Raw genomic sequence first — 264,610 nt, 5'->3', positions numbered from 1 at the left:
CTCCATTGTGATGAAAAATCTGAAAGACTTTTTACTATAGCTGGTGAAGTTGGTAACCACTTACGTATCCTACAAAGGTGACAGAGATAAATTGTTTTTTAAATCACTTAATACTCTTAAACTATACATAAGACACAAATATAGCAAAAGTCACTACTTAACTAAAATAAAGCAAAAATTCTTATTTCTAGAAGTAGGATTCTGTTGTGACATTGTAAGCAGTCAATATTACTCACTTGTATAAAACAGATGTCTTGTCATTGAGTTGACTAATATGCCAACAACTAGTCAATTTCCCAAAGTAGCATACACAAGGCTTATTGGAAACCCTGTTCTATAAATCTCAAAGCTGCTGTCACATTTGAAATAGATTACTGTATAGAGATCCTAGAATTTGTTTTGGGTACAGTTAAGACAATAGTATTGTGTTTGCAAAAAATGTGTAACACGTCTAAGCAAATTAGGTTAATGGGAAAAATTGTTTCTTTTATTTTCTAATCAAGTTTTGTTGGGAGGAAAAACACGTACTCCATTTAGAACTAATACATCAGAGTGGAGCTGAGATAAATTCAGACTTATCCCATGTTAAAAAGTCTCACATCACTTTTTGAGAGACTTTTTACAGAAAAAGCATTAGCAGTCAGTGTGATTGCTATTTACTATCCCTACAAACTATCATCAGGTTTGAGTCAGATGACTATTTACGGAGAATTTTTATTTTTATTTTTGTACAATTAAGCTTGTGGTTAATGTGGTTCCTACAAAAGCTTATGTCTTTTGTAGGAATAGCCTCCAGTGTAAAACATACCACTACAAAAAAAAGAAAAGCTGATGGTATAGTTCCTTATTAAATTGAATTGCTTAGTTTAAAATAAACATTATGACCAATAAAATGTCTTACTTGCAGTAGACAATTAAATTAAAGCCATATCAGAAAAGATACATCATACCTACTGTCCAACATGGTTGTGGTAGTGTATTGATCTAGGGATGATTTAATGCTTCTGGACCTGTTCTACTTGCTGCAATTAACGATGCACTGCTTTTCAGTCTTTACCACAATATGCTGAAGAATATCCATCCACCAATTAATTCACTCTAGCTCACCCAACTATGACAAGAAAAAGAAATTTAGGAATCCAATTGAGATGCTGTGATGTGACCTTCGACGGGCTGTTTATGCTGGAAAAACCCTGTAATGAGTCTGAATTAAAACAATTATGCAAAGAAAAGTGGGCCAAAATGTATCCAATGATATTAAAGACCAATAGCCATTTATTCCAACTGCAAAAGCTTGATATCAATTACTGTTGCCAAGTGTGGTACAAATCATTTTTCTGTTAAGGGGGCAATTATATTTTTTATATAGAGCCAAGTTGGTTTGTACATCTGTTATCCATAGAATGTGAAATCAATGATTGTAAATTGCTACTCTTACGTACTTAGCTTAAATTTCCCTGATAATTTGTTTGATACTCTGAAACTTATATGCATGACACAAAGCAAAGAAGCAATTAAACTGTATGTTATAAACTTTTATAGTCTGTTATGTACTAGCAGCCATCTATCGATTTATTTTAAAAAAAACAAGTCTGCTGTATCAATGATGTCTACTTATGCATTAATATGAATAGACTGCAGCACTCTTAATCAGATAGGCAACACAAGGTTGCCTTTGTGGTTTTTTGGGTTTTTTTAAACACAGTCTTACACACTTTTTGCTGACTAATGTGTGGACATTTACTTTCCCTGTCATCAAATCAATCATGTCTTATTGGGCTTATTTTTATACTTACAGAAAAAAATAGTCCTTCATATATCTAAAAATAACCAATAAAGCTTCATTTAAAGTCATTCTTTATATTAAAATGAAGAGTAAAAGAGTAAAGTATTTATTATAATATGAAATAGAAACCATTTCCAAAATATCTGGAGGATAGGTTTATTCAAACATAACCCAGTATGACTACAAAAAGGACAAGAGACGATGTTGTTTTGGTTTTGTTATGATATTTATTGAGCAAAGGCTGCTGGGAAGTAGTTCAAGATGAGTAAAGTTATGGGACTGCAAACAGTAGCACCTCATTTATTTCTGTAATTAAATTCAAGTTCATTCTATGCATACAAGGATGCACAATTACATTTGTCTAAGTTGCTCTCAGGTAAACATAACAGACAGTGATAAAAAGCATGTTTAAGGCTAGGAGTTTTCTCAGATTTGTTAAGCTGTCATTGCTTCAGTTACTGGATGTATACTGGTATGGTTATGTGTTTCTCCAACTCATGTTTCGCATTTATTGTTTGTTACTGTTTCTGGCTCAGATGGCATCTTCACAAGTCTAGTAAGGCTTCTTCAGTAGAGTGCATGTCTGCGCCGAGGACCCTCCACCTGCCCAAACCCACCCCGACTACTTTAACTCAAAAATCTCCTCAACAGTCTCATGTTAAGTTATCTCTTTAAAGTGCATTTCTACCAAACAAACAGATAAGAGAGGAAAGTACTCCACCCTTCTGAGCTAGCATGCAGATACCCCATCCCTTCTTCCTACTCCTGGGATCACCTTATAAAAGCAGAAAGAACCTAAAAGAGGATAAAATGTCTCAGTCGCTTGCTCTTCGCTGCATCAGCGGCGAAGCTCGCTTAAAGCTTTCACTCAACATGCAGGTTTGAAGTTTGTCATGTTTTATTTTGGCTTCTCTCTATAATTTGCTTTTAGTGTGGTTTCGTTACATCGCTCTAGCTGTATGTATTTCATTGTTACGTTAGTTCTTTGTGGATTGCTTATGTTCTCTCCTCTAGCTTATGCCCCTCTCACGATTGCCCCCTCCTCTCCTTCTACTTTAGCTACGCCGTCCGGAGTCTGCTCATTCGGCTTCTGCCACTTGCTTGACAGACTGGGTAGACTGCTTCTCTGTCTTCTTGGTGGAAACAAGCTTCTCCTGTAGCACCTCCTCACCCTCTTTCACTGTTTCTGTCACTGTGATGGATTTTGTGACGTGCTTGGATCCATCTTCTCCAGTGGTAATTGTCTCCACGGTTTTAGTGATCACCACTTTCTGGCTGCCATCTTCCTTAACAGGGCTCTCATCTACACCGTTAGCAATCACGTCTGCATCTTTCTTCTCTTTTTCTTCTGGGCTACTCTTCTCCACCTCGCCATTCATGGCAACATCTTTCTTTTCTACCTTTTTATCTTCTGTTGAATCACTCTTCTTTTCAGATTTGTCCTCTTTGGGAGCCTCAGCTTTGGTGGTGTCAGACTTGGGGGACTCAGATTTGGGGGAGCTAGGCTTTAGGGATTCTGCCTTGGGTGAGATTTCTTTGGGTGATTCAGGCTTTGGAGAAGCAGACTTGGGGGACTCAGCTTTAGGAGACTCTCGTTTTGGAGATTCAGATTTAGGAGAACCTGGTTTGGGTGATTCAGACTTGGGAGATCCTGGTTTGGGTGATTCAGACTTGGGAGATCCTGGTTTGGGTGATTCAGACTTGGGAGAACCTGGTTTGGGTGATTCAGACTTGGGAGAACTTGGTTTAGGTGATTCAGACTTGGGAGAACCAGGTTTAGGTGATTCAGACTTGGGAGAACCAGGTTTTGGGGATTCAGACTTGGGAGAACCAGGTTTTGGGGATTCAGACTTTGGGGAACCTGCCACTGGAGATTCAGACTTAGGGGACTTTGACCCCTCTGGTTTTGGGGCTTCTTCCTTGTTGGCCTCAGTTTTTGAAGCTTCTGACTTTGGAACAGCTTTTTCTGTTTTATCTGCTTTCTCATCTTTTACCTCCTTTTCATCTTCCTCTTTATCCTTCTCTGCTTCATCTTTTTCTTCCTTCTCATCTACACTCTTTGATGCGTTATCATCTTCATTCTCTTCTTCTTTTTCAGCACCTTCCTCTTCGGCTCCGGCCTCCTCCTCTTCTCCTGCACTACCTTCTTTTTCTCCACCTTTCTCTTTGTCAGGAGAAGCTTTGGACTCTGGAGCTTTGGAGCACAACACTGTTTCCTCAACTTCTTCCTCTTCTCCTCCTTCTCCGCCCTCTTCATTACCTTCCTCTGCCTCACCCCCCTTTTCTTCTTCATCTTCTCCCTCCCCAGCTTCCTCCTCCTTTTCTCCTTCATCACCTTCACCCTCACCTTCTTCTCCCTCATCGTCACCTTTTTCCTCCTCATCCTCATCCTTAGAAGGAGCACTAGCAGTAACTTTGTCTTTGGTGGCAGCTACAACTTCTTCTTCTTCTGCTGCCTCTTCCTCAGCATCCTGCTCTTCCTCTCCCCCCTCCTCTTCCCCTTCTTCCTCCTCGCCTCCTTCTCCTGGTGTAGCGGAGAGCTCCTGTGCTATCTCTGCCAGAGCCTCATCAATGTCCACCTTATCATCCTCCACCCGTGTCTCCTCGATGATCTCCTCCACAAACTTGTGTTGGACTTTCAGCTTTGAGGCCTCAGATTTAGGTTTGGAGATTTTACTAGAAGTAACAGCCTGGCGATATGGGAAGCTGCTGAAGTGGGTCTCCTCTCCCTCAAGGAGTTTCCTGGTTAGAAACAGAGTCCATTTATTGATCATTTAGTTTGTGTAAGTCCAATGAAACAATTAGGAGTAATGTTTCAATACTTTACCTGTATGCAGCAATTTCAATATCCAGGGCCATCTTGACATTCAGCAGGTCCTGATACTCACGGAGATGACGAGCCATCTCCCATTTGGTGCTCTTCAGTTCATTGTCCAGCTGGTGGATTGTCTCCTAAGAAAAGAAAACAAAAAAAAAAAACAGAAAAATCAACTTATTTAGAATGACAGCACTATTCTCTTATGCGCAACCTGTTGTGTATCTGGGACTTTCTCAATTTTCTGTCTGAGCTTCCACTGCAGTAAAACTCCTTCTACTTTTGCCTTGACTGAGGGTGTTGTTCTAATATATTCTGACGCAATTCAGCATTCTAGAGATGCTGAGCCTCTGTTTCAAGGGTAGCCTCCGCCACCCCCACCCTCCTCCAAACTCTGAGCGGTGTGATGCAAGGACAGAACCAATGAAGGCATCGATCCATGCCTCTGACTCAGCAAGAGAGAAGGGAGGGGGAAAGAGCGTGCACTGCAGTCTGCTTTTAACCATCTGGAAATCTCCCAAGCTCATAAAGAAATAGGAAAGTCCCGCAGTCATAATGCAACGGAAAAAACAATTTAACATGTCTGATATATTACAATTTTGATATTGTTGTGTGGGGAAATTATTTTTGTTTAAATGTATCAAATAACAAATGCGTCATCATGACAAAACAGTGAATATTAAATTACTCCAAAACATAATATTTTATCGCACACACACATTAAGACAGTTCCTCACATTTCAAAATATGTATCTATATTTTCTTCCATGTTATTCTCTAAATAACTAAGTTCGGAGTGTCTCCCTACCTGTAGGCTGGCCAGATCGCTGTTGTGTCGATCTTCAATATCATTCAGCTGTCGCTCCAGGGAGTCCTTCATCCCGCGGACGGACTCCAGCTCCACTGTCTTCGCCTGGAGCTGGCGCCTGTAGTCGGCAATCTCGTCCCGGGCGGACTTAATTGCGTCCTTGTTCTGCTCCGCAGCCTCCGTGAGCTTGGCATAGCGGCACATGAACCAACTCTCCACCTGCTGCAGATTCTGGTTGGAGTGGCCTTCCAACTCGGTGCGTATTTCCCGGAGAGCCTCTGTGATGTCGGTCTTCTGGAGGTCCTTCCTCTCCACGGTTACCTGGGATGCCTGGATCTGGTCGATGAGGTCGCCCACCTCCTCCTCGTGGTTGTTGCGGATGAAGGCGATCTCGTCTTGCAGCGACTGAACTTTCTTGTCTAACTCGGACTTCACCAACTCCGAATCGCCTGTGTCTTTCTTCAGGACGCGAATTATGGCCTCCGTCTCCTCACGGATTCGAGCCTCCTCCTCGAAGCGATCCCTGAGCCGCTGGATGTCCTCCTCGATGTGCTCAGTGTCGAGCTGGATCTGCGCCTTGTCGCGGTGGATCTGCTCCAGAACGGTGCGCAGCTCTTTCAGCTCCTGGTCGTAGAGATCGTCCAGCTGATTGCGGGACACCTGCTTCTGCCGCAGCGCCTGGATCTCAGCCTCGATCTGCTTGTTCTGCTGCTCCAGGTAGTGCACCTTGTCGATGTACACAACAAACCGGTCGTTGAGCCCCTGAAGTTGTTCTTTTTCATTAGATCGTTTGTAGTCACCGTTAAGGATCGAGGTTTGACTGTAATCAACACTATCGGCGGAACTCAGCACAGCTGAGCTGTATGCCCGGGGAGCTGGTGCGTTCACGGTCCTCTTGTAGGATGCGGTCATGGTGGAGCCCGGGCTTGTCCGGGACCAGGACTGGGAACGAAAACCGCTTGAGGGGGTGCCGCTGGGGCGGCCGTAGCCGTAACTGGTTGTTCTTGTATCCATAACTCTCCTGAAGGGACTTCCTATCGTGTCCACCGGGTAACTCATCCGGTCAGACTAAAGTAGAAGATGCACACGGGAATGAAAGGAGACAGTGCTGGCGGTGCAGAGGCGTGTGGGTGTAAATGTGTGTGTGCGCGCAGGTGAGGGGTGTATGGCTTTCACAGCGACTGAGAGAGCCTCCGTCTCCTCCTTATATACCGGAGCTTCTGCCGCTAACACGGCATGTCCAAGCAGTTTTGTTTCGTCCTATGAAGGAAGGGAGGGGATAGAAAGGAGCGTCAGCTGATGGTCCTGGGACCCTGCTCAGCCTGAACCACGTGGCTCAGATGAGCTACGTGGGTGTGGGATTTAGAATAAACTTAGAGACAATGAGGTGATGTGTCTACTTACGTTCTATCCAAATTATAATTGCTTACTCGTTCCGATCATTTCAGCACCACAGACAGCAACAGTCAGCTGTCAGTCGATTCCCCGCTGAGGGAAACAGCAGCATTTCCGTATTACAGAATATTGACAACAAAAGAGCACTCCATCACAGCTTTGCGATTCTGCTGACTACTGCTGAGCCAAGGTCTGCAAGCAACTCTGCTTCATTTATCTTGTTAGTTCAGTGACTCAAATCAAGGTTAGGCGAACATATCTACAGTTTTTATGTGGTGTGCAGCTGTATTCAACCCCCCCCCCTCCTTGAATTACTAACTTTCACGACAATTACAGTTGCAAGTGGTTTGGGCATAAATAGTTTACACTTAGTCAATATTGATAAGGCATATCTGTAGACAGCATTGTTCACATTTCACCACAGATTCTGGATTCTGTTTTGACCAATATTTAGCTCCATCTCTCTTGCCATTAGCAGACTTCCTTGTATCAGGTGAGAAAAAGCCTTCCCACAGCATAATCTTGCTGATATTACGTTTTACCTTGGATATGATGTCCTCTGAGTGTGCAGACCAAGGTTATGAGCAATTCAACACATTCAAATTGCACTAGAAGCAAATGAAGTGAAGCACATATTGTCTGTGGCCATTTTTAGGCTTACCAGTAAGAAGACAGGCTGCTGCATTCTGCACTAGTTGCAGATGATTAATAATTTCTGATCTATACCGAAGTATAATGAATTACTGTAGCCACGATGATATTTAAGCATTAATTTTATTCTCTAGATCCATGTGAGGGGTACCATGTTTTATGTAGCCTTTTATTTATCTGCTAATCTAAAGTGGTAAGCCTGATTTAATAACAGAGCTCACCAGCTCTTCAATTTTAAAACCTCCATTAAAGGCCACAAAAAATGTTTCTCTACCAGATGAACACTGAAATATCACACACACACTCACCCGTCTCTTCTATGTTAAAAACATCATATCCAACCTTTGTACCGGGGTAACCATGGAATTGATATTAACCCCCCCTCCCACTTCCTTTTAAGTTGTGTTGTCTGAGAGTTTTCTCTGAAGGCTTGGCCTCATTAGCCGATTATTGATCACCATCACTCTTGATGCCTTTGTTCATTATTCGGTCACTTGGATCAATGTGAAACCATTAGTAGTTGTTAGAGGTAAGGTGTTGATGGTATTTCTATATGTTTGTTGTGTAATTTTTTCTAAATCAGCAAAATGGGAAAATACTTCCTGAGACATTGTTTAATAAATGTTTCCCAAGAATTATACAGATTTTGAGATTTGAGTTAGTGCTTTCCCCCCCACCCAAATAGAGCAAAGACAATCTGCATTCCCTTGCTGTTCTCTCATTGGAATTACCCTGGGAGCTTTCAAGAAGCACAACTAATGCATCAAGGTTAGCCAATTTTAGCTTGCTCCAGAGACAAGAAGGCAGACAATGAGAGAGAGTGATCTAAAATACAAAGAGAGAGAGAGATGGACACAGTGACTTCCTCACCGTGTGTGTGCTTTTTTAAAGCTGTGATACCTGTAGTAAATTACTACACTTCACCAACAAGCCACTCTGTTGCTGATGTTGCAGTGTCCTTTGCCTTTGTCCCATGACTTGCTTTTCTTTTGTAGGATTTCAGTTCTAGTTCAGCTTTTCATGTAGGATCTATTAAGGGCAGTGGTTGCGTGATGAACATGATGTACTGAGGGTGTGTGGGTACACAACAGTTCTACACTGTAAAAAAAAACGGCCTCATTTTACGGTAAAAAACTGGCAGCTGAGTTGCCAGAAGTTTACCGTCTTTATACGGTAAAAGTCTGGCAACCAAAACTGCCATTTTTTTACCGTATTTCTAAAATACGGTAAAATTCTGGCAACCAAAGCTGCCAGTTTTTTACCGTATTTCTAAAATACGGTAAAATTCTGGCAACCACAGCTGCCAGTTTTTTACCGTATTTGCTAAATGCAGGATTTCACCGTATTTTTGAAATACGGTAAAATTCTGGCAACCACAGCTGCCAGTTTTTCACCGTATGTTGTAAATGCAGGATTTTACCGTATTTTTAATATACGGTAAAATTCTGGCAACCACAGCTGCCAGTTTTTCACCGTATGTTGTAAATGCAGGATTCTACCGTATTTTTAAAATACGGTAAAATACCGTACTTCCTAAAATATTTTAAAAAAAATAAAATGTGGTTTTGCCGTAGTAAATACGGTCATGCTGACTGAGGCATAATATCTACATGAGTGAAAAACACATCCAGACTGTATGATATATTGACATTTTATTGTAAACCCTCCCCCCCAAAAAAAACTTATGGTAAATTACTGGTCTCTGTTCCTACCAGAATTTTACCATACAAATTATAGTACAACAACCAAGGAAGTGTAACTTGTCAAGCATTTCTATACAGAAAGTTATAAAGAAAATAATTTCTAATTAAACAAAAATACAGATTACGAGTAATCCACTTAAAGAAACAATTTCTATTTAAAAAGTCAAGTTAAAAAAAGAACTGATTCTATTTTATGTCCAGTTTCCTCACGGTATTACTGAGATCTGGAAAACAAAAACAAAACAAACAGTATGTGTCCACATAAGAGATAACATATTGTAGAAGACAAAATGGTGATAAAAGGATTCTTGTTCTGGGTTGAGAGTCACAAGTCGCTGAGATCAGACGTTGCTCAGGATGGTTGTAGTCTTCCCAGTCACAGGTTGAAATTGAGACTCGCATGTTGTCAATCGGGTGTTTCCTCTCTGCTGGAAAACAAAAAGAAAAAGTTAGAAAGATGCACTACATGAACATCTTATTCGCTTAAATGTTTGTTTCACCTTTGTTGACTTGCATATGGACACAGGTACTTCAACCAGGTGGTGTGATCATTTCTGACTGAAAATTCAGTAGTTAAACCTTTGTTTGTTGTCAACAGGTGTGATCCTCTGGTCTGCAACCAGACAAAATACACAAACTAAAAACAAATATAACTGTTTTAGGCAATTTATGAAATAGATACTCACCATTTATCTGAGTCTCATGAAGGCCAATAGGTTGTCTTCAACCATTTATGTAAGTTACATTTCCTGCAAGCTAGCAGAAACAAAGCTGTAAATGTGAACACTTTTCATACAGGCAAACAAATTGATACAGCTGAGACAATTTATGCTAGGTTAGTTTTTCTCAGTCACTTTTGGTGCATTTCTCGAGTCATTGTTGGCATTTACAAAACAGTAAGCGCATTTCTCAAAACAATTTGTAGAAACAGGAAAAATAGCATTTGTTTGCTTTCAAAATCCTTAGTTCAGCTCTTAAAATCCTGTCTGTTAACATATCAGTGACTCAAAATAATAAGTTATAGTCTCTCTATGTACAGATAAGACAGTCAAATCGATTAGTCATGAGAAGAGACTACAAAAGGATCATTTACGCCAGTGTTTCTCAACCCTGGTCCTCAACGCCCCCCTGCTCTGCATGTTTTAGATGTGCCTCTACTCCAGAACAGCTGATTCAAATGATTGGATGACAATCAAGTACTGCAGAAGCTTGTTAATCATCCAGAGATACAATTCAGGTGTGTGGCAGAAGGGAAATACCTAAACCTGCAGGACAGGGTGACGCTGAAGACCAGGATTGAGAAACACTGATTTACGCTTTTGCTATAATTTATTCATGGACCATGCCATGGTGATTCAGAAAGAAAAAGACAGAAATGCAGAGAACAAAAAAAGTAGAAAAGGAGCCACAGGACAATCTCCTCAAGGAAAACTGTACAGTGCTGTAGAAATTACATTACATTTTAATTTCCATAGTCACTTTGTTCCTTAACTCCACTGAGGAATCTTTTTTCCTCAGTGGGGTTAAGGAATGAACAGTAGGGTGGGAGGACCTCCATCAGCATCATGTTGTGGGTCTCAGCCATGTCCTGATGTTGGACTGATGGAAACTGGCAGATGTCCTCAGCCTCTTCTGACTCTTCTTCTGCTTTCCTCCCAACTATTTCCTCCTCAGCCTCACTCCTCTTCTTCTCTCTGGCTGTTCACTCTGCCCAGATACTTGTTCATCAGTTCTCAGACATGTAACATTGTGTTGTGTTCTGACTATATAGAGCATAATGTTGCCAACTGATGGTTCACAAGATGCACCTCCAATCTGTTTCAGAAAACTGGTTGATCGTTGGTTGAGCTAATGGTTCATACACTGACCTGTTAGAGAAACTCAGGACTCACTTGGGAGCAATTTACCAATTCAGGACAGATTTAGAAAATAATAGAATATAAATTAATTAATATATGATTCACATTATGACAACTTTAAGACTTATGCATGTTAAGACTTACACAATGAACTGATGCTATTTTGGAAGTTGAGAATTCAACACAGACACGTTGTTGTCCTGTTGTCCTCATTTTCTGTATACACCCTTTATCCTCCGGGTCAAAATGACCCGTCTTCAATAAACCCCCAATATAAGCAGCTTAATTGAATTTTAAACACCAAATTCTATCTTGTATATTGTCACTCACCACAAAATGTGTGAATACTTGACTTTTCCCTCTCCACTTGAATTTCTATAGCTTAAGAAAAAAAATGTGCAAAATGAGTTTCGAATGCATTTTTATTCATCACAGTGACTAATTTTCTTTTACTTTTCTCCAGTGAACAAGAGGATGTACAATACAAAAATATGAAAAATAACATAACCCATTCAACTAATTGGCACATGTAGGGCAGTATGCAAGTGCACAGCCTTTGCAGATATATTTCTTACACCTGCAGCACACAGTATGTGTTTTACAGTCTGAGGGCAGAACTGACATCTCTTCCTCTTACTTGGCTTAGCTGAGGAAGTGGCTGTGGTAGATGGATCCTCAGGTTGATCAGGAGCTGCTGCACTCTGAATAGCTTTCACAACTGCTGCTGAGGCTTCTGTGTGGGGGACATGCTTCCTTCTTTCAATGAGTGGAGTTACAAGTGCCTTTCCTAGCTGCTCCAGGAACACCCTCTTCTTGTTGTGCTTATGAGACATCCAGGTTGGGTTGATCTCTATCCAAATCACAAAGGCATTGTAGGAGGACACATCAATGATGTTGTGGAAGATGACCAGGGGCCAGCGGGCAGTCATTCTTCTGCAGCTATATGCTCCAATCACCTTATCTAGGTTGTCCACACCTCCTTTGTTTCGGTTTTATTCCAGGATGATGATTGGCTTCCTGTCCTCACGGTCACTAATGTCGCCGTCTTTGTGCAGTGTGCTCAGAAGAACTACATTCTTGTTTTTCTTTGGGAGGTAGGAAACTAGAGTGGTGGTGGGTGTGAAGGCAAACTTTGAGGAGAAGACCTCTCTCTCCTTTGACCCAAGCAGTGCAGGTGGGAGCTCAGGCTTGTTCTTTTGAACTGTACCAACCATGGTGATCTTCCTCTTCAGGAGCTGCTGTCCGAGTTCATAAGAGTTGAAGAAATTGTCACATGTCACATTGTGACCCCTCAGTCCCTCTGTCACATCAAGCACAACTCGCAACCCCTGGTTCTTCTCTGGGCATCCACTGGTTGACTTCCCAGTATAGACTTGCATTTTCCAAGCATAGCTTGATTCAGAAGCCACCCATGACTTGATCCCATATTTTGCTGGCTTGCTGGGCATATACTGCCGGAAAGGACAACAACCTTTGGACAAAAGACATTAGCATCAGTGATTAGTATCAGTGTCACAGAAAACAGTCAAAGAAATCAATAGTGAAAATCACTTTTATTACAAATATGAAAACAGATTACCTCTAAATGGAACCAGTTGCTCATCCACTGTTACATCAGGCTCTGGATTGTAGAGGTAGGGCAACCGCTCCACCCACTTGTCCCATACCTCTCTTATGGCTGCAAGTTTGTCTGTCATACGTCTTGCTGGTCTTGATTCACGGTCATCAAATCGCATCAGTCTTGAGTAGGTGTGAAAGAGTTTGACTGGCATTGTGGCTCGGAAAATTGGCCTTCCACTCTCTGCTCACTTCTGCTACTGATTGATCTGAGACACAACTAAAACTTTGTAACATTTTATGGTTTGTAAATAACTCTGTGACCTTGATTTCAACTCCATTTGCCTCACGGGTCATTTTGACCTGAAGACCATCTTTGTACCTTTTTTTGTACAGCTTACATGGAAATGAGAATAAAAGCAACACTGAACTTTTTCTATTGTCTGGGCCAATCTAGGAAAAGTCTTAAAATCTCAAGTTAAAAAAATTACATTTAGGGGATTTTTTGGGGGGGGGGGGGTTTAACACAGTGGCGGGTCATTTTGACCCGAGGACAACAGGAGGGTTAACATATTTTGATCAAGACGATAAAAGCAAATTACAATTATAAAAGCATAGAAGTGTACATAACCAGCTACATGATGTACAAAAGCAAAACTTGCAAAACTAATTGTTTTGATGTGCAGAAGTGACACAGTAATTTGAAGATTGAACAGGTAGTTTTAAGAATTTCAATTCTGTTCTGAGAGATGCACCCAAACTGAGAAAAGCTGTAAAATATTAATATTTAAATTCTCTTATCTTCAAATCCTTCAACTGTCATGGACCCAGTGACTTTAGTGCAAGTATTTTGGGTGTGAGAGTCAAGAGGTCAAAGGAAAATATTAAATAATATCTCTGATGCCAAGCTTTATACTTCTAAGTATTACCAAAATATTGAAACAAAAGCTAACATGTTCTTCAGAGATTTAACTTGCATGCATGAACATTTCACACTCAAAGTAATTCAAATTAATTATTGAACCAAACTTGGAAAAAGTTGCTTCTGCCATTAACAATAACTTTAAGCACATGTAGTCTGAAGTAGACCAGAAATATAATCTATGCAGCCGTTCCTACAGAAACATTAATGGAAGTGTTGCATCTGTGAAGATTAAATGTTCCATATAGTAAAAATATCTAGCTGCAGTGCATGTACATAAACAGCATGGCTCAGAAACTACACATTTCTTTGTCAGTTGGTTAAAGTTAGCTAACTTCAGTTGAAACCGTGAAAGGGACTCACCTGTGATGTGTTGCCCTTCTCCTCCTGAACGTGCAAAAATAGCAGAAATTTGATTTCAAAGACAGTAGCAGCATCTTGACAAGGACCAGGCCTACTGGGCTCTCAGCACCCTAGTTAGCAACCTTAGTTAGCACAGTGACTTTACTGTGTTGAGTTCAGGACACCACTACAGGAACAGAGTTAAAAGAATCTTGCTGCTGATGCTGAAGGATCAAGCAGCAATGCAAACTAGATAATTATTTGTTTACATGACAAATAACAGTCTCCATTTACTGTAAACCCTACTATTTATCACAATAACAAAATGAAAAACTCTCTAGACCAGGGGTCCCCAAACTACGGCCTGCGTCATTTGGTCTGGCAATGCCGGATCTGGCCCGCCTCCTCATACCAGAGAGCATTCAGTGTATTTTTTCATATATTGTATTTTCTGGTTTGTGGATTTCTCTTCAACCACCAGGGGGCTCTTGAGCAGATGTTAAACTAACTTTCCCTCAAATATATACTAGTCAGTCCCAGTCACCGTTTCACTCACGGTTTTTTCCATTTCCATTCTGGGTAAAAATCTATCTAAAAGCGACCGCGAATGTGTCGTAGTCAGCAACCCCCCCCCCCCCCCCCCCCCCCCGTCGACAGTTTCAAAGACAGAACAGCCCCCCCCCCCCCCCCCGCCGACAATAAGTTTCTAAGGTATCTTTCTCCAAAAACTAAGACCGGCCCCCGAGCAGAGAAAGGAACAGCTATGTGGCCCTCGCAGGAAAAAGTTTGGGGACCCCTGCTCTAGACTATTCTCTACTAATAGCACAATATTTAAAACCAAGTGTGGGATTTGTGAAACTTCAATGATGGGTGACTTTACAACTTGTATGATTTTGGATAACACTAGAATTGTTCTTTATTGAAGTTTCACAAATCAGATAAAGGTTTTACAAATCCCACACTTGGTTCTAAATATTCTGATATGAGTTGAGAATAATCTAGTCCAGATTTGAAGAGTCTAGGTGTTGTAGTTTTTTAGCTAGAGTAAATTAAAGATGCTGATTGCAGTGAAAAATTAGGTGGAATTGCCCTTTAGCCATTTCCCAAATTGGAAGCAGCAATTGGAAACCAACTTCAGCTTCATTCAAGCAAGAGGGGCTAACATACAGTTCTCTTAATGTTAATGATCAAATGCTCTCATAAATGATGGTGGCGTTGGCTGTAGGAGTTTGCTTTGCAATCGGTGGATCGCCAGATCGATGCCTGGTCTACTGCTGAGATTTCAGTTTGGTGTATTAAAGGCATTATTAAAAAAGAAACCAAAATATCACACCAGCATTCTGTTCTTTGTAAAAAATTATTTTGCAGTCTTGTTTACGCTTTTACATTGTAGATCTAAACATCAGCAAAATTTGTAATTTTGGCTGATTGCTACTGTTAAGTTTAGGGTAATTAACTGCTGGCAATATTACAATTTTTTAAGAACTTTACAATTACTTATATTTTTACACTATATTTCTGTATTTTCTACATTCGTGACTGTCACAATTATTTAGGATATATGTTTATTCAGTTATGATAATGCCATGTATTTTCTACGGCAGTATAATGCTGTGAATATTCTGGTCAGTAACTGCTGGCATTTTACAATTTTTTACCGTAAATTTACTGACTTTCTTTGCAGTTTCGACTTACGGTAGTTCCATGTAATTTCTACGGTAATGCAATGTTTTTGGATACGACGGTCAAAAACTGTTGGTTTTTTACAGTTTTTTACCGTAAATTTACTGACTTTTTTTACAGTGTAGGCTTCGGCGCATTGCAGGAGTGTTGAAGTGTTTTAAAAAGGCAATGCAGCAGAAACAAGCTCGAACAGCTAAGACAAGCCCATTCTAGCCGGTGTCAGTCCGTCCCAGCCTGTAACCTGCGGATGCACATCCACAGGGGTAGAGAGGCTATTGATCCTCTGAATGGGGTCAAGGCCAAGTATTGCTGGGATAGGAAATATATGTATTCACATTTGTAGGCGTCAAAGTCAACATGACCTCATCGCCACTTCGTATACTCTTCTGAACAGCATATCAGGTCCAGATATTGATATATTGACATAAGGTTTTAGACAGTAAATTAATTAAACAATATCAAGCTAACAAAAAAGGTTATACAATATATCATGTAAACTTTCAGTGTAAAAAATAAGCTCTTCTCATATTCTTTTCTACATTAAGCAAATTTTTATTTGGTTTAATTAATTTAAGGTTTTGATATAAAACGTACACAGCTTGATAAAAGGCTCTGAAAAGCTATTTGTGGTGTTTCCACTGTTGGCTGCTGGTTTTAGCTTTGTCTTAAACATATTCAGGAGCAGAAATGGAATGATGCGACTCAGTGGAGAGGAAGAAGGACACATTGATAAAGTCATAAATAAAACAGGATTGAAGCAACTCAGTGCTTCCTTTTGACCTCATGGGGGCTAACATCTCTTTATATGTGCAAATGTGTTTAGAGATAATTAAATAGGCAAGTCAGTAATGATATTAATACAAAAGCTGCATCAAACTGCCTTTCGCTTATATTTCTCAGCACACATAACTGTGTGTGATGCCCACACTGTTAAACCACAGTCTTATTTTACCTGCAGTCATTATGCAGGTGTCCTTCACCACAGAGTAGGTTAATGTGTCCAGACTGTAACTACTGTCTTCAGGCATTATTGCACCTAAGGCTGAGAGTAAAGAGTAATAGCATGGGGCAGACAAAGAAAGTGGGTAAGACTTTATTTGACGGGTTGTGAATAAGACTGACATGACACGGTCTTAAACATGACATAACACCTGTCGTGAACATGAGTAAGTCTTCATTAATTATTAAACTTGATTAAATGATTAAACTTTAAAAATTATGCAGCTTTATGTTATTAAAGCTAATGTTTAATCAGTAATACTTTTATAACAAATTTATGTCAGATCATGATTTCTTGGTTAATGACAAGTTGTCATAACAAAGACATTTTGAATAATGTCAACTATTAAACGTGTCATAATTTACCGAGTGACACTTTATGACAACAGTCAAAAATATTCATGAAGACGTACTCATGTTCATGACAGGTGTTATGTCATGTTTATGATGGTGTCATGACAGTCTTATTCACAACCCATCAAATAAAGTGTTACCAGAAAGTGTTTATAATCTTAAGGTTAACTCATCCAATCCTTCAGGTTATATGCATAACTTTATTTACATAATTAAGAGCCAGTTTTAATTAGTGGCTCCAGAAATGTACTTATTTGACTAATTTACACAGTCATTGCATTTCTAAACAGTACTGCATCAAATACTTCTGTTTTCATACTCTTGGATCTTGCCATGAGTTTATGTACTGTATGTACTCTTAAAATTAATAATTTTCTTCTTTTCTTTTTTTTATATTTTACAATAATCTTTAATGTATTTCTTGTCCTGTTGTTTTAGCTTTTCTCCTTTTGTACAGGATAGTCATAATTCCAGCCTCTAAAATCAAACTGAAAGTAACCTAATAAACTTGATAAAATATGTCTAGTGATTAATAATGTGTAATTATGGCTTCATTAAGTTTTTCTACAGTCTAAAATAACTTTACAGATGTTCATGGCTGTGAAACAAATATGTAAACTCTAACACTTTATGCATTATGACCCCAAAGACTGAACATTTCAGCTGACATTAGAAGAGAAACCAGTAGATGCCAATAACTGTTCACTTTTCCTATTTAGTTATTTGAAAGCTAGCTCCTTTACTTGCTGATTAGGCTAATCGACAACAATGTGGTGCAACACATTCACACTGAATTTGCATATTAATATCATTAAGCAGATGCCAAGTGATCCAGAACTTCTTGTGTATGGAGGGCTGGCTCAGCATGCAGGATATAAACTGCATCTGGGCTGCAGGTGAGTTGAAAAATTGCAGCTGCCATATGTGTGACCTTTTCCCATCGTCAATAAGAATGTAGTACATAAATTTGAAAATTGAACTATAGAAAGTTTGAGATTTCTTCAATTATAATGTTTAATGCATAAAAAGAGTGTGTAAAATGCCTAACTAAAGCTGGTAAAAAAAGTATATTTATTAAAAAAAACATTTTATTTTCTGAAATACAAAGAGTTTGATTTAATTTTTTATAAAGTACAACATACTGTTTAAACGCTGCATTTGTATGAATGCAACATTAATTTTGCCTATAAACTTTGTAATATGCTTCAGATGTCCAAACATCCCAAATTGATTCTTCTTTATAATTATACTGTTACGCAAGATTCAATACTTTGAATAATTTGTTGTAACATAAAAAGTCATCCAAAAACTGTCTACAAATATTATTATTTTAAATAAAAGTTAAAAGAAAAGTGAACTTTTATTCAGTGAACTGATTTGTAAAACAGTGTTTTGCTACTTGTGCAGTGAAAAACTATTTCATCACGGTCATTTAAAGGGCTAAGGTTTTCTTGGTTTTCTGAGATGGATTGGTTGGACTTGTGAGGGCAACAAGATCAGGTGGTGAGGTGTGGCAGCCTGTGGCAGGTTGTAGATATCTGTATGGGGTGATGATAGTGGGTGGTTTGAAGGCAGTGATGTCATTGAATACATCAACAGTGGAAGGGGGGAGTAAAAGAAGGAAAGGAAGGGAGGGGTTGCACTGCGATCTGCAGTTTATCTGCAATGCATCAGTAGGTCCTCTCTGCCTCCCCACCTCAGAGAGTGAGCAAATGTAGATAGGTCTATTTCTTATATGTGATCCACTGTGGACGTCTCAGTAGCAAGATAAATCTGATTCTTTATTTGTGTGTTTGTTGAAGATGGCTGGCCAAACTCCAAGCCGTGTTACCGCAGACACATATTGATTGCAAACGCATGCACACACATATACAAAAGGGCTCAGCCAAATGGGGTTTAACAACAAATATGCAGATGATTTATTGTTAGGACTGGCTGTTATTAATCAGCTGGGTTAATATTCTAAAATCAATATTGCAAATATGTAGGAAATAAAGACGATTGAGGGTATACCTCCATATAAATCACCTGCTCATTTACATTCACTTGTCGGCCATAACTGTAAATCCCCCAGCTCTGCCTGTTTTGTGGTTTTCTTCACCAGCCAGGAAAAAGAGCGTCTATAGGGGAGTCTCAGGTGCTTCACTTCCTCTACGCGGTATGGCACGGATTGTCAAAGCAGCCCATGCAACTGAGCCATACAGCACCATTCTAGAAGCTCCTTTAGTTCTAGGTTCATAGAATAATGTTATGGTACGGTTAGTGTGTCACATAACATGGTCCATTGACTGGAAAAACATAAAACGTCACTCCTTGTGACAAGCACAAGACATGCTAATGCGTATGTATTTGTTGCCACAGTAGTATAAATACATTGTTGGGTGTTTGGGTTTGATTTGGGACAACGTAGCATCAAAACTCCACCTCCTTGAGTTTCATTCTCAACTTGTATTTAAAGGGGAGATTACAAACTGCACACCGGTTTTTAAATTGTGTTACTAGGCCAGGGAAATCTGGAGTAATGCTAAAATATTTAAACCATTTTTTTATTCAGAATATCAGAGAGCAGATCAAACAGAGATATGAATGCAATTAAACCCATTTTCTGTTTTAATGCAGTTAAAATTAGAGGTGGATTCTAAACAGAAGGACATGAGGATGAGGAAAGTTCTGGCAGAACTCATGGCTGGGCAAAACATGAACGCAACACACACACACACACACACCCACACCCACATAAAGCGAGTGCTTAATATATACCACTCACTGAAAGGTGACACAAAATTTAACATTTTCTATCACTGAATTAAACATGTAGATCAGAGAAAACTTTTTCCTTGTGGCGATCCCACAAGTTGTGCAGTCCTACAGCCCAATATCACATCATAAACTGCCAATGGGTAGGACTACTTTAGACTGATGTAGAGCTTGAGGTGCTGCAGTGGTGCAGGGAGTAAAGCCTGCAGCCCAAATAATGGGTAGAATCCCAACCTTTGCTGCATGTCTTCCTTTTCTCTCATATCCCACTTTTATGTCTGACAACTGTCAAATAAAGGTCACTAGAGAAAAACCTTTACAAAACAGTTGTAGATTTGGTTTTATTTTAATTAAGTAAATGTTATCAGCACAAAAAATTATGTTTATGTAAATCCCTCACATTCAAATGATCCTCCACAATCAACTGTTTCTCAAATTTTAGAGCAGATTCTCCATCTGTCATTTTACTGAGCAAATGAAAACCTAATCTGAAATCCAAAAACATATGATATAAATTTGTTTCCTTGTGTCTCGGCGATAAATGAAAATAATAATGTTATTTAATCTGCAATTTATTCTGCTGTTTGCACCTTATGCAGTATTTGTTGCCACAAATAAATGACTTTGGAGTCAAGCCTGGTAATCACAGTGTTTACTCTAGTCATGCATTATGTAAATGGATGGTCTGACTTGTAGCAAAGCCACCATCAGTTACTCTGAAAGCTTTCTGCTTCTGCTGTGTGTTAAATGTATTGCACACTTAATGGTCACACAACAGTAACATGTTCAGCAGGACCTTGAATTGTTACTTGACATCAGGTAGCCGTTGTAAACAGTGATGTCCTTGTGGGATTTGGTAAAGTTGGTTTTTTTTATTTTTCTTTTGAGCTCTTTTGTCTGGCATTTTGCAGACATTAAACATGGGAGTGCTAGTGAAGTGGAATTATTTCACATAAAGAATCATGTAAAAAACTGATTGTAGTGTTTTACACAACATTTAATTTTGACAGTGAAGCAACAACAGAAGAAATCCATATGGGGCATTTCTTTGTAGAATGTTTGTATATTAATCCATTTCTTCCCATGACTGTATTAAATTTCTGGGTATGTGCATATGAGACCCTGGTTCTGAAATGGATGTCAGCAGGTATTATGTGACTGTGTAAGTTGTCAATATGTCCTAGCACCAATGTCATCTGAAGAAATTTGTTTACGCATGTTAGTTTGTAAATAGATGCATGCAGCACACCCGCAGACGTATATCTGTATGTTGGATGTGGTTGTTTAGGCCTGAGACAGAGACATGGTCCACAGAAGATCAGTGTTTTTTTGTTTTTTTTTCTGTCTACATCACACGTTTTGACCAAGGTTTTCCCTCTCAACTAATTGTCAAGCCAATTTTAGCAGTTTTCTCTCAGGAGTAACCAACATCTTCTTACCACAAGCCAAGCACATTAAACTGCATCATCCCACTGAGGGTGATCACCTGAGACGCCATAGTTATTGCATCTTCCTTAAAGAAAATCTGCCTGACTCAGGCACAAATTTCTCTTTATAGTTTAATTGAGTCAGGTACCGGGTGGGTCAGCCATAGGGTGCCAACTACTATAAAAATAATCTGAAAGATACAGTCCTGTGAAGATGGCAACCCAGACATCAAGAAATCTTTCTGTTATTCCAGCCTCTTTCCTGTTATCACTACTAGTGTTACAGATTTCCTCAAAGATGTTAACTGGAAGATACTTTTTGGTGTTTAATGTCATCCAGTTACATACCAGTCATCCACAGTCCTCAGAAGTCAGGTACTTATAATTTTGCAAAGTCATGCATCACCTTTTTCTCCTGCTACCCCTGCAGTCCTTCCTCCACTGTCTTTGCCCATACACAAGCAGTTTTGCAGTCTCTTATTTATGTCTCTATGACCTCCTAAATCATGTATTGGACATTTTAATGTTATACCCCTCTGTGAATTGTCTCCATGCACTTCCTCGGAAAATTACTTCAGTGCGTATTTTCTGTTGCACCCCCACTACGAGAGAAACCTGAGAGAAAGATAAAGACTTTTAATGACACTTGCACGTGTAACTGCAGCAAAGACTGGGCACGTCTGCCTCATAGCCAAGCACGAGTCATTGAACATTCTCTTTGAGTTGAGGTCACAACAACAATGAAAATCATTCAGATCAAATCCACAGTCACACAGAAATCAGTATAAATTGTCAAAAGCATATTCTCACCGCATCTAAAAGATTTTGCTACAAGAACAAGATTAGATAATTATACTCTAATTTTATTTAATTTTGGCTCACCAACTATCAGGAGCATCTTTGGTCCACTGGCAAACTTTAAATCAAACTGTTGACCTTTTTTTGAGCCAATGATCATGCTTACTGCATCAAACTGAGCAACACATCATTTTACTTCAGATCAGCATTTTGAAATCACTTGTCCTTATTACACTAACAACTAGTCTTTTCTCAGAAAGTATGATATTATGCTGAATCATTCTGGGTGCAACTGATCAATTATTCTTCATCTGTTCCAACAAATTTAATGCCTGTCAGAGAAAATACATTCACTAAGACCATAGAAGGATGGGGTATATTCACTTGAGAGATTTTACAAAGGCTAAAACAAGCAGGAACGAAGTTAAAAACCTGAAAGTCTGAGTCGTATCTTTGACTCAGGTTTTAAAAGATCTTCAGCAGCAATTACCAGTTATGAAAGAGATAAGCTGTGATATGCTGAGACCTCTGTACGGTTTGGCTGACATTGCTCCCCAGTGACTTGTGGAAAACAAGGACACTGCCTGAAAAAGGTTTGCTGTCAAGTATTGGTAAAAAGAGAAGGCATCAAACCTCATATTTAAAAAGCAGTGATGAAAAACATGACAAGGTTTTTATATATTTCTAGAAAGGTTATGAGGGTTTACCTGTCTTAAATATAGATGATTTATGGTGGAGTTTCTGCATTATCCAAATGATGTTCTTAACCAGAATCTGACACAAATATGAAACTGAAAGAACCTTTTGGGTTAAAGCAATGGAGCCTGTGTGTATGCCTTCGGTATGTCTGGTTCCCTTCAGTATTTCTCAGACCTATCAGGGGTTTGCCATAGAGGCTGATTGAGGTGCAGAGAGGAAAGTGGAGTCATGCTGCAGAGGCTGAGCTGCAGAATCATGATCCAGCTGAAAGAGCGGGGATGTAAGGGCGAGGAGGGGTGATTCAGGAAAAGAGGAATAGAAGTAGGTAGGGAGAACATTGTGTTGTGTGTGCTTTTGGGATGTTAACTATCAGTCTAAACCTTGTTATGTAACTGTATCTGTTGCTGCAGAGAAAACACTGATGCAGTGAAGGTGTGGTTTGTCATTTTCATTCTGACCTTGTAATTACTGCTCATCTGTTTATTGAACTTTCAAAGTCGTTGTGTAGTGCAATTTGGATAAGAGAGAAAGAGTTTTATATGACGAGGTCTGACTCTATTAACTGCATGAAGCAGCTAATAATAATAGTATGTTTTAGATAATTGTTTTTCCAGTGTTCTTTCATTTTTTATTTCCTTAGAATTTAGTGGAAAAACCTTTTAAGATGTATGACTTGAGTCCAATATCTTGGGTATTCTCCTACAACGCCTTTGTGGTCACCTAACCCTCCACATCAGCCACATACGAGGCTGATGTGGAGCATCAAGGGAGCATCAGATGCTCCCTTTTATGATGCATAGATCCCTGTAGTGATCTAGGCACTACTGACTCCCTGCAGTAGTCCATAGATCAGAAGCGGAGCTCTGCTCACTTCATTATTTGAAAATGAGCACTTTTGGTCAGCTGGTTTTAGCACTGTACAATGGCTGCTGGAAAATCAAAGCATCTTGTTTTGTTGGTTGAACATCATGTTCTGGAAAAAGGTTATTGGAAACTGCAAAATTTAAAATAACTACCTCAATTTTGCAAAAAACATGCTTCAGGATGTTTTTCGCTTTCCTGAAAAAGAGTGAGTACTCTAAAGGGGACATGGAAACACATTTGTCAAATAAGTTCTGTGGTCGCAACTCCCATCCAATGGTGGGTCTATGCCTTAACAGAGGCACAAAGCAATGGAGCCTCTGTTGCTTTGTGCAGAGGCAGAGGCAATGGACAGAGGCAATGGAGCCTCTGTTACACAAAACTAACAGAGCCATTGCTCTGTTAGTTTTGTGTAACAGAGGCACAAAACTAAAAAATTTCTAAATCTAAACCTCCAGCACGGAGAGGAGGACTGGAGTGGCCGTCTGAAGGCACTCCAGGTTGGGAGTGGTGGAACGCTCCCATCCACCGGTTCGTCTGTTGGCAATCTCACAGCTACATTGCCAAAGAAAATTGTAGTTTGCGCTAATCACTCCCTAAAAATGCATGAAAAGGATGGGTTGTTATCCTAATAGAAATTACTTGTAGACGTTTGAAGCCTTACATCAGGTTTCTGTTTGAGGTTTGCTCCTTTTTGCTGCTTCTCTTTGAAGTTAAAGTTCCATATTTTTCAACATGGTCAAATTCCACTTTTCTCTGATCCCACAACTACTCACACTTTCATTGTGAACTGTGCATTGTAATTATTTTTTACACTTTGGAGTCCAGATTTAATATTTATATATTCACTGCACCTTTAATCCTCATTTCTACAGCTTTATTGACTATCAGCTTCTCTTTGCAAAGTGTAGTTTTATAAGAGCAGCAAGCCAAGTGACCCATTGCAGCAGAATATAATGTGACTTGTACTTACAGCTTAGTGTTTCATAGTTCTCTACCGTTTTTTCTGTTATCTTATTGAAAATTCAAAAGCTTTATTATCAGCTTACTTGGAGTAAGGCTCTTACTACGAGCAGTGCTGCAGTAGGGTCATGGTTGAGTAAGCCGTCTCTTTGGTTTGGGTCATGAAACTCACAGTCAAGCAACCTCTGCTATTGCATGGCAGTGGCTACGGGTAATTCTACATATTTCATGAGATTGATGCAGCCTGCAGAAAATTGCTGTACTCTGGCAAAATGTGTATTTTCATGTGTGTCTGTTTTAGACAGGCCTGCTTCGATATGCTACAAACTCTTTAAATAACATCTGATATCACTTTAAAAAAAAAAAAAAAAGGCTCAGTCAAAATTAAGAAGCGTTGATTTCCTTCCATCTAATTCCTTTTGCTGATCCACAGTCAAAGGTAGCACTTTTTCTCTTTGGGGATAGATCAGAAGGTTCTAGGCCTGCCCGGATATTTTTTTCTTGCACTAAGTACTGTGAAAATCTCCAAATGAAAACATCTAGCGTATATCTTTAGCGGATGTCTGAACCACATCACAGGACTTTCCAAAAATAGGGAGAAGCTGTAATTCTGAGGTCTCCACAGCTAAGCCTTGCCTTCCTCCTAAGGGTGTTTTTTTCAGTAGTTTGGGATCCTAGTCTTTGAGCCATGACTTAGTTGTCATGGCTATAGGTGAGGTTTGAACCTCTGGTAGAAATTACTCAGCTGCTTCTTCACTGAGATGGCATATAGCAATCATTCCTGAAAGTGAATCTATTTTTTAACCAATCAGAACTGATAGTCAAGACATCATGATGCTTTAATCTTGAGGCAGAGATTCACCAATCACCTAGGAGACAATGCATTGGTGTATGTACATAACTACCACTAAAAGGCATGATGAGAGTAGATCAGCATGAAGGAGATCAATACACATTGGTAACAAGCTAAGAAGTGCACTGAGAACTTGGGGACAATTCTGAATTTTCGTTATGTAAGGACTGAATGACCTCTAAAAGAGAATGCAGCCCGCTATAGTGTTAATGCAATCCTTTTAAAAGGCCTAGAAGGAGACCGTCATAACTTTGCAAGAAAATAAAAATTTAACATCTGCACCACAACCTGGTAAAAAAAACAACTAATTAATCTTTTTGAATTGCATATTTGCTTGCCCCCTTCCGTTTTGACAGTGATAGGCATTTATGTTTGCATTTATTACAGCTTTCCAAGCGATAAAATTGTCAAATAAATGGTGCAGCAGAATATCTAAAAAAGCATGACAAGAGATTTGGATTTTCCTTTGAGAGACTCATGCTATACTCTCAGAACACCCTCAGTGAGAGAAAAACAAAAGGAAACTGTCAGAAGCTGACATTCTCCCCTGGCTGACTTACTCCGATGGCTCTGATGTGCTAAAATGCTTCGTCTCAGCCACATGGGGCCAACCTTCATCAGCATATTGGGTTTCCTCTGAGGTTGGAGAGGTAGATGAAAAGACTGCAGTGTAAAAGATGTGAAGTACTTTTCATAAAGCATAAAGTTTCTTTTCTAAACATAGCCACAAAACTTTTACATCTTTTTTCTTCTATTTTACTCTTGTCCCTGTTTGTACTAACTCTTCAAAGACAAATGATGTTATTTAAATGTAGGTTGCACTGTAGTATAGCAGTTAACTCTCCTCTCTGCAGTGAAATGGCCTCCAGTTCCAATCTTGGCTCATCTGCCCATTGTGTTGTATTACAATCTCAAACTTCAGTGTTCATTACTGAGCTTTTGTATGAGAGAAACTAATACAAAGTCCTTTACATTCTCTAAGATGATTTGTTTTTCAGGAATATCTTATATTAGAGTAGAATTGATTTGCACACAATGTTCTGTTTTTTTGTCTTGTTCTATTTTGTTTTGGTAAGACAATTTGAAATGTCCATGTTATTTCCACTGTTTCATGTGTTTCACAGTTATAATCCATTTTAGGTGTATGTTCCAAATAAAATCCCCAAAAAGCAAGTGGAGTTTGTACTTCAAGGTGACTAAATGTGAAATGGTTCAAAAGGAATACTTTTGTAAGGGACTATAATTCCTCGTAATTAATATGTTTTTCAATAAAACTTTTTGAACTGTGCAATGTACACATTGCGTTTGTGTGTGTTTAGCACTCATTTGCTTTGTCCCATCTTGCATTACGCACGTTTACATTTCCCTTATTGTTGGAGCCTATTAAGAATTAGATTAATTTATTTTTTTGCTAAATTATTAATGTTACATGCCCTGACTGGCGACCTGTCCAGGGTGTACCCCGCCTCTTGCCCGAAACTTTAGCTGGAGATGGGCACCAGCTAACGTTCCCCATTAGGGACAAGGGTGTACAGAAAATGGATGGATGGATATATTAATGTTACAGATCTAAGGTTATGTGAATGGTAGATCTATTGTTGTTTGTTTATTTATTTATTTATTTGTTTGTTTGTTTGTTTTGCTTAGACCCTCCTCCTAGTCAGTTAGCCTCCTGCTGTGATTAACAAGCAGAAGCAGCTGCTGTAGTTGATCTGATTGTTTGGTGAAGGAGTGAGGAGTGAAACAGTTTTTCTACCACCCATTAACATAATTAAGTCAACTCGGAGAATATTTCTGTTATTTTTATAAGTAAAGAAAACACACCTTTTGAAATCAGAAAACTCTCCGCGAGTGCATTTTATTTTTTGAGTGAGTCGAAAACCTCCTCTTAAAATTTACTCTGGCATTTTTTGATTTTTGGGAACTTATTATGTTGCAACAATAGCCTTAACACTTATAGTTCCAACCTGAGACTAAGAGGCTGAGCTACATGTATCTCATCAATATTTAGAAACACACATTAAATCAGGTTTCAAGTAGCGTATTACTCATACCACTGAACCACTTGGGATAACAATGGGCTTATTTTAGCTTGTGTTGTGTGGTGAACTTAATAGTTTACATACCACTGTCAGATCCAAATTGCTTTGCTTTTCTTTTGTAAATTGTTGCAGAATTTGATATGATCCATCAGAGTGACATATTGTATTGTTGCTACACTGCAATGGACTAAAGATACAGAAACAACATTAATATATAGCTTTACTTTAATCAATCTTTTTACATCAGTTAATGCTGTTACTTCTTTTAATTTCCCTTTTGGAATAACACAATATTTTTAATTGAGTTGAATTACTCAAACATTGAGGAGACATAAATGTCTTCTAGAACTTTTATGCTTAAACTTTTTAAAATTTGTATTAAAAGCATAATTTTTTAACAGAATGTTCAATTCCCTGTTTATGCTGCTTAAAAAGAAACATTTGAGTGGGACATATGAAACTGTACCAAACTAGAAGATGAAAATATGAACGTAAGTGACAGAAAAGACCAGAAATATATGCCAATGACTGAATATTTTAGCACACTATTGTAGGATTAAAGGAGACATAATTTCTCAAAGATAAATCTCAACCCAGTACCTTCTTTGATATTTTTCTTTATTCTGAATTTTAACAATTTATGTAACATCAACCCTATTAAAAGCCAAGTATGTGTAAAAAAAAAAACAAAAAAACAGCAAATTTAGTAAACTTAGACAATTTTGCCAACAAGAGCAGTGAAATTATGCTAGACATGTGTTGTTTGCTGCAAAAAATACATGGATTTTCTGCATGATGCTAAGTGACTCTTAAGTGGGTAGTGGGGCTGTGTGTACATATTTGATTCTGGATTAGAGAAAATCAACATTCAACATAAAATCAAAACTTTTGAAACTGATTATTTCTTTACAAATCTTTGAAACTTGTTTTTTTAGATTCTTTCTGAAAGCAGAGTAATTTAAATCCATTATTAAAGTGAAAAATTTATATCATATCCATGTCTGATTATTAGTGAATTTGAGCATCTGACTGAAACTGTAGCTACATATTTTCTGTACAGTATCTTATATAATATAACTAGATTTAACAAGTAGTAGAGTAAGACAAGTCCTTAACAATTTGTATTCAGTGAATCCACAATCCACACTTACCTTTTAAGCAAATTGGGAGGATGTTGATTATTAGTCTAAGTAGAAACATTCAATTTAAAAAACAAAATGCAAGAAATAAAAGTAAGGCAATAAGTACTTTTAAAAACTGTATTTATTGCAGCAAAAACAAGCTTTCACAGTTTTACAGTGATCTACTGCTCTATTACCTTGCTTTATTTTTGTTAGTGTTATTAGTGTTTCCCATATTTTCCCATATTTTTGACAGATAATCAAAATATTTGGAGTAAAGATTAACTTTATATTGTGATCAAAGTGTGTTTGGATGATAAAACCAACTCATCGGAAAGAAACTGTTAAAACAGGATAATCAGTTTTTGCTTGCAGTGACATTTTACATGCTGCCTCGCCTTCCTTCTCCTGTTTTTTCCTGCCTCTCTCCATGTGCCGAGCCAACGCCCCGTTGCTGCAGTGCAGCTTCTTTCTGTCTCTGCAGTGAGACAGTGAGGAGGCAGCGGGACGGGTTTTACATGTTGGCAGTTTGTCGTGTTGTAGTTGGAGAAAGAATGTTGCTGGGACCTTTTTTTTTTTTGGTAGATTCAATCACAGTACTGCCTCAGTCATAAAAATTATGTCTTTAAAGGTTTTTGGAAATTAATCTGAAAAAGTGCAGCAGCTCCAGCAGGTCATTTCACTTCAATCCTCCCACTCCCTAAAACATAGTTTTCTTAAGCTATTCCACAAGTTCTGAGGAATCATTAAATGTCTAAACTGAGATGTTCCCAGGATCACTTACTAAAATACAACCTTCAAACTCAGACGTCTGCAAGACAGCCAAAGCTTGCCTCTTTCTCCATCAGGATTACCAACTGGTTTGTGATTGAAAAAGCTGTTCTTTTTCCCTGAAGTAAAATGAAACATTGCCACAGACAAAACCATTGCATTCTTTTTTTTTTCTGGCATCCTTGTCATTGCTGCAGGTAAACTTAAGGAACCAAGTGAACATCTCCTCCCACATTACATCACCCAGCTGTCTGAAAATGGGATAGATTTTTTTAAGCAAGCAGTAAACCATGGTTTTGGCCTCTGAGAATAATTGAAAAGCGAGACCAAAAGCTTAGATTTTATCTTAGAAGATGGATGAGGCCATCAGAGAGTAAGGAAGAGTCGGATGCTTGATGACGATGCTACATGGAAGTTAGTGAACTGATAAATGGAGCTAATCAAAGCCTCACAGAAAAAAGGATTAGAAAAAATCTCAGTAGTTTTTAAATTAACACTGATGGCAAAAAGAAAGCAACTGAGAGCTGAAGTTTATGTAAAGTTGTTTAAAAAAACTTAGAATTTCTATTGCTTTAGCATTTTTTCAATACACCAAGATGTTTTACAGTAATTTAATTTAGTATTGAATATCTGTTTGGAGTCATATCTTAAATTTTGATATTCAAACTGGAGCAGTTGTACTCCATATCAAAAGCAAGAAATCCATGACCAGAACTTTTTTGTGGACTCTGTACTTAAAGCTGTTGCCCTGTCATGGTCACCCGATTGGTACAAATCCTCTGTTTAGCAGCATTTTCAAAATCCAGCATCTTATATGTCTTTTATAACCTACTGATACTCAATATAGCCTCTAAACACCTTCCGGGAAAAAATGTACACAACATATTTTGCAGAATCATCAAAGATCAATAATTTTCTACATAATACAACACATTGCAAAAATACAAAAACTCTTATGAGTCAGCTTGCTGGAATGACTGTTGAGTCTGGTGCAGTACTTTTGATGTATCAAATAGCAACGTTTTTCTTTAAAACTGGAACTATGAAAAAAAAATTTGCCCTCATGCATATCAGTGGTTCAGGCATGACAATCCAGAATAACATCAAAAGCACTAGAGACCTCACCTACATCTGATTACATCAGTGGTCATAGCTCAACAATAAGTAGGAGATAGGCATATGGAGTGCATATGGACTAAAAGCTATAGCTACAGTTATTCAGGAAAAATAACAAATTACCAACACATAGTTTGGGAATACTTTGTTACTTTTCTCAAATGGCCTAGTCAAAGTATGGGTTCAAATATATTTGAGATCTAGGACCCTTAACAGGCCCATAAATGTTGGTAAAGCACAATTTTTCTTCATTAGACTACTGTCATATTGACTGAACTGTATCTGTCCCATGAATTATGACCTTGATTTCTGCCTTGATTTCTGACTTGTGTTACTCCATAACGACACAATCTGACTTAAATTGAAGATCACAACTGCAGTAAAGAGAGACGCCCACTCTGTCAAACTGTGCAACTGGAAGAGGACCAGACTCCTGGCATCTCTGCAGCACCTGCTAATCTATGGAACATTGAAGTTTGGTGAAACACTGCATGGCAAACACATTTACTGTAATCTAGCTCTTGTAAAATTCTAAAGAAGGAGAGAGAGAAAAGATACAAGACACTATAGATTAGTATTGATTGGCAGCAATGCGGGTCTTGTTCTCAAGTGCTTGTGAGTTGCTCTCTCAGGGCGTTGCCAGGTAATCTAAGCCTTAGAGGTCAGCAAGATTCCTGGCAGGTTGAATTAGGCATTCCTGCAGCACCAAAGGAAACCAAGGCATAGCTGTTAAGACCCTTCATGACTGTTTTAAAGATAATCACCTCATTTCACTTTCATTTTTGTTTTCGAAAACTATCACAGGATGCCTATGCGGTGTTGGATGTCGTGTGTTTAAGGGGAAATATAATAAAGTTGAAGAATATGCAAGCTGAGCTTCCTGAAAAGGTTTTGGCAATAAAAAAGGAGACTGAACTAAAACCAGGACGAATTTCATGTGCGTGCAAGTCTTTCCATCAGCAGTTCAGGACAGAAAGAGAGAAAGTTTTTATTATTCCTCTCCTGGGCAGGACAAGGGTCTGCAGTACTGTTATGCCTTGGCTTCAGCATGGGTGACTCTGTGATAATTTGTTGGACGACTGCCAAATGCATTTCGCCCCCCAAAGCACTTTGATTCTCACAGAGTGCGTCTGGCACGCTCTGCTCCAGTGATCAATGGTTCCTAATGGAGGGACGCTCATGTGCAGCAAAAGTTTTAATTAGAACACTTTTTTTCTGAAGCCATAAATGAATTTAGACAAGGATTTCTGTCTTTCAGATGTGTGGGAACAATCTGAAAGACAGATTGTCTGAGGGCTTTACAAAAAGGACATTTCAAGGATTTAATCAGTAATGGAGCAATTTATAAAAACAACTGATAAAAAGTAAAAAGTAGAACAAGAATTATTTAATTTATGTTAATATAAGTTATTTATACTTCCTTGTGTTACCAGTTTGTCCAGCTATCTATCTGAATGTATATATTTGAGAAAATCCACTGGACAAAATTACATATATTTAACATACAACAGAAAAAGGGAAAGGTTACTTGTTGACAAAAATATTTATAAAAAAAAAGAAGAAAAACCCAGTGGTTCAACAGCTGAAATATTTAGAAGACTGAAGTGCTTTTTATTACAATTATGTGTCAGTGCTATACACTAGAAATACAGCATGAGTTAATTGTTCTGTATATTTGTGAATATTAGCACAGCTTAAGTTAGAATCCAGGGACTTCCACAGAAACAAAGTAGACAGAGTTTTGTAGCAAACATTTTAAAATTTGCCCTGTAAAGGATAGTGGTTGATCAATTTTTTCACAATATAAATATTAAAACTTTGCTGTCACCTACAGTTTAAAGTCTGCCAGTGCATGGACTGACCTAGACTGCAGAAGCAGTCCATGTCTATTCTTATTCCACTAGCAAGAATAGAAGATGTAAACAAACAAAAACAGAAACACGTGATTTTTTTTTACCTCTTCTAAATAAAAGAGTGACTAGGATGCTGCATGTATTTGCAGCAAATTAACAGTGTCTCAAAGTCAAAAATCATCATATATGAGTAAAAGGAGGAGAACATTTTTTCTTTTTTTTTAATCTGGCCAGGAGTGGTTGCTTGTGAAGGTGAACTGAAATGAAAATAATTCTGAATAAAAACAAACAAATAAAACAAGTGAAAACCAGAGAACGTCCAAAGACAGTTCCTCACATTTTAAAAATATTATTACTCTCTGACAAAATAACAAAAATGTTTTGCACTGTATGTTTTAAAACTTACCAAACCTTTATAATACTATTATATATACTTCTCCAAATCTGACAATCTGAAGCAAATTCAGTAATTTATGCATAAGTAAATAGACAAACACATTTTAATTAATTTGAAAATAACAAAAATAGAAATCAAGGTGAAGGGGACAATATGTCCCTTGTTGCAGTGACTAGAGCTTTTCAATCTACTTTTTGCACTTTACATTGTCCAGAGCAAAGCTGGCTGAGTCCCAGCGCGTTTAGTGCTGAGGTAAGCACACGTCATTGTCAAGGACAAACACTTCAGGACACTCTGTATGTTTTGGAGGGAGGCCAAATGACGTATGACAGAAAGGTAAGGGTGGTGTGAAGGAGTTTTAGGACATTTTAGAGACATTTTTAACATAGAATGTAATATTTATGCAAAAAAGAAATACAAATTTAACTGAGATCTACAGTATGTATGAAAGAATCAGTGATGCCAAAAAGAGAAATATGTTTTGAAAAGTTCTGTAAAATAGCATTACACTGTAAAAAATATATAAATATATAAAAAGATTTTATGTTGTTTATATGAACTTAGGACACATATACTACACATAACATGGCATTACAAATCCAATCATACTGTTAATAAAACATCTCTGCTGTTAACTGGTATAGACACATACATTCACTTCTCTCCATCACAGCTGATAAAATTACAGTAAATATTAAAAAAATACATTTTATAAAGAAGCTATACAGAAGTTATTTTAAACATGCATTGAAAACCTGAGCAATATTTTATGTTTGAAAAGGAAAAAAAAAAAAAGCACAGAGAGAGTAATAACAGCTTTTGGCCACCAGGTGGTACAGTAATACAAATAATGTCACAATGCAAAAGCTGTTGCAATCTACTGTACCTTCAAGCTTCAAACAGCAGTAAATCATCAGACATCATCGACTGGAAGCATGACATCCTGGAGATAAACAAAGCACCTTTGTGTTTTTAAACATAACTCTTTCTGGTGACAGTGCAACACTGTCTGATTTGGCAAAAACTTTGCTTACACATTTTTTGTGAATAAAATCTTAAATGGCTAAATCATGACAATGCAACTTCTCTTTGAATGTACAGCAGCATTTATTTTAAGTCTTTGGGGTTGATTGAACTGTGTGTTACTTGACATCTCTGCTTGTCTACCAACAAAAAACACATCATAACGGAGACTCATCACCTTGTACGTTTGGGTGTTACCATGGAGCACTAAGAAAATATTACTGACCATTAAGATGATACAGTATTCATATTCATGTTCCTTCCATATTTTCAAAATGCTATGTAGACCTGGCAGGGTGGAGTGCAGTAAGTTAATATTATCTTAATATGACAAAAAATTCATCAGGCATATAATATATAACGGGCCTGACTGTTTATGTTTTTATAGCAAGTCAACAATAAATGCAGCTAATTAATCATTAGACACATTTTAGCCCCATTCTATTTTAACCTGCTGAGCCAATTAGTATTCATGTACTCAAAGCAATAGTCAATATACTTTGCTTCATAAAATGTTTAGAGTTTATTAAATGTCTCATCTTTATGCCATCTGAAAAAATAGAATGAACATTGGTGTGATTGTTAAAATAAACTATTGTTCCCTTTAATGCAAATTTACAGTTTGCATCAGAGATTCTTGTTTTGTCAGATGAAAATAAAAAAAAATCTGAATTTATTGGTAATAAACTTTAAATGTAAATTTTTTGTGAATAATTATCTGTCAAATATTGAAATCTGTGCCAGCTACTCTGTGTTTATTCAATTCTCTGCCTGTTCTCCAGCATCAAACATCCATGTGGGCATTTCTGATGTGATGATAAGCGGTGGAACAAAAAGAGGGAGAGGGAAGACATGCAATTTTAATGACCAGTTCATGTTGTTGTTTTTTTTCCTCTTTTCATTTCTCTGACACAAAAATGTGATAAAAGCAGCCTGACATTGTTTCCATGCTGCCACAACATATGATATTCAATGCATGACCAAGATACTTATGATAAATGCTGTATTCTGTCACCTAATGTGTGTTGTGCACCTATTTCATGCATTTTTTTCCCCCCTTTCTCGATCTATTCCCAGGAAGGAGGTGTCACAGTCAGAGTCGGGGAAGACGTGAGAGTATGTGGAGGCATTCCGTGTCTTTGGCGCCCTTTTCCTTTTGTACCTCACTTATGCAATGTGCAGCAACAGCTCATGTACAAGATGCGTGTCACACAGAAAGAAAAGACGCGGAGCGGCTTGAGTAGAAGGATGCTTGACAGACAGAAAGGAGAGAGCTCTGCAGCAGGATTCCCACGGTGCTGCTGAACATAAAACTGCGTGACTGGTCTCCGCAAGCAGAAGGGAGGAGAGAGGAGAGAAGGGAGGAAGGCAGAGAAGAAAGCAGGGGGAGGGGAAGCAGCTCAGTTCAGTGCGGTGCTGTAGCTGAGTGGATGAGGCAGCAGCATCAGCACCACTAGCTGTAGCATCCTCTCCTTTTGTGGAGGCTGGGGTGGGGGGGTGGAGGGAGCTGTCTTGTAGCTGCTGCAGGATCAACATTATCTGCATACACAGAAACATATCCGGTCACCTCGTCACACGCATCCATGGCGTGGCGGCCAGAGACAAGGAGGTGGTGGTAAGTGACGGGGTAAGCTCGGGGGACAGGAGGAAACAGGGACGGCTGGAGGGATCCCAAACGTGAGGAGGGCTGGAGGGACGGTGACTGGAGCAGAAGCAGCAGCAGCAGCGGCAGCAGTAGCAGTGGCACCATGGCGCAAGCTGCCAAGCAGCTCCGCAAGACCAAGGACCTCGCAGAGGCCGCCGCCCAGGAGCAGCGGGAGAAGGAGGAGGAGAAGATCAAAAAGAGGAATCGATCCAGAGACCGCAGACGCAAGGTACGGATGTTCTACCTCAGGAGGCTGGGCAGGTGGTGCTTACATTCTTGTGTCCATCTTTCCCATCATACCTGTCGTTTTCCCCCTCGCAGGCTCTGTCACACTGCAAACATTGTGCATGATTGGTTGGAACGCAATTGCACAAGTATAATTGCACAGATGGATTTGTAGGCTCAGCGTGTGTGTGTGTGTGTATGTATGTGTGTAACCAGTCAAGCATTGATGCTCTGGTGCAGGTTTTGTCTGCTCCGTCAGATATTTTGCCATCGGGGGAAATGGCTCTTAATACCAGTAGGGATGTGACTAATATCTGCTGTTTGCAGAATAACACACTAACTATGCCATTCATTTCTTTTACCTGAGAACCCTTGCAGTGGGTGCAGCTTTTTCATGTTAACAAGATTCAGTATTTTATATGTGCACATATTGTTTCCTTGCGTAAAGCCCTATACATGCTCTACTCTCTCTCAAAAAGCTCTGCCAGAGTTAGATTTGCTGTCTTCCCCCATATTGCATTTTTTTTTTCTCACTGGGAGAAAATGGAGGGGGAAGATGGAGGTACAGTCTAATAATAGATGCAGTTTTAATGCTTTTGTGCATCTTTTTGGGCTGCAGGTGTTATTTGAAGAAAAATATAACAAATGTTGATAAATTAACATCTAAACCTTTTGTTACAAACTTGATACATGGGATAATATCAGATAAGTGTGATGCTTTCAGTCACCTTCACATTCCATGCCTCCTGTTCACTGTCCTGCTCTAACTGAGCCACTAAGTGCAGATTTGACTGAGGTTGTGCTTCCTTGCTATTGTGTTTGGGTGATTTATAGTGATATGTTTGAGAAAAGTTGACTGTTTGTTTGTGGATCAGTCAGAATCCCGATTCTGATTGGATAGAGACACACGACTTCATTCTGTTTTTAGGTGCAGCATGTACAGCAGAGTGTTACCATCAAAGAAAGAGTCTGATTTTATGTATTTGTATTTGTGTTTGTTCAAATGCATTTGGAAGTGAGAGCATGCTTTCACAGGATGACAAAATTGCACCAAATGAGTTGTATATCAAACATTTAATGGAAACTGTGGAGTATGCCAGGTGTTTGCAGAGAAGAAAGCTGCAGCACTCGGGGACTACAGACATCTTCTTATTTACTGGCTCTCAGCGTGAAACGGATCATTTGTTCTGAATGCCAAATGGTGAAGATGCATTTGCCATTATGAGGCTTTTAGAGAAGAGAGATACTTAACTTGTCAAGCTAACCAGAAAACTAAAACATTGTTGTAGTACAACATAATTATAACACAATGTCTGTCCTTCTAATCTAAAAAAAACAAACTATGATCAGGTGTTTCATTTTATAGTAGGACTGATTTTACCAAATGCTAGATGCTCAGTCTGCAGAACACAGAAAGTACACAAACAAAAAAAGAATCTCTGAAACATGGATTAGTATTCTGAGACATTGCAGATGCTTGAGCACAAGCTTTGCTGAGAATGAATTTGTGTGTTTTTTGTAGATGTATTTAGCCTAACCAAGCAGACAATGGTCTCTCTTTGATCACTAAGCATCTATGCCTATTGGCTTATTTTGTATTCTCTGACCAAAAATAGACTTTGTTCTTGAATTGTTGGAATCCATATGAAAGGTCTGCTGTGTTCCTCATAAGAGGCAGTGTTTTGTCTTGGTGTAGCAGCAGAAACATGAAAGTTGCATGATTCTGCTCAGTTTAACAAGATAACTTTTCTCAGCAAATTGTTTGTTTTAAAAGAAAGGAGCATATTAAGAACACATTCACTGTAGTAACTGTAGTTCTCATCAAATGAGTTTTGACCTTGGCAGTTTATTGCCTTCATGATAAAAGTTTCTTTGGCAGTGAGCCATATTCCAGAGTTTGCATGATCAGCAATATATCGATGAGCTAAAAGTGTCCAATAACTTATCTCTAGGAAGCACCTGCTGCAAGAACCTACTAAATGAAATTTATCTACAGCTCCTCCTTAGAAAATTAGCCTCCTATCTGGTTGTATATTAATGCATTATATAATTGTCTTAGATACAACAAATCTATCCATATCTGACTCTGATAGTGTCAGATTTGGACAGAGCTATTTATCTGAGTTGTTCTGATTTTGCTATTTATGTATAGTTGTCTAATAGAGACATACCCTATAGCACCTGTATTTGCATCTGTGACTGCAATGAAAGAGGATTCTATAAAGTGCTGATTGAATACAAATTCATGCCACATTTAAAATATTTGATTAGATAAGCAAATAAGAGAATCTTAATAAGAGAAGAGAATAAGAATAAGAGAAGAGAATCTGATACCTGTATCTGATAGGTCAACCTTGTGTTGACCTATCAGATACAGGTACGTTTGTAATTCGCTGTAGAAACAGTAAGGACAGAGAGGGTTGCCCATTTGTTTAAAGTGTTTTGCTGGGTTTCATAAGCCCAAGGCATATGCAATACAGCAATAATGGAATGTTCGTAGCTAAAATGCAGCTCTGCCTGTCTGGTCATCCTCCCTCAGCAAAACCACTCTCAGTAACCAGGCCCTTTCACTGTGTTCTTAACATGAACCAGTCTTCCTTCTCTCTGAAATATTTGCTACGTGCCCTGAAGTGCAAAGTCAAAGAGACAGAGAGGAGAAGAGGCACGTGCAGGTCTTAGAGTTCAGAGATATTAATTAGCTCCAGTCTATGTAAATCAAACTCAGAAGCATGGGATCTCTCTTCCTTACTTGTCCCCCTTTAACTAATCTTTCTGTCACTTCCCTGAACTGATGAGCCCTGATATAGCAGCAGGAAAAGTTCTGCTGGCTAAAGTAAATGCTATACAGATTCAGAACAGTTTGCAGTCATTTTTTTCTTTGTCTCCACATCTTTAAAAATAAAAGTGTAGACCATTAGTGTTTGCTAATCTTGGTCTACTCTTACTCAGGATTATGTTTTGTCTAGAATTGTCAACTTTTGATATTTGTGAAGAGATATCTGACCAAAGATTTAAACTGATGTGATTAAAATAGCTTTATATGCAATACCTGTTGTGGCTTTAGGCATAGAAACTTTCTGACCAGGGAGAAGTAAAAAGCAATGTAGCAAAGGATATAGATGAGCAAAAACATGAGTTTTTTTTATTAAACCATACAACCATACAATGCATTTGATATCACTTACTGAAGACGGCCAGTGGAATAATTATTACTGTTGCTGTGATACTGGGACCCCAGTTTGGTTCAAGTTGTTAAATTGAAAGGAGCAATGGACTTCTATGACATGCAGGAAAACAACCCCACACCATAATGCTACAATCATTATAGTTGGTAACATTTATTAGTTTGAAAGAACTTAGGCTTCTCCAGACACGAACGTTGTTCTTGTGACCACATCTTTGCCTTGTCTGGTCAAAACAGTTTCTTCAGAAGGTGGGAAAATTAATTTGGGTGGAGGGACTTATTCCCTTTTAGACACCTTTGTCCATTGTAATGTGAAACTAATGTACAAACAGATTCCAGCTCATTCCAGGTTTTTCTGATCCCAGCACCAATTTTCTCTCTTTTCAGAGTGACAGTTTGAATCAGAGGCCTAAAAGTTAGATCAAATTTGGTGTTCTAACAAAACAACGGTTTCAAATACACATCAAAACTGATTTTGGAGTAGACAAATCTGTCTATTAGAATGGCCATTGCAAAACTCCCACCTACACCTCGCTGAAAATGTGTGATCTCTGATTAAAAACCATTTCCGAAACTAGTCAATTTCAATGAGCTCTGCCAATTCTAGCAGGAAGAAGGGGTTAAATATCCAACTGGAATTAGTTCACAAGCTTATTGGTGGCTACAAAAAGCATGTGGTTGAGGGACAACTTGGTACCAATCCTTGTTTGTTGCACAGTAGATCTGTCCCTTGTCATTTTTGATTGTCAGCAAAAGTATTTCCAATAAACCTATATAGTAAATAGAGGATTCCCACATAAAAATTCCACCTTGGAAGGGTAGACCTTTAAATCAAGCACTGTAGTCAGCAGAAGCCTGATGCATTCCAGTAATACATTATTTTATCAATGGAGTTCATGAAAATGATCAAGATAGCACTACTCATGACGTTACTCTGTAGCATGAACCTACTAGGGAGATTAAGCTTTTACTGCAATGCTTAACATGATGCTCCTTAGGCCCATGCATTTATTTGTTTGTTTTTATTTGCTCCAGGCTTGCACTTACATATAAGTGCCAGATCCAAATGGATCCAGGATTTCATAATGGACATTGCATGCTCTCTTTGTTTCCTCTTTTTAGATAACTTTTTGTGTGCACACATGATATCTTATTCCAATTGCCAAAATTCTGTCTGATATGTCCTTGTACAACATGGATGGCATTATCATTGACATTTTGGAGAAACTACATAAAAATAGGCAAAGATTGCTCTTATAGAACAAGATAGAATTTTGAAAATCTAAATTTTCTTCAATAAACTGTAAAGATCAAAAGGAAATTATGATGACAAAATTGCTAACAGGATGAAATTGTTATAATGTATCCCAGTTTTCTCCATGCAAGGTGAGGTTTTCCATAATGGCATGGTATGGCACATTTTAACAAGTTTCCCAAACAAATGGTATAGATTATTCTATACATTCTTCAGATCTTACTGAAACTATATATATTTTTAAGGCAAGGTAGATTCAGGAGTATGTTTCTACATTCTTTTTTGAAACAAAATGTTAAAGTTGGTTCCTTTGAAAAAGTCTCCAACAAAGTGATACAGCATTATTGGCTCCTTGTGGCCTAACATTTTTAAATATATTGCTTAATTTAAAGAGACGTAGTCAGAGAGTGAATCTATACTATATACTATAAGGAGGAATCTTACAGTAGATTATTTGGGGATTTAAAATGAAATTGTTCTAGGTATCCTCTACAAGCTCTCTTATTATGAAAACAGTGTATAACAAGATTTGGCTTCAAAATAGCTACAGCTTGTTCATAACAACCATTACGAAGCTTATTGTGTAAAGTCTTGAAGCTAGGCTAAGGACAGAATAAAAAAAAGTTTGTATAGTTGTATAGATATTTAGCTGTTTAATATTACTTAACACTAGACAGGCAATAATGTGGGGTGAGAAAAAAGCATCCACACAGATTCAAAGAAGTCTGACATATTTTTGCACAGCATTGTACATAGGTGGCACTTCTAGAGATTGTGTTTTTTTTCCTCTCCTTTGAGGAGAGGAAAAGTATATGAGCCAAGGTCGAGCAGAGCAGACAGCACTCATGACCAACCCAAAGCTGCCACAGGCTATATTTACCTGGCTGCCTAGAATTACACTGCATCTGAGAGCAGAGCTTTCTATCTGTCTACACACCACTACAGTGTGCTAGCTAAGCACCTGGTCTGATACTTTATCTGATGTTTCCTCGGATCTGTGTCTGGCGAAACAACCTGGATGATTCCAGAATACAAGCACAATGGAGGATAGTCATCAAACCTCTGTGAAGTTTTATCTAGAGCACTGACACTTTGTGATCTGCAGATCAAAAGAATTGCATAAAAGTATGTCTGGTCAGACGTCTTTTATCTGTGGAACTCATTTTGTTCTGTTAATGCTAGTCTTAGTAGACATTTTTTCAGTTATATGCCTACAATACTGTAAAATGTTGAAGATTTGCATCTTTCTTGCCAGCATTTTCCACAAATGAGTGTTCGCTATCACTGCTTGCAAGTGATAGTGTGTAGCTCTGGCCTGGTGGGATGGGATAAGAAAAGGATGGGAGACTTTCAGCAAAGTCTTTTGTAATATTTAGGTAATTTAGAGTGGCAGATGTCCCTGTAGTAATTATGAATGGATTCAGCACATGGTGGATGGTTGAAGCGGTGGATGAGCGAGTGTCTTGTTGATGCAAGATTGTACTTTTGACAAATTACTGGTAGAACAAAAATTGTTGTTGGGATATGAGTTGGAGCCTCCTACACTGAGTCCTGGATTTCTGCATATTCTGAGCAGGATATATGAGAGATATTCTGGAGTGTGTCAAAAAAAGGTGTACACTCTCCATTATGCATAACTTACCGTGCCCACAACTTCCCCAGTGAGATTGTGGTGGTTATTACCATTATTAAACTTAATATTGAGTCCTGGATGCAGTGTGGAAGAACCTGGTAGCAGTATTGGCAGCTAATCCATGACATGTGACCCACAAACACACTGTGGATCGGTGACAACTTATTGTTTTTAAACAATGATCTTTAAACATGATCCATGTAAACAGTCTCAAACATGTATTATACCCTAAGCTTTTCACATGTGGAAATACTCACATTAGTGATCTGTTTGACCCATCTGAGCTTATTAGCAAAATCCCTAACATTTTTGTGGGATTAATTAGAGGAAAAGTGAAAGTGAGTGATGTGGACTGGCACAGTGCCACACACACTCTCGTATATAGACAAAGAATGTACACCCCCGCACGCACTTAGAGATGTAACACGGCATTATGTAATGGAATTAGAGCTCCTGAAGGTCTGCAAGGATCATGTGGCTTACAGGAGCCAACTAATGCACTGAAGCAACCTCTCCCAGGCACACCCTGACTCCATCATTTTCCTCCACCGCTGGCCTGAACACATTTTATGCAATGTCTAATGAATGTAGTGGTAGCATGTTCAAAAATCAAATAAAATTTTATGGTGTTCTTCAAAATGCCATCAATGAAATCATGAGGTTGTGAATAGTATATTATTGCATGTTTGAGTTTATTTTATGAAATTGATCTCTGGCTGCCAGCAAAACAAAATTTGACAAAGACTGACTTAGTAAATTATAGGAAGTATAAGTTCAGTTAAATGAACTGCAATAATTACCATACAGTAAATTATATCTTTGTCAGTTATTTTATAAGACTATTTATTGATTGATATATTTTTCAAACTAGTCTTTGGTCCACCATGGATAATAGAATATATTTCATGGAAAATACAATGAATCCACAAAGCACAATCAAAAGTTTTAAATTGAAATCAGTGAAAGCTAAATTTCTCTTACTATTTACTAGTTGGTAAATCATCTAATTATAAAACCATTTAGGGGTCAAATAATTGGTAGCATAAAATGTGACAGATAGTGTGATAGTTACTTTTTAAATGAGATATTTACAGTTCCAGTAAATATCTGTAAACATTTTTGTCCATGCTAATTTTTTTCTTTACAATTATCCATACCTGGAAAATATTACGATTCTTAAATTTGACAGATTTTGCAAAACCTCTCCCACCAAAGTTGGGGTTTGATGCAATAAAACTCCAGATTTCTTACTACTTTAAACTTCTTCAAACATACGTCTATGTAACTCCCGTAACTGATTTGATTTTTGTGTCTCTGCATGGTGAAAGGGGGTGCAGAGATACCCCCTTTCACCAGTCAGTCCTGTTATGTGTCGGAGGAAAGTTGGAAAGCTGTCTCCATTTTCTGGCTTCATCTTTCACCATAACCAACTTTCCGTTATGAACAACTTTTTCATAAATGCACCCAAACAGAAAATAAATAAATTTTAAAAAGCAGCACATTTGTAAACTATTGTGATTTTTGTGATTGGGGCTACCAAAAAGGTCTAAATAATATTATATGATTATCTGACCTTCATTCAAGCTTTTCTCTCAGTGATAGCAGCTGGGTTAATGGAAACACCAGGATACTGACTCAAAGCAGGAAAAATAACAACTTTTAAAGAATTTACTGAGGATGAAAATTAACAAAATGCCGTGTTTGCTTGCTGTATTGCTGCGTTCCACTGAACACAGAGGCATCGAGCTGGAAAATTCACACTGCACTTGTATAAATACTTCATTGCTAATTTAATTTTAAACTCTAGATGGAAGACAGAAAACTACAACTCTTTGTTCCCTTCGTTCCATCAGCTATGTGTCTGTTTCTCCGATGTAGCTTACATCTAGCTGCATTCTTCCATTTTAATCTGATCACTTACCACTCTCTGTTTCAAACACTCTGTCTGCATCGTCCATCGTACTTCATTAACTGCTCTCTTGATTGCCTTTTTATACTGCAAGTGTAAAGTGGTCAAATCTTATGCTCCAGTTTTTGCTAACTCAAAGGGGCTTCATTGAATGAAAAGATTAATGACAACATAAAATATTTACAGTGTTTCAACTGTGCAAATGAGTTGCAGGGACATGAACAGAACAGCTGAATAAGTTATCTTCTGTGCACTTGACAGTCATTTGAAAAGAACAAATCAATTTACAAGTCTGTAGAAAGAATCTATGAAAAGTAGAATTGAGCATGCATTTACTTTATTGGTTTAAAAAACTGAAATAGATATGTTTTTGTTTATTCATAAGTAACGGAATCAATAAACCAATATTTTCAACTCAGGAAAGTTGAAAATATAGGAACATTTATTCCTGCTAACATGAATGAATGCTCCTGTTAGCAGAACATTTATTTGGGTTTTTGTGCCCCATAGTTTTGACCTATCACTAATAATTTGCTTTCGTAGCACACAGCCAGATGATTTCTCATCAACATAATTAGCCTTAGCTGTCGCTCTATGAATCACTGTATGAATCACTCAGAGCAACGCTGCTGGTTTAAGGAATCACTGAGAAAAAGTATGGTTATACAGATGGATGAATATCTGACCAAACCATAGAGAATCACAATTCATCATCATTCGCTTTGTCTCACTTGAGCTATGAATTTACTTCAGAGTAATGTTCTCCAAACTTTCTCCAAAGTTCTTAAAACTGTTTTGTCTTGTACTTGTGACTTACACAAGCTAAAACCGCCGTTCATGACCTGATTGTAATGAAGCAGCAAGTCTGAGTCAGCTTTTTTAAGGTCATATGACTGACTGACAGGGCGACAGGGTGTGTCCTGCTGGCTCTGCACCAATACTCCCAAAGGGAAGGCGACCAAGGTGAGAGAAAAAGCATACAAAGACTTAAACATGCATGTAGCATAGATTAAATCAACACATTAATCTTAGATTTGGATTGTGACCCACTCGCCTTCATTGAAAGTCAGAAACACAGCTCAGCGCATTCAAAAAGACAAAAATAATTGAATACATACCAATTTACATTATTTTTTTGTAAAAATAGAGAAGATGACTCAACTTTAAAACATGACTAAAAAAAAACTGTTTCTGAGTTCGTAGAAATGTTGGAAGTAATATACTCATGAAGGAAGAATGTTATTCTTAGGTTTTTTTTCTAGTACTGCAGTGTCTTATAGTTAGGACAAAGGCAGCAGTAATTACAGGTTTAATCATTCTGGTATTCTTGCATGTGCGGAAAAAATCCATTCAATTTGTCAACCTTCTTTGTTTTGCGCAAACCTGACATTTGGGACTGTGCGAGCTGTTTCCAGTTGACAGCTGCACACTTTTCTGGTCACATGTTCAATGCACAACTCAGAGAACAGGCACCAGCAACGGGTGAAGGATGATTGATGGTGTTCTGAATGAAGTGCAGCTTTCTGTAAATGCAGTGTGTCAGCTTGTCTTGCCCATATTTTTAGCTTTCCCTTGTGCATAAGATTTATTATAGCCTGAGCTTTGAAAATAGCTCAGTATCTTCCCATTGTGACACTATGTGACTGCTACCCTACTTTTCACTGTTCACAATGAGTGTAGGGAATAGTTGATACTGCATTTCAGTGAACTTATTTAACCTTAAATTAAATGTGTAATGTTTTAAATGACTTAAAATTGTGAAAATGTGATTGACCGGAGAATCTGCATTTTTAATATGCCGTATTTAATATTTAACATGTGACAGACTTGTTCTGGAAGCCAGGCTGGGTTTATTTTTATTTAATTCACTCTATTTATTTGTTTATTTTGCAGAAATTCTCAAAAACGTCACTAGATATTCAATATCCAGTCCATTCCAACACTATCCAATCATGCAGTGAGATTTAAATGCAACTATACACAACCAAAGTTAAAATGCAGTGCTATCAGATTTAGTTGATCATTTGATGACAAGTTAGTTACTCAAGGACGACCAGCAGATTACATCGAGTCATTGGCTTTGTCAGAATCCTTAATCTTGAGCAAGCATGTGGTGACAGTGAAAAGGAAATACTGCCTTCTAACAGGATGAAACTTCTAGCAGAACCAGGATGAGACTGACTGGTTGTCAAGAGGACAGGGAAGAATTAGGGTCTCAGTTAGGGTCACAATAACGGCTTAGCACCACAATACATTCAAGATCTGCTGTTATTGTATCAACCTTCCAGACCTCTCAGGTCTTCCGGTTCTGGTCTGCTCTGCATCCCCAGAACCAGAACCAAACAAGGAGAAGCAGCATTCAGCTTCTATGCACCACAAATTTGGAACAAACTTCCAGAAAACTGTAAAACAGCTGAAACACTGACTTCTTTTAAATCTCGACTAAAAACCCACCTGTTTAGAATTGTATTTGAAATGTAATCAATTACAAATTTATTGTTGGAACTTGACTTAATGCTGTGTTTTGATTATTGATTCTATGTTGCATTGTGTTTCTGTGTTTGATATGATGTAAAGCACTTTGAAATGCCTTGCTGCTGAAATGTGCTATACAAATAAAATTTGATTGATTGAATAAAGAGGGACAGACAGCATACATAGATATTCCCAGTGTGCATAACTGGAAAATGTGTGTTCCAGTGTGCAGACTAACTAGATTAATATGTGAAAAGTGGCACCAGGTATTGGAAGAGCAGGAAAAAATATACTGCTGTTAATATTTTGCCCAAAAAAAGCACCAAATTAAAGATCTGACTTTGTCTGACTCTGAATACCTTTATAAACTGGCCAATAGTTTAATATTTAGATTTTTCTTTCTCACACCAAAACATTGTTATTATCTAATAGACAATATTAACCAGTTCTTAGTTTAAAAGCAATCTCCATTATAATAATGGAGCGAACTAACAAACATATGTGATGTTAAATTCTTCCTTTAATGATTCCTGTAAAAAAATAAAAATAAAAAAAAATTATCATATATTGGTCATCATCAAGCCAATCAAACTTAAATCTACCTGGTTTCAGTTTCATACTGGGCAATTAATGCATTCCTAATTTTAATTGCACATATCTGTTCCTATTTCCATTAAGCTGACAGGCTGTAGTTGCAGAACATATTGGACCTTGCACATCAGGCCTGACCCTGCTGTCTGGAGCTGGCTGAGTTGATGAATATCTCCCTGTTGGCTAAAATGACCCTTTCTGTGTGAGCCAGAATGCTGAGTCATGAGGAAATGTTTCTGTTGACTGATTTATGGAGCAGTGAGAGTCTTTTGAAATCACACTATCAGCTGCAGCATCTTTCTTTCTTATTGTCATGGATGGAAAACCTTTCTATGAGTTTATGTAACCAACTTAGCTGCATTGTTTAATAACCAGGAATGCAAGTAATTGACTTTATATCTGCGCCTTAAGATTATATTTGTGGTAAATTGCCTCTTTACATATAAACTGAATTGAAAGTAAATTGAACCGTGTAATTAGCAACTTTAATTGCAAATCTCAAATGTTTGCGATTGAAAAATCTGTGTGATCGAGGCTAATGTCCAGAGCATTAACAAATGCAGCTTTGCATTATATTCTGTAAAGTAACTGCTGTGTCATTGCTATTTTTAGCAGCTACAGGGTTCCTCATAGTCATCATGCTAGTTGCAGCCTCACAGCTGAAGGTAGTCGTGTCCTCCTCTTAGCTTGTCCTCTGCCATCTCTTGTGACTTTTTTCCTCCTTGATCTTCAGTCAGCCCCCCTACCTGTACACCCATCAGTCTCTCAGAAAGATACTTACTGGTGTGGATCTCCACCCACTGGGTGATTAGCGATGACCTGCTGTCATTTACACAGACATGCACAGCGGGGAGGCCTTGTGTTCATTTGCTCAAGCTTAAGTGTAGGTCCTCATAGGCATGTCGCTACAAACAATGGTGTTTCCTGCTAGCAGAATTGATTTCTTGTTACTTAGCCAGCAACAGAGCTTCTTCAAATACAAATAATCAGTGATGCATTTCAGGAGGCCGTAGGTTCAACCTGAGGTTCTCTGAACTGTAGGGTTGAAGGGTTTCAGGTCAGTTTATTCTAGCTTGAAATACGAGAATAAACCCAGAGAAGCAAACGATACCACAGAAAAACAGAAGACATTTCAAAATTAAGAACTTTAGTAAGTGCACCAAAAGTTTGTCTGTTTGATCTGTGGTTCTATACCTATCTGGACTTTGTTATTTGTATTTGAAATTGGTACATAAAAACCAGTGAACAATTTAAAAAATTGTGAATTTTAAAATACGGTATGTGGGAGACAATGTCTGGTTTTATTTTGTCTTGTTTTATTTCCACTCATCTTCTTGAAGTCTTGAAACCTGCAAATGTCAAGTGTATATAGAAAATAATTTAGGTTAGATAGATCCAATGTTTTTTTTTGGTTAACATTTTAGGAGGTTTTGAGGTTTCTTTCAGTTTTTACAACTATGGTGCTGGATTTGCTAAGAGTCCATTGTTGCTTTAAAACCCTTGTCACATTCTTTTTTAGATTTTCTCCTTTTAAGTTTGTCTCAATATCTTGCAGTATTTGTGATGACAATAAAGTAGATCATGCAAACTATTTTAAAAGACTGGATATGAATTTGTAACTTCTTACAATCAGAGACTTACTGTAAAAATTTCAAAGAACTTTTCAAAAGTCCCGTACAAAGTAACAATCTTATTTACCATTTATTTAGCAAGCTTTTGAGGTTTGCAAAAATCAGTAAGTAGAAGGATTTCCTGTAGAAGGGTATTTGTCCATGTGAACACCAAGGTATTTATTTTCCTTCACCACCTCCACTGTTTCTTCCACAATAGGCTTTGACCAAACCCTATTTTTCTTAAAATTTACAATAATCCTTGTTTTGTTTACATTCAAAGCTGACTGTTACAACGCAGTCCACTCTGTACTTAGCTTCTTTATCATGTCTGATACACCTGATGACTGCAGAGTCTGTTTTGTACAGGAAGTCGGAGGTGTACAGAGTGAAATGTCTATTGTGTGGTAGTGATAGATCCAGGCGATTGCTAAGGCCTCCACTTGTGCCTTTTGGAGTTTCTCACATAGCAAATCAGACTGAATTGTATTAAATGCACTGGAGAAATCAAAGAACACGATTCTCACAATGCTGCCTGCTTTGACCAGTTGACAGTTGATTTGTTGAAGCAAGTGTTTGATGGCGTCATTAACTTTAGCGCCACAGTGATAAGCAAACTGCCGGGTGTCTTGATATGTGATTATTTGCTTACTTGAGTGGGGCAGCAAGAATCTGTCCAGGACCTTCATAAAGTGGAAATGTCAAGTACAAGACAGAACATCTTCAATCTTCTCTTGGGTCAGGCTAAGGTTGAAGCGTTGTTGCAGAATCCCACAGAGCTTCTCTGCACAGGCCTTCAGGACTCTGGGGCTGACACCATCTGGACCTGCAGCCCTGTTCTGGTTCAGTTTCTCCAGCTGCCTCTTCATCTGACTTCTAGAGTCACGGGAGGTGTGAGGCAAAGAGCTCAGCAGCATCTCCTGATCTGGTTTAAGAGACACTTGAAGAAATAGAAGAGTTAATTGCCAAGGTAGATAAAACATTTGAGATGTGACAGGAATGCTGCAGGTCAAAGGATGATGGAATCATAGGTCAACTGTTTCTGTACTTTAATCATAATAAATACAATTTGTCTAGAGACATACAACCTACATCACCCTTTAAAATTTAAAATTAAAAAAATAAAAATTAAATATTAAACATCATAAAAATGAAAAACATAAATTAAACAAAATTTAAATAAAATTTTTTTATTAAAAATTACATAAAAAAATATTAATTGTTTTTTATCGTAAAGATGAATTAATACCTCTGATTTGCTTATATTTTACTATTACATTTTTGTTGAGTAAAAATTTTCAAATAAGAAATTAGAAAAAATGCTCATATTTTGCAGAATGACAAAAAGGAGTGAATAAAAATGTATTTCATGGAGTGTTGTCCTGTTCAGGGATTCTACTATAGCCAACTGCTAGTACCAGGCTAAATGGAAATGCTAATGGAAGACATTAACAATGCTGCTAAACACTGGTGTCTCAAATGCTTTTAGGAGATATTACAAATATGTTACAGTTGGTTTGAGTTGCTTTGGACCTTTCTGTTTTGTATGATTTGTCTCTGTTGTGTGCCCAACATTCTGCTAATGCTAAGCTGACATGCAGGCTTGTATATGTTGGAGTCTACATCCTGCAGTGAGGAGCATATGTCAGCTTCTGTGACCGCCTGTTGGCATAGAAGTCAAAGATGATGTAGTATGAAAGTCATGAAAGTGTGTTTATGCAAGCATGTCTGCAGTAAATATGTGGTCCAGAATCATGATCATGCAGGCCTACATATTTGTACCTTTTAAGCCCACTTGCATTCACATGTATAAGACAGTCTCACACTAAATAAAAGCAACAAATATTACATTTCATTTAAATGTATTTATTAAATGACAGGAAAAAATAAATCCCACATAAAACTGGCCACTTCTGGTAAGACAGAAAAACATGCCATTCAAACACTACAATAAAAAAGCTTTGCAACTAAAGTTCCCTATGACTATTATTACATCCACAATAGAACTTTAAAGAGTGACATCTTGGCATCTTAAATCATTAAGTCCTGTAAAAAACATCTGCTATCTATGTGAGCACATACCTCCAGGGAGGCGTGTCAGGAAATGTGTTTTTTCCTACCTCCTCAAATGTAAACATGTAGAGTTAACAAACTCTACACAGACTTTATCTTAAGATGTGTGCTTTGATGAGATGAGAGTAAGATATCCAGTTTTTCCAAAGAGCCTGAGAACCTTAAAGGGTGTGACATCATCAACATATAATACCGGGAAATTTAAAATGACTGTTAGCTTCTTCTAGTGGACTGAAAATGAGCTTTGATTGAATCTTTTGACATAGAAATAACCCAAAACGTTTGATAAAATGACGAAACAAGTGAAAAATACCACACAACTTAATTATCCAACACCAAGAGTCTTGGATTCAAGTGCTGTTCCAGGGCAAAAGGGAGTTTTACATTTAAGAAACTATAAGCAGGGGTAGCAATAATACTGACAGAGGTAATTTTGTTAAAAACATTTATGGTTTTGAATGGTTGTACTTGGTTGTATGATCTTGTTTCAATAAAATATGAACAAATTTCAAGTCTATACATGAATCTTTACCCGCATACCGGTAAATGCTGAATAGATTTGTTCAGTTGTAGTAGTTGGTATGCACCGGAGCCTTACGCAGCTTTAAAACTCTGATGATGTGGTGGTTAATCTGTCAACGCTACGATGGGACAACAGCACCTGCAGAGCACATCAATCAGACATTTCTACTTGTGAACACACACACTCAAACACCAGGACAAAGCCACAATTTCTCATGATACATGTAACAGAGGCTTCGTGTGACTGAGTGATACCTTGATGTTGTTAAAGTGCCTTTCCTGGTAAGGATGTTAATTCATCTGCAAGGTTTTTTTTAACTTGGCTGTTAAAAAAATGTTGTTTTTGTTGCCATACTGACACTAAATTGTGAAGTTTTTCTGTTGAATAGGTGACACTTCTTAAAATCTGAAACATTTTTCAATGCAATAAAAACAGGAATACACAAGATGATTCACAAAATACATCACAAAGTCTCTGTCGCTTTTAAAATATCCCTTTGCTTGATATGTTGAAGGCCAAATCCAATGACACTGAACTCATAAGTCAGAGACAGAATAATATGATCACTGAAACCCAAAGTGGGAGCACAGACTGAGCCGTGATAAAGAGCTGTGTAAAGCATTTTTTTTTCTGTCTTGATTGCAAAAAAATATCCAGAGACAGCTATTCACAGAGAAATGAACAAGTTGATGGACTGCAGATGCGGTGCTCTAAATGCTGAGGTTATAGCTTCGAACATACAAATGTTACCAGCTGGGACTGAGTCATATTTTAACTGCTGTAGCAGGACATTAAGATCTGTGTAAATTCACCTCCTGGCATTTCTGTCAGGGTACCACTGACCTTGGTTCAGATTCTTTACAGCGTCTCCTCAAGCCGGTGGAGCTGTTGTGTTGTTTTTGACCATGACCCCCTGACATCTCCCTGTCAGCGCAAAGCGAGTCAAGAAGCAAACCGCTCTATGGGGATTCATCGCTCTGGGAAATCCATCTTTGCTATCACACGCAGAGAAGGATACTTCAGCGTATTACCTCTGTTCTATCACATTTTTGTTTTTCCATACTTTATTTCTAAAAGCAAGTACAATTTATAGCACATTTATTAATACTTCAGTCTTCCTCTTTCACCAATAGGTATAATATTTTTTGCACTCACAAAATTCTGAAGATTTGTTTGCAATGTATAAATGGGATTAAGCAGGAAAAAGTGCCAGAATGAACAGGGATGTCTGTGCAAATCTACTAAAGTCGTGTTTTGGTTTAGTTTTCATTATTTAATGTCATGTTATCTCTTTTTTTTTTACCTTAATTTAAAGTGAATTATTGATTTAAAGCCACATTTTCTCTTCATATGTTGTTCTTGTCTATATCTTCTTTATCACTCTGACTCCTCTATTTGCTGACTGTTTTTTCCTGTCATAGCAGATGTGAGTCTGATGGGAAGTACACTGGAATCATAGTCAACGTGCAGCTGAGTGCTGCATTAGTTACACACACAAGACTTTCAGACACAGGGGCTCTTAGTTGCTTTTTCTGTTTGTGTTTTTGCTGTTTCTGCATATTTGTCAGGTGTCAGAGCTAGAAAAAACTGTCTCCAACTGATGAATATAATGTAAACGTCACTTAAAAATTCAGAAAATTCATCCATCATGTTTTTCCACCACAGCGTTTCTTGTGCGACAGAGTTGATTTAAGAGGCGCTTATTTGCTTGTTCTATGAATGAAACAGTTTGATTTTTCCCATCCAGAGAGCCAGTCTGGTGCTCTTCATTATGTGATGTAAAACATCTCTGCAGGAAATGTTTCATCTTCCATCTGTTGTAAATTTCTATAGAGGATCGACCCACAGAGATACACTTTACCGAACAAATCACATAATGTATCTCAACACCCCTGGAAATACTCATCAAAATAACACCAGATGGGGACCAAAGCTGGAGGATTTTTTTTTTTTACCAACTTTCTGACAAGGTTGTCAGAAACTTAAAAATTCAATCTTTTTCCAATCATAAATTAGGAATTAGACTGACAGCACTCTTCAGGGTGGAGTTTGTAACAGAGAAAAGAAAACTCAGTTATATATTTTCAGTATGAGCGAGATGCTTAAAACTGAAATCAGAGGGAGCACAAGAGGTATAAGAAGCTACTTAAAATCTTTATACACTACTAACTTTTTCTACAAAGGCATACCAGCTGCTCTTTTAAAATGCAATAAAAGAGCATTAAACTCATGTGGGTGCTGGTCAGTGCTCCATCACTTCATACTGTTGTTTTTTGGTCGTTTGTTACTTGACTTTTTTGGTATAAATAGATGTGCCATCTGCTACAGATGCCTATTTGTATTCATCCTGGGAACCTTTCATCGACTTGGCAAAGGAATGAACTGACCTTACACTGCCTTCATTAGATCTCAGTAAGGTTAAACATCTCGCAGAAAAGATACTTTATTCTTTTGAGTTTTCCACCAGTCTGTTTGTCATGAAAATTGATATATTGGGAAATGTTGGCAGCCTTCTGGAAAGAAATATTTCTGATTATAGTTCCAAACAACAAGTTGGAATCGGCTAAAGCTGGAGAGACAGTGAGATTCTGTTATTTTGAACGATGTTGAAGCTGCATGACTTTACTGTTTGTTGTAGATACAGCAGATCGTAAACAGCTTATTTTTGGTTCAATCGGCAGTAGCTCTTCAATGCCAGAGTCGGTGCATGCGGTACTGGAAACAGAAAGAAGGGGTGCTAAGCAACTCGTCACTCTTGCATTCAAACCCAAATGGTTGAAAAATCCCTTACGACAGCAGGTATTGTCTTTTATAAAATAGAAAGTAAAGAACAAAATAAGAAGGAAACTTAAAAAAGAAACCTCCATCTGATGAACTGTATTTGAAAAGCATGTTTTGCAAAGCAAAGAAAAAAAGCTTAATAAGAAAATCCTAGGGACTCATCACCCTGTTCTTAAGAGACTTTTTAGGTGAATGATCAACTAGCAGCTTAGCAAACAAGCAAAAAAAAGTATATTCTTATGGATATTACCTAACATGGACAGAAATAGGAAAAAAAACCCAGCATTAATTCAAATGTAAACTTGGAAAATCTTTCAGAAACACTGTTAATTAAATTTTGCGAGACAGTCTAGCTCTTTGGAAGCTAAATACAAAAATAGTGCATTCAGCTGCAGCTTTATGTTTCAGGAGGCTTATTGTGTAAGAGGCGTGTTTCCTAAAATATCGAGCTCCTGCTCACAATGAGACAGACGGCAGACTGTCTTCAGTGTGGTAAGATACATGATAAGTTTTACTGATTTTATGTAACTGTAGTCACAAGTATCAGATGCAGTGACTCCAACTGAGTGTGTTCAGTGTTTACAGAGCTCATGACAACAGACCTTCAGCCACAAATGGTTTGAGGAAGATTGGAAGATGGTTAATAAGAGAAAATGACCAGCTATTAACAAATCAAAATCAGTAGAACAAGTCTGTGTTGTGGTTATTTCTAGAGCTGGTTGATGACACACTGCTTCCTGTGTGCTGCTAAAATATATCAGTAGTTCTGGCAGGGAACTTCACTTTGGTAAAGACATTGAAGCAGGGCAGGGAGCCCAGAATGTCAACACTGAGTAATGACGTCAGGCGCAGGCTTGAAGAAGCAGCTTTACCCAGCATGCTTTGCCAGCAGCATTTCTGCAGTGCTTATAAATATTGAAAGATTACAAAAACAGAAAGAGAGGGTGGAGAGGGATTGGAAGGTGGAGGATCGGATACAGAGGTGAAAGGAGTGGATAGATAGCTAAAAAACTCAAGAAGTTCAAGTGAACTGGTGACTCCAGGGTGGGGTTAATGCTTCACTTTGCTGCTTCTTACTGTCATTTTCTTTTTATGTGCTACAGGGAAAAATACTCCTAACTGTAATGGAATATAAATCCATCCAGCCAGCCAGTAATTTCTGGCACATAGAGCAATCATGGTAATTCACAAGTGGCCCTATGGTTCATAATTTTGATCATTTAAATGGTTATTCAGTCCACAGAGATACATCACAAATCTTTTTAAAATAACTGCGTTAGGAAGCTTTTAAAAAAGTTGAAACATTTCTCATCCACAATCCTGCTTGCATGTGATAGAGACAGAGATGATGACTAGACTTTTAGTCTTAGACTTAAGTTGCAATTAATACGGTGAAATTATATATTATATTACAGGCACACAGTGGCATTTTATAGCACAATCAAGAAACAGTGTTACCTTCAATTATTATTAAAATGCTGTGTATTGAACATGACTTAAAATAAATTAGACTTTGCAATTTGATGCATTGAGATTGGGCCTCTGTCCCTTTAAGAAACTCCTGCTCTTTGTGACACCCGGCCTTCAGCATGTCATCAGAACAATGTTGCTCCTTTAAGCCTTTTACAGACTTTCTTATGAGCATTGGACTGAGAAGTAGTTTGTATGATAAGCTCAGCAGACTCACTCTTGCTAATTGCTGCTGCCGCTGGTCTGGGGCTGCAGCTCTGGAGGAGGAGCTTTGTGGAAATAGGTGCCGCTTTGTGAGAGCGTGCATTTAGGTGCCCTCTGAACGGTTGCCATGGGAGTTTCAATGCATCTTCAAAGAATGAGAGCAACACTGCAGGTGTGTTTTAGATGAGGAAATAACATAACATGATGTAACACTCTAGACTTAGACTTGCACTCTCATGACTCAAGACTTGACTTGCAATCTTCATGTAATTATGTAACAAAGAAGTGAAATGAGTCTGTATGTATTCTCTCCCAGCTCTGACAGATGATGTGTCTTATGCTGAAACCTCCTTTGAAATTATGCCCTTGAATTATTAGCCAGTGACATTCATGGAGTGTTGACAAAATAATTTGTTCCTTATTGTTTTAACTTTATAATGCTGACCATTACAAAGGCCCTTCTGGTTTGTTAAAATAGTTACACTTGAATAACTGCCTTCAGACATTCGATATTTTTTCTTTCAATTACTCTCTACATTGCTCATTAGGTTGTGATTTATTTATGAGTACCTTTGACAGTGTTAACTGTGAAGACTTGACAACAAAAACTTTAAATAGAGATGATGAACATGGCTCATAATAATGGTTTTCATCTCAATGTAAGAAGAAACAAATTCTCCAAGCCCTGTTTAGACCAGTACAATAGTAAAGGAGTAGCTAATATATGAACACTGGGATTAATAGATTCTTATAAAGTCATTATAAAAACAAAATAAAGACAGTTATTTTTCTTGGAATGAATATGCACATTTTTTTAAAAAGGTAAATACAGACTTGAACATTTTTTAAAATAATCTAAAGCAGCTCATAACAGTTTGCATGTTGATAATGTGAAACGCCAAGATTTTACATTACCCAATTTTTCAATGCCATCTAGTATAGTCTTGCCATTTATACTAGATGGAAATACTCCTAAGAAAAAAAAAAAAATTTCAGTCATCAGAGGCTTCACTTCGACTTGCCGCAGAAAATACTTGAAATTTGAATAGTGCAGAACATCTCATTTTGTAAATAGAGCTTATTTCTAGTATTCGGAGAAGAATATGGGGATAAACTGTGAATGGAAACTGGTTGGAGAATGCAATTTAAAAAGTAAGTCGTAAGGTTCTGCATTTAGATGATTTTAGTGAACAAGATTGATGTGTTAAAAACTTCAACAAGGTTGTAGTATTTTTTAGCATGCAGTGTCATGTTATATAACACATTTGATAAAATCTTCCTGCAATTTCCCATGATGGTGAAATTTACTTCCAGAGTGAGTTCTTCAAAATTAGATTTTTCATTTTAAAATGAACCCTGAATATCAAAAGCAAGTTTTGTAAGATAAGGACTGTATTTATGTTTAAAATTAAGATGTTTTTGACTCTATGTTTTCCAGTTATTTTGCTTCTTGCCCTTTCCACGTGTGATATATGTCTGCGTGAGCATTAGCATGCAGTATGACAGCGTGCACATTATGCGTGTGCGTCAATTTACAAAAACAGGAAAAAAACATGCTTTGATTGTAATGGGCTGCAGAAGCAGTGGCCTGACAGGAGCTATAAATAATTTAGCAGCTCTGTTTTAGCACAGAAACAACAGGAAGATCCTCGTTTTGATGTGTCCCATCTTTTCGGAGGAGGAAGGAGAATGTTGGGTTCTGTGAAATATATCAGCCTGAACGAACCGTTTAATATTTTATTCAGTCTGGGTCTGCTTTTAGAGTGTAAGATAAAGTACAGATCAGTCACATCTGTGAACATTTTATCCTGTTTGATTGAAATGTTGGGATTGTTTGATATTATTTATTATTTCAAATATTTTACCTTCTTGATTTTTGAGAGAACTATGCTCCATTGTCATTCTTTCTGTGCATCTCTAAATTAACTCAAGTTTGAAATAGAAATGTTAGAAATAGAAATATTTCCTTCATTTACCCATCAACTCCATTCTGCTGACTATTGAATTTTAATTTTTTGTTCAGTGACTTCATCTTGTCAGTCATACTCTTTCTCCTCAGTTGGTTTTATATTTCCTTGGACGATATCTGTCTTATGATAATCTAAAATGAACCGTTCACATTTTATTTAACACTGATTTCAAGTGGTTTTGATCAATGTCCAAAAGGTTTTAAGTCTAGCATACAGTGTTTGCACATAATAGGAACAACAAAATAAATATAACTAAAAATAAAGTTCAGTTTATAGTTACAAACATTGTTTGCACACCAGGTAATCATGTAATTTTCTCTTGTTTGTGAAATAATGAGCTAGCAATAAATTACAGGAAAAAGCATATTTGAAAAGAACACCATAGCCTCCACAATTACTGCCAACCTTGATGATGTGTAAAAGATTCTTCTTTTGCCAACAGTTGTACAATCTCACGCCAAGATTTTCCTTTATTCAATTTCTCAATTTAACTAGATTTATTCAGTGAAAAAAGAAACATCTTAGGAAGTAATTGTTTGGGTTTTCTTACACATATTTTTTTCTACGTTTTAAGCTAATCAGAGCATCGAGACTTCCATCATGCTTAAAACAGAAATCCATTTACTAAGCCAGTTTTTAAATAGGGAAGGCAAGAAAACATACCATTCAAACTGAAAATTTATCACTTTCATTTTTTTTCCACATTCAGTCCTCTATAAGAGGAGGGGAAGAAAATTACACAGCTCACTGTTAATGCTGCAAAAAAAGCTGCATCTTGGGGTCTCAGAGCTCAAAATCCATAGTTAGTTTAATATTGTTTAATGTCTCTACCGCCACTGCCAGTCATTATGGCAAGTGTGGTGAGATCAAACATGTACCTCTTCTAGATATCAATATTGTTTCAAAACAAATCAGAGTACAGACACGCAAAACCTACTTTAAAATCATATTTATATATTCCATGTGATTACAGCAATCTAGACTTTATTTAGCTTAAGATTTTCTGAACAAAATAATAATAATGAAATAATAAAAAACTACATTGGGGGAATTAGCTAATGTTTCAAACGACCGAAGGGAAATAAGTAATGCCAGGAATAGTGAAGTGATGAATTAGGTTGCCTCGGTACATTTGTTCCTGTGCTCCACATTTCTGTATTTTCCCACAAATGGCGCCTCCAGGTGTGGAGGTTCCTTTTTCTTGTCCAGACCCCAAGCATGGCGTTAACTCTGGTGTGTGAGCAATCCTGGTAAATGATTTCACACATTTCTATAAGGGGATGATTGATTTGATCAGATTTAAAGCAGTATGGTAGAGCTTTTAAGGGGTCCTACACATTTATTAAGTAGGCTTCTGCAGATAGGTTATCCGTAGTCATTATCTTACATGAATGACTACAAGATTTCTGCCTTCTTAAAAACACTCCTGTCCAATATATTTCATAGCGGTTTGTGCAAACACCGATTTAAAAACATTTGTAGATCTTTGTGCTGCAGATTGTTTTTTAGATGGAAGTTGAAGATCATAGACTAGAATTAAGATGCCATTTGTTGTTTACAAGTACTGGAAAAAATGTGCAAGCAACAAGAGAAAAAGAAGACAACAGAAAAAACTGCGCATCAGGAATGTAAACACAACACGTTCATACTCTGTATATGTAGAACTTGGATCATAACTGAACAACAATATGTTGATACAAATACAGTATATTGTATTGGGGAGGAAGACACAGTTTTAAACATAACTGTTATTTTATTGTTAAATTAGCAAAGTCTGTAAAACATTTACTTGAATGTGTAATTTGTTTTTAGTTGGTCTCCTGGTGAAGAAGTAAAATTCCTACTTACAATTTAAGATCTGTGACCAATTTTTCAATCACCAAAACTCAACTATAAACCATTTAGCTTGGAAGACCAGAGTATTTGCATATTCAATATTTAACCCTATCTTAAATTGATTATGTTTTGATGCTTTTTTTGGGTTGGGAGGACGACTTCCAACCAACTGATTGTGTGACAAAGACTATTGTTTTATGAGATATTATTCTATGTCTATTTTACAAAGATAGGCACATTCAAGATGATCAACATGTCACCAAGCAACTTTATTTTCTTTGTTTGACTGAAGTTTTCCACAATCCACCTGGCTGTGATATGAAAAGATTGAAATTAGATCAAATAAATTGGACAGGATTCTATGTAATTTGATGTGCTTTGATAGGATATTGTTGTGAGCTGGTGGTCGATACAAAAGTGATCAAATTAATTTAAGTCAGAGTGTTGTGCAGTTTCCACACTTTACATTTCAGCGTGAAATGTGAAATGTATAGGTTGTTCAGACTGTTTCTTTTGCGATGCAGTTTTCTATGATATTTCACAATAATTTGCACAATACTTTGTATTCCTTATTTACCCTGGTTGTGGATGCAAATCAACTTCCACTACTCGTATGCTGAACAGAACTAGCATGCCATGTTATACAGAGTGAGTGTATTTAATTATACGGCTTTGTTAATTTAAAATCAGTTTCTGTGTTTGTTTGGGGGTTTTTTTTCTTTTAGCTCTGCATTAAACCAAGGCCTGGAAGGCTTAAAGTTGTTTTCATCCTGCTGTCAGAATCTAAAAAAATTGTTCACTCGCTTACATGTGTGTGTTTGTAGGTTTCCTTGGGAATCTGTCTCCTGTAGTTGAAGTGTGTCTTTGCTAAAGCCCATGAGGGTTCATTACTTTGATCTATCTCCCTCCCTGTTGCTGCCAACACTAACATACCGTGGCGTTGATGCAACTATTTTTAGTTTTGTCCTCATGAGTGTGTATCTGCGTGAGTTTGTGGCGGTAATTTGTCTTAATTTGTGTGTTAATCATAATGAATGATTTTCTTGTTTATGCTCTCAGCCACAAAGAACCACCATTCCTCTGTACACAAACATAATCAGTTAATGTCCACTTTAGTAATTTGAGAGACCAGAATCCAAGCTTTGGTTTGTGCGTCATTGGTTTCAATCTAACAGGCTCAAGCTCTTTGATGCAGAGTCCACTGCTTTGTAAAAACCTTTTGATTTCTTCCCTCCCATAAAATGCATAAAAGTCATCCCTTATTTCGTCTGAGCTTTTTTAAATGTTACATTCAAAATCACATAAGTAAAAAGAGCCATCCTAGAGTTACCCAAGTCTTGCAACTTGAGCGAATGTTTAAACATCTTATTTACTTTTTAAGACAGAAGCTTGTATCTCTTGTTTCTTCCAAATCTGGGTGCCTGGGAGATGAGATTCATGTTGAAATGCACGGAGAGGTCAGAGCTTGAAGTGACACAAAAAGTTATTTCAAAATCAGAACTGACAGGAGCTGTCACTGGAAAAAGTTTACGTATTTAGGATTCTGCCAATGACTTCTGTCAGAGGAGAGCCAGAGTGCACAAAGTCATCAGATATTTCCAGGAGAGGCAGTTTATTAAGGTTCTGTTGGAATTATTGTGTTTCTAAAATAATGACAGCTTTGACACAGAGAAACCATTAAGCTCAAAACACTGTTCAGTAGTATCATGGAGTAGACACTGCTTAAACCATTAGTACATTGGCTGCTGTCCATGAATCCATTTAATATATTCCTCATTGCTTTAAATTTTGTTAGAGAAGACATATCGATTAAAATTTTCTTATGTATTTCAAACCTTTTAAGTGCATTTAAATGACATTATATCTGAAAGTTCAACGCAATGCATAACTGTGAAGTTGAAGGGCAGTTTGTATGTTCAAGCTGATGTGCTATGTTAGGGTTTGGTTTGACATGGTTAGGTCACCTTCAAAATGTCCATGTCAGGATACTCCAGAAAAGACTCTGTTGACATGGAGTTTATTGTTTATAATTTTTCCATTTTTGGATGATGAATTAAAGTTTTTTTAAATATAACCCTGTTTAAAACTTCTCCATAACCTGAACCCGGACCTGTCTGCTGTGTTTCTTGGTCACACGTGACTTTACTTTATTAATGATTTGATTCCTAATTGACAAAAATTGGCTGCACTGAATTTGTCACTATTAGACTCAAAGTAGCTAAAATGAAGCCTTGGCGTAAATTCAAACTGGAAGACTCTCTAGCCCCACCTGCATCATCCAATCGGCGCGTCTCGCTCATCGTCGTCGACCTATCAACGCTGGACCAAGCCACGTCACGGCCAATCACCGACCAAGCCCCAGTCGATAAGGACCTCCATCCATGGCACCTTCCGCTTTCCAGCTGAGCTGCGCTAATCGCTGTCTTTCTCCGTCTGAGTCTCTCCAGATTGAATACAAATAAACAGCACTCTTTACAGGTTTGCATTTGTAAAATGAGACATGTATATTAAATGCTACCGTATGCATTTGAAAACTATAGTTAAGTAAAGTCCTTTGTGTATAAATTCAATTTCATGTTGCTTTAATTAAAAACAGACCTGCTCACCAATCAAAATAGGCATTTCAATAGTTATAATTAAGAAAGTTTAAACGTGTGCCATTCTGATGTTTATAATGTCAATTTTTCCATTTAGAGTCAGCTAAAATTTCCATACTAACGATCTGTCTTGTGGTTTCTGTCTAATACTGCAGCATTTTATGCTTATTTATAGTTTTAAATCAATCTCCATCTGGGTTTCTCTTTTTTCACTCCTTCCATTTATGTGACCATGATATAATATGGCGTCATTTAAACAAATGTTCATGTGGCTTTTTCTGTTCGAATGTCTCTTCCAGTTTCTTTTGCTCCTGTCTCGGATGTGTGGCTTAGCTTTGCACTCCACCATGAGTCACTTCTCTGGGTTTTGAGGTCTGCTGTTCTTAAAAAAAAGTTTTTCTTATTTTTAGTTTTGCATTGTATACCTATCTTTTATTTGTTGCATTGCTTATTTCCGTTGGCTATCATCTGAGGTGGCATTTCTTGCCTTCTGGCAGAATTGATTCTTTTCTACATGATAAATATTATGATTTCTACCGTACTGAGTTTGTCTAGTTCTACCAATTCAGTCTCAGTACATCACTCCACACATTTCTAAAAATGTAAGTAAAAAGACATATATGAGTGGTGGTGTAGAGGTCTGACCCAAACACAGACATGAAGTTGGAATTGTTATTGTATGGTTGTTTAATGATAGATAAAAGAAACTTTTACAGCAGGAGTCTTTAAAGGCTCCAGATCAGCTGTTGCGCAGGTTTAAGATGCAAATCTTCTCCAACACACCTGAATTTGAACGAATGGCTTGTTATCAGGCCGTTACCAAACTTGATGGCATGCTGAAGAGATTATTTATTTATTTTTGTTATTCTTATCAGTCTGTAGACTGTACCGAAAACAAAACATAGCAACTGTAGTGGTGTATGCGGAAAGTAAAAACTGATGAGCTCCAAATTTAAAAATGAAGAACGAAAGTCCCCTGAAGGGGACTTTACCAATTTGGAGAACAAGCGGTTCTCCAAATTGATTTGCACTTCTGTCAGTTTGTGTCTCATTAAATTTTCCAAAAGGATAGTACTATACGACCTCAACTGAAGTGTTCAAATACAATAAGTGAAAAGAAATACATGTATTTTTGTTATTTGTCCATATACTACCATTAACAACACATAAGGTATTGGAAACCATAGTTATCATTAAACCATAATAGCTTCTATTGCTAATGGTGTACAGCTTGTCAATGACCACAATTGTTAACTATTAACAATTACCAATTTGAAACTGAAACATAGGGAATTCAATTGAACTCAAATCTAATATAAACTAGGTTTTGCATAATTTAAGATCCATGTTCTGACTTCAGAGGTAAAGAAAGAGCCACAAATAGTTGTTGTTCTTTGTTCTCTGCTTTGTCTGCTTCAGTTTATATTAGGAGTTATGGAAATAGACACAGCTGCTCTTCTCTTTTTCAGGTTAGGGGAAAAATCAATCTGTTTGAACAATTCAACTGTTTAGTAGTTAAATAGTTGTGGATATTTGCTATCTGTGGATTACACAAATATCATAGTTTGATTATTTTCTTCATATTAAAACTTTACCTTCCCCATGCTATTAGCTATTAGATAGAGGTCTATTTTCTTGTTTTGCAGGTGAGGAAAGTTTATACGCCTATTTGTATTAACTGTGTGGATTTATTTATAGTATCGTCTTGCTAGATGCTGAAGGAAATTTTCTATTTAATGAATGATTAACTGTCTTATCTCAAGCATAATCATCAGTCGCATTATTTACAGGTTATACAGACATAAAATTATTCACTACAGTAGTCAGGCAGCAGTAAGGGATTGTAAGTCAACATTGCTAATACAGTGAACTGTTAAGCAGGTGAGTCCATAAAGAATTTGAAAAAAAAAAAAACAACTCAACGCTTTATAGTTTTTATTTGAACATAGGGAACTTGAAGAAAAGTAGATTTTGTTGCAGGAAGGTCAGAGAGAGAGAGAATTTATACTGTTCAGAGATGTGCAAAGGGAGGGGTTCAGTTAATCAAATTACTTGATGCAATTGACAGCTTGATTGCAAATAGAGTTAAAGAACAGAAAAGGGAGTGAAAGGTTGGATGATGGGAGCAGAGAAGAATGAAATAGGAGTGTCAGAGATAGTGGCCAAGCAGGAAGGAAAATAGATTGTAGCCTTGGAGCAACATGAAAACCAACTCTCCTTTGTGCTTTTGAGGATGGCACCAGATTTTTGCCAGCAACACAAACCAAGACTCATTAACAAGCTCAAAGCCCCTCTCCACTGAATTCAGACAGAAAATGTTGCCTGTCATGAGGCAGTGATGTGGTGTGAATACAGGAGTGAGGAGGGTGAGGAGTGACACAGGTGGAAACTGTACACAGGGCAGTAAATGTCATTAACAGAACAAAGCAGCATGAAGAGAAACATCAAAGGAGTTACCAATGTACAGCTTTTGGCTCTATATTACTTGTCAAAGCATGTAAATTTATTCAACTTTGGAAGAAAGTTCCAAACTTGCCAAAAGTTCCATAGTTGTCAACATAGAATGAGTTGACAACTATGTCTTCCATTCACTTAAAAACAACACATCTAAAGGTAGAGGAACTTGATTTTTTTAAATTTTCTTTTTATTACAAATTAATTGTCTTGTAACAGTAGTGACAAACAACTGTTTGTGCTGCAAGTTAATTTAATTTATGTTTTAATCTTTCATATATATATATAATATACAAAATATGTCTAAAGCAATGTTTAATTTATAGAAATGGATAGCTGTCTAATGCATCTCCACTAATGAATTTCTTATATAAGTCTGACATGTGAGGAGAGAAGAAGTAAAATGTCTTTTGGTCTGAAAAGGGTTTGTGCTTCTTTCAACGACTCAGTATAATTAAACCACTCGGGAATAAAAAGCTCTAGCAGATTCATAATTTAGTCGGTGACAGAGGTGGAGGCGGGGTCAAGATTACAGCGCAGGCATCAGTTATCTCCTCTTCAGGGGAAATGAAAATATTTCATTGTTCAGGGCAGCCGTGTTACGTTAGCTGTCAATGAATGAACTTAGGAGTGGGCGTACAAACACTGACACAGGCCAAAAGACAAACCACAGGAGTTTTTCCTGGCTGAGATCAGACACACAAGAAAAAAGCAGCGCTCGTGGCAGAACGCGCTGAGATGGCCTGCCAAACTCATAGCGTGGGCACAAGTGGGCTGCAAGGACTCTAACATTGTTGTGTTTAAAGGAGAAAAGAAGCAATAAATGTATTCTTACTACCGCAGTCCTTGCAGACTTACTTGTAACCTTTGTGGCTTTATTTGAAAAAAAAAACTGGCTAAAAATCATTCCAGTTGTAACCTTGGATGACAGCAGAATCTGTTTTTGCGAAAGGCTTAAACGCATTTTACCAACAGGCTCTCATTGTCTGTTATCTGTTTCCGTCCCAGGCGGATGCAGCCACCAGTTTCCTACGTGCAGCTCGATCAGGGAACCTGGACAAGGCCCTGGATCACATCAAGAACGGGATAGACATCAACATCTCTAATCAAGTAAGATGGCCTGTGCTGACTGAGTCACACTTATGCAAAAAGTATGAGTATGTGTGTCGGTGAGAGTAAGACTTCAGTAAACATGACAATGGATTACATGTCAAAGTAGATTAGAAGATTTCATTAGTTTTCAGAGGGTTTTAAAAAACTTGAAACTTTAACTTAATATCCTTATATAACGAATATACAACTAGTATTGTGTACTAAATTAGATTATTCTTTTGAATATCACCAAAATATTTATTTTCTTATCGCCTTTATGTGCACTTTGACATTTTTACTTCTTTATAAAAGAAAATTATTTATCATTACTAGCTAAGACTGTAGTTAAATGAAAAAATGTTTTCCACCTGTACATGGAAAAGTAAAAAAAAAAAAAAAAAACACTGTTAAAGCAGAGCGTGTTAAAGCTGCCTGCTATGGCAGGAATGGTTTATTTCTTCAGTTATTAATGTTTTAAGTTTCCACCGCTGCAGAGTAAACATGTTCACAGTGTCTGTGTTTTTACCCACAGAGACAAGTTAAGAGTTTTTCCTCATTGCTCTCGTCTATTGGACTTGTAATTTCTGTAGGAAAAAGGCTTTTTCTGTGTCAGATCAGCTGGTTTAACTTCACATACATTTTTGAGTATTTTAGAAACCTTTTGGCAGTTTGTTGTAAAGATTCGATCTTCAATGTTACAATAGCCTAATAGTTGTATTTTGATTTTTAGTCTCTTCCTCGCTTTCCTTCTCTTGTTGCTCTGTACTCGTTTTATGAGCGGTCCAGCTGTGATTTATAACGCTCTGTCTGTGGTTGTTGATTTATGTTGCTAGGCTGTCTGCCTGTGCAGCCCATTTGATTTGTATTCTGTGTGTTGTAAAGCATTTTTAGCTCATCACCTGCTTCATCCAGAGGTTTCTGATTTCATTTTGACTCCGAAAATCATTTGTGGATTTCAATAAGGCTCTGCATTCCTTATTATTCTGAGTGATTGTTTTACTATTGGTAAAACAGTTGCATTTTTGACAAATATCAGGAAGGATTGCTGAAAGCTGGATGAATCACTTCTAAGAGATGTTATGAACCCAGAGTATTTTATATTATTTAATATAATGTTTCAGAAAAACAACGGACAATATAAATAGCAATAACAATAAAAATATTAATGACAGAATAGAGTATTTTTAACACTAATATGAAAAACATTCATTGATGTTTTCATCAATGAATGTTTGAAGTAACTTGTTGTAAAGTAGTTGTCTTTATACAGCTAATCCACCACATTTAATGCTACATTTATGCAGAAAATATCTAATCTTTCCTCAGATAACCACCATCTGTGAAGTAGTTAATATGTTACTTTAATTGGCTAAAATATAAAGTTCATTATGTATCTTCAATAGTTCCCAGGAAGAAGTGGTTACTTTAGTTTGGAGCCAGTAAACTGTATCTCTGTGTCTAGTTTGTTGTTAAGATTTAGAAAAACTGTTCTTGTCAAATAATTCTTGTGCATAAAAAAGATCTAGATGTATTTAAGTTAGATGCATGTTTTAAAGTGGATGTATGACTTTAGACACGTCAGACAATAAATCTCAGTGGAACACTCATGTGGAGAATCAGCAAATTGAGTCCAATCAGAGGCTATGAAGATAATTAAAGATTCATGCGTTCCAGATAATTTTTCTTCTGTCTTTGTTTAACATGCTTTAATAATTAAGATATTAAATTATAGTTTCATAAATGTTTAGTTTTACCTCCTGTACTTCTGCCCCTTGCTGAATCAATGTCATAAAACAATGAAGTTTGACCATACGTACAGGAAAATTTCTGGTCTTCCAAACGGTTGTTATTCACAGGACTGAAGTCTTATTGAAAACCCGACTTTAGCTGCCAGTGTTTGTACTGTAGAGATTAAAAAATGCAGATAGTGCATGTCTGTCATGTCATTTGAACTCTGCAGCAGACCTGAATTTAAAATGAAGTCTTCAGCATCTTCTTCAGAGCATGAGATAAATACAATGATGTTATATAATTCTGCATCAGAATTTATAAACAGCAGCCAAACCACAAATGTGGAAAGTAAAGACAAGTATCCTGTTGGTCTTAAATTTTATTTGAGCCATAATCTGATACATTTTTGTTTCATTTGTTCAGAATCAAAACCGGTAGCATCCACAATGGCATTTTTCTGTTAGTTGTTCTTTCACATCCCCATGAGTGTGTATCAGACACGTAATCAGATTTTGGAAAAAATAACTCCACATTTTGATCAAATAAAAATACACTTCACCAGCTGGAACGAAACTTTGTATACATTATCAATGACCTTAACCCGATATAAATCCTGCATTAGTCCTCAAAATCAGCTAAATTCCTCTAATAACGATGCTCACGTTTCCAGATTCACAAGACGTTCCTTATAACACCCACATTTCCCTGTTTTTTGTATTCCTTCTGTGAATTTTTTACTCCATGTTGACACAAGGGCAGGTATTTTTATTTGTGATTTATTGGGCTCTGTGTCCTTGCTATAGACACAAACCTGTGGGCTATTTTTAGTATTCTCCTTTTCTCTTTTTGTCTTCATGTTCTTGCCATCACCTGAATTTGCTCAGACATCTAATTACCTTTAATTGTTATACGATACGTTTTGTGACTGTCACTAAATACATGTACATATTTTAGAAAATTAAGATGTCTACTATATAAACTACACACAACTATAATAAAAGAATGTTAATCAGATCTTGCAATTGTGGAGGAAAGAGTTTCACATAGCACGATGTAATAAATATGATCTGAAGGTTCTAGAACAATTTATATCTTACTTAATCAAGAACACACCATTGGTTCCACGCTATTACTCTTGTATCAAGGACAAAGCCAAAATGCAAAGAACTAAGTATACAACATAACACAATAACTTGTAGAGTCACCTTTGGCAGCCATAATCTGAAATAACTTTTTTCTCTTTTCTCTACATTGTATAATTAACAATAATCCAGTCTAGTTAACAATCAACATTTTCTAACATTGTCAAAAGAAACATTGAAACAGAAGTGGTGTACTTAGTTCTTTTTCTTATACTGTTCTAATCTTTCTTTCTTTGTTATTTCTTAATTTAACCAGGAAAGACAACATGTAAAATATAATTTACAAGGATGACCTGAACAAAATAACACTAAGACTTTTTTTTTTTTTTTAATCTTTAGCTGATTAGATTTCATGTTAGATTTAAATGATTCTACCACGTCTTTGTCTCTCTTGGGTTTACATTTCGTTGACGCATAATTACATTTCATATTTAGCAAAACTTAACGCAATATGCTAAAGTACTCTCCCTTCAACAAAGAATTTGATTTATGCAAGGCAATTTTGCTGCAGCAGCTACGGCATTTATCGTCTATCCATCTCTAACATTGTTATGGAGAATGTTTTGCCCACTTTTCTTTACAATATTTCCATATTGAGTTTTCCAGAAACCAATTTTTCAACAACTCTCTTTAGGTTTTGCTACTGTTTTTTAACCACCGAAAAATGTTTCATTCCATTGCAGATGAGTGTTTGTATTTTGTATCTCATAACTTATGAATTAGTTTAGATGTGTGACAGACGGCCTCACATTTGACTCCTGAAGTCTGTGGTGTGAAGACGGGATAAGAGAGGGTGTAACTGAGACTGATACGCAGCTTTCTCCCCATTACTGTGTGACTTTACACAGGGAGCTGCCCACTTGAAAAGAGTGACACTGCAGTACGATGAAAAGGCAGAGAACAGAATGGATCACAGTGACCCCTTGTGGAGAGATTGATTACAGCAGGCTAGCTGCAGCTAAAACATCAATAATTCAAATGATTGTAATAAAAGAAATCTAGCCAAGAGCTAGATGTGTAAAACAGCTGATAGTAAAATGATAATCACAATTACTGAGTAACTTATTGTTTTAATTTATTAATGAGTTGACATAAGACTTTTAATTATTTTTTCTCTTGTACCTTCATCTCTCTTTTCTCCTAAGAATGGTCTTAATGGGTTACACCTGGCCTCTAAAGAGGGCCATGTCAAAATGGTTTTGGAGCTGCTGCACTCTGGCATTGAACTGGAAGCAACCACCAAGGTAATCTGACCTCTTAGCACATTAAAAACTTTAGCTTTAGCTCTTGGTCATGGACACTGGACGTGACACCAGAATTAGATGATCTGTATGAATGCAGATTATTTATTCTAATGTTTTTTGTTTATTATTATTTCAAAAGAGAGATGAAAAAAATTACAGGTGTCAGTGATGTAATTCTATCTAATCTGTGAATTTTTTTTTTTTTTTGTCAGATGGATTCAGGGAAATTGTCCACTTCTCACCTTTATACTGTAGCTCGAGCGGCGGTATTTAGTACCTCCACAGAGATCTGAGTAACCTTGATGCCTAAAATGTAAATTTAATTACACTGGACCTGTTTCTAGAGCTTGTATTTCAGTGTTAAGTGTGGAGATCTAGGCCATTAGGCTGCCATAATTGTCTTCTCACTCTCTTTAATTTCCTTTTTCTGACCTTCCGTGTTTTTTTTTTCTGTGTGTGTGTGTGACCTCCAGAAAGGGAACACTGCTCTCCATATCGCAGCTCTGGCAGGGCAGGAGAAAGTGGTGGCTGAGCTCGTCAACTACGGTGCCAATGTTAATGCTCAGTCACATGTAAGTCTCTCAAAGCTGTTACTCAGTTAAAGCTGGATGAGCAAGTGTGCAGATATTTGTCTGTGTTTCTTGTCTAACTGGGGCAAAACTGCTGAAAGTGAAATCTTGTTTGCATATTTATGCAGTGTCCTCTACATTTAGGTTTACGGGCTGTAATGAAAATGTGTCTCTAAGAGTCTCACTCAAATGATCCTGAGAAACAAACTGACACAGAAATCTACGTGCATTTGTTTGTGTTTCATGCATGATGTTTTGATGCCCAAACAGAAAGGCTTCAGTCCGCTCTACATGGCTGCACAGGAGAATCATTTAGAGGTGGTCAAGTTTCTGCTTGAGAACGGTGCAAATCAGAGTCTCCCAACTGAGGTTTGTGTGTATGAGATTCTCACGGTATGAAATGCTTGGACAAAAATAAAACTAGTTTTTATTAAAAATATGAAGCAGAATGGAATAAAATAACAATATCTTATATTTAAACATAAAAACATAAAAGCAACATTTATTCCTATCGATGTTAAAATAATGAAAATAATGGTTATGGTTACGTTATGTTAACTATAACGTTACAGACCAATTCAGTACAATTAGAATATTACTGAAAAGATATTTTATTGCAACTTTCCATTTCTCTATGTAGAAAAACTCCAGTACATCTGGTTTTTGTTTGGCATCTTAATAAAAATGAATGTATTGGAAGAGAATATTAAAAATTGTAAGTTTATGGTACGTTGAAATGGGCCAGTCCCATTTTTTTTATTGTGGTTGAAGTCAAAGATGAAAGCTGGAGTGTTTTGCAAAGATGAAAAAAAAACTCTTATTAGAAACTGATGCAATAATGGATCCAAATGTATTGGAATCAAACAAAAGTGGTAAATGTTTTCTTTTGTAATAAATTATCTAATTTTTCTGAGCTGTTGCATGTCAATTAAAAAAATATAATTGAAGATCATCAATTTGCCAAAGCAAACATGTAGCGACTGTGGAATAGAATTTCACATTTAAATTCAAAAATATTTTATTGATCCAAACAGGAAAATTAAATCATGGTAATATTTTACAGGAAAGAGAGTGCATAAAGTTAATCATAGCTACATCTCATTCAGTGACTTTTTTACATTCACTTGAAAAGAGAAATAAAATCATCACCAATACCTGGCCAAGAGTAAATTTGTCTTATAACACTGTTATGAACACATTACAAATTCACTTTGGCAAACAGGTCATCTGAAAGCTTAAATATCTTGCTGTAATGATAATAATGCAACAGGTCACAGAAGGAAAAATACAAATAGCAGTATTGTATTTTACTGGCATATGCTCATAAATAATTATTATATGTTATATTTGTCTGTATTATTTTAAAGCATCTTGTTTTCTCTCCTTACTTCTTCCCCTCCATCGTCTGTGCTGTCCCTCAGGATGGCTTCACGCCCCTCGCGGTGGCCCTCCAGCAGGGCCATGAAAACGTCGTGGCGCTGCTCATCAACTACGGCACGAAGGGGAAGGTCCGCCTTCCAGCACTTCACATAGCTGCACGAAACGACGACACTCGCACTGCCGCTGTCCTCCTGCAAAATGATCCCAACCCCGATGTACTTAGCAAGGTATGCACTCCTTCACATTAGGTTTGCTGTGTGAAGAAAATAGCAAATGAATTAAACAAGATGGAGAAAGAAAATCAGAGGAAAAGTACAGGAGTTTTTAAGTAAATCTTAGTGGTTATATTGCAAGTGGAGATTAGGATTTAAAATACAAATAAATGTGTGAAATGTTGTTCATCTCTCTCTCTTTAACCGTCATGTTCTCACTTCCTTTTCTCTGCAGACTGGTTTCACCCCGCTACATATCGCAGCTCACTATGAAAACATGAGTGTAGCGCAGCTGCTGCTAAACAGAGGAGCAAATGTAAACTTCACCCCCAAGGTCAGTTTTCCTGAGCCTTGATGCATTAAACATTAGATCAAGATGCTGCAGTGTCTTTGCATGTACAACAAAATAACAATGTCTCAGCAAACTTTCACATATAATAACCATCTCTTATGCTCTACCATAGATTCCAAAAAATATAGATTCCCTTGCTTCTTCCACTACCGACCAATAGATTTCATATAATTACACATTCTCATTATCCAGCAAGATGAAGGAAAATTGTTTTGCTTCTCCAGTTCATGCTGCATCCAATAATTACTAGCAAAGGGCCCATGATGATTATGGGTAGACTGTACAGGCTGTAGAGAAATGGATAAAAATCTTCCTCATCACTTCTGTTAGAGAAGAATTGCTCACCATCTACTTCCCTTCTCTTTCAATAAACATCATAGTAGAAATCTGCCAAAAAAGGGAAATAATTACTATTATTATTATATTTGTGATTATTGTTTTGTGATTATTCTGATTGTCACTAATGGTAAAAATGTCATATGTATGTAATACCATTAAACATATTCGAATTAGGTATCCAGAACTTGTAACATGTTAATAATACTGACACAAATCAGTCAGATTCACCATTTTTACCATTAGAAATATTATGAGTATATTGAAATTTTCAAAGAATCACTATATATTGTTATGCAGCCCTCTGGCAATGTAGTAATTTACTACAACTACTCAACCATGTAATAAAATGTGAGCGAGAGTTTCATGAACTTAACATAATTGATTTTTGAGAATCAACTGTAAGTGTCAAAGAAAGCCAAGCACGAAAAACACATGTTCAGGATCCAGATACACATTAAAGTTTTGGGCATCATGGATGTCATTGTCTGGTTGGTAGAACCTTGCAGTGGTGCATTATGTGACTGAGCCAGACCTCTGGGTGACCGAGTGGCATTAAGTGGTTCTAAAATCTTCTGAAGTGCTGCTATGACTGCTGGGAAGATTTCGCGGAAAGTGACTTAATATTGTCAGTTGACCTATAAAAGGTTTTAAATAAGGTGGAGGAGCTACCATGCCGGACGTCTGTTTCTCTTCCAAAAGCCCTGAAAACCTTATCTGTGATCATGACATTAGGGATTCCTTGAAAAATCAAGAGATTTTACGTAAAAATGTGTCCTTTGTAAGAAGCTGAAAAAAAGTAATTGTTGAGTATTTTAGCATTATGATGATCATAAACAGAGATATACACTGCCAGTCAGAAGTTTGGACACAACTGCTTATTCAATTCAATGGGAAGTTGTATTCAAACTTTTGTCTGGTATTGTGACAAAAAAAAAAAAACGAACTTAAATTTATTTCAAATACTTTTTCAACATTTTCTGTTTTTCTGGTTGTGACCAATAACATGCAGCAGCTTATATAATTCATGTGTTCTCCAGAATGGAATCACACCTCTTCATATAGCCTCCAGGAGGGGCAACATGATGATGGTCAGATTACTACTGGACAGAGGAGCTCAGATCGATGCCAAAACAAAGGTAGACATTTCAGCTCCAGTCTAACTATACTTTCATGGGAGCTTGTTGATGCACAAAACCATCCCATTGCTTGCTGATTATGTGTTCTGGTGAATTTTCATGCTAAATGATACTGTTATGTAACTATTTTTATGTTTACGTCTGACTTCATTTATCTTGTCACAGGACGAGCTGACTCCTCTTCATTGTGCAGCCCGAAACGGTCATGTTCGCGTTATTGAAATCCTCCTGGAACACGGTGCTCCCATCCAGGCTAAAACTAAGGTAACATTATTGCCACTTTCTCTTCTCTCTGTCAGCTGATGATCAACACAAATAATAACTTGAAGTAGTAAAGCGGTCACACAGCAAATGAATGAAACGTTGGTCAGAAATAGGCCTCTTTCACACAACATTTCTGTTCTAAACCAAAGAACAACTGCCTTTGAACTTTTACTGGCAGCGTACTATGACGTATCCCCATCCCATTATTTTCAAAGCAATGATGGTGAATGTGAAGTAGACCACAGAAAATGCTTCAAATTTAAGTGATGTATCCCACCTTCCTACTTCTGTTATTTTTTTATTGAAGTTATTTCTGAATCTTGTTGATGCTCTTAAATCCTGTGGCTGACAAACTGCACTTCATCACTGCATCACTTCTTCAGTGCACAAAGCCGGCATGCTCTCTTACAAATCAGCTGGTGTGGGGCTGTGACTACTAGGCTCGGTGAGTTAGGGGCATAATAGAGGAGGGTTGACCTCGGCCTTCCTCGCCCGATTGGTCTTTCACATTGAACACATTGAAATAGCAAAAAGGGGCCATTATCCCACCTTGAAGTGTTTTTTTGAAAGGGACTAATGACTCTATTCAGTCAATATTAGGACTTTTCTTCAGCTGATTTTCAGAATAAATTTTCCACTATTAAGAAAGCCACATTCAGACCAATGTTATGCCTCCATTTCTTCCAAATTTACCCTTTGTTGCTTATATTCCTTTATTTCTTCTGTAGAATGGTTTGTCCCCAATTCACATGGCAGCTCAGGGGGATCACATGGACTGTGTCAGGCAGCTACTGCAATACAATGCTGAGATTGACGATATCACACTGGACCATCTAACCCCGCTTCATGTAGCAGCCCACTGCGGTCACCATCGCATGGCCAAAGTCCTTCTGGACAAAGGAGCCAAAGCTAATGCTCGTGCTCTGGTGAGTTTCTGTTTTGTTTTGGTCGAAATTTTCTTACTTAGCCCAGCCATACTACATTGAGTAATCTGAAAGTGATCATTTCTTGAGAGTTTTTCTGCTGGAAATATTTTATGCATTATGTTGTTTATAAAACATAACTTACTTCAAAGGTTCAAAATGAGTCCTGAACTTTTTTTTCCTCTCGTGCCCTCAGAATGGCTTCACACCTCTTCATATTGCTTGCAAGAAGAACCACATGAGGTCAATGGACCTGCTGTTAAAGCACTCTGCTTCCTTGGAAGCTGTCACAGAGGTGAGATGATGGGTCCAAATATCATGTCAAAGTTTTCAAATAGAAAACAACACCTGGCAGTTCTGTTCCACAACTTTGAAATGAAACTTCATTCAAACATGTACCGTAATCATAATCCTACTCAAATAATGTTAAAAATACTACATTAAAAAAACCACATTAATTTAATGTTGTTTTCATTGTGAGAAAGGATGGCATTATATAGGATATCTTACAAACAGTTTTCTATTCCTTTTTATGTATGCATTTTCATTTAGGAGTGAGCACACACTGCTTGCTGCAACTGCATTGCATTAATCCTGCCTCAGACTTTCATTTTTGATTGGTTGGGAAATTCATTCAAGAACTAACACCATCTATTTTAATTTTTCAAAGTTTTACAAAAGGTCTCTTCTACTTGAATACACTAAAAAAACCAAGAATGCTACTGGTTGTATTGCTTCCTATTTAAATCACCGTGATTTTTTTTCTGTCTCTTTCTGTTCATGTGGATAGTCGGGTCTCACTCCTCTTCATGTAGCAGCATTCATGGGCCATCTAAACATAGTAAAGAACCTGCTCCAAAGAGGGGCTTCACCTAATGCTTCCAATGTGGTAAGAACCATTGATATGCTGAACCCAAACAAGTTATTTTCATCAATCAGTGATTCTTATTTTTATCACATTTTTAATACTATCCAGAAACTTTATGTAAAAGATAAAAGTATTGTATTTACTTTTAAATATCATGAATGAAATTTATAGATGGGTGTAACTTTGATGTGATTTTTTTGTTTGTTACAGGAGTATGATTGGACTACCATGATTATTTTAAAAAGAGAGAAATTATTTATTTGATTTAAAAGGGGGACCTAGTACAAAAATAAGTAGGTCTTGAGTTACATCCAGTTTCATCACCCAGTACAACACTGTCACAACCTGGCTCATTGACTATTACAAAAATCTGAAAGAATGGTTTCCAGGTAATCATTTTAGAGAAAATAGCACAAAAAAAGATGTATGAAGTCATTAAAATAGGTCATGTTAATATAAACGAGTGAACATGTTCAATGTAAAGTGAGTGAGTGATAAATTACAGAAACCGTAACGCGACCAAATGCAAAGTAAACAAATTTGGGCCTTGGGGACAGGCATGGCAAAGAGAGGGAAGAGAAAAGCCTCCCCCCTCTACATCCGGTCCTCCTTGATCAGAGGGACGGAGCTTATATGGAGCAAAGGTCTCATAAAGTCAGTTGCAGCCAATAGGTCCATTCCTTCAAATAACCAGGGCTGTCACAGGACTGAGTGAGGATTTAAGTCAGCTGCAAATTTCATCGCAAGGTTTACGAAATTATTTTTTAGTTGACATTGGATTTACTTTATTTCAACATAAGGTGACTCTAAAAATTTATTTGGGAAATGAGCTCCAGATAATATTATTTCATAGTAATGAAAGGATTACAATCACAAAATTTGCCTAAGTTTTATTTATATATATTTTTTAATATATGGAACCATTATCACTAAAAGAAATGTGCTTGTTTATTGAAGATAATGAGATAATCAAATAATTGGCACAACAAAATAAAGTCAAGGTTTTTGTCATGTCAAAATAATGAAATTACAAAATTGTTATCACGTTCAAAATTTCATTGTCTTGATATAATGAAAAGCTTCGGAAGAGTATTGCTGTCACGCAGGAAAAAAAAAATTCGAGAGCTATCACGTTATAATATGCTTCCGTAGAAAACTACTCAACTAAAGACTAGAAACATCAGAAATGGAAAATGGGTTCTGTGCATTATCCAATCAGTATCTGATTTTAGCCGTGGTTTTTCATTGATCAGCAGTATCAACTGTCTACTGCTTAATAGAGCAAAAATTTAATCAGTTGAGTATTTGAGCAGTTCGATTAAGTGTCTCTTTTTGTACTGCATGCATCAGAAAGTGGAGACCCCCCTCCATATGGCCTCCAGAGCAGGACACTGTGAAGTGGCTCAGTTCCTGCTACAGAATGCAGCACAAGTGGATGCAAAGGCAAAGGTATCATCATTTGTACTTGTATTATTAAGAAAAGCAAATTTTTTTCTCATTAGTGGCTCCTTTTAGCATTCACAAAGACTTACATTTAGTTCAGGTTCTGAATATCAAGTTTGCATTGGCGCTGTGATTAATATTATCATTTAATTTGCTGTGTAAAACAATTTCAGCACTATTGTTATCCCCCTGCAGGATGACCAGACACCCCTACACTGTGCGGCTCGGATGGGCCACAAGGAATTGGTCAAGCTGCTCCTAGAGCACAAGGCTAACCCTGACTCAGCGACGACTGCAGGTCACACGCCTTTACACATCGCTGCACGTGAAGGACACGTCCACACCATACGGATATTATTAGACGCAGGAGCTCAACAAGTAAAGATGACAAAGGTGGGGTAGATTATGAAATCATGGTGTCACATTCTGCAGTGTCAATGTGTAAATGTAGCTGTCAAACATTTGTCGTGTGTTTCGTTTTTCCTGTCTCTGGAGCAGAAAGGTTTCACTCCTCTCCATGTAGCTTCTAAATATGGAAAAGTGGATGTAGCGGAGCTTCTTCTGGAAAGAGGCGCCAATTCAAATGCAGCAGGGAAAGTGAGTCATTGCTTAACTCCTGTACCTCAATAGTCAAACCTTAGTGAGGAAATGTTGCTTTATCTGCTTTTTACCATAGTATGTGTCCCATACATACATACATGTTTCTGTGTCATATTTGTGTATGTACATCTCTAGGTTTATATATGTTTACATGTGTATATGTGTGTGGTTGACAGAACGGTCTGACACCCCTTCATGTGGCCGTGCATCACAACAACCTGGATGTTGTTAAACTCCTGGTCAGCAAGGGAGGATCTGCACACAGCACTGCCCGAGTAAGATGCTCACCGATGAGTGTGCACATGCTCACACAAGCCCTCAGCTTATGGAGAAACTCTTGAACCTGTCCTTGTACTTGCTAGAGCTCTTTTACAGAAGCATTCAAGTATTTACTGTGTGTTGCACTCGGACAGGCGTTCCAAAGACCAATGTCCATGCTGGTGTGTGTGCCTTTGTCTATTTCTCCAGAACGGTTACACTCCTCTGCACATAGCTGCCAAGCAGAACCAGGTGGAGGTGGCCAGTGTTCTGCTTCAGAATGGAGCGTCCCCAAATGCAGAGTCCCTCCAAGGCATCACGCCCTTGCACCTGGCTTCACAGGAGGGGCGGCCCGATATTGTGGCTCTGCTCATCTCCAAACAGGCAAATGTAAACCTAGGAAACAAGGTAGGGTAAAATGGAACAAAATGTTTATCTCTTGTATTTTAATATGCGTAAGGTCCTAAAGGAGGCAAGCTAAACTGAACTTGGCTGGTTCTTTTTTGCTGTTGCTTTTCAGAATGGACTGACTCCTTTGCATCTCGTAGCTCAGGAGGGTCATGTGGGCATCGCAGACACTTTGGTCAAACAGGGCGCATCCGTTTATGCTGCTTCACGGGTAATTCACACCACTGGACAAGGGCATGGGTTGACAAGATTCGTTGGATCTGATAAAATACAGAGACTGACATCAGAATCTGAGAGTGGGATCATTAGCTCATTAAGCAATATGCTGTTTCATAGTTCTTTGCCTAATTCTCATTTTTGACAGAGGTCAAAACTGAGAAAAGGGACTTGAGATGAAGGAAAGTCTATCAGTCAGATTCATTGTTTTCATAAGTAGAGGTGCTAACCAAGACGATGTTAACCGTAGCAATGTTACGGAGGAGAAAAGAAATGGAAATTAAAACAGTTGTTTTTTTTAAAAGATTCTTCTTAAATGTAATATGTTAAATAAGATTTAAGCCTGAAACTACTTGATTTAATTTGATAACCTAAAGAAAGGCAGCATCACCAGCAGACTAAATAATAGGCATCCAATAAAATTAGGATTTTTCAGGCATGAGAGACTTAAACTGCGTCTCCAGCACAAAGGCTTGGCTTGGGCTTGAAAAATGTGAACTGTAATTTCTGTAATACAGAATGAGCCATTTGAACATAATGGATCGTCATCAGATGGCATTCTTTTTTCCATAGCCAGTGACATGAACAATCATATTAACTATAGCAATGTTTTTAAAGGAGTAGGTAAATGGTACAGCTAAGACATAATCTGCACTTTTTTGGTGAAATTCAAAAGCTGTGAATAATCTTTACTGTCATTTTGTTATTTTTACACTGAGTCAAACATTTAGGCAAACATGTAGGCTTTTGGAAATAGTAGGCAAAATGACAATAGCTAACAGGACTACAAACATATTTAAATAGGAAAGTATTCATGCCAATGTGATCATTAGTTATTATGTTTTATAATTGAACTTAATAAATAAAGAGCAGTTCAATTATAAAACACACCTTCTTATTTGTCAAGAAGGTGTGTCCTGTTTAGATAATGCATTTTTTGTTGCCATGTCTGAATCATTTTAGATTTATTAATCATGTTGAATCAGGCAATTAGAAACTATTCATAAAGTCTTTATTATCTTCCCTCAGATGGGCTATACCCCACTCCATGTGGCCTGTCACTATGGAAACATAAAGATGGTGAAGTTTCTTCTGCAGCAGCAGGCTCATGTGAATGCCAAAACAAGGGTAAAACTCTTCTGCCAATTTAAGAGCTAAGAACTTTGCTTTATGTCTTCATACTTTTGAATGAATGTACATTTGTTGTTTGTATTCCTGCAGATGGGCTACACCCCTCTGCACCAAGCAGCTCAACAGGGCCACACTGACATTGTGACTTTACTACTAAAACATGGAGCCATGCCTAATGAGATCACATCAGTGAGATATTCAAATATTTTTTTATTTACCTGCACCTAACAGTTTTGAATTCCAAACTCTGCATAGAAATTAAATATGCTGATATTTTATTTGGAAAAGGAGAAAATTCCTGAAGTATATTTCTATATTGCAGAATGGGACATCTCCTCTTGGCATCGCTAAGCGATTGGGTTATATTTCTGTCATCGATGTGCTAAAGCTGGTTACAGAGGAGTCTGTTTCCGCTGTGAGTAACGCATCACCCTCTGTGTGCAATGATTTAAAAATCAAGCTTCAAAATTAGGTTCATGGCAAAAATGTAACTTTTTAAATCAAATTCTTGGAAAAATAACTGAATGCAATGTTTCCTTTCTCTACTCCCACCATTCATCTTACTTTTAATCTCTGTTTGGTTTTTCACAGATGACCACAGAGAAACATCGGATGAGCTTTCCTGAGACAGTAGATGAAATTTTGGATGTTTCTGAAGATGAAGGTAGGTTTTCTGTTAGAATTATGTTACATCATGCAGTTTTTAGCATCTTTCACAGTTATTGGCATCACAGTAAATGGATGTTATAGCTAGTCATCAGTTAAACATGTTTTCTTTTCAGGTTTTAAATTTATGGCACACTTACATTGCATAGAAATAGAAAATCATTGACATTGTAATTGTAGTTCCTAATCACCACAGCTTTACAAAAATAGAAATTATTTTTTTAAGTTTGAATCTTGCACTTTATCAAATTTTTGTTTTGTTTGTTTTTTTAAGATAATTTTATGATGTTTCAACTATGTGTACTTTTTAATTATTGTTTTGAATGCTGTACTGTATGGCCTCTGGGCCATATCTCACTCAAAAAGTAGATTTTATCTCAAGTTTTTGTAGAAATGCACATTTTTATATTAGAATCGTTCAGTGTTATTGATGATTGTGGCTTCAGTGATTTTATAGTTAAAAAAGAATTTTCTAACGTAAGCTTTGTTTCTCCCTTAAATAATTACGTTTTTCCAAAGTGTGATTAATTTGTTTTTCACTCATCTTTGCCAAGTATGCCAATAATTGTGGAGGGTGCTGTTGTTTTTATTGTGTTTATTTCCAACTTTTCCTTATTTAGCTAGAGGAAAACTTCATGGGAAATATAAAAAATGCCACCATAGATATTTGTTTATATGCATACAGTTTATAACCTTTCCTTCTATTTGTTTTGTAGGAGTTTGCCAGCTAACTTTAGGTATGATTGTATCCGTTTCTCTGCCTTGTCCAGTCCGGTGGCTAGTGAATGTGTGCCGTCATCGCAGTTACTTTCATTATCTCTGTGTGTCACTAATTGTCTTTCTAATTATTCTTTGTATTTCAACTCCAGCACTGTTTTCTTGTCTTTATCCTCATCCTCTCTATTGTATCTCTGTTCTTTTTTTCTATTCCAGCTTCTTCAGAAATTTATTGAAAAAATATTATTCCTGCTTTTCATCAGCATGTGTAAATGTCTCATTTTGCTTTCACCGGCGCCCGATGCAATTTTTAATGGGTTTATTATGGACAGTATTCCAATTCGTCAAAAGCGGCTCTCTTCCAATATAATGTTGCTCTTCTTTTTGCAACTTAATTGACCCACTAGCTAATTAAACACATGCTGTGCAGCAGCTGCGACTTTCCTGAAAACAACACACAACCCCATTTGCTGTTTGATATGAGCACAGGCAGTTGCACATCAGCCTTGTTTTTCAAACCTCTTAGTCTTGTTTAATGTTTTTGGCGTTTGCGGAACAGCCTGTCCTGATGGATGTCTGTAAACATCTCTGTCTGTTTAAGTGCCTAATTTAGAAGTCATACATATTATTTCCAATATTATTTCTGTTTAATAACTGAGTTGTTTTCTCCTACACAGAACCACGTTATTTCATCCTTAATCAGCATGCTCACAAACAACCAGCTGTCACCAGGTTGCCTTGCAGTCTCCCTTCCATGCAGTGTACTAAGCTCTCCTAATGATCACTGTCTTACCACTCTTCTTTTTTTCCACTTCTGTTGTTTCCATTTGTTCTCAGTGTTGTTGGTTTGACTCCATTGTTACTACAATGTTTACAGTTGCCTTGTGGCCGTTGTTCTCTGTGGTTTCTCTAAGGCAAAGGGATGGGAAAGACGTGTATTACCAACTATCTTAACCTTTTGGATAAAATCAGCTGAAATTATTGACATTTAAGTGTTATAGATATGTTTTTAAAATACACAAACAATTAATTATATTGGCATGCATCTATATATATATATTTTTTTCCTTGCTATAGAAAATTTGTAGAATTTGGGAGATGAGATCGGCCACCATTTTGCATGGGCTACCTTGTTCTTTCTCCTAATCCTGTTCTCTTTACAACCAGTTTCTTTTACCTTTTGAGATTTTTTTTGTCTTTACTTCTCAGGCATCCTCTTCCTTTTTATTGTATCAACAGGAGATGAATTGCTCGGGCTGGATGGAGCACGCTATTTGAAACTTGATGACTTCAAAGACCAGGATGATGATTTTCTCTCCCCAAAGAAAACCCTCAGAGATTTTGAGGGTGGGACGGGGACCACGTAAGTCAGGTTTCTGAGGTTTAAACCACACATCCTGATTAAATTAGATATTTTTTGCTTCAAAGCTAAGGTTATGCAGATGGTTACTGTTTAAGGGTGTCGCTGTTCAGTGGATAGATTGTTAGTTTCTCTACATGTTGAATCAGATTTCTGGACTTGTTTTTATCAAACAGTATGTGCTATCGTTAACCAAAACTTCATCAAAAGTTTAGTTCAACCAAGTTTACGACCTTGTAAGGATTACAAACTGGTCTTTTATTTATGACTAGTTAGAAATCAGATTCTGTTAGCTCTACCATTATTGTCTGTCTATATATAAAACATTAGCATTGCTTGTACATTTGAATGCCACTGTATATTTTGTCATAATACATAACATCATGCATTCCTGTTGAGAGCAAGCATGCATATGGTTGTTCTTGACAATTAGATACAGAAAACATAATTACCTAACTAATATTTTATTGCATAGCAATATTAAGTGGCTGTGTTCTGCCTTTGATTTTCCTGATTTCCTCCCTCGCAGGCCATACTCCCCTGCTATTCCCAGGATTCCTTGTGTGTCCCCGGAGACAGTGCAGCTCGACCAGGTAGCCTTCAGCTTCATTCACATTTAACAAGCTTATGTTCCTCAATAAAATATTATTTTAAAAAGGTTTTTCTGGCTGTTTCTGTCCTTTCTTTACATTTCTTACATTATGGAGCATTTTTAATCATTTTATTTTCTTCCTTGTTCCTTTTCTGGATCTTAATATTTACCATTCGTGGTTGCGTATGTTTTTTTTATTTATTATTATTGTTCTCAGCACACGCCCATCCCTTTACCAAAAGAGTATGATGAGGATTCTCTTATCCCGAGTAGTCCAGCTACAGAGACCTCGGACAATGTCAGCCCTGTGGCCAGCCCCATTCACACAGGGTGTGTTAATCAGTTAATAATCCTTAATTGCTTATTTTAAAAGCTCTTATCAGTACTATTGCATTAAAACCACCTGTCACCCAACAATGCCCAGGTTTCTGGTGAGTTTCATGGTGGATGCACGTGGAGGTTCTATGCGAGGAAGCAGGCACCACGGCTTGCGGGTGATCATCCCTCCCCGCACCTGCGCCGCACCGACACGCATCACCTGCCGTCTTGTGAAACCCCAGAAACTGACGACGCCTCCTCCACTGGTAGAGGGAGAGGGCTTGGCTAGTCGCATCATCTCCCTGGGACCCTCCAGTATGCAGTTTCTGGGGTGAGTCGAACTTGTATTAGGTCAGTTTGTGCTCAGGAGTCTTAAAGTTTGCAATTTTAAGTATTTCTCAAATATGAGGAGGTGAATTGAGGAAAATAGTATTTTCATAATTACAAATTTTTTCACAATAAATGTTCATCCATTCATCCATTGCTTTTCACTCTCCGGCTTTTGCAGGCTTCAAATTTAAAGGCAGACCATAGTAAAGAAATATCTATCGCAAAGTCGGAACGATGTTGTGGATAAAAAAAAACAATCTGGAAATTATAATCTAGAAAGTTTGGATATTTGACCTGAAAAATGTACAGGAACAAGTGTCAAATGAAGGTTTACATGCAAATATGCATGCCCACAACAGAACATCCCTGCCCAACCAATTTTTTTTTTTTTTTTATCAATTAATAAACATAATGAAACTTTTTTATATACATTTCTAACATCTGCATCAATTAAAACTTGTTTTTAGTCTACAAAAGCAGTTTTAAGTTTTTATTTTTATTGTTTGAAACTTTTTTAATGTCTTATTTTAAGTATTGTTTGTGTTTAAATGCACTAAGTCACACATAACACTATGTGTGACTTAGTGCAGTCTCTTGCATGTGACTTCACATACAAGTGAAGTCAAAACATTAATTTTGTCTTCTAAATTAATGAAGACAAATTCATTGTCAACAACTATATCTAATATAGTTGTTGGGGTATAGTAGATAACGAGTAACCATTTTGTCCTTGACATTAGAAGCAGGGAGAAGGAGCAAGCATAAGGACTTCAGCCAGTTTGACCAGACACATTTCTGTGGCTCTACGGCTGATTCAGAGAATCTCCGTATTGAGTTGTTGTTCTTGGTTTGCAGAACTCAGTATCTTTCAAAAATGTTCCTGTGAATGAGCAATGATGCTCAGACAGGACTCATTAAGACAAGTGGAGAGTGAAGAGTGGCCCATGTGGTTTGATCCATTATCGGCTAGGTGAGCTATTCTGGCTCAATTAAGGAATGATCACAAGAACAACAAACATCCTTATTTCAGTTTTCTCTTCAAATTTTCTCTCTCTGACCTCTACCAAAGAGTTCTATTTAGAGTTCTGCTAAGAACCCCCCGTGATCTCAGAATGCAATACAGAATGATATCCATATCTATTCTCTATGAGAAGTTAATGCTCTAAACAAGTCAATGCTGGCTGCAATAAAAACGTTCTAGAACAGACAGTGCTCTGCAGTTTGTAGCATTACGGCATTCTGGTCATAATGTTGTGGCTATTGGTCTATTACTCAGACTTGGACAGTGTTGTTGGTCCGTTCATTTTGGTTTGTTGTAATTCCTACTATCTCCTTGTGATGTCCTCAATTGTCCTTGTTTTCAGCTCTCACCACCCACATTCTTCACCTCTTTCCTCTCACCTATCATCCCTGCAGATCCTCCTCTGCTCATGCTTGTCACGGGTCTGGTTGTGCTTTGTTTGCCTCTGAATTCTCTTTGCCTTTGCTTTACTGAGGTCTTTGTTCATTACAGAAGTATATTGTATTATTCTATTGAAAAACAAGAATTTCTTACACCAGTATAAATATATAATTGCCTCTAACTCACTGAAGACTCTTGATTCAAACTGAAAAGTTTATAAAGACGTTGAAGACTTTTAAAAGCACTATTTATCTTTACAGGCCTGTCATAGTGGAAATCCCCCACTTTGCCTCATTGGCCCGTGGGGACCGGGAGCTTGTGGTCCTTCGAAGTGAAAACGGCTCCGTTTGGAAAGAGCATCGCAATCGCTATGGAGATGAAGTGCTAGAAACCATTTTGAATGGCATGGATGAAGGTCAGTTTCATTTGAACAGGTACTGTTTCCCACAGCAGCTTGCATGTTCTCAGAAAAGTCACTTGTCATCTTGAGATGCAACCCTCAAAGGAAACTTTCTCAAGGCCACTGTCTCAGAAAACTTTGAAAGTCAGCTGCTCCTGATTTACATTAAACTGATAAAAATCCATCGTTTTGCCTCCCTCTAACCTTTGTTCACTTTGCTGTAGACTTGGAGAGTCAAGAGGAGCTGGAGAAGAAGAGGATACGTCGAATCATCTCCACTGACTTCCCCCTCTACTTTGCTGTAGTCTCTCGCATTCAGCAGGAAAGTGATCTTATCGGCCCTGAAGGTGGCCGGCTCACCAGCAAGCTGGTGCCCCATGTGGAAGCAATCTTCCCTGAGACGGCTGTTACCAAGAGAGTGAGGCTGGGATTGCAGGTAAAAAGATTGGAAGACATTTCTGCAGAAATGCATAGAAAAATAACTCCTTGGATATTTGATGTTTCACACTGCCTTGGAGAGAGAGAAACTTTGTGGTCTGTAGTGGCACATTTACCTGCTGGCTTAATGTTGGCTTTCATTGATTTATGTTTTTGAGCTGCTCTTTTGAGCAAATAAGGGAATTATACTACACTTTTAGTTTTTAGGACTCATGTTGACACTCTGCTGCCCTCTTAAGAATATCTAAGCATCATAAGTCATTTCTTTTCTCAGCTGTAAATCGGCATCTCAACCTTTCGGTTTCAAGCACAAGATTAAGAAATTTGCCAAACTCTTAGCTAATATCCCTTTTGACAAATCTAACACAACACATGCACTAGAGTCTAAAAATAAACAAATAACTTGTCACTCTATACAATAGTTATTCCTGGTTGCAGTGAACATGAAATAAGTGTGTGAACAAGTGTACATTTCAAATAGCTTGTTTAAACTGCACTCCTGAATATAAAACTGTCATGAAACGTGGTGAGGGTTGGTGAGGCAGACGCTGTAGACCCAGATGAGATGAAGAAAGGAGATTTTAATTATAAATAAACCCAGCAACAGGTAGCAGGCACAAGGAAACACTGACCACGACTAGACTAGACTAAACATTGACAACGACGAAAAATTGACGAGGACCCGACGAGGAACAAGGAACACAGGTGGAGTTAAATACACGGGAGGGTAATCACAGAACGAGACACACCTGGGAACAATCAAGGGGAGGACAGGACAACGAAGAGACTCAAGGACACAAAAAACTCTAACTAAACACGGAAAAACACAGATCCTGACAGTACCCCCCCCTCAAGGGCGGCTACCAGACGCCCACAAAACAAAAACACAACAAGGGTGGGTGGAGGGGCGCTGGACGGCGGGCCAGAGTCCAAAATAACACAAAACAACCCACCGTTGTGGGCGGAAACACAGGGAGGGCCAAGAGTCCAAAAACAAACAAAAAACAACCCACAGGGTGGGCGGAAGCAAAGGAGGCGGGAACCACGGAGGTGGTCCGGCGGTCGACCGCGGCGCTGGAGGCGGGAACCACAGAGGCGGTCCGGCGGCCGTCCGCGGCGCTGGAGGCGGGAACCACAGAGGCGGGAACCACGGAGGCGGTCCGGCGGCCGTCCGTGGCGCTGGAGGCGGAAACCACCGAGGCGGTCCGGCGGCCGTCCGCGGCGCTGGAGGCGGAAACCACCGAGGCGGTCCGGCGGCCGTCCGCGGCGCTGGAGGCGGGAACCACAGAGGCGGTCCGGCGGCCGTCTGCGGCGCTGGAGGCGGGAACCACGGAGGCGGTCCGGCGGCCGTCCGCCGCGCTGGAGGCGGGAACCACGGAGGCGGTCCGGCGGCCGTCCGCCGCGCTGGAGGCGGGAACCCCGGAGGCGGGACCCCAGGAGGCGGTCCAGCGGCCGTCCGCGGCCCTGGAGGTGGCGATGATGAGCCCCGGGGGACGCCCACAGACGGCGACGACGAGCCCCCCGATGCAGGGTCTCTGGTGGAACGCTGGGAGTCTCGGTCGGAACGCTGGGGGTCTCGGTCGGAGCACAGGGGGTCTCGGTCGGAGCACAGGGGGTCTCGGTCTCGGGTGGAACACTGGGGGTCTCAGTCGGAACGCAGAGGGTCAGGGTCTCGGGTGGAACGCAGAGGGTCAGAGTCGGAACGCAGGGGGTCAGGGTCTCGGGTGGAACGCAGGGGGTCTCGGTCTCGGGTGGAACGCTGGAGGTCAGGGTCTCAGGAGGAACGCTGGAGGTCAGGGTCTCAGGAGGAACGCTGGAGGTCAGGGTCTCAGGAGGAACGCAGAGGGTCTCGGGAGTCGGGGTCTCGGAGGGAACGTAGAGGGTCTCGGGAGTCGGGGTCTCGGAAGGAACGTAGAGGGTCTGGGTCTCGGTAGGAACACAGGGAGTCTCTGGAGGAACACAGGGAGTCTGAGTCGGAGCGCTGGGGGTCTGGGTCTCGGAAGGAACACTGGGAGTCTCAGTCTCTGGTGCGCCGGCTGCTACGGCCTCGGGTGCGCCGGCTGGAACGCCGGCTGATTCGGCCTCGGGTGCGCCGGCTGGAACGCCGGCTGATTCGGCCTCGGGTGCGCCGGCTGGAACGCCGGCTGATTCGGCCTCGGGTGCGCCGGCTGGAACGCCGGCTGATTCGGCCTCGGGTGCGCCGGCTGGAACGCCGGCTGATTCGGCCTCGGGTGCGCCGGCTGGAACGCCGGCTGATTCGGCCTCGGGTGCGCCGGCTGGAACGCCGGCTGGAACGGCCTCCGGTGCGCCGGCTGGAACGCCGGCTGGAACGGCCTCCGGTGCGCCGGCTGGAACGCCGGCTGGAACGGCCTCCGGTGCGCCGGCTGGAACGCCGGCTGGAACGGCCTCCGGTGCGCCGGCTGGAGCGCCGGCTGGAACGGCCTCCGGTGCGCCGGCTGGAGCGCCGGCTGAAACGGCCTCGGGTGCGCCGGCTGGAACGCCGGCTGAAACGGCCTCGGGTGCGCCGGCTGGAACGCCGGCTGAAACGGCCTCGGGTGGAGCTGGAGCAGGATCTGGGCTGGCGGAGAAACTGTGCGGCTTGGGAGGCAGAGGTTCGCCAGCCATGACGGCTAGAGCCGCCATACGCTCCCACTCTGCCTCCCTCTGTAACTCCACCAACCCCGGGTGCTGAAAGCGAGGAACCCAGTAATCTAGCAGCAGTCCCAAGCGGATGGCGAAACCGAGGCGTCGGATGGCAGCGTACGGCTTGGCCATCGCCTCCTTATATTCCCCGATGGTTTCAGTTAGCTCCTTTAACTCATCTGGGTCCATGATGACAAATAAAACCAGCGTGCCTCACCGTACCTTCTGGTCGGGTCCTTCTGTCATGAAACGTGGTGAGGGTTGGTGAGGCAGACGCTGTAGACCCAGATGAGATGAAGAAAGGAGATTTTAATTATAAATAAACCCAGCAACAGGTAGCAGGCACAAGGAAACACTGACCACGACTAGACTAGACTAAACATTGACAACGACGAAAAATTGACGAGGACCCGACGAGGAACAAGGAACACAGGTGGAGTTAAATACACGGGAGGGTAATCACAGAACGAGACACACCTGGGAACAATCAAGGGGAGGACAGGACAACGAAGAGACTCAAGGACACAAAAAACTCTAACTAAACACGGAAAAACACAGATCCTGACAAAAACCATATGATGGACTATAAAACCAGTTTAAGGCACCAGACATGCAATCTTTTTTGTTGTACATAACATGGGCTTTCATTGTATTTTTTTTCTGTTTGTTTTGGTTACATTCCTTATTAACATTTTTTTGTCTTGATAACAGTCAATGTAAAATAAATTGCATGAGTCTGCATTTTGCTTTGCCTTACATTGGTTTGTTTTATGTTTTGCCTTTATCCAGCCGTCCGTCTCTCCTCAGTTGCCTGATTTAAGTTGTGAGCCACACTGACTGAGCTGATGCACTGGTCTGAGTTGGGTCAGATGTGAAATATGACTTTGTTGCATGTGTGAGTATGGCTGTGAGCTTGTTGTTTCAGTTTATTGCACATTTTTTCTTAAGTTCACTTTTAGCACTAATTCCACACTTATCCTTTGAAACTTGATACGCTGGTTTTCTTTATTTTCCAATTTTTTTTCTCTCTCCTGCAGTCATGTTTTTTTCTGGGTTTTCTTAAGAATGTTTTGTCCCCCTGAATAAATTTCAGGCACAACCAATCCCTGATGAACTGCTAACTAGGCAGCTGGGAAACCAGGCAACCTTCAGCCCGGTGGTTACAATCGAACCCCGGCGGCGCAAGTTCCACCGTCCAATTGGTCTGCGCATTCCTTTACCTCCATCCTGGAGGGAAAGTCCACGTGATGCAGGAGAGGGAGACACCACCAGCTTGCGCCTTCTCTGCAGTGTTATAGGTACTGTTTAAAAAAAAAACGTCCAACTTCGAATTGCTAAGGACTGTAGGAAGCTGTGTCTTTGCAGATTAAACTCACTGTTTGTTTTTGTTACTTAGGTGGAACAGCTCCAGCTCAGTGGGAGGACATTACTGGAACCACCAAGCTGATGTACGCGAGTAGCTGTGCCAGTTTCACCACCAACGTGTCTGCAAGGTAAGCAACTCAGCATGAACTTTGTGAAAAGAAAGAAATCTATTACCACCCTTCTTTTTCTCCATTTCTATGTGCAAACATTTAGTGTCTACTGGCTTGAATCATTTGTTCTTCTTTCCCATCCAGATTCTGGCTGGCAGACTGTCCTCGTACAGCAGAGGCAGTGACCTTTGCCAACTTGTTGTACAAGGAGCTCATGGCAGTCCCATACATGGCCAAATTTGTCATTTTTGCAAAGATGAATGAAGTTCGGGAAGGTCGATTGCGTTGCTACTGCATGACAGATGACAAGATGGACAAGACTCTGGAACTGCACGAAAACTTCTCAGAGGTGGCCCGAAGTCGAGATATCGAGGTAAGTGCAAAGGAGAACAGTAATCACGCTGACAGAAAGAAAAAGTGGCAAAGAACTGACTTTTTTTATGTTCTCCCTTATTTTACTTATCAGTCTCAGAGATGTACATTTTAGAAATGTATGTAAAAGTGGATGGTCATAGCCTGCTTGTTTTCTAACATTGGCATGGTTTTCACAGCTTATGGAGGGCATGCCGCTGCACCTGGAGTGTTCTGGGAATTTAGTGCCCATCCGGAAGGCCACTCAGCAGCCTCGCAGCTTCAGCTTCCAGGCCTTCAGAGACAACAGACTGCCTGTTTCTGTCAAGGTCTGTCTTTATGTGGCTGCTCACTTGCCTAACTTTCTATCACTTACCATTCATTCCATTTGGGCTTTGTTTTTATTTTAGTTAGTTTTGGGGTTTAACACACCAAGGATCCTTTCTACAGATGATCAATATTCTTTCCAGATTACTTATTGATTAACAGACACTTAATTATGAACCTGACAGTAACTCTTTTTAATGGCGTCAATATCATGTACAAATGTATAGCAGGGAGTGCCATTGAAACAAAAAGACGATTGCCCACCTGAAAAATTGATGATGCAAACAATAAAAGTTGAATTTATGCCAACTGTATAATAGGATTTGCTCTGTAATATTATATGGAGAACATGTGACATTTAATTAACATTTTTGCCTTTATTGTGAATTTAGCATTATCAATTTAAAAATAAAGCCTGTCGTTTATCATAGAATTATACAATTACTTGGGCATACTGTTGGAAAAGTTTGGTGAAAAAAACGAATAAATTTGAATGATCAGGACTGAGGCAGAATAGCAGTTTTGTCAGATATCAGATTTCTCCTAACATGTTCTAGCTTTCAAAGCCAGAATGTGTTGAAACTCAAGTTCATTTAAATATTATATTTTTCTATGTAACACTGAAATCTTTGAACCGTTGATATTAGACATTTGACATTGGACATTCACATTGCAGATCGCTGTGAAATGATGTTTAATGTCTGGGGAAAACTTGGGAAACCGCAGAGGATATACTGTAGTTCTCTACTGCATCAGAAATTCTCACAGAACCACCATTAAAGTTTTAACACCCATTATTTGTGTGACTTCATCTTGACAAGCTGTTAAATTGTTGACACTTTTTTATGAAGCAGTATACTTAGTTTTTAAATGAACATCCTCCAGACACAATAGTGGAGCAAAAACTGTGTCACTACAAAGAAAAAGAATAAAACCAACTAAAAGAGAAACTTTTCTAAAATTGAACAAAAATGCTTTTTTATTTTTATTTATAATAATGGTTGGGAATGTTTTGCTTTCCCAGGACCTTTAGCAAAACAAATATAAAAAAAAAAAATAGACAAACCATTATCCCTGCAATGACACGTTCATGAAAAGTTCTCTGTTTAACTCTGAATTTTTAAAAGACTGCTATGATTTTTAGTAGTCTGCATAAATACTAAGCATGGCTCTGTACAATGTAGTTTCCTTTTTATTAGCTTCCTAATCCTTCTACTCCCCCTGACTTACTTTTTTACACCTTATTTTTCACCACTCTGTTTCTCTATGCTGGTGAGGTTTAAAGTTACCTGCGGTTTGATTTTAACTATTAATGTAATATTTCAGCCCTTCGCTGTAAATCCAGGACATGCAAAAAAAAAGAAAGAAGTTTTTAACACTTTTTTTTAGGTGATCTCAAATCAACAATGTCAAATCTGTATGTGCAGAGAAAAGAGCAATAAATGCATGAATGATGTGTAAACTGATTCAGAAGAGTCAGCCAACAAATTGATGGAGCTTCCAGATTAAAATTAGATCACACTTGGGAGCAAAGTCTTTGAAAACTACATGGAATTCTGTGTATAAACCTTGTCTTGTCCGTCCTGTGACCATATTGATGTAATTTCATTGTTTTGTACGGTGTTCTTTTTCCCTAAGTACAGTCAGTTCTTTTTTTTTTTCATCCACATCTGTCGGTGTGACTTATGGTACTATGTAGTATCACCTACCTAAATTCTTGTAGCCATGCAACAAACAACTTACCTATCTGTCCCCTGACTCTCTTGGGTAATTGTTTGCATGCCCTGTGTCTCCCTCACTTTCTTTGCCTGCCTTCCAATCTTTGCGGCCTTGCCTGTCTGTACGTGTCTGTCTCACTGTCTCTCTTTCTTTCTCTCATGGTCACTCTGTAACTGTCTGATCTGACAGACGCCCAGGTAAAATGTGCAGGTAAATCTCTCTCTCTTGCCTGCCTGTGGACTGCTTCCATCCCTGTTTCCCCCTGCTTCTTGTCCAATGTTACTGCGCACCAACCTTCGAGGCTCTATGGAGAGATCTAACTCCTCTTTCTGATCTGTTTGTCCTTTCCTCTTACTCCTCCCTTCTTTTTCTCTGCTTCACTCTAATATTTTCTGATGTGCATCGTCTTGTGCACTCTTTCTTTCACATTCTCTTCTGTTCTGTTCTCCACCTACTTCTATCTATTTTTCTGCTTTTTTTCCTTCTTTGTTCTGTCATCTATATGTGCCAGGTCAGGGATAGTAACAAGGAAGCCACTGGGTTTCTGTCTTTTCTGAGGAAATGCACAAAGTACGAGGACTCGCAACACGTCTTGTGTAACCTTAATATAACTATGCCACCTTGTGTCAAGGTAAGAACTTGCCATGATACATGAGCACGCATTTAAACATGAAAGCTTATAAAATGAACATAAATGAAGGTTGTGAAGTCAAATTCTTACTGGGTTAAGAATTAGTACATATCTCAAGTAGCACAAGATTAATAATGAATAGTCATTTTTTTAGTTATCTTGAGAATTTAATAACTCAAAAATGTGACCAGTTAGAATATTCTGATAAATTTGCAGGAATTCACTTTACTGTTGGACTAAAATAGTACTTTGAAAGTACGGGGACTTGCATTTTTGAAGATTTTTACTTATAATTTGCTTTCCATATTGGCAAAATAGATTTAATGACAACTCTCTTGGTACATATCTAAAACTCATGCCTTCTGTTGCATTTTTGACTATGTGGGCCTGTATCTATATTACTTTTTAAAACTTTGTAGCAAAGATAGGATGTTATTAAAATAAAGACGTCATTTATTTCAAAGTTTTTTATGCATGTTTACCAGAGATGCAAACCAATTTAAAGGCTGCTTTATTCCTTTTATATAGTCAGATTTTACTGTTGCCGTTTCCATGTTTTCCAATTAAGATGTTTTCCAGACAATTATTGTTTACCATAAGCAACCATTGTCCCTATTTTAGGTTGCTGGGAGTGAGGAACGCAGGCGAACTTTAACCCCTCTGGCCCTGAGAGAGCGCTACAGTGCACTGAATGAGCCCGGTGTGGGTACGTTTTTATTGTCTGTACTTCAGCCCTCTCCTCATAGACACACACTGGAGATGGGCACAGAATGTTGCTCTGCCCTTTTGCCCAGACCCCCTGCTTCCCTAATCTGCCCCTACTCCACCCTCTCTGCCCCTATTTGTCTCATGTGCACGCATGGCACAAAGACTAAAGCCTTGGATGCAATGCACTGCTGTACAGTATGCCCCAGAGTTTGTGGCAGTGCAGTTCGATGAAAGCACACAAGAATGTGAGGCCGATAGACAAGCAGCCGTCTGGAACATGGCCTGAAGAAGCTCCATGGCACCTGGAAAGTCTGACTTATTCTTTCCTGAGTGTCTTGGATGTTCGAACAACGACTTCTGTGATTGGTTAAGCATGGCGCTGGTGTCTCCACTGCGACATCCAATGGCATGGCAGCAGATACTATTAGCTTATGAGCACTGAGAATGAGCAGGACCTCCCAGTGGAGCTAGACAGAGGAGCCCTTTATACTGGTTTTTGGTAAATGCGTAACGGTAACTCTTAAAGTTAAAAAAATGTGGTTTCCTGATGGAGGAGGGAGGAGAAAAGGTCTCTTCTGTCTATTAAGTACACAGCGCTGCTACATTGCACCTTGGTCCCTCTGTAATGTTTACGGAATGCTACTATGGGACTAACATTTCAATGAACCCCAAAGTCTTACATCTTATACCCACACTCAGTCCTAACCGTGACGATTACTTGGATAAAAACAATGTTGTGGTTAGTGCTTATTTGGCTGGACAGAGAAGAAAAGGTACGTATTATCATTAGATCTTAAGAGAAACCTTGCTCAGTTTTAAATCTTTTTAGTTCACACATGACAAACTGTAATCTTATAACTTTAGTGCTCTTCCAGTTGCTCATGATACAAATTCTTAAGAAAATTGAAAGAAAATGTTTTAATTCTTCATAAACTTAGCACTTTGAGCCTCATAAAAACTTAATAACTAGTCTTACCAAAAGCTCTCCTGGTACATATGATGATAACTAAGGACAGTGCACAAAGCAACAGCCGTACACTGTTAGACCAGGAGCTGCAGCAGTCAACATGGTCTCTCCCATCCACATTTGTGAGATCAACAAAATAATATTCACTGTCAGATATGTTCACAATATATTTGCTAGTTGTGAATATAAATACAGATGGTAATCTTTTAAAATCACCAGCACAAAACAAATCTTCTTAGGGAATCTAATGCTAGTGAATGTATTATATCGTGAATTAGGATTAGGAAACCTGGAATCAAGACATTCCTGATTACAATCTTCTGAGTTTAGAAATCTGGTGTTTTTGACACAGTTTTTTCATGATGTTTGGTGGGTCCTAAACTGCTCCTATTTTCTCTTTAGCTTCAGTGAACGCCATGGAGAGAACTGAGATCAAAATCAACATCATATCTGATCAGCTAGGCTTAAGCTGGGCAGGTTAGTAACTTCAGATTTTTACAAGCTTGAGACAAATACAGCGAGTAAACACAAACTAGTGATTGATTTGATTTAGTCTTGCCTGAGGAAAAGTTCCCTTGTCAGGTTATGTAAACTGTAAGAGAGCTTACAGTTTACAGACCAGGAGATAACCTGTGGTATTTACTTCATTTGTTAGTGATGTCTTTATTTACTGGTGCAGATATCCAGTTTATTTGATCTGCTTTTTCTTTCAGAGTTGGCGCGAGAGCTTCAGTTTAGTGTTGACGACATCAACAGGATCCGTGTAGAAAATCCAAACTCCCTTTTGGACCAGAGCTCCGCCCTGCTCAACCTGTGGCTCAGCAGAGAGGGCAAAAGGGCCAAAAGTGAGTGAGACATTTACAATTCTTATTAAACTGACTACCGATTTACTCTGTAGGGGATTAAGTACAATGTTGAAAGCTGTGGAAAGGCTTTAGATTTCAACCAACAGCAAGCAACAGAACAAATGGATCTGCATTAAAAGAAACTCAGAAAGAATTTGAAAGTGTAACTTTACAAACACTTTACTGTAAGACATGTTCTCATTTTAAATCTTTTCTGTTATTTTCTCTTTTTGTCTTTCATTTTGGTGTGTTTGCTGCTTAGTGGAGAGCTTGTACACAGCTCTGAAGAACATTGACCGTGCAGATATTGTGTCTTCACTTGAGGGTCAGGCCCCACAACAGGGGCCCGGGTTGTCAGAAGAGGGGGCCTGTCGTCTGGCTGACAGAGACTCTACATTGTTGTCTCCTAGTGTCATTAATGGTAAGAAACATAAACATAATATAGCATGAATTTAAGAGAAACAATTTTATCTATCAGCAAAGCCTTATCTTTATATATTTAAATAACAATAGCTTATGCTTGCTTGTGATTATCTTGAAGATGATGATGAAGATGCCTTAATGATCACAAAATCCCTTCTACAATGATATATGAGTTTAAAGGAGAAAATGAAGGTTTCTTTATTGTTTATATTTATTCTATTTACAATAGTTAGAAATTACAATTTTGACAATATCCCAGTGTTAAAAATTATTTGGAAGCAAAGGTTACTAAAAAGAAAATAACTACATAAAGTAAGGAATTAAAAATATGTCGCTCTGAGGAAACAGGCATTTAGCCAAAATCTCTGTTTTCAAACATCAACTTGCTATTCAGTTGAAACATTTACCCTGTTTGAGCCCGAGAAAGTGCTCTGCCGTTCCCCTTCATCTGTGAAAAATTGCCTGCTTCGTTAGAGTGTGGGTAACAGCCATTGTGCCTTGTTTCTGTTGCCCCACAAGAGATCACGGACACAAGGCCTTCACGCATAGTGCACAAGCCAAGAGTTATTAGACCCCCGTTTTTCAGAAGGGGTAAGTTGATCAGAAACTGGGGCTGCATGGTGGTTTGCTGCTCATGATGATGATGATGATGATGATGTTGATGACGATGATGAGTCTCAGACGATGATTTTGAGGTCTGAGGAATGGTGTCGTTCTGCCACCATGAAAATGGCTTTTATCAGCATGCACTAACACCGCCTCTGTGCATTTCTCACTGGGGCACAAGTCATCTTTTTTTTTTTAAGTTACACTTTGTTGCACCTCATAATTTAGATATGAATTATAATGTTTCTACTCATCTAGGAAAACCATCATAGCTCTCCTTTATATTCTGGATTTTAAGGCGATACAGCCATAAAGGTATGAATCTGACAAGCACAGTGTCTTGAGAACATATCCCTTGAAGTTTTTTCACATTTTTTCACCCTTCATTCACATACTTCAGTGTATCTAATAAGGATCTTATGTGACAGACCAACAAGGGGTGCATGACACTGAAGTAAAGGAAAGTGACTAATTAATTCATCTTTTTACAAATAAAAGTCTGAAAATGTAACCTAGCTGCATTTATATTCAGGCCCCTTTACTCTGGATAAAAATCACAAAAATTAAAGTGCAGGATTGTTAGAGAGCTCTAGTAAACAAAAAGCATGAAGAAGGGTAATGTTATGGAGATGTTTAAAACACGGTTAGGTTATAAAACAGTAGCCAAGGCTTTACATTTTTCATGAAGCACTGCAGGGATTCATGGTTCAGGGGGGATAACCAGTTGACATGGCAACAATGGAAAAGTCTTTGTTAAACAAAAGCCTTAAAATTTACTTGCAGTTTTCTACCAGCCATGTAGGGTGCAGAACAAGCATGAGAACATTTTGTCCCACAAGCAAAATACTGTATGTGGCAAAAAATAAAAATTAAAAAAACGGTACTGGAGATCAGCCCGTTATCACCATCAATGCTGGGGAACATGGCAGTTTGATCAAACAGAGACTGGGAAAGTGGTCTCAGTTGGTTGGAAGATGATGTGGATAAATTCATCCAGTCCTGAGAGAAAACCTGTTAGAGGCTGCAAGAGACATGAGACTGGAGTGGAGGTAGTTTAAAACAAAGAATATTTATATTCAGGTGTTCTAATGGTCTAAGGAAAGTTCTGTTGTAACAACAGGGGAGAATTTCTGGCAAGACTTGACATTTTTAATACACAAATACTTCCAAACCAATCAGATGGAAGATTTTTGCTGAAAAAACAAAGGATAAAGCTGGTGGAAGCATAACACAGATGATGAGTTCAAGGTATAGACTGCTAAATACAAATTCTAATCACCCTTTTCAGATTTTTGTTTAAAAAATGTTATTCCTCTTTACAATTATGCACTCTGTTTTGTCGGTCTGACACATAAATACCGGATCAGATGTACTGAAGTGTTTGGATTGTGATTTGAAAAGAAAAATAAAAACAAGGGTATGTGTACCATCTCAATGCACTGTGCAAGAAATTCCTTCCATTTACTATGGATGTCTGGATTACATGTGGGACTGGTTGTGTATGTGTGCACATAAGTATGTGTGTGTGCATACATATCTTTTTGTGTATGTCTGGGATGGACAAAAGAGCCAAAACTGAACAAAATGAAAATGTGCTCTGGGCCTTCATTCCTTGTTTCTGTCTTTCCCTCTTCCTATCTTGCTCTTGCTTTCTTTTTACCTGAGAAAAAGACAACATTCCACACATCTTACTGCAGATGATGTTGGAATTATTTCTCTTCCTCAGGATTCTGTCCAACTTCTTCCTCTTTCAATGAACCTGTGACACAACATACAAGCTGCCCAGCTGCCCTGCTTTTCCTCCTTCTTCTTTCTCCTGCTCTTCCTCCTCACAGCTCTACCTGTCTGACCTCTGACCTCATAAGAACCTCATTTTGACCTCTGGGCCTCCTCTTCTCTTGTCATCTTATTTCCCCCCGCGCTCCTCCCTCGTTCAGTCGAGTGGGGACCCTCTCCTCCTCTTTAAATCCACAGCTCAGTGTGTGTACTACTGTTTGTGCACGTGCATGCTGCATGCCTTGCTGTTACCGTACTGGAGTGTGAGTTTGTGTAAGCATAAAAGTGAGCTTTTTGTTTCAGACTAGCTTTTAAAAGATACATTTGTTTAGATACAGTCAATTAGGTTTGAGTCTTATTTGCACAGCAGATAAATATTGAAAATCTGTTGGATTAACTGAGTGAGGTTATTATTTCCAAAGTATTTTTTACGTATGGGTTAAGTCAGAAGTTTACATGCACACATCAAAGGCATGAGCATCATATTAATTTTTGGGTTTTACTCATCCTTTTAATCCCTTTTCATAAAGTTTGACTGGAGATCAGCACCTTATCACCATTAAGGGTTCAGTCATTCCTAAAAACAAGAACTAATTGTACAAGTTGGAAGTTGTTGGTTATTGTTTGTAATCCACACAGGATTAAAAATTATTCAAAATGGCCCAAATCAATTAAGTTCAAATCAGATAGTTACATACACTGTATATAAAAACACTTTTTTTTACTGACTTTTTTCCTCACAAGCCTTGATGATGATATCATGGCTTTGCAAGCTACCTTAATTCACAACATTTGAGTTAAACAGAGGATTTTAAGGCAGCATGTCAAACACTACTTCCTTGTGTGACATCATATTAAAAAAATGTATTAAAATCAATCAGTCAAGAATTCAGAATAAGAATTCAGAATTAGTTCTTTTTGCACAATTTCAAGATGTCCTGAAGGTGCAACATTTATCGGCTTAACTTAAGTAAATAAATGCAACTACAGCACCTAGTTGGGGCCTGCCATGCAAAGCAATGGCAGGAACCTATTACTATTGTCGGAGAAAGTGTTTCTTTATTCTTTATTTTTCTTCCGTAACCGTTAATGCGGCTCATACTGCTGGGTGCACACCTACAAATGAGGTATCAAAACGTGCAGAAAATTCACGCCATTCCAGCTATTACTTTTGGTGGGATTTGGGCTTAACGTGGCGACATAATTCGCAAAAAACTACGAAAAAAACCCCATTATAAGTCAATGGGAAAAATCCTAGAAATACCCTATTTTTGAGGATTTTCTGTGTCGTCACAAATTCACCTAGAAATGCCATTCAAATTTCATTTTGTAGATACGTCTGTGATCTCTTCGAAAGTGAAGACGGCTCGTCGATACCAGTTACGGTTTGTCCACAATTTGCCTCTAAGCGACCCAAAGTTTCTCATTTTTCCTAAAGTTAGAGTGCGTCTCTGGCTGCTTAGAGTGAGAGATGAAGACAACTTTTTCAGCCCAAATCATTTTTGAAATCGCCATCACGCCCACAAATATCGCACGATTAGTATCAAAATCGGTCCTGACATTGATACGCCTGTCTGCTCCGGTAAAATGTTTTCGAAATTTATCTAGACCGTATGGTTTTCTGTCACGGTGCTTCAGAGCAAAGTCATGCGACAGGATTTTCTGAGGCTGTCTGAGGCTCTCTCCCATGTATTTGAATAGAATTTCAGATCTGGGCACAACATTTCTTTCTCTCATCGCTGTAAATGCTCTGAGTGAGGTACAGATATGAATCTCGGGACTATAGCAGAAGACACATTGACCTCTCATACGCTTTAAACGCTTTTCGAATATGTATTACGGTTCCCCAACAGGAAGGATTTGTTTCCAATGCTTTTTGTCAGTAAAACGTGTTTGCTCAAACACACAATTGTGTGTTTGACAGCTCAGAGCTCAGAGCTCACACCCTGCTGAGACCATTATTTGCCATAGCAACGGATCTCAAGAGGCTATTGGCTGCTGATTTGGACTACAAATACGCATCATTGTAGTTCTATCTATCCTCAGTTGAAACAGATCAGGACTGAACTGGCCTTTAGCACTAATTGCTGCTATGGGCTGTATATAACTGATTTAACTCAGTAACTGTTACACATGGGATTAGTTTTAAACTTTAAAATTAAGCATATTGAAAATTTCACAATAAAAGCCTTGAATATTTTTACATCATGTAATTGCTCTTTTTGGCTTTATTTGACTTTTTCATCCAAAGCACTATTACACATGGGATTAGTTTGGCCCTTTGAAATGAAGCATACTGAAAATTTCAAAATAAAAGCCTTGAATATTTTTACATCATGTAATTGCTCTTTTTGGCTTTATTTGACTTTTTCATCCAAAGCACTGTTACACATGGTATTAGTTTGGCCCTTTGAAATGAAGCATACTGAAAATTTCAAAATAAAAGCCTTGAATATTTTTACATCATGTAATTGCTCTTTTTGGCTTTATTTGACTTTTTCATGCAAAGCACTGTTACACATGGGATTCGTTCGGAACTTTGAAATTAAGCATACTGAAAATTTCAAAATAAAAGCCTTGAATATTTTTACATCAACTACTTGCGTTTTCAGCATTATATAACTGATTTAACCCAATGACTATTACACATGGGATTAAAATAGACTGTTTTGCATGAGCAGCAGATAGATCCTCTATTGCACATGTGTCAAACTCAAGGCCCGCGGGCCACATGTGGCCGGCTACGTCGTTTTATGTGGCCCTCTCCCCCCTACCACCGTTTGACAGCCCCGTTGATTGACTTAAAATAGGTTTTGAGCACGAATTGACTACAAACTACATATCCCATAATGCCTTCCGATTCTTACCAACCAACATTACGGCTTCTCGCCACTAGAGTGCAGCAGAGTCACCTCAAGCTGATTATTAATTTTCCCAGCGAATAAAACTGAAACATCGACAAGCTAACAAGCTAAAGAGCGAAGTCCCGTGATGTTTCAATCGAGGACTTTTACCGTCTACTGCCCCCTGATTTGATGCCACAGCTTCGACTCCACGCAGCTCCTGTTTTGTCCACGTTTGGAAGCACCTATCTGTGCGAACAGATGTTTTCAATAATGACTTTAAACAAGGCCAAGCACAGATCGCGCATTACTGACGAAAACCTACACGCCGTTTTGCGGATTGCCACAGAATAGAACTAAAACCAGACATCGACGAACTGACCAGGGGAAAACGGTGCCAGACATCCGGCCAGAAAACATTGGTAAGCACAAACAAACTACATTTAAATAGAATGAATGTAAAACCAAAACTCAGTATACTGGAATATGCATATAGTTTATTGATTTTGCTTGTGTTTTGTTTATTTACAGAACACAACACAATGAGGATGTGTGTGAGTTGGTGACAGGGTGAAGAGGGATCAGCGTTGTGTTCAAGGACAGTTCGTTGCGTAATAAATAACGAAAAAGTTTTGTGAATGAAGTTGAGAGTTAATATCAAAACTTGTTTTTTATTATTTGTCTGCTTATCTTCAAAGCAGACAAAGAATAATTTTCCCAGCGAATAAAACTGAAACATCGACAAGCTAACGAGCTAAAGAGCGAAGTTTAGCTGAGCAGTTTAAAAATACTGAGCATATTTTTAAACTGCTCAGTTTAAAAATACTGTAATTTTTAAACTGAGCAGTAATTTTACATCCATGCAAACTCAAATGTAATATTTAAAACTTGAATACATAAAATCAGTTATTTAACAATATGAGGTGTTGTTTAAAAATAAAAAAGATAGCAATTTCTTTTTATTGCAGAGACATTAGATTCTTAAATTTATGGTATTCTTTAAATGTTGTAATTTTGGTTCATTGTAAACTTTACCTGTAAAAAGTTTGTAGAAATCTTTAACATAAGGTCAATATATATTTTTAAACTGTAATATGTTGTGTGTGTGTGCGTTATTGAAAATTTATATTTGTGACAATCATTAGGTAAATGCTAATGAACTGCCTTCCTGCAGTTTATGAGCATTGAACTGTTACTAAACAGTTCAATGCAAGGTTCATTAGCGTTAGCATTTTAGCTTCAATAAGCTATTAGCTATTTATTTTACTTTTTAGCAATGTTTAGTATACTGAATGGAGTAAATCAATTACAGAAAATATCCTAGTGATTTCCCACATACTGATGAAAGCAATGACGCTAACATTAGCGTTTCTGCTGATTTTAGCTGATATACTTACTTTATAATACTGAATGGTGCACGTCCGCCTCGCTTAACGTTCTTGCGATTCTCCGCGTGCCACTGATTACGTTGCGGCGTTCTTTAGCGTCGACGCCGATTTGTAGCGTGACGACGCCGGGCCCATGCCCGACGGGCGCGCCTTGGCAGGCCCCGGCTAAATTTCTTCCGAAATTTTCTAGTTGTATTTGTTCTTATGCAGATGCAACAGGGTGGTTAAAAGGATGAGGTCACACATCATTACCGGTTTTGAAAAGCACATTGCAGCTTTACATTAAGCTCTAAATATAGCACATCTATATCTATATCAATAAAATGTTTGTATATATTTTGGCCTGTATTTCTAATTTTGAACCTGTCTGGAGCAGAGAAAATTGACCAAACAAAAAAATTAAATTCTTGGTCTTGCATCTGTTATATTTCCAGTCCAGCACCAATAAAGAGGGGTTTAAGGAAACAACTAAAGCTCAAAGATAATATATTATTAATGCTGATGATGAGTACCGTACATGTACATTTCTGATAAATACTGTGTATGAGTGGGTGAGGATTTTGTACTGATGAATTGTGGTGTCTGCAGTTTGCCGTTTACGTTCTTAACATCAAACTGTGCCTGGCATGCTTTCAGTGTCTGAATTAATCTTTGCTGTGTATAATGTTCTCTCTGTTCAGTGGGTGCATTCTAATCTTGTTTTATGCTAAATTAACTCAAAAAGTGTTTCCTTTTCTTTTACTGTGAAATAAATGGTGTCATTTTAACAATATGCTGTTAACACATTGACTTCTGCATCGCACATAATGTTCAGAGAACAATGCTGCTGCAACATGAAGTCTTTCTCTCATGGGCAAACTCATTAATCATACAGTTGTCTTTAAGATTGTAAGAGGTCAGTGTTACTGAGGAGGGTTTGTTGGGTCTTTACACTTTTTACTGAACTTAATGCAAAAATTTGCCCAAGTCAGAGGGACTCTCAGCATTGTTGAAACATTATCTGCTGGCAGGGATACTGGTGTGAGGGTGTGTGTTTGTGTATGGTTTGGATGTTCAGGATTTATTACCCTACATCTTAACCTCACCTGTGACCCAAAAAAACTACTTCATTCATTATATATAAAAGAATATGAGTGTAGTTTTGTGTGTCTGTGTTTTTATTTGACCGTTGTTAAAACAGTGTATCGTGAAGCGTGTTGTGAAGTGTGGTGTCCTTTTTTTTTTTAGGGCTTTTTCAGTCTCAGTAGAGCTAATCTGTGCTTCACCATGTGTTGTGCCTTGGACACTTGTGTGTGTTTTTTGTTTGTTTTTTTAACAACAGGAATAAAAAGGAAGGACTAACCCTGACTCAGCTAAACTCATTCAAGCTGCCATTCTAACTCATTCCTTCCTGTTCACCCTCATTCTGATGCCACCTCTCACCATCCTGGCCCTGTTCCATCCCAGAGACACACACACACTGTAGTTCATAAGTCAATAAATTCTGGGAATAAAACAAATGCATCATAAAGAAGTATTTCACTCACATAAGGAGCTATAATAATTGATTCTTGCCGCTTAAAAGCCTTAAAATACCTTGAAATCCTTCTTTTAATGCAGTAGATTTGCGTCACACTGAAAAATGTAGACAAAATTGATCTTCGCTTTGCATACATTCATTCAGCAGGAGGAAAATCCCATGGAAATAATTGCTTTTAGCAAAATCAGTAGTGTCACAATTGTTGGTACATCAACTTTTAATTCTCTTTACAAACTCACAACAAGTTTTGGCTGCAGGATACCACTTGGTCTTCTTCTAGATTTTTGACAGTTCCTGGATCTCTTGTTTTCAGAGCTTGCTTTCAGGAGGTGGAACTGAGATTTCCTTGGCAAAAAGTTGATTTTTGTGTCTGCTGAATTATTTATGTGTAGATTTGACCATATGTTTTGCATGATTATCCATGACTTTTTAAACAGTCCAGGTAACACACTCCATGTTATGTTTATCTGTGTGAAGGTGGAACAGGAAAAGCTTTTTTGTGACATTGCTCCCACATAATCAGTTGGCCTATAGATAAATTATAACGTTTTTATTGAACCTCAGAGAAATGCTCTGATCAACTTTAGAAACTAAAAGATAAATTAAAATATTCTACAATTACACATATATCTGCAATGAATTGGTACCAATCATTATGATGGCAGTGTCATTATAAGAAACACATATTTTTCCAACGGAATAAATGCACTGAAGTTTTTGCTTCTGTGCTCAGTGTGACATTAAGCTCCTGTAATAAAAGATGAATTTGTGTGAAGGCTTTTTGCACATCTTTACTACGGGTGCCAAAACGTGTTGAGGTTATATAATAGATAGTCTCTGTAATAACATGTGTCAGCTGTTCTAAAAATTTAATTAAGCTGTAAGGCTTGAAGCTACTACATGCCAAAATGTTCACATCTTCATTACTGGGCCATAATGGGTACTGCTTTTAACATTAAAAGTAAGACAAAAACATTTTTGAGCTGCAGATCTGCTGAATTTCACCTCTGTTAAATGACACATTAAGCACCAAAAACATGTCATTTATGCTCAAACTTGATAGCATGTTGGTTAAATATGTCAAGTTTGGGAACCTTTGCCACATCTACATCCATTAGTATTTAACTATGCCTTTCCTGAGCGTTAGCTTTTTCAGTTAATCACTGACAGAATCACATAAAACATATTTTCTAAATCCATTTTCATTCCTTTAGATAACAGTCAATAGATTTTGCTATTAAGATTAATTAACAACATTTTGAAAATTAAGATTGAGCTAAATATAGTTTAAGGCTTTTAGTGAGGCCAGGTATGAAGGACAACATTAAAAATGTTTAATTTGCATTCATTATTAAAAGTTAAGCTGAACCCTTGCATTAAAACCTGTACTAAGTGTACTTTTCTAGATATATTTGCATGGATATGTTTCTCACAACTATACTTTGGGCTTGATTTTGGATGAAGACCTTTTCACCTTCACTAATGTAAAAATTGCATATGTTTACATAAGAAATCCTAACTACAATCCCCACACGTTTTCCAATGAAGATATGAAGATATTTTTGACTTAAGTTTTACAAGAAATCGGTGTAAGTGACGTGCATCATAATTTTCTAATTCTGTCCATTTTTTCAGCCGTTTGTTTAGCTAATGTTTTAAGTAATACAGAAATTAGAATTACATTCCACAACACTTAAAATGTAAAATTCTTTTAATTTCCCTTGCTTAATTCCTACAAAAATTGCTTATTGTGATTCAAGTGAGATTCAGAGTGCACATGGTGCTCATTAGAAAAATCATAATTACTTTTTGAAGTTTAAAATTACCACCAAAAACTGTATTAATTCAATTTTGTGTTTGAATGTGTATGTTTGTGTCTTTCATATACTGTCTTTGAAAAGCAAATTAAAACTTTAGTCACCTAAATTAATTATAGGTGGCACTCGAATTAATAATAAAAGTTAAACGCCGTTCAAACACAAAACTATATATGAAAACATGGAATATCTTTCATATACTTAAAGAAGCAGTTTGGATTTTTTGAAGCGGAGTTCTTTGAAAAGGTGTTTTGTGGTTATTATCCTAATTGAAGGAGATAACTCTTTCAGTGACCTCAGATTAAGCAAAGAGATTGTCCATAATTTTCTGATGATCTAACAACTATTCAGAGGACAGCTCAGATAAAATTGGATTTGCTCCGCTGTTAATCAAAAAACATCATTTCACTCACACATTCTTACAAACGTTTAAGCCACTGTGAGGGTTGAAATGATGAATATCTGCATATTGGTCTGAAGTTATTCACTCTGAAGATCGTATTAGCTTATGTTGTGTAACAACTGTTATAAAAGTGATGCACTACAAAAACAAAAATATGAGCTAAGTTCATGTGAATGCTTTTCATTTATTTTTACCTTTAAATTAAATTGTTATTCTGGTCAAAGTATGCATTGAAACTTTTTATTTTTTTCAATTTTAACTGGAAGTGGAGCCCCAGATATGTTTTTATTAAGGGAAGCATACAAACTGGCACAGCTCAAAGGAGGTGTCTTCTGCAGGTAAAATACTAATTACACCTAATGACTCCACCGTTTATCCAAATTAAATTAGTTTTAAATCTATTAACTGTGTTTAATGTGAGTATGTGTAATGGTGTGTGTGTGTGTGAGTGTTTGTAGAGGGACTTGTACTTACATGCCCGAGGTACAGAGTAGGATGCATGTTTCTGAATTGCTGCTGTAATAAAGGAGAATGCAAGAATAACACTGTACCTTGCATTTTTCTTAGCAAAGCCTACTGCTGAGTCCCACTCAGGAACTTGTGACATGGGTTGGAACGATAACAGATATGTCAAAGCATTTTTGTTTATTGTGTTACATTGTAACAATAATATTGCAGAGATGACAATTCCTCCAAGCTGCTTTGCTTAGTTTCTGATTTGTATGAAATGAAAGGTCTTTAATTGGGCAAAATTAAAAGACCCATCTACAAAAACGGATATCCTTGCATTAATGTAAATGAATATCGTGCCAACCCCAAAATCAACATGTAGCTACACTCACTTTGCTTTTTTTCTTTCCTGGGACAGTTTATGTTCTGGGAATTCACTTTCTTTCTTTGGTAAAATTTTAAAAAATCAAGAGCCCTGCATCATTCACCTCACAAACAAAGGATGATCCACGAAGCTCTGATGATCCACGAAGCTCTTACTGTTTGCCCTCACAGCTTGCACATTTTGCTGTGTCCCAATGACAAAGACCTGGACTGAATTCTTTACACCAGACTAACTTTCTTACATCAACTGGGCAAAGTATTACTGCAAAAAAAAAAAAAAAAACTTAATTTAAAATGTTCTTGTGTTCTATTCAAGGGCATGCAGATAAAATATAATCGCAGGAGTACTGCAGTTCTGCATTAAATGACTATTTTTAAACATAAAAATCAAACTCAGATAACAGGAACTTTGAACCAATTTGTGCTTAATTTGTCCTGCTATCATTTGAGTAGGTTACTTTATCTAAAATAGGATTTGCATAAACTATCTCTGTTTTGTGACTCGAATTATTATAACTGTAGAAATCAACTTTGCCTTTTTGCACCACTGTGGTTAGTCATTAGGGAGAGTCTACAAATAGAGATCTACTGGATCAGAATTTTGTGGTCAAGCTCCGGTCTCTGATTTTATAATGCTTTGACCTGCCAATGCTTTTAGCCATTTCTCATTTGTTTTTAAAAATTATCATTAATATAATTCAAAATACTCTTTTAGCCTTACACCTGTTATTAGTCATTTATATTAGGGGAATAGTTGTGTGTAAGAACATAGTATGTAAAACAGGATTTTACCATCCTATTATTACTAAAAGACCAAATGAATATTGCATCGATATTGTAAAGTTTCTTTAGCAACTTATATTTAATTTAGCATGACTAGTACAGCTAGCTAAAACTAAAACAGCAATCTCTTTGTGTTTCACAAGGTAGATCCTTACATTAACTCGAACATTAATGAAATGCTGCCAACATTTCCATATTCAGCATTTTTTTTTAAGTTTTGCTGTCCTGTTGCTTCGATGAGCCTCAGACATAAAGTGGCATAAAGTGGCATAACACATTAAAAATGCAGCTTCCTTAGTAACATAGGCATCTCTGGACATCATATGACTTCCATTATCAAACACTTCAGTGATACACAACACTGAAATTTTTCCCCTCAGTAACAGTATCCACTCTGAAGATTGTTGTCAGCATGACCTGGTAGCTCTTCCATAAAGTGACTCTTCCTTTTCAAGCATTTAATTATCAAAACTTGTTTAATTAAAACTAGTTTCTACTTTTGCACACTAAAAGAGCTCCTCTTGCAAATTCTGAGCATCCCAACATTTAAAATCACTGAGGTTTTCAAAGCTCCTGTCATCTGAGCCTGGTTTTAATGAAATGCAGCACCGGACAAAATGTATTTCTGACTGATCAGTCCAAATTCTTAGAATGTAGAGTCTCTACTTGTGTATTGGGACACAGCTAAGCTCCACTGTTTCTTAAGTAGGTTGGAGAAACAGTCGACATACAACCTCCCGACCCTCCCCATGGCTGTGCCTGCTCGGTGTTAGTGTTTCTCTTGTCTCGCCCCTGTCTTCCTTCCAGGTTATGGGCTGGTGCAGGAGGAGCTTGTGTCCCCGGCCTCCATGCAGTACAGCTTGCCCTCTCCATTGGGTGTGGAGCCATACTGGCAGGAAGTTTCCAGCCTGGAGTGTGCGCCCATTGCCACCACGGAGGAAGACACACTAATGGAGATGTCGGATGTTCAGGTGTGGCCAGCAGGGGTTAGCCCCTCGCTGGTCACAGTTGAGGACTCATCGCTAGATGGTAGCAGTCGAGCAGATGACTCTGAGGGTGCGACGCTTTCCTTGCCCTGCAGCTTGGGCCGTCCAAGCAGCGGAGCCAGTGGGGCCAGCGGTTCCATCATGGAGCTGGAGGAAGAGGAGGAGGAGGAGGAGGGGGAGGTAGAAGAGGAGGAAGTGCCACAAGAGCCAGCGAGTGCACTGGCAGAACTGGACAGGGTGAGGGCCAGTGGCGCTGTTCCAAAGGTCAATCTGAACGGGCAAGCGGGAGGTCAGAGGTCAGACGCAAGGAGAGGGGACGGTGTGGCGGTGGGAGGAGGAACTAAAGGAGGAGTTGGTGGTGTGGGGCTGGGCTCAGTGGAAGGGATTTCTCTTGTTGCAGGCCAGCAGGTGTATGCCCAGCATGGTGAGATGACTGGGCTGAGGCCACCGGAACGCAACGGGGACAACCGGTACGTCATCTGTAAGGTGCACTGTCTCAACGCATTATGAGATCATAGTTCCCCTGCTAACATCAAGCTGTGCTTCGTTCTTTGCAGGATGGTGGGAGGTGGAGCATTTCAGCCATACTTACCAGACAAGGACTCCCTGCAGGGCTGGGTGGGCTCGGCATCATCAGGACATGATGGAAGTGTGCCAGGCTTGCACACAGCCCAGGAAGCCCTACTGACTCCGGTGTGTGATACGGGTTACTCTTATGTGCTGCGTGGGCACTTCCTGAAGGGCACGCAGCCTTTTGACAAGGGGCTGGGCTTCTCTCATCAGGAGACAGGCCAACAAGCTTGGGAGCAGGAGCAGAGGCGAGGCCAGGTCAGGTTGCAATGCCGACCACCCGCCGCTTCCTGCGCCTGGAGAGGGAAAACATCTTCATTTTGTTAACTTTTTTTTTTCTTTTGAATACTCAAATTTATATCCAGCCATTTACTTTTTTCAAATCACAATCATTTGTGCTTTTTAATCTTTTTAAACGACTCAGCAATCATCAGGACTGATGATTGGTCATTTTGATCAATTCGAAGACCCAGACTAAAAGGATTTTTTCAAACGAAAAAATTGTTTAACATTAATTTTTCCGATTCAAGAAAGCATCTCAAGCATTCAACGCTGATATAAATCATTATTTGATTGTATTTTATTATCTTTTCTTTGTTCAGAAAGAAGAGAAGGCGGACTTCTCTGCTGAGGGAAAATTTGTTGAAGAACGCGGAATTGCGCTCTCTAGAAAAGTAAGATGACTGTTTGTTTCACATTTTCCATGAGTCACACATGAATTTTCAGCTTCATGTATGTTATTATTTTCATTCCACATAGAAAAATCATTAATTTAAAAGTAGCATATAGGATATTGGTCTGTTTTAAACAATAAAACAAATATTGCATTTGGACAGCATTTGTTTTCAAGGATATATTAACTACTTTAGGTTTTACGTTGCCAGATAAATATACAGTAGCCAGTGGATGGATAGGCTTAGTCTCTGAACAAAATACTTGCAGGCTTTTTTATTAATTCTTTCAGAAATATACAGGCAACTTTTTCATTACCTCTGGTGTGTTTTTGTGTGCACAAAAGCTTGTCAACAATACAGTTTAATTTCTAAGATTTTCTAAACGTTGCAGGACCTTGTTGAGTAGAAAAATATGATCAATGCTTCAGTAGCATTTACCAGCTGAGCAAAATGAATGAGAATGAGTTGTAACGATGTTGTAAAATAGATTAAATGTGATCGTACAAGAGACTTATTTAAACTCACAGCACAGTAAAAACATGGTGGATTTGCTCAAGGTTATTGTGATACCAAAATCTCACACTACCCACACCATCACACAAACACTACAAGTCTGAACTCACATCTTGTCATTGTAGATCAGCTACTTAGAGTGAAACACACAGAAGAGCATACATAGAAGCCACAAGGATTTTGGTTCATGTTGGTTTAAGGAATTTTGTACAGTTAAACGGATAAAAAAACAACAAAAAAAAACAACTATGACTCAGATCATTCAAAGAATGAGAAATTTCATATGGAACAAAAGACAAAATGAGTTAATTTGGTGTCTGATTTGGTTGGTTGACTGCTAAAGCCCTTTGAGACCCTGAACATGTGAGCCATAGTTAGTTTCCTACTCTGGTTTCAGCACTTAACTGGTCCAAGTGTTGTCTCCTTCCTTCCTCCTGCCCTCCTTGCTCCAGGTGGGGATGGATGTAAGAAAGGGTGCTCAGTCATTGCAGCGCACCAGTCTCCGGAGAGTTAAACACTGAAATACAAATACTGCCCGGTCCTTCAGGTACGGGACAACAAAACAAGCACTTGTGCATCCCAGTGCTTGGACAATAACCTGTGTGGTGACTGCTACCAATCTGATAGAGCCTAATAGTTTCTTACACCAACTTTGTTTTTATTTATTTATTTTTGTTTGTTTGGTTTTTTTGTTGTTGTCGTTGTTACTCCAAGTGAGAATCCCTTTTTGTAATGCTTTGAGTGAAAATGTTTGGTTGTTGTGTAAAATGCACAGTCTGCAATTATTTGACAGTAATTTAAATTCTATACTAAACAAATGAAATACAAAGACAGGAAGGTTTTCCTTTTTATTTGAAATATAAGTGGTTAATTCTATGTGATTGCCACGAACATGCTTCAGAAATGACGGGTTACTACTTTTTAAATCAACTTTAGGAAATAAAGTAGAGGGGAAATAAAGTTGTTTTAAGCCTAAAAAAAACATACTATAGCTGAAGCATAGAAAGAAAAGAAGTTAAGAAATAAAATAAACAACTAAGTAAGCTTAAATCTGAGTATGGAAAATTATAGCATTTAGAAATGGAAATATTGTGGGAAACCTACAAAAAGACTGCTGTGTTTTTATTTTGACTGCTTCCTGTGAACAAACTAGCACTGGTGGCAGCCTACATTCTTTTATGGAGTAGCCATACTATGGTTAATATGTGGGTGGCACTACTACCACCTACTGTCAACTCTAGTGGTATTTGTCAATGAATATATTCAGATTCTTTCATTTTGAAATTCATTGCTGCAAATTTAGCAAATCCATCTATATAAACGTCCCGTTTTTCCTGTTTTCTGTGTTTCCGTGTTTTCAAATCATGACATTTAACAGCATTTTACACAGCTTCCCAGCCTTTTCGAAAACTCGATTATATCATTGTCTACGCTTTCATCATAAAATTTTAGAAGGCCAAAATAATTTTGTATGCATATTAAATCCGTTTTTATATTTCTATTGTTTTTTGGGGGGGGTTTTCCAGGACCGGAAACCCACTGCCAAAACACCCACCACAAAAACACGACCGGAACGAAGATGGAAATGAAGAAGAAGAAGAAGTGGGGAGAAAGTGGAGAAAACATACCAGGACAACCAGAAACATCCTCAACCTGTGATCATGAAGCACCACCAAACAAAAGAAGACGAGAACAAAAAGAGGAGTTGAACTTGTAGTTTTATAACATTTGTAAAGAAAAATATAACTAAACAGAGGCATGGTAATTCATTTTTATACAAAAAAAAAAACTATAAATGTTCGTAAAACATCTAAGAAAAAAAGCAACAAAGTGCTTCCTGTGAACTGTAATCGCATGATAACTGCTGGTGCATGCCCTTTGACCTTTTGAACTGTCATTATCTACAAACTGAAGGAGTAAAAACTGAAGGTACAGGGGCCGGCCCGTGCATGGGTCATAGGTCTGTTTAAAGGACCTCATCCCCTCTAACTGGAGTCGTTTGTGAGCGAGTTGAGTCTGTTAACACTGCAGCCAAAAAAAAAAAACACATACAACTCCCTCAAAGGATGGCTGTATATGCAGCAAAGCCTCTGCTGAGCCAATGCTTCTGTCATCGGACCCTTTCTCCTCTTATTCTTAATGTGATATATGCACTCTATGCTCTGTGGACATGTGTGTGCGTGTGTGTGTGTTTAAATTGCTCTGCCGCATGTGTTACCTTGCTTCGAGCTCTGCGTTGAGCCTCGCCTGCCCTCCCCTGATTGGCTTGTTGTCTCTGTGATGTCACGGCGTGCTCGACCTCTGCAAAGAGAAAGCCGCTGGCTCTTCCACGCTTGTGAGTTCTCGTCTGCGTGTATCTACGTTTTTATTTAGATTTATCCTTAAACGAGCTCGCTTCCTCTTCAGTATATGTCCGCTTTGGTTCTCCACTTTGTTTGACTTTGGTAGAGAACTGAATCTTTTTAATTCCCTCGTGTCTTCAGGAGTAATGTGTTTTAAAGACATGGGAATGTTTTTCTTGGAAATGAGTTGGTTGCTTGGCGGCATTGCACAGCAGCTCTATGATAAATATCTTGACTTTTTGACTTTTTCCTTCCTTATGAGCTTTCTCTGGTTTTTCTTGGTACCATATCTCATTTTGAGCCATCTTTATTGGTAGCCCTCGTTTATATGCAGTAAAAATCCCAGGTCTCTTCTATCCATTTTACTTCTCTGCTCCATCTTTTTTTTATCTGTTTGTGTCAGCTGCGGCATCTTGCTGTCAAATATTTATTTATCCATTCAATACAAAAGACATAGAAAGAAGAAATACTGAAGACGTTGACTTTTAAGACATTGTTTGGAAAATTCCTGGCAAGTGTGAAGTTGCAGGTGACAAAATGTAACGCGTGGACAGAGAGGTAGCACTGTGACTGTCCGGTTATCACTGACCCCAGACTCGTGAACTTTCTATATGTGGCTTGCAAAGGTATTTATACTTGGTGAACATTTTCTCATTTTAGAACAACAAACTTCAATGCATTGTATTGAGATTTTATGTAATGGTAAAACAGAAAGTATTGCATAATTGTGAGGTAAAAGGATAAGTATATGTTGTTGTTAATGTTTTATTACAAATAAAAAAGTATAGGATGCATTTTCAACAGCAACCCTGCAATTACAGGTTGCACACATTGTTTCCTTTGCAATAAGTTTTCCTATTTAAAGACATCATTTTTCATTTAAAGCGCCCCCCATGAGCTTGTTGTTGTGTCATGCTCTTTCCATCAAGAAATGACAAAAACAGTGCTATATGTGTCAGAATACATCCCCAAAATATATACTGAAGTTTGTGGTTGTCACATGACAAAATGTAAAGATGTTCTACATAAATACCTTTGCAAACCTCTGTACATTCAGATATAGAACATGAAAAAGCACATAAACAAACAAAATAAACATATGGTTGAAAGATCAGAATGTCAGACAGCTTTGCCACAGCAATAATACCTAACAAAAAGAAAAGATGGATTGATTGTCCAGCAATTATGATCTGTGATGTATTTTTTTTTATTATAGTTATTCATTGTTTAAAGCACTAACGTAGAAAGTCTAATTTCGCTTAAGTTATTTTTAAAAAGTTTGTTTGTTGAGATGGAGTCACCCAAAATCAGTTTTGCTTTCGCTGAGTTATTAAGGCTATTAGTGTTTCACACGTTTAAAAAAAAAAATCAAGCTCACATTACTGAAAGTCATGTATCTTTCAACACTTTATGCAGAAACCGGACAGCAGCACTATGTAGACTTTGTATCACAGTAGCACACATTTCTGGAGCGTCTCAACACTATTTTATCCCACAAGTACTGTAACTGCTACTGTAGCCTGAATGAGTGCAGCACAGAATGAATGCACATATTTTTCATATGCTCTCCATGCAAGCAACCTTCATCAGATAATAGCACATGTTTTATAACTTATCACATTTTACACTCAGGTTTGTTTTTTTTTTTTTGTTCTGCTATGTAAAATGAAAATGGGGTTGAAATACGGATCGCTCGATGGAAAATGAGGATGAGTCTAGGCAGGAGTACCGGAAACGAGGGTTGTGAATTTTGTAGTCCTTTTGAAGAGGGAAATCTATGTATTATTTTTAATTATTATTATTTTGGGGGACCACATGAAACAGAAAGGTTTGTGTACAGATGTGTGTCAGATTCTATTGATTCAGATGAGACCAAAAAGTACTTTTTAATGCGTCTGAATGAGTCCTCCTAACACATAAACTTATGTGTTATCCTAACACATATGTTTATCCTACTTAAGTGTTAGGATAAACATATAAGTAGTGTTTATCCTACTTCATTTTCACACCTGACGAACAAATACTGACCAGAAGCACAGAGATGACTGCATTCATTTATTTGTTCATATCTTTTTAGTTTTTTTATGTTTGAATTGAAATCCAGCACTTTCTAAAATTACTGGCAGTAGCATAATCTTACACTGAAGACTGTAGAGAAATATAACTTTGGGGGAGGCAGAATTAACCTGTGCCACAATTACTGGAACCTCTATCAATTAATATAGAAATAAAATACATTTTAAGCTAAGTACTGATTCAATGAGTAGCATTTTGGGGTTACTGTGTTTCCATAGCAACCACCGGATGTTATCTACATGCTAATGTGAGGCATGGGGGAAGAATATCTTGTCAGTCCATCCGTCACAAACTTAAACATATAGAGTTTGCTAAGGTCTAATGTAACTTTAACTGATAAATGTAAATGGACTGCTCTTGCAGTCATTCTGACCACTGTTTCTCTTTTAACAGCACTGGAAATCTTGTTATGGTGCATTGCATCATCATCTCTCTAACTCTCTATTAGATTATGCTGCTGCAATAAAAGATTAATTTGTTTGAAAGACTTTTATGTATCTCTACCCAATGAATGTGGAGAATGCTCCTTGGAAACATTGTACAATCTCACCAAATCAGCTTTATCTGGATGAAACAGGGCCTAGATTCTCGCAATCGTTCAGCTATATTTTATTCACTAATTTTCAGAGTACAAATAATATCAGTCAGCTCTATGTTAGTCTGTACTCAAATGTAAAATATATTTTGTGTTGTACCTGTGTTAAAGTAGCACTACCACAAATATTCACTCTGTACTCCCACCATTTAGTGCTTTTATTGATAACGGTAGCTTTAAAAGGAAACCCTTCGACCTAATTCATGACGTGAGGCACAAAGCCAAAATTTGTAGATCAGTTTCACAGATTGTGTAAAATAATTTGTAACATTGGTTATTGTTAGTTTTTTTTAGGAGAGTTGAAACTGTCAGTTATACATTTGAGAAGGTTGACAGCTGTAAAGTTATTTAGGGCAGTGGTTCCCAACTGGAGGTCATGACCCTTCTGTGGGTGATGAAAGACCATGCGGTGGGCTCTCAGTAGAATCTCCAAACATCAACTTAATTTTAAAAAGGAATGAGCCCAGCTTATGTTTGAAATACTTAAATAAAAACAATACTCAGCTTGAGGCTAGCATATCTGTCATTACCCATGCCAGCCCCTAAGAGGTGAAAGGATACCATTGTTGTTGATAACCTGTAAGGTTTCACTAAATTAAGCAAAACTAAAATCTCAAAGATGTATGCATTTGATATTACATTATTTTTGTATTGCATACCAGATTTTTGCTTCACATTCAGTGGCAGTTCTGGGATGGGTTTCAATCTGCAGCCAGCAAACATGCAGATCATTGATTCAAAACTCGCATGACATGCTCTTCATTTTAGTTTTTATTTTCAGAGAGCTTGTGGCGCCCATATAAAGAACCACCACTCCTCAAATTTCTTATACTGCTCACTTATAAGAAAATATGTTAAACAATTTTCTTGTTCTTTAAATTTGTTTCATCTTTGAGAAGAACTCTCTTGTACTATGGTAAGCGTCCCTGCCACCATGTTTGTGTGTTTGGTGTGAAAGTGTGTGAGCATGACAACACCTGGTTCCAAACCTTGTCGAATCAGAAGAAGAAAGAAGACATTTCTACCAAGCATGTGAGTGAAGAGGGTGTGTAACCTACGACAATGTATTTTAAAATGAGTATTGTAAAATATTAACTGTTGCAAAGAATAGAGATCACCTATACTCCTTTAGACTGGATACATGACAGTGTAAACGCAATATCATATAACTCTATCCTAAGGAATGCAACCGCGCACATGCACAAAAAACGATGGTTTTTATGAAAATGTATGTATAAATATATGACAAAATATATTTAATTAGAATGCTATGCACCCTCATAGAGTTGTTATGGATGTTCTTTAAGCATTATCTAGTTTAGGCCGACACCCACATCATGGGGAATGTAGAGGCTTTGTAGCTATGACCATTTGTTTTCTTTTCTTTTGTATTGTCCTGGAGAGGATAAACAAACGTGAATATGTATACAAGCCTTTCGATCAAACATGAAGATATGTATAGATCATGTTACCCTGTACACCAGCTCTTACCATTTACAAGACTTAATAAACAGAAAAGATGGGACATAACTTTGTGAGAGTTTCTTTTGTAGTTAAATGCTTAATAATCGTGTGTTTTAATGTTGTTAATTGACAAAGGTTCTGGGACTTATGTTAATTCTGTTGTGAATTTAAATCTAAAACAAATGTTTAAATGATCAAGACTAATTGATTTTCAAGACTTGCAAATTGATGTTCCCAGATCTCTTGTATCAAATGTGCCCTGTTTTGCAAACAAGTATGGACAAAATATATGTATATATTTTTCTGAATGTGCAAAACAATTGGGATATACGGATGTAATTACAGTAAATTACATCTAATTATACATAATGGCATTATAAATTATTAATTAAAATACTTCCTTACCCTTGAGTCAAGTCACCATGATTCTCTAAAAAAGTAAAATTAGGTGCTTAATACAAATATTATTGTAACTTGTTTATTTTTTTCAACACATCAATGCTTAGCTGGTTTGACAGCCAGCAAAGGGAAAACTACATCTCCCAAGACCACCGTTTTCTGACGCCCCCTGTTTTCAGCCAATCAGCGCGCTGCGCCCACGTGATGTTTTGTAGGAATCCTGTCACTTGTTTAGAGTTTTTCCCCTCAAACACGTGGAGTGGCGGCTCTAATTCATTGAAATCAGAGGCATTTACGTTATTATTACTGTGCGCGGCATCGACGCTGCCTGGTGTGTGAGATGTCAGCAGCGGGACAGACCTCCAGGAGCCTGGAGATCCCGGCTGTCCGGAGGATCGCTATCCACGATGCAGCCCACATGCCCAAGGAGTACTCCACGACCCCGGGAGGAACTCTGTTCAGCACCACGCCAGGAGGTAAACATACGTTGGACCCTGACAGATGGTGGAAAGTTTAGGATTTTTGTGTGTGTGCGTTTGTTTTTGGATTATTAGGTTATAAACTTCAGATTCAGTAACATTAACCAGATAAGGAAAACATGCAGTCAGTCATAAACTATTTATAGTGCGGCTCTTTCAGCTGGTGCAGAAACATGTTTACAAGAGGAGGACTCAATGGTGTAATACTAAACATTATAGAAATTAATTCAGCTGCCTCTTGTAAAAACTCAAATTTAAAGGACGCACTGAAAGCTATATTATTGTTTTCCTTATTAGTGTATTTAAAACTGTTCTTCAGTGATGAAATGGACAGTATTTTTGCTGTAGATTTTGAGTTTTTCACAGTAGAACTATTTTATTATCAGCTGTTGTGTTTTGTATGTTGACACAATTTTGTAATAAGTGCTATAACTGAAATTACTGAAAAACTCAACCATTATTCCACCTTACAATAAAATGGGCAATGTATTTTTCTGAAATAATTACAGAAGGTTAAAGATTAGAGATGCAACATGTGTTCACAGTCAACGATGTCATGAACAGAAAGCCTTTAATCTACTGCTGTAAAACAAAATTATGTTTTACTGTTAGTTGTATTGTGTTAATTTAATATTCATTTTACAGTTAAAGTCTATGTATGTTGATGTTGGCAATGAAAACTTAAATAAAAAGAGTATGCATATTTATATTTTTGTTTTAGGATTAATGCTATTGCGCAAAGTCCTAACCAGTCATCAATAAGCTCTCAAATAAAGACATCCTGGAGCCTCCTGGGGACATTTCCAGCATGGGGCCTTTGTTCAAGAAAAGTGTAAAACCATCCTACTTGCTGTGAAAATTTGGCTCAGATGCACATGCTCGTTTTTACTGATAACATGTTCAGTGACATTATCAGCTCAGACCGGTTCAACAGATAATACACAGCGTCATTAAAGTTTGGGACTGAAGTCTAGATTCTCGGTCATAGGAACGCATGGAGAACAGAAAATAGTAACTCACTTGTCACTGACTAACAGCATTTTTCATGCATTTCAGCATTTTTTAAAATCTTTTCTAGATTACAAGATTTATTTAACTCATTTGTGTTCCTCTACATGCTGCGCTGATCAACTACAGTACTTGCACCCGTATCAAATATTTTTTAAAAATGCTAAAATAAATTGGATCCTTTGATCTTAGTAGAATAATCACTGAAAAAAATGTGGTGCCCTTTGAAAAAAATGTTTTACTTCCATCATTCTCCCCACATTTGTTGGAAGATCAAACTGAAATATATAAAATGCCTGTTAGATTGTTAGAAATCAAATGGACTTTACCACATCTTTAGTTAGGTATTAAACATGTAAATGAATAAATACCTGTTTTAACTCTTGTTCTGTTTAAATCCTGATGTCAAAACTGTCAAATTAAGATTTGAGATCTAAAAGTTTCTAATACAATTTCACCAACTGCCAAGGTGCATAAAGAAAGAAAGACTACTTCTCCAAATTAAAAGTTCTCATATGCCACAAATATTGGCACTAAATAAACACAAAATTTTACAAAATGGTCAGATTGTTTTGGAAAAAGGGATCTATAAATCATCTTCGGTTTGAAACATTGAAAAAGGGTCTTACTTGCTTATCTTTGCTCTACAAAAAGGCTATCTCATGCTGGTATCCTAATTCTGTGTTTGACTTTATGAAATCAAGGCCGCGTCTGGCATCGTTGCACTCAAACTGATGAAATAGTTTGAGTGCAAACTATTTGCGTTTGTTTGACTCTCAACTATATGCATGGGTGAGTGAGTGCGCCCAAGTCTGCTTTTGAGAAAAAGTGACAGCATGTTTGTTGTCCTGCGTACTATGAATTTAAAAAGATGGCAAACCATGTTAGAAAAAGCCAAATGTCTTTTGTTTTGTTTATTTTTTGCCATCAATTATTTTAAGAAAATGTGTCCATCTGCAACAACATGCTTATTCTGGCATGCTACATTTGTACTTTTTTTTTTTTTACTACAGTTGTCAGCCAAAGTAGATTATTCTGGGAGCAGCTAATACTTTGTAGCTACACTTTGGACAAAAAAGACACATTTATTTTAGACAACTTTAAAGATGTGATAACAGGTGAAGTTGCACCATAAGTTATTTTGAATTTATTAAATTTATTATGGATTTTTAGATGTTTGTACCATTTATAAAGTTTTTCTTGGTGGAAAAAAACCTACATAGCACACTTTAAAATACTTCCATAATCAGCTGCTGATTCCTTTGATTTTTATAGTCCTGTTTATAATATAACTCTACAATAAATGTTCTTATACATAACTTTTGCCTGCTGTGTTATTGCTGCCACCTGCAGGCACCAGAATCATTTACGACAGGAAGTTCCTGCTGCAGTGTCGGACCTCTCCTCTGACCCGTACGCCTCCCAAACTTCCCGATATTCCCGGAGTCACAAGGCCGCTTGACCCAGAGTCGTCCAGTAATGAAAACCAGCCTGAAGAATTACCCAGCAACAACGCAGATGACCACAGCCTGAACACAGAGGAGAACTCGGGTACTGTTTTTTATTTACCAGCTGACTTTGTACTCTCCTATTTCTGTCAGCTAAATGTAATTTTTTTCTCTCTCTCTTACAGCGGAAGACGCCCAGTTTGAAATGGACATCTAAATGTTAGCAGCAACAAGCAATGAAGTAATGCTGACATTTATGTGGTTATGAAATGGTTGAAATGACATGTCTAGTCTAAGTCAGCTTTATAATCTGACAGAAAACAACCATGTCTTTTCTAATGTCAACTATTTGCTAAAATGTTGAGCCTTAAAACATTAACTAAAACTGTTTTTTCACTTTGTTAGATGTATGACATGTAATTCCTTAAATTGTTTTTTTTTTTATGTGACTTATATTTACTTTGAAAATAATATGATATGAAGTCTATTAATAGGGCTAGTCTAGTTGGGAACCTAGTTTTGCAATCTGTGATAACTTTTATGGCCACATGAGGGCAGCAGACAAAAGTTCCATACTTTGAGATCCCGTTGTGTTTGTCAATTTCAAGTCAATTTATTTGCGTTACTTGCAGTTGCTTGAACACTAAGTGATTGTGAAGTTACATAAATTATCAGCAGAGGTCTTCTTAATATATGACTGTATTTTATTGTCACTCATCAGTTGTTTGTTCCTTAATTTCCAAGATCATTTTAGAATAATTTCATGCATTTTTTAATGAAAAATGAAACCTCTACCAAGATGGTAAAATAAAATATTTTTTGGCAGCAAAATGTTACATAATAAGCTTAGAGTTTTTACAAACTATAAGCTTGTAAAAATTATATATGTTGGAGCTTTGAACTTTTTTTTTTACTGTGAACATCATTAAAAGTCACTGTTAATGCATTCTTTAACCAAAACTAAACTATTGTTTCTTTTCTGTGATGTTTTTTTTTTTTCTTATTATACATCAGAAAGTGCTTGAAGAAAATGTGCAACCATTACAAAAAAATAGCTGAAGCAAAACTGGACACTGCAATACATCATTAACCCAAAACACACTAGTATATCCACCAAGGGCTGGCTGAGTTAAGAAACATCTCACCGCTGAAACTGACCAATATGAGAGGCTAGTGGATGATTTCAGGGTAGAGCTTTTTTTACATAACCCAGTCATATATTGCAATACAAAAAATACATTAATAATTCAAAATACATTAGTATTAAAATTAACCTTAATCCAGAATTTTTGGGTGGAAAAAGCTGATGAAACAGGGTCAGTCTTATCCAAAATGTTCTAAAACAATTTTTTGTAATAAAACACATAACAGTTCTCATTCAAAATTGTCTTAATCTATTGTATTATCAAACACAGCAAACATACAGATGGGTCAGTATGGCCTAAACATTCCAGTTCCACCATTCTTATTTTGTCAGTGTCATTAAAAAATAAGTCACTGAACATAATATGAGTACAACTTATGCATAAAAGGCACAACTTGATGTATTTGTAAAAATCTAATAGTGCTTCTATTAATAGAGTCCATCTCAAGTCCAGCTATTACCTCCCTACTGATTTAATTTCTCTTGCTTTTGTCCAAGTTTGAGATTAGATGTAAAGTGCCTGTAGTTTTTTTTAGCCACTTTTTGTGTCCTCAGTGGCAGCCACACTCCTCCACGACCATGTTCTCATGATGCTTCATCACCATCCTCCCGTTCTCGTAGTACAGCATTGAAAGTGGTGCCAGGCGTGTGGGCACACAAGACAGACTTGGTACCTTGTCTGGTAGGTGTAGCTTTAACAGGCTCTGTAAGGAAAAAGAGAAAATTGTTAGATCATAACTCCTCAAATAGGTATTGGCATCATTAGATATGTACTGCAGCATTTTAGCCTTACCTGCATGTATGCATGGTTAGTTGGAGCGAAGGTCTCATCTACAGGTGTAGGACATGTCCCTTCACAGCGATAAGCATTGAACCGTTTGGGATAGACGATCCACTCGCTCCAGTTGAACTTCTCAAAGTCTATCCACATGTCCTCCTTCCTGCAGAGATCACTTTTCCCCTCCTCCCTTGCAGTGTCTCTCTGCCGCTGCCATTTCTGTCCATGCCTCTTTTTCCTGTGGCTCCTCATCGTGGCGGTGGGCACCCTGTCCAGGTTGACGTACTTGGAGTGTTCTGCAGTGCGGATCAGTGTTGGCATTCGCTGGCTGCGTGGGCTCTGCCTAGAGAAGACCACTATCATCACCCTATTGGCCGTTGGGTGCTGGATTCTCTGCTGCTCATGATCCTCTGTCACCTGAGTTACATCCTCCTCCATCCTCTGAACTGGGGGTCCCCGATAAAGCCAGCGGCGGATCATCTTGGTCATGTTGAATACTTTCCATGCTGAGGTTGAGACCACTGAGCTTGGATGAGCTCTCAGGCGTCCCAGAAGCAGCCTGCTCTCAGAGCAGTCCGTAACAGAACATTGTTCCCAGTTGGAGTGATAGATGTCTACGGAGGCAGTGGAAGACGCTGTGAAGGCAGGCTGACGGATGTGGAGCTCAGCTAGGTGGATGTTATCACTTGGAGACATGGAGGACAAGTCGAAGATAACTGACCATTTCTCACTAATCTGAAGGCAACCTGGAGAAAAAGAAATTAGAATTTTAGACAAAGATGCAAAAGAAGACTCCATATTTTCCATCTTATTTGAAACTCGTTGGTCAAAAAAAATGGAATAGAATTCAACAGCTTTTCTACCTATTAACTTTAGACAATAAGACAGATGTTTCACTATAATGTTGAATAGGAGTACTACTCACTTTTAGCGGCTAGGCTGATCACAGAGTCGGATTCGTGGATGACGGGGATATCCTCCCTCTCGATGCTGCTGATGTCTGCCGAAGATCTGGTCCGATCCTCGGTCCTCATCGTCCGATAGAGCTGCATCATGTACACCGGAAGCCTGTTTCCAGCGCGTCTGGAGCCGACGGACCGACCCGTCATCCCTCGGAACAGCGCGTCGGGAAGCATCCCATGGAATGGCTGCGCACAGAGACTCAAAACCAAATCCACCAGAAGAAAAAACGCAAACTCCACAGTGAGACCGGTCATAGTTCCCATTTATGATGAAGATACTTTCACGAGCAGATGCAGACTGGTCCCCGTGGGATGCTTAAACACAGTTTTATAATCCCGCCTTTTCATCCTGTAGTCCTTTGAAGAGACGCGTCAAAGCGGGGATGTCTCTGATCCAAAGACCTTAATGTGACAGGTCGTTATGAACCGAAACCAAAATGCTCTTTGTAGTGTATCAGGTGTGAAACTTGTAAAAGGATGGGTGCTTTTCTGTGCGTTACAGATCCCACTTGAAAGGAAGCTCTAACAAAAATATTGGTTAATGAGATTACAGGCCGAAAGACCTGCAGTGATTAATGAGATTGTGAGTTAATCAGGTGGAGGAGCGCTTTCTGTATCAAAGGTCCTGACATGCTTGGAGTCTGTTGGGGAAGAGCTTGCAAAAAGAGAGAGAGACGGGGACTCAAAAACATAACAAGAAATCATAAAAATGTTATTTTAATTCTCAGAATTTATAGGGAAAAGTCATATTTGAATAAAATTTGTATTTCTTTAAATATTTTCTTGCCTGTATTGAAGTCTACACTTTGGCCACTCTATTGACGTAAACCTACTTCTTTTACTGAAGTTAGTTAACACTATAGGAATTGTTTTAATAACGCCACCTCTAGAAGAAGATGTATGTTCTTTATTGAGTGATGCAATTAAATGACTAACAGTTGTAAAGAAAAAAAAATACATCAGTCTGTGAAAAAGACACACAATTTTAAAAAAATTACTTCAATTCAAAAAATACTTTGTTCACCAGAAAAGGATATTAAAAGTTGTCTGCTAGCAATCTTCCAGACTTTTTTGACGTAAATTAGACCATACATCGTAAACAACATTTTTTTTTTATTTTTGTATTTAGTCACCTGACAGGGAAATCTTTGTCCTCCAACCCTGCATCACATGAAAGCTTTACTTTGACAGGCCTGCTAATTGTCACCCATTTATAAGACAAACATCTCACTTAACTTCTTAGCAGTCTGCTAAGCTTTTATTTTTTTCATTGCAGTGATCAAAAAAGGTCTTTGTATTAAAGAAGCATTGTGCTTAAGAAACTCTCTATAGGGACAAAAACTTCAAAGAAAAAGAGAACAGTGATGTTGATGCAAATCATTTCTTTTGCTTTTCATAAACATGTGAGTTTTGTTTTAAGACAAAAGATGTGCCAGATTTGAAATGAATGAAACCAGTTGTTTTGTTTTGTTTCTTTTAATCAGGGGTATAAAATTTGGGCCGTCTGAGCAGATTTGAACACAAAACATGTAATTTAAAAGCATTACAAATCCTAAAAAAGAATAAAGTGGAGACAACACTATACAGGCTAACATTTCTAGCATTTGGAAAACAATAAATAACATGCAAAAATTTATTTTGAGCCATATTTTATGAGAAAAGACAATGTTATGTTCACATAAGAAAGAAGAAAAATCTGTACATTTAACTGCATGCTAATAAGATCTAGACTCACAGCTGTGGGGTGATGCATAAACTCACAACAACACTGAAGTTGATTATTAAATCTGTGCTTATAATAAATTGTGATCTCTCTAAAAATATTCAGACATTCCTTAATTTAGACTAATGTAGAAAGCATAATAGTTATCTTTCACAATGTATTCAGAAATCAACGTCACAAATGACCCGAAGCCGAATTGGCTACTGGTTTGTTCTCGTCGAAAAAATTCACTACATTACATTCAAAATAAAAAAATAAAAATATTTTAAGTTATTACTGAAGGAGAAGGTGGGAAATTTAAATGTTTCTTTAGCAACCTTAGGGAAAAAAAAGATTATTACTCTGATATTTTTCCAAAATGTTTCCCTTCCTCTGAGAAGTAATTAAGTCAGCGTTAGATATTATTGTTAGCAATGTCTGTTTCTCTCAGTATGTGGGCAGCTTTTGTTTGTCAGCTTCGTCCGACTCTCACTATAAACAAAATAGGTCAAGATTAGAATAATACGTAGCTCCTTGTGAGATTAACAATGATGGCCTAAAGATAAATAATTAAAAACTTTATATTTTCATACATTTTTCTGTTTATTTAAAACTTTTAAATATGTATTTGCTTCAGGTACATGTTTCAGTTTCATAATTTGACTTTTCTATCATCTTACGAGGTAAATTTGACCGGAAGTCAGCTTCTCTGAGGCAATCACGAGCACCTGCAGCAGCACAAAACTGATTAAAAGCTCCATCTCAGGTGTTGATGTTTGTTCGAATGAGTCGCGGGGCCGACATGGACCTGCGCTTGTTGGTTTGCTTCATTTTTCTGCCGAATCTAAGATTTTCCTCGGGTAAGTTCAATTTCAGTCGAAAAGTAATTCTTTTCTAGCTCAACGTTCTTATTCCGACACAAACAACTCAAAAATGCACTCGGCGTCTTCAAGGTCCTCGATGTCTGCATTGTTTGTTTGTTTTTTTATTAAATGGGCATTGTGCCTGCGACTTCTCCGAGTCAAATTATAAGTGCTGTAATGAATCGATTACCCAGTGATTTATTTAACATTTCTGTTTTGGGTTTTTTTGTTTTTTTTCCTATATGACTGGCAGATAATGAAAACCTAAAATTTATTTTCTCAAACTTCAATTGTAAGACTAATTTCGAGAGGGATTTTTTTCCTCATTTGAAGTTTCTAAATGCATAAATCGGTATACCAAAAAGTATTTTAGTACCTTTAAATGTTTGTTTATTTAATAGAAAAATTAAAGCGCATAATTTAGCATATCTTCATTTTGGGCTCCACTATCCCTGTTGCATCTGCCCCTTTTATATAATCTTTTTTTCTTCCACTCAAGTTTTAATTAATACTTCCCCAGTTTTGTGACCAGTCACGACATTTCTGTTTAACTTTTTTTTTTTTTTTCTCGGTATCAACTCTGACCTATTCACTTTTTATGCGACTTTGTAAACCTGCTCTTTTGAAAAACACCCAAGTGGAAAAAACTTTAAACATTCATATTTTTTGTTTGCTTAATCAAGTGAGAAAAACTCTTTCAAAATGAGAATAAATTGCACTGTGCTTTCTATCACTTAATTTAGGTGTTAACATAATCTGTACTGAACGGATATGATTACAACTTTTCTAATTTGCACTCTAACCTTGTCTTTGTCTGTAGGCCAACTATTGTCTTGCTCTGAGGGTCAGTGGCAGTGTGATGATGGAACCTGCATTACTGCTGTGTGGAGATGTGATGGAGAAGGAGACTGTCTGGATGGATCAGATGAAATGGACTGTAATGGTATGTCAAAAACTCTTAAAACAAGATTGTCAAAGAACTGTCAGATTTTACATGGCATCTGCTTTGACTTTTTCTTGTTGCAATCAGCCTCCACAGACTTGGATTGTCCAGCTGGTCAGTTTCCATGCATGGACTCTGTTGGCTGCGTAGACATGTCAGCCCATTGTGATGGACAGAAGCAGTGTCCCACTGGTTCTGATGAGGAGAACTGTCCAGCCACAGAAGGCTGCCTGGATTCTGAGTGGATGTGTGGAAACCACATCTGCATCCCCAAAGAACTGCACTGCAATGGACAAAACGACTGCATGGACAACTCTGATGAAGAAGACTGTGGTGAGAGACACAGAGAGCTGAAATAGTTTGTGTGGATCTATAGATTGTTGTAAGAGTAACTTAAATGAGTTTTTGTAAGAAAACTTGCTCTCTGGGGAAAAAAAATATGTGCCAAATGGTTTTCATTGGCTATAATTGAGATCTTTCAGATTGGAAATGAATATTAGAAACATTGTAATTCCATAAAGGGGACCAAACCTTTGAATGCAGAAAGCACCATAATTAGTAATTGCCAATCAAATCTTCCGTTGGTGCTCGTTTTGAGTCTTTGTGATGAAGAGATCAGGGTTTTCTGGGGTAGTTGGAAAGTGAAATATTAAACCATTTAAGCATGTATTAAAAATGTGTTTTCTGACTTGCAGTGATGGGGGTTTTCAGGAGTCTTTATTGGTTGGGTTGTACCAACAGAGTTTTTATTGTCTTTTTCCAGGTAAATGTAGTGAGAATGGCCTTCAGTGTCCTGAGGGAAAGTGTCTGTTTGCTGAGGAAAGGTGTGATGGACACATTCACTGTTCTGATGGCAGTGACGAGCCCATAACCTGCGGTAAGCCTGACTACATGAACTCAAGCTCTGTAAACACGACTGTCTTCATTTTGTAACCACTGTTGCGTTGCATCTGCTTTAGGTCGTACCTGCTCTATGTACAATGGCGGCTGCAGCCATATATGCGCAGATGAATCCTGGGGAGTTCGATGCATTTGTCCTGTTGGACACAAGCTCTCCCCTAATGGAGCTGTCTGTGAAGGTGAGTGGGTCATCGTACTCTGCATGTCATGAATGACCCTTCCTTTTTGAATGTGTTGAATTAAAATGTCTGTCACTGGTTGGTTTATCCATAATTCTTTTATGGTCTATCCTAATCAGTTTCAACATTTTTGCATTTGACTCTCAAACCCATTTCTATTTTTAGACTTGGATGAGTGTGCTTCATCTGTTCCTCGATGTGCACATCACTGCACAAACACCATTGGATCTTACTACTGCCACTGCAGAGAGGGGTTTATACTCAACGGAGACAGTACATGTCAAGCTTTAGGTAAAGTTTTTTCAAACTGGAAATGTTTATCTAAATGTGCGTGTATTTATTTTGGGCAAAAGGTAGACATTTGGACAAAATTGATATGTTGGATTTAAATACTTTTGTGAAAAAATAAATTGGAAGCCCAGAAAAAGCACTCAAGTATCCTACCAAAGTGCCCACACTTTGTACAACTTGTGCTGTTTTTGAATCCATCAGGTAATGCTACCCAACTGCTGATGATGCAGAGGAACAGTATAGGACTTCTGAATGTAAAATCCAAACAGTTCACAGCCATCAAGGCTCCAGTGTCAGACCCAGTGGCATCAACATACGACATTACTAGGGGGTGGTACTACTGGGCCGATGGCAGCGGGAGCATTTACAAAACTAATGGCCGAAACACCTGGACAACTTTTACTGGTGGGTGCATGCTTATTTTAAGTTTGTGTTGCCACCATGGTTATTGTTGGATTCCTGATGAAGCTGCCAAGTAAAAGGAAATGCATGTTTGTAATAAAACAGGACCACCTGGAATCAAAGGTCTAGCCTGTGATTGGCTAAATGGATACCTGTTCTGGACCAATAAGAAGACTGAGTCAATCTACATGCAGTCATCTGATGATAAAAGCTTTACAGCTCTACTGAGCAAAAATGTCAGTCCTTCAGAATTGGTGCTTCTACCCATTGAGAGGTGAGTACAACTACTAAATGCTCATTGTCAATTATTGCAATATTGAACTTTTTTTTATATATCCTTGTTAGGTTTATGTTCTGGATCAATGAAGGTCTGGGTGACAGAGTGACTTTAGAGAGGTCCTTTATGGATGGATCAGACAGAAGCACTCTCGTGGTTCTTACTGCCCAGTTTGCCCACAGCCTCACAGCTGATGTAGCTGCTAGAAGACTCTACTGGATCAGTGACTCAAAGAGGGTGAGTTCTGGAAAGAAACAGTTTAGGATTATTTTTGTCCCATTTTGAGGTTACTCTTGAAATTCAACTAGACTGTAAAAGCCCATCCAAAAACCCTAAACTGGCTATTTGAATGTCCTTGTACTTTTCATGCAGATTTCCTACTCAACCAATCTTTAGGTAAACGTGACATAGCACAATTCAGAAGCAATAACACTGCTATACTATGTATAAACAGCGTTTCATTTTCAGTGTCTTGCTTTATTTACAATGCTCATATTTTAATTCAATATAAAGCATATGTTAAAGTTGTCTCAAAAGTCTTGAGACAACTCTCCAGCTATTGCTAGATGTTTTGATATTTTGGTTGAATTGTGAAGTTCAATACTTTTCTGGGTATTTTAGTGGATGTTCTAACATTTACAATTTAAGAACACTTGGACAAAGCAACTGGGTCCAAAGTGATTCCTTTTCAAAAAACAAGACTGAAACGTCACAGTTCTGTAGACCCTGGAAATGCTTGTGAGCAGTGGACCAAAATATCAACATTTTGAATAGGTTTCTATTTAAGACCAAAGAAATGTGCGAAAATACAGCAACTGTTAACCTAAACATTTATAAGTATTTGTCTTTTTCAGTCCGTAGAGACAGTGAAGACAGATGGGACTGGCCGCTACTCTTTCACAGGGCTCTTTAATAAGAGACCAGCTTTCAGCCTCGCCGTCTTTGAAAGCATGTTCTTCTGGGTTGATCAAAAGGGACTTTGGCAGGCTCCCCAAGACCAGTCAAATCCAAAGAAGTTTATCAGGAAAACTGACTTGCCTCTGCTGTCAGTCTTCCATGAGCTTCAACAACCAAAAGGTAATTTGTGGATTTAAAATTGGTCTTTCTATATGTTGATACTGATGAGGGAAAAAAATGGCAACTTCTAATACTAAATTGTTTTGTAATATATCAAAATGTTTTTTTTCCCTCCAACTGTCTTGAAAAAATTTAGGCTCTTCTCCTTGTGCTAAGACTCATTGTCTCCTCTGTCAACTGACTAAAAATAACCCTGCTGGATTCACCTGTGCTTGTCCATATTTTAAAGTACTGCTACCTGATGGGACATGTAAATGTAAGTTTATAGTAACTTTAGGTTGTAAATTGTACAAAGTGAATCAGATTTGGAGCATAAATGAAATCTTTTGTTTTTAAAGCTTGTGCTATCACACTCATTAGGGGCTGCATTTTCAGAAGAATTTCTGTACTTTATTTTACAGATCCACGGTTTTTATATGGCACTGTAACAACAATCAGCTTGTTGGAGTTTAAAGGCAAAGAGTCCTCTGAAACAGAACTGTTTTCTTCAAAAGAAGGAATCCTGTCTTTTGATGTCGACTGGTTCAGAGAATGGTTGTACTGGGCCAACCAAACTGGCCATGTTCAACGCACCAAGCTAACTCTGGACAAGACTGAGTTCATTTCAACACCTTTGCCAGGTGTTATTTGCAAGAAGCCAAATTGTAGCATAAAAAATTTATTTTGCTGTCATGCAATTTAACTGAAACAAATTGCATTTCACTTTTAGTTTGTCTGCTGTCTGTGGACCAGAGGAGTGGCAACCTTTTCTGGGTGTCATGTGACCAGAACATCATTGGCGCCAGTGCAGTCAGTAGAAATTACCCACAGCAGCTATACCACACCACAAAGGAGATCAGCAGCTTTTACCTGGACTGGCTGAGAGGTGGAATGTTCTGGTTGGAGGAGGACAGGATCTTTGGCATGGGGATGATGGGAGAAAAGGCTAAGGAGCTGCTGCAGATAGCAGGAGGAGTCAGAGGGAATGTCGCCTTTGACCTCAGAGCCAGCAGTCTCCTCTGGAACTCTAAAAGAGGAGGTTGGGACAAGTTTCTTAAATGTTGCAGTATTTAGCAAGTCTTAGATTCCAAGGATAAAGTTCTCTCTGCAGATTCTGCTTGGATTTATGAAGCAAGATGAAAAAGTAAATTTACTTTTAACCACTGCAGTGACTTGTTCATGGAACATTTGTATTGCCAGCATTTAAATAATTGTCTTTTAAAAAGGTAGAATTTTATATCCTTTTTTTTTATAGCCATTTCTGTGTATGAAGAAGTTGTCGCAAGGTTAATATGACTTGGGGGGGATTAAACACAATGTTGGATTCTAGGCCACAAATTAGTTGTGCTGCTATTTTTAGCTCTAGTAATTAAAACCACTCAATTTTTATTGGAGCATTAGGTGTCCAACTACTGAATGAATTTTTCTCGAGGCATAGAAAACTTTTTGTTGGTGTGATCTGTTAAGGTATTATGTGTGGTCATCTTTTCCAGGTCTGACAACATTGAGTTTGCTGAAGGAGAAAAGCCACCAAGCAGGAAGAAGGTGGAACGTCTCAGGCTCAGTAGTGGCTGCTTTTGAGCCTTTCCTTTTGTCAACCTCCAACAAAGTGATAACTTTGTGGGATCGGCGGGACGGGAGCAAAATTCAATCAGTTTCTGTGAAAGGTCCAGTGTTGAGTATTATCGCTGTACTCGGGGATATTCAAACAGGTCAGGCACCGTTCTGTTCCCGAGCTTTTGCTTTAATAAAATTCTAACTTGAGCCCACTTATAAGAAATATTGTCAATATTAATTTTTTCCTCAGTGCCTGATACCCAAGTCTGCAATGTGCCGTCTTGGTTGTGCCATCAGTCGTCCATCTGCCTTCCACAAAATCTGCTCTGCGATGGCAAAAGGGACTGCCCTGGTGGAGATGATGAGGAGCTCTGTATCACTGCCTGTCCTCAAGGTAGATCTATATTTGATACATTTTAATAGCCAACTCGGGTTTTAATCACAGGAATGTGTCTTCACAAAGTAACCAAACATTTTGTTTACTTTTAATTTTAGAAGACTTTATGTGCATGGATAGAAGAAACTGTATTCCCAGAATCCTTCTGTGTGATGGCCGTGCACACTGTCACGATGGTTCCGATGAAGTTGACTGTCCGACGGTTGCAGCTCCTTTATCACGGCCAAATGTCTTGAAGTGTCGCAGCGGCTCAGTGCTGTGTCAAGATGGCACAGAGTGTGTTCTGTACACTCATGTCTGCGACGGAGAGGCAGACTGTAAGGATGGATCTGACGAGCTGGGATGCGGTAAGTTGAGCAAATTTTAGGGGTTTTTGTTTAAAAACAAGTAACAGAACGTAAAGCTCTTAAATTTTCTCTGCTTTGTTTCAAGATGCAACTCAAGAACCCACAAGTTCTACGAAGCCAAACAAAAAGCTTCCTGTTACCAAAGCTCCTCCCTTCACTCTGTCGGCCTGCCTCAGCCCTTCTGTCCTCTGCCCTTCCTTTAAGGCTTACATTTGCATTTCTCAGAGCCAGTTTTGTGATGGCATTAAAGACTGTCCAGATGGCTTTGATGAACAGAACTGTGCTGAGAGATGCCATTTAAGAAGTAAGCCCCAAATATTTAGCCAATTCTTCTTTTGATGTATAAATTTTACAGTGCACACTAAATGTACGGTATGTTTTGTAGGTGATTTTCTCTGCAAGAATCATCAGAGCTGTGTGCCGAAGAGTTCAGTCTGTGATGGCCGCCCTGACTGCCTTGATGGCTCGGATGAAGTGGACTGTCCAAACGTAGCTCAAGGTGTACCTCATAATGGGTTTAAATGTCGCTTTGGGTCCAAACGTTGCAGAGATGGCCTGTCATGTGTTCTCATGAGCCACATCTGTGATGGTGAGAGGGACTGTCGGGATGGATCAGATGAAGATGGTTGTGGTAAATATTTATCCTAAACACTGAAAACCTAAAGCTTTAATCCACCTGGGATTTTTCATGTTTGAAGTCTTTTCAGAACAAAGAACTGCTTTCATCTGAAAATGTTGGACATTTTGATATTGGCCATAATTTATTGTGCCAAATAGATGGCATTCCTTTTTAGCTTAGTAATGGAAGAAAATGTGTTGCATGTGTGTCTAGCAAATATTCAAATGTGTCCCGTACCACTCAATTCTGAATACAAAGTGAGAAGCCAAGACATACCATTAAATGAACCACTGACTTTTTCCAATCAGACGAGCTGAGAGGTAGGAATATTGGTAACGCTTGGAATGAGCCAGTTGGCTTTATGAGCGACGAATTTGGGGGTTGAAACAGAGTTCCTAACTGTGAATTAAATAAAATTAAGTTTAAATTACAATTATCTGTTCTTTGTATAATTTTTAGACACTGCAGGAATTGCAACAATCGCTCCCACCACACCTCCATGCACCAGTCCTTCAGTTCTGTGTCCAGGTTCTTCTAGATGCATCAAACCAACACAGATGTGTGACGGGCAGAGAGACTGTCCTGATGGATCTGATGAGAAATGTGTGAAAAGGTGTTCCTATGAGTGTAAGTGATGTCCTAAGCACTTTACTGCTCCAAAATTCACATTGTTACAAAAGATATTTCATATTAAGTGTATTGAAACTCATGCAAATTTCTTCTTGTCCTCAATAGCTGATTTCCACTGCAAAGACCGTCGAAGTTGTGTCCCACGGAGCCAAGTGTGTGATGGTCGCGCTCAGTGTAACGATGGCTCAGATGAGCTCAACTGTCCAAGTGAAGCACCTCCTGCAGCTCCAAATAAAAGCCTAAAATGCCACTTTGGTTCCAAACTCTGTCAGGATGGTCTGAGATGTGTCCTTCTCAGCCACATTTGTGATGGAGAGAGAGACTGTCAGGATGGATCAGATGAAGACAGATGTGGTATTTATCCAAAAACTACTACAATGCAAATGTGAGATTCAGACTTGATTTTTGTCCCCTTTTTTTTTTTTATCTAGACAGTGCACAGAGAGGTGCTGTTGAAAATGGGCCACTTATTAGAGCTCCTACACCCACTAAAGAAGTAACTCAGCCTCCCACCATGCCTCCATGCACCAGTCCTTCAGTTCTGTGTCCAGGTTCAACAATATGCATCAAACACACACAGATGTGTGATGGAAAGAGGGACTGCCCTGATGGGTCTGATGAAAAATGTGTCAAGAGATGTACCTCTGATGGTAAGTTTTTCTTTTGTACACCACATTTTTTATGCTTTCACTTTTTGTTGCATTAGAACCAGAAACTTAATTGTGAAGGAAATGGTTAGATTTTTTTATTTTTTTCCACAACTTGTAACCATGAGCTGGTGTTCAGCCTCTTTACTCCAAGTGAAATTGTGCAACAAACTGCTCAGGAGTCAGTAAATAAGTACATGGGCTCTTAAATTACACCTCTGTGTAATTTAATCTGTAAACGTATAGCTGCTTGAAGGTCAGAGGTTTATTGGAGAACAAATTGCCTCCATGAAGATGCAGGAATTCAGAGAAATGGTTATGGAGAAAGTTGAAGCAAGGTTAGGTTGGAGAATAATCCCTCACTTTGAAAATCTGACTACAGTTTTTTCAATTATCTGAAAATGAGGAGATAATTGAGAAAATGAGAGATTCTAAGATCTGGTTGGCGATTTATCTAGAAGTATAAGGGTAATCAAGTTGATGCCATTTTATCTTTTGCAGCTCACTTTCGTTGCAAAGACCGTCGGCGCTGTATCCCAAAGAGCCAAGTCTGTGACGGGCGTTCTCAGTGCACTGATGGTTCGGATGAGGTGAACTGCCTGAGCGCAGTGGTTCAAGAAGCTCCAAAAGAAGTGTTGAAATGTCGCTTTGGCTCCAGACTTTGTAATGACAGGACGGCGTGTGTTCTGCTGAATCACATCTGTGATGGAGAAACGGACTGTCAGGATGGATCAGATGAAGAAGCCTGTGGTATGCATCTAGAAGTTTTAATTCGATCACAAATGTTTTCATTTATTCATTAAAAATATATCCTGTCTGATTTTTACTTTGAAGATGCAGAGAGTGCTCCTGGTAATTCTAAGGGAAATGGGCTCTTAAGTAAATCTCCAGAGCCGACTAAAAAAGTAACACTACCTCCCACTAAGCCTCCATGCACCAGTCCTTCAGTTCTGTGTCCAGGTTCATCTATATGCATCCAACACACACAAGTGTGTGATGGAAAAGAGGACTGTCCTGATGGATCTGATGAAAAGTGCATAGAAAGATGTCCTTCTGAAAGTAAGTGGAGTTTGAAGATGCAGTTCTTAAATTAAAAGTTAAAATCTTTAAGCACATACATATTTGCTATTTAACAATTCACTAAGATAACTTGGTACATTTAAAATGTGAACTGAAAACTAACTTGTACCTTTTTCATTTTTCTTCTATAGGGGACTTTCTCTGTAGAGACCGCCGGCACTGCATCCCAAAGACCCAAGTGTGTGACGGTCGCTCTCATTGTAACGATGGTTCAGATGAGATTAGCTGTCAAAGTTTAGTGCAGCCTGCATCGCCTACTAAAATCCTAAAATGCCGGTTTGGGTCCAAACTGTGTCGAGATGGGACATTGTGTGTCCTCCCAAGTCACATTTGTGATGGAGAGCCAGACTGTCAGGATGGATCAGACGAAGAAGAATGTGGTATTTACCATTAGTTAACTTACACTTTATTATATTTTATCAATTTATTTGGGATGAATGTTTTAACTTTGACTTGTAGACTTTACACAGGGCATTTCTCTTACTTTCTAGATGAGAGCTTGACTCAGTCCCCAACACCCACAAAAGAAGTAACTCAGATTCTGACTAAGCCTCCATGCACCAGTCCATCAGTTCTGTGTCCAGGTTCTTCTGTATGCATCAAAACAACACAGATGTGTGATGGAACATGGGACTGTCCAGATGGATACGATGAGAAATGCGTGGAAAGATGTCCATCTAACTGTAAGTGATTAAGGGTTTATTCATTGTTTTAATACAATTGGAGGCATTGACTAAAGATCAAACATGCAAATGTAATACTGCATCTTGTGAATTTTCTTATTGAACTCCATCGCAGATTTCCACTGCAAAGACCGTCGAAGTTGCATTCCACGGACCCAAGTGTGTGACGGTCGCTCTCAGTGCAATGATGGCTCAGATGAGGTCAACTGTCAAAGCGCAGCGCCCCCTGCTGCTAGTACTAAAGTCTTGAAATGTCGTTTTGGGTCCAAACTCTGTGATGATGGGACATCATGTGTCCTTCTGAGTCACATTTGTGATGGGGATGCAGATTGTCACGATGGATCAGATGAAGAAGGATGCGGTATTTATCAACTAGTCGTCTTTTACTTTCCTATCATGTAATAAATAATCCAACTTCAACAATCATTTTAAGACTTTACAAAAAACATTTTTCCATTTTCTCTAGACAATGGGAGCTTAAATCAGTCTCCCACACCCACTAAAGAAGTAGCTCTGATTCCAACTAATCCTCCCTGCACCAGTCCATCAGTTGTGTGTCCAGGTTCTTCTATATGCATCAAACCAACACAGATGTGTGATGGAACGAGAGACTGTCCTGATGGCTTTGATGAGAAATGTGTCAATCGATGTCCCTCTGACAGTAAGTAGAGCTGGCCAAAATGAACTTCAGGTTATCTATGAGAAATTGTGAGAGATGCACAAACAATTAAATGATCTTAGTTTCGTTCATGATGCTTGGTTAGGCTTGACCTAAACTGGCAACAGGAAGCCTTTTCCACCTGGACCCATAATCTCCATGTGCAATGTGATGGTGGTGGACTTACCACCACCATCAGAAGTGGTGGTAGAGTGGTGTGATGGGGTCTGTGATTTCAGCTTGCTATAGGTGGACTCTTCTACATAAAGCTTGACTTTTTACGCTGTACTACTTGAGGAGATGCACTGGAGTTGCCCAGGGAAAGGGGCATTGGGCAGATTTAAGCATGCTCACAAGCCCCTGCATGTAGCTTGAATTTGCAGCAGTGAATATTTCAAACATTTGTGCTCATCTGCCTAACAGCATAGTAGTTGGCCTCCTTGCATTTTTTTTTTTAATAACGCATCATTGTGCTCATTTCAGGCAATGATGACGTCTGGAGGGGTATGACTGACGTCTTTTTCTCCAGCTTTGAATTGGAGGAAGTCACTCAACTCAGTTTTTAAAATTGTGCCATTAGATCTACAGCTTTGTCTCACACTGAAGATTAACCCAAAGCTAAACTTATGTCATGTAGACATTGGAAATATGGTAACTGTGGCCTGAACATCTTTGGTGTTGCAGCAACCAGCAGGGATAGATTTGTAGACACTTGTGGTCCTGGAAGCTGTTGAGCAGAAAGTGTTGAGGACTTGATGGTCTCTGATTAGCATAAAGATGCCTTGTGAACAGACTACAACCTTGTGGCTGCAGAACATATATTCTTTTTTTTTTTTTTCTCACCTCAGCTGACTTCCGTTGTAATGATCGTCGAAGATGCATCCCTAAAACCAAAGTATGTGACGGGCGTTCTCAGTGCGACGATGGCTCAGATGAGATGAACTGTCACAATGGCGAGGTGGCTCCTAAAACACCATCAAAAGTCCCAAAATGTCGCTTTGGTTCCAAACTTTGTCGGGACAGGATGAAATGTGTCCTTTTGAGCCATGTTTGTGATGGTGAGACAGACTGCCAGGATGGATCAGATGAAGAAGGATGTGGTGAGTTTATCTAGATGCTCATTTTACACTCTAAAGGATGAGATTCAAGGTAATAACTTTACATGTCTTACCTGCTCGTCACTTTAAGATGCTACAGAGACTGATGCCCAAAGTTCTGTGGATAATGACTACATGAATGAGTCTCCCAAACCAGTCAAACGTTTTAGTCAGCCTACCACCTCTCCACCATGCACCAGCCCTTCAGTTCTGTGTCCAGGAACCTCCATTTGCCTCAAGGCCACACAGATCTGTGATCGAAGGAAAGACTGTCCTGATGGGTCTGATGAAAAATGTGTGAGAAGATGTCCAGGCAGTGAGTGGTTAAAATATAATTGTATTTTCATTTACCCCTCTAAGCTTAATTTATTGGAGTTATAACCATATTAAACTGTAAATTTTGAAAAAAAATTCTCTCCTTCAAGCTGATTTCCGTTGCAAAGATCGTCGAAGCTGTGTCCCAAAAAGCCAGGTCTGTGATGGTCGCTCCCAGTGCAACGACGGCTCAGACGAGGTTAATTGTCGGTCAGTAGAGTCTCGACCATCTCAGACAAATGCCCTGAAATGTCGCATGGGGTCCAGAATGTGTCGCGATGGGACCAATTGTGTCCTCTTCAGCCATGTCTGTGATGGGGAAAGGGACTGTAGGGATGGATCGGATGAAGAAGGGTGTGGTGAGTCTGCTTGCCTAACATGTAGACATTGCCAGTGTTCAATGGTATATAAAAGTGCAAACTTTACAGAAAACTTCCTTATTGCACAATTTTTAACTGTTTGGATAGATAGGCCTAGGGTAGATTTGTTTTCTTTTTAAGATTGCAGAGAATGATCTTTAAAAATAGATGTGTATTCTAAGAAACTTTCAACATTAACGGCAATCCCTAAGCTTTTCATTCGATTTTTCTCTGATCCACATTTTTAGATGCTGCAGAAACAATTGATGAATCCTCATCCCCCAACAAACAGTTCTGTAGTTTCCCTTCAGTTCTGTGTCCTGATTCAAATGTTTGCATCAACCCGTCTCAGTTATGTGATGGGATCAGAGACTGCCCTGATGGATCTGATGAGAATTGTGTGAAAAAGTGTGCTGACAAAAGTGAGTTAAAAGCGCTTTTTTTTTTTTTTTTTTTTTGTCTTGACACTTTTTGATGTATGCAAAACGTTCTTTTGTTTTTGTAGCCGACTTTCTCTGCAAAGACCGTAGGAGCTGTGTGTCTAGGAGTCTGGTTTGTGATGGGCGCGCTCACTGCTATGATGGCTCGGATGAGGCTGACTGTCGGAGTGTAACTGCTCCACTGCTTAAGTCCAATGTATTAAAGTGCCGCATGGGCTCAAAGCCATGCAAAGATGGCAAAGATTGTGTTTTATTTAGTCACGTTTGTGATGGAGAAATCGACTGCATGGATGGATCTGATGAAGAAGGATGCCAAGAAACGTGTGATGAAGGTTGGTTATATTACCTAACTTGTAAAACTGAAATCTGTTTCTAGTTGGTCATGTTTGTTCACTACTTTTTAGGAGAGTTTCAGTGTGCCCATGGGAAGATGTGCATCCCTGAGAATGAGGTTTGTGATGGCAAGCCACAGTGTCGGGACCACTCTGACGAGGTGGATTGCTGGCAGCGAACAAAGAGCTGTGAACACCGTTGTGCTGATGGCAAACGGTGCATCCCAAAGAAGTTCCTCTGTGATGGAGAGCCAGACTGCTTGGATGGAACAGATGAACTGAACTGTGGTAAGTTTTCAGAGTTGGGTTTTTTTACACAACTGATCTTTAATGGCATGCAGCATGCAAAATCCAATTGTTTAATTTTTGGACTTTCTATTTCAGATTCTGTTCCAACAGATTTTCCTATTACCTCAACATCAGCTTGCATCACTCCTTCAGTTCTGTGCCCAGGCTCATCACGGTGCATCTCTCAACACCAATTGTGCGATGGACAAAGGGATTGCCCAGATGGCTTTGATGAAAAAGAATGCATAGTAAAATGTGAAAACCCAGGTAAGTCCACATCTGCAAACATCGTTTAAACCATATCCTGATGGCATAACTGAGTTCTGCAACCAGCTTTTGGAATGTAGGAATTTTTGGATTGATTTTCATAAAGATTACTAATTTTATTGACCATTTCTTGTCTAAACATTAGCGGACTTCCTGTGCAAGGACCAGAGGAAGTGTATCCCAAAGACTCAAGTGTGTGATGGCCGTAACAATTGTCCAGATGGTTCAGATGAGAAGCAGTGCCAATCAGAACTTGCATCTGCATGTAAGAGGAAAAAATACCAGCACAATAACATGTAATGGTGCACTGTTCATAAACTGGAAAATTGAATGTAAACGCTCTTCCCAGCAGTGAGTGTCAAAAACAAACTTGTGGCGTTTATTCAATGCCTTTGGACAGTAGTGGTGTTTTCTGACATTCTGAATAAATAATCCTAGGGTCTACAATTACACCTTTAAATTTAATTAAAAATGATAAATTAAAGTCATGTTGCAGCAATAAAAATTGGGTTGTTTTGCATAATTTAAGTAGGAATGCTAGTAGGACACCTAGTACTGTACCTAAATTTAAATGCCTACTGACCTAGACCAGCCTCATCACAAGCCAATGTTTTTTGTTTTTTTAATTATCCTCACCAATTGCAACATTCTAACAAAGATGGGGGTTTTTCCCCTTCCTCCATTACTAAGCACCACATTAGCAAATGTTTATCTTTGCATTTGTAAGGTCCACCATTTTTTCACCCCAAAAGTAAATTTGCAGAATTGCAATCAGTTAATTTAATGTAGCTGAACTTCTCTCTTTTTAAAGCTTCTGTTAATGCACCAAGAACAAGGCATGGGCCTCTAAAGTGCCGCACGGGTTTCAAGCTGTGTAAAAATGGCCTGGAGTGCATCATGTACAGCCATGTCTGTGATGGAGAGCGTGACTGCCAGGATGGGTCTGATGAGGAGGGATGTGAGAAGCAATGCAAGCCAGGTTCGTGTTATGCATTGGAAGAAAATGGTGAATGGGTGAGAAAGAGGACCAACATGAATGTTGAAAATGTATTTTCCCCATCAGGACAGTTCCAGTGTTCTCATGGGAGAAGATGCATCCAACAAGAGCAGGTGTGTGATGGGCAGAACGACTGTCAGGACCATTCGGATGAAACGGACTGCTCAAAACCAATTGAAGGCTGCCATCACCTTTGTGACAATAAGACTCGCTGCGTTCCAAAGACCTTTCTTTGTGATGGAGAAAAGGACTGCACTGATGGGTCAGACGAAGATAAATGTGGTGGGTGAATTTTAGCTGTAATCTTTAGACACTTGACACACAAGTTTTCCAGAATCTATTATTTGAGTTCATATTGTTGCAGGTTCGGTAGCCTGTGCTCCACATCAGCATCGTTGCGAAAGCGGGCAGTGCATTTCTGAGGCGTTTAAATGTGATGGTTATCCTGACTGCCATGACCACTCGGATGAGGCGGGCTGTCCAAGAGCCCCTCGTTGCCCGGCACAGCTCCAGTGCCCACACAGCCATGAATGCCTGCAGAAAGAGTGGCTTTGTGATGGAGAAGAGGACTGTAAAGATGGCTCAGATGAGAATGTGAGAACATTGATAGGTCTTTATTCCTTATTGTGAAGAGAGTGAACATTGTCTAATAATCCTCTATTCAGAACTGCAACAACCCTCCAACAAAGTGCAGGAAGTACCAATTTCAGTGCAGAGGCAGCGGTTTGTGTATTCCTCAATCCTGGAGGTGTGATGGAAAAGAAGACTGTGACAATGGAGTGGATGAGGATAAATGTGAGTAACTTTATTCACAAAAACACAGTTTCCACATTTATGAACAAAGGTGAATGTAAAATGGAAATACCTTATGATTCAGTAGCTATAGAACCACCTTTAGCAGCAGTGTCTTGTCTGTCCTTTGACAAATAGTAATTCTGTCCTTTTCCTTCTACAACAATGCTTCAGTTCATTGTTTGCACAAGCATTTTGGTTGAGGTCTTGAATTTAATTGGGAACACCGTTGTGCAAAGGAGATGTATCAAATTCCTACAGCTGCAAAATAAGCTAGTCTTGCAGGACGTTTCAAATTTCACTTCATACAATAAGCTGTTTTTGTTCTGATCACTGTACCTCTTGTAATTTAATGTCTAAATGTCATGGATGACTGAGAATTTACATCTAGTTTGAACGACTGAATCACAAATCCATCTCTGTGCTTGACGGTTTATGTTATGAGATGCTTAACTCTGCTTAAGATGTTTGGCCATATGCTGTTGGGAATTCTACCTGTCAAAAGAACATTGTTCAAGAAATTGTGTGGTTCATTTAGATGCAGCTTTGCATAAAAGGCTCCACAAGAAAGTTTTGGACATTTTAAATGACTCTTCACACCCTGGCCATGGTCTCTTCCAGCTGCTGCCATCAGGCAAGAGATACAGAGCAATAAAAACCAGGACAAATTGCCTAAAAAAACAGTTTTTACCCGATGGCAATCATGGCACTAAATTCAAAGGCATAAGAACTTCTGCTCTTGACACCACTTTGTTATAAATGTAAATTCTGTTGCGACACCTCCAGGTGCTGCAACCATCTTCTGATGTCTAAGTTTATTTCTCATTTTGTACTATTCATTTCTTTATCTTGGTATATTATGTATATACACATAACCTGCATCTTAACTCGAGTCGAGCAAATCTCAATCTCGTAATCTGTTGATGACAATGACGAATAAATCTTATCTTAAAAGTTCTCCTACCATTGTTTTTATAGTAAGGAGGCCTTTTCCTCATCTCCCAAACAAAATACCTGTTCAGTTGTTGGACTGTCTTGTCATGAATTTTAACCTCCTAACAGGCATGCATAATCGAAGACGTTTTATTTTATTTTTTAAGTCTCATGAATATTGTGCAAGGTGAAAAATCTTAGGTGAAAATCATTCATCAAAACATCTGAGACCAGTTACTCTGCAAAGTTTTTGTTTGTTTTTTTTTTTTTAACAGAAGCCATTTGAAAATTGCTGTCAATTCTGTCTTTCCATTATGACAGTAATGCATAACTGCCTTTGGTGTGAAAAATCTGTAAAACTGCTTTACAGGCACCCAAAGGAAATGCCCCTACCACCTTTACCAATGTGGCAGCAAAGAATGTCTGGAAACCAGGCTGGTGTGTAATGGGATCAACAACTGTATTGATGGCTCAGATGAAGGTGTAGGATGTGCTCAACGCAACTGCTCAAGTCCTTCAGCTCCTACCTGTGACCAAAGATGTGTCAGCACCCCTAATGGACCGGTTAGTGAAGAACTGCTGGTGTTGAATTTCTATTCAGAACAGCTTTAACTGTATTTAGATCTTTTTAAAGTGACACAGGAGGACTAATGCACATATTTGGTTGTGTTTTATCTTTCCTACATTAGAGGTGTTACTGCGGTACCGGTTTCAGGCTGCAGTCCAGCTCCAAGTCCTGTATGGACATTGATGAGTGCACTTCAACACCAGCTACTTCGTGCAGTCACCTTTGTCAGAACACTCAGGGATCCTACAGCTGTCTCTGCCACCCTGGCTTCTACCTTGAGCCAGATAACAAAAGCTGCAAGACAAAAGGTGCTGTCAAATTAAATCAAATCTCTGCATTTGATTAGTGGTTTGTGCAGCATGTACATTAATTAAACTTGTCTGAAAGTTTAATTAATATACATTAAAGAAGCCATTAAATACTTAATGGTTTCTAGCATTAAGTCAGAATTACAAAATTGTACTGTCTTTTTGCACCTAAATCCAAACATTTAGGTTTGCAGTAATCCAATCTGTTTGAAAGATGGCTGTTTTTGGTAGACAACTGTCAATGTTTCTTGCAAAGTTCAAATTTCACAACACAATTACAGTTGGTTGCCATTTAGATTAAACAGTTTTGTGTATGTACAGATTTTTCTACTGGGAAGAAAGTGTAAAACAATCAAATTATTTTACTGTTTAATTAAAATCATATTTTTAATTTGTAGATGAGCCTCTGCTTTTGGCTTCGGTGCAGTCCGAAATGCTAATACTTGGAGTCCATAGCGGTACATTGCAGCTTCTCTCCTCTGCTGACCGGCCTGTTTTTGCTCTGGATTTTCACTGGGCTGACCAGAGAGTTTACTGGCAGAGCCCCGACCACCAGAGCATCCGCTGGGCTGACATGAAATCTAAAACCAAAGGGACGCTGACCAAAGGTAGAACTGTCCTTTTCCTGTATTCCCACAATTATTTCAAGGTTTCACAAATTAACTTTTTTTTTTTTCAATAATAAAGGCGTGAAGTCTGATTCAATCGCAGTGGACTGGGTTGGTAAGAACCTGTACTGGGTGGATGGACTGGTTGGACAGATTCTGGCTATAAAGCTAAGCAGTTCAATCATGAAATCTCAGGACTATACTGTAGTTCTTGGGGAAAACCTGGAGCAGACAAGCTCACTGGTCCTGGTACCAGACAAGGGGTATGACTTATTTATTCATTTGTCTGGTTTAAAATTTGTAGAACAAATATTTGAGCATTTTTGTGTCATTGCTCTTCTCAGATTGATGTTGTGGTCTGAGATTGGCAGCATCCCTCAAATCGAGCAGTCTGGGATGGATGGCTCCCAGAGGAAAGTACTGGTGAGCCGGGACTTGAGCTGGCCAGTCAGTCTGGCCTATGACTTCCTGGATGACAGGATCTACTGGGCTGATGAGAAGCTGCACTGCATAGGCTCAGCCTCGCTGGATGGAGACAACATAAAGGTGGGTGAAAACCGGTAAAAGAAATGTGTAGTCTATTCAGTTTAAAGATCTATTACGCCTCCTTGAACAGGTGTGCTCCACATCACTGTTGGTGTTTAGGGTGATGTGCAGTTTTGGTTTTCCATCACACTCTGAATGTTGGCCTAAAAGTTCATTTTCACTCATTTGATCAAAGTAGAGGACTCTCTTCCTCAGGTTTGCAGTCCTACCACTCCCATGAAGTAGCAAATTCCAATAAAATGTGATTTTCTTTTAATAATAATAATTAGGTGACTTCATTAGCGGTTTCTCCCAGATTTTTTGAGTTTTTACTTTCAGTTTTGATGAATCACACAAAATCTTGTTGGCTTTCTTTTACCAGATCCTCCAGTTGACAGAAACTCCAAGCCCTTTTTCTGTGGCGGTTTTCAGCAACCGCATGTTCTGGTCTGACACAAAGAGAAGAACTGTTCGTTCAGCTGACAAGAAAACTGGCAAGAATCAAACTGTTCTTCTGAAGAGACCTGGGCAGCCATTTGGATTAAAAGTTGGTCTTTCTACTGTGATTACATTTGTATGTGGGGGAAAAGTTGTATTGTGAGTTCTATAACTAATGTCACCATTTTAATTTTGTCTTTAGCTGATGCATGCCCTCGCCCAACCACCTGTATCAAGCCCTTGTGATCATCTTCGATGCTCCAATCTCTGTCTTTTGGCTCCAGCTCCAGGAAAATCTAGAGCTGGAGCTCCGGCAGTAAATGCTGCAGTTTGTCGATGTCCAAAGGGTCTGCTTCTTTCTCAGGACAGAATGACCTGCGTTCTTCCCAAAGAGTCATCTTTCATCCTGCTTTTGTCCCGCAACAAAATATCTCAGGTAGAAGTACCGCAAAGAACTGTTTGCCTGCATATATTTTTTTAAAAGTTTAGTCAAAATATTTTTTGTGTTTTAGATCTACTTGCGCTCTATGCGCCGTCACGGAATCGCACTGAAGAAAATGCCAAATGGCCGAGACTTCAATCTCCCAGAAGTACCTGAGGCTATGAGTCTGGACATTTCCTTCTCGGAGCTCTTGGTGTTTGTTGCTTATTTAAGACATGGATCTGTGGATGTGCTAAAACTCACCAACTCCCTATCAAAACCAGAGCTTGTGCTTGCTGGACAAATCATAAAGTTACAGGTATGAATACTATTCCTGGGAAACGGAATAGTTTCCCAGGAAAGCTTACTGCAGCTTTAACCAACCCTTGATGGTTAAAGCTGCAGTAAGTAACTTATAAGTGTTTTTTTTTTTTTTTTACATATTTGTCAAAACTCAGAGTCCTAACTGTAAAATGAGATGGCTAGTCTTGTTCTCTGAGCTACAGCGCTTCACCCCAGTGTAGTCGGCCATGATTATGCAGGCTAGTAAGTGTGGCCACAGATGTTGGATAAACAATTGTCCTGTAACATTAGGTTCTTTTTCTACCATTAGCATGGCTGCAGTAAACTGGCAATCTAGGTTTGTATAAACACTGCAGGGGAAGGTGTGAGCAACATGTACACAAGCATAATTGAACATAGATCTTCATTTGGACTCTAATTGGTGGTTTCTGAACGCAATGCATTTCTGCAACTGGCAGTAGGACCACTGGAAGGAGGCAGAGGAGCTTTTTGTTTTGTTCCCCCAGACTCATGTCCTGACAGTATACAAGATGTTTTACAAATCTAAACACCATTTTATAAAAGTTGACTACTGCATCTTTAAAAATGCAGTTTGGTTTGTTTAAATGTGTTTAAATATTTTTGTCTTCCATCCTAAAAGGATGACTCGGTAACTGCTCTGGCAGTGGACTGGGTGACCTCCAATCTGTACTGGAGCAGCATGAAGAGGCCGGACATACATGTGACGTCACGTCTTGAGAACCACACCACCTCTCTGCTGCAAGGACCCCTCATTGTAAATTTTCATGGCCCTTGGCTGTACAAAGATGACTTCAGATTTTCAGTCAGGGCAAGCCAAGATTTTAATTGCAATTTTAATTCATTTTTGTTCAGGGAGTTGCGTCAATCACCCTCCATCCTTCCTCGGGTAGGCTCTGCTATTTTGCCATAGTAATAATGGGTTCAAGGAGCCAGACGGAGATCCACTGTGCATGGATGGACGGCCGTAATAAAGTAGTGCTGTGGAAGCGGTTAAGCATTCCTATCTCCATGGTTTTCACTAATGATGGAACCAGAATCTATTGGGCTGACACTGGTGAGAAGTTTGAACTTATTCAATGCTTCCATTGCTTTTGTTCCTGCATCATCAAAGTGCTTTTTTTGTTTTGTTTTCTCAGGTGAAGGAATAATAGGATCTATTGGAGTGGATGGATCGGCGTACAGGGAGTACAAAACGGGACCCAATCTGCTTGTGTCTTTCACACTTATTGAGAACTTTTTCTTTTGGGTCACTCAAGACAAAGGTAAGAAAGAAACATGACTTCTGTTACAGATGCTTGAGATGCAGTTTTTCATTGGAGCAAGTTTGATCCTTGGAATTGACTAGTGTTGACCTGTGTTTCTCCACCTCATCCAGCAGATGGCATCACAAATTTTATTTTTATCTAATCTTGTTTTCCTTTCCCCCCTGAAACTTTTTTTGTACTGAAATTCTTTCAGAAATTTTAAATGCACTTTTATCCTATGCAGATGTCACCAAATTGTGGTTCAGTGATGGACTCCAACCGAAGCAGTTGTGGTTCCAAACAAAGACAAAGATATCCGAAATCAGGTCCTACAACAATGAAACCCAGTCGGGTAAGTATAACACAGTTTGTAGTTTACCATCAGAAAATCCCTAATAGAGTCTTTTGAAAAGCAATTACCAAAATGGAGGTCTAAACTGCAATGCAAATGCTTTAGATTAGGAAAAATCCAAATTTCCATAAGTATTACATCCAACTCCATTCACCTTGCATTTTATAAATCACTCTAATTTTTGGGGGGTGGGGATCACACAATGCTTGGAAACAATTTAGCCTAAAGGTTATTCATTTGAGAATGACCAGAAGAATATTGAATACAATATTAATCCATTTTAGTTCTATGCTAATGTGCTTTAACTATCAAACTCTGAAATAAATGGTTGATTTAATGTGATATGTGATGGTCAATTATATTTATGCATTCATTCACACATTGATGCCAATGATGCATCAATCACCTTTTAGTACTGTTTTGTGCATTTCAAATGGATCTTAGTGACTGATCTTAAAAGCTAGTGGAGACATAATGTAGTAAAACATGAGTTTGGTGCAACAAGTGGAGTTAGTTTTCCTAATACTCTTGTACCCTGATTAAGAATCTACTTTTTCTTTAGTTTGTTAAATTGTTCCATATTAACACAGATATCCTCTTTTGCAAGGCAACATGCTGTAAATACTTGCAGTTTCTGCTACTGAAAAGCTACAATTCTGTTTATCCATTTCATTTAGGAAGCAACCATTGCTCAAACAGCAACGGTGGATGTGTCCACCTCTGCCTGCCCTATCCAGGAGGTCGGACTTGTAGGTGTGCATGGGGCTTTTACAGTGTGAATGACACGTCCTGTGTCCCACTTCCTTCCTGCCCTTCTGGAAAGGAATCCTGTTTAGATGGCAGCCAGTGTATCGGGAGCAAGAGGTTCTGTGACGGGCGTGCAGATTGTCCAGACCAGTCGGATGAACAGGACTGTGAGTTTACATTTACTACAAGTAATAAAACATTTGTTCCATGAGTAACAAACAAGTGGTTTACCAGTAACAACAAGATTATGATGGTAAAATATATTTTCATGTTGGACTGATTTACACAAAGCCTACTCTAATTCTGTTGTGTGGGTTTAGTAATATTACAGGAATATTTAACACTCTTGAAAAGTAATCCAAATGTTACGCTGCAATGATTTTAAATGGGGGATGAGATACTTTGTTGCAACTGCAAATTTATGGCCAATTACCTACTAATTGCTATTAGTCTTAAATGTCTTTTGTTAGGCTGTTAACTTTAAACCCTCTAAATCTGTCTTTAGGTCCAGGATCTGCCTCATTTGGGACCGTAGTTGGTGGTGACCAATCCCCACAGTCTTCCCTTCACCAACCTGACACTCAGAAAAACCCCATTGTGCCTAATGAAGTCTTGGCGTCATGCGATCTCCAGCGCTGCAATGGCCACGGCAACTGCATCACAGAGGGCGAAGTCACTCGCTGCCACTGTCTACAAGGTTACAAGGGAGAATTCTGCCAGACTCGACAAAGTCACCTAGCGATCATCCTGGTGTCCATTTGTCTGGTCTCTGCAGTAGTAGTGGGTGCACTCGTCTTCACTAAAAGGTAGCCTGAGTGTCATGTCTTTGGCAGGACCTTTGCTTCTTTTAGTAAAACCAGAAAGCATTTAATCTCCAGCAGCTTGTCACTAACCATATTTTATTTGGCATCTTGATTTTTCTGCTTTGATATTACAAATTCTCTTGCACACAGTTAAAATTCTGAGTGTGGAACGCTTTAAAGTACACAGCCTTCCAAATCGAAAGTAAACTGACTTGTTTTGTTTAAACAGAAGATGGGAATACATGAGAAATACATCTGCAGATAAAGAGAACCTAATGACAAATATGGTTATTCCAGGTGAACAAGATTCTGATTCTGAGGTAAAAACCAATATCTTTAAGAGTATAGCATATGCTAGCTTACACTTTTTTGAAAGATTTGCAGCTTGTTGGATTTGCAAATATCCTAATGTCTCAAACCTTTCTTTTGCAGGAGCTGGAATCCCCTGTAGATGTGAAGAACCCACTGCCAATTAAATGAATAAACTGCAGATGAAATGAACTAAACTTTTACTGTATATAATAAAAAACATGAACCAAAATGATTTTTGTTGTGATTTATAGAAAAAGCTCTACCATAAATGAAACTGCCCTCATATACACTAACTGCAAATTTTAAGAAATGGGCTTTAGAACAAAGAAGTTTTAACTGATCAGGCAATTTCAATAATTTTGCACCAAGATTTTCAAAACGAGAATATACTAGAACTGAACTTTCCTATTCAACCCTACTACTAATCACCTGCATGATTTGGAGGCTCATTTCCTCTTACCACCAGCTTAGCCTGTATGTTTTAGTAAGACTTCTGTGTCAACTTCATGGCAACATTCTCCAACAATCTGGTTCCTGTTTCTAATTGTTGCCCATTATGTTGAAATTCATAGGAAGAGCCATGTTTCTGTGCTGCCCTTATAAACACCATTTTGTCAGAGAAACCACTTTCAAGTATTTGATGGATGACTTTACTTCAACTTTCTGTTTTTGGTACAAAGCGTATGTGAAACACAAGGACCCATGTAATCATTCTCAGTCATACAGATGGCATATGAAATCAGATCCTGAGGTTGAAAAACTAAATTCCAACAAAGTGGTTTGATACCCAATGGCTAACAAAAACCTGGAAATCAGGTTTTGAATTTGGATGGGGCTCCTGTTTAATACAGAGTATTCATTCACTGAATGTGCCCTTAAAACTTGCTTGCAACTTTGGCAAAAATTGCATCTGTGCAGTGTGGCATGAAAGCAATAAGCATATGGTCTGCTGAAGCTCAGCATGGTTTAATCAGCATTTCTGGTGCTCCAAACAGCCACATGTTTACCAAATGAGTGATTCAAGTATATTTATTTAATGCCTTTTTCCACTTGTGTGAAAGAAAATGTTATGAAACCTAGATCTGTATTCTACTTCATGTGTAAAATAGTGCCTTTTGTTCCTCATTGAAGTTCACTAATCTTCAGTAGTCAATGCATGTCTACTATCCTCCAGTGTGTGCAGAAGCATGCATGCATTGAGTCATACATGATCCTCTCTGGATCTCTGCCTCATGCCAGAGCATGTGAAAACAAACATCTGGCTTTAAACATGCTCAATAGCCTGAGGTGTGCACTGAGGCATTCTCAGACATTGATCTTGAAATGAACTGGTCTGAGGCAATATCTTTTCAAGTTAACATTGCCAGAAAGTGTTTTTGAGAGGAAAAACCCTTATGTTACATGACAAAAGAAACATTGGCTATGAGTGACTAAACAGCATTTTATCAAATGTAGCTTACTTTCAGAGACTATCTCTTGCTTTTGCTAATAGCTAGCTGGTTAGCTTATCTCATCCATGCAGACTAACCATCTCTTCATCAAATATCTACTTTAACCTGAAGATTGGAATGTCAATCATTGCCAATCATTTATGAAGTCATGAACAGACACTCATACTAATTTGTTTTAGTTACAAAAATGATATCTTTCAGCTTGTTAGCTGGTACTTCTTGCATTCATCTGTTTCGGGTAAAAACGTGACCAACACCTGACTTGGTGAGAGGAGGGTGTTCAACTGTCAGAAATGGCCAGTTGAACCCATTTAACGTACTGGGGTTGTGTTTCTCTGTTCAAGAACTGAATGAGTGGCTTTTCTGTTTAGGTGACTTTTATGGGTGTTGATTCCAGCAATGTTTACTCTAACTTTGTCCTCTGTAAATGCCCAACAAGGAAGAAAGAAACTGTTTTAAGATGCTAACATCTTAAAAGTTATTCCAAAAATATATTTTCTTTGCGTTTGGTCCTTTTTACATTTCTAGGTATTTTTATTTAATATAGAAACTTTGTGACATTTGTTTTGAACATTTTTTTTGTTATTGTTAGACCAAGGCTGCCTCTTCTTTTGAATTTGGGAGACTGAAATAAAATTGATATTGTACAAACACAAAGAAAGCTTTCATTTTGTTTTATTTTTATAGGGGCTGTGAGAATTCAACATTGTTTCATTAATACATAAAACTGCATTACTCAATTGCTTAAGCTTTTCAAAACATTGCTAGTACTTTGAGAATGTGACTCATTGGTGGAATAACTTTTTTTTATGATTATTATTAATCTCTTGTATTGAAGCAATGAATTCAGCAACACAAACTCATCTACCCTGCTTAACTGTTTAGCATTAAAATCAGTACACAAACAGTTTCATGACTGTCATACCAATGACTCATGCTAATTTTAAACTATCTTTAGCAACTTCCTGTTGCATTTATGTGTTACATTTTTGTTTATTTTTATTTTATTATTTCAAACATCTTTTTAAAAATAATAAAACAAGCAATCAGTTGGACAGAGAAAACATTTACATACATAACCAAGATCCTATAAGTGGAGGTTGGATTTCATTTCTGTTTTTACCTATGAACTTTTTTCTTTCCACATAATTTTTCTTGTAAAAGGAATAAAATGCTCACTCTTTCATATTTAACTATGTATGTTGAATGTATACATACATGACTGCCGCAGCTCTTCTCTATGTACAAGCTATTTTAAAAGAACGACGGGGTATCATGTCTCATTTGACATTTGCCCAATGCCCATTGTCCTGAGAGTTTTGTTACTGAATATTGCTTCGATGTGGAAATAGTTTAGTTCTCTTTAATCATTCCTTCCCCTTTTTTCTGTTGACATCAGAGGTGCTGATAATCCTTGTCTAAGATTACTTGACCAGAAGAAAAGAGGGAGGGAGGGGGAAAGTAGATACCAGAGTTGAAATCAGATGCACATAAACCAGTTTGCGTCCTTGAGATCATCTTCGCAAATAAAACTATGTAGTAATAAGGAAAAAGACAGTTCAGCTTGCAGCCTTGTTGCAATGACCACATTCTAATGACTGTGATTTGTCTTGGCTAATTTGTGTTTGGATTCAGCAGTGAGCAATTACAGTACCAGTGTAGCACAATGTGGTACCTAGTTATGGTATGACATGGACATATACTGTAAATGCTGTTCAGAAGTGCAGCACTGCCTTCTGAAGAGTTCACAAAAGCTTAATTTGGTTTTGCCTCTCAGTCTGGTTTGCATAAGGGCTCCCTGGGCTTACACACTTGTGTGAGTGTGTGCACACAGACATGTTGATTTTGTCATGTCTTGTACGGTGAGTCTTGCTCTGACTTGTCGGCTCCTCCCACGCCAAAGCTTCCAAACTCACCTACTGTTACCGCTCTGATCAGGATATCATATTTTCAGTAAGTATAAACCTCTCCTGTTCTTCCTTATGCTCATTTAAATTCTTTCCACTTTCACTCCAATGTTCTCGTGAGAGTTTTTTCCAAAATTCTTCTTGTTTTCCACATGCTTTCAAATTTGAAAGCATGTGGAAAACAATGCAAAAATCCAAAAAGCTCTGGAAATCAGGTTGAGACACTAGCCAACCGAAACATGCAACGAGGTGGAAATAACCTTGTGACATGTCAAATTATGACATCCCTGACAAAGGATGTCTGTGCGATGTGGTTCATGTGAAGAGAGGGAGGAGGGGATTTTCTTTCCTTGTTTGTGGGGGGGAAAAAACAGGCATTTGTTCACTGGACTCAGTTTTCGTCCTCTGTTCTCCGCCCATTTTTTTCCCCAGGTGATCAGACTGAAAGGGAAGTTGAAAGAATCTTTAGCAAAACAGACGACTGGACGAGCCAGCAGCAGCAACAAAACCTCCAGCTCACACTTTTGAAGATCCCAGAGTTTTTTTAATTGCTTCTGTGAGTTTTTTTGGTGTTTATATATATATATATATATAATATATATATATATATATATATATATTATATAATTTTTATTTTTTTATTTTTTTTACTTCAGAAAAGGGGTGCAGCACTCTAAAGCTATACTAACCAAATCAATACTATTTTTTAACTGGAATATTGACACAAATTGTTTTGCAGAAACTGATGTACATGTCTGGATTCTGTCTTGTGGCAACTTCAAGTTACTATAGCTCTTTTAGACAGAAAACCCGTGTTATAGATTGAAACAGCATGTGTCAGATTAGTCTACAAATTAAGTTAGGACCTTAAGCTCAAAGCAGAAATGGCAAAAACTGATAGCATTTCGTAAGGCCAAAAGAGTAAAGTCATTTTTAAATGTATTTTTCTTTAAATGGACTGGTAAACTTTGTAAAAAATTTGTTTGTGATGTTGCCCTTAAGATATTTAAGGGCAGGGCGCTAAATCACCAAACAATGTTCTATTCTGTGGAAGACAACGCCTTCAACTATTTCCCTGCAGAGTCTGCAGTTTTAAAAGTTAAGAAGTTGCAGATGATAAACCCGGTGAAATTGTAGCAAATGTTTGTACTGTCAGTGATAAGTAAAACGTTTAGAAGCATATTTAAGCTGGCCCAAAAACGAAGTGGAGATGGTAAATTTAGCTGAATAAAAGGTTAATTGTTTCAAATGAGATCCGGTGACCTAATTATGAAATTAGCCTTTTGAGAAAAGTTTGAGCCATTTTGCAAGACAAAAAAAGAGTTGGGTTCCACACTGTCCATTCTGACCACTCTTGTCAAACCTGTTTTCTGACTAGTTTTGTTCTTTTTTTTTTTTCAAATTCTATGGTAAAACGTTTAGCTTTTGCACGATAAAATGTAGTGGCATTTAAGAGAAAATTTGCTCTACTGTTTTTTATTATTTGTAGAAATGGAAAGATTGCTCATGTATTAAAAGGAGCATTGCCCCAACCCGTCCTCAAGACATTCCAGCTCCTGTTTTTGTCATGCTTGTCATTATCTTTTAGGGTGTGTCCTAACCATTTATTTATAATCTTCCCTCCTTCTGTTCTGCTTTCCACTTAGCTTTACAAAGTTGTAGTGTGTTTCGTCCTCCCCTTGAACTTCTTCTAATACCATGGAAGAGGACCACTGCAGACAAAGCCAGTGCAACAGCCACGGGGCCTGCGTGCCTCCGCCAGATGCCGATGCTAATCTGGTTTGTACATGTGATCTGGGCTACCACGGGGAATTCTGCGAAACAACAGTCAATGGGCATTTGAGTGTACCACTGACCATAAGCATAATTGTGATCATCATCGGGCTGGTGATCTTCGCTTTTGTCTTCGCTAAGCTGAGGCAGAGGCAAAAGAGGAATAAGAGGTACTTGGACTTATTATATAAAATAAATTATTGTGGTTTAGAATGTCTTGGAATGGTTTTGTTTAATTTTGTTTGTTTAAAAGATTTGTCCATGTCTCTTGCTGACTAAAATGAGAACATTCACTGGTGCTTGATTTGTAGCATTAATTAAATATTTTGAATTCTTAGTTGATGTTTAACAGCATTTTTTTATTTTTTATTTTTTTAGAATTGGGGAATTCAGGATTGTATAGCTGTCTGAATATTAAGCTACTGTACATATCTATTTCAAGATATTTGTTTTCTCATGATCAATTCTTTATTCAAAATTTACACCTCAGTTTGTATGTCCTGTATGGTGTTTTTAGTTTTTTGGGGGAGAATTTGTTTGCCTCTCCAGTAGAGTTGCCTTTTGTAGTTTGCCCCTACAGGACATTTGTAGTTTTGCACTCATAGAAACTCATTGATTTGCACCCATGGTATCCATGGGTGTGTTTTCGTCCCATTGGTGTGTTTAATGGAAAGTATGACAATACTGAAAAAAGAAAATTAACTCAATCCCACTATGGGTTGTTTTTTTTTCTTTGTCAACAGAAAACAACTGGCAGCAAAACAAGGCTACAATGTATCAGCTTAATGTGGATAAATATGAAATATGTCTAAGGTAAGCATGTTTTGACCTAAACAGCTTCTTATTTTTGTATATTGATTACAACTAAGAAAAATTATTTACATATTTCTTCTTACTTGGGTCATGTGGGTAATCAAATGTATTAGTCTAACATTACACATACTGTCAATATTACTACCATTGGAAAAAAATGCATCACTTGTCACTGGATCACATTGCTACAAGCCTGAAGTAATTAACTGTTAATTTTTCTAAAAGTAAAATATAATAAACATAAAATAACTGTAGCCTTATTTCTACTTGTTTATATCGGACAATTCAGGCTAACAAATTACTAAAATTAATGTAAAATGCGTTGAAAAGGGGAAGTATAAACTAGGAAGATAGAACTACAACATTGATGTAGAAGCCTATCTAGTTCTAATTAAATTATAACTAAAACTAACCTAATTGAAATTACTTTTTTTTCACATAACAGGAACAATTAGCAAATACCAGCCAGAAAATGCAAAACTGATCAACTAAAACATTTTTTGAAATGCCTAATATAAACTATAAAATAAACCCTGAGGATTAAATATTAAAACAAATAACAAAAACCTGACCTAATGTGAACAATTACAAATTTAATAGAAAATAAAAAACAGAAAATAAACTACTAATAGATAAATACCAAGATTGTTCAAATTAAAGCAGAAATAGGAAATATAGTTAACTTTGTCAGTTGTTGTTGCCAGTTTATGTTAATTAGGTCAACAACTGCTGATACTTACACAGATCAGCCATTTAGCAATTACTTTTCCATTAATGTCATATTTTTGTCATATTTACAGTGCAGTCTGTCATCTAGATGCTAGTTTGTCAGCTGTATTCTTCAACTTTATATTAATTGATTAAAATCCAAATGTCTCTCATTCTTGTCCAGGTAAACAATGTCTTGGATAATTTCCACCCCATCGTGTTCCTGGTTGTTTGAGTGCGACCCTTCCAAACGGAAAGCAGATATGCATTTTTACTCACTGCAACTGACTTTGTGCTGCAACCTCTTAAAGCCACAAACACCGAATTTACTGAAGCACCTTGACTCATGAGCCTGTTTGCTTTATTCAGCTGACACTCTATGCAAAGAATGTTTTCTGCAGGACAAATATGAGGTTATGTTGGATTTTGTTGTTACAATCGTCACTCTTTGATATTTTTTCATGCAAAGTCTTCCAGCGCAATTATGCAAATGTTCAACCACTTTGTATGACGAAGCAGGAGCTTTGGGTGGAGGCATTGATCTCATGAGAACCGGCTTGTTGTGTTTAACTGGTGTTAGCAAGGATTTTTCAAGGTCATAAGGTTTTGATATCTGTATAAACGATATATAATTTACCCATAATTGCATAGTTTTATGTTGGAAATCATTTATGTACTGTGTAGTTCACCGCTTTAGTGCTTTTGGTCTGTTTTTTGTTTTTGTTTTTTGTACTGGTATGTTTTTTGTTCTGTTTTTTTTAAAGCTACACAAGGAAAGTTTCATTACTTTTTATGTCCTGACACAAAATACACCATACATTACTGACTTTTTTATACTTAGAAAGATATGTGGGTCCATTTGATCATTGTCTAATGCAGTGTCATAATTTTCTTTTATCCATTTTATTTCCTTGATTATGCACACAACTGTCCCATAATAATTACAACCCCTACCAATGCAAAGCTAGACTGTATAGTTTTCTGTCCTTCTGTTTATTTAAATCTTTCTTTTTCATTTGTTGACCAGATCATTTGTTTGTGTTTGTTTTGTTCTGTGGAGCATTTGTTTGGCGTAAGTATCCAAAAAATATTTTTCTCTTTAAGAGGTAGCCATTACTTATCAGATATTTGAGCAATATTTTTTTACAGTCTTCCTTGTAAATAACTATCTGATCCATGTAGTGTCTTAATTCATGGATCAGATCATGGCTCTGTCATGTAATTGCATATAAAATTAGCTTCAGTTTAAAACCTCGTAAATGTTTGAGATGTCTGAAGAAGGCAGAGAGTCAGATTGGAACCAACTCAATTCTTATTAGCCACTGATTTGACTGTCTGGTTAGAACCTTTATTTCTAAGAAGTAAGGTCCTTCAGATGGTTGTCTGCTATAGGTAAGATGATGACTGCACTCAATGTCCCCACAGAACTCTTACGTCAACGATCTAGGTAAACCCATTTTAAAGTAGCGTAGTCACTTTATACACTCTACAGCACCAGTAAAACAAAAAGGTTTGTGTATATAAAGAAGACATTAGCTATATAAGTTATGTTTGAAAAACAGCTTTTTCTTGTACAAAACTGAACTATGAGTGTTAAGTAGATCATTTGTAGATTTCTGCTTTAATAATCTGATTTTGACAAACTACAAGACTTGTTTACAGTCACTAGACACATTTCTAACCACTGCTGCTTAACATCTACTTTGGCAAAATACGGTAATTACTCCTTAATTTCTCAGTAGATATTCTGGTGAGTTTAATTTTATCCATCTGAAAATGAAAAATGCAATAAACCTTTTAAGTGTTTTTTATATACACTTAAACAGTGTGTCTAAAACAATATAACAGTTGTCTTTTTTTATTCTAATAAAGTCTATAAAACTTTTTCTTTCTAAAAACTGTCAGTTTTTGTATTGTTTTTATTGCTGTCTTTCAGATTTGTTGAAGCAGCACAGCTATAAGTCTGTCTCTGCTGCACAGTGTCACTGCAGTTAGAAATTAACTTCTGAAAACCATTCAATAAATTAGACTGTCCATTCTGAATTTGCCCACACAAACTTAATTATTAAATCAACTCTTTTTTTTTCTCCAAAATTACCATCCAATCTGTCATTATTTGACAAATTTGATGGTGAAAATCCTTTTAAAATTCTAGACTTTGATTTGGCCATTCTGATTTTGACCAAATTATTCTATATTTTTAGTCTCAAGTGTTAAGTTTTAGGAAATAGCAGGAATGTACTTTATCTGCAGAGTTCATACAGTTGGTATAATTTTTTTCCAATACTAAATTATGCCAGCATTTGAAAACTGCATGTTGTATCTAGTTTATCTCTGCCTAAAACTACAAAGCAAAAACAGAATACATTTTTATCAAAACCCTGTGCAGCACGAGCATGAGAAACTGTGGGTTACCATCACGGACAGGCATGTTGGGTCCATACTGAAAGATATTTTATTTCAGATGCCTCCTGCTCAGCTATGTTAATCTCAATTTCTGCTTTAAAAGCAGAAGCGGGTTTTGATATGGCAGATATGCCTCACAAAATAAGGTGGCATTCATTCAAGGACACTTCAAAAAATCTATCACTTGTGTCCTAAACAGGTTTCCTGTTGCTATCAAATCCTCTATATAAGCTCCTTGTTAAAGCTTAGTGTGTTAATCCTGTCCTTGCATACTCTCGCTCATCTGTTTTGATAAACTGCCAACTTGCCTTGACATGTTGCACAGCAGCCACAGAACCTACCAAACTCCTCCAGCAGGTGGTGCCAGTCTGCTTTAGGAATGATGTGGGCTACACTGGGGAACATCTGCTGCAAAACGGTAAAGGGGAAGTTAGATTTACCACTGACCATCATCACCATCTTCACTTTTGTTCTCACCAAGAGGCTGCAGAGGCCAAAGCACAGTTTCAAATCAAATTCTCATAATGAATGTGTGTAGAATGAAATTATTTAATTTATTTTATTAAAATTATAAATGAAGTTGAAGGATGAAACCTTTTGATTGACTTCAAGGTTATATAGTCTGTACTTTATACCTTTTGTAACAGTAAATTATTTTTATGCATACAAAAGCAAACTCAAGGTGTTTTGTCAATTTCTACCTAATAAATTAGGTATGGACTATTTCATATAGCTTTCTTAGAATTAACTTGTGAAGTATCGGCACTGGGCCTTTTCTCAAAGCCTAGTCCCTGAACTTTTCTTTGTCCATTATTCATATTTCACTCACATATATTTAATTTATTTTTTTCTTTAAGCATTCTCTTAAAGCATATTTACCCAAAAATGCCTCAATCTGTTTTGTAGAAAATGTATTTACTATCTTGACTAAAAAAAACGTTTTGTAGTCCCCCCCCCCTAGAGGCGAGCTGGGATTCCGCGATTAAAGCCCTTAATCATAGCCTTCATATTCCTCAAAAATGACTTCTATATTTTTGTGAATTGATCTGGCTTGTTTTCCCATCTAGTTTGTTCAAAATTATCAGTAAGATTAAAAAATTAACTAAAGTTTGTTTTTCTTTAATCTACAGAAATGTTTGTAGGCACCGATTCTCTAAAATTGACATATGATGAAGCTCTACGTAAGCTTGTGATTGGAAATATTAAGTTATGTGTATACGTGTGTATGTATATATGTGTGTGTGTGTGTATGTATGTGTAACCTACTATATAGGTTAAATAGGTGAATATTTTTTCACAATAAAATGAATGTCCATCAAATTTTCACCTTGCTCAACAAAAGTGAAGACATGTTGCATACATCTGCTTCACTGCTCTCTCTAGGGATCAGCCAAATCTTCACTTGCAGACAGACCAGTAGACTGACAGAATAACAGGTCTAAGGTCTCTGCTGAAAATGAGACAAGCTAACAAAACACATTTGTTTTTCAGTATTATAAGTGTTCTTTTCTGATTTTTTTTGACTGCCTTTCCTTAATAGAAGTGAATTTTAAGGTCTTTACTTTGGGCTATAACTGCTGCTCGTAAATATACATGGAGTTATGGTGATTATATTTTGCTTTCTAATTTTGATCACGATTATGCCATTATTATTGACATGTCTTTCAAAAAAATGCAATAAATCTTCTGCCTAAATATGTTTATGAATACTCTACAGTTTACTTTTAAGTACTTTTAAATTCTTTAGACTTTATGTAAAATGTATAAAATAGTGTTCTTTTTAACTAAGGAAAGAAATATTGTGAGATTTAAAATGGTCAGATAATTAGATGTTCAAACTTTCTTGTATATTACATAAACTACTACAAATATAGGGGATCAGATAATATAGCAGGGTGTTATTTCATTTAGAAGCAATTCCTTAAATTACTATTCATTGACTAGGATAGTTAGATGGTGTACGTACAAGCTGCATTTTAATGTCTTTCTGTATTTGATTGATCAGCTAACATAAACTCCAATACATAAACTCCAGTAGTCATACAAGACCACAAGCAACCAACCTTGGTTACCTGAGAAAGTGTCTGAGACAAGTTCAAACTCATGCCATGTCAACATGTGTTTTTAAAGTAATGGGCAAACCTCACGATTCCGGTGCGTAGCGACATGAAACTTGAAACTTTATGCTAATATTGACTCTTCTGCATACTAAATAGGAAGTTTAACAGTGCTATAGCACTTTCATTATGTAACTTGCTGTTGGGGAATATATTTTTGTGAAGACTCAAAGTTGATCTTGGCCAGAATCAAAGTGTAGAAACCTTGCAGCCAACAAACTTTCAATGGAAAGTTATTTTAGGTCGTTTGAAAAACTTGCCACTGGTCAAATAAAGAGGGATGATGATAAAAGTGTTTCATAAGTGCTTTGCTTTTAAACTTTTCACTGAATATATTATTATGCAATTGGTTGATTTTGGCAAGCTAAAATGTAGCTTCTAGTTACCTCCTGCAATACATTCTTTAATAATAATTTTATGTTGGGTTAGTTATTTTATTAAGTGAATCATCTTGTTTCTCTATGAAAACCAAAAAGCATCTAAAAATAAACTATAGAAGGAAAGATTTATCTGTTGAATAATATTGATAATTTTACACCACGACACACAGAAATGATCTAATTTTATGTGGAAGAAGAATCACCAAGTGTCTCCAGATGGCTGATGGTTAAGAAAGTAGAAAAAAAATACTGAATAACTACCACAGGTGGTTATATTTTTTTGTTAAACTCTAATTACGACCAACCCAGCACTCAAAACACAATTAATTGGAAGGACATTTCCTGCAACCAAGAATTATGACAGCATTAAGAATATGGATGAATAGACAGATAGAATAATAATAAACATACAAAATGGAGGATGGAGTGAATGATGGTCAATGAATGGAAGAAGGGACACACTGATGTAATGTTGGATCAAACAAAGCATGAATGAAATCATGGAATGATGGGTTGATGAGCAATGAACAGATGGATTTCAGGGGTCAAATTCATGGATGGATTAATAATGAATGGCTCAAAAGACAGATAGATAGATTAAAGTTGAAATTGAATGAATGCAATTAGAGATTAAAAACCTTGTTTTTGAAAATGAAAGAGAAAAAGACAAAAATATAGATTAAAACCTGTCGCATTACAGCAGGCAGACCACACATACACATCATATCAGATTAGACGAAATGTTTACAGAGTTTTCTGCCCCTGAGTTACTGAGAAACTACTTAAAATGTTCAATGACCCCATTAGTCATGTGTTGGTGTTTATTATGCTTGGGTGGTTAGGTTTCTTGCATTTAGATCTGTGCTTTCGTTTCTCATTCGCTTTGTTTTGGACAGTCTGGCCCTTTGTGTTCTGTCTTCTCTTTACTTCCGGATTTCTTACTGTTTCTGAGTTTCCCAGTCTCTTTATCAAAATTCTGTATAGACCATAAACCCTGCAGTCAACCAGTAGAATCTGGATAGAACTGAACAGAAGCTCCACCCACAACCTTGTTTATCTGCAATGGTTTCATCCAAAAAAAAAACAATCACAACCTAAGTTGGATTTAAAACTCTCATTAGCACTAAGAGAACTACATTCAAGCATTGAGAGAAAACTTTATTTCTTAAATAGCTGGGATTTAACTTTGTTCAGGTGTTGGAAGGGTGTGAGAAAATATGCTTGCCGCACTCCAGACACGCCTTCACCTGTCATAAACTAGCACTCTCTTGGGTATTCAATATATTCATAACAATTTACATCTGTAAAGCAGAGAGTCATCACCATGTTTCATTGTGTAGGTTTATTACTACATGCAACACCTTGCCAGCATAAAAATTGTAATTAAAATTGTTTTATTGCATTAGTATTTCTTATGTTGTGCCAGATTCTCCCTCAACACCTTTCTTGCTAAAAAATATTCCACTGACTTCCATGAAATACACTTTTTTAATGTCACTGTGGTTATATGCAACTGCTAAAGTATTAATTTTTTATTAAATTCAAGTTGTGATTATACATTTTTCATAGTATTCAACCATCTCTGACCACTATATGTTAAAACTGTTAATCCAGTATTTATATTATGGAGTAATTTGACTATCAGGAGGTCCCAGAGAATAAAAATCAAATTCATATATATTTAAAGAATTCAGGAAATATGTCACTGATCAGGGCTGAAGCATGCTTTTTTTTCTTTGACCCCATCCAAAACTGCAATGCTAATCAAAACCTGACTCCTACTTGTATGGAGGAAAATACTTCATATTTTGGATCTCTTTTAAAATAACATTTCAAATCCATAAACTCGATTTTAAATATACAATTGCATACAAATATACAATTTTGAATATACCGAGTTCAGCAGTTTCGAAGTAATAGTTTTTTAATGCATTGTCATGAAGTTGTAAATTTGAGAAGAGCGTATGTATTTTTAAAAAATGCTTTCATTTAAGCTTGACTGAGACTGTGCCTTAAATAACAGGTTCTGCAAGGAGAACTGCATTGCAATTTCTTGCAGGACCATGTAGTGACAAAAGACTCACCAGGAACCTCACCTTTCTTTTTTGCTCGAACAAAGAAAATAATGCTGTTGTACAGGATGCATAAAGAGCCCAGCCTCTCAGACAGGTCGGACTACATTGTCTGTATACTTTGGGAGGAGAAGCCAGTAAACATGTGGAACTGAGGAAAAGAGAAATATAAAATGCAACTTGGAAAGAAGGCAGTCGCTTTGTTTCTTTGTGTGGAGGGAGGTGAAAATATTGTCCTTAGCCATATTTTTCTAATTTTATCATCATTGCAAATATTTTTCATCATACTTTGCTCCAACAGCAAATGCTCCACCCAGCTTTAACCTAAACCAATAGACATGTACAGCAAACATAAGTTTCCAGCTAAAGCAAACATCTCCAATTCTTTGCACTTTTAAGTAAAAACGGGGGCTCAGTTAGGAAGCAGAGTGCACATTTAATAGACATTCAGAACAAATGGCAACACATTATCCATTTGGGGAAGCTTCTTTCAACAGAGACTGCCTTTTATAAAGTGCATAAGAACACAGTATTTACATAAAACAGAAGTACAAAAGCTGAGAAGATCGTAAGCAGCAGCATTTACAAAAATTCTTTCTTCATTCACAACAGATTGATCGCTAGACATACTCATTTTTGTTCTCCAATTACAACAAATGTAATTTTTATAGCTGATGCGTTGCCTATTTAAAAACTACAATACTCTTCATTTTTTGTTCCCTATCTTCTCATTTCCCCCGTTTTATAACAAGTCTCTGACTCATTTCCCTCACTCAGATGGGTCTCATAGATCAACATCGTACGGTCTGCCGGTGAAGGAGGGGTTGCTGGCTCCTGAGCGGGCCCCGGGGCTCTTGGCCCTGGGGAAGGACACATCTATGTCATCATCGACGGAGGCCGGATAGCTGCTGGCGGCGCTGCTCCTGGGTCGGCTCAGGCTCGGCACCTCCACGCGTCTCGGTTCCCTTTTCGGTTGGCTCCTGGGGCCGAGGACTTCTTCAATCGGCCTCTCTCCGCGGTTCCTCCCGCCACAGCAGCGGCAGCAACCGAGGGCCATGACGATGCCACCCAGGACTTCAAATATTCCACCGATGAAGCCCAGTACGATACAGTAGCCGGCGCGGATGTCTATCCGCGCGGTGGCTGTAGTGATGTCGTTGATGATGTGAGTGTACCAGGAGACAGGGATGAGGGTCAGGACGCCTGAGCAGAAGATAAGAACGCCGGCCACTGTGCAGAGCGCCCACCGAGGTTGGTCTTTCCAGCAGCGCACCCCCGGGATGGCCACAGCAATCCCCACCAGATTCACAATCAGGGAGCCCAACATCAAACCCTTAGAGATCGGAATGATGTTGTTCGAGAAGTAAGTGGTGTCCGTTTGACCACACTGCTGCCTTTCAGTGGCTGTGGCGGCAATGCAGACGTCAAAGATCCCTTGCTCGTAGACCCGATTAGCTGGAAGATTGGTGAAACCTTGCAGAGTCCTCCAATTTGGGGCCACGGTAGTGACGAGACTCAGGATCCATCCGCAGGGAGCCATCACCATTCCGAAGATCAGGATCCCCGGGGTGCGCATCGTCGTGCGGACCCATTCTGTATCTCTTCTTCTGAATAACGACGGCATGGTTGTTCTCAGTCCCTAACCTCGTGTTCAGAGACTAGGTGCGACTGACTTTTGACACCTATGAGTGAGGGCATTAAAAACAAGTCCGACTGAAACTTTGCAGTGGGAGGACACTTTCCAGTTTGCTCCCGTCTCTAAACAGGACAGGTGCGGCGCACCGCGCTGGAGGCGGGCGGGGCTTTTTTTTCTCTCTCTTTTTTTCATCTTCACCTGCTACCAAAAACAAGGACAGGGGCCAGTTTCGACTAGACTTTTTCTGTTTCAAATGTGCGTATCTGATAAAGATCACACCAGTTATAAAACACGTTTCAAATAGTCAGTCAGAATGAAGATAAACCCTCAATATTTTTCTCAAATGCAATTAAAATTGCGCTACTGATTGAAACTCACACTATATGTAACACCCATCTAATCCACACAGGCTACAAGATGAAAACAAGTCCATAAATTAAGCCATTAAAAAAGGAAATAATTGAGTATATGACGACAAAAAGGCATAAGAAAAGAAAAATCCCTCGAATCTGTCAGTATTCAGAAAGCACTGCTTATCAGTTTAAATTAATACCAACTGGTTTAGTTGATGGCCTTTAAAATATTCCTCATATTATCACAGCATGGCATAGGTAAAAAGGAAAGGATGAGTGAAGAAATCATTATCAAAAATCTGGAAATAAAACAAGAGTGGATTTTTCTGCACACCATAAAATCAACCTCACAGTCATATAAACTTTCAACAGGTTTCAGGGCGACAAAGTGAATGGCTGTGTAAATGATCTGATTTGAATTCAATTGGAAAGAACAATATCATAAAGATAAAATTTTGATTAGATGGCAGTTTGTGTGGAAGGACATGTTAAACTCAAACGTTAGCAATACATGTGAGTTGTTCCTCCACACACAAGACAAAAAAGTATTTTTGACTAAGTATTTAGTAAAGTTTTATAAGACAGGGTCAATAGTCTATGAACTGATTTGTGTTGGGTTTTTGGTGTTTGTATCACTTTGGTTCTTCAGGAATTCTGGTGTGAATTTCCTACCCATCATCCAATTAGTAAGATATTGAGTGAGATTTATTATTCATTCAATTTATTAATTTACATTTGTGTATACTTGTGTGTATGTAAAGTTTACCCATTTTATTACAGCAGCATTACACAGCTTCAGACATTTGTTAAGGTTTTTAGGTTTGCTTCTTCACCCCAAGATTAGTGATCAGTGGCCTCCATCTTGCCAGTCTTTTCAAAACTTCTCACAAATTCATCTAAAGCTTCAGAGACAGAGTCTTGTTTTGACTGTAGTTTGAAAAGGTCAAAATGGCTGCAAGAGAACTATTAATGGAAGGAATGCTGTTCTGCTGGATTCTTTTGTGGTCCAGCATCTTTCTCTTTTCTAAAATGAAAATAAATACTCAGTGAATTTCAATGGGCTCAATAAAAGCCCATTGATATGCATTCAGTATTCCAAACATATCAAGATTCTTTCAAAAGCATCTGTAAAGTTCATACAGCTCTCAACCAGTCTTTAACTATCAACAAAACAGATTAACTTCTAGAAGGAAAGTTAGATTCTAACCCAATGCAAATGATCTTTTTCTTATTGTGACTTAAATCTTATGTAGTTGAAAAATAATTGCCTTTTTAACTGATTGGGATCAATCAGTGATTGAATGCTACTTTATGCTAATATTTTCACTAAAAGTGTGAAATTCCAAGTGTGAGGTCACATTTTTCTGAAGGTGCATGACGCTGTTTGTAGTTTTGTTCCCAGAACTTTGAGAGTTGTGACACATAAAGAGCAGCTGACAGAGGAATGGCAGGCATGTCAACCAACCAGGCTGACTTTGCATTGTCATGGTGATTAACCCTTGATAACATCTTATTTTTCTGTCCATATTTACAAAACTGAATCCTTGTCATCGTGACTATAATCAGATGTCACCAAGTTTTTTTTTATTACTAACATGAAACTCACACAAAAGTCCAAATACTATCCACACCACTGAATTATGTGATTTGTTTATCTGATGTCCTCAGTGAGACCACCTTTGTAAGAGCAGAGGTTTTGCTTGGCTGATGCATGCAGGTGGTTAAGACAATGCCAAGGACAGAAACATTAGCGGTAAACTTACAGGAGCAACCATCGCTTCCCATCAATGTGGAATATGTTATAATGCCATCTACAATGCCATCTATTAATCCATCAATGAAAGGTGACAAGTGTTTTCCAATGAAAAACAATTCTGATTTTCTCAGGAGGGAAGGTCCAAGCAATTTCCCCATTGCCAAGTCTCAATCGTGGTGGTAGAGAAGAGAAGATTCATGCTATATAGCTAACATAGAACCATGACACATTAGAATCATTAGGATGACCATTAAATCCTCTGAATAGTATTCTGGAGTCAAATGTGTGACCCCATAGCTGAATCGTAGCTAAAACTGAGTCAGCAAAAGGACAGTTTTGCCAAACACAGTAGAATAAATAGAAAAGAATCATAGTGTTGCAACGACCCATTCAAAATCCAGAACTCAAACTGATTCAAATGCCATTTTCAAGCGATCTGTGAAGAATGTGATGTATTAATGTGGAATTGGTTCTGATATGCAAAACACAATAACTAAAAGAGGGTGTGCTCTCATTTTATGTTCACTTTCTACACCGAACAGCCTAACAGATTTTTTTGTCTATGTTTTGATTTTAAGGTTAGCCTTGCAAAAGTAGGTTGATCTAGTTGTTTCCTGTAACTGTTGCCAAATATTTACAGGTTTACAGTTTCGACTGACGAGCTGACTGACGAAGTGTTCAGATGCCAATGATGCCATTTTAGATGTTTCATGATTAATTAAAAAGTTGTTAATAAACAAAATATATTGGACACATATGATTAATTTGTATTAATCATTTTTGCTTAGTTCTGGGACAATTATTGAGCTTATAAAAAGCTAAAGAGGTAACAGACACATTAGTCTGAACATATATCAGTACATTTTGTTTTAATTGATTTCATAATATTCTACCTTTGAATCATGAATTTTTATTTGTTAAAACATTTGTTTGAGTTCATCTTTAACATTTTCAAGGCATGCCCTAAAAGCTAAACTTAACAAGGCTTTATTCTAGAACTTCTGCTGCCATCTGATGGCAAATAAGTGTAAAAGCTGTAACATTGCTGGATACACCCATATGGTTTCTGTTTCAAAAGTGCATTTAAACATCCTTATTGTTAATATTGCAGACACGTTGGACCTTGTTGTTTGTCTACTCTGGGTTTAAAGATGTTTTTGTTTATTTTATTACCTTTAGAAATCTGAAAGTGTAAAAGAAAAATAAATTGATTTCTGCACCTGGGCAGACGGCCAGTCAATCACAGGGCAACACACAGAGCCACATCCAACAACAAATGCACGAATACATTTACACCAAACTGGAATTTAGAGGGACCAATTAACCTAAAAGTTCTGTTTATGGATTTTGGAAGGAAGCCTGGGAAAACCTAATTGAGCCACGGAGCAGTCTGCAATTATTTTTAAGAAAATAAATTGAACTATGCTCCCAGATATGTCAATAATATTGTTCAATATAGCAGCTATAAACCACTGAAACTGACATAAAGAACAACAAATCCACGCATAAAATAATTCCAGAATATAACAGAACAAGACACTATTTAGAAATCTAATAATGTAATAAAGTATTTAATAAATTCCTTCACAAAGCCTGGGGTATTTTTTTAATTTTTAATCTTTGTTTCCGTGAACATCCACCAAAGATGACTTATGTGTCATTTATTGAGTTTTTGCCAAGCAGCTGTTATCCTGGTAATCCCGAGCGGAAGTTGGGTTTTCCTGGCAGGAAATTGTCAGCAGTGTTTTTGTTGCTGCTGGGGACTGTTGTGTTGTGAAAATGGCGACGCCTCGTCGCTCCTCCCAGCAGCAGCAGCAGCAGCAGCTGAGCGCCCTGCTGTCCTCACCTCCTCGCAGCGCATCTATACCCGTCAGCCCGCCGGACTCGCCGTCTGCTCCCGCCGAAGATGCTTCCCCGCTTTTCCTTCGAGCTGAAATGGAAAACGTGGCTGATGGTGAGGTAGCGCCGACCTCTCCCAACACCACTTCCCCGGCTCTGGCCCTCACGCCCAGCAGCAGCAGCAGCAGCAGCAGCACTACTAGCTCCCCGACCACCACCGAGGGAAGCGAGACTAGCCCTGGCTCTACGCCGGACTCTGGCGGTGCTAACCCCCGCAGCAGCAGCGGCAGCACTATTAGCGGCGATGCAAACGGCGCTTTTAGAGAGCTATTTGAAGCCTGTCGAAACGGGGATGTTTCCAGAGTCAAGAAACTCGTAGATGCGGTGAATGTGAACGCCAAAGACATGTCTGGACGCAAATCTACACCCCTGCATTTCGCTGCAGGTAACTATATGAAAACATCACGAAAAAATCGATTTTGTTTTGCTATGAAAAGATTATTTTTGTCGAGCCAGAGAGCTACAAGAACAGGAAAAGTTTGAGCTCCGAGTGCATTTAATCGCTGTGTACACGTGCAACAAGTTTTCTTGCGCAACGGAGTGAAAAATAACAGAAATAAAGAAAGTACAGTTTTTTTTGACTTCACGTCACTTTCTGATTTGTCGAAATTTGGCCAATATTTAACTTTCGACAGATATCGTTTCCATCTCCAATGCCGATATTTAGAGATCAGGATCGTCAATTCTGTTGTCCGTCATTTTGACTGATGGAATTTTAAAAAAACGTCATAATCTATTTTACCCGTAATTTTTTAAAAACATAATGACATCCAATTACATTTAATTTTCACTTAGTTTAATATTAAATCTGAACAAGCTGAACAGAGAATCCATATTGTACCATACATCATGCAGATGAATGGATGTCAATTTCCCTACAGTGACAAAAGCTGCTGATTGCGCCTCAATAATTACATAAACAATAAAATTAAGTGTAAAACTGTGAAATAGCCCTTTATTTTAGCACCAAATAGCAATATTGAGTCAGATACTAAAGTAGGGCCGTTACCCCAAGTATTTCTCCCCAATAAATAATGGTTGTTTTTTTCCAAACGACTATTAAAATTTTGATTTTAGGTTTTCATTGTATACTTTTTATTCAGTCCAGACATTATAACCAAAATAGTCACAAATATTTAAAATAACACAATTTTAGTAACAGGATTAACTCTAATAATGAATTCATTAGAGTATTTTAGCACAGTTTGGATTAACTGTTGGTCTTCTGTTGTAATTAAACATTCTTTTCTATTTTTACTCAAGGTTATCATGCTGTGAGAATATTATGCAGTTAGCATATGTAGCATAAAATGCTACATATGTGTACTGGTGGGGTGAAATGAACTCCCTGAAGCATCTGCTGCTTTTTGGCTCCATAGATTTGGTGGTGGAAACGTTTTAGGGGATTCACATCCCATCGTCTTTCCTCACACACCCTCCAAAAAAAGATTGATTTCCCCGTCTAGATGAAACTGTCAGAGCTTCCAGCCTGAACGCATTGTCTGCTAAAATACAGCCGACTGAAGGCGCGCTTTGAGTCCAGCACAGAAACGATGCGTAGCTGATCCTATTTTTCAATATTGGTCAAATGTTAGCTTTATCAACCAGCATTTATGTTAACCTGTTTCTCCAGTGAATCATTATGTGATTCTGTACTTGACTTCTTAGTAGTTCAGCCTCAACAGTGTCATAAAAGTGAAATAACACATCTCTAAGTATTACCTTTGAGTCAACACCCAGATCAAACTGTGTATATTTAATATGGTCATCAGCATGGATGACACAACTGGCTGATTTGAATGTATGCAAATAAATCATCGTCACAGCAAAAAGTGTGAGACTATTTAACATTTGCAAAGGAATTCCCTCAATAATAGCATGCTGCTGGCCATTTTTTTATTTCTAATCAGCACCCTGCCCACTTTCATCTTTTGTCTTAGGTTTTGGACGGAAAGATGTGGTGGATCACCTGCTCCAGACAGGCGCAAACGTGCACGCCCGAGACGACGGGGGCCTCATCCCGCTCCACAATGCTTGCTCTTTTGGTCATTCTGAGGTGCGAACCTTTAACTATTTTACCAATGTCTTTTTGCCCTTCTGCCTTTTAACCGCAATGATCAGACTCATGTCTGTAGCTTTTGATGTTTTAAAGACATGGTCGACAGGGTTGGGAAATATATATTATGTAATATACATGCGTTATCGGTAATATTGGTTATCGACCACAGCAGGAGTATTAATATCGGCCCAAATTTTCATATTGGTTCCCTACGTGGTTCTATTAAAAAAAGTAGCATTTGGATACATTTGATATTTTTGAGTAGGAAAAGCTACGTTGTAGTTTTGTAATGACTCTACAATGGCATTCTTATTAAAACAACAAGAATCAATCTGTGTTTCTGAATGCATTCTACTTTTGTAATTAGCTTAAATATATCACAGTTAAAGAATGTTTTTTTTGTGATATTAGCATTGCATACAGTGAAAACAATATATTTTCTATACTTTGTGCAGCCCTGCTTGGAGCCTTGCTAATACTTCAGGATACCTAATTCTGTAAATTTGTAAAACCAAAATGTGGTTCTTCAATAGAGTATTGATGTAATTCTAAATCCTGTTTTAGGTGGTGTCCTTGCTTCTGTGTCAAGGCGCTGACCCCAACGCTCGAGACAACTGGAACTACACGCCGCTACACGAAGCAGCTATCAAGGGAAAGATTGATGTCTGCATAGGTAAGCCCACAGAAACAGATGCCAACGCCTGTACATTACAAATGGTTGTGTGAATTGTAGCCGTTTACTGTCTCACTGTCCGGTGAATGTAAATGTCTAAGCTTATTGTCTTTTTGCCCTCTAAGACAAAAGTAGACCATTGTGTGAAGGCAACAAAACGAGAAAAAAAAAACTGTGCTGCTTTGTTAATTTCAGCACAATAGAAGCTGTTGGCTCCTCTGTGATGTGAAGACATTACTTCATTTCTTTAGTTAATGCCGTGAATAATTTCTTGATATTAAAATCTGTATTGTGTCTGTTGAGGTGTGTGTGTGCGTATCAGGACACAACCTTGAGTTTTGTGGCGTCACAGATTCGTTTTAGAAACTGTAATGAACCACCCACAGGCTGGATGCGTTCATTTCCCATCTACAATAAAGCATCAAATATCCTATAAATTGCAATTACCGCATCAGTGTTTATACTCATCCTGGGGAGAAGAGGCCATTGATTTTTGTGTCTCACTGGAATTTCACATTAGTATTTCAGTGGCTGCCTCAAAAGCATTACAGAGGTGTTTGGTTCCTTCACTCCACGCCAGCCTTAGCCTTTGTTTGGACATATCTGACATCACATCTAGATGCCTGTCAGTCAGCCATAAACTGAAGCTGGCAGGCGAGAGCAGGCTGACTGACAATAGACAATCTTCTGAACAAAAATAAGCTGCGAAATTATACTGGAAGGAAACAGATTTGACAATATTGATTGATCCATTCTTTTCATATCTCCATCCTCGCAGTTTTGGGTTAGCAGAATGAGTCTTGGGTAAAATAAACAGATGAGCAACAAACATGTCTGTCAGTGTTTTTGTTTTGAACTGCTTTTGTTGTAAAAATCGCTAAAAACCAACTGAACATCCATTAGAATCCATCTCAATCCAGGATGTCTGTGCATTCTTAAAAAAGTCTTAAAATGTTTTTTTTATTTTTTAAAAAAGGAAATTGGCCTTAAATTCATTAACAGGTCTTAAATTTTGTCATGACAGCACTATATAATGTTGGAAATTTAGTTTTTTTAAAATCTTGCTGGATGTTTCTGTCGAGCAAAGTTTGAGTCGTGCGTAAACATATTCATTGGCTTCTGTGCTAGCTAGCTTTTTTTGCGTCTATCATGGGTAAGTGAAAATATGTCACCAGTTGGCTGAACGACATTGTTTTTTGCCACTGGCTTACTTCTGTTGCAAACTCCTATGAGGCTAGGTGCAATCAGTAAAAAAAAGAACAAACTTCTAAGATTAGCACTATTGGGTTTAAGGCTGCAAAGAGCCATATGCACTGCGAAAAGCACAAAGCCCCTGCAGGAGGCATAAACAAAAAATTTACAGTTTTTACTATTATTGATTTTAATACAGAAGAACCAACCATCCCTTATGTTTGTAATGTTTTGGTTCTACATTTCATTCACAGTGGCCTCCAAAGAAAAAAAGAGAAAAGAGGGGGTTCTTAAAAACGGAGTCTTACAAACATAATCTTGTACAGGAGAGTGCAAAGCCAAGATTTAAGATTTAAATAAATGATACATGACATTAAGTTGTGGGTTGTAAGTTGAAAAAATGTGGAAATACCACTGCATACCCATGTACATTATGTGAACAATCGAATTTCATCATTTTGGAGAATATCAAGTGCTGAAACCTCCATACAGTTCAGTCTGACAGAAGGTTAGAACCTGCTAAAAGCAAACATTTTCAGGTCACATTATAAAATAAAATTCTGGCACCTTCAGGACTTCAAGGTTCAGCGTTCATCGTTTTCACCCCTCTGGCAAAAAAAAAATCTACAATACACTTTCTACTTGTCATTCCTCTGCTGGATCTGAACGTCCTTGACTGCAGTAACAGGGGGGTCTGTCACTGCAATAAGGGAGTTATGGCATGCTGTATTGAATACAAATACTCGTGATGATAATAAATGTGTTTATCTTCAAACAGTCATGTTTTAAAACTAGTTTTCTCACCTCATGTTTGTGTACTTTTGTTGAGTTTAGATATTTCAGTCTTAACGCCAAACAAAACAAAGCATGTACAATCTCATTTTAAAGCAGATTAAGTTTAGAATCCGCTATGAACAACACTATGCAATGCGCATTCTGTCCTTCGTCAAGTTGTTAACTTTTAAAAGAAGAAAAGTTGTTCCTAGACATTCAATAATTGGAAATCTTCCAGCTGATATAAAATTTCAGTTTTGGCATTTCTCTGACTTGTCCTTTTTTAGAAGGTTTCAATTAAGGTCACTGAGAAATATATTTCAAATAATTTCTTGGTTTATTTAAAACCCTTGTTCAAGAAATTTGAGCCAAAAAACACAATGACTCATAAGTTGCAGAACTTTGTCTCTTAGTTGCTGAAGTTATAATGTCATCTGAAGTTCTTAGAAAACTTTAAAAACTTTCATTTTCTTCTGGTTCTTTTGTTGATTAGGACTCATGCTGATAAATGAAATCCTTCTCCATTTTCAGCTTCATTGGGTTAAAACTAACCAGTTCATAATTTCATTACCCTTGACAAAAGAAATTTTTTTTGACCTAATCCTATTATCCAAGGTTCTTCAAAGTATAGTTCTGGGCAGTCAGTATCACACCGACTCTGAAAAAGCCTCTGACTGAAGACTGTTGTTGTATATCAGTATTTTTGGGTTTGATTACTGCATAAATTAATCTTAATAAAACACATAGGCACTGTTATTTTTACAGCTACCCATTTTGAAATTTACAAAATTGATTATAGCATAATGCAGCTCTAGTTATAACTAGATGTGTGTTTTTAAAGGGTGGACCCTTAACACAAAGATTAAACTTTAGCTAGCATTACTAATAATGAGAAACACACACATGGCAGCCATTTATCTTTTAAGATTTATTTGCTAATGTTAAAAGTTTTGTGGTTTACTGACCAGTTTTACCTCCATTTAATAACACATATGTGACTTTATAGGCCATTCAACAGTTGCTTTTTGTTTTTATGTTGTCTACAAGAATTATTTGACTTGAAGTTGATTGTCTAAATAATCCTTTTGTTTTTACATTCAAGTGGAAGTAAAGCCATTAAATTATGTCCATCATCAGTCTTTTATAATCTGGTTTGAAGCCAAATGGAGAAGGGACACCCTGCTTTATTGGAGGCGTTAATTTATCGGATTTGAAGAATAGAGTGTTCAATCAAGTCCCTTGGTGTCACTAATTTCAAACCAAGCAACTAATGTAAAACCTGGCACTGATGTAACAATAAACTCCATTAAAATTTTTTATTTCTGATTATTATAATTGCCTTAGCTTCTGACTTAGCTAGTGATGGTGCCTGTGAATGTTTGCCACTAGTTTTCAGAAGCCTAGAGTGAAAACTTTATTCTTTATTTAGCACATAAAAGATTTGAGGTTCTCTCTTACTAGGCGATGAAGCACCCACACTCGAAAAAATCTGATGTCATTTTCATATTTCTGCATTTAAAAGTTGGAAATAATTGGTTATTTTGCAGTAGAGATAAGTAGTTTTACATTTTGAAACAGCTTTAGAAGTTTTTGCTGTTTAAACACCTGAAGGCTTTTATTTGAACTCTGATCGACAGTCGTGCCACGGCACAGCATTTTCTCACTTCTAAAAGTGTGATTGTACTTGAGAAGAACTGCTTTTATTAATGTCTTCCTTTTATCATTTTACACATTTAAAAGCTGCAGGCCTAGGAAGCCCATCTGAATGTGTGTGACTTCTTTTTGTATCGGTTACATGCCTTAGCACAGACGTTGTCCGTCATAAGGCTGCAAATCTGACATTGTCCTGAAAACTAATCCCGCACAAAAATAAAAAAGGATTTGGGTTGTTTGGCGAGGGCTTTAGCAGCTATTATGGGAAAAGCATAATCTTTGGAGATTCAACAGAAAGTGAGTTAGATGTTGACGGTTGTTGATGGAATTGGAGTTGTTAGCTTGCGTGAGGTTGTTTTGTTTGAAATCAGACTGCCATTTTTATAGGCATGGATTTATCCTGTGATGAGAGTTGTAGACCTACAGTGTCATGGCATTTTTTCTGATCTTGTCACGTTACAACCACAAATCTTATTGGACTTTATGGGGGATGTTATTTGATGGGCCAACACAAAATATTACAATCTATAAAATTTATACGCAGACCCTCAGTTCACACACAGTCAACTTAATCTCTTTTGTAGTACTATATGTCGTTACCAACTTTGCATAACTAGTAAAGGCAAAGACTATAAAATATATTGCAAATGTATTTTCATCCCAATATCAGTGTGTGCAATATTCACATCGCAAAGAGTGCAATAACTTTTGGCTAATCAGTGACGTGCGGTCAGGGGAGGCAGGTGAGGCAGAGCATCACCTGTCATCATGGAAGAATAATATAATGATAAGACAAATTATATTGCTATTTTCACCCTGTGTTTTGTACTATAAAGTATTTATTTTTCACTTAGCTTAACCAATTTTGATTATTTTTTCTTCAAAATCGCTGAATTTTCGCAATTTCCCATTCACATGCTCCGAAGCGAAGCTGGTGAGACAGCAGCGAGCTGAGCCTCACCTGGGATTGCGCAACCTCTCGGTAACTGCACTGGCTGCCATTCGATGGGAGCATGCTCCTCCTGTCTGTACGTCGCCAATAAAATGGTTAAAAAACATTTAATAAATGAACTGATTTTCCATCATTTAGCTTATCTATGTAATGTGCAGTGTTTGTTGTCACCAACTGTGTGTGTGACGTGTTCCGTGTGCTGAGGAGCGATCAGAAACGGCAGAGAACAGACTCGAGGTGAGGCAGGCAGTTTTCTTGCCTCATGGCAGGGGGCGCTCATGATCCCAGACATTGTGACTCCGCGTCTGCAGAGTAAGAGGCAGCGAGCTAGTGATACAGGGAAGCTACACGCAACGAGTCTACGTGTAGCTTCGCTGATACAGAGAGAAAAAGGTGGTTTGAGTTGTACTTCAACGTGTTTCCCCGTTGCTGTGCAGCATAGCACTAAATTAATAATATCTATATTTCCAAATTCATTGAGTTAACGGAATTATTCTGTCGCGGCTATGGATGGCATGTGAAAGTATAGTCTTTTTGCCCTTGAATGTTGTCCGCATGCGCGAAATTTCCGTATATAAACAATAACATGCAGGGGGTCTTATGATTTTGATTAAGTCAGTGCCTCACCAACCATGAACCTCACCGCACGTCACTGTGGCTAATATATTCAAAGTGTGATGATCCTGTGTTTTACATTCTGATGTAATCTTTTGCCAGTTGGAGAGAGTCTCACTGCAGCAGATGCTCATAAATGACTCTGACCAAAATGCTAAAAATGTAGGAAGCACAATGAGTAATAAGAGCCCTATACTTATTAATTCTCTAAGGTGGGATATGAATAAAAAAGGCAGAAGTTTTTGTAAATGTCTTTAAATCTGTCAGGCTGTAAGGAATTAGAGCTTTAAAAAATTGGAATACTTTATATGCTCCCCCGTATCTGAACCTGAGGAAAAGCTGAGCCACATTTTATGTTGTCAATTGTGTGTGTATTATTTTTTTTATCGCATTCAACATATTTAATTGTTACGCATGTTACAACTTGTTTGTTGTAACATGTCTTGTATGCTGCTCCAAATTGCTTTTTTCCAGAGCTCTTCTACAAATGGTCTTGCATGTGTCACATTTATGCCAATTGGTTGATCTTAGCTTTGAAATGAGCGTTGTTGTCCTTATAGAAGGAGAACCTTCTCACCAGTTTCAAGCCTCTAATGACATTTAACAGAATCATCCAACATTGCTCTGTATTTAGCTTTCTCCATCTTCCAATCAGCTGAAGAAGAGCCGTCCCACTGCATGAAGCTGTCATTTCCTTCAGGGTCATGAGCGGTGTTAGTTTTATATCACTTAGCGTTTTGAATATAGAGCAAATGTTGAAAAGCTATTTCCTTCCAGTTCAGTTGTGTGCTACTTTTGTTGCTCTGTCACTTCCTTCTCCATTAACACACAACACGGTTTGTGATTATGACTCTGAATCCTTTTTCTAGGCGTCTAGTTGTTGTTAAGAAGCAGCTATGTTCTGCCTCAGTCCGAAAGCAGAAGTATATGCCCGATCGTCTCTGTTTTTTCTTTCCTCTCTGGCGGATTTTAGCAGTGCATTGTTAAGTGTCTCTGAGTCAAAGGGCATGTGCAGTGGGAGCCGCTCAACAATCACAATAGTGGCACGTCGGGAGGCAGAGAATTGACACCGTCGCCCTCAAAAGAGCTAATTTACAGCAAAACGGAGTGCAGGCAGAGTTTATTATTCAGCTCATACCTGTTTGCAAGGCACACAACTCTCTTCTCTTCCTTTTTCTATCCTCGCCTCCTTCAATCTAATCTGAATCTTTATTCGCTCTGCCGCTATTTCCCAGTCTTCTTGTTTTTGCTTTCCCTTCCCATCTTCTCATCCCCTCGCCTCCCTCCCTCCTTCCTTTTTTCTTCTCTCTCTCATCTTCCTCTCCGCTGCATCGCTCACTCAGTCGGAGAGTCGAGAGTCTCTCCGCTCGCACTTCCTCGCTGCCGATGCCTCGATTAGCTCCCCCCCGGTCTTGCTCCTCTCTACTTATCCGTTTTGCTCAGTCGGAAGCTCCCCCTTCCCGATATTGTGGAAGTGCGATGGCTTCGGTGGTCTGTCACGTTGCCGTTTAATTAGGTCCCACTGTTATTTTGCGGCGGAGTGCCTCAGCGAAGCAGTTCGGTGCTGTTTTGTTTTGACATGTCTGTTTACATCAGTGGCATGGCTCGCAGGGCAGGGGCACCCGGGGGCAGCGGAGGGAGCAGCACTAGCAACAGAGGAGGAGCTGCTGGGGGAAGAGGAGGAGATGAGAAGCGCGAAGCAGGGCATGCCGTAACGCTGCCCGGAGGTCCTGGAGCCCTGGTCCATGGAGGGAGAGGGCCAGCAGAGGAGGAAACTGGGGAAAGAAGTGGCGGCTCAGCCAGGCCAGTGTATGGAGCGGGAGGCGGAGCGTCAGGATGGGGACTGAGTGGAGGTGTTTGTCGGGGAGTTTGCGTGTCAGTTCAGGAGCTCAGCTACTGTCTGTGTCTGCCCTGTTGTTGCACAGTGCTACTGCAGCATGGAGCAGACCCCAACATCCGCAACACCGACGGCAAGTCCGCCCTGGACCTGGCCGAACCCTCCGCCAAGGCCGTGCTCACAGGTCAGTCATCTGCAACACACACACATGCATGCACTCAAATGCACAGACTTCCTACAAAGTTTGGTAGAGTCTTTAAGTATTACATTTAGTGAGAAGTGATTTTTTTTTTCATCATACGAAAAATATCCATTCATGAATCATCATCATTAACTTTTATTTAATAAGGATAAAAACTTCTTGAGATGAGAAATCTCTTTTACAAGAGTGTCCTGGTAAATATGTCCATCTATCCCTTTCAATCCATTCATCCATGGGCCACTTCAGCCCATTCATCCAGCCGTCCAGTCACTTTGTGTTTTATTTGTAATCAAAAAATGGTCTGTAAAAAAGCTAAGGGATTCTTAAAACTTTGGCCTAGAAAGTGAACCTTACGCAGGATAGTGCACATATAGACAGATTCTGTTCTGGTTTTTCTTACGCTGCTCCTTTGTCCTACTTTCTTGTTTGTTGTTTTCCCTTTCTGCCCGTTTAGCATTCTGTCCGTAACTGTGGGGCTACAGGCAGTGTCACCTTTCCATTTTATCTATCATCCATAGACACAATCTTATTGTCATTCAGACTACACACCATACGGCGCACACCAGGAAGAAATATTGTTGCAGTGACTCTGAAAGACAGAATCCTAAGTTGATAATAATGAAAAATGTATACCAATTCTTATACATTAAAAAGAAAAGTTAAACATTGCACCTTGCATTTGTGTGAAATATTCAACTGTTACAACTGTTTAGAATCAGAGGAACATCTCCCACACTCTGCGTACCGTATGCGCAATTTATTTCTCACACTTCCCATGCCTTTAAGGTTCCTGTTCTCATTTCAAGCTGCTTTTGGCTCAAACAGCATTCATCAGTCTGCAGCTCAACAGAGCCACTGTCTATGGAGGAACTTTCTGTTTCCTACCTTCCCTGTCCCTCTCCAGTCTTTGCCTCGCAGCTTCTTTTGTCATTCTGCAAACAGCATGAAAACACTTTGAGCCCAGAAGGAGTTGGCACCTCTCATTCATTACACCGTTGGTTTGTGGAGCAAGGATCATTATCATGACTACCCTCATCATCATAAGTGCAGCTTCAGCTAACATGATGCGACCTAAATGATTTGAGTAAACATTATATAAGTCCTGGTAAGAATAAGAATTTTCCTTAGAAATTAAACCCAAATTTTGCTGCAGGTAAATCCAAACACAAATTGCAGCCTGATTGGTCTGTGTGCACAGGAATCGAGTTATGCATCTCAGTTTAATTAATTTTTATAAATTGGTTCCACAGAGAGCACCATGAACGTTGAAGTCTTTGGGTTTTCAAAGAGTGCAGGATCTCTGCTTTGTGGCTGCTACAATATGAATCTTAATACCCAATTAAATACATTAAACATACAAGAGTAGCAAATTAAAGTTCCCTCTCATTTGGCGTTTTATTTGAAAAACTTTCATTTGGATGGAGCAAAAAAAAAAAAGCCTTGTGAATACAGTTTTAATTCAATTAATTTGATTATTATTTAATGAAATAAAAGCTTTCTCTAGCTGGCTTGGCATTAGAATTCAAGTACAAGTTTTAGTGTGATATGGAAAATCAGCCATATCAGTCTTTTCAGTTACTCAGCAGGGAGCAGAAAGATGTATTTTGTAGATTATGAGAAAGAAACGGAAACTCTCAGTGAGTGAGTGATTAGAATAATAAATATAAATTTACACATTTATTCACACTGCATTATAGCCCACATGCCATGCAATGATGCGTTTCTGCAGGAATACTCTTTGATCCACTTACTGGTAATTATTCAAGCAGAGATACATCAAACCATCAGCCAAAGATTTAGATTAACTAATTTTAGTTTGATCAGCTCTGTTTAGTGACTGGGAGGCAAAATACTTCCTGACTCAAAGTTAAGACCGTCCAACATTTTTGGTCTAAAACACGTCAACCAGCCACATATAATTTGCTTTGAGATTTATAAAAAATGGATAAAGGACATACAACCTCTATCAAAAAACCTGAAGGAGAGTTCTTAGAAAAACTAGCTTCATAAGCTAGGTTTCATTTAGCAATACAGCCCGTTTAGTTTGGTTTGTCTTGTTGCTGTTGTTTTCCTTTGTTTTGAGTTTGAATTTTTTGAGGCACAATGTACTTCAAGTGCTAATTATTAGCACTTTCTTAATCTTGATATTGTTTGGAAAAATTGCACATAAAGAGTGTGATTAAGAGATTTGTTAAAAATGTTATTGGGAATAAATTCTCTGTTGTGATTTTCACATAGGGTTAACTGTGATAATGTCACTGAGTCATTCATTGACTTGTTATTGGACATAAGCCACCCAAATAAGGTTATTTTTCATCTCAATTGTATTTGAGTCAAGATTTTTACTGGTCCATTCCAAAACTTACACTTTAGTTTGTCATTTAGAGACGGTGTTGCTGCTGTGTTTTGGACTGTTGTCCTGCTGCATAAGCCAAGTGTGCCAGAGCTTATTTACCAAAATTGATGGCTAGTCATTCAGCTTCAGGACTTTCTGGTTGAGAGCAGAATTTATGGTTCTGTCATTACAAGTTGTCCAGGTCCTCAAACAGCAATTCTGCCATAGGGCATTAAACTACCACCACTGAGCATTGTTGTGGTTCTTGTTTTTCTTTTTTTTTTTTCAGAAATGTTTTAAAGTAGATCAAACGTTGTGTACACCTTTCATAAGGTTCCACTTTAATAAAAATTAAGTTGGTCATCCAGATGTTTTTGGCAAATATGTTTTGCCAGCTGTGCCATGGATTCCATTTTGGAACAGTCTCTCTTATAATGTTTATGCAAGAAAACTGGATTTATCTGAGGCAAGGTAAAGTTATGCAGGGTTCTTTTATGACCTCGTCGATTAGTCGTCCACAAGCTTCTGGAGTAATTTTGGTTGTCCACTGTTCTGTGTTTTCTCCATTTGATCGTAATGAATCTCACTGCAGTTCATTCTAGTCCCGAAGTCTTAAAAATGACTCTGCAATCCTTTCCACGCAGATGAAAGGTCAATGATGTCGTTTGTCATGTGCTCTTGAATTCTTTTAGATGAAGGCATGATGTGTTGCTGCTTGACATCTTTTAGCCTTCATGTTATTGGACAGAATCTATTGAAGTGATTTGTGGTTTTCTTCATGGCTGCCAGGGGTCAGGTCTGGGTGTGGCTGGTGAAATTTACTTCAGCTTTCCAAAACAGTGTAGTTGATCACTTAATTAGTGAATTAAAAATGTGGAGGTTATTACTTGTTTTAATATCGGTTAAGTATAATTTAATAAATTACTCATAATTTAAAAGGCACTTTTTGTATTTACTCAGTTTCTTTGTTTGATTTAAAAGTTGGCAGAGTAGTAAAAACTGAAATATGTAAGAGGCCAAATACTTTTACACAGCACTCTAACTAAATTATCTTCATTTTGTTAGCTACACAAGTAAAAATACTTTAAAATCCTGAAGTTCTAACAGAACTCATCAGCTCTTCTTCACTATGGCTCTTGACATTGACTCTATTGATTTTCGCAGCATCAGATCTGTTTTTGCACGCACTTGCATCATCAGTCCCCATTGTTCTGCATCTGTGGTAAATGAGATGGACCTCTGGTCACTTCAGAGATGAGCCAGACTGTGGCAGAACATGAGGGCCAATGATCCTGTGGAGAATGATTTATTTATCAGGCAAGATCTGGTGTTGGTGTCAGGATTATTAAATGTTACCACATCTGTAGCTAACTACATAGCTGTTGTCAAAGTGGATTTAACAAGAGGGGAACTAAGTTGGTACAGAAAGTGTTGCCACATATTACATTCTCAATGAAGTCAATATGAGTGTGCTTGTGAAATATGATGGCGTGTGAAGTGGTAAAAGTTTAAGATTTATTTTAATCTGTCAAATATTAAGGAAACTATAAGCAGAAACCTCTGCAAAACAATATTTTTGCTTCAACAAACACAATCCTCAACTAAGAAAGATGTAAGATGATGATATAATGGGAGCTACAGTAAACAAGTCCATTCTTGTCCAAAGCAAAAACCTGGTGGTGAATTAATTATTGTGGATATCCGTGCTGATTTATTTTATGTAGAAGCAACTATGGTAACTACAAGTGGGACAGAAACTCATGGAGGCAATTAAAATGTATTAGTCACCTCTAGCATTTCTTACCCCCCAAACAATATTAACGTTGGAATCTATAGGGACAAAAAGCAATCTATAATTCTACCTAAATTAGAAATAGCAATGAAAATGGTGGCTACACCTTCATTTGGATCAATAAGCAATCAAATGCAGAGTGACTCAACTTCAAAGTGGATTAAAAATACAGCAATAATGATCGAGGAATCAGCATAACCCAAGTTGACCAACCTGGACTTTAATATTCTTAAAAAAAAGAAAAGAAAACTAAAGCAAAATCACTGGAGGAGTAAACAGAAAGCAGCACAGATTTACTGTCTAGATAAACAAAACAAAAAGTATCAGCTTAATATCTTAAACGTTTTGTTTTTTAACGTCTGACAGCTAACACTTAACCATTGTAAACTGAACACTTTAGGCTTAGATTTAAGAGGTTCAATCCTTCCAATTTCTTCACTCAGTTTATCCATGCATTGTCTCTCTGGGGCTAGTGTCTACCTCCAAGCAGTCAGTGGGGAAAGATGGGGTAAAACTAGGTTGTCTGTTAATATAGGTTCATGTGAGACAAGCAAGTGTTCACACACAGATTCAGAGGGCAGGGACATTTAGGAATCTATAGACCAATGTAAACGGCACTCTAAAAAGGCTAAACTGTCACTAAAGGAAATAGTTAGTACAGTGTTTGTATTATGTCATTTAACAGAGAGCACACAAAACCACAACATAAAATAAATTGGAGAAAAACAAAAAATGGGACTGATCTGAGGTGAGTCCAGTTCTGTGTGAATTCTTTGGTTGTTCCATTGTACATGGTACAAATCACCAGTTAACACATCAACAAACAGGCCAGAGAGAGACTTGAAATCAACTATCATTTAGCCATCCATTTGTGGGAGTGGATGTAAATTTTTGAGCTTGAATCTGTAATTGTAACCCTATTTTGGATCAGAGAAAGTCTTTTGTACGTCATTAGAACTTAACCAAGCACCATTAATAAATAAACTGAAAATGTTGTTTTTGCAACATTCAGGAAGCTATTTTGAGTGTAGCCTTTTGTATGTAAGGTTGCTCATTAATGAACTAAAATAGGTGTGTGATTCTGGAAAAATGACCATTTATCCCAGCAGGTCTGAAATATTGTCTGATCCTGTAACTGATATGTTTCTTATGAAAAATAATTAAAACATTTACTCTTGGCTGCTTGAAACATCTGAATCAACTTTCTCTTGTCGCAGATGATGATTGAAAAATAACTATTTTACTGTGTGTAAAGACAGCCATTTGTTGCTGCTGTTCTTTGATTTCAGTCAGGTAATGTCTTGAAAGTGCAACCTGTCTCTTTATTTGTATTGACAGGCACTAATTACATAAACTATCATCCTGCCACACTTTTTTCCATTCTGGTAGAATCCTACAGTTGTAATTACTGCAGTAAGTGGTGCGTTTAAGCGTTTAATGCGATGCACGGAGAGGTTGTTTTATTAATGGATAAAGGGTCACGGTTCCATACAAGCTGTTACATTTTTACCAAGGACATTTCGTTTCCAGAAAAAAATCAGATCAAATAGCATGTGTTTATTTGAAGGATAATACTGCCTTGGTAAAGGTAAGGGCTCCGTTTTCTTTTTCTCCACTTAGAAGCTTTGCTCTGTTCTCTATGCTCTGTTGCAGCACGGCTTTCTGGTTCAGTCTGCAGCAATGAAAGCTCATATTGAGTCATAAATTAGCTATATTGCTCTGCCAAATCCAACAGGCTGCTCTCAGACATGATAAACTCAGATAGAAATGTGAAATAAAATGTGTAAGAAAATGGCTTCTCTAAAAGTGGCTCTACTATATCACAACAATATCATAAAAAAAAGGTTTTAATTTAATGCATATGCAATTTTGTTCAGCTCTGCTTTCACAACAGTTGCTTATTTGTGGTGTTAAAATAGAAACCTACCTATGTTTATACTTATCAAGTGATTAAACAGAACATGCACAAGTTTGCTGGCAAATTATTAAGCACCTCTGGAGCTAATTATGGATGTTTATCAGTTACTGGAGGGAATCTGCTTTGTTCAGCCTGACTTAAGGTGAGACAGGTTAAAGAAGCCTGAGCAAATTAGCATTCTGTGATCAAGCAACACAATTTTAAGCACAACCTCAAGGAGCTCCTGTCTGTGAAAAAGGTGAATGAGAATGTGACTCTAGAGGTGCTCATTTAATCAATTATGCACAGCAGATGATGGACTGCACAGTTAATATTGTAACAAATACTTTTCAAAGTATAGGAACAGTGGAGTTATAGGAACACAAACCTATGAAGTAAACAAGGGCTGGTTGGCTCTGAGTACCAGTCAGGAAGACACTGTTAAGGCTACATAATATTACTGTAGAACATGTAACAAACCTGGCTAGGGGTGCACAGATTGCATTTTTGTGACCGATCACGATCTTTAAATAGCCTGACTTGTGGAGGTGGTTATGATCAATTTTACTTGCAAGTATTGGCTGATTATTTAGATAGGCCCAAAAAATCCAACCCAACCCAACCCAAACCCGTAGACAATGTGTCGGAGACCCAATCCAACTCCACTAATTAACTTTAATTGTATGTCCGAGCCTAAATAAACCCAACGTATTATAATTACGTTTTTACTGCTTTCGTTTTTAGGACATAATTTGAGTAATCAGTGTAACTTCTCCCATTTTTAGCTTTTGTTTAACGTCTTCCGGCACCATTTTGTGGCAACGCAGAGTGATTGATGGGAGCGCAGCACGGTGGAGCTGTGTGCGTTTTGTGCCAGTGTGCTGCACTTGTTGCAGTCTAATGAACTTCTGCCCCTTTATTTCCTCAACTGCCAACTCCTATATTTTGACAATAGTAAGTAGATTAACATAACTTTGTATTGTATATTCTTGTTTGATTTTCTCTGTGCTGGATGTATTGCAGGCTTATTAAAAGCATCACAGAACTCAAGCCCCACCTGACCCGACCATCAAGCAAATAATTTTGGTCCGGTCCTGCCCGAATTATGAGTCATGTTCTGGCTTTACCCATAAATCTAAACTCTTAACACCTGATCGCCGATCATCCAACATTTAATAAATCAACGCAGATTTATCGATGTACCCCTGAACTTTACATTTAATTTTAATTAAATGTAAAGTTCAGGGGTACAAAAAAAACAACATTTAATTGTTTTTTTTGTTTTGTTTTTTCCTTTTTGCTGTATTTAACATTTCATGATATCTAAAATCTTACTTTTAGACAGAAATCCTATTCAAGATATTATTTGAATTTCTCAATATTGGTAAAATTTGTATTAATCAGGCACCTTTATGTTCAGATATTTTTAGACAAACAGGCTGTTTTATGGTGTGGACATTTTTACACATATGTTTCTATAGCATGGTTGTGTCGACATTTCCACTTAGATTTTTTTTTAAGTGTTTATGTATCAACACTGACTTTTTATTTGCCATCTCTAGTATGATAGAGAACATGGAGCTGTTACACAATCAGTATATTTTTAAACCGTGCATTTCTTAACCCCCCACATCTCTACTAAACTGCTTTCAGCTAATTACGTAAACTGTGTTTTGACTGAGTCATGTTTGTTTGAATCATAGCTTTGATTCACCTGATTCCTATCATGAAAAAAAAAAATCTGTTTTGATCTCAGCTGCCTTAGAGCTTAAAAACAGACACATCTATTACTTTTCTACCTCTATTCACTAGTGTGTAACTGAATTGCTTTCATGCAAGGTCAAAGCAGTGATTTGAAGTTCTTTTTACAACTCTGAGGCCAAGGTCACTTTTTTACTCTCCAGTACTTGCAGGTAAATGGGAAATTATTAGTGATAAAATCATAACATCCATTTTTTTGTCATTGTAATCATAAATGGTGAGTAATTAGTTCTACATGTTCAGCAAAGTTTATAGAATGGGTCTGGTAAGATGCTATGATTTGTAATTAGCTGGTAAAATCTAGAATAATGTTTCTTAAAGAGGCTTGGGCTGTCATCAGTTTTGGTATCAAGTATTTATGAGGTAATGTAAAGCACACTACTCACTGAAACTAAGTTCAGTGATACTGAATGGTCCTAATGGCTACATATGAAGCTGTTCTATTTATCTCCAAAGGCAAACTTTGACATAAGTTCTTTATACTGTAAGAGATTAATCTTTTTCATATTAACCTACTTTACAAAACTATAAAAAGGAAATATACAGAGAAGTAGACACAGTACGAGTCTACTTCTCATACTGCTATGTCAATAGTTTGTTCCAACATGTTTCTTTGTCTTATCACTTTTCTGTTAATGTGAAAGTGACTCGACTCAGTTGTTTGGTTAATTAAAAATAATTTCTAAGTACTGACTGGTGCTAATATTCAGTAATGCCTGGAGCTTGGGTTCATTCCAAGTGCAACAGCTAGCTAAGGCACTTGTACACTAACAGCCTGAAAAATCACTTTAGCAAACTGTGGATAAGTAATTGGGAAAAAAAAAACAAAGTAATGATGTGAGAAGTCTCAGGGGAGCCAATGTTGGATCACCACAGGAACTTTCCTTTACATCAGTCTGCTCTGTCGCTGCTGATTGATCTTTTTCTGCCCAGAAAGCAGTGATTAGGACACTTTCATCAAGTTGCGTCTGCCCTTGAACACTCCCCCTTGGATCCAATGATCTCTCAGCCACACTTTTTTTCCTCCTCATCAGCTAATGTGGTGTTTAATGAGCTTGCAACTACAGCACCCGTCCCCCTTCGCTCTCCATCTTTTCATCAGCCACAGTCTCTGGTCTCACTCTCTTTGACACTTTGTCCATACTTTTTTATTTTCTCCCCCGCTGGTGTTTCTGATTACTTTCACTTATTCCATTTCAGCACTTGAAATATTACACTTGGACCCATCCTCTGCCAATCTGACAGGAGCACATGACTCGAAACCCTTTCAGTTGAACCGTTGGGTAATCTTCAGCCAACCACCCACACGCTAAAGTGAAGATTACACTGCCAAACATCACCGCCAAAATTTTATAAACCCAGTATGAGGATAGGTGTTTTATCAAGCATAATTCAGCCAAATTAAGTGATTTTTACTGGGAGAAAAAAAAAAACCCTGCTGAGTTCATTACATCCATCTGTCACTGGTTGGGTTAATAATGTTTCTAAGCTCTTGGTGTTTTACTGCTCAATTGTAGAAAGTTGATTCTATTAAATTTCTAAAGACCAATAAATAACCTATATTCAACAATATATTATATATACATACTGTATAAATTACTATCCGTTAGACACCGTGAAAGAAACAAGTGAAGCAGTGACTTCACCACTACAATGATCAGATGAAAAACTAAAAGGTGCTTGTGTTCAACTCGAACACAAACGATGTGAATAACATTTAATGCACAAAGAAAAATCTAGAGGCCGACTGAATCGCTGTGGCTTCAAAATCTTCACACTGTTCCATTTTTAACTAGCCATAACAGACAAAAAGCGTGAAAAACAAATGCAATGTGAGGATGTTTATATTCACACCTTTTTGTTTCTTCTCTACTTGCATTGCTATAATTACCAATAAACTCTCTCAACTTAAAATAATGCAAATAAATACGGGTGGTTCATTATTTATTGTCAGTGAATAACTTATGTCTTGTGGGGTGTTTTTTATTTTTATGAGAAATATATTTACGAAAGGCTGGTCTACATATCTGAATGGTGAAGCAAAAACAGAAGGAAGGGTAGCATCTACATTTAGTATGTTTAGATTTCTGAAAAAACCTTATCTTCCATCAGTAGTTTTTAATGACTTTTAGTATCAGTCTTATTTTCTACTCTTGTTTTTGTAGTTGGCATCATGTAACATTAGGAAATTTGTGTCCCATTTACTTTTCTGTAGGAGAAGAAACCCAACAATCCTAATTGAAGGTTCCTACAAAGTCTTAACCACTCCTGAAATGTTCCACTTAAAGTAAAATATTGAAGTTTGAAAGGTTTTAATGTAGGAGACAAAAATAACTATTAATATTCATTTGTGTGAACTGTGAGTGTTCAGATTTTAGGAGTGAACGAAATGCTGGAATGAATATTCACTCAGAAGAGAAATTAGACCAAAAAGAGCGACAGTCCATTAGCTCCTCTTAATTACCTCTATTGCTATTCAAAGATCAGCTGCTTCTTCGCCTTGAAAATCAATTCTTTTCTCTGGGCCAAGTCAGCACACACACTCTGACACACACACAGAAGAATTTCTCCTTGATCCACAGTTTTTCATACTTATACCAGACCCACAACTCAAGTTCAACTTTTTGCTCCAGTTGCCATAAAATGTAAATTTACTTAAAGTGACGGTAACACAAAAAATGAAAAAAAGGTACATTTAAAAAACTTTTAATTTAGAGGTCCACCAATCAAACTTTTATGGTAGATTTCCAATTGTCAATTTTTAACCTGGGCTATTACGGCGTGAGCACTGATTTGGAGAAACAAAATCAAATATTTGAGTTTCCGAGCATTTGGTCATCAGGCAGAGCTGATCCAGCTGAACTTCATATGGTTGCATCGGTGCAACTAAGATGTCATATTTTTCAGTTGGCAGATCTGCAGCCGTTTTGTACTTCTTAAGTTCCCTTCTTATAATTGTCTGACCAATTTAAGTTTCTCTATAGCTGATATTTATACCTTATATATTTACAAACCAGATTGACTCTTGTAGCCATCCTCTATCGTTCTGTTGTTTTATTGACTTAGGTTTTTTGTTGATTGTGAATTGGGTAGCTAACTGATTAAGCAATGTGTAACTAGTTTGTATTTTTATGAGTGCTGTGGAAACAACTGAAGTGTTCAGTGAGTGAAAACACTGTAATCTGGATGACAACAAAGAGAGACGTCGTATTTTGAGCTACAGCTGCTCATTCAAGCTGAAAGAATCACAGCGACTGTCACATCAGAGCTGGCATATCTCAAGATGTCCGTTCTAAATTGGTATTGACAAAGCAGGACTTCAGCTTTTTGCTCTCCGAATTGATCTAAGGGAATAGACTTCAGATGAGGACGACTTTCTCTCTCTTTGATGCAAAGCTTTAGACAGACGCAGGGGGTTGTAGGGTTGCTCAGTATCTGTCAGAAACTGCAAGACAACATCAATGTGACATTTTATATAACTGGTTTCTACAGACCTGTGAAGGTCCAGGATTCACTTGGGAATAATATGTCAAAAAGTGTGACCATGTTTTACAATATTGCACCCTTTCTTCAAGGTTCCACATACTGAAGCAGCCTGGAACAAGTAAACAGATCAGAATTGTTTTCATTTTTTGTTATTCCACCTGCTTACTTAATTCCTCTACAACCTTGACACTTTAATAATGCTATTCTCACATACCACAAAATGGTACCTAAACCTAAACAAATTTGTTCAAGTGTGTGAAAAGGTAACAGTGCATGCATTTGTTTTTGTTTCTTAAGTCACCAGGTAGTGACACACTCCTGACCCAACCACAAAGTGACCATAATGTGCTAATTTGTCAGAAAAAACTGCTTTGTTAGAAAAAAATATATATATATGTGTATATATATATATATTTTTTTAACCAATTTTTACAAACTCAAAACTATTGTCACTAGCAAAGCTCAGGATCAGCTACAACCACTTAGTTGTTTTGTTTTACCACTAATGTGCCACTGCCAATTGTTGTGGTATATGAATTTGCACCATTAGAGTAAAAGGAAAAGTAAACATAATTGTTAACATTCAGTAAATAGCACATGTACTGAACAAATGCAGCGTTTTTATATATGAACTCTCGCAGAATATTTATATGCAGAACTAAGTGCAAAATGCAGCGTTCTGTTTCTTAACTTTAAAATGTGACACCAAACCAGAGATGACCCCCAGCTGTCACTGAACTCCGCTACATAAGTTTCTCATGCGACCATTAAGATTAAATCTTCAAAACTTCTTTTGAAACTTCATCTGAATGAAGAAAAGACGAAAATAAACAACTTTACTTGAGCTTTTTTGTTCCTCAAGAATTTATTATCAGATGGTCACGGTTATTTTTTCAGCTTCTGGAGAAAGTTCCAGATGGCAGAAACACAGAAAGGTTGTCTTGATGGAGCTGCTAGCTGGCATAAAATGGACAAGAAAAATGTGTTCTCTGAGTATTTAATGGCTCTCAGACATTTTTATATTGTATCCCTGTCATCTTGTCACAGCTGGAACATCTACTAATCTAATTTTTTTTCCCCTCCTGCCAGACAGATTTTTTCTTGTCCCTTGGAATCAATTAGAGTTTGTGTCCACCGTGTGCTGCCTCTTACACTAACAGAGCTCAATAGAAGCTCCTGGTGCTGTGCGACTGGAGCGAAAAGGGAAAACAAATATAACTTATTCGAAGCTGCGTTCCTGTCTCTCCATGAAGGTTTAGTGCTCCTGCGGCACCAAGATTGCGAGGATCCGACACGAGCAAACACTTCTCTGTTGTAAATAACTTGAAAAAGAAATTGACGCTGTGAGGAAAGGTCCATAGTGGGCAGACAGATTTAACACAGAGGAAAATTGGGCTGCGCTCTTTAACGAACGCAGGCGGAAAATGATCAGATACTGTAGTTAGAGGTGCCATGGGCGTCTGGGAGATGGAGAGAACGCCAATAAAAAGAAAGGACCTTTATTGATGTCAAAAGAGGGAACAAAACAATGTCAGGGAAGATGAAGAAACCTTCTGGTCTGGCTGACAGATAAAGAGATGAATTGATGCGACTTCCAGTGAATGTGAAGAAACTGGAAGAAAAGGGATGGTTGACGGGAGCATATGGAAATCATGCACACAAAGAGCCTCTGTGAAAGCTCCCTCCTGCTAATGCACAGATTAGTCTCACACCTTTAAGTGCGTATGACAGAGAGAAAGTGAATTTGTGTTGCTTTCAGCTCCTTATCTGAGACAAACCCATTGATTACCATGAGGACTGCTGTTCGATTGGTCCCCTGTGATGAATGAACCCCAGTCTTTAGTTCCCCTGAGATGCTCTGTCTCTTTCACAAACCCAGACAGATTTTTCTTTCACTATCTTAAAAGGAACAAAAAAAGGGGATAGCCTAGTGAAAAGAGGCAAAGCAAAAATAATATGTATTTTTATATTATGTGTGCGATGCTTTTTCAGAGTTCACTCACCCCATTTGGGCTCTCTTCCTGCAGCTGAAATTGGCTAGTTTTCCACATCACTACACAGCTCCACAACTCAAAATGAATGATGGTCAGCCGCTATGCAAGAGTAGACTGACAATAAAATGAATTCAAATAAAAGTTCAGTGAATTTACATGAAAATTAAGACAGGGACTTGAGTGTGTGGGTATAAAAGACATATCCATATGCATCACTCATCCTCTTTCAAGATTCTGCAGGTTTGAAATTGATTCTCAATATAATTTGAGTGGGATAAATTTGGAAATATTGAGTTATCATGAAATTTGGAGACTATCTTTTGTAGAAAGAGAACTATGTAAACGTGCCATAAATCTTTTTAATGGTCCGATTGTGATTTTATGGAGTCTCATTGTGTTGAGCTGTCCGGTCCGGTGTGGTTGGAAAGCTGCTATGAATCAAATGCAGGAAATTGGTTGCATGACTTTTTGTTTACGTGAATCGGTCAGGACTGCTACGCTATGGTCTAATCTTATACAAGCTCATCTGTCCAAAAAGGAAAAAAAAACATAGCTGTTTTTAGTTATTTGTATGCAAAAGAAGAGACGATGCTTTTGTGGTACACAAAAGCAGACAAATGTATTTGTAGCCTTACTCCTCATTGAGTGGTTCATTTATCCTGAAAGTAGTATAATTAAAAGGAAATGTCTAATGTTCATCTGCTTGCCTTCAGGCAAGGTTATTTTATGTGTGTTGCACATTTCAGCAACGGGTAATTCAAAGTGCTTTACATGATTAAAAAGAAAAAAAAGTGAATGCTGCTACTCCGTGTTTGGGTGTTTATAGGGGTTAGCACTCGCTCTTGTCTGGGATTGTAAAGTTTTACATTTTGTCTGCTCTGGCAGATGCCACTGGTTGAGGTGATAAAACAAATCGGTGGTATTATATGGCCTCGTCGGAACATGTGCTCAACCTAATTTGCAGGGCACACTATTTTGTATTTTGTCCAACTTTAAATAGCCAAAGTACCTCCACATGACTGAAGTGTTCTGGCCCTTCTTCTTGACAGTGAATAACATGTCATTCACTGTCTTCTCTGTCTTCTTTTCCTTTGGGATACACTTTTTTTCAGTCCTGTAAAACCATTTATCTGTAGCTGCACAACATTAGCCGTTGGCGCATCTGACTGCTAATATCCTGTAACTTTACGTGGCTCTGTTCCAGAGATTCTTCTCCAGAACAGCACCTTTGGTTGGCTTTGAACATATCGACACTTGCTGTGCTATGTTAAAGTTTACATTTATCAAGTCCACTATTTCCCAAGAAAACACACTTTCATCTAAATGTTGGCATTTCCAAGTAGGCATGTTATATTTTAGATAGTTCGAGCTGCTTTTAAATTTCTCTACCTCACTTTAAAATCAAACTAAGCATTTTGTTGCAAAGATTTTAAAACAACCAGCTTTACATAATACCAGAGAGAGACCAAGAAATGTTTGATGATTCTTTACTAAAGCTTCCACAGACGTATTGAGTCCTTGAAATGTTTATTCAGGAATAAAAAATGGGAAACCCAGCAAACGTACCCTGGCTAACTTCTGGATGCACTGAACAAAAGGTTTCTCTAAGGAGATTTAGCTGCTGTGCTCGGATAAATCCCACAACGTGGTTTTTAGTGGTGGCCAGCATCTACATTCAAATGAGAAGGTGGAGGTGGTGACCAGAAAACCCATTATTAATCCAGAGCAGCTCTCCTTGGTGCACTTTTGTGAAGCAATTAATCACATGATGTAAGAGGTGAGTGCTGAAACAACAGTCTTTCACAATTTTCAATCCACCTCCCATTTATTCACCCTCCCTCCTTCTCTTTGAAGGGTCTCCTTGCACACAGATCCACTTACAACGGCGGCTCTTGTGACCTTGCTGCAGCTCCAAGTACATCGGTCATCTCCTGACTCAGAGCCGGTCATTGTGTAACAGCAGATAAACCGCTTGTAGAATAAGTGATGTGTGATTTAGAAACACACATTAACCCACGGAAGCAGACAGCTGGGCTGTGAGGTTACTTGTTTTTCAGCGAGCATCATCTGCTCTGGTGGAGCTGCTTAATACACACACTGTATACTAGGCCCTTACTGCCTATAAGATAATGAAAAATAAAAGCTCACCTTTGCAGATTCACATATGGAAATGCACAATCGGGGCCTTCGTTACACAAGAACTGGGATTTAAATTATGGTTACTGATGTCTACAGGAAGTTACACGCACGCACGCCCCCACACACTCACACACAGTATCATCATTCAGAGGGTTGCTGGCCTGTCCTGGGCTATAACATGTCCTTGTGTCTTCTGTTTGGGGTCAGCCTCATGCACACACTTTACCTCTCTGGGACATGTTCCTCCATACCCCCTAAAATTCAGCTTTACGCGATGTGGAACACCAAACACTTGCATATGATTTACTTCTCAATGTGATGCACCTAGAATTTAAATTAATATCCTTAAATTAGCATGCGGTTTATGACTTGTGACTCAGAGAATCTTATCACGCAATCTGGTTTTAAAGAAGCAAGAGCCTAACATCGTTCTCTGCTTCTTTCCCCCCCTCCCCTTTGTAATGTCATGAAACATGTTTAATTTGCCCTTTTAACTTGCATCCATGTTAACATTTTAGAGAGTCTCACCAGCTTTGAATAATATAAATTGTCTCCCTTTTTGGCTTTACTCAAAGATTAAATGATAAGCAAATCAGAAAGGGGGGATTGACTTGATGGCACAGTCTTGTTTTCAGTTATAAACTCACTCTACTCTTCACTATGTTTAGTGGGGAAGGACTAAAGTGCAAGACAGCAACAACATATCTGTCCCAGCCCCTTTTTGCTGTTTAGTCAGTGTATGACACCACTAGAAATGAAGAAATTACTGCAGCACCACAAAATGCTAATATTAACATCACAAAGGACTGTTTAGAATTAGGGCTGCAAAGTATATTTTGTATTTATTATCATATCAGTGTAAGTAATATGCATATTGTGAAGAACCGCAGTAGATTTCTGGTATTCATGAGGTTTAGGAATCACAATCTCCCACAAAAAGCTGAAATCCATCTAAAGACACTTAAAACTGTCTGTTTTAATGGTTCGAACACCAAGTGCACCTTAAGTACGCAGAGTGGAAATCGTTCTGACTCAGCTGCAAAAACTAAAATCCACGGGTTTTATCAGTTTCTAGAACTATGTAACATTTATTGTTAAAACTTGCATCTATGGTAAAATAACTACTTTGAGTATCTCTAAAAAATGTGAACACTTCTAATCGGAATGCAGAACATAATTTCTTGAGACTCGAGTTGAAAATTTGGTGTGATTGATTTTTTTTTTAATGAATGTTTTGGAAGGCATTTTTGTAGGCAACCAGGTGTGAAACCAATACATAAACTTAAGAAAATATTTACTCAGGTGACAAATAAATAGAGAATTGTAATTATTGTAAGGACAAAACATCTATTTTTCCCAACAAGATTTTTCCCCTGCAGGCCACATAATAGCACATAATCCAGGTGAATTTCTATTGGATTTCTTATTTTTTTGTATTTTCTCTGAATTTGCAAGCCTTGGAGTTGGATTCCAAGACTGTAGTTTTATTTAGAATGCAATTTGATTGGCAATAAAATTGTGGCGGTGGATATACAATTATGTAGAAAAGTTAAATGCAATCGTTTTGTGTGAGAGAAAAACATCACTGACAGTGAGATGGAGAATGATTTGCATAACAAATGTAATCCAACTTGAAGCAAAGTCTGTCGGTTTACTTATGGGAAATTTAACCTCTCAGCTTAAAAATGGCTTAGAAGTCAAATTTGGTGTCTTGACCTTTTTCTTGTTCTGTCTGTTCCTCCTCTCTCTCTCCCACTTTCCTCTGTCTCTCCCTGTTCAGCTCCAGCTTCTGTTTCACCAATTATACTGTGTCAAATCCATGCATGTCAGCTTCCAGATCCCTAATCATCCCTTCTCTCTTTCATCTGTAATCCTTTGTTCCATCCTCCTACCCCACTTTTTCCCCTCGCTGGTAACCTCTCCTCTCTTCTTCGGTCGTCACACATCTCCACCCCTCCGTCTGCTTCACATACTAAACCCATCCTCTCTGTCCCTTCGAGTTTTCGATTCTATTTCTAATTTCTGTTTTATGGCTCTTCCTGAGAGTTAAGCAGCTCTGAATTTAGAATTGCTCTCTTGTTAATTTTTCAGTAGAAATAGCAGTGGTAGAAGTGTTTTAATATCAAAAATAGTAATATCAAAAATGATCAAAATTAGTAATTTTCTTTGGTAGCATTAGTATTCTGCTATGGTTAATAAGTTGCAGCTAAATATTTGAATTTTAAAGAAAAGCAAGTGTATTATATATACCTATATATTTTTAGTTTCCACAAAACAGTAGATGTGCACAGAAATAACTACATTTCAGAAGAATATATGGTAACAGCTGGTATTTATTGTGTTAACGGGGGCATCAGTGGCTGGGGTGGCGGAGCAGGTGGCTGCTGCCTCGAAGATTTCCGGTTTTAATCTGAGTTTTCCTGGGGAAAATCAAGGGGGTAGCATCAAGAAGGGCATCCGGTGTAACATCTGCCAAGTCTGTGTGCATGCAGCTGCGGCTTGGGGGGAGGAGCCTTAAAGCAACAACGTTTATTTTGAGAACAATAAAAGTTGTGCTAAAAAGTTATGTTTAAAAACTATCTGCAGTCTTTTTTTGGTAATGGCCTGGTTGTGGTTTCATTTTACTGCAGTCACTGCCTCACAGGCAAAAAACAAAAATCCACCAGACACATTAAATATTGCATTTTTATCATCAAACAACTCAAAATATTCTCCATTTAAGTATATTTTTTAAAGACATTGATGCTTATTATTGCTCTATGAAACCAAATAGGAAAAATATTTTAAAAATCCCAACATTACATTGCTTTCATGATTTGCAAACATCATACTCCGCAGTTTGTCATCATGACAAATCAAAGTTTTAATAACGATGAGAAAAAGTCAAGATAACTGAAAATTCTCCCCCGATACATTAAAACAGTCCGTACTGTCTTTAGTCATAGTATTGAATAGATTTCAAAATGATGAGCAGAAAACTATGGAAGTCCAAATGTGTCACAATTAAATAAATCAGTGTGTAAATAGTTAATAGTTAGTTTAGCAACTAATGATTTTTTAATATTGATGTTTACCTCAATAAGAACTCACATGTAAAGTCGTGTATTGTGTTATTGTACTGTTGAAATATTTTTTTATTTGCACAAGTAAAAATAAAAAACTAAAGCAGTAATTGAAGAAAGCCATTGCATGCTCCTCATCACTGCTGGAAAACTCTGATGGTTCGTTCAATCAATCAATCAAATTTTATTTGTATAGCGCATTTCAGCAGCAAGGCATTTCAAAGTGCTTTACATCATTACAAACACAGAAACACAATGCAATATAGAATCAACAATCAAAACATGACATTAAGTCAAGTTCCATCAATGAATTTGTAATTGATTACGTTTCAAATACAATTCCAAACAGGTGGGTTTTTAGTCGAGTTTGCATCCATAAAAGATTTACCGGTTACACTCTTACTGTGTTATATGGAACAAAATACCTATTGCTATTTTTATTCCCACTCACGCTCACAATCACACAGTTTAAAACGATGTAGACAACATTTTAATGGGCTTCTGGCACAAGGCTCCATACACCTCTTTCACGGAATTTCGAGCAGGGACTCCGCCGTCCCTCACGGATTTTTGTGCAATTCTATGGTACCTGTTAGTGTCTAGAATTTACAGGGTTTCTGTTACGTTATACCTTTTTTCCCCCCCATTGTCATTGTACCTGAATAAGAAACATCAGTGTTACTAAATAGCAGAGTTTCATGATGAGTAGGAGCCAGTTGAGTTTAGTTTGATTGTTTTTTTTAAAGTATGCGCATCGTCGTGCGTGATGTTTTTTGCCATTTGACATCAAAGTAGGTTGGATTAATCTTGACAAAGGGGAGGGCAATATGGATTTAAAATGTTATCGCAATATTTTATGGTACTATTGTGACAATGATAAAAGTTATTATTACAAAAAACTGTTTATTCTTTTTTAGGTAACTCATCCTAATTTCTGTGAATGCGTGGCACAGTATTCACAGCCCACAAACACAAAATAGCGTAAGAGAAAAAGTTTCACACTTGAAACGGGCTTCTTCATGACGCTGCTTACTCAAATATGTGAGATGTAATCATACCGATTTTTATTGATGCTCTAATGGAACAAATAGTGGAGAAATTGTAAAAATAACATTTCTGATAATACTGTCAGGTTTTTTTAAATTTAATATCAAATTGAAATTTATGGAGACAACAATAAATCATAGTACTTCATCACGATAAATGATATGATAATTGCCCGCCCATACCTTGACATAAGTGGACAAGAAAGCAATTTGACCATGGTGCTTCAGGAATTTATTTCTTTCCTATTTTAGCAACTTTTTAAAGAAATAGTTCGATCAATGTTATTTTGTTAAACTTGCCTTTTTAAACAAGCAGTTTCTAACTAATAAAAAGAATACAATTCAACTAAAGAACATTTTTCCTTTTTATTCTATTGAAATAATAATAGTAAAAAAGAAATCTTCCATTTTCTGTCTGATTATTATTGTTTTCATAAATGGATGAATAAAAAAGATAATTTGTGGATAAGGCTTATGTCTCCCCCACTCTTGTCCTTGGCAGGAGAGACACATATGGGAAGGTGTAAATGTTGTGACTGTAGCAGCAGGGAGGCAGGAGATGGAAAGGGAGTCAGGGCGAGGGAGATAAGGGGGAGGGGTTTGTTTATTTCCCTTCTTTAAAAAAATGATAACTGCGCCCCCAGAGTCCACTGGAGAGAAAAAAAGCCAAAAAAACAAAGGTAGTCGGATGTAGGGAGACGGGGAGACAGATGACTGAGAGAGGGGGACAATGGGACGCGGCATGAGCAGCGGCCGAGACTCCCCACAGCGACGCGTTAAAGACGGGAGGGACGGACGGACATACGGACTCACGGAGGCAGCGCGCGTGCCGGTCCGCCGCTCGTCGCCCAAACAATGAACGTGCTGTGGTCGCTGCCGGCAACACATCGTAGCCAGAGGGGTGCGCACTGAGTGAGAATGGCAGAGACGGAGAACCAGAGTGGGGGGGTTAAATAGAAATAGGAAAGATGGTGTCTTCCCCCCATAGATAGCATGTGCTTTTGTTCATGGTTGTTCTGTTTGCTCAATCATGTGTGTCTCAGTCTGGCTGATGTGCATTACCGGGAAACTGTCTGACACCATGATCTTCTGTAACCATTTAGGTGAATACAAGAAGGATGAGCTGCTGGAAGCGGCAAGGTGAGTACCAGACTCTGCATGCTCTTTGTTTTCATTTCTCTCCTCTCTTATCTTCCTTTCAAGCCTTTTAATGCGCTTTTTAAAAAATACTTTATTGCATCTTTGTTTTCTCTTCCTTTTTTAGTCATGCTAATATTTGTTTTCTTTTCTCGTTTTTATTTTCTTTTTTCATCCATAAATCTTCCAACCTTGTTTTTATTCTAATCTTCATCCCTCTTTAATCCATCTTGTCCTTTTTCTCTTGTTTGATTATATTTTTTCTCCACCTCAGTGCACGCACACACACATACACACACTCAGCTCCCACACCAGTTCTGTATTTTCAGATCCAGAGAGCCCGGTGCTTGTGGGCAAGCGACACTTGTTCGTTTTCGAGGCGTGTTATGGTTTCAGGCAGTTCATGTGGGCTGTCTGCGGGGGGGTGTGTGTGTGTGTGTGTGTTTTATTTATTTATTTTTTTCCGTTTTTGCCAGGCTCTCCCATTTGGAAGTGAAGTAGCTCTCGATTTGGGATTGTGTGTGGGTGGTGGAGAGCTTGATGCCTCAACAGAACCCCCCTCACCCTCCTTTCCCTCCATCTCTTCAAGCTCAACACACACACACACACACACACAAACCCCTGCACACCCCCACATATAAGGAAGCAGCTGGTTTAGAATGGACGTACCCCAGTGTATTGGAGGTCAGAGGGCTGTTTATGTGTAAATCCAGAATGGTCGCCTCCCAGCTGAGCCCATGACTGCCTTATCACCCTGTCATTATGAGGAACTTCCTCTTTTATTTTAGGGTCATGCTCAGTCAGTTCACTCCCACGTTTGGCCTACAGAATGCAGATGTTTGTCTAGTTTATTTATATATCTATTTATGGCCCAGATAGGGCTTCTGTTTGTGTTTGTGCAAAGTTATGCATGGCATGGGAGGAGCCCTGTGGCCCAGCGCACTGCTAGGAGGAAAAATGTTGCATGGATTAGAAAGCTAATGCCGGGTTTCTATCCAGTCTGGAAAAGTATGGAATTTGATTTCAGCATTCTCCAGGTCTGAATAAAATAAGTAAAAAACAAGACACTTTCTTGATTTTATTCCTTTTCTCATCTATTAAAATACCAAATCCTCTCTTCTTTGTGTTCATCTTTTCTCCCTTCATCTTTCCCCATCCCTTTTTCTTGTGTCCTACCTTATTTCTTCCTTGCGTCCTTTATTCCCTTTGTTGTTCCTTGCCTTTTTGTTCCATTGCATCTTCAATTCATTCCTTCCTTGTCTTCCTTTCTTTCTTCCTTCCTTCTTTCATCTTTCCCCCATCCGTCTTTCTTGTGTCCTATGTTATTCCCTTCCTTGCATCCTTTCTTCATTTTGTTGTTCCTTTTTGTTCCAGTGTATCTTCAATTTGTATTCCTTCCTTCCTTCCTTCCTGTTTTCCCATCCATTTTTCCCTTTTTCTCTATAATTTTTTTCCTCCTTGTATCTTTTCTTCCTCCTTTTCTTGTACCTTTATTTTTTCCTTTCATACCTTCAGTTTGTACTCCTCCCTCCTTCATCTTTCCTACTTTCTCTGCCTACCTACTTTCTCTCTCTGATACTGAAACAAGCTTTTTCCTTCGTTCAGTTCCAGCTTCCAAACCAAATATGTTTCAGTTTGTTGGACATGTTAGAACATATTCTTGGCGTATTCACTGATCAGGAAATTATTTGATTTTTGAATTTTCAAGCAACTTGTCACCTGTCAAGGCTGGTCAAGTTTAACATTTCTGTCGCCAGCGGATTTCTTGATGCATTTTTAGCTAAAATAGGTTGGACTTTAGTACAGTATGTAGTAAAGGAAGACAGAAAAATGGCATTCGTATGGCACAAAAGATTTTCCTACAGCATTAGATTAAAATATCAAAAGGATTATTTTCAAGTTTGAGTAACATTATTAATTTCAGCTTCATAATCACATCTAGGTGTAAAGTAAAAGGATCTGCTTTTAATTTTTCTTTTTATTTCTTCAAGTCATTAAGTAAGAGCTTAGGTGGTTTGAAAGACTTTAATGAGATGAAAGTCGGAGGGAAGAAGCTTAGCTCATTTTGTAGAGACTGAGCTAAAGAACATCACCAAAAGTTTTACCTTGTAGTTGCTGCATAGAGGCATCAAATATGAACATGCTTGTTTTATCCATCCATCCATCCATTTTCTGTTCACCCTTTGTCCCTAATGCATATCTCCAGCTACGTTCCAGGTGAGAGGCGGGGTACACCCTGGACAGGTCGCCAGTCTGTCGCAGGGCAACACAGAGACACACAGGACAAACAACCATGCACACGCACACTCACACCTAGGGAGAATTTAAAGAGAGCAATTAACCTGACAGTCATGTTTTTGGACTGTGGGAGGAAGCCGGAGTACCCGGAGAGAACCCACGCATGCACAGGGAGAACATGCAAACTCCATGCCCAGCCGGGAATCGAACCCAGGACCTTCTTGCTGCAAGGCAACAGTGCTACCAACTGCGCCACTGTGCAGCCCTTGCTTGTTTTATTATTTCTACAATATGCTAGAATGTCACATCATATTTAACAGAAGCACTGCGGTTAGAATAATTATATTTAAGTGAATCTTCAATCTAATCCGATTGAAGCAAAAACATTTGATGTTTTTGACGACACTTTCTTCACCTTTCCCAGACTCCAAAAAATTAAGCATCATGGTGTCTCCAGACAGGAGAAAATTGTTTTTGTGGCACATTCCTCGATGAAGACCAAATTAAGTTCTGTTCTTTGTTTTGAAACCTTTTTGGTTTTTAAGGAGATGGAAAACACAAGTGCATTACATGCTCCAGATTACCATCAAGTAATATTTGAAAGAGAAACATACACAAGAATTAATTCATTTCAACAGCTTTCTGAGTTCTAAACTGGCAGAATACATCTAGTTTAAGAGCATAATTTGACATGGAATGCTTCTAAATGAACAATTTTCACAACAACTCTAGAATCATAAATATTAAGAGCATTAGAAATTGTTAGAAATATCAGGATGAAAGAGGTTTTGTTGAAAGTCCTGATGTAGGCCTTCTGTAAAAGTTGTGAGATAGCAAGAATGTAAAATGAGATTTCTGAGGTTCTTATTCTTTAAAGTTGTGATTGGATTTTAATTCTGCAGTCACACTGGGAAGATGTTGGGATTTGAAGCAAGGTTGAGCAGGGAAAAGCTGTGAAAAGAGATTGAGGGAGCAGATCAAAAGAGGTAGAGTAAGAGGTGCAAAAGGACAAGAGAGATGGGAGGTAGATTTGATTGAAAAAGGAGAAGGGAGGCAGCCAGTGTTGGAAAAAGATGAAAGAGTGCTAGAGAGCTTAAAGTCAGAGAATAGGATATAAATGTCAATTTGGCTGGTGGTTGTAATCAGAATTATTGAAGCAAAGAGAAATGGAGAAGACAGACAATAGTAGATGGTTATTGGATAACAAGGCTGCACTTACTTTTTTCCCCAATATGTTGAAACCTTGAGGCATGACTCCACTTGTCCTGGCTGCATCTCCCGATGGCCAGTCGAGTTCCAGAGCAGTGACCTTAAAAACCAAAAACATAGATCAACTTCAAATCCTTTTAGTCGGGCCAAAATACTCGGGGGCGTTTCAGCATGACAGAGCGCCTTCAAATCATCGCCCGAACATTCGAACATTTCCCTGGGTCTCTTCAGTCTCAAGCTTCTGATAACGTTTTCCTCCAATGTTTTTCTTCCAGTCTTGCTTCTTTTCTAAACCTCTGTGGTGGTGGTGGTTGTTTTTCTACTTAATGTGTGCCTTGGTTTTCAGGAGTGGAAACGAGGAGAAGCTAATGGCCCTGCTTACGCCGCTCAACGTCAACTGCCATGCGAGCGACGGCCGCAAGGTAAGAGTCAAAGTGTGCGCACAGAGGGACTGTAAAGCAGTAACGAGCGCATCACTGTCATCTATGCAACTGCATTTTTGGACGGTCATTAGGGTTACAAAGCCAGCCGGCTAGTGTTTTGTTTTTTTTCTCAAGAGAAGCAAATGCTGGTATGACAGCTGTGAGCCTGTTTTAAATAATCTGAGCATTCACCAGCAGGCATTAGTGTCCTTTCTTGGCTGTCAGTCATTTAAATGAATAGATGGAGACACAACTTTTTTCTGAATAAATTAGCACTCATGCTGAACAAAAATGATGCAGCACAGCACACAAAAACCTGTTAGAGTCATGGCCAGAGCCATGGAAGAATAAGCTTTTTCTGATGTCTTTTTTTCCCCCCTTCAGACAAGTTTTGTCAATTTGCATGCCTATTAGGGGTGCACCAATTTTCTTGCTGATCACTGATCTTTAAAAACCCTTAACTGCCAATTCTAATTTTGTCCGAGTTTTTTTTTTGTCTTAAAACTTGCTAAATATAGCAAAGAAGTTGCTAAGTTGGCAACAGTGGGGCAGTGTTGGCAACAGCCCCAGATTCCTTAATTTTGGGAGATAAGCTGATACTTTATTGTATCATAAGAATTTTTATTTATTGTTGTCCTGATTAAATTTAAATTAATGATGTTAAAAATCTTCTATTGAAAATGTTATTTTTATTAGTTTTCCTACTTTGTTCCACAAGCGTAATGTAAGTAAATTTGAAAATATAATTAATTGCACTTACTTTGGATAAGTCTCATTTTTTTAAATAACATCCTGACAAAGCCTATTGCTTATAGGAAAGTTTTTCAAGAGCAATATCCAAGTTTGCAAATGCCATGCCATGCATTCACAGACATACAGTTATCTATAAATGAAGGAATAAATAGTGTTTTGTCATTACTTGTATCAGTATCACAATACTACCACAAAACTATCATAATGTAATTCTAAATCCATATCGCCCACTTCTAGAGAGAGACTGACAGATCACCAGGGCAAATCTACACACGCACAGTTAACACTAGTCATCCCACTGTTGCCAATTTAGTGACTTTGTTTTTATATTTAGTGATTTTTCAGACAAAAAATTGATAACGTCCGAATTTGAAATCAGCAGGCCAGGCTTTTTAATAAATATTGGTGATCAGTCGGAAAATGCAACCAGTGCACCCCTTCTTTTTAGCACATTTTGGATTTACTTTTATTGAAATTGCACCAAATTGCAAGGTGCTTAACAGACGAATCATACCCAGTGGTATAGAATCTGATTGGTCCAAATTAATCTTCATCTTCAATAGAGTTTATTTGTTTGCAGTGGAAATAACAATTCTTCGTCGTAAGTTGCAGCAGACATCTTCATGTGTCCAAATACAAAACCATGCATATTTGGCTAATGCACCTTCACTTCCTAAATATGAGTTCCAAGTACAAATCTAGAAAAGAAGCAGATTTAAAACGGGTTTCTTACCGAACGGAGTTAACTTAATCGAGTAGTTGAAGCAGTCTGCCTTTGATTTGCTGCTGATGAGCCGTGAAGCAGAAAGAATCCTGGGGTTAGACTTGAGGGTAGGAGGTAAATCTGGGTTTGCTAAATTAAATTCTAGGTACAACACAAGTACGCCGGCCTTTGGAAAGAAGCTTCGTGTTATCATCCTGTGACTCCAGCATCTGCAGGGAGCCCTGAGCTTTGGGTTTAGTTCTGCTGCTTTACAGCAACACGTCTGGCTTATGACTGATTAGTTCCCTGAATGAATGGGTGGAAGGAAAAGCAGACTGCTCTCTGGTTTTAGTGGCTACTGGCTTTAGTTGGCGAACTCCCTCTAGTCCTCCACATCATTCCCTTCCAAGCTGACAGAAATATAAAGCCCTGTTTGTCTGGTCTTCTCACCTTATCTTGACAGCAGAGTGACAACGAGGCTCCACTCAGCAGAGATCATTATCCAAACAATTTTAGGATCCCCAGTGGATCCTCATTGGTGTCTCTTGGGGGAATAATCTCTTTACATTATCAAACATTTTCTGAAACGCCGTTTAAATCATCCAAGCTCAAGTGGAAAAAGTTAAACTCCAGGCTATTTCAAACAAGGCGTAGCTCAGTTTCACCTCAGTGATCAGATTCAGACTTTTCTTTTAAAAGATCACTCTAGTTTATTGGACACTGAAGCGAGGCTCGCTGAGTTTTATAGTGGCTATGACAACTGCAGGGCCAATCCGGGACCCAAAGGGAGCGTTTTACCCTTTACTCTCGTTGGCTGCCAAATAAATGCCACAGAAGCCTAGAAAAGGCTTTTTTCTCTAATTATGGGTCCTTGAGTGATTCGGATGATGCTCAGCTGCAGCTCGTGTTCATCATATTGCCTTCATATCCATTTGTGAGAGAGCATCTCCTAGCTGCGATGGGTCCGCGCGCCCTTTCGGGGAGGTGATGCCTCCGGGGAAAACCATGCAATATGAAATCTTCCCAGATGCAGGAGACACACTCATGAGATCATTTCCAATTGCTTGAATTTAATGGAGCGTGAGTACATTATGGCAGCCATATCCAGAAAATAAAAACTGTCCCCAGACAGACAATGAAGCGACCTCTGCTGTACAATCTTCATTTGCGCTGCTCTTTAATTGCTCCACAAAGACAGCGTTCAATATGTTTTCCTGCCTGGTCTGTTTAATCCACGCTGTGTTCTGGGAAGTTACTGCTAATTTAAACCGCTGTGGAGCTGAGAGGAGAGATTTACCGAGTTATACTTTGCGGGTAAAAGTATTAGATTAATTATGAGTGTTAAAGAAATAAGATGTTCATGTTGAAAATATATTTACTACATTCCTTCACTAAGCTGGACTAATACTTGTTGTTTCATTTTTGGATTGCTTTCTCATGTATGCTTAATAACTAAATTTTTCACCTTTGCATTTGAATTATGCCTTTAATGATTTTTCTGGGCATCTTGACTTTGTTTACTGAAGTAACGTGGACGTTTCTAGGAGATCTGACAACTTTTGACTGCAGTAGTAATTACAATAGATCGGAATGAGGGTTTGTAAGAGCGGAGTTTCATCTGGAGATCTGCTGATCAGAGGGATCGACCTTCCTGTTAACTAAAGAGCAGCACCGTAGAATATTAAGAAAAACAAATACCTGCAGCAAACAGGTATTTGTTGTCAATTTTTGAATAGAGAAGAAAAAATGATGATTAAGACTGAGTTACAAATAAATTGTATAGTATCAATGTGCAAATACTGAGAGCATCTCTAAATACACAAATACCTGTTTTTATATCCTAATGTACACTAATATGGACAGTCAAGAAAATCTTAGCACTACTGCAGAAGGTTTTTTTTATATCTTAGCCAATCAGCTCTAAGGAAAATGAGCCCCTGATTTGGCTGCTTTGTAAATGCCAGCCAATAGCATGTCGAGTAGCATTGCGGCAAAAATATTTCAGCTTCCCTAGATGAATTTTCTTTTGGAGATTGAAAGTGAAGATTAATTTTAGATTTCATCTACGAAAAAATCCGTTGGGAGTTAATTGCCACAGAAAAATCTACAAATGATTGAATTTGCAAACAGGCGGGTGTCCACTGTAACCGCAATCAATGTGGCAATTTTCAGTAAGTATCAGTGAAGTTGTGCAGCCCAAAATTATTTTTTCTGCTGCTTCTAACTAGATGGCACAACACAGTTTTTTGGTGTACTGTCTGTGATATTGTCAGCCATGTTTAATGTAACTGTTATAACAGTCACATGTTATTTACCTAAGCTATATTTTAGGCTGACTACAGTATTTTTATTTCATCAAAAAAATCAGACCAAAACTAAAATGTGATAACCACTGATGGAAAAAAAAATCACAGAAAATTTGAGAAAGGTGGTGTGTTATCAGAACACCATTAACTCCTTTGACCCATATTAGAGCAGCATGTTGGAGCTCCTGCAGAAACTCCTGCTTGGAGAAATATATCTAAAGAAAAGAAAACAACTTGGCGAAACCTCAGCATCATGAACATCAATAGCAAGCAAGTGCAACTCTGATGAAATGTAGTTATTTCACTGTGCTTTAAAGCAATAAAATTTTAAAGCATATACATGCCTCTGATTTTATTCATTTTAAAGACAAAGACTAAATGGGCAAATGTTTAACTTAAATAATTTGTTCATTGCAAAAGCATGGGATGGGGTATGGGGGAAATGGAGTGGTCACAGCTGCATCAGTGATCCTTAGATTAAAGAAAAATAGATTTTCTCCAGCTCCTAAACATTTGTTTGAGATGGTGTCTCAGGGACATTTGCTAGGCAATCTAAATAATAGCAAACTGAAAATAATACACAGAAAACCTGAAGCCATTCTGGGATCACTTTCCTGTTTGTAACATGGGGCCATTAAGATGCCAGAACTAACCTTGGAAAAACTGCAGCAGAAGAATCATTCTGTGATCCAGTAAGTTGTCCTGTTGTTTCCTAAAGCTCCTCCATCTCCCCTATAGAGCAGTAAGTGTAGCAGAACAGTTTCTGTCTCAGCTGCAACAGTCCAAAGCAACTTTCAGCACTCTCAAAACATAAAAAATAGGTGTTGTTTCCCTCTTAATGCTAAAATATGCACAACATGACCTTCTTATATCTGATTCAAAAAGGCTAAGTTGTGCAGCAGACTGTTAGCCGACAGAGACAACGTCCGCCTGTATCTCTAAACTTTAAGCAACCTGGGATATCACATGAATATATCTGTTCTATCTATTTAAAACATCTATTTATAAGCAATAGTTTAGAATACTGTGTATTTTTCAATGCCTGAGTGTATGACAACGCTTAAACTTCAAGAGTAATATAGGCCAAAGCATGCACAGGAGGATGGAGTCTGGAGTGGTGGATGAATCAGGGGCTTCAGCTTGACATTCATTTAATGACATCAAAAGCTGGACCGATACTGATATTGGATCCGATCAGTCTTTACCACCTTGGTTTTGTTGAAGCAGAGATAGCTTTACAGTACTTCTGTAATTCGTGACGGTTGACCATGACATATTTTTGGAGATCTGAGTAGGACTCTCTGGTCCAGTACTCAATTGGTTCAAAACTAACATAAAAAAACTGGAATTTCTTTCTTTTTATTGGCAACTTCTCATTGAAGCAAACCGATACGGGGTAACCCAAAGTTCAATCCTGGAACCCCACTTATTCAATATCTACATGCTCCCACTATTTCAGGTTATAGCAAGAAATTAGTCACCATAACTACGGAGTTGATACACAGCTCTATCAGGTGACTCTGAATCAATTCTCAGCATGCTCACTGAATGCTGAGAACAAACAAAAACAAAACGGAAGTCATTGTCTTTGGACCTACAGAGGAACAATCTACGATCAGCACAGCTTCAGTTTTTACATCTATAAACTAGCGATCAGGCCCAAAATCTGGGCATAGAAAACGTATAAAAGCATATCTTTTCATGATGTAAAGCATTTTGTGCTGCCTTGTTGCTGAAATGTGTTGTACAATTAAACTTGACTTGATTCATACTCAGACTTGGAGCTGCAAGTTAAAAGTAACTGCTCTACGGAGCCTAACAGGATTTGTTTTTGCACCATAATAGGTTATGGTCAAATTGCCATTCTGAGACAATCCATTCAGACACAACAAAATTGTCATGAACACTCCAGCAGTAATCATCACAGCCACGACAGAGCATTCCAAGATTCAAATGATTGATTATAATGAAGCTATACAGTAAATGTGGAGAGCCACCTAATGTTCAATTTCCGTCTTTTTGGCTTTCCTGCACAAACAAACCCAGTTCAGGTGCTTCGGTGATGAAATGCAGCATTTGGGGAGTTGAGAAACTGATTGGATACTTTATGCTCAGATGACTAATCGGATAGCTGTCTTCCCTTATATTTAAGTCCTTAATCACACCTAATTCAAATAAATGTGTTTTTAGTAGGCTTCTGCAGAACCTGATAACAAGCAGATTCATTTATTGGAGTTAGGCGCGGTGAAGCAGAGAGGCGACATTGTGCAGAGCAGAGGGGTAATACCATCTAAACTCAGCTAAGTTTACTCATCTCAGTTTGTTGGGTAAATGATTTGTTTGACATGTGACCAGTTTTGATGCTTTGAAGCTGAGTTCATTTTGACAGCAATGCAGAGATAATTGGTTTCTGGTAGCCATTTTTATACTTGCTCATGTGTAGCATATCTACTCGGCTGCAAGCTGCGAGCCTCCTCTACCTACCACTTGTAATCAGTGTAACTCATGGGGGATGATTGGAGTTGTTCCCAATTTGAAGTGAGTTAAACCCATGGTGAGATGGGAAGCTGTGTGAAACTTTCAGAAAGAAGATTGTTTGGCTTTAATGACATTCTGGCATAAATCAGATCCAGCATTTGAGGAAAAGAACCCCATTCCAACTATAAAGCACAGAGGTGGAAGAGTCATGGTTTGAGAAGGATTGGCTTCAGTAGGACCTGACCAGTTCACCATCTTAAAATCAACCATAAAGCCTACTTATTAAATGGTGCTTCGTATAAATTATGACATTGTTAAAGAAAATAACACCAAAAACAGAGCTGGATATTCTAATATATCCTGAAATCCACAAAAAAATGGCTAAAAATCAAGAAATGGAAAATACTGGGAAGACAGAAATCTGAGGAAGACATGGCTGAAACTTGGCGTTAACAGGGAAGGTTTATCTAACTTTTTCCTTTGCCGTATATACAAAGACAATTTAGTCTGGTAAGCACCATTGTCTAACTAAACTATAAAATAAAGTTAAAGTGGCTCATACTGAATACAAGTTTTAATATGCATGGGTTGGCTGCTGGAATACAGGCTTATCAAGGTTTTTATAAAGTTACTTTTAGAGTTTTAAAATGGAAAAAAAAATCTTTCTATTCATAGGCCTTTTACTGAGAAGCTATAGAAAGTGAGAACATTTTTTTCTACCTTTGTGTGACAGTCATGTAGCGCTTTTTTCTGAGATATTGTTCTCAACTGCCAATCAGCCTATAAGAAAGCTGCAATACTTTTCTCTCACTAAGAGAAAATTGACTGTTTTGAAATATTTCTATGCGAGAAAGACACTGATCATCATGCTGTAGACTCTAATGGTACTTCCCGTCACTATTGTAATTAGTTCCAGTTTTCTAGCTTCTGAAACAGATGGCCTGACTAATTCATCAGCTAATATAAGGTAGGTATAATCTATTAAAACACTTCTACAAAATTTAGTGACTCTTTATTCTGGATTTTGTCTAAAGTCTATGAATCAAAAGCTAAAGAAAAATTAATTTCTTTTATGGATAACATATAAAAACAAAAATGTTTTGTTTAAGCAGCAGTTGCTGTTGGGTTTATGTCACATTTTGTTTTATTGTGGTATTTTTACTTGATGTAAAATTGATCCTAAAATTGTTGGTTGCAGATAGAGAATAACTTTGGTTTGAACCAACTCTAAAAGTGTGATGTTAAAGGATTAGCGTAATTTCTCTCCAACCACTGCAGAAATTATGTACTCTCCAAATTTTCCCTGCTTATTTTGTAACGAGAAACGTATGTTTAGGGCAATATGCGGAATGCAGCTGGACATTTTCAACATTTATCCCTCTGACACACACATATGAGTTTTATTTTCAATGCATTCCTTTATAGTACAGCCTTCACCTGTTGAGTGCTAGTGTGTTACCTCATGCACTCAGATGATTGAGGACATATCGCAGAACGCTATTATTACCTCAGCTGAGTGGAGAATATCAACCAACCTCCACTGATCCTGCTGTTCACACAGACATGCTCACATACCACCAACAGCGCTTGCTCTTTAAAATGCTTCCTCCTTCCTGTCCTCCCACTGCTAGCAGTGGGGCTTGTTTTGTGTTTTTACCGTCCTCTTAGATAGCTGAAGCCCCTCAAATGGATCTGTTGCGCTGCTGATTCTATATTCTGCTTTTTGCTTTGATTAGCACACTTCTAGTTTGGGTTTTTCTTCAATCTCCTTCTGTATTGGATGTGTGACTTTGCAGAGATCTTGTGAACGTTTGATCCGTTGGCCAACCCCAGTCCCGTCCTCGCTGGTGGAAATATCAAAGCGCCAGATGACTGAAAAGCAAATTTCAGGAATCTGAAGGAGAAAATAAAGGATTTTCACTTGGAGCACTGTTTAAATTTTAATCATAGGCCCATCCTGTTGAGATCTTCAAGCTTACTGCCAGGGTTGATAATCTCTTTTTGATGAGAGACGTAGATCTTAGGGGTGAACTTTAGCCGCCAAAACAATGGATATTTGATATTTTCCAAAGAGGTTCTCAAATATAGTTTTCCTGTTCTGTGAAGCCCTACAGTATAAACTGCCTTTTTATATACACTCAAGCTTTCACAGATTGCTGATGGAGAATTCCATATAATGCCAAACATTTAACCACCACCACCACCTTTAGATTTACTATTTTATTGCACTGCACCATTCTACTTGCCATTCCTTCTCTTTGAATCATGATTTGCTAAGTTATAGAAAAGCTTTATATTTTTTTACACATTTTGCTCTAAACTAAACTTTACAGATTTTGGTGATTCTACTGCAAAATAACAGTTAATCAGCTGCTTTAGTTTTCCTAAGCAAATTACTTTGTAAGAGTGTGTCGTCGCTGCATAAACACTCTCCTGAGATTGTTTGGTAGTGTTTTGTCGTTTTTCAGAAGATAATTAAGGAGGCACAAAGCTAGCATTTCCAAGCTGGAGATTGTTTCCGTAGTAATTATGTTATTTAAGTGAAATTGTGGAAATTGAGCACATAACAGTTTTATCTGTGTTGTTTAGGTAGATCAGGACTTAACAACTTTAAGTCTAAGTAAAAGGTAGAAAGGATGTTCTTGTCTTCCAAAAGTGATTTTTTTTAAAAGCCTGAGCTGAACTTTTTTCGTGATGTCCTTAGAAAGGCAGCGTTTCTAGGTGGTAGGCAGAGCAGATAAGATAGACAGATGTAGGCTTAGACACCAGCTCGTGTGCTTTTGTGTCCCGCTGCATGAGTGCACAAGAAGAGCATAAAAGAGCTCTAGCTGTGGGTTATTTATCTTCCAAGATGCTGGCAGGGCAGAGCTGTCAGCGGCTTTATAATGTGTGTGCATGTGCGTGCGTGTCAGTCAGAGGAAGCACAGACAGTTTTGCTAATATGTTTATTGATTCCAGTAATCTGACACTACTCATCTTGTTAGAGCATCCACCGACTCATGTCCAGCCCTGACCTGAGTACTTATGCCGTCAAAGTCCAAACTTTAGAGGAATACTACACTTTTCTTAAAGTTCTAATTTCATGCCTGAGATGATCCTGCATTTCACTTCACCTCGGGTGAGGAGCGGGGGGCGTTCCGTCAAACTGGAACCGATGCAAAATCTGCTTGCTCAGCAGTGCTTCTTTCTTGTCTAAATGAGTGGCACTGACTGTTGGTTATACGTTCTGCTAAAAACAGAGAGTAAGTCAATCTGTATCTATAAAGATCATAGGAATGTCATTTTAAAAAAACCTTTACAAACATCCAAAAAAAACTAACATCCTTTGTTCTTGTAGAGTGTACATCGACATTCAGTGTGTACATGCTTCAACTCAAACATTGTTGGATCCCCTTTTCATTTCATTTCATCATTCAGATTTCTTTCTTGTGAACCTGTCAGCTGCCTACATTTAGACTTGGCAGTATGCGCCCACTGTAGCCTGTAAAGAACCTTCTAATGTCGCCCACTGGGGGAAGATTTATTGTCCATAGACTGCTTCAGTTTGTCTTAAAAAAATACCACCAGCATGATGTTTGCTGACAGTGCGACAGTTTTGAGTCTCATTCTTTTGTCTTGGTCATTTGTAACTTTTCTTTGCAAATGGAGGCTTTAGCCATTGGATGCAATTGAACAAATGTCAAGAAAATCCTACTAGGACTGTTGAACTTTATTTAAATATCACTGGATTTTATTTAATTGATTAGTTGTGTTGCCAAGAAGACTGAATGCTGGAATCAAAATTGAATTAAAAGGTTTTTGTTTAAGAATGCAGCCAGTTTATTCAACACAACTCAAAAATTCTACATTTACCCTATAAAAAGGGAAATTAAATGTTGTCATTACTGACACCATCCAGGTATCTTCAATGAGTCGTGATGGATAGTGATGCTGTGGGCAGGGTGGATATTTCGTAGCAGTCAGTCGCAACAGATGTGAAGAAGCCTCTAACTGAATCCTCTTACTGTATGACAGAATCATGACTGTCACAACATGCTATCAGCTCAATTTACAGACAGCACAGTGACATCATCATATGTTGGCATGAACTGCTAATCCATCTCATTTTCTTTTGATTCTCCTCTTTAAATCACCATCGGGCCATTAGAAAAACAAAACGACAGACGTTACAGTCAGGTATATAATCCTTTCTGATTAGGATCAATGGAAAGGATGATTTGAACTTCATCCTTCTTTCACTTTTTTGTCATTTGGCATCAAGTCTGCTGGGATTTGGAGTCATGGTTCAAGTATTATTTGAGTGTTTGACATGCTAATCAGCTTGTTGCTACTGTTACATATTGTCTGAAAATAAAAATAAAAAGGTGAGTAAAAATTCTTCTAGCTGGATCCAAAACCAGAGGGAATAATTGTCCAAAGAATTGGTGCCTTCACCAAAAGTAATGAATAAATGTTGGAAATGACTTATGATTCTGGTGGTATTTGCCTTGTCATGGTCAAAATTTCCCTGGGCTGAAAATCCTGTAATTTTCACAGTTGTGAGACCCACAGTAGAAAAACTATTTCCTTACTCTGTGATCCCTGCAGATTCAGAATACAAAAGTGTGAAGATCAAACATTTACACAGAAATGGTTTTTCTGCCTCATGACGTGCAAAAACCAAATAGTTTCTTAGCTGCTTTCGTGGTTTTTTAAGGAACCAGTTAAGAATGAGATCCAGCCCTGACCTGAGTATAGGAACAGTTTTTCGTGCGACCTTCATTCCGTAGTGAGTTCCTGTGTTTTGTGTTGAGTTGATAATTCACTGTTCGGAATCTGAAAGGGAGACCTGAAGAATAGCATCCTGGCTGCACACGCAGGCGCTTCAACCACACTAAATAGAATGGGCCAAATCCACCCACCGCTCCTCAGTACATCATTTCCCATTGCTATGGCAACTGCTGACAGCCAGCCGTCACCGTTGTCATGGAAACAGCTTGACAGGCTCGTGAGGAAAAATAGGGAGAAGGTAGGATGGAAAGAGGGATGAGGAATAATGGGAAACAAAGAGGGGAAAGACCACTGCTGTAGATTAAACATCCAGTTATTTTGAGAATAATTTATATGCATGTCGTTTTAAGATGAAAGCAGCATTGAGTTTTCGGTTTGCGTTCAGAGGCAGTGTTGATGAATTCAAATTGAAATCCCAACAAAATGCTTAGGAGACGTCGTTTCCTGACTGAAAGCTGTCCTCTTCTCCTTCCTTCCTAATTTGGCTTTTCTTCCCATCTTCTTCCCCTCCGCCACTCTGGGCCCCCTCTTCACTGAAAAGCTTTTAGATGATTAAAACTTGTGGAGAGAGGGATTGCTCTTTTTATTGTTGGGTGTGCTACTGGAACTCTTGGTTCCACTGAAACATGTCATACAAATTTTTATTGCAGTTACTGTGTTTTGGAGTGCAGAAGAACTTTATGCAGGGTGACTACACGATCCGGAAACATCTGGAATTGGTAGTTTTCAGCTCTGGATTAGTGTGGTGTCAGTTTTATTTGCTAAGCATTTTTTTTTTGTGGAAAAAACACAAACATAAAGATATCTGTATGATAAATATAAAAGGTGAACATCCATCCATGAATCTTTCACACCTATTGATCCATCAGTTTAGCCATCTTTGCTCTTCATCAGTCTTTTCTCCTTCCATCCATTTTTTGGTTCCGACAGCCAACAGTTCATCTATCCAGCGTCCCATCGAGCTATTTATCAATTTATCAGTCGGTTTGTCCATCTATTCATTAGCTCATTTATTGATCTTGTTCTGTCGCCTCATTAGTTCAGCAATTGTTTTGGTTATCCATCCATTGATTAGTTTATCCATCCATTTGTTTTTATCCATTCTTTCTTCAGTCAATGCATCCATTCTTCCCTATCATCATTTCAGCCATCAGGACACTTACGTCCTTCCTTATGTCCTTCAGTGAAATATTTTCAGTTTTCGGCTCCATCTCCTTTGAACCAGTTGCAGAAACCCATATACCTAAAGTTGCTGTTTTCATCAGTCTGTAAATGTTTTAACTGAGGAATCTTTAATTTATTTATGATGGTGTTAACTCTTTCTGTTTTCCTCTGAAGGTTCTGTGAACTGTGTGCTGCTGCCAGTCTGGGCCAGGATTTTTCTCGTAAAAGAAATTTTTTGTCTCAATTGGATTTTCCCGGTGAAATTAAAGTTAATAATAATAATAATAATAGTAATAATAATAATAAATCAGTACATTTATCTCTTCATCCATGTGTCGTTCTCGTAATTTATTTTGCGAAGTATATAGTTAAAGTCTAACTTCTATAGAAATGTCCACCATAAAGCTCTGAATGTTTTGAAAACAAAAATGTTTGGGAAATGCATTATCACATATTCGATTAAGGTTGCTGAATTATTTGCTTTTAGAGCATTCTTTGTGTTCTCCTTTTGAATAATGGCAGTGAAAACCAAACAAAAGTTTGCCATACTTTGTGTGTCAGACTGAATACTCACCTGTCACATCCCACAGGATTTTTACTCGCGCATCTCTTACGTAAGCTGTAATATTTAGAGAAATATTCATTCCAGGCAATTGTGTAAACGGCCTAATCTGATCTTCTGGCGATATTGGTGCTGGCAGAATTTATGTGCTTATGTAAACACAGAGGCAGTAAAAGCTACTTTTTCTTTTCTTTTTTTTCTTTTGCTCACAGCATGGCTTCTGCCCAATTTCCTCTGAAAGCTTTAATTTAGGAAGAAAGAAAAAAAAGTTCTTTTTCTCTTCTGCCATCTCTCATGTTCGGTAATACCTGCCTGTAGCTTTAGATGACAAACATCTTGGCATCCTTAATATAAAACAAGATCATTTAAACCAGTTGTGATTTTTATAAAGTGGCAGCAGGCTCGATCACACACACTTATGTAGTGGCTCATACTGGGTTGCCAGATTGAAGAGGCGGAGCTGAAATTACTCAGTCTGACCCTGGCAACCCCAGCATTGTGATGCAACTCAGGGCTCATGCTTTAAGACGGACTAAGATGCAGTTTTTTTTTTTCTTTCAATTTACTTCTGTTTATTTATTTTTTTCAAGCTATTTGAAATAACAAGTGCTACAGTACAGGCATAGTGAGAGAGACTCTGCATTAGAGATGAGGATGGTGAGTAAGCGCTTACTGTGTCCTGCTTCCAAATGCCGCCGCTGTCACATCCTGTAAATACGTCTCCGCCATCTGTCCCTGCAGCAATGCCTCGCTCCTGCTGGCTGCCGCTGCTTCTCGGATGAACTCGTGAGCTGGCAGCAGAGATCGCTGAACATGATTTATTTTCTAGTGTTTTTCTCTGAAGCTCGTTGGGCATTAAGAGTTGTCCAGAGTTGGAAACATGCCGGCAAATCTCAGCAAATTGGAATGTGATGTAACAGCTTCTTTTTTTTTTCTCCCAAACTGTTCCAAGTCAAAATATGAAACTCGAATGAATATGAAATACTATAGATTTATTACATAGTCATGTTTTTTTATTGCATGTTTCTGTTAATTTCGCTGTAAGCTGAAAGCTACTGAAAGCCAAAATTTGCATGTTACATAAGACCAGTAAGAGGATTTTTAATTCAGAAGTGTTACATTACAGCTGGCCATTAACAACTCATGCACAAGGAGAGCAGCCATACAAGGCTGCTGCTAAGGCAAGATTTGCAGTATGGAAAGTTAAGTGGAAGGAAAATGTGTATTTTAAAAAGGTGGAAAGCCAAAAGGGATAACTGCAATATTGAGGGGATTGTGAGTCAAAGGGCAGTGGAGAATTTAGGAAAGATTACCAGTGACACTCCTGAACCAGTGGCAATGTCAGAAGTTTCCCTCATGATCTGAGAAGATACTGATTTAGATTGTTGCCTGTTGCTGTAAAATCCTCTTTTCATATATATAAAACCAAATTTAGCATTTTATTGGGCCTTGAAGCACAATTCAATTGAATTAGGAAGAAGAGGGAGAGACACAGAATCCTAACGGCTCGAGGTCCAAGGTGAGGTTTTTGTTGTTAGAGATGATTGGGTTGATCATCTGTTTTATCATTTCCAAAGTCAGTAAAGAGGGTTGCAAATAAATTTTTGCTCTGCAAGCCATTAAAATGTATAAAATGAGTTTTTGAACCGAATGGCTTAAATTAACAAACTATCCAGTAGTATTGTTATTTCTAAGATGCACCAGTAAAACTGATTAAAAACTGATTTAATTTAAGTGCAGAAAACTGTGGAATTATGACCCTGACTAAATATCGGTGGGAGATAAACCTTTGAACTTTTCTGAAGGCGTGCACCTGAGTCCAGTGGATTATTTGCTCCAAAGTCAGCCGCTTCAGTTCACGGCTTCACAGATTGTGGTTGACTGATGTTGTGACCTTTGCAACTGTGTTTTCATGGTCCCAACTGATTCCTTTATGGAGGCAGCTGTGGAACAAACACAAGCAGAGGGGGCATGATGCGACTGCACTGAGATTTAGATGGGCTTATGTTCCTTTAAATCTAAAAAGTAAATGGCAAACAAGCTAGGACATTGTGCTAGCATTGTGATATCTAAATTTGAATAAATGTGTCGTCTTGTTATGGCGCCATACAGAGATTGCTTTGCCACGCTCAGTGTGAGTAAATCAACAAACATGTTAATTCAGATTTTACACGCTGTATTATCTCCACCAAGGAGTGCATATGCTGCGCTCCGTTTATTTAATTATCAGCGGGAAAGCTCTAAAAGTAGAGACACATTCACGTGTTCCCATAGATTTGGCTGGCTGAACATTTTCAAGCATATTTATGTTTTACGTCAGTCTTGATTCATATACATATAAAATCTATCAAGAAGTTGTTTTGTCATTATTTGAGGAAGAAAGTTTAAATTAGTTTGGTCATATTTGATCTGGGTGTTTTACGACACTGCGGTTTTTATGTTTATGATTCCTAATAACTCAGACTGGGTTGTTTCTGTGTTTGCTCATGACAGCATGCCTCAGTGATAGGAATCTATTATTTCTTTGCAACAAATGTAAAATAAAGCAACACAAAATAACCTCAATTAGAGTTATCTGTATGAAAGTCAATGAAACCCTTTATATCTTTGCAACATTGATACTACATGATTTTGGGTTAAAATACTTAACATTCTAAGTAATTCAATAATAATCATCCATATTAAGCAAGCCTATTGATATTTTCCTGTTTAATTGCAAAGCCATTGTAAACAGAAATTAAAAGTTCCAACACCCTCAGATTAACTTTAAAAGTAAAATATAAAATCCAAAAATTCTTCAGTTTTCTTTTCTAGGTGTAATTAGTTCTGAAAATAATCTGGGTACCTATGATTTTGTAAACATTTGCATAACAAGATAAATATATTTTTTTCTTGTGTCTGATTATAGTACTCCAATAAGAGCTGAATTTTTAGATAAGCTTTAACATATCACCAGGTGAATGATACTTAATTGATTTTTTCATTGGTAAATTGTAAAATTGGTTAATATCCAACCCTAAAACTGTAAAAGGCCCTGTTGAAGTTTAAGGAAATCTTTTCCTCATAATGTCACTAGGCATAAATCAGTTGGCTGATTTGCTGCCCAAATACTGTACTATGCATAAAAGAGGTTTATGTTTAAGCTTCCACATGGATCTTCTATAAACAGATTTTGTTTCTTTTATTAATTTAATATTTCCCACTACCTTTGGGTTTTTCAGATTTAAACCAAGTGCTACTCACAGTTGGTTCTTTAGTTCATCCCGTTCTGCAAAAAGCTGAGACTTGGTGGCTGTTTGACTGGAAACTTCCCACTGCTGTAGGTTTTCCCTTCAGGCTGGGTGTTGCTCCTGCTTTGAGGAAGACTGGCCTTTGCAGGGAGCAAATGAAGGAAATGCAGCATATGGAGCTGAAAGTATTTCATCCGTCTTATCTTAATGTATTGAGAGGTTCGGCTTCTCATTTACTTTTATAGGAAATTATTCTCAGACTTACGGGCTGTAGATAGGGTTGGGATAAAGACCTGTTCGCTCTTGCAGAAGCTCACTGACTCTAAATTAGCATTTTATCAGCACACACTGTAGAACAAACCTATTGGCTGACATTTATTCTCCATTTTCTGCTGTTTTCCTGCACTCTCTTACTCCGCCTGTCCTCTCTGTCTCTGTCTCTCCAGTCCACTCCTCTCCACCTGGCAGCAGGATACAACAGGGTGAGGATAGTTCAGTTGTTACTGCAGCATGGAGCCGACGTCCACGCCAAGGACAAGGGGTATGTATGACAAAAGCTGTTTAAATCCAGTTGAGGGTAAAGATGGAAAACATCCCTAGAGATGTTCCCAACAGTTGTGCAAAAGACATTTTTTTCTTTGTTTTTTAAGAATCAAAGCATCTTATGTGAGAATAAATGTGTTTTTCAAGCAGCATTTAATGCACATGAACTTTAAAGTAACGGCTGTAAAAGATGAAGTGAAATTTATTATACACCAGGTAACCTCTAAAGTTTCTCTAATATCTAAAGAGTTCAAGATTTTTATTTCCTTAGCCATCATTCTACCTCACATAAACTATATTGCCGTAAGTGTTAGGTTCAATCGTTAAAAAATTACTACCCTACTAAATATTCCACCAACAACGGTTAGTGGTCATATAACAAAGTGGAAGTCATTGAGAACAACAGAAGGTCAGACACAAACTGCTGGGCCATGACGAACTGAGGTCTGCACGTTGATGGGCTACAAACCTCCAAACTTCATGTGGCCTTCCCATTACTTTAACTGTAGAGAGTTTTATATGATTGGTTTCCATGGCGCCTAAGCATTACATCTGCTAGTACAAAGCAAAGTGTCGGATGCAGTGGTGTAAAGCACACCGCCAATGAACTCAAGAGCATTGGAGATGTGTACTAGGGCGTAATGAGTCATGCCTTTCTGACATTTTAATGAACAAGTCTGGGTTTGGCAGTTGCTAGGACTACAGCACTTGTCTGACTATAATATGTTTAGTTGCATTGCTTGATGCAGAGGGGATTATGGATTGGGTCTGAACTTAGAAAGGAACTCTTAGTGCTTCAGTTTGAAGATGGTCACTTCCTGTCCAACCGACTGAAACAATGCAGGGCAGCAAAGTAGTTTAGTGTATAAAACCTTGACTTTAGAATGCCTCAGAACGTCAAGCTAGACCTTCTCATCCAGCATCAGTGTCTGACCTCACAAATACTGTTACGGCACAATGGGTCAGAATTACACATAAACATATTTAATAGTCCCAGAAGAATTCATTACCTTATGAATTTAGAATAAGGTGTCACTCATATACAAGTGATTCGAGACAAGCAAATACTTTTCCCTAAATAGTGTTCATTTAGCATTTTGGCTGTCATAGATTTCAGGTTCTTTTTCTAAAACCTCACCTCCAACAGGTGGTACCTGAGTGAAGAGCAGACATTCCTCCATTCTTTCTAAAAAGCAAATCACTGATACAGATGCTATAGTTCCTAGGAACAAATTCCACTGTAAAGGGTGTTTTGTTTGCGGAACATGGTAGTGGTTTGGTACTTAGCGATCACTAATTCGAGCATTTTTTCCATTTCTAATCGACCGACTACCACCCCTAGTCTATTTCCCAAAGCATTTTTAATTTCAACAACTGTTGGATAGAATGCCAGCATTCCTTTAGTTTCAGCATTACTACATATCTTGGAAATGTTTTTCAAACTAAAGAGACGCATTATTAAAGACAACTCTGTGTTTGCTCCTTCCAGTGGACTGGTGCCTCTACACAACGCCTGCTCTTACGGACACTATGAAGTTACTGAGCTGCTGCTAAAGGTACAAGTAAACACACAAACAGGCTATTTTTAAAGGTTTACCATCAGTTGACATATAGCGGAATTGATATTGTGTGTAAATAGAAAAATCTGATCTAAATTAGGGATGTAAGTAATGATTATTTTAATAATTGATTATTTTGTCTGTTATTTTGATGATTAATCTGGTAAAGGAATTGGCACATTCTTCAAATCTTTCATTTAACCACTTAATAAGAAAACAAACATGTTAGTGCTTTAAATCCAATAACATAGCATTCCTTTAGTGAATTTGAAGCACGTGAAGATAAAATTGTGCCACTTGAGGAATTTTGGGTAAAACATATTTACAGACAAATGTGTTTTTTTCTTACATTCAAAATGTACATATATTTGTTTTACATATTTGCCTTAATTACTGCTCTGATTATGATGTTTTTTTCTGCAAATTACTTTATTTTGAGTCTGTGTGCTCCAGGTAACAATTAATCAACTATTAAATTTGTTGACAATCATTTCAGTGATTGATCTGATAAATCATTTCAATCCTAGCCTAAACTCTTAATTAAAGCTTCAAAGGATCTAATTGCTCTCTTTTTTTTTTACATTTTCATTTATATTGTGTCATTTTTCACTCTACATTCAGCATGGAGCTTGCGTGAACGCCATGGATCTGTGGCAGTTCACGCCTCTGCATGAAGCGGCTTCCAAAAACCGGGTGGAGGTTTGCTCTCTCCTGCTGAGCCACGGCGCTGACCCCACCCTGCTGAACTGCCACAGCAAAAGCTCTGTGGACATGGCCCCCACTCCTGAGCTGAAGGAGAGACTCACATGTGAGCATGGCTGAATGTGACGCTGGTGAAATTAGTGTTCAATCAATCAATCAATCAAATTTTATTTGTATAGCACATTTCAGCAGCAAGGCATTTCAAAGTGCTTTACATCATATCAAACACAGAAACACAATGCAAGATAAAATCAACAATCAAAACACGACATTAAGTCGGGTTCCATCAATAAATTTGTAATTGATTACGTTTCAAATACACTTCTAAACAGGTGGGTTTTTAGTTGAGTTTGCATCCATAAAAGGTTTACCTGTTGCACTCCTACTGTGTTATATGGAACAAAATACCTATTGCTATTTTTATTCCCACTCACGCTCGTGTTACCTTTAATTAGGATTAGCATTGAAAAAACTCATGTTGGAGTTCTCAAATATGCACTAAACCTGACAAATTATTCCTTTTTTTTAAGCATATTTATAGTTACTTCTTCTCTTTGTTCCTTCAGATGAGTTTAAGGGCCACTCTCTGCTTCAAGCAGCTCGAGAAGCAGACATGACCAAGGCCAAGAAGACCCTCGCTCTGGAGATCATCAACTTCAAACACCCTCACACACACGAAACGGCGCTGGTGAGATTAACACTTGTGCTGCTCACATGCTTACACACTGAAGGCACACTGATTTGTCTAACACTCTCTTGTGTGTGTTCGTGTTAGCATTGTGCAGTGGCGTCGCCACACCCCAAACGGAAACAGGTCACAGAGCTGCTGCTGAGGAAAGGTGCCAACGTTAATGAGAAGAACAAGGAGTGAGTGCTCTTTTCAGCTTCTTGTACCGTTCATAAACGCCAAGAGGTTATTTCAGACGCGCCCCGACACTGATTTATTTCGGAGGTGAAGATGACAAGTTGCTTTTCTGACTCGAATAATCAAAGGAGAGTTTGTTCCCGAGTGTATGCAAGGAATTAATCAGGAAAGTGTGATGCCGGTCCAAGATTAATTTTGGGGCCAAGACTATGAGCCAGGTCTGAATTTAGTTTGAAGCCATAAAACTTGTTTTGACCGTTTCTGTTTTTTACAAGGATGTAACATCCTGTGGGTCACAGGCTGGGTTGAAAATGGTGGTCTAGTTTCTAGATACACCAGTTTTAAAACATGAAGCTTTCAATACCACATAACCTCTCAAGTTAAGCCCTTTTTGTAAGGATTTACCAAAAACAACCCCTCCTCGCCCTGTTGCTGCAAGCACAATTCTTTAAAAAATGTTTCCCCAAATAGATCTGGGTTGTTAAAAAATGGATAGGAAAGTAAGCTTTACTGTTTTTAGATAAAACGCTGCAACAGTTGGCACGTCTGCTTCAAATTTATGGTTCTTTGTCTACAAAATCCATATTTAAATGTCTGGATTTCAGTTTAGCTTGTTTTTTCTTCGCAAACAGTGATTAAACACACTTTGAGCGTTTACTCTGGAGTGATTAAGCAAAAGTAAAGAGCCAATAAAGAGCATGGCAGCCCGCCATGAGGCCTCACTCAACAACAGAGATATTTTATCTGTATTTAAATCTGTGATGATGCTGTTTAAAGGAAATCAACCAATGTTTCTGGGAGGCGAACAGTTGGTGTTAAAACTTGCCATATCTGCTCTCTGGTTCTAGTTTCATGACGCCTCTTCATGTAGCAGCGGAGCGGGCTCATAATGACATTATGGAGGTGCTCCAGAAACATGGAGCAAAGGTAAACGAGTCATTTTAAATGTATTTTTCATATCCGTTTTTTAATTTAGCTACTTGGTCAATATTATAAGTTTGACAAATCGCAAAAGTAACATTTACTCATCTTAAATATCTTCTTAGATCAAACATCATGTTTTTGCAATATAATTTGGTTGATCATCATTCTCTCACCTCTGTGTTTTACTGATAGGAGGTTACTTGGGTTTTGTTTTTTTTAATCTAATTTACCCAGAAATTATTTCCCTAGCACACATGCAGATCTTTTTTTTTTGCCAAAATAGATGTAAATCATTAACAATGGGAACATTTATGTGAGTTTTAAGTACATAAAGTGCAGCAGCTCCTTGGAGAGTCCTAACAGCGAGATGTTTGTGTGTGCAGGTAAATGCCCTGGACACACTGGGCCAGACGGCGTTGCACCGCGCGGCGCTTGCAGGCCACCTACAGACCTGCAGGCTGTTGTTAGGATACGGGGCGGACGCCACGCTGGTGTCCCTGCAGGGCTTCACCGCCGCTCAGATGGGAAACGAAGCCGTGCAGCAAATTCTCAATGGTATGTTGCGCTTTGTGTGGGCGGGCGGCGGCGGGGGGTGGCAGGGTAGCAGGAAGAGCACATGTGTAGGTCGTGCTGGGGTTTGGTTGCTAAGCATCAGCTGCAGATTGGAGGATTATCCGGGAATTGTTCTGAAAGGTCGATATTGATATTTTCACTGTGAAAGAGCAGGGAGGTAAGCAGGCTTTGAGTGAGCCGACTAGGGATTGAAGAGACTCGACGTTACAAGTTCTCACAGGATTTTCTGAGTAAAATGTTATTTTTTTTTTAATGAATGAATTACATCAAAATGTATTTGTCCTCATCTAAACCCCTCATGTTTTTACATTACTTTATGAGCACTAAAGGAAAAAGGCAATTTATCCTCTATAGTGCATCATCACCCATGTATAAATTGTTTCACTCATATCTCTGTGTACATGTGAAGAGAATTCAAATACCTTCCTTCCCTTCCTAAAACAGGCGGCTCAGAGTTTGAAGTTATCTTTTAGTTTTTTTTTTCTTCCTACTGATGTTTGTCCAAAGCATATTCAGGCTCTGCCGCCTCTTGATCTTCTGGCTCGCTTCTCTACAGAGAACGTCCCGGTCAGAAACTCTGATGTGGACTACAGACTTCTGGAAGCTGCCAAAGCTGGAGACCTGGATACCGTCAAGGTAGTTTATTTATTTTATAACGCATTTCTGTTAAATGATGGATGATTTTTTAGCCTTTCACTGGAGGATTACTCAGTCTAACTTCTGAAATCAAGTAAATATTTACCTCAAAAGCATAAAGGGACAAATAGATATGGTAAGACATAACGTTCATAAAAAGGGAAATATAAATACACATCTTGACTCAGCATAATCAAAGTTAGCAGCTATAACAGACTAACTTGCTCTGTCTCTCACATTGTTGTTGAGGAGTTTTAGTCATTTACAGCATTGGTTGAATCTACTGAAGTTTGCAGACATTTGTTTTTGCACAGTTAAGGTGTTAAAAAATAATAAAAAACACTTAAAGGTTTTCTAAAAAAGATGCTTACTGAAACCTGCATGTTTCAGCTGAAATGTAGCATGGATTTTATCTTATGCCTTTGTCTCAGTATTTCTTTTAACATTTTATAACTTCATCAGTGTTGCTAATATTTGTTATTTATTGTATTGTTCTTATTACGTGTTCTTGCTTCCCTCTGCAAATAAAAATGTGTTCTTAATAACTCACATGTATAAATAAAGGTTAAGTAAAAGGTGTGAACTTAGATTGAGCAATTATAATCCCTTGATTTTCTGTTTTTTGAAGCAGGTTTGTTGTAGATTTGCTCTTGTGTTTAGGCTCATTTTCCTGTTAATGTCCCAGTCAGATCGGCACAGACAGGTGGCTTCACATTTCAGTTTATAATTATGTGCTTTAATATACAGAAAAGTTAATTGCTGACTTGATAAATGCAAGATGTTAAGGCTAGCTAGTCTGCAAAAGAATAGTGTGTTTGTAAATTGGCTTGAGGTTTTTGCCTCTGATGTTGACATTGTTAATTTTGGGGCAACTTTCCTACTGCCATGATTCTAGAACCGTTCCAAACAAGAAACACTTTTCCAATCTCTTACTAACATGTTAACTAAATCCTGCGAAAAAGTCAAGCAATGGAAAGGTGTTTTTTTTAGCTTCTCTGAGCATCACAGTGTGTTTTTTTTTTCTTTTTTTCTTTTCTGGATTCAAACACGTCCATATTATTCAGTTTTAGACTCATCTGTCCAACGAACACCATTCCAGAAGTTTACATCAATCTGGCTTTTATGCTTTTCTTAGAGAGGAAAGGTTTCCTCCTTGTCCATCTCTAAAGGAAGTCAAACATGGCTGTACAGATATACTTTTTCATATCCACATTAGCAGGAACCTGGTGGAGCTTGATCCAGGATCGTTCAGGGTTCTTGGCCATTTCTTTTAGCATCTTCCTGTCTTCATCTGCCAGATTTAGAAATGTTTTAAATGTCCTCTATAAATCTCTCACAAGCTGCTCCTATCTTCTTTCTGCAGGCTCCAGACATCACTTTCAGTCTCATTATTGTGTTCGTTCAATAATGAGACTGAGTAATGATGTTCTAATCATGTACACCTGCTGTGATACTCTTGTGTATGCCCAGCTGTAAACAGTTTGATATAGACTGGTTATGAACCTTTGGTTGCAGTAGAGCCAGTGATTTTTCTTTTTCTGTGTTAAATAAAAATGCCCTGACCTTTAGAGCGATTCCTTCTGCTCTGTTAAATGTCATCTGATTATTGTTCAATCTGAGTTGAAGGACTTGTTTATTTTTGCCCTTTTTTATTTTAAGAATAATAAAACCTTTATTCTCATGATTGAATGAACCATGCAGCATTTTGTTTTTTTTTCCAGTGATAGTGAACAAATACCAGAGGAAGGTAACAGTCGCTCCAGGGAGACAGAAGACTGATGCCTGGCTTGTTTCCATGTTCGTTTTTAGACAATAGTTGTTAAATGGGTCAAAAGAGGCTCTGAGCCCAGAATGGATGATGATTTGATAGATTAGCAGAGGAGGAGATGAGCTCTGCTCTTTTATTTATGCCTTGGCTTGTTTTTTTTTTGTCACCCACTGTATGTTTTTCTGAGCTCAGATGCAGAAAAAAATAATCCTGTGTTTATGTTTATGAAGCTTCTGTTGATGCTTTCATAAATGATCAGCCTGTTTGATGACACTTGTTCAGAGAGATTTAGACTAAATACATACAAGTGGGATGTAGCCCAGCCAAGATTACTGTTGGCTTGGAAAAGTAGGAATTTGAGTTAAATATTTTCCAGTTTCAGTTTTCCACATTTCAGTTTTTAATTTTTATTTGTGTATTGTCTAAAAGCTAAATCTATTCATTCAGTTAAGTTGTATTTACAAAGCAACTTGCACAGATAAAAAAATCACTACACTGAAATATTAATGACATAAATGAATATCTTGCTGCCAATTCATCTGCTCTTCTGTCTGTTTAAAATCTGTCTCTTCATCTTTCCATCTTTAAATGTATCCAGCCAGGTAGACTGATGTTTAAACCACTGTAAAAAAAAAAAAAAAGTTTGACTACTGTAAAAAATATTTGCCATCCTGGAAAACTTTTGCTTTAATACTTTAAGTTTATTTCAAAATAAATTATCTCTTGAAAACTTTGACATAAAATGTTATTTCATATCAAAGGTATGGGATCCTGCTGTATTTTACTCAATTCAGTAACACTAGGAACGTTGATATCAACTTATGCTGTTTACCAGACTGTTTTTAGGATCAACAGTAGAAACCTGTTGTAATCTTTAAGTTTAAGTTCAACATGTTTCTCTGAAACAAAGAACTAAGTTATTGCATTCCTTTTCTAAGCATTTGTGTGCATTCAATTCAGTGTGCATGTTGAATGTATTGATTGAGGATTCTTTACTCCCTCTTGTTTCTCTGCAGTCGCTGTGCACAGCTCAGAATGTGAACTGTAGGGATCTAGAGGGACGGCACTCCACTCCTCTCCACTTCGCTGCCGGCTACAACAGAGTGTCAGTGGTGGAGTACCTGCTGCACCAAGGGGCCGACGTGCATGCTAAGGATAAAGGGTGTGTGAAAATAAGAGAAACATTCAATTCATTTTTTAAAATTCTTTTTGCGTACAGATTTTTAGCAAAGCAAGTTTTATTTTTGACTCTGTCCCCCCGATAGCGGCCTGGTTCCTCTTCACAACGCCTGTTCCTACGGTCACTACGAGGTGGCTGAGCTGCTTGTCCGGCATGGCGCCTCAGTCAATGTGGCCGACTTGTGGAAGTTCACGCCGCTTCACGAAGCTGCAGCAAAGGGCAAATACGAGATCTGCAAGCTGCTGTTAAAGGTTGGACTCAAAACTCCTCGTCCATCAAATATAATTCAGATCTTTTATCGGCGGTTTGTTGTGCTGGCCATTTAAGTCTTAAATCGCATGCAAACCTGTCTTTGGAAATTAAATCAAAGTGATTTTGAAGCACAAGCGCACTTACTGAAATTAAACAACACCTCCTGCCTTATATTGATGAAGCAATCAATTATTCAGTATTAGTGGAATGTTTGCCAGCGAAATCACTAAATAAGTCATTTTCTTGACCAGACTGCAGACCAATTAAATCAGACTAAAGGTAACTCTAATTGGAATAACTGCTTCCTTTTTCCCGTCGCACAAGTAGACACAGCGCGAGTCTAGTGAGAGCTGCTGTCAAAGCTGTGTAAAAACTCCTTTTTACTAACACTCTTAATCACATCTGATGATGTTTTATTCAGCTTATTAAAATCAATGTTGCACATTAAACTGTTTTCTGGTTGAACTAGTGAAATACTCTTTGATTTCAAATAAGAGGCATTCATTCACAGGAAAGCCTCAGTCGATCTTGTTGAAATGCTGCTCTTTCAAAGTTGTTTTAGAATATTTATTGTGCAGAAGCTGCCAAGTCTACATAGTCATTTGAAAAATGTAAGTGTGCTTTAAATTCACCAATCACAGGTCTTAAATTTAGTCTGTCACCAGATGCTAATATAGCGTTGGCAGCTACCTACCTATCACCAGATGACTGGATGACACCCCAACCATCCCATGTATTTATAGTATTTTTCTGTCTTAAATTTTAGTTTAGCTGCTGTTAAAAAGGTTATAAAAAGTTTGAAATTTGTCTTGAATTTGAATCTTGAGTCTGTCTTGAACCTGTAGATGCCCTGATATAGCATCATGAATTCGGTTAAACTAAAGATCAATCTGTGTTGTTGGATGGACATGTTTGATGTTTTCTGAAAAACATAATTTATTTTTGCTGTCAGTCTGAATCAAGTAGAGATTTTTTATTTTCTACACATGTAAATTTCAATGTTTAGGATTCAAATTAGGGAAATTAGACAGAATTAGGCATACCTTCAACTACCAGATAGCGATAAAGGACTTTCGATACAATCCTTGGTTTGTGTGGAATCGGCTCTAGTGAAACAGCTGATATGTGGTGATTTTGCAAATTTGGTCAACAAGTTATTCCCTTTTACTCATTTTTTTCGTCCTAGGTGGTCATCCTTCTTTTTGTTTTACCCTGTTCTCCATTTGCATGATATTGCCACCACCTTGCTTGACAGTTTGTTCAGTGTTTCTAGCTTTGAAAGCCTCACCTTGACTCCTACAAACATACCTATAGTTCAGTGAAGCTTAAAAGATGCTGATTTTGCTATTTGGGATGCCTGACAAACATCAGGTTTTTCTTTGAGTCACGATTGCTAAAATCCAAAAATATTTCATCTTTGTCATTTTCTAATGTTTTTCTTGCTGTTTTTTCCTAGACAGATGATAAATTATTTTGTCAGAATGAAATCATAAAGTAGGGAATAAAACTCCCACTAGACTTTAGGATCCAAACATCTTTAGAACCAGCAGTGGGATAATGGACAGTTCCAGGACACCGGTGGACACCCAGTGGAGTGGTCCCACAACATCCAGTCCTAATGAGGACATTTTAAATTGTCCAATGAAGTGACAAGTAGAAACTGTAACCTAGGGAACGTTGAGCGATGAGAGTGTCTGCTTTGCCTTCTTCCCTTGTGGTTTCTGCTTCACTGAGCGTCTCTTCCTCACATCTCCGCTTTTTATTATCATTTCTCCATCTCACCGACTCCTTGAGGACTGTCCAATGTCTTCATCTTACTCATCAAATGTCATCCTCTTATTCTTATTGGCATCAGGGCTCTGGCATTTGAACTGGCTTTGTGTTTTCTTCTAACAATGAATAATTTTGGAGCATTTTCCAACTTTTGTTAGCTGAATTTTTTTGTTGTTTCCCCACCGTTAGCACGGCGCAGATCCCACCAAAAAGAACCGAGACGGGAACACGCCCCTGGACCTGGTGAAGGACGGCGACACGGACATCCAGGACCTGCTGCGTGGAGACGCCGCGCTGCTGGACGCTGCGAAGAAAGGCTGCCTGGCTCGGGTGCAGAAGCTGTGCAGTCCGGACAACATCAACTGTCGGGACACGCAGGGACGCAACTCGACGCCCCTGCACCTGGCAGGTAGTGTGTTCTCAAAAGCACAAGCACACACATATCCCTTTTAGTGGGTGAAAATACAATGTTCCAGTCGAATGAGCATCACAAAGGTTTCCAATACACTGTAGATCAGAAAGGTCCGTTAATCCTGAAATATTCAGATTTCATCTTGTTGGTAAAATCAGGTTATAAATGATATATAAAGACCAATAAACATTATTGCCTTTTGAAAAGATGGATTGCAAAAATAATAAGCATAAAATTAAGCATTTTGTATATAAAAAAAATTACTCTACAATGATAGTTCTCCAAACTGTCAATATTATCAAAGCTATGTGTTGTGCACATTAATTTCAGAAATGTTTACATAAATCAGGGATTTTCACTATGGAATAACTTTTATAAATATTCATCAGGCAGACTGCAGTGCTGAGCAAGGCATGCAGTTGCAGTCAGAAGTTTACATAAACTTCAGATTTAAAATAATTTCAGTGCTTTTGGAGTTTTTAATGATTCATAATATTTTTTGGTGGTGTGATGTTGCTTATGTAACAAACGTTGGCAGTGAATTTTAGGAACTGGAAACACAGATTTGAATATATTCTGCTGCTTTTTGTCCTCAAGGTAAAATTATTTACACACACACACAATATTGGTATAGGAATATAATTTTAACAGGCTTTTTCTATTTAAAATGACTTCAAAGTGTGTTTGAATTTTTTTTTCTGTAGTAACACCCAGTTTATTTCCAAGTTTCAAACATATTATTGTTGAAATTCAACAATACTGTCCACTTATTGCAGTGTTATCAATAGCAGCCTAACAGCATGATGCTGCCGACCGCAATTATGGCAACATCTTGTAAAGTGTGTTGGCTCCATAAATGATTAATGCAGATACCTTTTTTATATACAAACATAATGCAGTCAATTTGCTTTAAAGTTATTATTTTGCCTTTTTTTTATGTATTTCTAAGGATTTTGACATTAATTATTCCACTTTGTGCAATGCTCCAGCATTACGGGCAGCTAAATAGTTCTATAGCCTTCTACTGCCACCACCGTCTTCTTGAATTTAAAATCCTCACGTCGATTCCTAAAGACAGACTTTTCATCACTGAGCCCAAAAAGCTCATTTGTTGTTTTGTCTGAATGTAGAAGATTTCTGCAGAAGGTGTTTGGTTTGTCCAGTGAAGCTTCAACGTGCTTCAACATCCAACCAAATAGAAGTATCTAAAAGGGCTGAGAATGCTGCAGCATGTAAATGGAAATGTAGGTAACCTCGTCTTAGACTGCAGCCAGGAACGTGTTTCCTTTAACACGCCAGAAAGTGAAAGTAAGTATATTTTTGATGCCAATCACTCCCTCAGTCTCCTCCAGTTTGTCTGTCAAAGCCGCCCTTTGTTTTCTGGCGCTGCGTCTTGCCAACAGTGAGGAAGTAAACACAACCACGCAACTGCAGCCTTCAGGATGAAGTCATCCTATTGGCCAGCAGGCTCAGTTATGTAATAACATCTAGATCAGTGTTTTACCAGAACGCCTCTATCTTTAGGATTTGACACTCATGTTTTTTGTAGTGGTATAAATTTTCTAGCAGTAAAAATGAAGCTAAAAGAGCTTTACCTATTTGTCTGATCAGCATAAGAAAGCTAATGTTCTTTCAGTTTCTGCTTGCTGATAACATTCAGACACAGCTGCTTGAGGGCATCTTGTACAATTTCTATGTCAAATATTAGCTACAAATGTAAGTATTTATTTAAAATCATGCCCCAATTAGCCAAATGTTTAAAGATTTACATCTCTGTTGTGCTTACAGATAAGGCGAGGCGACCTCAAATAGTCTCACCAGCCAGAAATAATGTTATTTTGGCCCCGAGGCTCAACAAGCCTCATTGTTATTTATATATTCAGCATCTGTAATCATCGTGTCATCAGTTAGAGCGATAACAAATCTGTTTGTTTCACCAAAGACACCTCTCAGACTCCAACAGGCACAAGCAATGGCTTAATGAGATTCATACCTAAATGAACATCCGTCTGTACAAACCAGAGAAGGCTTTCGTTTCTAATGGAAATTATAGACGTATAAAATCAGAACGGGTTTGTTTGGCCTTTAACTGGCTTTATTGCTCTTTTTGTCAGCATTAAGTGGCTTTTAGCATCAAACTCTGGCATAAAAACCTGTGCTGTAAACAGATTTGATGTAAACACCAACGAACAGCATAAATGGAAAAAAACACTTTTGGAGAATAAACTGCAGTTTTTTTCTTTCTACATTGTTTTTATTTTTATGATTTTTCTTGTGTTTACTTCTATAGAGCTTCCCAAAATGAGCATCTAATTTAATCGCTTGGTAGAGATTCTTGTGAGAATAAATTATATTTTAGATAAATGTTTTGCTTACAGGTTTTTGTCTAAGCCAATTTTCATTTCTGATTTTTGTAAACACTATGAATTTTAGATAACTTTGGAGTCTCTTTAAAATATATATTGGTTTTAAACTCATTTCCTGAACAATTAGTATTGTGTGTGTGACAAATTTTAACAGTTCAAAAAGAAACAATTGCAACAAACATAAATAACAATAAGATTAGTAAAAAATGGGAATTGAATAAATAGAAACAAAGTAAAAAAATATATAATTAAATGATATATTTTTAGTTTTAGACGTAAAAACAAAACCATTCACATCATGAAGCAACCAAGCTTTTTAAAAAAAAATTATTATTATAATTTACAATTTTCAATAAAATCCAAAGTTTATACCCCGGAATGTTTAAGGTTCTTCAAAACCTTTTTTTCTTTTTATTTTTAAGATTTCCAGCAAATTGTATTTTCTGTCAAAATATGAGATTTTAACTGTTTGATACCCTCAGAATACCTTACAGTTAGTATTGTTCAGAACCCTGTTAAATTTAGGTTTTACATCTAGACCTGGAGTACATCGCCAAAGAAAAATCATCAAAATATCACCTGAATCATGCAAAAAGCTGATCACCAATTGTAAAGGTTTTATTTGCTGTAATTCTAACAGAGATTATAGCGTCAGTTGTTGAGAAGAATATGAATAAATGTAGACACGTTGATTTATTTATTTCTTTTGTTTTTTTTATTTTAATGTAAATCCAGTTTACTTTTAAAATCCACCTGAAATGCTTCCCCCGACTTCATTCAAACCTTAAAGAGTTTTTTTCGCTCAGGAAAAACTTCCACAGAGCATCGAATCAGACTTACTAGTTGGTCAAGATGAAAATCGGACCAATTCTCTATCTGAGCATTTGGTGCATCCATAGTTTCTGCAATCAATCATTCATTCATTCAGTAGACTGGAACACTCTTAAACACTGGCACACTTTCTGCCTCAATGCACTTTCCTGTAAAGGAAAAAAACCAAACATGTTCAGTTACTTTTTCAGTTCATACAGATGGATACTTGATCCAGCTTCCTCATCTCTAACGTCACAGTGTTGCTTCTTCTCTCTTCTCTGCTGTTTGCTGATTTCCAGCCGGCTACAACAACCTGGAGGTGGCCGAGTATCTGCTGGAGCACGGAGCCGACGTGAACGCTCAGGATAAAGGAGGGTTGATTCCTTTACACAACGCGGCTTCATACGGGGTGAGATGCTTCACCTAGCATTTATATGAGATTAGGGATAAAAGTTGTTGACACGTTCTCCCTGATCATTCTACAAACTACGCTAATCAGCTCACCTATTTGAGCTGCTTAAACCTGAAGGTCAGTATTAACATCATGAACTTTGACCTATGATTTAAGACTTAGTAACAAATTAGCTTTATCCGTTGTGAAATTTGCTGTACTGCTGTAAACCTTAAAGGTAAATCAACTTTATTTTACTGGAGTCCTTGTAAAAGCAACAAAGTTTTTTACTTGAATTTTAAGTTTGTTCATCGGGTTGAATTATAAACAAAAATTTGATGTGCAAGTTTTCTTCCTTGTCACAATTATTCACTACATTTTTGGTCTTTAACATAAAATGGTGTAATGTGATAAATATAATAATACATTTGGTTATTTCTTCTTTAATTGCCCCTTGTATGAATCAGTGTATGTGTAGATTCTCTAGAAAAGATGCGTGATTTAGTCGGGTTTTTTTTCTCCTTCATCTGGAATCCCACGAGCTTTCGGAGCGGAACAATTCTCCTTTTTAGGCAGCATGGCGCTACTAAAAAACTTATGAAGCGCATGTTTGCATGAACGCTTTATGAGCTCTGCGTTGTAGAACACAAACGTAAACACACCAGGGCATTCCCCACTGTTCCTCATAAACAAGTTACAGTGTGTTTGATGCTGAGGAAGGAAATCGAGGACAAACAACAGAGGGAAGCCATGTAGTAAAACAAGAATCCTGACAATTTTTTTTGTTATTTTTGTTCAGCACAACATCAGATGTCATAGTTACCAGACAACTCTGATCCTTTTTTGGTTTTCATCTGTCTCGATCCCCGCTCTCTTCTCGTCCCTCTTCACTTCTCCGTCTAGCACGTGGACATCGCCGCCCTGCTCATCAAGTACAACACTTGTGTGAACGCCACCGACAAGTGGGCTTTCACGCCCCTCCACGAAGCGGCGCAGAAAGGCCGCACCCAGCTCTGTGCCCTGCTGCTGGCCCACGGAGCCGATCCCACCACAAAGAACCAGGAGGGACAGACGCCGCTGGACCTGGCCACGGTAACAACAGGCCGTCCAAATGTTCCCTGTATGAAAATATAACCGTCTCCAAGTGATTATAGCTCATTACTTTTACCAGCGGAGCACCAGGAGAAGAACATGTAAGAGTAAGGATTGTACTTTTTCACTAATGAGGCTCCCTACCTTGACTCCATGTTGGATTTGAGAATCCACAGCTCGCCTTGGACAGAAAACTTTTGCTGCTGACATCCGTGGGCAAGAGGTGTTCCCTAATTACAGCACTTTGTAAAAACATTCATAGCCCTTTGACTTTTTTTTGTTTAGCATTTGTTTTCCACAAACAGCAATATGTTTTTTTGGGATTTTATGAGTCAGCCCAGGAGGCGACAACCTGCGGCTCCGGAGCCACGTTGCTCTTTGGGCCCCTCCACTGTGGCTCTTACATCATTTTTAGGAGTTTTTTCGTAAATTCTTGTTCAACAACAGACTTTTAAAAGTAACTAGTTTCAAACTAAGTTACCTAGTTTTCTTTATTTTTCATATTTATAGAAAAATAGTTGTTGTTCTGGTAATTGTGGATTCATTTTGTTTTAAAATCTTAGCTTAATTTTTTTTCTTAAAGCATTTTATGTAGTACATATTTAGAAACCTGATTTTTGCGACTCTAGGCGAGCTTTATTTTGTAGGGACAAAAGTGGCTTTTGAATGGAAAAAGTTGCTGACCTCTGAGCTAGAGCTACAAAATGTAGATGCGAAGCAAAAGAAGGTTATTGATTCAAGTTTGTAAACAAATTTTTTTTTTATTATTTAAAAGTCTGAAAGTGGTGGCTTAGATTTGTAGTTTTACGCCTCTCTATCTGAATTTATCGGTTCTCTGTGATATCTTCGAAGCTTATTCACATTGTTTTGTATCTGTTTTAAAGTTCTCATTGTCTCTGACCTGAGGAATGGGGGCCAATACAAATATCAGATTCTAATTTGAATAATTTTCCTGCCACTTCATTATGATGAGCTACTTTGGGTTAGTCTACTCCATAAAACACCAATAAAATACATGGAAACCTGCAGTCTAAACATGAACTCAGGTTTTTTTAAAGAACTGTATCTAAGTTTATCTGACTTGCATAAAAAAACAAAGATGGAATCTAACTCTATAAGTTTCCAAGTTATCACACTTTCCGTTTCTCGCTGCTGCAGGCGGATGACATTAGAGCGCTGCTGATTGACGCCATGCCACCAGACGCCCTGCCGAGCTGTTTGAAACCGCAGGCCACTGTGGTGAGTTCCCATCAGCGGTGTTTAAGTGAAGGCTTCTGAACACACATAAAGCAGACAGTTAGATCTCAGCATGTGCAGCCATCTTTAGGAGGCGCACTTTGAGCTAAAGCACCAAAAAAAAAAGAGAAGCAGAAGAGTCAGCTCCAGCGTAATATCTGAAAGGATTTCAGACTCGAGCTTGAACTCTACAGACAGTTTAGTTGGGAGTGAAAGATGTAAACTAAAACTAATCGGACGTGAGAAACGCACAGAAGCAGGAGAGATGAAAGCAGCGGAGCCATCAGTCAAACTGGCAGCTCAGCAGCAGGACATGAAAGCTGCACCAAACTTCAGCCGGAGTGTCAAACTAGTTGATGCATGTGAGCGCGCTAAGAAGTTTCTCTGTTGGCTTCAACTTCCAGCTTCAACGAAACAGTCAAATCTCCCTTTCTCACACAGGTGAGCGCAGGAGTGGTGAGTTCAGGTGCAGCAGGTGGCGTGGTCATCTCGCCGTCGCCGTCTCCATCCTGCCTGTCGGCGGCGAGCAGCATCGACAACCTGACCGCGCCTCTCGGTGACATCGCCGCAGCCGGGGCAACAGGCGTCGCCGACGGAGCTTCGGGGTCTGACAGGAAGGAGGGCGAATGTACGCCAACGGTTTTAGTTTCAAAAGTCTTGGTTGTGTTGTTTTTATTTGGCCAACAAATGTTTATTTAAGAATTAAACAGACTAAATATTAACACAGATAGTGTCCAAACCTTTTGCCATAAGGCCAAAATCATCTTGATTCTGTTTCATATAAAAACATTAAAATTAATTAATTATGACATTTTTTCCTATTTTTATCAACTTAGTAATAAACTAAACATATAGTAAATCTGTAAATCATTGCATATTGAAAACATATAAAGGGTCAGGCTTAACTTTTGGGTAAAATTCCAGTAAAAGTTGCTGGAAAGACCTTTTTAATGAGTAATCCCTCGTTGTTGTGTGTAAATGATGTTTTAGGCTGTTTTCACATGAGTAACAGCCTCCGGTGAACCTACTGACGTCTCTGTCTGTGCAGCTCTGCTCGACATGACCATCAACCAGTTCTTGAAGAGTCTGGGACTGGAGCACCTCCGAGACATCTTCCAGAGAGAGCAGGTACCCTAGAAAACGTCCTCATTCAACTCATTCACTTCTGCAACTTCATTTGTTTTGCTTCCATTTTACGTTGCTCATATTTGTTGTTAATTACAGGGACTGACTCTTTCCTCTGGGATTAAAAAAACAACATTTTAAATCCCACAAACCTGAGGACAGTGGTTATCTTGTAACTTTTTATTCTAGGGCTATAAACATTTTAATGAGTCGTCTGCATTTATTATTTACTACGGTTTGTTTTTGTGGGCACGCATCTGCAAACCTCATGGCATTCCCATCTGCCTCATCTGTAATTTGTTTTTAGTCCTAATTAGAAAATTCTAGATAGCTAAGACGGGCAGAGAGACGGGAAGGAGACAGATGGAGAAAAACGAACAGGAGGAGAGGAAGACAACCGTTTTTCCACAGGAAGAAAAGACCGGGCCGAGTGCCAGAGTAGATTCCCCACAAACGCCGTTCAGGAAGCGCCGATTTATTCCTGTTATCAGCGAGGAGCCGTATCTCCCATCTGATCTCCGTGAACAAATTTGCGAAGCAGAAAGAAAAATCCGCCATAATTTATTTGCATATCAGTTCTGTGATTACTGCCAACAGTTCGGTGACCTTTTCATCCTCCCTCCTTCCCTTTTCATGAATATTTGTCAGCCCTATTTCCTCCAATATGTCACAGATCTTTCTGGCTGTCATTATTAATGAGTGCTGCTTCTTTACGATCGGCTTAAAATGATGCGCATGCATGTATTTGTCAAATGTACATCTACTGTGGGTATGGTAGATCCATCACAGTGTGTTATTTTCCAGTTTGTGTTCTCTCTGTAGCATAAATCTGACGAGGCGTGTCGTTTGTCTCCGGGCAGATTTCGCTGGATGTTCTGGCAGACATGGGCCACGAGGAGCTGAAGGAAATCGGCATAAACGCTTACGGCCACAGACACAAACTCATTAAGGGCATCGAGCGGCTGCTGGGCGGTCAGCAGGGTCAGGAAAATACACCAACACACACGCCCGCACACACACATCTATTGCTTAATTACTGCTTATATAAGCTCATGTTCCTGATAAATGTTGGAACAGTGATAGATTGCAGCAGCATCTGAATCTGAAATCTTAAAGTCTCAGTTTATGTTTGATAAAGTTTTTTAGACACTTTTGTGTTTTTCTGTGTTGAAGCCATAAAGGTAGAATAAATTTTTCAACAAATTTTATTCCCAGTTTGGGGGGAAAAAAGGGAAAAAAATAAATATCCATTCTTCAGTCGGTCCATTAAACTTGGTTACATTTTAGAATTACGCCTTGTTACGACTGGCTCAAGGTCAGACCATGCAGTGGTTAAAGTGCATAAAAAGGAATATTTATTAACAAAAACAACAATGGATTGTGGATGTCAGTATCAGTGGTGTAATGCAAATGCTTGGATGTGGTGTATGAGTGCATATGGAAGTGTTGAAGTGCAAAAACAGACACTCAAATGTGCAAAAGGAGGGGAGCTGAGACCTGGCAACAAAACACCACAAGCATCAAGCAGCAGAGTGGACGCTGAAGGCGACCCAGAAAGTGGAGGGGCCAGGTTTAAATGCTCTGTTCTCCAAATGAACAAATCAGCAGCACCTGTAAAGGGGAGGAGCACAAAGACAGACAAGACACCTGCAACCCAGCCCATAAGGCCCAGGGCCGTAACACGCCTAAACAAAAGAGATTCCTTTTAATTAATACCCCTTGGTTCTGTTTCCATTCTGTCCTGTTCAGATTTTACACAGCATGATGCTGCCACCACTGTATGACATTGTTTTAGACTGGATCTTAGTGTAGTTTATACTAAACATGACATTTTTAGGCTTAATAAAGATGAACAGGATGATGTTGCCACTACAAATGGGATGATTTTAGTCTGGATTTTTATTTTTTTATTTTCTTTTTGAAAATCTCCGTTCTTTTTAAGTTGTATTTGAATTCTCTCTCTACAAATCTGCTTTGAATATCGTTTGGTACCTTTTTTTTATGTTCTTTGTCCATGCATTGTATTCTTGTATTTTTAGACTTTTCTGGCACATTCTTTGACAGAGTGGCTTTGTTTCTACATGCATTTTTAAATGCTAATGCACTCTTATCAGTTTAGTTGAAAATGTGAATAAAAGTAGTGAAACTGGAATGTGATTAGCATAAAACGTCCCATTTTAAATTTCTTTAACTATGATGTTTCACTATTTTTGTTAGAAATTTGGAAAAATTCACAAAACTTTGCCCTCACTTTAGCTATTTTAGGTCTTAAGCGAAAAGATGAACGAAGCGTTTGATTCTTAAGAGTGCAACAGAATACTGTATGTAATCTCTAATTCCATGCTCAGATTTTTTCCATTTTCACCATTTGAGTTCTGAGTTTTCTACTCTGTGTATTCAGGTGGAAACCCGTACCTGACGTTCCACTGCTCCAGCCAGGGCACGGTGCTGATCGACCTGGCGCCGGACGACAAGGAGTTCCAATCTGTGGAAGAGGAAGTAAGCACGTCCTCACATTTCACTTCGCAATCCGCCTGTTTCCATTTCAAGTATGAATATGCATTTAGTTTTTCCTCGGAAAACACTCGAGTGAGTAGACGAGACACAAAAAAACAGCGCCGCAGCCGCTCCGAGTATCAGTGACTGAATTACTCCGGTAATGGAGAAGAAGTGATTGAAGGAGACAGCAGATATCTGTGTAAACGGGCCTAAATTAATGAGAAGCGACAGATGTTAACTGGAATTTCACAGGTAATTTTCGACGTAAAATGACTTGACTCTAGTTTGTGATTCGCTCATTAGGGCTCTGTTTCCATCGTCCCTTTCCGTACTTTTGCAAGTCTGCGCAGCACAGTTCTTGCATTCCTGCTGAGGCTTCACCTTTGCAGCTGAATTCCTCTAAATTTCCCTCGGGTCCCGTTCAGGTATTTGGTTTAATGAGTTACTGCTCCACATCAGCAGTAAATATATGGATTCTGTAGCAGCTGAGATGGCAGATAAGCAGCACGTTTCCCGCGTGCTTTGTTCTTGTTTTTAATGCGCCGCCGCTTGTTGATGTCGCCCTCAGCTGCAGAGCACGATCAGAGAACACCGCGACGGAGGCAACGCAGGCGGAGTCTTCAGCCGGTACAACATCATTAAGGTGCAGACTGGCAACGCTCTCACACTCAGCCTGCACTCGCACATAAAGACACGAGCTATCACTTTTTTTTAACCAGGTTACTGCTTAAAGCTTAAGATTTAGTCAACGTTTTATACTTCTGCACAAACGTCTCCACAAACTTCCTGCCAACTTTCCCCTCTGACTTTCTTCCTCTCTGCAGATTCAGAAGGTTGTGAACAAGAAGCTGCGTGAGCGATACGCACACAGGCAGAAGGAAATCGCTGATGAGAATCACAACCACCATAATGAGCGAATGCTGTTTCATGGTAAAAAAATAATAATAAATAATGTTTATGTATTTAATTAAAACTTTTAAAAATAAAATAAAATCTGAATGATACCTATTTTTGATTGAAATAAATACACATATTTTATTATCTAGGTCATTTAAATCTATTATCAAGTTTTTAATAATTAAATAAAAAAATGTAAACAAAATCTAAACATTTTTAGAAACATAAAAAATAATGTATAATTTTATCTCAAACAATGAATTTTTCTGTTTATGCTTTTATAAAAAAATTATTTTATTTTTGTTCAATGGAACAAAATTTACAAGATATATTGTAAAATTTTGTGTTAATAAAAAATATTTCCATGCTTTATAAAAACAATTTATTTTAAATAGTATCACATAGCTTATTATTGCTAATATATTTATACAATAATGAATTTATAAAAAAACATTTTTCAATTTAAAAAATCTAAATAAATTTAGATGTATTTAGATCTTCAGCTGTTAATTGTTTGGTCAAAATTGACAGTTATGTGCAAAAGTTTGTATTTATTTAAGTGAAGTAAATTTAACAATGCCAGTTTTTGGCCAGGTTTTTTTTTTTGTATTAGTGATTTTTACTCTACAGTAATGTGAAGGTAGGCAGTGGTTACTGTACACTACAAGGTTCTAAAATATTTATTTTTCTGATTTGATCCAGAAAGCGAAAAAAGAAAAAAACTATGACCATAAAACAAGTTAAACCTCAAAATTTGTTCCAAGCTACAAACTTTTCACTATTTGAGAGAAAGAGCAACAAAATGAGGCAGAATTTCCCCACCCATGTTGGAGATTCCCTGGAGTTTGTGGTGACTTTCTCCTGTTTGACAGACACAAAACGCAGCTTGGCCAAGGTTCAGCCATTCATGCTCCGGAAGATCAACTTTGTACTTCCACGTTTTCTTTCTTCCAGCTTTGACTGGAAGCTTGAGCGGATCTCGTTTATCATCCTTCCCCTTTCAACCACACGGCTTACTGGGGACAGCGGCCTCAGGACCGCACCGCAGCGTAGTGTAGTTCTTTTAAGGCGGCACGCTTGCAGAGCTGGAAATCCCAGGAAATAATCTGGCTTCTCTGATGCCTGAAATGGCCTGTCTGGCTCCAGTAATCTTAGATCCTTGTCAGATCGTAGATTTCCCAGGAAAAACATCCTGTGATGCTCCCCGTCTTTCACACTTTGTGAATCAGAGGTGATCCTTCGCATCATTTACTGAGGCATTCAGAGCAACTTGTGTTTAAGTTTCTGACCAAAGCAGAAAATGAGGTTTAAACAGATTTGCTGTGGAAGATTTTAAAAGAAATGTCCATAAGGAGATAAATCGAGAGGGTGTACTGATTCAACAATGAGTTTCTCACGTCCCCAGGTTCTCCCTTCATCAACGCGATCATCCATAAGGGTTTTGACGAGCGACACGCCTACATCGGCGGCATGTTTGGGGCGGGGATCTACTTCGCAGAGAACTCCTCTAAAAGCAACCAGTACGTCTACGGGATCGGTGGAGGGACGGGGTGTCCCACTCACAAAGACCGCTCCTGCTACGTGTGTCACAGGTCAGCCACTCTTCAGGACTTCAACTCTTAATCAGTGAGCTGAAGACTGAAGCACACTGGGTGGGGAATTATATATATTCTTTCCTTCTGCACGTGTCTGCAGACAGATGCTGTTCTGCCGGGTGACTCTGGGTAAATCGTTTCTTCAGTTCAGCGCCATGAAGATGGCGCACGCCCCCCCGGGTCACCACTCAGTCATAGGGCGACCCAGCGTCAACGGTCTGGCGTACGCTGAGTACGTCATCTACAGAGGGGAGCAGGTCAGTGCACCGACTGTATCAGATTTTTCAAAACTGAAAAACGATTCAGATTAAATACTTTTTGTTGGATTTTCAGTTATTACGTTGTTTGCACTAGTACTGTAACTAACGATTATGTTAGTAATCAATTATTCCGTTTCGTTTAACCATTTAAGCTTTTCTACGTAGTATCAATAATACATTAAAAGATGTAAATAAACAAATTCTTCATTTCCTTTTTTAACTATAAACATTTTAGTGGTTAAAATGCAGTTCAGTAGCATCCATTTAGTGAAATGGAACTGGGTGAAGTTAAAATTACTGCCAATTGAGGAGTTTTGAGCAAAATATATTTAAAGACAAAGGTGTTTTTACCTTAAATGCAAAATGTATATTTAACTTAATTACGGCTCTGAATATGGTGTTTTTCCTGCAAATTCTGAAATCACTAATGTATGCTAATATATATTAAGCACCAAATATTTTCATTAATTTTCACTTCTACATCTGGAAAAGATTCGGTTTGTGCTGAAATAACACAACTAAGATCCACATTCATGTTTCCTGTCTTCTTCAGGCTTACCCAGAGTACTTGATCACCTATCAGATTATGAAGCCAGAGAGTCTGGCTGCGCCCGCTGCCACTGCAGAGCAGAAGTCCTAAATGACCATCACAGCTGGAACTGAAGATGACCAGAACAATTTCCTAAACGGACTGTAAGCGAAGGAGGGGACAAACAGTTCACACCTCTGACATGAAATCTCTGGAGCTGACTCTAAGGGGGTTGATGTGAAATAATCCCTCGAAATATGCTAAAAGAGCAGGCTGAGTCGGGTTTAACCTTTAAGTTCAGTCCAAAGTCAGCAGACAGCAGAAATCCATTCTTATTTAGTGTGATAATATGGAGGAGACACGAGTTGTTCAGCCGTTTTGCGACTTAATCACAAAAACCAAACAGGCTGTTTAGTGTTTTGGTACCTGTGAGCCGCTCATCCATTCTGTCCTCACATTTTAATGGTTTGTTTTGAGAGCCGGTCCTCTTTTGCGGTTTTGAATCATTCACAACGAGAAATTTAGCAACGGGTCATGCTGAGAGAAAAGAAATTCAGAGCGTTTAATCTAACATTTCCACCCTGCAGGACTGAACAAGACAGAAGAAGACAGCGTGAAATGAGTCTAAACTGAAATAACAAGAGCGCTGTAGACAAATTACACCCCGGAGGCGAAAAACCAAAGGCTAACGGGACACAGTCGGACCACAATCCAACGCTGCAGACGTTCCACTGCACTCTTGTTAAAGGGACCAGCTTCGCTTTGCATCTAGTGTTGGGATAAATCGGCTCATTTACAGAGTAGCTGGAAAACATTAAACTCAAAAATACGGACGCTAATAATAAAAATAATAACAATACATACAGTACTTTGCAAAAGTATCCATAGCCACTGAGCTTTTTTGCAATTTCACATTATAACCACAATCCTCAATGTATTTAATTGGGATTTTATTTTGTAGACCAACAGGAAGTAGTACGTTATTTTGAAGTGGAAGGGAAATGATCCAATTTTTTTAAAGTACGTTACTTGGTCTGTCAGTTCTCTAATGTTCCCCAACATTCAAGGCCTTCATGCACAACTCCGTCAACATGAAGAGAGTTGCTTGCATTTTATTTTATTTTGTAGTAACAGGGTAAAGAGGGCTAGACTTAGAAGTTTTAGAGGACAGAAAATGTACTAGATTATTCTTCTGTCGACTGAACTGTTATCCTCTATTACATAGTTGGAGTGTCACAGAAATTTTTTTTGAAATTCGTTGGAATTTGTAGCTGTACAATTTGTGATGTACGAAGGTTTAACTGGTTTGAAGACTTTTGCAGCGTACTGCATGTTTGTATTGTGTTTCTGCTCAATTTCTGGGCTAAATTTGAGCGTATATATGATTTTTGAGGTGTTGAGTGCTAAATCTCTCCTCTCTGTTTTTAGAGTCACCTAAAGTAGTTCTGACTTTATCAATAAGAATGTCTAGAAATGTAAAAATACACTTACTGGTGCCTTTCCAGACCATAACTAATATTTTCACACAAGCAGCTACACACAGTTCATTTGGCACAAATTAAAGACACTACTGTGAAGGATTGATTTAAAAAAAAAAAAAAAACAACCTTCATTTTTTTAAACTTTCAGTGCAGTCACTTTAACATTCACAATTCATTTCAGTGTAAACATCCTAAACATTCCACCAGTAAATGTTTAAACTGCAGTAGCGGGACAGACCAGCTCCAAGTTTAATTACTGCAGCTAAAATTTGCCGTTAAACGCCAGAAACACCCAAAACCCAGAGGTGAAATTTTAATAAGTTTATTCCTTTCTTGAATGGATTTTAACTTTTTTAAAAGAAAAAAGTTTAAGACTGAGATGAAGAAACTGAATGTACCGGATTTAAAGATGGAAGATAAAAGGTGCCTCTCCTCAGTTACTCATTCAAATTCACATGTGAAGCTAGTTTTGTATTATTATTATTATTATTATTACTATTATTATTCTGTATCACGTATTGTCTCCGAGATGTTTGAAAGGTGTGTTTGTTTACATGAACCTGCTGCCTTCTCGTCCCTTTCCTCTCTGGCTGTTATCTGTTGCCGCCCCCCAGTGGCCGAACAGTGTAACCGCCCGCTTGTGCTAACGAGTGAAAGGGTACGCTTTTATTTCCAGTTGTAAAATTCAGGAGGGCATTACTGTAAAGCTGTCGGGTGGTGGGTCAGTTGTAAATAGTGATGTTTTCTCTCTGTATTTCACTGAGCCATTCAGATCACAGACTGAACAGATCGCTGGTGTTTATTTATGCCACAAGTTCTCAATAACATGAAGCAGAGGCTGACACACACAGAGAGTTTTCCAGCGTTTTATATGTACACAATACATACTGTCTATTTTATTTTCTGACCATGTTCTCCTGTTGATCGTTGGCTGTTTTCTAATAATGACACTTTACATTAGATGGGACCACATTAAGGCAATTATAGAGTTAAACCAGACTGACAGTTTAGAAAAAAAACCACATAATTCCACTTCAACATTTTCCAGCTGTGGAAAAAATATGTTTCCAGATTTTATTTTCTATACCATTGGCCCTCCCTTACTTCCTCCCTTTGTTATGTTCCTCCTCTTATCTTCTTCCCGTTTTTATTTTTCCAGGTTTCATCTGAAGAGCCTGGCACAAATTTTTAAAATAAAAAAAAGTCTGGAATCCCCACATGATGCCTTTGTAGAAACCTGGTCTGTTGTGCTAAATTATGAAAAGAGACTGCTGGTTCCACACATTTTTTAAAAATTACTGAAAAGTTTCTTTGCTCCGACAGGATTTCATTCATGTTTATACTAATTGTGTGTGTATGTTTTATTATTATTATTTTATTTTATTTTTTTAGAAAGTAAAGTTCTCACTTCGTTATTTGGCATTCCAATGCTTTGGGAAAATCAGACAGTTTTCCTTTACGACATAAAACCAGTGAGCAATGAGACGCTTTGACAAAATAAAAATTTAAATCATTACGGAAAATGCCAGAACGTTAATCAACCTGTGGACAGAATAAATTACCGCAGGAGAAAATGGGGGAAAAACTGATAAGCATGAAATTAGGTTGGCATGGAAATGTCCATCTGATGAACACTGCTCACATTAAGAGAAGAAGAAGAAGGCTATGTTAACAAATCTTTTGTTTATCACCATGATGTCAGTCTAAAATTTAATTAGTTTTTGGTTCATGCAGAATTTTTAATGACATTATTACGCTGAGCATTGTTTCATTAAAAATTGGTGAAACTCCAGATGGGCTTTTTAATGGATGATTTGTCTGTGAAAACAGTTTTTATGACTAATTCCTGTTCAGTTTAAATGGTCCGTCTCTTGCTGGTTTTGTCTCCGTCAGCCATGTTTTTGTGTGTATACTGGAGGGACTGTGTGTTTGTTTGTAAAATAAATCCGTGTTCACTTTCTGGCTGCCCAAAGCATCAGATGAAATGACACATTTCTTTATCCGTTATGTCCGACCTGCTGGTGTACAAATGGTTGTACAGATCTAACGTGAAACACAAAAACTCCTGTATAGAAGAAAATCCTTAATAAAAAATAATTTTAACTTTATTTTACAGTGGAGGTTTCTCTTTTTCTCCTTTTTTTTTTTTTTTTACACAAAACAATTGATAATTAAGGAAAAACATTTGTTAGAACTACAGCTGTACCTAATTAAGTGACAGGTTAGAGTATGTAATTAGACGAGTCAGATCTTTCAGTCCTGAAAATAATCTTTAGGAAAATGTTTGCAATGGGACGGTTCTAAATGTAAATACATTGATTTAACATAAACTGATCAAATCTTTTAAAGAAATTGCAACATTTTACCTAACAGCATCATGATAACATTTGTTTTTGTTCCTTTGTCCTCTTATAAAAGGCTGAAGTTATGACAGTTGCATGTTCTTTCCAGTGGGTGGCGCTGCTAACTAACAACTACTCCAGAATCATTCAGGTCTCAAAAATAATTTCCAGTTTTTCAAAGGAAAACATTTTTCATGTGAAAATGTTTCAAAAATTTGCTGGTTTTATTTTCTTATCGATCAATCCATGTCAGAATGAAGACTTCTAATAGTTGTGGAAAGTGATATAAATCTGTACCTTATTGTCTCTGTTAAAATATCACAATTTTAATCTAAAATAAAACGACTGGAAGTTATGCAAGGAAAATATGCACACACAAAAAAAATCAGCTGGTATAGTCATCTTTGTGTTTGCCTGAATGCTTCCATGACTGATAAACTATTTGCTGCCTTTATATCACTTTTAAATGCCATCATTTATTGATGCCATTTTTTAAACAAAATTTTAAAAATGGAATAAAACACTCACTTTCAAGTTATGTAAGAACATTATTTATTCAACAGTAGATCTTCAGTAATAAATAAATGCACAGGTCATTCATTCCACAATGAAACTGAGGGAAATATGTTTCCATTTGAAGGGTCGATATTGCCATGGTGAACCGGAGAGAGAGATGCGGATGGGACTGAACACAGAGAGGCATATCGAGACGTACAGATACAAACTACACACATCTGTACAAAGTATTGCATTTTTCATCCACTGGCCCCCTTTTTGTCCATCTCTCGGTACAAAGATCGACTCGGTCCGGAATCACCAACGATGTGCAAATCAACCAATAAAATTACAAATACAGTATTGCATCACTTCAAAGTGCTACACAGAGAGAAAGAGGTGCTGACAATTGAAAAAGAAAAAGAAAAAGTATAGAAACCCTAAACATGTTTGTGAGTCTGTATGGGTGTTCAGGTTTGAGTCTAGTATAAAAATGAACTTTTTTGCCTTTATTGGTCTAACACAGTGTTCATCTTAGCCTGAAACTTAGTAATGCAGGAGTGCCCACCAATTGTGATGTGAGGATGTATATATTTTTTGTGCTTGACTGGTTTTGAAGTACAACAGTTAATTCCTGATTGTGTTTTCCTATGTATATAAAAGTGCTCGTTTGGGTGATTTAATACCATTAATAACCTATTTATTAATTATATTAATGAATAGTAATTTTTTATGTCGATGAGGAATAGGCATGGGTCGGGTACCAATTTTAAGGGATGACAAAGATACGATTTAAAAACTTGTAAAATATTTTCCATACAATTCCTAGGGGTTAAAGTCTTTATCGAGAGATACCAATAAAAAATGGAAGGAGTAGTGACGCACCATTGTCCATCCCCAACCTGTTTCTGTTCACTTCCTGTGGAGATTCTACACTTGCCCCTCATTTTCAAGAAAGCTGAACTCCTCCGTTTTGAAGGAACACCGCTCACAATTTGTTAAGAATCAAAAGCTGATATTTCACAATGTAAACAAACTGATCTAAATAAAGATAAATTGTCTTATGGTCTCTTTCTGTGCTTTGTGCCATTAAACTTGTGTAAGAATTGCACCACTTGTTTAGCAAAGATGAATTGAAATTGAATTTAAGGCAGCGTGCTAGCTGGGCCTAGTTGGGAGCTTGCTAGCATGCTTTTAGTAGGTTAGCTGTTACTTTGCTGTGAAAATTAGACTTTAAAACTAAACTAAACATTTTACAAACATCAAAAGTTAAATCCTGAAGTTTCCTCTAACTTTATCTTTAAAATAACATTTAGTAAATCCACACAAATTAGCTTGTTAACTCTAGCTCTGGTTCTTGGTTAGCTAGTTTGCAAGTGAATTAATTTGTTTAATCATCGATGAGGTCTAATACAAGTAATATGAAAAACAATAAAATTGTGCAGGTGCTTATTCTAGATATTTACTTACACTTTAACACTTTTTGTTTGGATAGTCTACCGAAAAACCTTGACTGTGAGAATTTCCTACCGGCCCATGCCTATTGAGGATTTTCAGGGGTCTGCCAAACATTCATCAGTTTACTGTCTTGTAGTTACAAAACAGAAAATAAATGCCAAAAAAACTTACTGGGGGGATACCTTAATGAACAAGGCACAAACATCTTAATGGACCATCCACTGACACCGATGCTTATTTTTGCTTTTTATCTGAAAAACCTTTTTCAAGGCACCAAGCAGGAGCCACTTTGTTCTTCATGTCAAATCACTGTAAGAGATAAAACACTGCTGAGTAGAAGTGAAACCCAGTTTGTTTTAACTTGGGGAAAAATATGAATAGTTTACCGCGCACATGTTTAAAAGGAACATGTGCTTAAACAGACCGTCTTTCAGGGAGTTCCATCTAAAAAGAGAATCCCAACATTTCTGCAAAATATCCCCGAAATCTTTTCATTCTTGTCAGAAAACACCTCCTATTTCCAGAAATATCAGCCCTTTTTGCCTAAAAATATTTATATATGATGCAGAAGGGCTTTTATTGTGGTGTCAGGGGTTTTCCAGTCCATTTACAAGGGGCCCCAGCCTTTTTATTTGGCATCTAGTTCTATTTATTTTTAACCTCCTTCATCTTCTCGGTGAGAAGACGAAGACCAGAGAAGGAAAAAAAGAGGGAGGGGGACAAGTCTGACATGAGAGGCAGAGATGAGAGGATGAGGAGGAGGGAGGAAGCATAAAAGGATGAAAAGGGAGATGAGAGGAGAGGAAGAGGACGTGTGAAGGGCAGGAAGCTCCAGTCGGATCCCTGGCAGAACACCTGTCACTGAAGAGGCTCCTGCTCTCTGTCACCCTCTTTTTTCCCTCCCTCTTTCCTTCTCCATCCGTCTCCTTTGTCCGGCGACAGGAGGGACACCCGAGGAGGAAAGAGGGAGTGCTTAAAATTCCCCCCTTCCTTCCTGTGTCCATCTCCTCTCCTAAAGACCTTGTCTCCATAGAAACAAGCTATCTTCATACTGAGCTTATTCAGTCGGCAGGCATGAACGTGTGCGTGGGAGAGAGGGGAAGATAGGTTCGCTGCTGCTCAGGCCTCACCGTGTTAGGTTTCTGTGGGTGTGTGTGCGCGTGTGTCGGGGTGTCTCTGTGCATGTTGGAAGAAAAGTGTGTCTTTGAGTCGATGTCAGTCCAACACTCCGTGTGAATGACGAACAAGTCTAGAAAAGACATTTCGTTTTTGGTCAACTGGAATAAATCTCTCGTGAAAACTGACTGAGTGTTGGCTGGTTTGTGAAATTAAAAAAGAAGAAGAAGAAGAAGAAAAGAAAAAAAAAAAGGTCCTTTTCAGGCACCGTGACGCTTCTCGCCTCCGTGTCGTGGAAGTACGGACACACTGCAGAGGTCAGTGACACTGAGAGCTCCTCCAGCCCAGTCTGCTCTCACTTTGAGTCAGGATTTGGGGTAAAGCTGTCCATTAGCAGCCGGGTGAGGTCGTGATGGGGCTGTGGTGCAGGTAGGCCGGGTTCACCACCGACACCGGGAAGTTGAAGATGAACGGAGACGTGGGCGTGACGGCCGTCGAGCTGTTGGCCACCGTGGACTTGGGTCCGAGCAACGGGCTCGCTGTGGCCGCGGCTTCGGCGGCACAGGATGTGGCGAGGACCTGGGACTCGAACTGCAGCAGCTGGCCCATGAAGCTGAAGTTGGGCGAGATGATGCTGCGGCGGCGGCGCACGAACTCGAAGGCTTCGTCCAGACGCACCCGCTTCCTCTTCATTAGGTAGGCCAGGCAGATGGTGGCGGAGCGGGAGATGCCTGCTTGACAATGGACCAACACTCGTCCACTTGAGTCTCGTACTGAATCTGGGGAAACAGATTAATCAAAATTCAGAGACGTCTGCTAACAATAAAAGCAATCAAATCTCCAACCAAAACATATGATGATACAAGATCCAGGTTTCTTTCCTGTTTTGAAATACAGTTATTTGGAAAACTACAGATCTCTTCTGTGGAAGGGTGGGCAATATGGATTTAAAAGTTTATCATGATATTTTGTGGTACTATTGTGATAACGATAAAAGTGACAATAATAACTATTTATTATGTATTTTTAAGTAACAATTATAGCCCCACAAACACAAATAATGCTCTTGAAAAACATTCCAATTAGTAATGAACTTCTTTGGATACCAATCACATTAATAAGTATAATTTATATCACTAAACTACATACTGTAACTGTATTTTCAAATGTATAAGTATTTATTGATACTTTCATTGAAAAAAATGGTAAAATGATCAATCCTGACAACAAGTATAGTTTTGAGGGAATTTTAAACACCATTAATTGGAATTTATCATGATAACAATAAATCAGAATTCTTACCATTATATGAAATTTATCATGGTAAAGTATTGTCCACTCTTACTTCTTTGTTTTGCTTTTTTCTCATGCTTTATTAGTTGTTTAGGAACATCAAATAGATTTTAATATCAGAAAGATAACAAGGCTCAAAATAATTTTTTAGTTTTTAAGGGGAAAAGATTTCCAACTCAACCCTAGTGTCACTATAACTGGCTCCTTTAATTATCTAATGTCTCTGCTTTTTCAATGCATTTTTCCACTGAATAAATCTCTTAGTAAACACATAGCATTTACAAATATAAAAGTAAATGTTTATTGTGTTTTAAAATAAGTCATACTTTAAAACCTCTAACGCTTTCCTCGCCCTTTATGTGCATTATTTTTACACCCAGCAAGTAGCTTCTATCACACCAGATGTACAGTGACGCCTCGGCTAAAAACCGCTGTCGTTTTTCTCTCCTACGCACTTTCATGCCTCTCTGCGCTCTCAAACCGATAACTAACCTCAAAGTGAGAACGCTGCAAATCACATTACAGTAACTGAAACACACAAGTGCAACATTTGAATCATTCTCTTTTTTACACTTCCTCCTCTGGCCTATTTATGGCTCCCTCTCAGTGTGCATACACGCTCTAACTTTCTCATGAAAAAGAAAGAAAAAAAAAAACGATTTAGGTAATGGTTTGATTACAGGATTTACAAGAACTAGATTTTTCATCTCGTGTGGCTGAATGCACAAAGTCTGAACCTTAAAGTATGAGGATGGATTTTATTTTTGCAGTACTTCTAAAGAATCTTCTCAATTTTTTACAGACAAATTAGACAAGAGGTAGACTGGCATTGAAATTCACTATTCTTTAATAGTTTGCCCTAATTTGTCTCTGTAACAGACACTCTCATGCAAACAGATTGAAAGCTAACTTCAGCATCGCGTTTGTTCACTCGGTAACACCGGATGAGTCAGACTCTAGTCCCACAGCAGCTAACTATGACGCATACCAGCAACCTTCACCTGCACACACACGCATAGACACCATGCTAACACTAACTCACCAATATGCAAAATAAAAGCACACTTGAATACATAATGCACTCAAAAACAAAAATGAGTTACAAGCGCTGCAAAAGCAACATTTTACCGAGTGTGTTTGTTCTAGTGTGCGGTGCAGATATTTTAGTACACTTGAAATAAGACAAACATAACTTATCAGGAAGATGTAGGATGTTGTTTTAATTCAATAATCCCTTAATATTGATGAAAATTGCTATTTTCATCATGCTGTGATGAAGCCACACAGCACAAAGCAAAACATAAACATTGCAGCCCGTCACATTATGCAAACACACTCCCATAGGTCAGACACTGACCTATGAACTCGATGGCCTCCAGGAACCAGCAGCTGATGTCTTCTTTGTGGTTGTCCTCCACTGGGATGCACTTGTACTGGTAAGTGCCCTCGAAGTGGTTGGGACAGTCGGCCGACACGTTCAGCAGGGCGGAGATTCCGACGCTGTCCAGGACCTCCTTCTTGGAGGCATGAAGGGCGCTGCCAAGGTAGAGGAAGGGCAGGATCTCGACGGGGCCACCCTGGAGACACCAACATGAGGAAGATCTTCACTAGCCATCCCTGAATTAGTAATAAATGGCTCATGTTGGAGAGAACGGAGCATTCGCAGAGGCCCAGTGACTTGACTACAGCTTTATATTTTCTAAATCGCATTGACAAAGCTTCTTATTAGATAGAAATGGGTTTATTATGTGTGTGAGAAACACAGTCGAACTGTTTAGGTTGTATATTTATGGGTCATGTCGATCCCCTGATGAAGCCACATAATTCAGCTGAAATATCGACGTGTTTTTAATGTGGTTTCACTGCGCTGTGCTGCTCGGAGAAGGCCATGTTTGCAGCTGCTCCTCTGTAAGCAAAAGCATCTCGGTGCCATGTGCAATACCCAGGCAAGGAGCTGACGCACATATTATGAATAATCATAAAACTTCCTTGAGAATGGAAAAAATCAACAGCAACATAAAGGTTGTTTTGGCTTTGACTTGTTTAAAAACTATGACTTGCTGATCAGACATTAAATGTGATATTGGCTACCATCTATATGAAAACTTCTTCCTCACTTTTATTTCTGAGCCCCTTGTGAACACATTACCTAATGAGCGTGGGCCCCCCTTTTACCGGACCTGAGAGGTCAACGGGTCAGCAGCCGTCCATACCGGCAGTACAGCTTATTGACAAAACCTCTGTCTGTTTATGTCACCGCCGCTGACGAATTCGGTACTGACACAGAGTCAGGAAATGATCAATATGGCTAAGAGATGCAGAGCAGGGAGGGGCAGAGTGGGCTGCATCGCTCTCGGCCAGTCACTCCATCATATTTGCCACAGGAAGTTGCATCCTTCTCTTAAACTAATAACAAAAATGCACCTGACAGGACAATGAAGTGATTTTCTTGGAGAACACAGACATGCACACAGAAGCTGGGTTGTCTAAGTCTCTTGGCCTCGTGAATTCCAGGGGAATTAAACCCAAAGCGCATGTGACTGCGAGAGTTGCGTAAAATCCGCAGGCTCAAACAAACAGATCACTGTCCAACAAAAAACAAGGCCAGCTAGGTCACAGGAAGTCATCGAGAGCTGAATCGATGCCGAACTTTCAGCCCACTCCATTAGGTGACTTATTCAAAGCATTTTAATCAATTTAAAGTAGCCCCAAGACTGGTAAAAATATGGAAGTTAGTATAAAACATGAGTCCTTCAATAAAGCACTCATAACCCTGGGATCAGTCTGAAAGAAGGCATGGGCCTGTCTGACACTCTCACTGTAGAATAACCTCAATTAAACATACCACAAAAAAGCCACAATGATTTAGGCTACTGCTAAACTGACATAAGATTTTATTTGTTACAGTTATAATAATGTGATTTGTAACATTTATTTGTTTTTTTTTAAATTATTTGTATACTTGAGCAAAATATGGAAGGATGACATGCTAAAATAGGCAGAAACTTTCAGGTGCTTATTGTTTGGATCATGAGCCAGCTGACAGACAGTGCACACCAAGAGAAGAGTTTCTCTGACATCTCAGAAAAAGGAATAAATCATTTTTTAAATAAATTTATTACAAATTTTACATTGGATGATTCCAGAAAACTGTGTAGAACAATGTATGTTCCTACTTGCTAAAAGTAGGCGACAAGACTTTTCTCTTGCTTTCGTGAAAGACAAATATAACTCTTTATCAATATTTCCGGTCACGTAAAACAAATACAGTCTGGAACCTAATCACTCTTATGAAGGTTATGTCTGTTTATGAGCTGAAAGCAGGCTATTGAGGAGCAAATTCACCATAAGGAGCAGAACAGCAACAGGGAAAAACATATTTAGCACAATAACCAGCTGAAAACATTATTACATTTTCCAAGTAGTCATTCTATGAAGTGTTTTCATAAAAACAAGTGTAACCATATGTGCTGCTAGGACATTAAAATGTTGCAAGAAAAAAAAAAGAAATCAAGCAAATAAAGTGAATATAAAACTTGTGAATGTAAAAATGAATAAAATATAGAAAATCCGATCAAAATGTGTAAATATTACAGCCAAATTGATAAGAATGTGATAACTGGTGATTATTATTATATGAGCTCACATAAACTAAAAGCAAAACTACCATGAAATGTTTTCAGTTTTCTTCTAAATGATAAATATGTTATATTATTTCAACAGATCTAAGGGTCATTGTCAGATTTTGATTTGAAACACATTTGGCCACGTTATACATTTCTGATATTTTAAATATCTGAGGAAATATCACAATGATACCTTACAAAAGTAAATATTTTCAATGTGTTCAAGGTTTTTTATTTTTTATTTTCTTAATGCAGGAAACGTATGGAAGCAGAGGGTGACGGTGTTACCTGATCGTTGTGTGGTGTCCCACACGATGAGCAGGAGTCGATGCTGGACTGGCTGGTGAAGGACGGCAATGATTTGTTTTTTAAGCAAAACTCGGGATACTCTGCGTAAAATCTGTCATATCCCCCTAGAAACAAACAAGAAAAAAATATATTATTAACCCTCATAATAATGTCTGATGAACACATTTACAGATAATGAAGATCTGCGAACTGAATGTGCAGCAGGATCTCCCAGCATCTTTCAACTGATTTAAAACATTTTCTTCAAAAGGGAATAATCAGCTGCAGTCTGATCACAGTGGCTTGTGTCAAACCGTATTAACCATGATGTGTCATGTTTACCAGCCGCTCAGACTCTTGTGCTTCAAGCCGTCTGCATCATTAGGATGCAGGCACACACACAGAAAAAAAAGGGGATGCGCCACGGCTTGCAGCAGCTTCTGCTTTCAGAATATAAAACAAAAAACCTGACTTTCCAATTTTCCATTTTTTAAAATTATCATTATTCATTTCAATTTGTCCCTTTTCACTCCACACGGAGGAATCCTCGTGAAATAATACAGGCTGTGCTGAGTGTCACCAACGTTTTCATGTGGCTTCAACGCATCAGCATTACCTCATCCACTCAGCCACTGAGCTATGAACGAGTGGATGTGAGAGATTGGCTATATAAATATATATACATATGGATGTTTCCATATTACCTGACATCATCTGACATCAATTAATCGATTATAATGTCAAATAATTGTGATAACTGTGCACATTATTATTATTGTTATTATTATTGTTATTATTATTATTATTATTAATAATAATAATTTATTGATTGATTTATTTACAAGTGAATGAGTAAAGGTGGTCTAAATGGGAGGTATTTTACCTTTGAGCAGGTACACCAGTGTTCCCTGGGAGTCCCTGAACAGCGCGTTGAGCACCAGGGTCACCGTGCTGTCTTCCTTCACTGAGTCCGAGTCCGGCGTCCTTTCGTCGTACAGCACCACGACGGAGTACATCCCGGAGCGCAGGCGGCCCCGCACCTCCTCGTCCCCGGCCAGGACCTGGTCCAGGCTCAGCACGGAGCCCTTCGCCCTCCTTCGAACGATGGTGTTGCAGCGCGCGTTGACGGAGCCTCGGATGTGCCCGGCGCTGAAGGCGAGGAAGGAGCGGCAGTCCAGCACCAAGCACCGGCCGCCGTCGTCCTTCAGGAGCCGCTTCAGCACCGTGCAGTCCATCTCGCCCAGGTCTTCCATGGCACCTCGATGCAGATTGTGTGTATAAGGGTATGGGGGTTTCACTGGTGTTTAATCTCTTCGCCTTCCGAAGCTGAAGAAAGCTCGCGCACGGATCCTGTGGTGGATTCCCCCCTCGCGCCTGTCTTCTATCTGCGCATCACCGTATCCATTCAGCGTCTTGTTTCCTCCTCTGTGTGTGTCTATCCTAAGAACTCTTCTGTCTTGTTTTTCTTTTTCTTTTTTTATGAATGGGTACATCGCGTCACGGCGGAGGTGACGTCAACCAGCAGCAGCCAATCACAGAGTCTTCGTTTATTCATTGAAAAAAAAAGAAAAACAGCAAAAGACATCAATGAAACTGAAGGCGACAATGAAACACCAGAAGTCAACAGCTCTTAAACTCTTGAAAAAGCTCTGAATGGAAATCAGCTGATAAAGTTGTATGTCCCTCAATCCAAAAGTCACAACTTAATTCAATATTATTTTTCACAGACTCATCAAAGGAAAATTTAATGATCAAATTTTCTTGGCCAAAAATTAAACTTAGGTTAGGAAAAAACAAAATCTTATGTAGCCTGAAAACATTAAATTAAGAACCTTCCCATATGCATCACCATACTACACTTTACGGCATTGAAGATTTAAAAAAACCAACAAAAAAACGAATGATTTACTTTTTAAAACGTGTTTTAATGCACAAACATCTAGTAAGTGCATTATGTATTTGTTTTCAGACCACCAGAGTCAATATTTTGTATTTACCACAACTTTATTCCTGACCTTTTGACTGTGTTCTCTGTTCGCCATTGTGCCGTTTGTTCAAAAACAGTATGATGAACCCTAGAAGAGAGCATAATTAAGAACCGAAACTGACTCACCAAACTTCAACCTGTTTGTACAGGATAGAATTAGTAGTGCAGTACAGCTAGCTGCAGCAGAACCTTAGAATATCAGTGGGTTTAAACATCCAATGAGCCTCTAGCTCTAAAGCTGTGAGGCTGTTTATGAATATCTGTTATTTGTTGTGAACAATATGAAAATCAATATGAATAGTAGTTTTAAACATGGATATTTTTGAAGATGTGGCTTTCTACTGATGATTAATGGCCATAATGACAGAAATTAATCAAACCTCAGTAATATACTTTCTGAGTTAATAGGATGACATAATGGTTATAATTGTATCACATAAGAAACATTCATAAGCGGTAAGATGTTCCTGCATGCACTAGACATGAACTTCAGGTATTTCAATCTGTACTTAACTTAAATATTAATATTATTTGTGTTACAATAAGTTAAGTATAAATTGCTTTAGATTAGGGGTAAAAAAAAACATTGATCATTACATTATCATTGCTATGTGCTTAGTTTTATTACATTCCCCAACACTTTATCTAATCATGTAGTATTTAAAACTCACCTATAACTCCGGCTCTGTCTGTTTTCGGTGCTACGGGACCTCAGGTGGGAGTGCTTACGTCCCTGCATGCATGTGCGTGTGTGTGCATAAGTCTGAGCGCGCATCGACGTGTACGTGGGTGTGTAATCCTACAAGCGGATGCAATTTGCATCTCCCATCACACAAGCCTCAGAGCGTGCTCAGGTATTTGCATGTTGATCTCATTTCCATGGTTACAGGGGAAAGAGAGCAGCGAGGCAGCAGATGACAGGAAGAGAATTCAGACAAAAACAGACTGAAAGCAAAACAAGCTCAACCTGGAAGAGAGAGAGAGGGAGAGAGAGCAGGTGGAGGGACAAATATGGATGGGTAAATGTGGCAAAATATGCAAATGTATTTGATTTATGATTTATATGCAGATGCAAATCTGTGTTAGAAGCTTTGAAATGTTCACAGTCTAATCGAGTTTGAAATGCTTAGAGGTATATCTCATGTAATCACTAGTTTATATTGCAAATTCTCCCATCTAATTGAGTCATGTCTTACTGTCAGATGCAAATAAACAAAAAACAACAAATGCAAGGAAAACACGGCAGAAGTTCATGGCAGTGACACGTTTATGATATGTTTAAACTACTTTTGTAAAACCTCAAAATTCTGTGTTTTTCTACAGAATTAGATAATTCTACAAACAAACATAATTTGCTATGATAGAAAGGTCACAATGGTTCTAATGCTTCTTGTCATGAGAAGCTCTTACCTATGAATTACTCAAGAGAGGGACTATTGTTATGTTTCTACAGCTCAGAAAGAAGCCAGTTTCACTGCCAGCAGCCTGGCAAGAATACAGTTGTTTTTCTTTGTCGAGGTCATAAAAACACAAAACGTAACACAATTTGTCAGATATAACAGTCAATCTACTACAAAAGAAGAGTAGGAATATCCTTTTTTGTCCCACAGGGGGGATATTTCTGTGCAACAGCAGCAAAGTGACAGGCAATCAAAGCAAGTAGATTCAAACAAAGATAGAATATAAAACATATAAAAACAGAATACAGAATACAATAAAAATACTGTACAGGGAGAGCAACGTTTCAACATAAATACTGTTATTAGTTATTAGAAATAACCTGCAAAGTGCTTTTAACTGAAAACTAGACACGCAATAGAAAATCAGCTGATTAAGGTCTTTCTGTTTGCCTGCTCAATAGACTGAGATAATGGGTGGAGTTAGTAGGGTTTGTTTTGTCCCATCAAACATCCTCTATGATTAATTTGGGGTAAATATTATCTCCCACTCCTCTGGTTTATGGTGTACCGCAAGTATCTGTTCTAGGGCCCTCACTGCTTCCTTTACAGTGGATTTGAAAAAATGTACACTCATCTGTGAAATAAGGTTTTTATAGCTTAAGAAGGACACCACGTTGAAAAATTACCATTAATGTCTCTGGAAAGCAGTATTATTTGAACAAAACAACAACAAGAAAAACTGCTAGAGGGGAAATGTGAAAAATAAAAAAAACAGTAGCAATCTGGTTGGAAAATAATGCACACCCTTTAGCTAATATTAAATGTAACAGCTTTTTTTTTAAGTTCAGTATCAGCACTTATCCTGCTATAATACACACTTATCTACGACTACTTTACATAACGGGATTCTAGTGACATTTGCATCATAAACCCACTGTTACAAAACAATGACATTATTTGAGTGAAAGATCAAATTTATTTATAGTTGAAATGTATAGTAAAAATCTTACCTTATATTTAAACACTTTGAAATGTTTTATCATGGTCCAGTATTTTACTTAACTTTTATTTTTGTCTATCTTATTGTCCACTTTCTCTTTGAGCAAGTGGGCAATAAGCAAGCAAAAACAAAAAATTGAAAAAAACCTCAGATAAGGAGTGATTTAAAACTTTTGCACACTACAATCAATGCTCTGAAAATCTGGAATATTCAACAGCTGAAATCTCACATTTGCATTTGAGCGTTGTTGAATACCAACAAAATGTATTCAGATTTGATCCCCAATTTGTCCTTTCTGCGTGTCCTAATTTGTGCCAATAACTGATTCTGTTATTTTCAATTTACAGGCAATATAAACAACAATACACGGAAACAATTCCTCTGCCATAGACATGGTAAGATGGAAGATGCAGAACAGTGTAGGGAGAGGAGTCGAAGCAAAGGAGTCAGAGGTAGAGATGGATGACTGGATCTGATAGAATATAAACAGAAAAGACAGGAGACGACTTCTTCTGCTGGACTGCAGATACTGACGCATCACATGTACACCATGCTGCATTACTATCAACCCCAAACAATGCCTTAACCAGGCGGGATGGTGCTGCTGCCGTAGCAACAACAAAGAGGTGTGGGAGGGTGGAGAGAGAATGGAGTTGGGGTGGGGAGGGACTCTGAGGGGATTGGCCGGAAAGAGACTCTGCGGTGATGTCATCGCTCTCTCCCTCCCGCTGCTCTCTGGTGTCCATCCATTCATCCCCTCACATCACATCCCCCATCTGCACTCCGTTATCCGTCAATACAGTGGACAAGAGGGAGAGGACGGGGTAAACAGCTATCCTCCTCCTCCTCCTCTCTTACTTGCTCCGTTTTCATCCTCTCAGTAAATAACAGAACACAATTTAGCATGCGACCAAATAGCATCCGGGATTCTTCACATGATATCGTGCAATGCTGAATTTGACCTTGAAGCAGAAATTTTTATAGGAGAGGTCTAATGTCAGTGTGACACAAAACGCGTCACTTCCATTTGGTTTGATTTAACAACACAGGTGGGAAAAAAATACCTAAAGCAGCCCAAAGTTATTGGAGAATGTAACAATTTACAGCTGTGCCACAGCTGGTGGAGCACTTCCTGTATCAAACACTAATTTCTGCTGTCCTTATGTCCTCTTGTCCTTGAGCGAGACATACAACACAGATTGCTCCTGGTACTCAAGCCGATTCCTGCAATAATACGTCTTGCGGGTTAATGCCATTGAATAGTTACTCACTCAGAAGCTATTCTGATTTCCACTAGAAAAGGAGGTGGAAGGCGATGCGCCATCATTTACCCTCCTGGGCAAAACATGTACTGAGAACAAAACATTTAAAGTGTCTCCAGTCAGAATCAGCATCCAACGGGAAAATAAAACTCCATGCAAATCAAATATACATTGAAGTAAATGCTACTTTATAATCAATAAAAGGGGATTTGAAGTATTGCGCTTCAATCTGCTAGGTGTCAGAGAAGAAATCCTTCTCATGAATGTGTTTCATAGGGGATAAAACTAATCATGTTTGGTCAAATATTTCCTTTACACCATTTTCACGTTTTTGAGACTGTTTTGAGGCTGTTTTAAGGAAATTTGTACTGGTTTTGAACCCTCTAGGACTAATCTGGATTTGTAGCAACATCAACAAAAAAAGAAAACAACAAAAGATGTATCTTTTGCAGGTTATATATTAATTGATTAACCCCTAACATAAAAAAGTGATGAACTGCTCTAACCCTTTAAGGCTCTGTTGTTGTTTCAAGCCTGGTGGCTGTGTTAATCTTTTATTTAGGTTTTGCTGTAAGCTCTGCAGCCTGATGAGAAATATTTCTTTGATAGTAACAGTTGTGTCTAATTAAAGCCACTAATTGTCTGCAGGCCCAGCTAATGTACTCTGAGTAATCAGTAGAACAGTTAGCAGGTTGGTGTTTTCAAATCCAAATCAGTAAAGACGAACTAGCCTAATGTATCAATAAAAACAACACACCAGCACCCACTTGTATCGCTGCATCGTCTACACATTCTGAATTTCTCCCTCTGTCTAATCCCATAATCCACGATTAAGCTTTGACTGACTGCTGCGTTTTCATGAATCAGTTTGTATCGTTTTATCACGTGTTTGTGTTTATCGTCAGACAGGCAGAAAGAGTCCAAGTGAAACGAAAGATGAGAGCTGTATTAAAAATAAAGGGGAAAAAAATGGTTGTTATGGAAAGAGGGCAGCAGAGAGAGAAACGGGATGAGCTAAGCAGCGGAAGTGGGCGAGAAGTGGCATGGTGGGGGCTGTTACTCTGTTTGGATCTGATCTATATTTTCTCTTGGAGACACGCTGATGCTTCTGCAGCACCGATATGAGTTTTCATAGCTGGCACTATGAGCTGTTTCACCTACTCAGTAGAGCTGATGAAACCTTAAGGCATAATTTCCTCCAAAATATATATTTTTTTCTGTGGTATTTTGCTAGTATGCTAGTATTTGAGCCTGCTAATAAACGGATGTCTAACATTTAAGAAAGTAATCCATCCAAAATAAGTTAGGGTCCAATCAGGGTCACTTTAAAATATATATGAGAGAACATTCAGTAAATTCATTAGTTGGAATATTATTATGTTGTTGTTTGATACATTCTTCTAATATTATGTCTACAAAAAATATATATGTTATTGTTCTGCGATTTATCTTTCTGTGAAGGACATTTCAGAGAGCTTCCACAGCAGAGTTTAAGGCTAAAACTCTGCGGGCTTGTTTTTCAACCACCACCCTGTTTGCCCAAAGCAGCCTGTGGCAACTGTGAGAGTTAATAAGTAATTTGCTCAAAAGGTCACAAAGTATTTACCCCAACTTCTATGCAGCACTCTCCTACCTACTTACTATGAACCCTTACTGGTCTTCTTTTTTTCCTCTGCAGCGTAACATTTTTTTTAAAGGTGTTTAAAGTCATGATAGCGTAGCTTCCGTTTGAAGAAATGTTTTGTGTATTTTTCAGGTTAAAGTTGTATTTGACTGAGAAGATCAATAAAGAGCAAATAGGCAATCATTTTTAGGATAAAAGCTGGTCCTTAAAAGAAGAAAGACAAATACACAATAAAATAAATGTTGGAACACCATCGGTGGAAATAATCAGCAAACTAGAACTTCTGTTTAATTGTTTCAGATCATCCATATAATTTTTGATATTGAAGATTATCTATATAATCATCAAGCCCAGTTGGTTTTAATAGGGTTTTTTCCACAATAAATGAAATCATTGTTTGCAAACATACAAAAAGGGGGGCAATACTTTTTTCAAAGTGCGTAGATAGAAGATTTGTGACAATGTTTTAATCACCTGATCCATGAAGATTGAAATCAGATCTGCATTTTTCCAAACAGATAACATTTCCTTTCATTATAGTGTTTTTTGCATTGAAAGCCAAAAAAAACCCTAAGCCAAAACAGATATCACCTTATTCAGTCTCACTCACATGCAACAACAAAAAAATTCCACTATTCAAATCTCTTTTCATGTTTTGAATATTCAAAGCAGGTCAGGATGAAATCGGCAGATCACATCCAAAGCTATTTTTCCCAAACATATACTTCTGCAAGCGCATTGTCCTTTTTTTTTACGTCATGCAAATCTCATTTTCAAGCAAAATACAAATGTTTAGCTTCCGAGAACAAGGAGGAAACTTATGATCATAACCAGAAGGAAGTGATATGTTTTAATGCCCTCCACTTATAAATATTGTCTTGTAAATTGGGCATGAGCTCGTCACTGGATAATATCACAGGCTGGTGCTTAGAAAGACGTTTATACAAAGGTGACACGCCAAAATGAGTCAAAACTTTAACATCACGTCTGGTTCAGAGGAAAGCTACATCTAAATGAACAGAGATTTTTTTGGTCTCTTTGGGAACGTAGCTGTGTTGTACACTTATCCATAATTTTCTTAACTACATCTCCACTAATTCTCCTCATCTACCTTTCTGTAAGAGAAAAAATTCTGAAATTATTTAATTTCTCTTAACAAAGACCAAGATCATTTTGGCCCAACGAATTGTTGCTATTTAGAGATTAAGGCAATTATGGCTATTTTTGTTTTTTGGGAAGGTGTTTTAAAAAATTTGTGTGTTTTTTTTTAAACACATTAATGACCAAAGGTGTGTTAAAACATGCAAGTTAGGTTGTATTACTGTCAGTGATACGTTTATGACTGACAGTAACAGTTTGTTTCCGTCTGTGTCTAAATATAAATCTATTGCATTGGACAATGATCAGCATTGTCCAATGCTGAGCATTCCTTTTGGGAATTTTCATGTATTTTAGAGTTAATTTATGTGACAGACTCACACAAAGCAGTGCATAACCATAGAAACAACAAAAAAATATGTGACAAAATTATTTACAGCTTAAATTCTGAAAGGTGTGGATTCACCCCCTCTTATTCTGATACCACCAAATAAAATCCAGTGGAACCAGTTGGAATTGTCTGTGTCTGCTCCAGAGGAGCTCCAGCTGGGACCAGTGTCACCAGTCACACCATGAAGGAGAAAGTATCCCATGTCTTTCTATAAATTATAAACTCAGGATGGCTGAATCTAAATATACACTACATAACCGTTGATTTTATGTAAATTACATTAATTTGCACTGTTACAAGAAGTTTCTAGGTTCATGTTCTAGTCAGGGGTCTTTCTTTGCTACATGGAGTTTGCATAATCTCATCATGTTCAAAACACACGCATGTTAGATTAACTGGTCTCTCTTAATTTCTCTTGGCTATGAGAACTTCTTGTGTGGGTCAGGGCGCATGGATTTTTTCTCCAGTTTGTCTCTGTGCTGCCTTGTTTCGTGTAAAAAAAACATCCACAAAGCTGGTTTTGCACAGGAAATAAAACTTTGCTTTGCCTTCTATCATCCATGTTAGGAGGGACAAGACCGGATTTAGGGATTAACCTTGGAGATCCTTTTATCGTCTTTCAATATGTATGTTTTTGTTCGTTTTTCGGCCGCTACTTTTAGAATTCTTGGTTCATCTGTTTATTCAGTCGGCCGTGGTTTTCCCCTCCAACCATCTTAGAGTGTCTGTAAATGGACAAATGAATGAATGAAGACTGTGAGGAGGATTAGCTCTAGGTCAAATCATGCCAGGACTAGAGCACAACTTGTGTGTGTGTGGGTGTGTGGGGGGTTGCATGTCTGGGTGACATGATGCAGCGTAAGCAGAACAGACACAAGGATTAAAGACAGGAAACAGGAAGCTTTGAGTGTTTTCCCTCATCTGCAAACAAATCCACTCACACATTTATAGTTGCTATATATGTAGGACATTCACTGTTATTCTTAAATCAAACAATTTAAAGTTACATTTCACTGTAACACAACCCAGCGCTCTTTTCCCTGTAAAGGGGCAAAGGTAATCTGACATGAAGCAACAACCAAACCAAGCACCACACAAAAAACAGCAGCTACAGATCGATAATAGAACCATCACCAAACAGCTCAAAATCATTTCAATTTGCTTCAATTCTTTTTCACACAGAGGAGAACTGCTCATTATCTCCAGACATCTTGCACTTCGGGCTAATCGGCCTAAAAGGACAGCGAGTTTTCTTTGGTTGCCTCAGATGCAACCTGACAAACCTAGACTGGGTTGCCATGTCCTTTTATTGTTGCAAACCATTTCTAAA

General features: G+C 38.2%; 8 protein-coding genes and 1 long non-coding RNA gene across 16 annotated transcripts; 5 read left to right on the top strand and 4 right to left on the bottom strand.

The window, feature by feature from the left end:
• Nucleotides 1-1,990: 1,990 nt before the first annotated feature.
• On the bottom strand, nucleotides 1,991-6,644 carry nefma (neurofilament medium chain a). The gene is made up of 3 exons (XM_032569912.1): nucleotides 5,410-6,644; nucleotides 4,614-4,738; nucleotides 1,991-4,528 (listed from the first exon to the last, which is right to left on the bottom strand). The coding sequence occupies exons 1-3, from the start codon at nucleotides 6,466-6,468 to the stop codon at nucleotides 2,866-2,868; spliced, it is 2,847 nt and encodes a 948-aa protein (XP_032425803.1). The 5' UTR covers nucleotides 6,469-6,644; the 3' UTR covers nucleotides 1,991-2,865.
• Nucleotides 6,645-34,623: 27,979 nt separating this feature from the next.
• Nucleotides 34,624-116,865, top strand: ank1b (ankyrin 1, erythrocytic b). 8 transcript variants are annotated; one of them, XM_032569590.1, is made up of 45 exons: nucleotides 34,624-35,429; nucleotides 64,999-65,100; nucleotides 69,101-69,199; nucleotides 69,673-69,771; nucleotides 70,039-70,137; nucleotides 71,190-71,375; nucleotides 71,596-71,694; nucleotides 73,089-73,187; nucleotides 73,353-73,451; nucleotides 74,180-74,377; nucleotides 74,571-74,669; nucleotides 75,165-75,263; nucleotides 76,593-76,691; nucleotides 76,881-77,078; nucleotides 77,184-77,282; nucleotides 77,462-77,560; nucleotides 77,754-77,951; nucleotides 78,064-78,162; nucleotides 79,197-79,295; nucleotides 79,389-79,487; nucleotides 79,621-79,713; nucleotides 79,890-79,962; nucleotides 80,681-80,701; nucleotides 81,921-82,044; nucleotides 82,571-82,634; nucleotides 82,851-82,963; nucleotides 83,058-83,282; nucleotides 84,944-85,098; nucleotides 85,308-85,519; nucleotides 89,258-89,462; nucleotides 89,561-89,657; nucleotides 89,784-90,012; nucleotides 90,191-90,319; nucleotides 92,548-92,667; nucleotides 93,289-93,373; nucleotides 94,745-94,819; nucleotides 95,056-95,187; nucleotides 95,450-95,608; nucleotides 96,130-96,201; nucleotides 108,966-109,035; nucleotides 109,123-109,258; nucleotides 109,349-109,393; nucleotides 109,738-109,809; nucleotides 110,775-110,869; nucleotides 111,849-116,865. In XM_032569590.1, the coding sequence occupies exons 1-44, from the start codon at nucleotides 35,304-35,306 to the stop codon at nucleotides 110,841-110,843; spliced, it is 5,169 nt and encodes a 1,722-aa protein (XP_032425481.1). In that variant the 5' UTR covers nucleotides 34,624-35,303; the 3' UTR covers nucleotides 110,844-110,869; nucleotides 111,849-116,865. The 8 variants fall into 8 exon arrangements, with proteins under 8 accessions (XP_032425481.1, XP_032425475.1, XP_032425477.1 ...); XM_032569584.1 differs by having other exon boundaries at nucleotides 108,387-109,035; XM_032569586.1 differs by lacking the exon at nucleotides 80,681-80,701 and having other exon boundaries at nucleotides 108,387-109,035.
• A 539-nt stretch (nucleotides 116,866-117,404) lies between these two features.
• Nucleotides 117,405-121,297, top strand: LOC116725093 (eukaryotic translation initiation factor 4E-binding protein 3-like). The gene is made up of 3 exons (XM_032570990.1): nucleotides 117,405-117,674; nucleotides 120,039-120,236; nucleotides 120,319-121,297. The coding sequence occupies exons 1-3, from the start codon at nucleotides 117,539-117,541 to the stop codon at nucleotides 120,348-120,350; spliced, it is 366 nt and encodes a 121-aa protein (XP_032426881.1). The 5' UTR covers nucleotides 117,405-117,538; the 3' UTR covers nucleotides 120,351-121,297.
• A 531-nt stretch (nucleotides 121,298-121,828) lies between these two features.
• ndr1 (nodal-related 1) lies at nucleotides 121,829-123,231 on the bottom strand. Its single transcript, XM_032570991.1, has 3 exons — nucleotides 122,981-123,231; nucleotides 122,071-122,801; nucleotides 121,829-121,981 (listed from the first exon to the last, which is right to left on the bottom strand). The coding sequence occupies exons 1-3, from the start codon at nucleotides 123,189-123,191 to the stop codon at nucleotides 121,829-121,831; spliced, it is 1,095 nt and encodes a 364-aa protein (XP_032426882.1). The 5' UTR covers nucleotides 123,192-123,231.
• A 2,283-nt stretch (nucleotides 123,232-125,514) lies between these two features.
• LOC116723819 (low-density lipoprotein receptor-related protein 2) lies at nucleotides 125,515-148,947 on the top strand. Its single transcript, XM_032568985.1, has 55 exons — nucleotides 125,515-125,579; nucleotides 126,403-126,525; nucleotides 126,613-126,858; nucleotides 127,289-127,402; nucleotides 127,485-127,604; nucleotides 127,770-127,895; nucleotides 128,097-128,300; nucleotides 128,403-128,571; nucleotides 128,643-128,811; nucleotides 129,429-129,651; nucleotides 129,788-129,907; nucleotides 130,053-130,271; nucleotides 130,361-130,669; nucleotides 131,124-131,342; nucleotides 131,438-131,581; nucleotides 131,683-131,931; nucleotides 132,017-132,235; nucleotides 132,317-132,562; nucleotides 133,010-133,177; nucleotides 133,286-133,534; nucleotides 133,612-133,830; nucleotides 134,329-134,577; nucleotides 134,662-134,886; nucleotides 135,039-135,287; nucleotides 135,399-135,590; nucleotides 135,706-135,951; nucleotides 136,057-136,251; nucleotides 137,097-137,348; nucleotides 137,437-137,661; nucleotides 137,771-138,019; nucleotides 138,268-138,441; nucleotides 138,525-138,791; nucleotides 138,864-139,079; nucleotides 139,176-139,346; nucleotides 139,492-139,611; nucleotides 140,158-140,325; nucleotides 140,410-140,625; nucleotides 140,708-140,937; nucleotides 141,009-141,138; nucleotides 142,439-142,632; nucleotides 142,758-142,944; nucleotides 143,343-143,552; nucleotides 143,632-143,815; nucleotides 143,897-144,098; nucleotides 144,460-144,624; nucleotides 144,718-144,951; nucleotides 145,028-145,255; nucleotides 145,880-146,014; nucleotides 146,113-146,314; nucleotides 146,397-146,522; nucleotides 146,749-146,856; nucleotides 147,534-147,770; nucleotides 148,109-148,409; nucleotides 148,636-148,726; nucleotides 148,839-148,947. Exons 1-55 carry the CDS (start codon nucleotides 125,522-125,524, stop codon nucleotides 148,884-148,886), a joined length of 10,539 nt encoding a protein of 3,512 aa, XP_032424876.1. The 5' UTR covers nucleotides 125,515-125,521; the 3' UTR covers nucleotides 148,887-148,947.
• Nucleotides 148,948-152,014: 3,067 nt separating this feature from the next.
• On the top strand, nucleotides 152,015-157,255 carry LOC116724998 (uncharacterized). The gene is made up of 5 exons (XR_004340305.1): nucleotides 152,015-152,122; nucleotides 152,509-152,632; nucleotides 153,723-154,019; nucleotides 154,593-154,662; nucleotides 155,555-157,255. It is a non-coding gene; the product is annotated as an uncharacterized LOC116724998 (long non-coding RNA).
• A 5,501-nt stretch (nucleotides 157,256-162,756) lies between these two features.
• LOC116724992 (claudin-23-like) lies at nucleotides 162,757-164,035 on the bottom strand. The gene has a single exon (XM_032570816.1). It carries the CDS (start codon nucleotides 163,967-163,969, stop codon nucleotides 163,130-163,132), a length of 840 nt encoding a protein of 279 aa, XP_032426707.1. The 5' UTR covers nucleotides 163,970-164,035; the 3' UTR covers nucleotides 162,757-163,129.
• A 3,721-nt stretch (nucleotides 164,036-167,756) lies between these two features.
• Nucleotides 167,757-246,008, top strand: LOC116723856 (poly [ADP-ribose] polymerase tankyrase-1-like). Its single transcript, XM_032569035.1, has 29 exons — nucleotides 167,757-168,374; nucleotides 169,930-170,045; nucleotides 170,613-170,721; nucleotides 177,832-177,927; nucleotides 198,561-198,597; nucleotides 202,388-202,463; nucleotides 218,876-218,970; nucleotides 220,462-220,528; nucleotides 221,153-221,339; nucleotides 221,800-221,921; nucleotides 222,009-222,100; nucleotides 222,947-223,025; nucleotides 223,406-223,577; nucleotides 224,152-224,231; nucleotides 227,016-227,161; nucleotides 227,265-227,430; nucleotides 229,394-229,613; nucleotides 233,095-233,204; nucleotides 234,090-234,278; nucleotides 235,437-235,517; nucleotides 235,956-236,142; nucleotides 236,563-236,642; nucleotides 237,500-237,620; nucleotides 239,041-239,138; nucleotides 239,707-239,781; nucleotides 239,963-240,068; nucleotides 241,441-241,627; nucleotides 241,731-241,887; nucleotides 242,444-246,008. The coding sequence occupies exons 1-29, from the start codon at nucleotides 167,870-167,872 to the stop codon at nucleotides 242,528-242,530; spliced, it is 3,843 nt and encodes a 1,280-aa protein (XP_032424926.1). The 5' UTR covers nucleotides 167,757-167,869; the 3' UTR covers nucleotides 242,531-246,008.
• A 2,209-nt stretch (nucleotides 246,009-248,217) lies between these two features.
• dusp4 (dual specificity phosphatase 4) lies at nucleotides 248,218-255,992 on the bottom strand. The gene is made up of 4 exons (XM_032569036.1): nucleotides 255,402-255,992; nucleotides 254,519-254,643; nucleotides 251,962-252,181; nucleotides 248,218-250,090 (listed from the first exon to the last, which is right to left on the bottom strand). The coding sequence occupies exons 1-4, from the start codon at nucleotides 255,769-255,771 to the stop codon at nucleotides 249,702-249,704; spliced, it is 1,104 nt and encodes a 367-aa protein (XP_032424927.1). The 5' UTR covers nucleotides 255,772-255,992; the 3' UTR covers nucleotides 248,218-249,701.
• Between the last annotated feature and the right edge of the window lie 8,618 nt (nucleotides 255,993-264,610).

This window comes from Xiphophorus hellerii, chromosome 8, assembly GCF_003331165.1.
Source record: "Xiphophorus hellerii strain 12219 chromosome 8, Xiphophorus_hellerii-4.1, whole genome shotgun sequence".
Taxonomy (NCBI): Eukaryota; Metazoa; Chordata; class Actinopteri; order Cyprinodontiformes; family Poeciliidae; genus Xiphophorus; species Xiphophorus hellerii.
Note: the sequence above shows the minus strand (reverse complement) of the source record. Positions and strands in the feature narration are given on the sequence as shown.

Excerpts from the sequence above, each read along its gene's own strand:
- nefma (XM_032569912.1), bottom strand. The coding sequence starts at position 6,468 with ATGAGTTACCCGGTGGACACGATAGGAAGTCCCTTCAGGAGAGTTATG. Across the intron at positions 4,739-5,409 it reads GCGATCTGGCCAGCCTACAG|GAGACAATCCACCAGCTGGA; the intron begins GTAGGGAGACAC and ends TTCTTTTCTTAG. Across the intron at positions 4,529-4,613 it reads ATTGAAATTGCTGCATACAG|GAAACTCCTTGAGGGAGAGG; the intron begins GTAAAGTATTGA and ends GTTTCTAACCAG.
- LOC116724992 (XM_032570816.1), bottom strand. The coding sequence starts at position 163,969 with ATGCCGTCGTTATTCAGAAGAAGAGATACAGAATGGGTCCGCACGACG.
- ndr1 (XM_032570991.1), bottom strand. The coding sequence starts at position 123,191 with ATGCTTCCCGACGCGCTGTTCCGAGGGATGACGGGTCGGTCCGTCGGC. Across the intron at positions 122,802-122,980 it reads GATCAGCCTAGCCGCTAAAA|GTTGCCTTCAGATTAGTGAG; the intron begins GTGAGTAGTACT and ends CTTTTTCTCCAG. Across the intron at positions 121,982-122,070 it reads CTAACCATGCATACATGCAG|AGCCTGTTAAAGCTACACCT; the intron begins GTAAGGCTAAAA and ends TTTTCCTTACAG.
- LOC116725093 (XM_032570990.1), top strand. The coding sequence starts at position 117,539 with ATGTCAGCAGCGGGACAGACCTCCAGGAGCCTGGAGATCCCGGCTGTC. Across the intron at positions 117,675-120,038 it reads GTTCAGCACCACGCCAGGAG|GCACCAGAATCATTTACGAC; the intron begins GTAAACATACGT and ends TGCCACCTGCAG. Across the intron at positions 120,237-120,318 it reads GAACACAGAGGAGAACTCGG|CGGAAGACGCCCAGTTTGAA; the intron begins GTACTGTTTTTT and ends TCTCTCTTACAG.
- LOC116723856 (XM_032569035.1), top strand. The coding sequence starts at position 167,870 with ATGGCGACGCCTCGTCGCTCCTCCCAGCAGCAGCAGCAGCAGCAGCTG. Across the intron at positions 237,621-239,040 it reads GCTGCTGGGCGGTCAGCAGG|GTGGAAACCCGTACCTGACG; the intron begins GTCAGGAAAATA and ends CTGTGTATTCAG. Across the intron at positions 239,139-239,706 it reads TCCAATCTGTGGAAGAGGAA|CTGCAGAGCACGATCAGAGA; the intron begins GTAAGCACGTCC and ends TGTCGCCCTCAG.
- dusp4 (XM_032569036.1), bottom strand. The coding sequence starts at position 255,771 with ATGGAAGACCTGGGCGAGATGGACTGCACGGTGCTGAAGCGGCTCCTG. Across the intron at positions 252,182-254,518 it reads GGACACCACACAACGATCAG|GGTGGCCCCGTCGAGATCCT; the intron begins GTAACACCGTCA and ends TGGTGTCTCCAG. Across the intron at positions 250,091-251,961 it reads GGAGGCCATCGAGTTCATAG|ATTCAGTACGAGACTCAAGT; the intron begins GTCAGTGTCTGA and ends CTGTTTCCCCAG.
- LOC116723819 (XM_032568985.1), top strand. The coding sequence starts at position 125,522 with ATGGACCTGCGCTTGTTGGTTTGCTTCATTTTTCTGCCGAATCTAAGA. Across the intron at positions 140,326-140,409 it reads TGAGAAGCAATGCAAGCCAG|GACAGTTCCAGTGTTCTCAT; the intron begins GTTCGTGTTATG and ends TTTCCCCATCAG. Across the intron at positions 146,315-146,396 it reads AATCTATTGGGCTGACACTG|GTGAAGGAATAATAGGATCT; the intron begins GTGAGAAGTTTG and ends TTGTTTTCTCAG.
- ank1b (XM_032569584.1), top strand. The coding sequence starts at position 35,304 with ATGGCGCAAGCTGCCAAGCAGCTCCGCAAGACCAAGGACCTCGCAGAG. Across the intron at positions 69,200-69,672 it reads AACTGGAAGCAACCACCAAG|AAAGGGAACACTGCTCTCCA; the intron begins GTAATCTGACCT and ends TGTGACCTCCAG. Across the intron at positions 95,609-96,129 it reads GTCTCCTAGTGTCATTAATG|AGATCACGGACACAAGGCCT; the intron begins GTAAGAAACATA and ends TTGCCCCACAAG.